The sequence below is a fragment of the Tyto alba genome, unplaced genomic scaffold (genome assembly GCF_018691265.1).
Source record: "Tyto alba isolate M040663 unplaced genomic scaffold, T.alba_DEE_v4.0 Super-Scaffold_42, whole genome shotgun sequence".
NCBI classification, from domain to species: Eukaryota; Metazoa; Chordata; class Aves; order Strigiformes; family Tytonidae; genus Tyto; species Tyto alba.
The window spans coordinates 33703872-33992229 of NW_024881318.1; the positions used below are offsets into that span (position 1 = coordinate 33703872).

The window sequence follows — 288358 nt, forward strand, 5'->3', positions numbered from 1 at the left end:
TCTAGTAATTACTAATTAGATTGAGATTAAATGTGGAACAGAAGTTACTTCCAAAAAGTGTGCAACTCTTGGTGTATTCAGCAAAACATAAAGTTTTATCTCCTGGACTGGAAGGAACAATTTAGCTGTGTAACTACTGATCTTCTTGATGTTTAGTGGAATCAGTGCTGGCTAGAGACTCTTTGCTGAAAGAAGCAGGTGCCTCTGCTCTGAGGCATCCATAAAAGAAGTCAAAACTTGGTATGATTAAAAGAGACAGCAAAGACAATCTAAAACCAGTGCTCAATGGATGTGATAAGGTACCTGAAACTCCAGCTCAGGAGCATCAATTTTCTGTTTACTGAGTCTAGCTATAGGAAAAAATAACAAAGCTGCATAGTTTTCATTGTCCCCACCTTCTGATCTTAAGAAGGCTGGGTTTTGGGGATGGGGGGGGTGTATTATCTGAAGGTCTTGCAGTCATGCACTGCATCACTGGACCTATGGGTTCCCACTGTCTGTTGCACTTTTCAGTTTTGTCTGGCAGTGACTGGTGCAGGCACCTTCTGTTTCCTGTTCTCTGTGGAGTGCTCTGCGTTAATGTTCATTGCAGCAAAACAAATGGAAGGTAGCCTACCACATTGCCCAAGCCCAAGCAGATGAATGGCTGAATGGCACTCTGAGGATAGATATATCAACCCTGCACCTCCACAGTCTATTGAACACTGCAGTGCCTTACTGCTCAGAGCTGCTTTCAAATACCACCTGTTGTCATATGGATGTGTATGCCAGGTCCTCATTAAAAGTGTCTTTCTTGGTTATTTTAAAAATGATGAAATGAAAGAGGTATCTGAAGATTTGAGCCCAAATGAACTGCACATGTAACCAGCATAGTGAAATTAAGTAGCATTCTGTGCATATTTTTGCTCAACATATCCACAAATTAAACACTTCTTTGCATTTTGCCCTTTCCATGGAACAATAAAAAGCCTTCAGAGATTTTGACTGGCCAACTTTGTACAGCATATCAGATGGACATGTGTGTGGTAATCAGACCCTCTTAGGTTTTTAGGCATATTTGGAGAAAAGATTAGGAATTGGGATGCTGGAGAAGGCCATATGGAGATGTATAAAATCAGAAGATGACGTGTGTTCTATGTGCCTTGTAAACATGCAGAGGAGCTGATTTTACTGTGAAATCCATGACTCCCAGGACAGGATCAGCTCCTTACTCATAGCCAAAATTCCTCATTTTAATATTCAAGTTTTGGTATGTGGCCTGCCATGTGAAAAATACTGAGCTGCAGTCACTCAGCCACAGTCAAACTTGAAGATGGCAGTCAGGGAAGCTTCCTTGGGATACTTATTCAAGGCCTCAGAAATAAAACAGACATAAGATTCTTCATATGAAATAACCTACTGTTCAGACAAGTGTTATAAATTCTTTCCATGATTATTCTTCATCTTATATGAGTGATTCTCAGAATTTTTCATACCACATGTATTCTTTCAGTTATTCAGATTCATGAATGTCCTTTTTAAAATAAAGACAATGGATTGATCACAGCCCTCTTATATATGCTGTACAACTTCAAGTTGAGAAAAGAAGCTGAAGTACTCTTTAGTAATAAATAGATGATCTGCATATTTATTTCACCAGAACAATAATGAAAGAAAAAACTGTCAGCCTGATTGTCATCTGCAAAAATGTACTTCATGTATCTCAGCACTGAGGATGATGAAAATAGACATATTTACATTAGCACCACCTTCAGTCCAAGCATGAATAATAGGATGCTTTACTGTTGAGTACAAGATGCTCTGGAGCTAATCGTATCACTTTAAAATTATAACATTCCTCACGACTGGGGGAAAGAAAGAAAAAAAAAAAAAAGTAGAAACAAACAGCTTGTGCTGACAAACACTATCAATTCTGTGTTCTGTGTTCTCCTGCCTTGTGCACTTCGGTAACATGATATAAAAGCCACATTCTTGCATGTTCATGTTTTGTTCGAGGACCACCTGCCAGGTAGCAGGAAGAGCTGAGTGAGTGCCTGCAGATGCAACTTCCTTATGCAGAAACTTCTCTATCGGCTGCAGGAAAGGCAGCTCCACCTACTGACATTTCTGTCTGTCTGCTCTTTAAAGGGTAGAAGAATTACTCAGAAGTGGTATCTAGTCTTACTTTCCAGTGGAAATGCTGTTCCCAGAAACACTGAGAAGGTACTCATAAGCTTCAAAGCTAGAGGCCCACATTAGGATATATTTTCTGTTTTAGGATTTCAGTAATTCTGGAGATTCACAATTTCTTAAAACTTTTGATAGTAGGAGATCTACCAGAATGAGTACCCTAGTACATTTAAAATGAGCTATTGATTTGATTTTAACCATGCTGTGTCTTGAAATATCATGTCTATCTGTTCACTTTTAATCAAGTCATACTTTTCTGAGCTGGAAATGCTCAAATACTTATCTTTGTAACCTAGAGCATATTGTGTCTTTCAAAGGATTTTTCCAGAATCTGCAAAATTTGTCACATTTGTTTCCAATGCAATGTTACTGCATTTGGTCCATCAAGGTGGTGGTTTTTTTTTTTTTTTATATTATCTAATGCATGCTCAACCCCACTGAGGTAACACTCTTCTTGAGTGGAATCATGATTTGGATGTGGATGACTCACAACTTCTGAGCAAAACTGGGTCCACGACCTCAAGAGGACTGCTTCTGGCTGCTGTAGTGTGAGTCAGAGGAACCGAAAGCACACCTTTCAAGTGGCCAAATGTGGAGAGGATGAGAAAATCTGTTGTGCTGTGAAAAGCCTAGACTGACTGATGTAATAAGATGTTTGGGTGGGAATGAGAGTTAACTGAGCTTGATCTGAATGCTAATGTAGCCGTAAGTAGGATTGACCTGATTTCTGCTGACTGAGTGGATAGGAAATGCACTTATGCAGCTTTTTCTGGGGGAGGGTAGGGAATAGAAATACTGCTATTGATATCAAATAGACACACATACCTGATCCTTAAAAAAATTTTTAAAAAAATTTAAAATTCTATATGACATGCTTATCATGCCCCCAGATTTCAGAGAATTTTTAATAGTTTGGCTTAAGTCACTCACTTTGAAAAAAATAAATTCTAAGTCAAAACAAGCTTGCCTTGTTAATTTTTGTTCCTTGTGCACTCGCTTTCATTAATTCAATCTTTTTCAGAGTCTGATTCACACTTACAAAGGTGAAAATTAGTTTCTCCAGTGTTAGTGATAAAGTCTACACTAGTCAGTCCCATAAAATATCCAGTAGATGGTTATTCAGCTACAAGAGGCAATTAGTAGTGAGGTATTGATAACAACTTGCAAGAGTTAGTACTTTGCTTGCTACAGTAAAGAACTGCAAAGGCAGAAACAAGAGAGTGTCATAGTGCCAAATATGGTATTGGAAGTATTAGCTGGAAAAACAAGAGTGCCTGACAGACCATAAAATTGATCTGGAGCTATGAGTATGTTTTCCACTAGGATAATGCCCAGTTCCATGCAGGAACAAAGTTCTCAAACTGAATCTATATATAAAGATCAAAACTGCAAACAGTTACATAGATTGAGGACAGGTGCCTGAGAGCTTCACTACTAGCAGGAGATTTTACTACAGGAGTGCCTTGATCAGTATCTGAGAAATGACAGAGCGGCATTCTCTAGATGGGGATATCTGTACTTTGAAGATACTGGAAGTTGCAGGATTTTTGGAGGGAGAAGAGAAATGGTGCTGCCAGTCAGATGTTGGGGACAGGTTGGGGACGAAGAAGAGATAAAGAGTAGTGGAGTAATGGAAGGCTAGATTAGTCCTCTAAATCTGGCTGCTCCCACTGCAGGAGAGGGAGAGAGGAGGAGAAGGACAACAGTGGAAGAGTGAGGCAGATGCTGGGTGAGTAGGGAGGATCTGAGAGGCTGTTTCTGGCTGTCGCACCCTCCTGCTAACGGGGTCATAGGTACCCAGCTCTGCCAGGGTAGCACTGCAGGATGACTAGATATGCATAGCTCTTGCATGAGCCAGGCCACTGCCAGTGCCTGATTTGGCTACATTTAGGAACATTGCAGTGGCAGTTGAAGAATTGCTAATTTTAACACTGAAAAGGTAAATGTACCAGCACTTTTATGAGAGGGGTATCACCACCGTTGTCAGATTAGTGAACAAATGGTCCAACTATCCTGCTGTTGAAAGCAAAGTTTGCAAGGGATCTCCTGTTTCTGTGCCTCAGAGTCACAGAACTCCAGTTCACCAAGGCTGATGTTTATTTGCTGAGTAGCTTTATTTACATTAGTTCACCATCGTTCTGGAATACAACTTACCACAGGCTTGCACAAGAAGAACTCATTATGGTCCAAGGTCAGAGGTGTTAGACAGTATAAAATTAATGCTTAGTACTTCTCTGTTATTATTTGTTATGCAGATGTGGTTCCATCACTTTTCTACAACATAGATTACATATACTGTAAGTGTAATGCTTTGGGAGATAGGTATAGCAGCTCCCAAAGGCAAAACAATTTTGTCCACTGTTTGTCAGGTGATTGAACACAACCGTGTTGAAACTCCTCTGTAACGAAGTTGTCATGGTGCAATAAATGCACTCAACTGATTAACTGAGTTAAAGCTTTCATTTTCAGAGGGATAAGACAGCATTGTCTATTTTCCATATTTTAAAGCAGTTTCACAGAAGCAAGGGTGATGTTCAGAATAATTTCAGAACTGATCCAAGTCAAGAAACAAGAGATTAAATGTAGGTGCTAGAAAGGAAGTCAGAGCTTGATAATAGACAGGCAGATTATGCAAAAATATATAAAAACATGGAGCTAGAAGCAAAAAAAAAAAAAAAATTAACTCCTCCACAGAGGAGTCATCTGTGTAGTCTGCTAACATCACTGCTCAACAAAATAGCATTTTTGTATGTTTTATTAATATTTTTCACCAAGGTTTACCAAACTGTGCCACTAGTTTTCGATCAGAATAGAAGACTCTCCTGCAGATCTCTAACAATTCCCTGTTATGTGAATAAAGGATATGAACATTAGCAAATGCTTTGAGACACACTAATTTTAGAAAAATTGGATGTAATGGATGCCCTCATATTTCTTTTTCATTCAGTTTCTGCCTCTTATATCACTTCCAGTTCATTATCCCCTTCTTCTCTTGTGCAGTGTTACTATTTCCTCTTCTGTCTTAGTAAGAGAGTTAAGAACTTGAGTTTTGCTGTTAGCTTATGTTCTGTTATTATTAAGTCACAGTGTGAGATAGCTTAAGTTACCGTAGGTCCACTGAGCCCCAGATGATACTGCTCTAGAAGAAAGCATGGAGCCAGTGCTAGGGATTGTAAATAAAATGAGGACAGTAGTCTATTGTCCATCACACTTTGATTTAACAACTTCAGAAAGGCTCGGGAAAGTACAGCATTACATCATTAGCTGTTGAACAATTCCTGAAGTTGATGGGAATTTGGCACAGAGAAATAATGAAGACTAAGACTCTTAAGTAAGTTTACTTTCTATGGGTTATTGCATGACATGTGAAGAAAATTAAGGTGTAAAAATTATTTCTGCATAGGTTTGTTAAAATATTTTTTTTTCTGTTCTCTCCTCTTCTCAGTCCCCCAAAAGACATAAGATTTTATGGTTTTATTTTATACTTCTACTTTGCCAGGCCTCAGTTTCTTAAGAATCTTTGAACTACCAAGAGTGTGAAAATAGTTTGTTTAATCTGAAATTGTACTTGAAATAGGTGACAGAGTATCACACTCTAAAGTGTGTACTCTATCATTGTTTAAATTTTCATTTAATTTTCTGTTTTGTTTCCCTGTTTTATTTTTTCCCATTTTTGCACATAAGATTGTTGGTTGTTGCCATGGTAATTCTAATTGATTTCTTTTTACTCTTTTTGAAGTCTCTCAGAAGAGAAACCCTTCTTTACACCCATTTTAATTAGTATAGAACAAATGAACATACTAACTGCTATTCAGGTCTATAACGTGGCACCATCTTCAACAAAGTCTTTTGTCTAGATCCCCAAATTCTTGTTACGACCAACTCTTGCATATACTTCCTAAATAATATCTGAGGTAAGGCCTTTCTTATCCACAAAGGTAAGAAGTGTCTTTCAGGACTCAGAACCATCCTCATTTTCAACTGTAATCATGCCAACAGCCTTTTCTCTCTGACAAAAACAAATGTTGTTTCCACTAGTATCTCTTCAGCATGTTAATGAAAACACACTTTTACTAACTTGTGGTTTTAATCACCTACCTGTGCCATTCCCCTCTGGAAATTTCTCTTTCTTTCACCAGCCATAAAATACTAACCTTCATTTTTATGTCTCCTTCCAGTCTTACCCCCCATGTTTTACTTCTTCACCCTCAGAAATTTAGCTCCTTCCTCTAATCTGCCCATAGTAGTAGCCTTTGTTGTCTGATATTTATACACATAAATAAACATCTTCACATACTTTCTTATACTTGGAAAGAACTTTCAGTAACATCAAAGGCTAATCTTCATTACAAATGTAATTATAAAACTAAGGACATCTTCAAAACCCTCTGTAGATCTGTCCTTTGTCATTCATGGTTTAAAAAATGCAATTAGATGTGAATGTTTTTATTTTGGTATTATTTCAGGCATCAGATAGCAGAAGGGAAACAGAACATCTCATGTGTAGTGCTGCTGTCCACACTTTGCAAACTGTTGTTACTCAAGCACAAGGATTCTAGCTATGTGTAATGTATACACACACACATGTATATAATTATATCTACTAATATATGTCTATATAAGTATATAACTAAAATATATCTCTATATGCCTACTTTTAATTCTTTTAAATTCTATTTTAAGTTTACACTTAAGTTTTTTTTATCTAAGGGAAGGAAAAATACAGGAGGAAAGTGATAATTTTCTTACACTTTTCTGTAAAAATACAAAGAATAAAGCAGGATTCCTAAACAGAAGATCCTAGAAGTTTCTTGAAAAGGGGTGATAATTGCAGTGGTGTAATAGCACCAGAAGATGTGCAGATGTCTTTGACAATAGGCAGCAGTTTTTAACGTATTCGTTGTTTCAGAAAGGTGGAAAAAACCCAGGGGTGCCTCAAGACAGCACCACAAACTCAAAACCAAACCAATACAGAAACTAGTTCTCTATTTCTTTGCTAAGCCACATACTTTGCTTGCCTCCAAACCCATAAACACATGTATATGTTTGATTTTCTCCTTATTCCTATCAGACTGGTGCACCTCCATTTCATGGAACTGTATACCTGGCTTTCATATCCTCAGATCTCACCCTGAGTTAGCCCTACCTCTCTTGTGCCAGAGCAGTGAAATGGTAGCTCATGAGCAGCTCACGAGGGGAAGTGTAGTTTACTTCCTTGTACACATTAGCTCACTGAGAAAATTCAGGACTGCTTTGTCACTTCCCACACTGAAAGCATAGAGCATGACAATTCTTTTTTTTTGTGGCATACTGAGGTTTTGCTATGCTATGACCTCTCTAGTCTTGTGTCCTGGGTTTGAATGAGTGGTGGGGTTTTTGGTAGCAGGGGAGGAGGCTACAGTGGTGGCCCCTGTGAGAAGCTTCTCGGAGCTCCCCCAGCTCCAAGTCAGCTCCACCTCTGCACCAAAACTGAGCCAATCAGCTGCACCTCTGCGATAAGATATTTAAGAAGGGACGTGGTGAGAAGTTGGACTTGTGAGGAGGAGTTGTGGCAGCTGTGTGAACACCAAGGTCAGTGAAGGAATGGAGGAAGAAAGGAGGGGGGAGGTGTGCCGGAGCAGAGACCCCCCTGTATCCTATGGTGAAACAGCAGGGTGCCCCTCCCCCCACTGCCCCCCCCCCCCCCCCCCCCCCCCCCCGAAGATCTACAGTGGAGCAGACACTGATTAATGGCCTGTGTTTTCAGAGGGATGATCAAGGTGATTGTGCTCAAAGGAGGCTGGAATCTTCTGGGAAGAAGCAGCCCCCGCTGTTGTAGTTCAGCACTGGGAGGATTGCAGCATATGGAGGTGTCCCACACCGGGGCAACTCATGAAGGGCTGGAGCCCATGGGAGGGAATCCAGCTGGAGAAAGTTGGCGTCCCACAGCAGAGCAGTGTAAGGAAACACTGTGGCCTGTGGGAGGGACTCATGTCAGAGAAAGTTTGTGGAGGACTGTCTTCTGTGAGAGGGGTACCATGATGGAGCAGGGGAAGAAGTTCCAGAAGCTCCCCCCACCGAAGATGGAAGAAGTCGAAGCACTGACTGCACCCCCCATTCCCTGCCCCCTGCGCCACTGAGGGGAGGAGGTAGAGATAACAGGAGCAGAGCTGAGCCCAGGAAGAAGGGAGGGGTGGGGGGGAAGGTGTTCTCAGGATGTGGCAATGCTTCTCACTGTCCTACTCCTTTAAGTGTTTTTGTTAGTGTCTGTAATAAATCTATGTTCTTTTTTTCTTCCCCTAACGAGTCTGCCTTTTGGCCATGTCCATAATGGGTGATTTGCCCCTCCCAGTCCTATCTCAAATCCCCAACCTGGCTCATTTGACCCTTCTCATCACTGGGGAGAAGGGAGGAGTGAGTGGCTGCATGGTGTTTGGCTGCCGACCAGACTCAAACCATGACATCTTGTTACCTTCTACTTGCGCTGCAGAAACACTCTGTGACCAGATACTGTACGGATTGGTTTAGAATAGGGAATGGTGAAGCTTTAACACCATTAGTTGCATTACTGTTCAATATGTGAAGATAATTCTTTTTAGATTCAAAAAGTTAGCAAAGGGCTTTTCTAAATAGAGCTTGAATGTCTTTAAAATAAATCTGAGGCTTTAATGATCTGTAATTATCTTGTCTATTATCTCACCTGCCGCTTAATATTTCATGCTTTCTCCTGATCTTTTAACTATATGGGGGGGGGGGGTGTGCCATTTCTAAAAAACATATCTCTTTAAACAAAATCTGGGCATTTTTAAAGTTTTTTCCTCTGAAGCTTCATGAAATTCACTTGAAGAAAATTAGTTTTCAATCTTCATACATAGAAGATCACTGAATATTTTAAACTTGAAAATAGTACCTAATTGTGTTATTGCATAAGAGTTCCTGAATTTAAAGCAAAAAATATTTTTTAACTTGCCTAAAGTGCAAAATGGCAATTTTACTACTTTCCTGCGTTAAGTTGTATACATAGTTTTTCCACCAAGACATAGCAGCATTAAACTTACTTTGGAAGGTAGTTTGTAGGGGTGAACTTATAAATCTATATGAGTGAAGACATGAACTAGTGCTAAGTCCCATTATTAAATTAGAAGTATGGATTCAGCAACATTGGCTTAGAGCCAACACACCATCAAAGAACTGTAATTTAGCTTTCTTCTATGTTTTAGTGCATTTTTCACTCATATTTTATAATAGACAATCTTAAATCAGTGATAACTTCATCAGAGCTGCTGCTAGAAGTGTAAGGGGGCCAATACTTGGTTCCTGTCTTATTTTCACAGGTTTGCTCTTCACAGCCATGTACCTAGTGAGATGGTAGAGGACAGATTACCTTCTGCTTGACATTTTCTTCATGATACTGAAGGCTAGAGATGATGTCTAAATGTATAGACAGCTTATTCAACAGTCTAAGACTACCCTCACAGTAAAAATGTTTCATCTTATGCCTAAATGGCATTTTGTGCATTTCACTATGTGGCCATTGCTTCCTGTTCTGTCACTGGGTACCATCAAGAGGAGTCCAGTTCCCTCTTCCTTACTTCCTGCATATGGTATTTATATACAGTGATGAAATCCTGCTGAGCCTTCTCTTGTTCAGTCTGAACAGCCCCAGCTCTCTCAGCCTTTCCTCATAGGAGAGATGCTCCAGTCCCTTCAATATCTTACTGGTCCTTCACCGGACTCTCTCCAGTAGCTCCTTGCCTCTCTTGTACTGGGGAAACCACTGGACTGCAGATGTGGCCTCACCAGTGCTGAGGAGAGGGCAAGGATCATCTCCCTTGACCTTCTGGCAGCACTCCTCCTAATGCAGCCCAGAAGACTGTTGGCTTTCTTTGCCACAGGGACACGCTGCTGGCACGTTTTGCATTTTGGTGTCCCCCAGGGCCCTCAGGCCCTTTTCTACAAAGCTGAGATGGATCACCTGCAAAAATACTGCACAGGGGCCTTGCACACAACAGGGTGTCTCTGGCAGCCAGGATGGGGGATGGAGTCTTTGAGAGATGTGGGACAAGAGTCTATAGGGCTGCCCAGATGTCACGAGAGGATGTTGTTGAGGGGCTTCTTAAAGTGTGCAAGGCTGGTGCTGGTGTGTCTGGGGAAAGGCTTAAAAGCAGGTGACTGGGATGGATCCAGCAAGACGTCAGGGGAAGCAGCATGTTTCAGCCCATGGACAAATACGCTTTGCTTGAATGACAGTCTGCTTCTGGATTGCTTCCAAAATCCCAGGATGCATGGGGTTTAGAGCTTTATTGTCCTGACAGAGACTGAGCCAAGTGGTGCAGATCAACAGATGGGCCTTAATCCCCTGTGATATCTCTTGTGAAGCAGTCAGCCTGTCCCCAGAAGGGAAGAGCAACACCCTTCTGCCTCCCAGATATGGCCACAGAGTTTGGGGCTGGAGAGTTCAGGCTGCTGTTGTAGAGAAGTGCCAGAAAAAGGCTCAGAGGGCTGTGACTGGAGGATGACAGGAGCCATTTTGGTGTGGAGGCACCAGTAAGAGTCACTGGCAGGGAGAGGGTTGTCAACACAGCTTCTATCCGTGGCACCCATCTTTGCTTCAGGACAGGCAGCTCAGCTGATGGCCAAGGGGCTTAGACAGCCTTGCTCTGGTGCTTGGAAGGGGGAGGCCGGGATGGTTTGTGAGTGAGAGGGACTCTGTTGAAACATTTACATTAAAGAAGTTTATGGCACATTCCAAGACATTCCCCCCTCTTGCTTTCCTACACCACTGCGACCCTTCTAGAAAGCATTGCCTGCGGTAGCTTGTGCTTTGATTTTGAGAGAAACACAGTCTGAAAAGATTCTGGATCTTTATTCAATGTCCACGAAGTCAATGATTTGACCTTGCAGCGTCAGCACATGCAAGCGGAGAACGGGTCCATCAGTGGCAGTGCTGTTCAGGCTCTCCCCTGAAGCCTGTTGGGCAGAGATGTCGGAGGTCTTCAGGGCTGGCTCCCCCAGTGCCGCTTGGTCAGTCCCCACAAGTCCACTTCTCCCAGTGGCGAGCTGGTTGTTGTTGGGCCTCGGGCGCAGGTGGTAGCGCTGCTGCGGGGATCTGCTGCGCACCCTCTGCCTGGCTGCGGTCATCTGCCGGCGGGTGGATGAGCTGGCCATGTCCTCCTGGTAGTCGTCGTCCGCCCTCACTGTGTGCAGGATGCGGCTGAAAGGCTGCCTGCAGAGCGGACGTGCAGCTGTCGTGGCTGCCCACCGCCGGATGCAGTTAAAGCAGAAGGTGTGGAAGCAGGTGTTGATGTAGGCTGCATTGTACATGCCCTTCAGGCAGACGGGGCACGGGCCATCTGCCTCTGCCTCCTGCTGCCCTGCCTGCTGCACCTGGCTTGTGACAGCTGCCGTGTCAGAGCCAACAGTCCTGCAGAGCTTCCTCGACACCTGACGCCGTGCCCTGCCAAGAGACATGCAAAGTTCCTGAGCTTTTCTGGCTCCAGGAACAGAACAGCAAAGGAAGCCCCAGAAAGTGGTGAGGGAGGGGAGGTAAGGACTTCCCAAAGGGTCTCCTTGCAGTCTGGGAAGTAGCCAGCCAACCCCATGGGCTGCCCTCCCACATGTGCTTGCCCACCTCATCTCCCCTAAGCACGCTGCCCCCCAGTCCAAGACCACCCACCCCCTTCACTCCCCCCTCAAACAGCCAACATGACTTGAGCTAGCACAAGGTACTTGCAGGAGGGATCAGGGAAGGCAGGGGAACTAGCTGGGAGTCCTCAGTGGTGCCAAGGGTGCCTGCACCCTCCTTGAGCCCACATCCCTGGGACAGCTGCAGTGCAGGACCCGCAGCACCCCTGCCAGCCAAGGCTTTGCACAAAGGCAGCATGCCCAGTGGAGGTCTGCAGTCCCACTGGAGGTTGCATGCTGTGCGTGTGCACTCACAGGAGGCCTGGATCAAGTACACTGGGACAGATCCTGCAGCTACTGAGGAGTGGTGATGTTGGGGCCATCACAAATGTGCCCCAGTGACATTGCAGGAATCTCTGGGGCTACGTCTCAACCACCACCTACCAAGGATGGTAAACACCTCAAGGGGGGAAAGCCCCTGATACACAGGATGTTGGCCATCTTTTGGTGGTCTTAAAAACCCCACAGTTTAACTTCAGGTTTGTCAGATCCTGTGGTGAGAGGCTGATGTCCCTGTGCCTTCTCTTCCCCTGGCTGAACAGTCCCAGCTCTCTCAGTCTTTCCTCATAGGAGAGATGCTTCTGTCCCTTCAACATCCTATTGACCCTGCACTGGGCTCTCCCCAGTAGGTCCATGTCTCCCTTGTACTGGGGAGCTCAGAAATGGACACAGCACTCCAGGTGTGGCCTCACCAGTGCTGAGGAGAAGGCAAAGATCACCTCCCCTGATGTGCTGGAAGCACTCCAACTGTCGCGGTGCAGGAGACTGTTGGCCTTCTTTGCTGCTGCTGGACATGTTCCACCTGGCATTCCTTAAAACCCCAGGGCCTTCTCTGCCAAACTGCTGTCTGTCCAGTTAGCCCACATATTTGTGCATGGGGGATTATTCCTCCCTTGGTGTGGGGTTTGGCATTTCCATTTGCTAACCTGCATGAGGTTCCTGTTGGCCCATTGCTCCATCAATTTAAATAAAAATGTTAAAAGAATACAGTTGTTTTGGAAAATGCAAGTGAAAAGGCAATTGTAAGAATGTCTGGGTTTAAAGGTACAATAAGGTGGGCAAATACTATCTTTTCCTCCAAGGGAGACTAGAGGAAAGAGGAAAAAAGAATGTAGAATTTATTTTTCATTCTTTTCATAGGAAAAGCTGTAGAAGGGTTTGGGATCCAGACATATTCTCTTCAGGGTAAAATAAAGCAATTGTACTAGTATTTCATTGCTCTATTTACTTCAGAAGACACAGACCTCACTAAATTAGACATTGGGACCTCCTGTGTAACTGTCTTCCTTAGACCTCTCCTTCTTTCTTCTGTTGACCTGAAACAGAACAACAGTTGATTGTAGTCTAGATGCCATTGGGTCTTTTGTTACAGGATGACAGAAACTCACTGAGCTCTACACTGTTTTAGAAAAAACAGGCAGGGATTTGATCCCAGTCAGTCGCAATACATGTATTAAGCTAGCTGCTGCTCCAAAATCTAACACCTGTATATTGGGTGACATTTTAAATCCAGTAGTACCAATCTTTTAATTAAACAAAACCCATTTTTCCTCTGGGTCCTATATCTAAGAACTAGCAGTCCAGACAAACAACAGTTAAGTTGTCCTGGAGTGAGGAGCAACCCCTCCTAGCTAGGGCTGATGCACACAGGGAAGGCTGTGTGTAGGAAAGTTGTTAAGAATGAAGACAGAAATATTTCAGCTTTCAGAGTACAGTCTCTCACCTCTCACAAGAGTAAATTATCAACTGATATATTTTATGTATATAAATATATATGTATAACATCTATACAAGTTTGGTAGTGCAATCTATGGTGAGTGAGACTTTATTCACTGAAAAAAAGGGTGCATTTTGTGTTGAAAAGAAGCACCATAAGTTGACCATATAAATACAAATCCTGCTTGAGACAAGGCATTTTTAACCTACTATCTACACTGTGATAAAGGTAGCCTATGTCATACCTCTTGTGGGTCTTTACGTTTGTCATAGCTCACTTAAAATTAAAACACATCATCTGCAATAAAGATTTAATGTTAAAGATGATAGAACTCCAGGTAGCACACAGAACAACAGTAGCTTGATGACAGTTAATAATCAGGATGATTTTAAAAGATTTTCATAAATGCATTGTGTTAGAAACTCAGGATGAGGGAATTCCAAAAAAAAACCTGATGTAAATAGGAGATTTGACCAAAGGGAAGGGAAGAGTCAGGGAAGGTCAAGGAAGGGTGGGAAGGGAAGGGAAGGGAAGGGAAGGGAAGGGAAGGGAAGGGAAGGGAAGGGAAGGGAAGGGAAGGGAAGGGAAGGGAAGGGAAGGGAAGGGAAGGGAAGGGAAGGGAAGGGAAGGGAAGGGAAGGGAAGGGAAGGGAAGGGAAGGGAAGGGAAGGGAAGGGAAGGGAAGGGAAGGGAAGGGAAGGGAAGGGAAGGGAAGGGAAGGGAAGGGAAGGGAAGGGAAGGGAAGGGAAGGGAAGGGAAAGGAATTAGTTGATTGCTGAAAAGCATTTAGATAACATATAGAAATCCTGCCTTAGAATTTATCATGCATCACATGAAAACACACATTTGATGTTCTCTCCCTGAGCGTATATAATAACAGTGTCCCAGAGAGCTACAAGACCTTTTATTATTGGTATTTGAAGAATACTGTGGGTGAGTATTGAGGTGTCTTCTACATGAGCAATGTCCTTATAATAGGAAACCATATTGGTTGGCAAATGCAAATGTACTGATCAGTTTGGAATGGCTTACAGATGACATTTCATTTCATCCTGGATCTGCAAGCGGAAAGTTGCAGCTGACAATCAAATAAAAAAATTATCATCACCTTATTACTGTATCTCAAAATTTCTTAAGTTGCATTGGTTGTCTGTCTTGTCAAAAACTTGTTTTCTCTTAGGTAGTATAGTATGTAAACAAATTCCAGATACATGAAGAAGGGCATGAGAGTGAACTAGATTTAAAAAGAGTTGGGAAAAAGTGGAAAAAAACATGAAGCATTTTCAGGTACTACAGGCAACTACTGAAACACACCACTGATTCTTGCAGTTCTGCAATAATAATTTCTTATCCTTTTTAAGTATCCTGTACAAATTCCATTCAGTCAATAGGGGAAATTGAAATCAATAATGAGGGAAACAAGGTAATAAAGTAGGATAAAATATATTACAATATTGCAAAAGAGTCTTTCTCAATTTGCTGGTTTAAAGGATATTGAATGACACTTGCAACAAACATGCATTAACATCTGAGGATTAATTATAATTTCTATTTAAAGTTTTTAAATGTTTGAAAATCAGTTTGTAACAGTAAAGTGTATTGAAAGTAAACATATTCCTGCAGGGGATTTCAGCTCAAATGCCACAATATTGTATTACCACATATGAGACAGCATGTTAAAATTAATACACACAAAAATGATGCTGCCTGGTCTGCTTTTATTGTTCAAATTGAATGAAAAAGAAGAATAAAGATCCAGGAAAGTAGTGCAAATAAAAAGTATTTTTATTATGGAAGTTTTTACAAAGGATTTTTTAAAATAGGGGGTTTAGTCTGACAGTGTCCCTTTCAGTTTGTGAGATCAGGCAAAAAAACTTCTTACACCTACACATCCTTGTAACTATCTGTACAAATTAAACTGCTCTGAAGGATGGCAACTGGCAAGATAGGTAGATTTCCATTTACAAAAATAATGTTTTTTTCTACTTTTGATTCTCCTGAAGTTCCAGAGAGAGGAATTGTCTATATGATTGAAATACTACATTTTACTTTTTTTCACCAAGTAGAGCACACTATAAAATAAATTGAGACAACACTATTATTCTTTTCACAGTGGGCTATAAAGACAAAAAATGAAACTGATCTACACAAGTCATATGGAAGTAATACAAATAGCTTGTATCTTAGCCATGCTTAATTCAATAAACCTACTGTCAAATTACAACAGAAAAAATCTTTCTAGCTCTAAGATAGGCCTAACATCTATTTAGGGTAATGGCTGCCTTATCAAGCAATCAGATAATATTAATCCCTGTTGCTAGAAGCATCAAATTGTTTCTAACAGTAACTGAAAACTGTTTGGTGTTTATAAATATCAAACAGTATGTATAAATTTCAAATCACAGTGTGTTTGGTGCATGAAAGAAAATTTATTTGTGGACAGATACAAATCTAAAAAATATGTAAGTTTTTATTGTTGAAGATTACTCAGTCTTTAGGGCCTTATTTCACAACACTGGACTGCAATGCTTTTCTGATTTAAATGTGATGAGATATTTTGGTGAGGCCAGCAGTGAGATCTGGTTGGGACCCCTCAGCCTTTTCTTATATATGCATCTGGAAATTATTTACATTTTTCCTACTGATATAAAGTGCAAAGACCTGTATCTTCACTGATTTTGCTGTCATCCTCAGGTGACCCAATACCTATCCGTGTAGATTAATTATATGGACAACATATGCTCAGTGGTGCTTCTATTCTCTAAACCACTGTCCAGATGATAATGCAGCTCTAGGGTTTTGACTGAAGAGGTACTTTCCAGAGGCCCTTATTTTCACCCTTTAGTTATGTCAGTACCACCTCTAGTAGGTCAGTGCTTTAAGTCACATGATGTAACAGATTCAAGTTAAAAAAAAATCCTTAAATATAATGAGAAAAGTTTTCTTCATCACCTATATTATATTATCGATCTGTTCTTCAGAACATTGGCGGGGATTTCTTGTAACACTTTTACACATAGCGTTGGATCATGTGTAACTGTAACCTAGAAAGTCAAGTAACAGTCTTTCACATCTGAAGGAAACCTGATGGTTAATCAAAATTGGACATAGCCTGGTGGAGGAAAGGTTTCTTTTATGCTTGAAGCTGGCTTCAGTGTTGATTTGTGGAGTCATGGTTTTCTGACTCTGAAACCCTTTATGTCTAGGATAGAGACCAAAATGTTGTATTTTAATGAAGTTTTTACAGAAATATGAGATTCTTCTGTTTTCTAGAGCTGCCCTCCTTGAACTGGTGCTAACCTACAAGAAAGGTGCAAGACAAGCCTTGCTTCATCAGGAAATGTGGGAAACATGACCTGACACTCCTTTCCAAACTTCAGCAGAACAAGAAGGGAATATGCTTCTGCCCTCCCATTTCAGGGATGCTATCTTTCCCAGCTCCTGAAAGGAGCTGCTGGGTGGGAGGTAACAGCATCTTCCATGCTTTATGCAGCATCTGTTGGAGCTGCAAGCGGTCTTTCCCCTTTCCCAGTTCCTGCCTTCCTAATTAGATTGATTAATCCCATGGCTTGTTCCTTAGAATTCTTTAAGATTTCTGAAAGTCCTAGGCAAAAGTAAATTTGACTTTGTTAGACTGGAGTCTAAGACAATGGAAAAGAGAGAGGGGGAATTTAAAACCACGTGTAAAACTCAGAGTTGCCTGCAAAGATCTTACTGACACATTAAAGAATTCTTCAGCCCCTTTACTAGTTTGAATGTTACTAATATATTATACAACTGGTAAATAGAAGTGTTATGTCTAAACTCTGGTGCTTTAGTGCTTCCTCTCTTATTCTTGTGCAAAAATAGTCCTTCACTTCAGCTTTAAGTTAGAAGTTAATCTTATGTCTTCTACACATGTGCTAGATTTTGTTGACAAAATACCATGAAGGGTTGAGAAATGTCTGTCTGGTCTGTATTGTAGATCAACTACTTGAGTTTGTGACTTGTCAGAAATGAAAAATATTGCTTACAAATAATAAATTATATATCTTAGTTGTAAAACAGACATAATTTTTATTTTTATGGGTATGTGTAGGTTAAACACTTCCTACTTTATATGCATTTCCATTATAAAATTACTGCTGCATGCAATTATTTCTCAAATTTCAGCTTCTTTCTTAAAAAATTTAGATTAACTTTTCATTTATAGTGTAAAAAATTCCAAGTAGGTATGCCTTTGTTTACTACAGCCTATCCAGAGCAGTTTGTGAGACAACAACCTACCTCATGCTGTCCTTTTATAGAGGAGTTTATATTCTGTATTATTTTAGCCATTGTAGGAATTGGTATATTTAAGGAAAAGGTCAGAGATAAATAATTCTATAACTCTACAATTCACTTAATGATTCTGCAGACTAATGCACAGCCTTGCTTACAGTCACTGAGTCTGTCTGATGAAGGGCTTCCCATCATTAAAACACTACTCCAAAAGGGAGAATTTAACACAGGCTTATCACAGAGCATATGCAGAAAGAGCTGGGATGGACAGGGACAGTAGGAGCATTCTCAGTGCCCCAAGCAATATTCGACAAGTGCAGGAAGTGTCTGGATTCACAAAGCTTCTTGTGACTGCTGTAGCATTTAAAGCTTCCCCTTCTGTGGATCATAAAAGAAACAGAGTATTTGTACAGTAAAAAAATTTTCATCTGATAAATTGATCCATTTTTTTAATAGAGATGCAGGAATGTAGTTCATTAGCTTTAGATTTGCTTAAGATAGACTAATATCTTGTGCATCTCTCAGGTCTGGTGCTAGTCCAGCTGCAGAAAAGCTGTTTTCTTTGGCACACCGTAAAAGAGCTTTGTCCTTTTCTTTCTGCTTTTTACGGGAATAACTTTTCTTTGGTTTTTGATTATAGTGAGAATTGACTGCTCTAGTCTTCGAAGTACGGCTTCAGTTATCATTTCAATGCAGTGCTTAGTTTATTCACCAGGGGTCATCAAAGGTCTGGATTTTCTTTGTCTACTGAGATGAATTGAATGATGACATTTCACAGCTTTCTTCAGGATTTGGCATTTGGAAATGTCCGTGTACCCTCTTATACGCACTCTGATGACTTATTTCAAATATTTAAGACTACAGTGGATATTTTGGCAGACAACTTAGTCTGAGAGTCACTTTTTTACACAGTATTTTTTTTTTTCTGTTAGTGAGTTTAAATTTCCCTTGTGTTATATTTATATGAAAATATGAGCAAAGGCAAGAGCAAAACCAGCTATTTGTTCCTTGCAGATATTTGTAAAAGAAAATATGAAATAAAGTGGCAAAACTTCCATTAGTTACAAATCTGGTTTTCCTCTGAATTCTGGACTATTTAGACAGCAGAGAAACCAGACATTTCAGACCTGCCTACATTATAACCTCTCAGAAAGGCAGCAACAATGAAGAAGACAGGTATGAATTTTCCTAATGAAGCACTTCTAGTAACTATTTTTTTCAGTGCTGGGTAAAATGCATACTGCTGGGGATAAAAGATGCAGTATAACATGAATATAACTCACTAAAACACTGTAAGTTCATATTGACCTGGACAATACTTGTTAATGCTGAAATAACAGGTCAGGAATGCTCTCCATCAACTTCAAAGACATTTGGACATAAATTGGAAACACTTTACCTTTCTTTGCTAGGGACTTCAGGATATACGTCCTAATCTGAGTCAGGCAAGGGAGTCAGTGAGAGGCAAGTGCTGGGCAGCAACAGCAAAGCCAGCAGCTTCAACCACTGAATTTGCAGTGCTTTTCTCTCCTTATTTCTGCCAGTGAATAACAGCAACTCCCTAGCCCAAGAGTCTATGGTAGAGAAATTATTTCTAAGAGGCTGAGATAGTCAGGTAGTGTAATTAAAAGATGCATATTAGGATGCCAGGTAGATGAACCATGTTGAATATTCAATGATCCTGACTGTCCATTGTTTAGAGTGTAATAAATGTCCTGACATTACTCTGTCATGGCTAAAAATCTGAGGTAACCTACTGGCTGCTCTAAACTTTCTCACTGCTTCCCATTAGTATATTTAGTGATCATCTCACTTCCATTAGACTAAATACCAAATCTGTGCCACATGGATTAGTTTCTTCTCACAGGACCTCTCAATTCTCTATAAATCATATCTTCCTCCTGAGACATCACCCACTTTCAAAATTTCCCCACTTATAAAACATCCAATTCCATGAGAAGTAAATAATTGTTTCCTAGAGTTTATAGTTATATGCTTGCATTATCATGTATCTTGAAAGACATGCACTCATTCTGAAACCTGTCCTATAAGGAGAGTTTTTCTCTCCTTCATAGATTTTTGGTTTCTATAGACGAACCGGGTTCATCCTGGAACTGGATCACTGATATTCGTTCTCTCCTTTGCCCTATATTAAGTGCATCTGAAAGATCTTGGCACCTATGTCACATTTGTTTGAAGTTGACAAATGGAGTTCAAAACTGTTCAGGGGAGACTTGACTAACAGAAATGTTTATGGATAGCTAAGTTAGAAAAGGAAAACAGTGTTGTCATTAGTCCCAGAAAAATGCCTTAAGAAAGAGACATCTAAGGCAGCTACACCACTGACTGAGAGGGAATTTTTACACTCATTTCTTTTGCACTTTTGTGCTCTCATTTGTAACACATTCATGACAAATACCATATAATTGCTTGCCACCACTTTAGGTATCTGTCCTTATCTGGCTATTTTATTTATATTTGTCTACATATATCACTAAAATTTTCAAATCATTTTATGATGAGAAGCTTGCTAGGAGAAAAAAAGTAATTTAAATAGTAAGACAAGACAGCCATGTGTAAAGGAATGCTTAGAATATGGAAAAAGCAACTAAAATCTTCCTTTTGCACACAGTTTCCATATATTCTGTATGTTCCATAAGTTGCCCTATGGCCTTTTTTAAAGTCTCAAGAAGATGACATACTCTCATATCTGATTTACCAAGATGATCATGGCAGGCTCAAGGTAACCAGGCAGAAAACTTACAAATTCTGGCTGAGATCATTGCAACAGTATTGATTTAGTCTAGCTGATTAATGATTCCTAAATCAATAAAGGATTCTTAGGTCTGCTTAATGAATATTAACTGCTTGTTTCTGGACAGTGTGTTATATAGTTTTCAAGAGAAAAGCATCTATTTAATAGGCTAGACTAAGAGTAAGAGAACCAAGGCTGGATACGAGAGTGAGTGAAATACCAGCACTGATACTGTTACACTTCTCATTTAAGATTAATTTCAGTACCTGTTTCACTTTGTTGGAAAGGTAATGAATGGTAATTTAAATAAAAGTTTACAGATTGCCTCATTCTAATTTAATTTGCCTTAGTATGAAATAAGTATGTCAACAGAGATGTAAGCAAGAAACTGTTCAGCAAATTACAGCCTCTGTGCCTGAGTAGCTGTCATGAAACACACTGGATGTGTATAAGAACACCCTAGGACTTTCCAATCAGTTTCTCCCATCTACTCTGACCTTCACCTGCTCAGAATTCCCTTCTTATGCTTCATATCAATATCTATACCTATACCTATATCTATATCTATACCTATATCTATATCTATATCTATATCTATATCTATATCTATATCTATATCTATATCTATATCTATATCTATATCTATATCTATATCTATATCTATATCTATATCTATATCTATATCTATATCTATCTATATATCTATATATCTATCTCTATCTATATATCTATATATCTATCTCTATCTGTATCTATTTTTATATCTATATCTATCTATATCTATCCATATCTACAAGAGGTAGCAATACAGTCTTTTGATTCCAAACAGGAAAATACTAATTAATGTACTTTTAATGCATTTAATGGTCCAGTGTTGGTGGTCATATTCTTTGAGGCTGTTGATAGACAATGACATCTTTGTAAGCTTAAGTGTTTTTCACAGTAACTCTGAGACAAGACCACTGGAATACTCCAAAACTGTACCCTGGAAAAAGTGTTTTGCCGGCAGTTTCTTACCTGGTTTTATCTCTCGGATCTGAGAATAGTTACTTGGCAACACTAAGGAAAAAGTTGGAGTGGTGTCAATACTCCGTATATACTTGTGAAGCAATTTTGCCTCTCGAAGAATAATGGCAGCAGTTGGATATCTGAAGATTCTGCTAGTCTAATCTTTTGTAAGCAGGTCTTGCTCAACTCAGCTATGAAAAGTCACTGTTTATAAATTTAATTTTTTGCAACTGTGAGTTGCAAAATTTGTGGATAGGGAGAAGGCCACAAGCTGTTGGTGAATCTGCACTCAGCTCAGATCTTAGCCTGCCTCATTTCATACCTGATGAACTTCTACAGATGAGGAGCAGATATACATGCATGCCAGGCTGTCAAATCAGGTTCACCAAGTTTACCGTAGCATCAGTCTCCAGCAAAATGAAAACTGTGCTATGTCATTTAACAGATACATCTGTCAAACTTGGATTAGGCTGTCTGGCTTCTTCTGTTGGACTTAACAAATCTTAAACTGAATTCTTTCACATACATATTGTGCGAAAATATTTTTCAGAATCAGAAACATAATGGATGACCAAAACCCCCTCTTTCTTTGAGTCTAGCTGCACAATATTCTTGGCAGTCATTTTCAATTAAACATTTCCTTCTCACCTCCTTTGGTATTCAAATTCAGTAAAGAATGGCAACTAGTCACAAGAAATTTCTTTTATCAAAGGGAGATCTTCATATTACTTTTTGGAACTATCTCTGAGACAGCTAATTTGGAAGAACAAATCTGATCTCTGACCTAGGAGGTACTCAAGGCAGTATTCCATTAACATGTGTATAGAAATTAACAAATCATTGCTAATTTACAAAGACACAGATAATCTGGGTATTGGTTTGGGGGCAGGGGGGACTTTGCTTCATTTTTTGCTGTTTTTTGTTTCGTTTTGTTTTGTTTCTTCCCTGACAGGCGGTTTGTCTTTACTTGTCTTTCATTTATGAAAATGCAAAAAAGTCAAAAGTAGCACACTTATTCTATTATCACTTTACTTACATATTTCAATGTAAGAATGAGATACGTTGCAGACAATGTATCCTAAATTTTGAATTATCCATTAAATCTGGAGTGCAACAATAATGAAGTTGACAATTTGAAGAATGAGAATGCTTCAGTTTGGGGCTTTACTATCCCTTGTCATCTTTGGGATAGATATAGTGATTCAGCATTCAAATCTTTCTTCAATCTATTTAGTATACTGTTGTAAGAGTTGAGTAATATTTACATCCTTACACAAATGTGTATACTAGTATGTAATTCTTTGTGCACTCTCTAGAGTAAAAAATGTTTCTCTGTTGGAGCAGGAAAAAAAGTGGAAATAAAATTATGATAGTAACACAGAATAATACCTGCTATGATAAAATGACCCTTCCTGAGCAAACAAGTGTTTCACAATACCTTGCCATGCCTTGCAGAAGTGTAATACTGCAACTGAAACTGCTCTGCAGAAAAAACAATGTTGTGAGACCAGCATGTGTTTACATGATTTATTTGTTCTGTTTAATAAAGATGTTACAGCTTTCTTAGTTGAAACTCCATTTAAAAAGCAAATAGTATATTGATTTTAAGAATGTCATTTTCCTTGATTGCCCTTAGAAAATTGCTGGCTTAAAATTGTTCAACTTTACATTTCATTCACATATTTTTTTTTTAACTGGGGGGAACAATGTAACTGTAAGTGCAAGGAATCAGGCTAAAAGCAGTCTCTGAATTCATAGCTGCAATTCTATGCAAACAAGTAGAGTAGAAAAAGATTTGGAGAATTTTCTTTGGACAAATGTGGAAGCCAGAATCAGCAAAAGATTAAGTTTATTTTTTAAAAGTAATTAGCTCAGTAGACTATTATCCCTGTAAATAGATGGATTATATGAGGAACTGGTAAATATACCAATGCTAAACATTTTGAGGTTTATAGGAGGACAAACCAGATGAAATTACTTGTCAGAGGCAGACAATAGCACTAGTACGTATGATAGCACAACAGAGTGAGTAGTCATAGAACCACATCCCATTCACAATCTTTGCTCTTACAGAAAAAAAAACTAAGTTGTTTTATTTTTTTCCCTACGTTATTTGTAGAAAAAGTTTACAAGGTTTATAAAGTTCTCTGAAATACTTGTGAAATCTATTCATTTCATGCATTAAGAATCCATAACTTTGGTTTGAAAGTTTCTTCTTAAGTTTTAAAGAAAGAAGAACAGCAAGAATATTTTTAGCACTGTAAATCTGGATTCTGCCATCTACCTTTTGCATGACCTTTACTTGAAGTGCCATATAATTCCCCTCATTAACTGCTATATGGTACTGGAATTCCTTCAGCTAACTGCTAATACCTGGCAAACATGCAACAGCACATTTTTACATGCATCAAATATCCTTACCTTCCTTTCCAGAAAACTTTGAATATAAGGTGTTGTTGAACTCTGACAAATCTTGGGCTTTCATAATGTACTTAAAAGTAATTTTCTAAGGCATTTGCTTTCAGATGCGTTTAGGCACCTATCTGCTTCTTGAGTTGACTTCCAAGGCAGAAATGCATTTAGAATTGAAGATTAGTAGTTTGTTCATTAAGTTGTAATTTAAGATAGTCGGTGCAGCTGGTACCTTTCCAACTTGTGACGTTGTTCCCTCCCAAATGTCCTGTTTGACTGATAGTTTACTGTTAAGGTATGGCAAATGTATTGCTTTGCTGTTAAATAGGGCTTCAGTTAGAATCTGCTGGCATTTCCATTAGATTTGCACTTTTTTTTTTTTTTTTTTCATAAACAATTATTATTTCTGCTGTTTGCAGCACTGCAGGGTCCTTTGTTATTTTCTTGCTAGCTGACAGAGTCTGTATTTTAAAAAACTGTTAATCAGGAAACTCAAAATGTCTTTCCTAATTTGCTGTTATTATGTCAAGCACTGTTTATGTTAACTCTGTCTGAGCAAGTTTTTATAATCCAATGAAAAAAGTGAGAAGTGAGAGACTGGAAGTTTGATATCAAACACTACACTGAAGCTCATTGTGTTTACTTTAAAAGTACTTGTTGTACCTGTAAGTACAGCCTTGACATTGTTAATTGGTTTTGCTAGCACGTAAGTTGTTCCAAGGATATGATGTTCAGAAATTTGATAAATGCTCTCAAATGCTTTCTTCAAACCAAAATTTCTATGGTGAGAGATTTCTGTTATTCAGTGCTCTCTGCTATTATTATTGCTAGGCTGAAGATGTTCTGGGTCAAAAATCTAGCCTGATCTTCACCTCAGCTATTTCCTTTATTCTTCTTTAAAGAGTTTTCCTGGTACTATACTTATAAGAAATGAGTGATTTTCCTGTTCTTACTGTCAAAAGCTCTCAACGCTTCCCAAATCTTGATCTTAGTCTTCACATTCAGCTTTCCCTGAGTTTAACTTTCTATTTCTATTTTTACTTCCTTGTGACTTGAAACAATTCACTGGTTTGTTCTGGATTTTTAAATTCTTTTCCAGAAGGATCACAGGGTGTTAGGCTGGTTTGGTTTTTCACATTGCGCTTTTACTAGTACTTGAAAAATCCATTTTTTGCTTTCTTGTTTAAGTTCTTTCCAGACTTCCATATTATGTAGATAGTGCAAGATTACCCATTAAAATCTTGCTCAGCAAGAGTTTACAGCTTCACGGCCAAAACTCTCAGTAATCTCTTCAACACCCTGGGAATATGATTTATTGGTCTCTGATACACGAATGTGCCTCCAGGAGATATTCCATTCAGCAAACAAAGAGAAGAGAAAACTAAAGAACAAATTAAAAGATGTTTCCCCCATTGATAAAATGGAGGGAAAATGTGATAAACTTGAGCTCCTGGAAAATGAGATTAAAGATGAACATTTTTTAGCTGGAGTTTCCAGCTCACAACCAGGTGTCAAACTTGTGAAGTTGTTCAGTGGGAGGAAGCTGCCTGCTTGCCTGAAAACTGTCATCCAGTTTTATTTCATGGAAGGGAAAGAAGCATCGCAGCATGCTGAATTATAATTCACATAAAAAACAGGTCTTGGTACCTTTGTCAGAGTGTTCTAGCCACATCATTTGATTCTCCATCTAGAAGAAGTTGTATCTGTGTTTTCTGTCACAGCTGCCTGCTTCCAGTTTACCAAACCAGAAAAGTCGTCACTTTGCTATCAGTATCTGATTGCACTAGATCTACCCTGCCTTCTTTTGAGGGTGTCCTGAGGCCCAGGGCAGTTCTTAAACCCAGTAAAGCTTTTATCCCATATTTTAATAACAGTGTATTTTTAGGATACAGAATTATAATTAATAATTCTGAATACTGTTGCAGTTTCAATATGGTCTGACTTGGACATCCTGACAAAACCTACCTGCCATGGGTTATTCATTTCAGGGATTGTCCAGGGAAGACTTTGAGACGTGGTATCTGCCTGCCACTGGTCACTTGATGTCCTGGTGGTGGTGACAAGTGGGCCCAGAACAGAGTTTCAGTGGCAGCAAGTAGGTCCACTCTGGACTCTTGCTCGGAAAGAGTTGTCCAGGGCTACTCTCCAAGGTACTCTACAGCAGCTGGAAGAACATATTAGCAGGAGGCAGAATGTTTGGAGGGCTGTTTGGGCCTATTTTAGTTCTAACAATATTAGAGCAGAGCTATACCAAGTGATCTGATGGTTTGTTTTATTTTTTAAAGGAAAAACTACACATTTTCCACTTACAACATAATGGTAAAACCACCTCCAGCCTACACATCTTTAAGGCAGTTTGCTTTCCTTCTGAAGCTCTTCACACACTAAACTGTGATCTGTACCTGTCTGTTTTGGCATCTTAACCATAGATCAAACCATAGGGTGTTTCCACTCTGCAAAGCATAAAAACATACCAGAATATCGGTTCAAAAAAAAATATCAATAAATAAGTCTTACATGAAAAGATGAAGTTTTATTGCTTTCTCTTATTTCTCTTCTTTGTGTAAAGTCAGCCACCACCAAAAAGTGACAGTATGTGGATTAGTAAATAGCTTCTTGAGTAAAATTGATGTGATGTAATCATCTGGCATGAGGTAAAAGATTATAAAAATCAAAGACTGGAGAGAATTTTTAGTTAATATTTAGATGTATTCCAGTAGTAATTTGTCTGGGGATTTTAAACCTCAGCATTAATAATTTTTGTTTTGTTTTTTTTTGATTTCCCTTTGTGATATTTCCTCAAAAGTGGGGGAGTTTGTTTCTTTTTAAATCTCCTAATTTATTTCCCAAATAAAAATGGTGTCCTCTTCTCACAAGGAGATTGATCAGCCTAGTATAATAAGGACAGATCACAAAAAGCAGTTGTTAAAAGGTTTTAGAGAAGACTGAAAGAGCAGAGTATAAAAGATTGGTCCAAAGATCCCTTATTCCACAAACTCTCCATGATTTCAAGTCTTGTTCTTCTGTTGGAAATGCAAATATGGGAAGGAATTAATATTTGGGGTTTGCACCAAGAAAAATCAGTTAAGAAAAATGGTGAACTGATGCCATTACATTCCAGTGGTTTAAATGACTAAACATTAAAAAACTGTAAATAGTGTAGGATACAGAATAGAAAGAAACTATCACTAGGGAAGGGCCATTACAATTAAACTAGACAAAGTTTAGGGTAGGATTTAGTCTTGGGGCTTAGTCAGCATGAGTTGTGCTTACAGACCAATTGTAGTAAAGTACCTCAGAATTTTCTGTGAGGCTTTTGCCAGCGAAAAATAAAAATTTTTCATTAGAACTTAAATGATATAATTTATGATTAAGAAAAATACATTCATCTTGCTTGGTCAACATTTGCAAAAATATGCTCATAAATAGTCACAACTGTTCAAAAACTATAAGAGAGGAGAAAAATAATAGGCTTTATTGTTTTGAGATAATAAGATAAAATAAAAATCTAGCATTTCTTGCAAGTTTTGGAGGGGGTCAGAATGCATAATGAAAGAACTGTGAAATCTGGACCCAGTTCTACTACAGCTGATCGTGACTCAAAACAGCCATAAATTTCAGGAAAAAATTATGATTTTCCCATCATATTGAAGATTTTTATTTTTGCATTCTCTTCCAATTGCAGCCACCCCACAAACACATTCAACCAGCTTGCACTGCTGTACAGTACGAACTGTGCAAGAATATGCCTGGAACTAAATCTAAACAACTTTTAGAAAAAATAACTGTGTTAAATTCTGCTTCAAGATACATACTCGAATATTCATCAGCATCTATGGCTCTTTCTAAATTTCTCATACAGAGACTTTGGCACAATGAGACCTCAATAGATATGAAATCTGCATTTTCAAATCCTTTTAGTTTGCAGTTAATGGATAGATCACAAGGACGAAAGATGCCCAGTGCAAATAGGTTCTCTCAGCATTTCCAAGAGAATTACTTAGACATAGCATTATTATCACTCAGTGATCACAAAAATAGGATTAATGATTAGCCATGAGGTATATGAGTCACAAGACTTCTGGTGCTTACTTCAGAGGCTGTTTTCCATTGGTGCAACATATGAGAAGAAATATAAAGTAAGGGATCTCTATCTAAGGATCTAATTTTTCTTTTTTAACCAAAAAAAAAAAAAAAAAAAAAAAAAGAAAAAGATACCAGTAAGAGAGATCTTTGTGTCTGAGAAGAAATTACTAACAGTTTTGCTATATGCTCTCTTTCTCAGCTGAATTTAGGAATACATAATCATGTCAAACCAGACTTCACTGTAGTTTCAGTGTGGAAATGATCCCATTTTATACCCACTTCATCTCACTTTTTGAGACTACTAAGCCATAAATGTCTCACTTCATTCACTTTTAGGTCACTTTACAGTGCCACATGTTCCTGTGGCAGGTTTGCTTTTGGAAACTAAAGAACATGACATCAGTGACAGATTTCTATGTATCTGATTGTAAATAGTTTGAAGTTTCTATATTCCCTCTCTATCTTGTTCTCCATAAAAATCATAGAGAAGATTCTCAGAGCAAAGTATAACTACTACTAGCCATCTTAAAGACCAAAATTAACCTAAATATTTTTACAGTAGAAGAGTGTTCTTTAAGTCCTTAGAATCAGTGCTCCAAGGGAGTGGATCTGCACACACTTTCCAGCAGTGACCTTCTGAGTCTGAATACCTGATTCTGACTCTGCTGATACTGTTTTATGTCAACCTAGGTACAAGGACTTCAGAAAAATTGCTGTGGGATGATAACTGCCCTCATTAAGCAAGTACATACATGATCAGTGCCAGCTTAACATGGAAAGGAAAAAAAATCCTCTGGGCTCATTTTAAGATATCTCCTGAAGTTTGACTGTACTTTCCTTTGTACTGCTCCAAACCATGATCATTTCTGGAGAAAGAGAAAACTGATCTTTCTGTCTATCAGAACACATAGGTACCATATTAATTACCCAAATCTTTTTATGAGTGCAACCTTTCAAACATCAATGAAACACAGAGCACACAGCATGTTTCTGCTAAACACAGTCTGTATCTTCCCAGTGTAAGCATAGAATTAATTCCATGGAAACAGACAGAGTAATACCACTTGAAAATTAGGGTAACTTAGCTCAAAACCTGGACCATCAAACATAAAGAAGGGAAGTCAGAAAGCAAAATTAGCATTGTCAATCCGTATTCAGGACTGAGAGGCTCAGCAAATTTAGAAAGACCACATACCAATTAGATGATGCACATTAACAGTATCAAGAGTGATGGTACGGTTTCTTGGGATCTTATGACTCGGCAAGCTTATTTGGGTTGGCATGAGATTGGACGTTTTTAAGGAATTTGTGTATTTTTACATGTCTTGAGAAACCGCCACATGTATTACCAGGGCTGTTGCTCTGAAACAGTTAGGGGCCTTATCCCCTGTTTTATTGATGTGTACACCTTTTTTCTTGTTTTTATGTAGAGTAATAGTATCCATTGAATAGTAAAACAAACAAATACTTGCCAGTTGATCTGCTGCTGGCCACATGCCAGTTGCTAATTTCACTTTTTGTTTTCAACAGGTATTAAAGTGACTCAGTGTCCATATCAGCTCAGAGGGGACTTTTGTTCTCTTTGTTGTGGATGCTTTTTAAGTTGTTTTACGGAACAAAGAGAGTCATTGTAGTTCAAAAAGACATGAAGAGACTTTTCCTGACATTCCTAAGAATATTCTAGTAACCCATGACCCCAAAGGAATGGGCAGTTATGGGGCCTGTATCCCTCCTCAGCAAATGCAAAACCTAGTCAGAACCTGCTATTACTTTTTCCAGTGCTCTCCTCTTGCTGCAGCCAGATAGAGAAGATAAAGCCACAAGGTTGTTTCACTCAACTCCTGCATGTTAGACACCATTTCAAGATGTTATTCTGTAACAGAACATATTTACCTTCCTGGAAGAGCAGTTAATATGCTCATCAGTATCCTTGAGTTTTCATCACCTTCTAACCTTGTAGTAATGTAAGTAGCTCATAAAAGTTGGCTTTGTTATTTTTAGAGCTGCTTGGTGATGATGGCCTTGTATAAAGACACACTTGTCCAGAAAATAATCTGGACAATGTGTCTTTCCAATGTATCCTCACTTAGTAAATGCAGACTCACAAATAGGAGTTATCTTTGCTCCAAATCAGGTCTGGAGCATAACTTGATTTTGCTTTTTGCTTTTTTTTTTTTTTTTTTTCCCAAGCTAAGGCATGCATATATTTTGAGAAGCCATCACATTTATGCTATGCAAAGAATTAATTCATAATGTGGCGTCTTGGAGAAGGGTGATCTGGAATCCTTTTTTATCCTGTTGTTTCTGGAGTACCCTTGCACCCTATTACATTTTGTCACTGTGCAAAGATGCATGTTTGGAATTCCCAGGTACAATTTCCAGGATTAATGGAGGTTGCAAGGAGACTCAGTGAAGCGAAGAACCTTCTGGTTCTTGCTTATAAAATACAACCTTATAGCAAGAGGGCTTTACGTGCTTACACAGGTTAAATGATGTACAAACAAGTGACAGACTTCTAGCACACTTATTAGCTGTCATTTTTAATCAAGTGCTTCACCTCCTTTGCTGAGAAAAGTCTATTTCAGGAGCTCATGAAATGTTGTTGCACAGAAAGCTTACATTATCCTATATGTCTGAGTGAATTATTAACATGGCATCATGTCAGGTGCTCTTTGTCCCTTTTTTCTCTCATTCATTTGTGATAATTAGTTGAAACTCAGCATTCAAGAATACTGCATTTGTTAAATGCTTGCAGGATGAGGTAAAGGTATAGTATTAATTCCAGCATTTTACAGACCCCCACATCGTGTAGCAGGCAGCAGCCTTGAGAGGCAGAAAAATGAGATTACTCACTTTTTCTCTCCTTTCCACCCCAACCCAAGCACATGAAATTTAGATGAGCTTTTACTGTGGCACTTAGTAGGCCTGATTTGGTATTCATGCTTGTGACATGCTCTCTCTCTGTAGATTTAGCAGAATCATTCCTCGTTTGCTTCAGTGCAAATGGGGCCTGAAATAAAGTTAACATGTCTATGTCACTCTTTTATAGACTTTTCTATTATCCCTGACTCAAAAAAAAAAAAAAAAAAAAACAACAAAACAACAAACCTGCAAGAGAGGATGACAAATGTTCTTCCTCATTTTGTGGTGAGACGAGACTTTCCCTACTTTCTGAGTAGAGTGAACTTGACAGTGAATCTCAGGGTATTCATTAACTGCCAAGGCAATACCAAGGAAGACTGCATACCTGGTATCAGTTATCTCTCAAAAAAACATGAGACAAAGAGTAGAGAGGAATAAAAGTGAACCATGGTATGCAAAATAATCCTTTGCAGTAGTTTGTGCAGTCAGTTATGTCAGGGAAGAGCTGATGTAGAACTCTGACATGTCAAAATGGTAGTACTTCATAACCATGTCAACCTGCTATTAATAGGTACATATTGTACTGTGCCATTGAGATTCTGCTCAAGGGTCTACATGGAATTGGAATAAGGCTCTCAAGTGATCTGAGCATAAAGCCAACGTGAGGCAAATTTAGAAAGCAACAAACCACCACTGGAAGGTCTTCCAGATTATAAGCAACCTACATCTTCCAATAAGTAGTGGTTTCCGGTTTTGATGATGTTTGCAATGGCTTGACCTGCACTGAAACTATACAATTGATAGTTTTGTAAATGTTACTGGCAACCACAATTCCAAATTAAAGTTAATGATGTGTTCTCCTCTTGTTTTAGGAAACAGTCTTGAGAGCTTTGAAAGGAAAAAGCTTTTATCAATTCCTTCATGTCCTTCCTGTGTCTCTGTAGATATATAGTTTATAGGTGTATACAATTTATATATATACAAATATACACAATATATACAAATTATGACTGGTTTTGATCTTCACCATTTTTTCCTGAAAAATATGAGCTTCCTGATTCAACGTTTCAATGGAGTTTCAGTTGCTTGTAATCAGTTCCCTGATACAGCTAGCTTGCTATTATGATGCTTGTTTGTAATTGAAACCAAGTTATTAGGATGCTTTTATTGAAGACTAAATGTTTGTTACTGTTTTCATGTGGAAAACTATGTATCTATCAACCCCTTTGCCTTTTGATCCTTTAAAGACCTATTTTTTTACAACCCACTTCATCCTCTCTGGAGCAATGAGGCCTCCTATGGCACAGCAGGCCACACTTCACATACTAAGCAAGCAAAGGGATGTAGTTTTTCCATTCACAGGACCACTGTTTTCCAGGAGATATTAGGAACAGCAGCACAACACTGCTCATTGTGTTTTGGGTTTTCTAACAGCACTCTCAGCTTGCTTCCACAATTAGCTTAAACTGTATGAAGTAATTGGATAGAAATTCCGTGTCTGCGTTCAGGGGATTTAGTTGTGGTATGTTCTGAGGAAATTTGCAAGAAGCACCTGAACATGTCAGTGACTTTAGGTTAAACCCAAACTTCAATTTAAATTTAAGCATGATTCTCAAGAAGGACATACAACTTAGGGTAACATCAATTATCCTACCTCTCTTTTTCTGCAAGCAGAGAGGGGTAAATTTACCCTCATTCACATTTGTATAGCCCCAAAACAAGTAAAATGTTTAGTGTACTTTGTCAGGAAGATTTTCTGAAAAACAGAAAAGATAATACATGAAAAGGATTTTTCCTTTCCTTTTTTTTTAGTATGGATTTTAGTACAAAAGACTAGCCTAAAGCCATTAAACACAAAGGAACAGCAGTGTTAGCAATAGACTGTTCAGTGGGAATTGTTTTGATGCAATCTGCTGCAACAATTGGTCAAAAAACAGGTACTAGGTTTCTCCTTCAGTGTTTCACTAGTACAAGTGGTCAGAATTATATCCAGCAGCTTTGGCTTTGCTCAATAACCGTGATCCTCCCAAGTACAGTGTAAAACCCAGCGGGCCAGCTTCCTGAGGATCCTCTCTGTGGTGGGATTCTCAGGTGGCACAAAGTCACCAAAGCCACTGATCTGTCAGAGAGCATGTTTGGGAGAGGTGCAGGCTGCGGTCAGTCCTGGGCCACACTGGTCACCAGTTACCTTAGAAAACCTTTTGCCATTAGCCTGCTCCGGTTCGCACGACCAGCAGGCCCAACACCATTGATCCAAAGGAGCATGAAGATCACTTTTAGTCATAATTTCCCTTAAGGTCCTTGTTTCTCTGCTAACATCCTTCAACATGTGTGATGACTTGAACAATATCCTTGCATAAGTCCATAATTCATATAGTGAAAGTACCACCACCATCAGTAAGGCAGAAAAACTGATCAGACCAAGCAATTTGGCTTCAGCTTGTTCCTATATGCTAAATGTCCTCTTGGAGATCACACAATGATGTGAAAATAAAATGAGGATTGGCAATCTCAATTCTTTTTGTCCTTTGAGGCATTAAGCATAGCCTCATGGACTGTCATATTGGGGATCAAAGAAGAAAGTATAAAGTAAATGCAACAAATCAATGATTACATAAGTCCCTTTTAGCTAAAAACAAAAAACCACCCCCACCGTTAAAGTAGGCTTGCTCAGCAATGTATATAGCATGTGGTTTTCATGAAGAAGGCCCAACAAGCTGAAAAGCCCAAATGACAGGACAAATCCTGCATCTACCAGTCTCTGGAGTGAAACAGGGCTCTTGAGTAATTGAGACACACAACTGCGAGTAGTAGAAAAAGTATAGCAACAAGTGAGAGTACCACAGTGGATTTGCATGCCATTCTTCTTTCTGGTTCAACCTTTAAACAGCATTTCCATTAGTCAAGTAATCTCATCTTATTCCAAATGTTGGTTCATCTTTGGTTTGAGCAATTATGATAGAAATTACTGGTATTGTGCAGATTCTGTTTCAGCAGGTTCTCTAAAATTAGTTTAATAACTTTAATACAGTTTCTATTAAATATATATCTACGTCACAAAATTGCTACCATATTTAATGCTTTTGTGGACTGTCCTAACAAAGTCACAAGAAAGAAAATTGACATTGAAACTAGACAACTTTTACTCACTATTCTTTGGCTCCTAAAGGATTGGAAAAAAAAAAAAAAAAAAAAAAAAAGTGTATGGAATACAGCTTCCACAGATTTTAAGCTTCCAGGGTAAAAAACTCTTCATTTTACAGAAATGTTTTGACTGCTCATTGTGTAAAAGTCAAATTGATCATTAATAAAGGTTTAGTGCAATAATGATGCCATCTAACACTATTCCAAATTCCTTGATGGATAAGTTGGTCCAGTATTACTGCATTAACTTTTGCCTAGGATCATCACTCAGGCACTACTAATTTAACTGCCATTAAAGCGAAGTATCCTTCCTCTTCTTCCAACCAAAACCAGATACAGCATAATTACAACTGTGTGCTATGCAAAACAATGGGTTAACAAGTGAAATCATGATGCTGTCAGTCTTGTTATTGTGACTGCAAATATGTCAGCCGCAGCTCCAGCAGCAATTTTGTGTTTTTCCAACAGATTTATGCTGGAATTTTCAGATAATTTTCAGAAAATGAGGAGGCCAGGTCAACGTGGGTTTCATGAGCTTAATCAACCTCATTGTGTCCATTCCTGGAATAGCTGAAGTCAGATGACTTACACGCATAGCCAAGCCTGCAGTGTGCCCACTGATTGTCAGGTTCAAGTACATTTTTGACCAAAAGGGAAAAATGCATATTGAGGAAACGGTTGTATTTTCTTCTGTCTATCTAGATGTACTTTTAATGCTTTATCCTGTGTAACCTAGTTGCAACCATGCATGAGGTTTGCATTTTCTAGTTATAACAAAGGTATGTTGGAATTTTAACTAGACACATAGAAAGGTGTTCTTTGTCACAGTTCACTGAACTAGCCCATCTCACTTGTGAATCATTAATGATACTGACTGCTGGGTAAATTTACTTTGGTTGTGAATCTATAAATGGCATGGGAAGATGTAGTAGAATGATTTTTCATACTTAGCTTTTAAATGAGAACATTATCATTTCAAGGAAGGTAGAGGAAAAATATAAATGAACATTTTGGAAGGAGACAGCAATCTTAAAAAGCTAAGATTTTTAATTCTGTAATACTAATTTTACTATTCTGTTTCATGTAGCTATATTTTGCAGGGAGTGAGTATACACAGTCACACAGAAGTTGTCCACTTTAAGACTGTCCATTATGGGGAGAAGCTTTTTAAAGCAACTTCTTAAGGAGGTTTATTTACAGTGGCTTACAGACAGAGTTTAAAAATCAGGTAATTCAAAAATGCATTTGATGTTATTTGGGGTGATAAAGCAATTGAAGGTAGGAAACAGCAAAGCTGAATGTGAAGAAGCATTTTCCTGAGGACCATGGCCTAGGAAAATGGACAACTGTGTTTTCATGCAGACAGTCATTCTAACTTCAAATACAAGGTAACTCGTAGTGAGGTACAGTAAATATGAATAGGTACAGTAAATATGAATAGATTCATATTCAGAATGGAAGAATGCTGTTTGCTTTTCCTCTCTTATTGAACGAAGTAGCTGTATAGCAAACAGAGGTTTATTGAACTATTTTCCTTTAGGGCAGAGTTGGTATAAATTCAGGACTACACTGTGTCTTTGGCACAGGTGCATGGGAGAACTCCTATAACGACATACAAGAAAAAAATAATAACCATCCCCTCTGCCCCTAAATTTCCATCTTACAAGAAATTCTGATGTTTCAAAATGGGCTTTTGTTCTGAAATAGGAAAAAACCAAACACCAACACATTATAGAATAAAAAGTTCAGCCAACTTTCATTCATAAATTATGTTCTCTGAAGGAATATAGCTGTCACATAATTTCTTTACTCCACCATTTTTCTATGGGAGGGTTTGCAGGACATCATGAAAAACCTACCTAGCCCAGACACCCAGACAAAAACACAGGACTTTGAGGTATTCAAAAGTATACAAGTTCCCTCACTGCAAAGGGAACTTGTATACTTCTCATTTTAAGGGGTCTCTCTCCTTCAAAAAGAAAAAATGAATTCTGAAACACTTGAATTCAGCCACTCTCAGTTACTCATGGTAGCTTGCAGAATTCACTAACAATAGTTGCTAAACCATGGGGCAAATTTCCTATGTTAAATTAAGTTGCAGTGTAAATAAGAATGGACTGGGCAAAGTTCATTTTTAGTAAAGCTCTACTAAGTTCACATGTATACCAGTCAGTGATTTTGGCCTTACTAGTTTTTGTTCTGCTCATGGTTGACTCAGAGTCAACCTTGCTAATAATTTCATAGTAAAATCAGCTTGGACCATTATTTTCAAAGGTCTCTTTGCAAACGTATAACAGGATTTTTTTACACTTAATTAATTTATTAGTTTGCATTTTATCCTTAGATTTCTAGTCTAATTTATGTGTGTGGTAAAAGATAACCTCTTATTTCCTAAGCATAATGCATTCTTAGGATGTGTTTTGGGCAATATGGACATCAGCATGAATCAACTTCTGTCTCTATCTTTTGGTATCATTATGCTTAATGCACAGTAAAAACAGATGCTCTTTTCCTTACATTAAAGGCTACAACATAACTTAATTGCTTGAGTATGTTAGAAACAATAACCAGACAGAAAAGCAAAAATCCTTTACATGTTATATTGTAGAACCACAAGAACAAAGAAACCAATAAAAATTATCACAGCACAAAAATGTAATTAAATGTTCTTTTATTTGTGTCTCCACCCAGGGTGTAAACACACACTGAGGCATCCATTTATCTCTACAAATCTCTAGCCTCACTATAACAATATTTAAATCCAGATTTAAAACTCTGACCCAAGTGTTTTTTAGAGAAATATCTGAGATTTTTTTTTCTATTTCTGTTTCTAATTATACTAACCCATACAAATACTAGTAGTTCTATGGTGAAGGACAATGGCTGGAGCAGTCTTCTTTAAAGGCATCTCACAATAAGACATTCTACTGGTCATGTCATTGAGTTATAATTTTCCACATTTATTTTGTACCATGCACATACACCTTTCAATTTTACCTTTTATGTAAGAAAGAATTTTATGAAACAGGACAAAAATAACTTACGATTATATGAAAAATAACTGTAACAAATCACAAAATTATACATACTAGTAGAGAAAAAAGTGTAACTAATTCTTTTGAAAAATTATTTTTCATGGTATGCAACAGACATGTATTTAGAGCAAGTATCAGCCAGATAAACAGTATGGCAAATTGAGTTCATATGTGTATATGTAAGCATGTATAAATATGCTGAATACTCTGTAATGTTCAGGAAAAACATACTCCCGCTTTCTCTCCTCACCAAAGTGCTTTGTGTAAAAAATATTACACAAGATGCTGCTTTCTGTACAGAGTAAGGGGATTTATTTCTTAAATAAAACCCCACTCAGCTAATTTTAAATTGTGGGTTTTTTTTTTCTTTTGCATTATCTATTCCTAGGAAATATATATTAAAAAAAACAACAAAATTTCATACAAATAACAAAAAAGTGCTGTTTAAATAAATCTATTATAAAATTACAGAGGGGAAACAGGGAATAAACAATTAAAATGTAGTTTTTATCCTCATTCACACTTTCTCAAAGAAAGCTGAAAACAAAATACAATGTGACAGATGGCCTTAGCACTGCAATACTTCAGCATCCAGTATTAGTAAACCATAATGCCTTATGTATGTGTGTCTATGTGTGTATATATTCATGTATATATATATACATAGAAAGGAAGATCCAAATACACACATGCACTCTCATACACTCACATATGTACACAGGTGCTTTGAAACTGCATTTTAAACTCCAGTGTAGATGCATTTCTAAGGCAGATAAAAATAGACCACTTGGGTCTGAAAATAGGACAACTGAATAAAAGAATGATTGTAAATAAATTCATTAGAATATTGTTTAATGTCCACAGTCTAAAATAACTTCATCTCTTAGATACGAATCCCTTTAGAAAGTTAACAATCCAGCAAGTAGAATAACAACAGAAAAATCACTGAGGCACAAATATTTGCATATAAGTCAGTAACTGACTTTACACTATGTATTTTCACAAGCACCATTTTTCATTCTAACATGTGACAAACACAAATCTCTATTTAAATATCCAAAATACATGAGATAAAACAGTTATTTTTAATACAATTGACCTCAGTGATATAAGTTGATCCCCCAAAGTCAGTCTGAGTCCAAAGAGAATAATGAAATAATCATGAAGAATTCTCTTTGTCTTTGATACAGAAGTAAACAAAGGCATACCTTTTTACAGACTGGTAGCCTACTCTCATGTGCTTAATTTGACTATCTCCTTCTTTTTAAGACTAAGGCTCACAGGAAGCTGTAAATATATATATATGAAACAATGAGTGATTCACAAAAGTTTCCTTTTTTAAATGTAACTGATGCACACCCAAATTACAAATCCCCTTTTTGAATTCTGTATTCCTACTTTCCCTTTGGTCAGGGTCATTCATGATGTATAAGCTCTCTCTCTACTTGACAGCTCGTACACTCAAATACTAGAACAAATATTTCAAAAGATTTAAAAGTCAGGGTGTTACAGATCTGAAGTCAGCATTAGTATTTCAGTTTTGTACAGAGCAACTGTCAAATTTTGGACAACCGTGTGGTTAAAAGAAACTTAAAGGATTTATCTATACAAAAGTATGGATGTATGTATACATTCATATGTACACACTGCTCTTACTGATTTTGGTGGAACAAAACAGTCCTCCACATTTGAAATTGAAGTGCTCGGTGTGCTTAATTACTCCTGCTGAACCAAGTTATGCATGTGCAGTGACCATAGAATAGTCTTTAATATAGCACAGAATTAAAGCTTTATTTAAAATTGAAACTTGCGGTCAGTGCACTGGGCCAGATCGTACATTAATGCAAAAGGAGTATCTTTTTGCCTGTGCATGTGTAGCTGTGTAGGGAAGCCTGATGTCATTTAACCCAGTGCAAACCACACATAGTAACAGCTAGATCTCCTATTGCAGGCTGAAGCAGAGGGACACATTCATCTGTGATGTGAGAAACAGAATAAAAGGAGGAAGAATTTAGTACAGAATTATCCGTATTTAAGCCATATTCTTATTGTACATAATTTATATGCATAGTTTCTCCATATATTCTTTCTATTTAATGGATGAAAATCTCTCCATTAAATATATAAGCACATAGGCCTGTATATAAGAATACACTTCATGTGAATATAAACCTCAAAAGATTTCCAGTGCTTATAAACATCTGGACATAAATTATTCTATGCAACATAATGGCAAATTAAATTATGAATTTGACCCAAACTGCATTCAACAACTTTCAAAAGCTTCTCAGGATAAAAACAATGTTTGTATAAACATTTTAAAAAATTCATCATTCTAGATGAGTGATTTCAGAAGCATACTTATGGTCTAGCCTGCAAGAATGAACTTTGGATTTTTGTCCTTATTAAATCAGGTCATGAGAATATTAAGATGCACACTAAGAAGTCCATAAAATGGGTGAACAGGCATTAACAACCTAAACACTCAGTATTACATAATGTAAGAGTTGCTCCCAAGGTATACAGGACCCCAGTGATGACATGTCTCCACTGCAAAATACTGTTTTTAACTCATACCCGTGTACTTTTCATGAAGAGTAATGTCATTTGCTTGCATCCTGGACTAAATTCAAGGACCAGACCCTGTCAGTGATTAGAAAAATCAAACCCATCAAACCGGTTCAATTTTACATCTCTAAACAACCAGAGGGAATGTAGCAAATTTAAGAATAGCTCTTCTTCCTGAAAATGTGTTACAGAAATGAAGAACAATAGGGTAACAAAAATTTAATTGCATCAGTACAGATTGCTCTTAAAAAAATCTGTAGAATTTAAGGAAGAATCTTTTCTACAGGGTATTTTAAACCTTCCCACAGAGTACGATAGCACATACAGCAATATAAAGCTCTACAATATAATTAAAAATCAACCGAAAGTTAAACATGTTTCTTATTTAGTAGCTGTGCTAAATATTAACAAAGTCCATGTACCTTCTCATGTAGTGCATTTAACCCTTCTTATTCATTGCATAAAGCACTGGGTCAGAAAGAATATTGGAAAAATAGCAATGGCCATGTTGTATAGCTTAAAAAATACAGAGGAAAGGAAAAAACACCTAAACTGAGGCCTGTAAGAAATCCAGCATCGATGATCTCTGGCTTCAAAAAGAAGCCACCCCAATGCCTCCAATAGGTAATGCCAGGATGTATGCCTAATTTCTCTCCCTTTTTGATGCTGGTGTGTGTTTAACTTTGGAAGCATCACCTGTGAACATGCTGTGCAAAAAGCTGTATGACTTTGAAATGTTTATAGAATGCTCTAGTTTTACTTATATTCTTTTTTTTTTTTTTTTAATTTTCTAAAGCTGTGTTCTTCAATAAGTCCACCCATTCAGCTTGAAAGGATTACAGCCAACAAACAGTTTTCTTATCCAATCTCTGAATTCCCTTTGAGAAATTAAAAAGAAGAAAGAATGAAAAAAGTAGATTTGCTGTGCTGTGATGAAAAGAAAAGAAACAATTGCTGAGGTTTTGGCAAAGCTTGCTTTCTCCAAACATTCTCCTCAGTTGACTGCTTGATTACATGATGAATACTCAGTGATTGCTTTTTCCTCTCCATTATGTATGTATATCAACCCATATCCCCATACATACATGGGAGTTTCATGGAGCGAAAAATTTTGTAGAGAAATATCAGAAAGGCAAGACAAAGTGGAATCAAGTTCTTGTAACTAGATTTATATTACTCTAGCCTTCAGTGTACACAGAAGAAAGCTGGCTAGAGGAACGATCCACTGCATTTACTTGTGGGGAACGGCTATCCTCTGGCATGCTGCGAGCTGAATCACCAAAGATACCTGTGGACCCTGCTGGTAAGTCATAAACTGGAAAAAATACAAAAATGATTAATGAACTAGGATAAATATATCAAGGAAAATATCCTAATATTTATGCAGAGAACTGGGAATGGCTTTAAACCAAACAGACAAACAAAGCAAGTAAGCCAACATATATATGAAATTAATAATTACATAACTTACTGCTTATCAAAGGAGGAATTACAGTTCTGTCAGAATCAAGTCTGAAGTACAGCAGATTTTATCATAACTAACACTTGCCCATTTAATGGGTGCTAAAATAGTGATAATTTAAAAAATATACTTCATGCTTGCTTATTGAATTGCATCATATGTAACTTATGATATGAGGCAATAAAGTATTGTAGAACTCATTTGCTGTAAAGCAGACCCTGGCACAGAAATTACTAACTTCTACAAGCCACAGTAATGAGCACAAGAGTAACTGTTTGCAGCAAAACTCCCATCTTTTGGATTATACCTTTACAGACAGTGAGATGCCTCTTTGAAGTTACAGGTGCATTGGCTTTTTAATGCACTAGTGAAGGACCAAGACATAAGAGATTTCAAAGTACAATAAATGTTAAGTGAATTTATCGTGTGTGGAAGGACATCAACTGTGCTTAGGCCCTAAGATTAGGCCCACTGTCTTGTGCTGATCTTTGCACAGAGGCTACTTTCATCCTTCCAGAGCAGCATGCAAGCCCCTTATATACTCTTCAGCTAGGCAGAGACTAAGTCAAGTGTGCACAGAAAATTGTGCACCCAGGCAGTTCTTGTCATGAAAATGTGAATAAACGAAATTCAAGAGTGAGAAAAATCAAACACGTATAAAGCAAAATCATTTCAGGTGCCTGCTACAATACTTAGATCATAGTGGAGTGGCTGCACAAATATCACACAGGGCTCAGTGGACTGCATTTCAAAGCAAATACACAAGCTAGTAACTGTCTGACCCCCGGAGGCTAGAACCTTGAAAAGTCCTCAACAGTGTGCAGTCCGCACACAGGTCAGATGTCACTGTGACCCATGGTGACTAGGTCCCAATGAGAACCATTCCACAAACGTCTGAAAATCATCTCTTCTTTGTGAAGAGTCAAGTCTGTCATGACAGGTCCCAGCCACATACAGACCTTAAGCGGGTCTATCAAAGTCTACAACCTGTACACAACTGTTCACAAAGTCCCCAGTTGTCACTTACCTGTAATACCAGAATGAGCTGAAAAAGTCTGATGGAAAATGCCAAGCCCCGACTGGCCTGCTGATGTGGGAAGTAAGCTGTCTTCAAAAGGAGGAACCATATTGCAAGAAACACCATGTTGTACATTCTTCTGAGTGTCAGCATAACGTGGAGGGCAGAAAGTCTGAAGCTGCCCATAAAAACCTACAACAAGGAGAAAAAAGTGGTCAGTAAAAGACCTGCACAGAGATACAACGGATAGACGTGAGGACTATGAAAACCTCAACTGCAGTAGCACCACAACTTCAATTATTTTCCATCAGTAAAGCAGCTCCCTATGAAGCTCCCTAAGACCTCCTCCAGTTGCTACTAATTCTGAACACAAACCACTTCATGGATATCCTGATTCCAGCATGACTTGTGAGAGGCACTGAATGGATAGAAGGTGGAATTTGTCAGGAAATTTCTCCTTTTATTCTGCAGTCCTGCTGTCTGAAATGGTACTGTCCAGATTTCACATTGTGTTGCTGCTCGAAAAATCTAAGAAAATGCTTAATTCAAAATGAAGGAAGATTACTCAAGTAAGGTCTGAATAAAATCTGAGGGTCTTTCACTGATGCCGAGACAGCTGGCTGGTAATGGGGACCTGCATATGAGACTCAGAAGGGCTGACAGCTGATGATGTACAGGGTGAGAGTCTAACCCACTCATCAGTAGCAGTGAGTCCACATGGAAGAGAACCAAGACAATTGTGTCACATGACATAAAAGGTTCCTCCCAGGGTATTTGTTCTTCAAGTCATTTTTTGTTCCTTAGGTAATATTTCAGAGAAACATATTAGCATTGAGTAAATTCACATTGAAGTACATGTCAAAATATATATTTACAGAACCAAACCCATGTTTCTTGGTAAAACAGGGACATGTATGGAATCTAAGAGATGCAGTGAGGTGTTCTGCAGTAGGTGGGCCTGAAGATTTTTCTCATGGAAGCAAGGTCTTTTCTCCTCCTTAAAAAAGGAGTCTAAGCTTTGGAAATTTTGCTCAATGTCTGAGGGATGGCTTTTATAGGTGAAAGACTGTGGTATGCATTTATTTCTGTTTTCTATAACATGTTCTTAGAATTAATGTAAGATTAAATATTATAAATTCATACAATGTATATATGCCTATTTCTTTTAAGAAAAATTGTGAATCAAGATCCTCTGCCAGTGCTGTGGCTCCTTATTCTCACCACTCTCTTTCTGTGCATAAAGGAAAAAGACAGTACATTACTTCCAAAGTGTTACATAGAAATTGTAGGTCTTGACTGTCCAAAAATAGGCCCAGGAATGATATAGTCTCTGAAGATTTTATTAGCAAACAGCTTATTGTCTAAGGGCTGGTGTGCTATTCTCTTGATGAAGAATATGTTGTGGTAAGTCATACCAAAAAGTCATACCACCATCGGAAAAATGACCCCCTACCTCAGAAAGCATCTTAGGGAATATCCTGCATCTCAACTTTATTCCAGAGATATTACTGTCAATACAAAAAGCTGCCATGCAGGGCTGTCTCCTATGGCCAGTTTAGTTAACCAACATCCATATGACAAAGTACTTCCACCTGAATTTCCTTTTAGTGTAGAAAAATCAATAAAAAGAAAGCACAACAAAACCTTCCCCAAACCCTTAAAATATCAACATCCGAAAAAAAAAAAAAAAAAAAAAGAAAAAAAAAAGGAGAAAAGAGGGATTGAAAAACATGGTTTAATGAAACTTCTATATATAAACTGTACTGTAGATACTGACTTACAATTCAAGAAATTAAATTACTCCCCTCTCCTTAGACATCTGTTTACTGTCTTTTGGGTATTATGAAAAAGGAGGAAACCTTGTTGCTTTCAGTGATTATAAATTTTCACAGATTTGACTTCAAAGAGCAGTTAGTACTTGGAGTGAATAAAGAATCCTAATCTGGATAGTTACAGGTCAAGTTCATCCTTCCATGTGTTCAAGAATTAGCCTCAGTATACTCATACTGTGTAGTCAGTAAAGCATATTTATACCAGATATTCAGCTTTCATGCCTGAAACCAACTGATGTCCACAAGCAGTAAAAAACCATGAGTAGTAAGCAATTAGCTCACATGATTAAAAGCTCATCTCCCTCCCTAAAGGTATTGGTAAATTTGAGTGAGCAGTACATGACAAAAGACCCTCAGGTACCATTTAACAGTTAAGAAAGGATCAAGGACATATCCCAAAGGATAGATGACGATAAGCAGAGAATGTCCTTTTATGGGAAGCATGAAACATGGAGTCACAACCTATCAACATTTGAGAGGGTCATGTCTAAATATCTTGGCTATTATGTGACACTTGAGCATTACTATTGGCCTACTCATTCATTACTAGTAATTAGAAATTCCTTGTATGTGGCACCTGGTTTTGACTTTTCAGTAAAAAGTATTTTAATAGTAAAAATTTTATATTGGTGCAGTTACATACCCCAACCCAAACAAACCTTTCAACCTCATAACCCTTTATAGGGACAGTGTATGCTTCAAAACATGTTATGAACATAAGGCACTTGGCAAACATTTTCTGGATTTTGGCTAGGATCTAGGTGTATTTCCATTAACTTTCCTAAGGAAGTGTGCACATAGGACTATTGTTTGCTAAAGCTGCATTGAGTGTTTATGATAATGCATTTCATAAATAATAGGTATAGAGAAAGGAAAAGGACACAGTGAAAAACATGCTGTATCACTTCATGTGATATAACTGATTTTCTGCCAAGAAGGAGGAAGGATGCATGATTTAGGAGTTTTACGATTCTAATTATTTTTCTTTTGAGACTAATTTTTGTGGTTGCTGTGAGGAAACATACATGTTGGCATGGATAAGATGTGCTAGAATTGAAACAGAAAACTAAATATTTAAAAGCATCAGAATTGGCCAGGACTATGGACAGGAAAAGACAGCCTGAATCTGTACCCAGGAACTCAGAAGAGACCTTATGGGGAGGTCTGGCTAACAATGGTGAGTGAAACATAGTCTTTGCATTTTATTTAGTAGTCTTGCAAGACCCTTCTGTGTACACAAAATGAGATAAACGCCTAATTTAAATATACATATAAGAGGTTAGATCAGGCAAATAGTTACATGAAAAAACACTGAAACAATTGTCAGTGTTGTGTCTGAAAACCTGCATGAAAAAAGAGTATTTTGACCTCATATAAAAGAGGAAAAAAGAAAATGGAAAAAAAAAAAAAGATGGAAAAATGAAAAGCAGAAGCATGGTTCCTTTTCCAAGGCGGGCACAGTTTGCAGACTGTGCTCACTCTGTAGAGGGTGAACACTCACTGACTTCATTGTCTTTTGCAGGGGCTGCAGGCACTTTGCAGTCCTAGCTGGAAGATGACAGTTTCAATCTTTTTTTTCTTTTAAAGTTTAACTGCAACAACACTGAGTCAGACTGCAAAGCATGTTAGGAATTTATAACCCATCAATCCTTAAATGTCCAGTCCTGACATTTAAGAATCAACTGCAGTAAATAAAATGAAAGAAAAAACAATAGCCATCCAAAACTTGATTTAAAAGCTACATAGCTACTGACAGTTTTAGCCTCCTTGGAAAATGTTTTTAAAACCAACTTTTCTCTCAACCAGCAATAGGACACACTGTGCAAGTTTACTGTTGAGTCAGACTAGTTATCAGAAACAACTGTTTCAATCTCCAGTGGTCTGAGCCAGCTGGCAAGACCCTTCAAGACACATGATAAAATGTCCTTTTACATTGCTTTGTGATCATTCTCTATTTGTGCCTTTCTCCCAGCATCCTGTTCCCAATGCAGAACAATCTGGCTCTAACTTTGACTATTGCTAGCTGAAGTCTGGCAGAAAGTCTGCTTAGCTTGGAGTTGAGCTATTGTGAGTCACGTCCTCTTTTTTTTTGTTTTTTTTTTTTTTTTTTTTGTGTGTGTTTGCTCATTGTCTACTTGAGCAAAAGAATATTGTCTAGCAGTCTTACAAGCTTTGACCCATTGGTACACTAACTGTTATATTGCTGAAAGAACCAGAGAAGTGCACAAAGCACTTTCATTAACTAATAATACCCCAAATAATTTTTTAAGATGGAACGAGAACATATAAAAATAGTTCAACTTTCCTAAATGTTATTTTCATTATTCAGTGCCATAAATATCCATCTTATAGAATGGAGAGCCATAAATTGGAAAGAGCAGAACAGAGGATACATCATTCTCTTCTCCTCCATTATTTAGTACTATTCCAAATGTCTTTGTCCATGTCTGCAGTGCATCAGGTCACAATGTAAAGGTCTTTGAACTGGAGCCCAAACATGATACAGCAAAATCTCCTAACTTGGTATCGGGAGCTCTTCTCTTTATTCACATGGTGCCATGCCCAAGATAATCTACAATACTGATGAATGTACGATAACATGAAACCATATGCAATTCAGGCCTTCGACCCTGACTACAGCTGACCCCTTGTTCGAGATTATCTGTTGGAGGACTACCTGTAGCACCAGTTTTCTGTGTTTTCATGCAGCACCGGAAAAAAAATAAAACCAGATTGGCTAATGAAGTTCCAGAACTGAACATTTCTTCTCAGGACTGCAACTCTGGATCATATCAGTTTCCCTCTATTTAAACACACATACATGCACAAGCTTATGTAAACAGTGTTTGAATCAGTACACTATAGCCAAGATCCATGATGTCAAGATACCAAATAAACTGTTATTTTTCTGGCATGATAGCATTATTTCCTGAAGAAAAGGAAATATTTTTAAATACGATAAAATAGCTGGATATTGCAAGAATCTCTTCTAAAAGCAGGAAGCATTTGTTCTTTATCGCATACAGAGCCTCATCCTGACAGACGCTGAGCATCTGAAAATTCCAGGTACACAGTCCATCTCAAATTCACAGCTGAAACTGTGGTCCATGTAAGATTGTGATAGAGTCCTGATCCCACTGAACTGATGTGGACAAAGATTTCATTACAGATATGCAATGAATGACCGCCACAGTTACAACTTCCATAATGTAGAAAGTTTCTGATGGACATTTATTCCTCCTCAGTCGAGAGAATATTTTCTCAAGAAAATCATTATAACTTCCATTAAGAAATATACATCATGACTCTCTAGTCTTTACTGCTATGGTATTTAAAAGTTCCAGCTGTATTTGGCCTAAACAACTTCAAAATAGTGTTCCTCTGCAGTGTAATTCTACAGTGTCCACTAGGTGAATTACACAAATATCAAGTAATTATTTGGTACCATCTGAGTGTGAAGAACACAAGGAAAAGAAAGAGTAAGACAGAGATGAGTCACACATTGTAACGCCAGACTGACTTGCAAATGTGAAAAACTAGAAATATTTCTATTTATTTAAATCAGATTATCTGTAATTAAAAGATAAATGTTAGTAGTAGAGTTGCCTGTATAGATATATTAGTATAAGTAACTCATATCAGCTAACAATTTTTTTAAAGAAATGACAACTTTTTTTTTTTACTAAATATTTTTCATGACGTTTTATTTCTTCCATTACTCATCCAGAATTGGTCATCAGCTTAACTCAGAAGCACGTATGACATGATTTACAGGCACCATTTTAAAGGACAGTCAGATTTCTAGTGCAAAAGTGTTCACACTATCAGAAGCACAGTATCAGCAAAGCCCATGCCAAAAGGAGGTTTACCTCACTCTATACTATATGCACAACAGGTTCACTCACCGTGAAGGAGGAGTTTCTATTGATGTTTTTTTTTTTCCTAACTCATACATCTCAGAGTAATACCTTATTCTTGCAGCTACCTGTGTGCTGCAGATGCTTGTGTCTTCAGATACCTCTGCTGAGATCCCTATAGTTGTTCTTCGCTGAACTCACCAGTACAATATAGACCCTGGGCCAATTGCTGCAGATTTCCAGGACCTTTACTGTCTTCTATTCTGTCTACAAACACATAGTACAATGGTGTACAATGGCATCAAGCTGGGAAGTCATTACTCCAGTCTCCAGTCCAGGATAGTTTCAGACTTACCGCCCAGGATAATCCAATAAAAGACACTACAGTCTAATAAAAGGAAAAGAAGAGCTTCACTTCTGCAGCACAGTGAGTCATCTAACATCATCACTTCCAAGCATCCCACGCAGAAAAGGAAATTGTGAATTTCACAAGAGGAAGGAAAGGGAATATTGAGTCTATTACATAATATTAACCAAGGCAATAAAAAGCCCTCTCTGATATTACTATGTATCCGATGCTGAAAATCACTCAGAACAAATAATGAAATCTGAACTGTAGACAATGCTCTTACAAGAAAAAGCAGTTTCACAATACAACTAGCTATTAGATATAAAAGGCTTGTCATTCTCAGATCTTCTACATAATTTCTTTCTAAAGGATAGTGCTCTGAGATGTCCATGAGCTTTTAATATGCTCAGGCTTTCAGTAAGAGAGTCTGTTTAGAACTTGTTTTCTTCAAAACGCTTCCAGGCAATGAAATTCTTTCTTCCTCACTACAGCCAATTTAAATGGAGTTGACAAGTTTAAGACTATGCACTGAGACAAAAATGTCACCGTTGTTTGGCAGCTGACTGAGTTGAAGCAGCTATAGCTACAGCACTTTAAATCATCAAAAGGCAGGTTATGAACTGCAAGAGACAGAAACTAACGGAGCTTCGCACAGACACTTATATATCAGATAGTCCAGGCTAGTGAGAAAACTCCATGGCGTTTTTCTACATTATAATAATGTGACTAAGGAAGATGGCAATCTTTGTATTGCTGCTGGGAAAACATGACCATGAACTATTGAAACATTTGCTTTTGAGAGGGAGAGTTTAGGCAAGCCTTTCAGACAGATAGAACAAACAAAGCCTTCAGTGTGGCACATATGAGCAAGACAGCTGTGCTCACTCTGTATGGAGCACATTCTGACAAAATACCTCTTCTAGTGACAAGAGGTTACGTAATCTTTGAAAGAACATATAATACCCAAATGTGGCTGTTGTATTGCAATGTATTATATCTTTCAATACTAAAAAAAAAAAAAAAAAAACCCAAAAAAAAAAAAAAACAGTTAAGAGTTCAGCCCACATTGTCTTCCTACCAGCTTTAAGTGTAGAGATCTTTACCACTGCAACTTTGAGTTGCTATCTATGTGTATAAAATTCCTGTCAGCAATGTCTATTATCAGCAAAGGGTTTCCTAGGACAGGGGGGCAAACACAGTAATGCTAATGTGGGACTAAGTAAAGTATGGGTTTAAGTCCTGAGTCCTTGGGGTTATCCATTTTTTGATCCACTCAGAAGATACTATTAACCTCTATCTTAAATTTTGATGTGGAATGGGGCTTCAGTCCATATGTAATATTCACGCAGATGAGGGTTTCTATTGGGCCGCCTTCTTATAATAGTTCTAATGACCCATGTTTTCTGTCCTTTTAAATCCTGTTTGGACTGTAGGAGGGGGAGATGGGAACACAGTAGCATCACTCTGGTCTGCCCTAAAGAGAAGATGCCTAAGCAGATATGGAGCTAGCTGCACCAAGCAGTGCAAGTCTCGTGTGGAGCAGCAACTAAGCCAAGGTGATTTGTGAGCCTCTGAGAGGCAGGATTCTTTGGAAACTGTTCAACTTTGGAACAACTGGTTGTGATTCTAGCTTCTACAACTACTGAAGTTCCCATGACCCTAAGAAGAAGATGGTGGTAAAGCCATCTAAGCACTCAAAGACAATTTTGGTCCAGGCAGGAAGACAGACCTTAATGTCTGAATGCCTTTCTGGAAGATTAGCTCTTGTCAAATATTCAGCAAAAAATTGAATTGATTAAAATGTATTGCACTGTGGGAATAGGAAGGCTAACCTGATCCCTTCATGCCCCATGTGCTCAGAATTTATTGGACCTGCTCTGGCATGTCTTTGCATAAATCATATGACAATGAACAGTATATTAATAAATTAGCCCTAGATTATTATGAAACTTTAATCAGAGAATAGAGAAATTCAACAATAACTGCTTATATCCATTGGTAAATTTCATGTTCTTCTACTACTAATTGGTGCTGTACAGGATTACCAGTTCCCGGAGGAAAAGCACCTGGCTCAGATCCTGCTCCCGTGTGGTCCAGTACAATAAGAAGAACAAAACAGGACTGGCACCTTCCTTTATCCCCTTCAAACTCATGAATCCTGGGAGATGCCACAATGTCCTGTCTCACCCCTTTGCCTAGAGAGACTGCTTCCATCAGTTGAAGAAAATAAAAGGAGCCTTAGTTTCCTCAAGAAGTTTCCTATGATATCTACTGTGATAATTCTCAGGAAGCCTAATCAAAAAGCAGAATCCCAAGGCCTATAAAAGTCAATGTGCAATGTACCTTGTGTATGTAAATGTGGCAAACCATATATTTAAACAGTTGATGACAAATAGCATTACTGCTGTTAACACCTTTCTGAAATGCTAAGTTAATTACCATTCAGACCATACCAGCTAGCAAGAATACCCAAAACAGCCCAACATTGTTTTCTACTGCTGTTAGTTTTCTTCTTGGCTAAAAAATTTATACTTGATTGAACAAAGAGAAAAAATCTTGTAGAAGTTGTTTACACAACTCAAGTGGGAACACAGCTGTAAGAGACATATATGCTAATAAAAGAAGAGGTCTTGATCATTCCCCAAGTGCAAGGGAGAAGAATATTCCATCTCTTGAAAACCTGATAATACTTTATGTGCAAAGTCAGGAGGAATTAGAAGAATAATATTAGAAAATTAAAAGCAAATGCCATCACAGAATTATTTGCAGTTCTTTTTCAACAACAGCTCTAAAAATCAGTCTGAACCATAACTCCACAATAAGATGAATAACAAACAGCTAAACTAAGAATTTTAAGGAAGACTGAAGGCATGGTCCTGAAGGCTACTTCCCAGAGTCTTTCAAAAGGAAAGGTGATTAAAAATGCCAGTGCCAGTCCTTGAAGTACTAAATTTTAAGCAAAAAACTAACATCTGTGATGAACATTCTTCCTTCTTACCTTGGATGTGGAGGCTATTTGGTTGAAAAGAAGGGTTTGCTGTTGGCTGGTATGTCTTTAGAGGCACTCCTGCAGGCTGTTGAAGGTGGAGAGGTTGTGGAGTCCGTCTCTGCATCATGTGATGTGGAACTGAAATTCTCTGGGGACTGATGTGGTGAGAAGAAGCTGGACCAACAAACCTAAGAGGTCAGAAACACAAAACTGTAAAACCCCCAAAAGATAAGAGCTAAAGGTTGTTTTTACTTTACTTAAATTACTGTAATGTTTAGCAGCTTGCACAGGCAGACTTCCAAAAGAACAGTGTGCAGCCCAGATACAGAGAAGAAATATTTTCAAACAGTGACATCATTAGATTTGACAACTGGGAAATTAACAGGCTGAACTGCACCCTTATAATAGAAAATTTCTTTTAACTTCTGTGGGTGGGTTTAAGTCTTAGTGGGAGAAGGTATCTCATAGGGGACCTGACTTCAGAGGCATTGCCAGCTGTCTCACTGTAAGGCTTTGTATCAACTGTATCTGTCAATAAATAGCTGTCCTTCCTCATTGGAAGTGAGCGGTCACTTCTGGTCACTGGACACTGAGGAGTTATATACTAGGTTCAGGTCCAGGTTCAGGTTTCAAGTTCTAGAAATCTTTGTAAGTTACATAGAGCTATTTGAAAATAAACCTGAAGTCAATATAATGTATATAAGGGCGAGTGTTAAATCACTTCCAGTTGGGCAGAGTCTGACCACATCAAAATGTTGATCTGGACTCAAAGTATAAACTTACAAGTCTGGCAGAGGAGGAGACCCATTCAGATCAAACCTCACGGTGCAGCTGCCACAGAAGTTCATTATTTCAATTATAAGTTTTACACAGATCTGTCACTCCTGGCACTACGAGGATACACACTACTTTATGGATTTTACACAACGGTTTTACAGACTTTGTAAGTTTAACTTTTTTCTACATTTCCTTAAAATTGCATACCTCAAAGTACATTACAAATAGGTGCTACAGTAATTTTTGCATATGGAAAGCTGAGGTTATAATAGCTCTGGTTGGTGCCTCCAATGACCAAACAACCCACCAGACCAGTGGGATCAGATTAGTAAACAGAAACTCAGCCTGAGTTTAGGAATGGCTCAGGACCGCTTTCTCATCCATGAGAGGAGAGCCGGGAAGACCAACGAAAAAAGAGACAAGGTATTTCTGCAAGAGGGTGAATGAAAACTGATGTGGTATTCCTGTCGCGGATCGGCATCTCTCTCCACTCCTACAAGCAAGCTGCAAGTCTGTGCTGAGCAAGAGCGCTCACCTACCCTTCTCTGTCGTGTGTGTGCTTAGTAGTTGCTGCTAGGACAAATTAGTGCTTGCAGTTAACACAGTCTGCCAGGAACCTAAAGCATAGATCTGGTCCCTGTTCTCCTGAGACTGGACCTCAATACACTAGAAGACTCCTTTTTAACCTAGCAGTAAAGAATGTTTTTTCCTGCAGAAGCATAAAGAAGCTGTAATCTCACACTGAATACAACAGAAGGTGCAACTGCAGTAGCAGTAGTACACCCCTGGACAGGGTTATTTTACAGGTTATAACCACATATAAATCCAAGAGACCTGAGATCCTTTATGCTGCAGCTCAGAATTAGTACCTGCCACAAATTAGCTGTGTGATTTTGACTTAATTTGAAACCTATTTACTACATTTCTGGTAGATCCACAATTTACATTTGGAGTACAGAAGGTGTCAAGATGAACTTTGGATGATTTAATGCCTATTCAGTTTTCTTTGAGACTCGCACTTTTAGGCATGCTAGAAACTGAGAAACCAGTAGCTATGTTGTGATAAAAATATCAGAAGTTTTCAAAAGGTGCTACAACTACCTAGTTACATGTTTCCTGCATAAGGACTGGAGTTAGTCTTTTGTGTAGCACTTACACAGAAGGACTGTTACTTCCTGCCAGAGATTAAGACAATCTTTTATTACGACTGTTACTTTAAAAATCATGGGATATCATCCTCTGTGTTTTCAAAATTAATTTGTGAAAATTAATCTCTGAAATAGGTTTTTAACCAGCAGCCAACAACAGGGAAAAAAATCCTTTTCAAAACTAAAAGTGAAAAGCACAGTTTTAGAGATTTCACATTTAACATCCCGAAACCTCTCCCAATAATAATGCACTACTTTGTACAGCCAGACAGGACTCCTTTTTAGCAGACTTTAGTGGTCTTTATAATGATTTATGAATCACTTCACAAATTCCTGACTTACTCATATGGGTGACTATAGTTATCTACTTTTAATTCCCTTTGGCCTAACAAAAGAGAAGCTTGGACTTGTCTCCATCCAGATCTGTCTCTGAACAAATCATAATGTGTTACTGGGGGAACTGAAAATTTAATTTTGCTCCTGAAACAATCAGGACCAGTTTGTAACCACACAGAAACAGCCATCAAGATTGTGGTCAAGCCCTGGAGCCAATGCAATTAGGAATAAGTCAGATTTGAAGAAAGGTGACCTTCCCTATTTCTGCTGGATTCAAAATCAGAGCAGGAACGTTTCTGGAGCCATCAAGTAGCCTCTCCCTTTCCAACAGTAGCTAGGAAAAAAAGTGTCATGCTGGGGAATTACTAGATTTGGTAGCAAGCAAGATAGATGACAAAGTTACCAAAGCTTACCTGTTTTGATGAGATTAGATAAAATAGCGCATATATAGGGGGTTTGTTAATGACTAGTACTGGTCACAGCTACCTGGAAAAAAGATTTTACTCTAGCATTTGTTGACTGGAGCTGGCCCAAATGTAAACTACATGCACAGTATAAGTAATGTGTGGAAAGGGAATGGAAGAGGAAGGGTAATAGTAATAATATATAGTATAAATAGTGTATTTATATAGTATTTATAACTATTTATGTAGTTTATCTTAGCATGGTTGGCCACCTGTAAATGGTCTTTGGTGTGTTGGGGAAACAACCTTTCATGCCTCTGTAGCAAGGATATATACAAGGTATTTCTTCACCTAGAATCTCAAGTGCTTTGAGACTCCTCAATTAAAGAACTGGCTGTGCTCAATTGTCTGGGCATCAATGGGCTGAAGGGGTTATTTTTGTATGTGGAGAAAATATCAAGAACTGCATGGCAGAGAAACCCTTTTTGTTAAACTTCCCATCAAGCAGAACTGCCATTCTAATCCAAGACAGTGGAGACAGGTATTATAACTGTGATACCAAGTTGTCACTGTTCAAGATGATTGGAAACAAGGAAAGCAAGAAAATAATTATCATTCAAAGCTCTATCTGACCTACAGCTTTTAGTTGGCACTCCCCTTTTTCCAAGTGAATTTGAAAGACTCATCACCTCAGAATTATCTTGGCTGCTGTTCTTTTAGGCTGGCAGTCTTTCATTTGTTTTCACACTCCCCACCTCAGGAAGCTCATGGAAGTATATGCCCGACCGAACAATATTGGACATTGTGCTTATACAGGAATCACTCAGTGGGCTTCTCCCACTTTCACTGCTTGATGGCTCCAAGAGTTGTCACCTGCATCCACTTCACAGAGCTCTGTAGCTAAGTAGACAGCTCCTCTTCATATGGGGAGAAGGGAGAGCAGGAAATTTGGTCCAAGACTGGAGCCAGTGTGCTGATGACAAGAAAAATTCCAGGTCTGTCATGGATATCAGTCCCATCTTAAAAGGGAACCCCTTTGAACTTGCTGCCTGCTTCACTTACCCATCTTCTGAAAGGGAAGAGCAACTCTGAGCTGCAACAAGAGGCTGAGTTTTCCTTGCCTTGTTTTTCAGAGGATTAGAAAAAGAGCAACAGAAGGAACACAGGGCAGCATCCCAAATCTTTCCACTCTTCTGTCCTCCTCCCTCAGTGCTTAAAACCTCACCCTACAGAAGCAAGGAACGCATGAAGATGGGAAGGATGGGAGACTGAAATTTTGGGGGAAGAACTGGGGAATATTGATTGCAAGATAGACTTGTAAGTGAGAACCACTACAGCGAAATAAAGCTGGAGTTACATATCTTTGTGAGGAAATCTGGAAGAAGTGGCTAATCTAATTGCTATATATATACACATATGTACATATACATACATATGGTAGAAAGAAAAAGTAACAACTAGAGTTCAAATTTAAAAATGCAGACAAAAATTGTGTATGGTCATTAAAAAATTCTGTAAGTTTGCAGCCAATCACATTGATTTGGTGTCTGAGATACATTTTCTGAAATACTGTTTTTAGCACTAATGGTACCATGAATTGCCCCTCATGCTTCTGGTTTACTCTCTCTCTCAAGTTCTCCCTCCTGTGGGGCCATACTCATAGAATATCAGAAAGCACAATTCAAATGTGGGTATAAAGATTGCCTTGAATCACTAGAAAAAGGTGTAAGGGCAAACTTACTTTAAAAAAAAAAGAAAGTGTGAAGGTAAACTTACTCTGACCTACTTTTTTGTAGTCAAAAAGAATCAACTTTGTCAAATCTTTGGGGGCTGTTAATCTATTCTAGGAAACAGGATTTAAGACTTTTTGCTGCCTTTTGTTGAATAAACCAGATTACACTAAAAATTTCTCACACAACCAATTTTTCTTTTTAACAGAAAAAACATGTTAAAAGCCCAAATACCAAATAACCATATGGGCTGCTGGACAACAGCTCTGTCAATTTCATATCTCTAGGGGGTTAGTATATTTCTGCTTTTCCTGCTTGTTCTGTTTCACTCGTACAAAAAAAGTTGATTTTTGCTAAATCTAGCAAAAGGTCATTATTTCATATTACATCAAATTCTGTGTTTCACCTTTTCCAACTAGTAGTTTCTTGGGAAAAAAGGTTAATTTCAATTATTCTCCAGTTTCAAATAAATTCTGCAGGGGACTAGGAGCATGACAAAAATAATGATAATAGCATATTGTACTACAGTAGCAATAATAGCAAGCAAAGAGAGTATCTTCTTTTCTTGGGAACAGCAAATAAAACACTTTCATTGTAACTAACTATCTGTTAAAAATATATTGAATAGAAAGGAAACTGTATCTGCATATAAATGAGAAAAGAAGAGAAGGCGTAGTTTACCTATCACTAATCCCTGTTACACTATGGCACAAAATGCTACTAGCAGGAATTATTTGAGATAGGAACTATGTAACAATGTTGGATGTATCTATGTCTTCTTTCTCTGCTTTTTCATGACTTTGCACTGAAAAGTAAAGCATGTGCCATCATTTAGACAACGTCAATCTGCGTGGTTGCTTTCAATATGCTTCCAAAATCGAAATGGAACATTAAAGCTGAAAAATTTGATCTTTATTTTTTCTTCAGAGGCCACTGTTTCCTTTGATTAATTTGCAAACACAACTTACTGGGTTGCTGCTCTGTTAAAGGTCTGAATTAAAATCCTTTTCATTGGGTTGCAGCAGTTTGGGAACATATCAGGATGTTATGCAGTTGACACAGCCAGGAGATCAGGCTTTCATCTTATTACAGCTGAAGTTTTGCCTGTACAGAGGACAAAGCCACAAGCTCCCTGTAGCAGGTTGCTGTCTCCAACAGTGTCCTACAGTGCTGCACTTTCTGACAATGTTAAGTGAGGAACAATCTATCCTTGCTTCTGCTTGATTGCCTTTTTATTTCTAGGCATATCCAGAAAATCTGGGGTGATATCTCCATTCTCTGCTTTAAATATCCCTGTCATTCTGCTGTGATTTCACATTTTGATTTGGCTTCACACTTTATGCTGCGTGCTAGTGACTTTGTAGCTCCTTAGTCCACTGTCAGTGGGGGAAATATTCTGCTGTAATACAGTATTCTGTAACACAACATATTGCACTGTAAATTAGTTCAGCTAGCTATCAATGACAATCAAATAAACATAGTTTAAAAACACTTGTAAGGAAAGCATATCTTTTGCCAAACACAATTTTGAAAAATGAAATGCTTTCCCCAAAAGTCATGAATGCATTCACTTGACCAAAATAACAAAATCCTAAATTTTTTTCCTATGATACAACATGCTTCCCTGTTTTTCTGTTGCAAATGATTTTATTTTTTTTTTAAGGAAGGCAATCTTCTCCCATAACAGAAATACTTTGGCCAATACAAAATTTTTGTTATTATTTTTTTTCAGCCACCGAATTTGCACTCATCAAGCTCTGCCTCACACTTTGCACAGCAGTTATCCCACAGCAGGTTTCTATCCCCACTGTGTCTCAGAGGAGAAGATAAGATGTGCCAGTACACTTTAATTTTATATCCTTCTTTTTAGTCATTAATAAGTGTCTAAAAATCCTTTTCACGCTCAAGCTTTAGGAACACAGCTACTGCTATTTCAGATCAAACCAATGGTCCACCTAGCCCAAAGAAGGGACATCAGGAAGAAGGAACAGCCACTGTCATGGTTTGAGCCTGGTTGGCAGCCAACCATAATGCAGCAGCTCTCTCTCCCTCCTCCTCCGGCAACGAGAAGGGACAGAGAGCCAGGCTTGGGGTTCAAGACAGGACTGGGATGGGGAAAAATTCCCCTCTATGATCACGAGCAAAAGTCAGACTCATTAGGGGAAGAAAAAAAGGAACATACATTTATTACAGACACTAACAACACATAACAGAGTAGGACAGTGAGAAGCATTGTCACATCTTGAGAACACCTTCCCCCACCCCTCCCTTCTCCCCGGGCTCAGCTCTGCTCCCGATATCTCTACCCCCTCCCCCCAGTGGCACAGGGGCAGGGAATGGGGGGTGCAGTCAGTGCTGCCGCTTTCTTTATCTTCGGTGAGGGGAGTTTCCGGAACTTGTTCCTCCTGCTCCATCGTGGTCACCCTCTCACAGGAGACAGTCCTCCACAAACTTTCTCTGACTTGAATTCCTCCCATGGGCCGCAGCATTCCCCACACTGCTCCATCATGGGTCACTAACTTTCTCTAACTGGATTCCCTCCCACGGCTGCAGACCTTCCCGAGCTGCTCCGGCGTGGGACACCCCCGCATGCTGCAATCCTCCCAGTGCTGAATTACAGCAGCGGGGCTACCTTTTCCCACAAGACCGCGGCCTTCTTCGGGCACAGCACCTTGATCAACTAGGCGGAAGCCACAGGCCATAAAGCAATGTCTGCTCCACCGTAGATCTTCATGTGTGGCAGGGGGGGCCGCCCTGCCGTCTCCCCACAGGATACAGGGGGGTCTCTGCTCCGGCACACCTCCCCCCTCCTTTCTTCCTCCGTTCCTCCACTGACCTTGGTGTTCACGCAGCTGCAGCAACTCCTCCTCACAAGTCCCACTGCCCGTCACCACGTCCCTTCTTAAATACGTTATCGCAGAGGCGCAGCTGATTGGCTCAATTTCCCAAACAGAAGTGGAGCTGACTTGGAGCTGGGGGAGTTTCGAGAAGCTTCTCACAGGGGGCCGCCCCTATAGCCCCCTCCCCTGCCACCAAAAAACTCCACCACTCACTCAACCCAGGACAGCCACTCTGACCAGCACCACACGCTCTTTGGTAAGAAGAAGAAAGGAGAACTTAAGTGGAATTTAAATTGGAATTTAAGGAAGGAAGCTGTGAATGGCCACATCAATTTTAAGCTTTGCTAGGTTGACTCTGAAAGGAGGTTGTAGCAAGGTGGGTGTCGGTCTCTCCTCCCAAGTAACAGCAATAGAACAAGAGGGAATGGCCTCAAGTTGCGCAAGATGAGGTTTAGATTGGATATTAGGAAAAATTTCTTCTCTGAAAGGGTTGTGAAGCTCTGGAACAGGCTGCCCAGGGAAGGGGTTGAGTCACCATCCCTGGAGGTATTTAAAAAACGTGTAGACATGGGTCTTAGGGCCATGGTTTAGTCGTGGACTTGGCAGTGCTAGATTAACAGTTGGACTCAATGATCTTAAAGGTCCTTTCCAACCTAAATGATTCCATGATTCTGTGTTTCTATGGCATGAGTTCAGGGTTAGACTTGCTGCCACCTCCACTCCTTAGTGTCTGTCATTTATATGTGTCATTTGCTCATTAACAAAAAAAGTGGTAATGTCTTAGCAGACAATCCTCTGAAGTGTCTCACGCCTGGAAAGAAATTACTGTACTGATTTCAAAACCACACTGTTAAGGTCTTTGACTAAAGACTATTTCGAGGCAGGCCCTTGTATGCCACATACAAAGGGCTTTGTAATATGTGAAGACTGGATGTCTCTAGTCTTTGGTTAGAACTACTCAGAGGTTTTTTCTTGTGAAAGTCTAGCTTGGAGCTACTTATTATTTTACAGCAAAAGCATAAAAGGAATATAACCACACACTCAAATAAGCAAAAAGAAGCACTGTTGCAGAACTTATTATAGCATTACAGTAATGCTCAGCTGAACAGTTCAGCCCTAAATCCTTCTTTCCAGCTTTATATAGTTTCTAGAAATTTCTGTTGAACCAGGATGCATCATGCTTCAGGGACATACCACTAGCTCTGGTTCACAGGAAGGTGAAGAATCATCTGGAACATTAAGTCCAAATGAAAAATTCTGCTCTGGTCTCACAATAGTTAACAGCCTACTTCTTGCACCAAACCAAGCTTTAGAAAGCAAAATGTATATGTTTGGTAATTCAATAAATAATTAAAAAATTTTAAAAATCAGAAATTTCAAGCATTTGGCACAACCAGTTTTGGGGCACTGAGCTGCAGATGTTAATTATGTCATATAAAACCAAAATTTTCTATCTGGTTTTTAATTAGATTTTTTTTTTCAGCTTCCTTGAATGGCTATATCTTCCAGTACTACACAAATGACTGAAAAGGAAGGCAAGTACATATTCCCTTTTATACAGATGCTTTTGTGTACCATTACTATTTGGTACCTTAATTGAACAGTTGCAGTATTTCATATTAGGGGAGCACTGAAAGTTAGTATCAAAGAGCTGGAACAAACAATATGTAAATCTCAATTTTTATTATGCATATTCTTTCCTTTGATAAATGAAGTTTCTTCTTGTGTCCAAACTCTCTATGTGACTTGCACTCTCTGTACATTGAGTTTTGTACACAGAAGAAAGCAGTGTAGGATGTGTCTCATGTTTGCTTCAGTTTCTCACATTGATAAGGCTTAATCAAGTCCACACTCTTCCTCCCATCACTTAGGTGAAGAAAGACACAAAAGAAGCCCTGCAATTATTTCCCTACCCCATGGTACCTGGAGATCTAAAGTGTTTATTTCCTTCTGCTTCTGTTACTCACAAGCCTGAGCCTGCTGTCAAAAAAGGAAGGGGCACATGACTGTCCCCTAGAGTTGCCAAAGCAGCCAGGCCAGCTTGGATCAGCTTCAGACCAAGACAGGCAGGCTATCGCAGGGGCAAGGGCTGGTCAGCCAGTCCTAGCTCTGGAATGACCCCAGAGGGCACCAGGAAACACAAAGCATGGGGGGAACAAATCCCCTGCTTGCACCCCTAAATCCTGCAGTGCTTTCCATGATGAGATTGGGATAAACAAGGTGATTCACACCTTTCAAAAACACTGTCTCTGGCACTTTGTATACTGAAGTGTTGGTTCACATTTTCACAGCTAACATCACACCCATGAAGTGGTATAAATGACAGCCTGCATGCAAGGCCCCTAGGTCAGTGGACTGTATTAGATTCAGGATGCAGATTCTGCATTAGTTTTTCTTTTAAATATTTACCTTAATCTGTATTATATGTTCTGTAATCGAACCAACACTGCTGCAACACTTTTTTTCCTTTTCTGAATATAAATTGCCATTTGTCGATGGTATTTGTCAGTGAAGATACTGGCACCTTTTTTTTTCAATCCAAAGTAGCTCCACATATGGTAACTGACAATTAAATCCTTTTTAGAGTCAGGTTAACATATGAGCAAGGAGTGTATCACACTAGTTTTTTATTATTGTTATTTTGTAAAGTACTGTAGCATCCTGAGGTCTGCAATGCATTCAAGGACTTAATGAGCTAAGACATACTCTAAACGCATCTGCTACAGTTCTATACCAGTAACTGATGCAGAAATGGGCAAATGAGAAGATCACTGTCTTTCATAATGAAATTTTTACCTGTAATAACTATTGATCTGTCCCTGTCTGTCACCTCCTGCTCTGGCAAGTGTCAGATATGGATGTTGAACAGTTCACGCACTAGAGAGAAAACCATACTGGGAAGGAACAGCCTCTGGGTCAGGCAAGAGAGCCATGGGCAGTCCCAGAGTTTTCACAGAGACCTGGGGCAAGAGAAGAAAGGTCAGGACTGTGTAGCCAGAAGCAGAGAAGAAGAACTGAACTACTAGATGAGCTCCAATGATCATGAAATGGCAAGTTTCATCTCAGACTGGTGTACAAAAAGCTCAACAACTTCCAGAGGCTCCAGAACTGGCTGAATTCACACATGCAGTTTGAAATCAAAAAGTATTTTAATCTGTTGTCAGTTCCCTGAGCCATCACACTCTTCCATCTTCCTGATACATGGCAGAGTGAGTACTGCTTTCCTCCACATAAATTATGCTCATTTATCTGTAATTGAAATCTAGTGAATGTTCTTTTCAGGTTTATAATTGGACACTTTGTGCTCTCCAAATTACTGGCATTTCTGTCACTCAAGGAAATTAAACATTTTGAAATACATTAATGAAATACAGCAATTCATCATTTAGAGCACTGAAAAATGGGGAGATTAACAAAGTAATGTTTAAGTATCCATACACATATAATAAGAATTCAGTATTTTGTGTGATGGGGTACCTTCCTGATTTTCTACTGAAAATCTATTTGCTTAGACCTCTTCAGTCTTGCAATCTGGTAGACTTCTGGTACAATGAACTAAGTGGAAATCTACAACATTATACACGATAAAAATAATTGGAAAGATTGCTGAAAATAATTTAGCGAATGTCTAAGCATGAAAATTAAACCACTTCCAAACAATCTGCTTTCACATCACTGAAATATCTAAAATCATGGCAACAGCAAAGGTCAAGGGGTTTGTATCTAGCCAGCATAAAATAAATCCTGACTATAAATCAAGCTCTCAAACCAGTGAATTAAAAATTCTTTCATTGTCTATTGGTCCTAACAAAATGCCAAGGAAAAAAAAAAAAGGCAAGCTCCTGCAGAAATACTTAGTATTGAGATAATATTGACAGAATATGACTCTCCTACCACAAGTACACAAGGAAACAGAAACATGAATCTCAGAGACCTCATTTTGTAAGTAATGGCTGGGCTTCTCTGAAGTTTACTGTCCCAGCCAGTATGACTTTCCTTGCTCAGGCCATTGGTGGAGATCAAGAGGGGACTGGAGGAAGTCCCTGGGATGGAAAGCCCCACTGCTCACAGTGGGATAACAGCGTCCCTTTCACTTCTTTCTGTGGTAAACCCATACCCAGACCAATTGTTACCCAGGGGCTGCCACCAGTGACTGTCTGCACACTGATGATTCATTTTCCACCCCAGCTCTGAAGGCAGTCCTGCCCTAGGCTCATCATGGGAAAAGCAGGGGCTGATCTTACCTCTCTGAGTCCACAGCTGAGAGAAGAGGTAACTGTGGGGGAGGATGGAGAGGACTACCCTGTACGTTATGTCCCGGGGAGGGGTGGCTGCTGGTGTGGGACAAGGACACTGCCCCAGTTGCTGTTCCACTTTGACTTGTCTGTGTGCTGGGGAACACGGCCGCTGAAAGCAGAAGGAGAGAAATAACCCTCATCAAGCAGGCAATAGCATTGATAACTGACCAAATAAAAATGGTTAATGACTTCCCTAAAGCTGTAGTCCCAATTCTTGACAACAGTTTTTTCTCAAGTGTTGTTTTCTGTCCAAAGGGAAGAAAAAAAAAAAAAAAGCACATAAAAAATAACTAGATAATCCTTGCTGCTCCCAAATGACACTTTCAGAAACCCAGGTATGACATAGTTGTGTTCCTTGTCTTGGGAATTTTGTCTGAGAAAGGCTGCAAATCTTTTATAGCTTCCTGTTGTAGAAGAGGTAGCAAATACTTCTTAAGATATACATTTTTAGAACTAGTGAACAGAAAGCAGTTTCGTAAATAGTGAAATACTTTCTACATTTTCCACACAGCTGTAAAAATCCCAAATTTCTTGAAGAGGTCAACCCAAACTCAAATATTGTTATTATTTCCCCCAGACTCCCCAGTAATGCATACAAAAATTTTAAACTAGCATTAACAGTTTCGTAATTTTCTATGAGGTTGCTCTTGTACACATTCCAAATAAGGAAAGGCTCTGGGTGATTAAACAAAAAGCATTACAGGACTCACTCTCAATATCTTAATTAGTTGACCCTAAATCTTGTAACCAAGTTCTTTGAATCAGGCAGTCAGCAGGTAAGACATTGATTACTAACACTCCCTAATAATCCAGCTACTTAATTGTTTTTACTGACATCTGTGTCCGGTAGCTTGCGTCGATAATGAATGGCAGCCAAATATATGCTCTTAAGTATTTTATGAACCCTGAGAACAAATTCGATAGGCTGTCTACAACATGAAAATGATCTCTCACTGCTTGGTTGTCACATCTTCCAGTCTCTTTATAAAAAAGTATTTTTTAGGCCTAGTTTACAGAATAAAATTCTACCTATGAGTCTTACATTATGTTAGTAAATACGTTGGAGCTAATGATTAAAATTTATTGATAAAATCCTAGAATTTAAATCAGTTTCACAAAGGCCATTGTCACCGGTAAAATATCTTTCTAGACTAAAATGCCTGCATGGATGCTGCAGTCCTAGCAGAATAAACATTGCTTTAGTTGTAACCCCAATATAGATCCGTCTTCAAGAACATGATTTCACAGGTCACAGTTTTGAATGTTGCTACCCAAGATGAAAAGGGTGAAAAGTTCACCTCATCTTCCAACTCCTCAGCCTGTTTCTGGAAAGCTTCTATTCATCCTCGCAAGTCAGACTTTGTGACAGACTGGATATTCACCAGGCTAAAGCACAGTTAAGGAAAGGCTCAGGAGTTTAATTATACTGTAGCCTCAATAAAGAGCAGTCCTGGACATCTTTCAGCTGGTGGAGATGACAGACAGTGCAAGATGACAGATAGGAAACCACTTTGTGAATAAAAACATCTCATATAGATACTGCAGAGGTAATGTCAAGGTTTAGGGAGAGTTGGCATGAGCCACACTCATGGGCGAAGCTGAAGGAGTGGAGGCTGCCCTACCACATGTCCAGAAGGACCACCAACAACACCGCGGCTGCCTTCAATACTATCCTCTACTGTTTGCTAAATCTTATATGGACCAGAACATCCTAATCACAACCCAAGTGACAATATCCGATAGTAGACGGCATCCCAAACTAAGAGATGAGGTACCTTAGCAGAGTACACAGAGTAGAGATCCTACAGGGCGATGAGACATCACTTAAGCCAGTGGAGTAGCTTACCAAGAAAGGGCTGAGGAACAACTACTAAGACAGAGGAAAGTAGCCTTTTTTGTTGTTTTCACTTTGCTCATGTACCCCAAAAATCACTCTCTCCACACCTGTCTCTCAGAGCAGCATCAAGGCAAGTGCAGAGGTGAAAACAAAGGAATTCCCTTTTGAATTTATTATTTTATGTTTACATGCAGTGAGGAAGAAAATACTGGAAAACAACTGAATGCACATTCTGGCAGAATAAGCAGAGAGAATATTTAATGAATCAGTACATGGTAAAGGAAAACCCCAATTGTATAAATGAAAACTGAGACTATTTAACCTTGCAAAAACAAGGTAACTTGTATTTTTCCCTGAGAAAAGCACTGAAATGTGTAAGGAAATACAATGACTTAGTTTCCCAGTACTGTGATCTTAGAGTTTAAAACAAATTTCTTCAAGGCTGTGGTTGATCAGGAGTAAAAAGGCTGGACTATGACTGGGTTTCCAGCATAAGGTAGCATGAGTTGTTCTTCCCAGTCATAGCTGTTCTCTGCCACAGCCATGATAAAGATTTCAGGCAAGTATTTTCTAAGTTGTGCCCAGGCTGCAGTGATAGCACAGGTTTCTCCAGACCTGGTGACTCTGTCCCCAGGAAAAGGTTATCTGCAGCCAGGCATGGGCAACCATCTGTCCTTCCTCCAAACTAGAGCAACCTAAAGCCCACTGCAATATTCACCATCGTAGCAGTATTTGCTACTGAAGTACCTTTTGGCTAAATTTACCAGCAATTTCTCTGTACTTTTTTTTCTGTTTCTGATGAAGAGACACTACACGGTGTAAAGTAAGAGCTAACTATGGCAGGGACTAGGGGGGCAGGTAGGGTATTTAAGATAGAAAAAGCATACCTATTAGCTGCAAAAACATATTCCCGTACACAGGGTATGTTAAATGATCACAGCATGACAGGGGAGCACACCTGGGCTGCTACTGTGCCTTGCAATGAAGCATCCAAGAGCAGCACCACAGATGATGGTGTGGGAGACCACGTAACAACCGCAGGCAGCACAACACATCTTATGCCAGTTCAGCTTCTTGCTGCATAGGGGTACTGTGCTGACAAAAGCACCTCCGTGGGCACCCAATGAAGTGAAATCACAATGCTGGAAGCTGCTTCCCAGTGGAAATGCTACTTTAAAAACTTCCCAGTATAGACATGGAATTGGTCCAAGCTACTACCTGAATCTTGTGAATACCAGTTGAAGCAAAACATTGTGAACCATTGGCAGCCTACGGAATTATGGCAGTCAACAAATACTGCCAGTGACAGGTAATTTCCCTAATAGAGCTAGTCTTAAGAGACTGACAGAAAGCTTTGGACACTAGATAACCTGACCATTTTTTTTTGGGAGCTGTGTGTGCGTGGCAAGCTTTCCTAGTGATTTAGCTGTTAAATGTGAGTTGCTTGCTCAAAGTGCTGGCAGGAAAGAGCTACATAAAGGAATGTTTTTTCAGAGCCTGATTCCATTAAACACCTGATCTGAATGGCATGAAACTGAACAAATGTTCATGGCAATCAGCACACTCACTGGCTCCAACATATCACTACCAGTTAGGTCCACACAGAAAGATGCAGGATTAAGTGTAAGTATTAGTTAACAGAAAGGCTTGCTACAACGAGGCTTTTCTCTCCATCAGTAAAAGATAAACTGAAACACTTCAAGTAATTTCAAAAAGATCCACAAATTATGAAAAAAAGAATTGTTGATGTTGTTCCTCCATGTCTCTTAAAAAGCCCACACTACACCGTTGTTTACAAGATCAATATAACCTGTTGGTCCTGTATGTGACTCTGGTTGGGTTACAACCACAAAATTTCAGCCACAGAGAGGGAGGAGCCATGTTTTCATTTCTGGAGTCTCATCACAAATCAATTTAACAACACATAAGAATTTTTCATGAGAATAGCTCCACAATGGCTTCTCTATAAGAAGCTAAATTCACATTCTCATAAATTATAGGAACAAATTGGGTGGTTGGAAGAGAAAAAGCTGATTCTGAATAAGGCCCCTTAAAAAAAAAAAGACAGAAAATATAATTTAAAAAGTTATAGAATCCAAAGCCTAAAAGAAACCTACTTTTTTTTTTTTTAATGGAGCCAGAAACCTGTAATTTCATGGAACATTTTTTTAAATGTGGAAGAATCACCCTCTGCTTTGCAGATTATCAACAATAGTTAATTTACTATCTTGGATTTATTACTGCCAAAATAGCACTCTGTCAATCTATCTCTGCCCCCAAAATTCCTCTCCTCCTAACACTGCCAGCAAGAATTTTGAGTAAGGCAGACAATTCTTTCCATATAGAATAAGACAGTATGAAGGTTTTATTACGTAGCTCAGTCAATTAAAATTATATACACATGCTTGCAAGACTGGCTTTTTTCAATTAATATATTTAACCTTCCAGTTCTATAAGGAATATTTATGCATTCCTTGCGAACAAGTGATTTACAAGTGCACAGAGGGAAAAATATGAAATGCTTTTTGCACTTGGTAGAATCAGCTTCATATACCCTCCCCTCTCACCTCCCCTAGGGAGCCCATACTTCCCTACAGGATTCTGTGGCCAGGAATATGGGGGCATGTGTTGTATTGGGCTCTAAGTGGTAAGCCCAGCAAATGTAAAACATGCTGCCTGTGTTGTCTTGATCCTGTCCAGTTAATTTGTAAATCTGAAGACTCCAGTGTGCACGGAACTTAAGAAGCCATCATGCATTAAGAAGCAGAGCAAAAGTCAAAATCACATTATGAATGTAATATGCCTGTTTCCAATGTGGATCTGTTGCATGCACCATCTGCATTGATGGTCTCTGTATCTTTCTTCAGATATTCTGCAGACAGACCAGGGATATTGGAGGCATCCAAGTACTGGAGGCATCTAGAAAGCTGAGGACTTTATAGAGTCCACCCACTCAAGATATTAGAATAGAAGAAGAAAATAAATCTAGGAAAGCACTTTGTACAGTAATCCAGTCTTGTTATTTGGAGACCTCTTCAATCCATCTCTGTTTTTTGAGATCCTTTACCTCAAATACTTAGAAATCTAAATGCTTAGAAAATAAAATGGTGTTGTGGTAAAGATCTTCCACATGTAAAAATTGTCCCAAAACACGACACCATCTACTACGAAACTTTACCCATACTCCACAGCTCAGAATAATTACCAGCTGAGTCAGAAAAAACATATCAGAGTTAGTTTATGGGCAATTTTAGGCCTCTGATAAAAATGGTAGAATGGTGCTTGCTAAAAGCCTCCCAATTGCTGCCCAAGATATTCTCAAAGCAGCCTCTAATATAAATAAGAAAAAGAGTGTGGTTCTCAGTTTTGAATATTCTTTGATCTCGTCTCTGAGCTGGACATAATGAACATTTTTTAATCTTGTTGCTGGATACTTGCAATGATGGCCAGCTGGACTGATTATTAGTTGAGAAAGCTGAACATCCTGGAAAGTCCTGTGTTTTCTGAGATTAAGAAGTAATTAAATTCCTGAAGCAATAAAGTAGGGTCTGGACTGGGATTTAAAGTTATTCCTGTCATGGCATCTTTTCATCACATCCTGGCATCTCAAGACAGATTCTTCTCTTTCAGCGGAATGCAGTTTCTGAAGTTCTGTTTCATCATGAAGAAGAGAACTATAAATGGTGCAGTTGCCTTGTTGCTTACAATGTTTGTACCAATTTATTGGTAAATGTTCTCTTCTTCACAATGTGAACCCAACCATTACACAAATTTTTGAAGAACAATTAAGCTGTCTCAAAATGGAAATTATAAACTCAGAAGTAAAACTGGTGAATAAAAGGACAAGTCTGAAGGCAATAAACTATCCTCTTTAAAATAGGTAAGATATTAACACTTTTCAGATCCCTATAATGTGTGTATGGTCCTACATGGTAATACATCACATTCAGTAGGAATTCTGGATATGTATGCCCTATTTAAATTCATCCAAAAAGGTGACAACAGAGATCCTCTTAATTGTTGGTTACCCTACATCACCTCCTCTTTTACATCCGTTCCCTATGCATCAAATACAATTCAATTTTTCAATGCAATGGCCATTCATATTGCAGTTCTTGCATCTCATTCCTTTTTAATCCTGGTAATGACCCATAACTACTTCCTAAGGCTGTCAGCTTTAACAGACTGCTTTTTCCTCAGACATCTCCCACACAGCCCATGGAGCCTAATGGTTAGGGAGATCACTCACTGGGACAATTGTTTTAATAAAATTATTTAATTTTTCCTGTATGAGTCCTCTATCCTCTGACTACCTGTTACATCTCCCTACTGCTCTAACATTATGTTAGATATAAACTCCTTTATGAATTAATTCTTTCTTATTATGTGTGTAGAGCACCTAGCTCAGTACTATTTAATTGAAAAAAGAAAAAAAAAAACCACACAAGTAAGTGTTAAGTAGAGCACATCTTAAGTAATAGGCATAAAAGCAGTTATGTCAAAGTTTCACAGTACTGCAGCATAAGACATTATTTAAAATGCACTTAGAACTGCAAAACCTTCTGTAACTTTCCTGATGTAATTTTTATTTTCCAACTTGCAGAGAAAATCATGCACTTGACAAGCTATAGTAATATCGTTGACTTGCTCTGGAGCAGATCAGAGTGTGATATTCAGTAGCCATTTATAAATGAATGACGCATTCTGGTTTATTCTGAAATATTAAATGGTCAAGCTTTAACCAAACAGCATAGTAAAAAAAAATTTTTGTGCATTACATTATTTGTGACTCTTTCAGGCTCAGGAATTCTCGATTGCACTACACAAAGTAAGTTGATGTGACTTCATAGTAGAAAAAACACCATATGTTCTTATTATGAATTAATTGCTCACATCTTCATTCTATGAACTGAATAAACCCCAAAATCTATGTATTTTTAAAAACTAAAACCTAGATGCTACAAGAAATTTTGCACTTCAGTAGAAACAGACTTTGAATTTCTGTTTTACAAAATATCACTATGATTAGCCCTAGAAGAGTATGTATGCTTGCTTAACTTTAGGCTTGTAAATGTAATTTTGTGTTAGTTTTAAGCAAAGGATCTTTCATGTTACCCCACTGTACTATTAAGATTATTCTCAGTTCAGATTTCTTTTATAAAGTCACAAAGACCACAAGATAAGAACAAATATTTATGCAGTTGTAGCTTTAAGTAATAGATAGGTAATCCAGAAGATTGTTGTATTTCATTTCAATATATCTGTGCAGATTCTGTACTTTAACAGTACAGAGAAATGGTGATCATTGCAGGCATTGCTGTAATTTGCTATGTGGAAATGGACTATTATCTAAACGTCTACTTTTGTCATCTCTTACACATTTCTAGTAGTTTGCATTCAAACATTTATTCTGTAGAACTCTTAGGAAAGGATAAAACATACCTTTGCTTTAAAGGTGCATAAAAGATAAGAAAAGTAAACTTCAACTGAGAAAAGTCTGATTTAATGGCATTGGAAGAACAGAAATCTGTTCCTGTTTCTACTCGAAAAGTAGCACAGACACATTTCAGCTAATATGCTGCCTCTAACAGCTCCCAGTAAAAGTTACATACTTTATTTTTCAGGAAAGTCTCAAAATTTTTCTTTGTATCTAGAAAAAATGTTGTTTTCAGAGAACCATGAAGGGTAGCTTCTCTAGGACACATCACTTCAGTTTTCGGATGTTTCACTTTTCTCTCCTTGGGGCATGAATAATTTTCATGTTGCTGTTTCAATAAAATAATTCCCTCCCTGTTGGAATTACCTCACTTATTCACATAGTATATTACTGTGTAGCAGCCCTGATGAGCAACTAATAAAATAATTAATTTCAACTGGATTGGGTGGTTGTCAAAATGAAATGGCATGGATTTATCTATACCTGATATAATAACCTCAGTTAATTGATGTGAAACAACACAAGCAAATAAACTACAACAAATTTTTGAAGTTATGAATAGCTGTGACCACATGCAAGGGAAAGCAGTTTATTACTTATAGAGAAATTAATGCTGATAAAAGCATGTTGATTAACACTATAAAAATTGCTGCACAATAGGAAGCAGTGCCAAATAAGAAAAAAAAAATATATCAAAGAATGTCCATAGTTACCAACACTGTAAACATCAAGTATTGAAAGAGAAGGTATGAATGAGACTACAGAAAGTAATGCCACAGTCTCAGAAGCTGTCTGGGACATCATGACTGCAGACAATTGCCAGCTAAGGGCTGGCTGGAGGCAACAGCTTTACTTGGCTTTGGATCCTGACAAGTCATGGGGCAGCAGTTTGTTCAGGCTGTTGTCAGCCTAGGTTTGGATTGACCCAGCAGTGGGAGTTTGATACTTAATTGTAGTCTGGAAGCTAAACTGGTAAAAGAGCTGAGTGCTCAACAGAAGCCAGTGGCAATCTCCTGTCCTCAATTTCTGAAAACCTGGTCTAAGCTCATCTGACGCGCTGCCCCCAACTAGCTTCCTTCCTATCTAGGGACTTGAAAGGAAAAGGAAAAGCTTAGTCTTTTTTTTCTCTCTCAGTTTTGTGCATTACAGTGGGTAATGCCAGTAGATCTCAACATTCTTCACTATCCACCTCCCTCTCAAAGTACAACGTAAAATAAACAACTAAAACCAACATTGTGTCACTAGAGGTTCCCTGGCCAAAATCAGATCTTTAGAATCTGAAATTTCCTTTAGCTTTCAAATAACAGATGTCACACTCAGCTTATACTCATACTAAGGCACTTAAAAGTTAACAGCATACAGGCAATACCAACTGTTGTATAAATTAGGCTACAGTCAATCACAGCTTTAAATTTCCTGGGTTTTGTCACATAAACCTACATCATCAACAACTAGCACGTAGCTCACAACAGCCTTGACAAAAACATATCATAGAATTGATAGGTTTACAAGCTTCTCAGTAAAATAAAACCACTTATTGAAGTGGCCACTTCATGTAATGTCATTTTCAGCACTGCACATAACATTCAGCCAATTCTTTCACTTCCTACCTCTGGTTCTCAATTAAAAGTTGAACTGCTAGAACATGTAATGCATTCTGCCTGAAAATTAAAGACAGATGTCTTTACAACTACTAAAATACTGCATTAAAAAATGTGAACATCCTGGCCATCATTGTCTTGAGGTTTGAGATGTATATCACTCATAACTTATCAGATGTTTCAAATTTAGCTGAAATGTGAACAACTGTACATTTATCCAGGTATGATGGAGTTAGGTACTTTAATATGAAAATCTCAGACACTTAACCGAAACGATAATATAGGTTTATCACATTTATAGCATAAATGTGTTTATTGGTGTATTTATAGTCATAATATGAGAGATCATAATGCAGCATTTAAATTCATTAATGTAGATATATTGGAAAACTGCTATGTGATCCATGCATCAGGAAGAGGAAAAGTACTCGTTTGATTTTAAATGAAGCTTAATGAATTCAAGATGTCTAAAGTGAATTGCTAGCAGAAGTCAAATGCCTATAGATTAAAAAATTGCTCTTTGTCGCAGTAGGTCTTTTCACGGATAAAATACGATTTGTCCTGTCTCCCTTCAAAAAACATGTAAAAGTCTATTGAAAACCTATCTTTTCATATTACTTTGAAGATTCTATCCTTCTCATCAGAGAAGATATGGATTTCAGAGTAGATCCTACTCTGCAAAATCATCCCTAGTCTTAAATGAGCAATAATATAGTAGACTGTTTATCTGTCTTTTTCTATACCTGGGTAAGTATCGTGATCTGGCCCTGGGGAGTGTCCCATGGTGTTATCTGCAGCATCATGTGACGACAGAGCTGGCTGGAGGGGCTGGATTGCGAGGCAGTCATTCAGAATGTCCTGGCCAATCTCTGAGCTCGATCGCAACTGAAACACAAGAGATAAAAATGGAGAAATGATTATAACATGGACAGAAAAAAAAAAATAAATTCACAAAAATCCTTAAGACACTGAAAAATTATAATGATGAAATGTTGAGGAATTAGAGAAAGAAATGGAGCACAAGCAGAATTCTTCTTTTTTAAATCTTAGTCAATATTCTTCCATTACAGCAGGCATTTTTTGAATGCAAGGAAGGAAACTCTCTCAGACGTTTAACAAGACTGGACTCAGGACAAGGGCTATTTGTACAGATAGGACCTTGGACAGATGGACTTATATGTGTTCTCTTGTCATACACTGAAAAAGAGAAGAGTGTCCTGATTCATGTATCATGGAGATTTATCAAAAGTCTGACAACTCTTATGTCAGCAGAGGTGTACTATAATGAATTGCAAATATTTTCCTGCTGATTTAGTGCCCTGAACTCTCTCACTGAAGGACCAGAAAACCAAAGGTGCTTGTGGCAGTGGAAACGAGGGACTGGGAGCAAGCAGCCAGAAGTGGTATCATTCAAGATTGTCAGGATGGAAATGGTACCACTTTACACAGACCAAAGTTGTCTCAAGACCAAATTGCTAAAGTCACAATATAATTAAAAAAAAAAAAAAATCCCAAAACCAAAATAAGGGAGAAAACCTACTGCAGCACCCTGACACAAGGCTGTCCTAAATCTAATGCAAAATTGCACCCTGAGGTTTCTGGCAAATGGATGCTGCTGCTGCGGGCTGCTGGGTCGGCTTCCTGTCCCAAACCCCTGCCTGATGTTACTGTTATATATAACAAAAATGTGCCTTACAGCCATCTTGATTCATGGTCTGATGTATTCACCTAAAAGCATGAAAAAGGAAGGTCTGTGGTTATATGCATATGGGCCACTGCAGCGGCTGAGATGCAGAAAATATCCTGTCCTGTCACCCATGCTGATGAAGAGATAGTTCATGCAGCATGGTGGACAGAAACCTGAGCTCGTGAAGTAGGATTTGCTGCACTCATGCATCAGAGTCCAAAGAAGCAAATATCACAGATGCAGCTGAGGCTTTTCTCTGATGCCATGGAAGGTGAGCACATAACAGTAACTAGAACATAACCTAGCACCTCTAACAAACTGCTAAGGGGAGGAAGAGCAACTACACGGGTAATTTCTGCCCATCCTGTACTCTGAAATGAATAAAAAAGAGTAAGCGGGAATGATTCTGAATGCAACTGTAGAAAGAGGTTGCCTGTGTAAAATTGTTCCTTTGCACAATTTTTTCTGCGAGTAAAAAAACTGATTAATTTTCTATGATCAGACACCACTCATATAGATGAAACAGTGAGCAGAAAGAGGAAATGAGGGCTAAGTATTTACACATTTGTTACAAGGATTAAATAACAGCAACAGCCTATTTTACACACGTCTCTATTTTGCACTCTGCAGGGAGTTTGTTTTGCATTTGCAAATCCTTTGATGCTGCGAACAAATCTATCATGACAACCTGTGCTGACATCAATTTTCTGGCTTGCTCAGTGGTCCATGCGTATAAAAATAAACAAAACTCAGGATCAACAACAGAAAACCAAAAACAGTCAAACAGTGAAACTGGGAGACAGCTGTGATCTTATTTCTGAAGATAGTTCTTAATCCATGCATTGGTTATTATTGATTCATATTTACAGTCACAAGGGCTAGAAATGTAGATTTTATAAACTTACATTCACACATGCATGCATGTATTGTGTACTGAAATATTTAATTTGGAATGGCAATGTATGTATCTAACATACACATAATGAAATACCCTGAACAAGAGGTGGGTATTACACAGATCTGTGCAACTGCAGACACCCACTGATCCAAATTGTCACTAAAAATACTACCACAGGCTTTCTATAAACCTTCACTGGATAATAAATGCTGGGAATAACTTTACTCTGCTTTACTGCAGGGTGTGTGTGCAAATTGCTCTTTAAGAGTAATTACTATTGCACCATTGGAAAGCGTAGGGAGCTAAGGGGTATTCTCTATGCAATGTTTTTCCAGATCTTTCCTCTGTACAATCATCAGGGCTGCCATTAGCTTTTGCCTTTTTGGAAAAAAAAAAAAAAAAACAGACTGGATCTAATATAGCTGATCAAGGCATTGTTTTTTCCTGATAAGACATTGTCCTGGGTTTGAGTGAGTGGTGGGGTTTTTGGCATCAGGGGAGGGGGCTACAGCTCTATCTCAGTGAAATATTTTTGCATATTTTATAGAAAACTTTGAATAAAATGTTTTAACCGAAACCAATCTTTTACTTTTTGTCAAGAACAGAGTTGTGATTTTTCCTTAGTATGTGAAGAAACACAGACCATGAAAAGACAGATGGTCTTAAAAACAAGCAAATAAATCAACAGTTCACTGCATCCATGAAATTTTATCTTCATTTAAAAAAGCTATAAAGGAGAAATAATAATTGACCAGATCTAACTGCTGCAGTTTGTTTCTTGCTTTGCTCTAAAGACAATGCATTTCTTTTCCAGCCTAGACTATAGACTTATCAACCAGCCATAAAAGACAGTTGACTCTCCTTGACTTCTGTATAAATCATATCCCAGCATAAGTCTTCCAGCATGCTGGCTGCAATACCATGCTTCCCACATGATCACCTTGCTCCCACCATGATCACTCAGCTGAGCACCAGTATAATCACACTGCAACTGAAAACTTGCCAATCTATTTTTGAGAACTATAAAGTTAGAAAGTTACCTCGCTGAATGATGAAATCAGTAACTGACAATTTTGCCATGCTGAGCACAGATATTTTCTGTGTGCTGCAATGCAGCCCAAATTTATGTCTGACCAAGGTACAAGTTAACAATCAACTGCTCAGCTCATTTACAGTTTCCCTGTATGAAATACGTGTTCTAAATAATAAATTTTCAATTTTAATAGCTCAGTTGTACGATAGACTTGTGAAGTTTTGTACTTGGAAATCTGAGACATTCGCGTTATCACAATGTGGCAGTTTTTCTAATCCACAAAACAAATTACTGTCAGTCATGATTTACAATTGTTTTACTTCAGTGACAACTAATATTTATCAGCTTTCAGAAAAACAGATGGAAATTCTACTCCTGTACATTTTAGATATGATTAAATAATTACCCAAGATTAAATGATACAAGCAGAAGTACTTAGAAGATGCTACATTCTTCAGTTTTCTATTTAATTATATTTGAGTCCAAGAGCAGAGATGTACTGTTGATTTGATGCATGACATAATTCCAGACAAAATGTCTCCTTAAAAGAAAAGATCGTTTGGTCTACATTTTTCTAACCAATGTGTGTTTTATATGATATCTGCATGTTTTTCTACAACCTGGTTAGTTTCTTCAGCATTATTTCCATTCAACAGAAATCAGACACTATCAAGGAAAACATAAGAAATGTGTGTTTATGAGTGCACCTAGTCAGGGAAGTAGTTTAGAATTTCTCAAGAATTAGTATTTTGTTTCCAAACCACATAAAATAGGATCTCAGTAACTTCAAAACCTGACTACACCTACTCAGATTAATAGTAATTCTTCAGCAAAGTCCAGACTCCTCCAGTCATTCAAACATGCCAGTTACGTCATTAAATCACAGCATTTTAAATCTTGCTTTCATGAAAGCAGGCTTAATGGACTCTATGTATGCTGTGCACCTAGTAAGGTATTTCCATATGTAAGGGAGACATTGGTTATTGTCTGTTCATTTTGATGCAAGTGAGGTCTGTGTCTGCCGTGTATAAAACCTGCAAAAAACCCCCTAAATACTGCTATGTTTTATTGAGAGGAATTGTTTTACACCAACAGTAGTAACCTTAAAAATGTGGCTTTGTTTTCACTATAAAGTTAAGGAGGAATTTCTGTTATTCACATAGTCTGTGTATTAAATTTACTAAGTGCCATTTGTCAATGAGAGAATAAACCAGTTGTCTTCCACTCATTTTTACTGTCTGTAAGTTAAATTGGCACAGGGAGAGGGAAGCATGACCTGTCTACATAGAGCTACATATTGTACTAGTTTTTCTGAAGGAGTAGCCAGAATTTAATATTTGCTTGTACAGTTAGAGCAAAATTATGTCCTGTTAGCATTATGACATTGACAGTACACATGTGTGACCACCAGAAAACAACAAGTTCAGTATGAAGCCATGCTACATGACAGTGTTTGCTCATACTGTAGGTTTGCTTGCTTGCACATGCCTTTATTCACACAGATCAGCATCAAGGTCCAGTGCTTTCCTGCACAGTACTAAACCTTTTTGACAACAGATAAGAGCTTACACTTGCTCAAAGTTTACACTTGCTAAGTGTCCTTAATTCTTGCCTGTGGAGGGTACAGACATCTTGGGGCAAAGAAGTAATGCAGACAGAAGGGATTCCTCAATAGCCTTTGTTTCCACTGAGTCACTGGGGCAGGATTTCTAGAGAGCCACAGCAGTCATTATTCTGCTAATTGTCTACCACAGCTTTCAGATACATGTGCATGCTATTTTCATCTGCTCTTACATTCTATTTCAGTTAAATGTTCAGCCAGGAAGACACAATAAAAATCAAGTTAAACTAGCCAATCCGCACAGTAGGGATGTTAGGTTATACACAAGAAATAGTTACTTTTGCTCCTCTCACAGTTTTACTACAAACATATGAGTTCAAATGCAAAAATGGCTTTCATCTTTATTACCTAGTGTAAAACAGGAAAACAGACAAAAAATGGTTTTCAGCCACTTGCATTAAAAATCAAAGGACCTAGAACCTACACAGTCAGCTAACTTTGGCAAATTTCAAGTCAAGAAGAAATTCTGATTTTGAAGCAAGACTGCAAGAGGAAAACACTGTTACAAGATTGATGAGACTGAAATGAATTCTACCTTCACTGCATATAGAATAGAGAGTTTTCTTTTGATCAGTATTATCTAATATGAGGAATAGTTTGGGTTATCGCCTCATTAAAATGATATAGAACACCAAGAACCCGATTTTAAGTGGAAAAAAAATGCAGCTGGGACAGATCTGAAATGAAACTTTGAATAAAAACATCAAACTGAGAATCTTATTTTAAAAAGGGGAGGTACAGTTTGAGTAAGATGTATTGCAAGTGGCCATTTTCTAAAATAAACAAAAAACCTTGCTCAGTCATAGTTCTGTTGAAAAATCATTATTATTTTGCTCTAAGTATTTGGAAGTAACGTGTTTTAATACAGAGGGCTCCTAAGAGTACTCCTTGTTGTGACATCCACTGTCTTTCAGAAGTCCACATTTTCACAAATTTTGCTTTTATTTCTTTCTCACTCTAGTCATACAACTGGACAGCACCGATACAGATGCATGCACATGCATGCACACACACATTCATACATTACCTCTCTTCCTGCCCCATATCAGATTCTGTCAAATTCGAAAACGTGCAACTATCTTGTAAAAAATGCTATCTACATTATAACTATGACCCTTCCTATTTCATCCTCTTTTTCTTCCAGTTCTAAGAGTCTTGTAGCTGATTTTTGTGTGAACAGCAATCTGAGCGGAGTAGTGCCATTCAAAAAGCAGCAAAAAAAATCATTCTTTTGTGCCAGACTGATTTGGAGATATAGCTAGTACATGATACTGCTAAACATCAGCTTTTCCAACTAAATTCAGCCTGACAAAGAAACCACTTGTACTGCAGAATTATTTACCTTCCCGTTACGAAAATACATCTGTTTGGCAAATTTTCACTTCATGAGTGGAAAGATGTGGAAAATAAACAAGTATTCATCCACCTGGTGCTTCATTTACTACACATTTATTTTCCTCCCTGTTGCAGGTTACCAAAAATTGCCACAACAATCTGTAGACATCATCAGCAACTGTTAGTATACAGAAACAATGATTTTTAGATTTCACATCATTTTTTTCAAACTCTGCAGTGTCCTTTATATAACACTGGCCTTCACTTCAAGTATTTGATTTTGTGTTAATCTCCACTGGAAGTTAGGTTCATGCATGTACCAGTTCCCACATGGAAATTCTCATCTGTTCAGAATAATACCTTGATGAGAGCCTAAGACTAGGACCGAAAAAACTTTGGCAGCTTTATTAGTAAGGGATCGAAATTGTTAGCAGTCATATGATTTTTTCTCTCGAAAAGATTCCTTAGGACGTCCCTGTACAGTTTAATCCACCATCTATGAGTCTTCCATTTAGTGTGTTTCCTGGCTAGATAATGACATGTTGTGATGTGCCAGCTGGGCTGGCACTGCTAACCTTCAGAGTTCCTCCAGACTCCCCTTTATTGTGGGGCATTTCTGTTTCAGGTTGGGGTTTTTTTGTTGTGAAAGCCCTAATTCAGTTTCCACTGCAGTCTTACAAACACCTGTGTCAGCGGATGGGTCAGAGCTCTGCAGCACAGAGAGGAAACAAACGGGCAGATGAAGGCCCTCCTTATACAGGGACTGCCAGTGAAGCCAGTATATAATTGCTTCAAGAGTAGTACTGAGTACTCCAAAATCAGTACCCACCGTGCAGGTCAGCTGCCAATACCCATTTCCAGCAGTGAAATTTGCATGCCAACGATGTAGAGAAGGTCCCAGCCTGAAACAGGGACACTCAATGGCAATCTTAAAGACTTGAAGGGTATTTGGACTGTCAGGGCCATTAACTGCAATCTCTTAGGCATCCTTTACACAGATCAGTCTTGCTTGCTCAGATCCTGATGATGCTTAAGTAGCATCATGGACAGGATTGCTCACTTAAAGCCCAGACTGAAGTGCAACTGGGTAGCAAGAATCATAGAATCATTTATGTTGGAAAAGACTTTCAAGATCATTGAACCAAATCATAAAACTAGCAATGCCAAGTCCACTACTAAACCATGTCCCCAAGCGCCACATCTACATGTCTTTTAAATACATCCAGGGATGGTGACTCAACAGCTTCCCTGGGCAGCCTGTTCCAATGTTTGGCAAACCTTCTGGAGCATAAGTTTCATCTAATATCCAATCTAAACCTCCCCTGGTGCAACTTGAGGCCATTTTCTCCTGTCCTTTCACTTGTTACTTGGGAAAAGAGAGCTCCCTGAGCCTCCTTTACTCCAGGCTAAACAACCCCAGTTTCCTCAGCCACTCTTGACAGAATTTGTGCTCTAGACCCTTCACCACCTTTGTTGCTCTTCTTTGGAGACGCTCCAGCACCTCAATGTCTTTGTGGTACTGAGGGGCCCAAAACTGAGGATTTGAGGTGGGGCCTCACCAGTGCTGAGTACAGGGAGACAATGACTTCCCTCGTCCTGCTGGCCACACTAGTTATGATACAAGCCAGGATGCCATTGGCCTTCTTGGCCACCTGGGCACATCGCTGGCTCATAATCAGCCAGCTGTTAACCAACACCCTCAGGTCTTTTTCCGCCAGGCAGCTTTCCAACCGCTCTTCCCCAAGACTGTAGCGTTGCATGGGGTTGTTGTGACCCAAGTGCAGGACCCAGCACTCATCCTTGTTGAACCTCATACAACTGGCCTCGACCCATCAATCCAACCTGTCCAGATCTCTCTGTAGAACCTTCCTACCCTCAAGCACATCAACACTCCTGCCCAATGTGGCATCATCTGCAAATTTACTGAGGGTGCACTAGATCCCCTCGTCCAGATCACTGATAAAAATACTAAACAGAACTTGCCCTGAGGAACTGAGTACTGAGCCCTGGGGAACACCACTTGTGACCAAACACCAACTGGATTTAACTCTGTTCACCACAACTCTTTGGGCCCAGCATCCAGTCAGCTTTTTACCCAGCAAAGTGTACACCTGCCCAACGACGAGCAGCCAGTTTGTCCAGGAGAATGCTGTGGGAAATGGTGTCAAAGGCTTTACTGAAGTCCAGGTAAACAACCTCCACAGCCTTTCCCTCCTCCACTAAGTGGGTCACTTTGCCATAGAAACAGATCAGGCTTGTTAAGCAGGACCTGCCTTCCATAAACCCATGCTGACTGGGTCTGATCGCCTGGTTGTCCTGTACTTGCTGTGTGATGGCACTCAACCCACAGCCTTCCCTGACACCGAAGTCAGACTGACAGGCCTGTAGTTCCCAGGACCCTCCTTCCAGCCCGTCCTATAGATGGATGTCACATTTGCTAACCTCCAGTCAATTGGGATCTCCCCAGTTCGACAGCACTGCTGACAAATGATGGAAAGTGGCTTGGTAAGTGATTCCACCAGCTCCCTCAGTGCCTTTGGGTGGATCCCACCCAGGCTCATAGACTTCTCTGTGTCTAAGTGATACAGCAGGTTGTTAATCATTTCCCCTTGGATTATGGGGGCTTCATTCTGCTCCTTATCTTGCAGATCAGGGGCTGGGTGCCTGAAGAACAACTGGTCTTACTGTTGAAGACTGAGGCAAAGAAGTCATTAAGTACTCCAGCCTTCTCCTCATCCTTTGTCACTATGTTCCCCCCCACATCCAATAAAGGATGGAGATTTTCCTTAACCCTTCTTTTGTTGCTAATGTATTTATAGAAACATTTTGTATTGTCTTTTACTGCAGTAGCCAAATTAAGTCCTAGTTAGATTTTAGCCCTTCTAATTTCCTCCCTTCATAACCTCATGACATCCTTGTAGTCCTCCTGAGTTGCCTGTCCCTTGTTGCAAATAAACTGTCTTTATTTTCCTGAGCTTCAACCAAAGCTCTCTGTTTAGCCAGGCCAGTCTTCTTCCTCACCCCCTTGTCTTTCAGCACATGGGGACAACCTGCTCCTGCATCTCTAAGTTTATGTTCTTGAGGAATGTCCAGCCTTCCTGGACTTCTTCGCCCTTCAGGACTGTATCCTAAGGGACTCTGTCAGCCAGGCCCCTAAAGAAAGAAGGGTTCCTGCTCTCTCAAGGCCACCTTCATGCAGATCCAGTGGCAGGGAAGTGAAGACATACAAATGGAGAGAAGGATAGTGTTTGCTACTGAAAATGAACCTGAAGAATACAAAATGCTACAGGTATACACTGACAGCTATTTACAGAGTTTTGAGACAATCTGGATACTTTTTGGCATGTGTGTAAATGTAACAAGGGTGACAGCACATATTCCTTCTGGTGCACTGTTCAACACATCACGCTGAGAAGTGCACAGGAGAGCAATCTCAGGGCAGAAACCAAGTGCAGGGAGGAATCATGATGCGAAATAGCAAATGTTAACATCAGAGTGAACCAACAATCTGCTGGTTATAACAACCGCCCCAGCTGCCAGAGCCCCATGAAAACCACACGGGGGGATTTCGAGGTTTCCTTCCCCCTGGAGAGCAGAGCTCCACATGCATCGCTGGCAAAGCCTATCCCCCACGGTGGAGCCTCCTTGCGAGGCATGCCTCACGCACCTCACCACGGCACACATCGCTGCCGCTGCAGCAGGTGGGGGGGCAGTCAGCCACAGCCGGTCCTCCAGCGCTTCCAGGGTCTGTTTTCCTGTTTCTCACTGACCACACTCAAAAGAACTGGCCATTCATAGTCTCAAAAGTTTTCCAACAAATTGTATGATTAAATTCCTTGAACACTGCTGCCTATTCCTAATCCCTTTTTGCAAACATCCCTTTCAGGAAAATTGCTGCACGCCATGGTGCCTGATTTATATTTCATTTTGAAAACAGGAAGTAAAGGGATTAAAGTTGGGGATTAAAACACTTACTCTTTACTGCATTTTTTCTGTAGAATAGTTTCTTAGTTGCCATGGGCACTGCTCACTGACCCTTAGACCCTGAATGCACTTCTTTTTGCATTAGTGACATCTTTTAAATGGACTGCATAGAGAACAAATGAGGGAAAATATCCTTATGTTCAACTGCTCTCAAAGCAATAAAATAGATTTGCTTCCCTTTCAATCCATTCGCTCCCTTTTGCAGTTTTAACAGTGAAATCTGAACTAAGAGTTTGAGTAAAGGGCAAGTGAAACCTGAAAGACACAGAAGCAAACTGGGCTCAAAAAGTAGGATCTGGCTGTTTCCTGCCCACGAGGCAGGTGTTCCCGAACAGAGCAATTTCTCCAGATTAATATTGTCATATAATGGACAATGTCACTGGTAACTAGCTTAGTGCCCGAATAACCTGCTGAAATACCAATGATGTAATGCTCCAACCCTCCTTGGCTCCCTCTTTCCTCATTAATTAAACATTTTGAGTTAGACAAAATAAAAAAGAAGTGAATTTATTTGCTGTAAGAAACACATTAAGCATTGTGCTTCCTGATTCACGAAAAAAGCCTAGTTCAAATACTGAGAAATGAAAGGAAATTAAAGGGAAAACTGGAGATAAGTGTTGTAAAATTAAATAAATCAAAGATACTAGCTAAAGAAAATCACCAGACATTGTTTTCTATTCATGTTCTCCACTAAATCTAAATGCTAGTGTGAAATTGTATTTATTCTAAAATCTTTAAACAAACTGGTAGCTTCATCAGTTGTGTGGTAAAAGCAAGGTGTAGTCATGATAAAAAAAGACTGCTTCTGCTGTAGAACAATGTAGTGAACAAACAAGAATTGTGCAGCCCCATAAGAAGCATGAGCTTTGTTTTACTTTGTTGAGGGAATAACGCACTTGCTGACATGACCCACAAATTCAAGGGTGAACAATCTCTCAGAACTTCATAGAAAACTCCATGTTAACCTGTAATGAAAACACTTCTATGTCTTATTTCCAGACAAATACTGTTCAAGAGGGGCATATCATGCCTTTAAGTACCTGTTCTTTTTCCCATTTCTCTTAACATTTTCACTGTAAAATGGACAGATTTATATGCATTATACATAACAGGGCTCTAAGAGAGAAGAAGTGAACTGTTAGAAAAGGGATATAAAATGATGAGGCTTCAGAAGAATTCAGTAATTGAGACCTGTCTCTAAAGGTGGAGATTTAATATCCCCTTTTTGCTAATATGGGGTTTGAACAGTGGCAGAAGAGAAATATCTGCAGGATCACTACTAGTTGTGAAAGGTGGCTTCTGTAAAGCCCCCTCAGTTCAGATGGGAACCCTGGTCAAGGTCAGTACAGGCCACTCTGCAAGGCAATTCCATCAATTGCTTTGGCCAGAAAGTCCATATCCTTATTTCATTATTTCCAACGTGCTCCACACCTAGTGTGGACTGCTCTGCTCTACTAGCCTTTACGACAGTTCGAAGTAGGAGTGGATATGGCTGAGGTGTCATACAGCCTGCTTCATCTCAGCAGTGCAGTGTAGCACCTTTTTTCTTTACTGCAATCAGGAAAAGGACAACTTCCAGCCATTGTTAGCTGCTTCGTTTTTGAAAGATCAGTGAGTGCAACTTGGAGGAAATAATGCATAAATATCAGCAGGATTAGAGAGGCTCTGATTGCTTTTATTCCTTTATTCCTCCTCAGCACAATAACACTTGAAAAGATCTCCTTCCAACCAGGTATCACAGGAACAAATCTCGGAAGTGCTCATCTTCACTGGGAGAATGTTTTGACAACTCCCCAAAAGATACTGTCCAGCCATCATTTTATGACTGACCAATCTGTGTCAAAAAGGAAGATTCTTAGGCAGAAATGAACCAAGCTGGAAGTCTGTGCACACATCCCTTATCTCCCGAGGTCTCACGACCCCCTTCATTCCTTAGGATATGGTAGATGTACCATATATATTGCAGTTCAAAAAAACCTCCACCAAATGTAGATAACTTTCAGAAATGTCCTTTGGACTGCCTTTCCCAAAGACATGACTCCATGATACTTTCTTTTTGGCAGAGAAAGTACAAAAATTCTGTCCTGGAAATAACCCAGGAAAATAGACATAAACACAATTGCTATGTTAGAATAAGACTATGTACGAACCAAATAAATAAAAAAAATAAGGAGCAAAATATAATTAAGACTAAACACTGCATGCTTTAGCTGATCTATGTTCCTCTGCCTAGTATTGAAAAAATCCAGTAGCGACCTAGGAGTACTGTTACGCATCTGCTGAGGTGTTAAGCTATGTGGTCAGTTGAATCCATGTATGGTTTCCTCAAGACCCATTTGAATGATCTAAGACGATCCAGGTTTCCAGGAGACAAACAGCTTTCAGAGGCAAATGTCAGGTAAGCATTCAATATCTCAAAGCTTATCTGTATAATGTAGCTGATCCATAAGTAATTTACACAACAAGATGAAAGACATGGTCTGGGCACTGCCAAAGAATCAAAGAATGATCTGCTGAAAAATGACATGATTTGGTATAAAATGTCTTTCAGTTCAAGGCCCAGACTAAGACTTTTACAATCCCTTTAGCTGGTCTTGTTTATCTGAACTGCTCATATTATCTTTTCCTTTTCTCCATAAAGATGGAGCTAACCTGTTGTAGCCTTATCTATTACACTTTAATTAAATGGAAACAATCTTGTAGATTGTTTTTTTTTTTTTTTTTTTGGCAGGACACACTGGCTTAAAGAACTGTTATACATGACAACAATTGTTCACTGATACAGTTATGGATAAAATTAAAACCCTATCTAAAAGCATAGCCACTGCATTGTTCAGATGATAAGGTACATGTTACCAAACTGATCTTGTCCTTGCCAAACAGCCATATAAAATCAAAGCAGTCTTTTTTCCTTTTTTACAGATTATCTCTTATCTGTTAAAAAATGCACTTTTTAAAATGAGAAAACCTTTAAAAAAGGCCTTAGACATTGCAGATGTTCATGACAAGATCTACACAAAGCCAGTGGAGGATCCATTCCATTCACAGTGGAACATGCACTGTGATACTTAAAAGTGAATTAAACATTTTCTTTAGATTTACAGACAGACTTCCTCAGCAAGACCCTTCCAGCAACAGAAAATAATTTTTTATGATATGCTTTTATGAAAAAGATAATGTTCTTATAAAAGGCTGAGTGCTAGATCTCACAACAAATAGATCTTAATGAAGAACATAATGGAAATATTGACCTTCTATATTGGTTTCAACTCACTGGATATGTAATAGTGCAGGCTCTGGATTTTGTTAATGATATTTCGCATGATTTCAATTACCCTAACTTCAATAAAAAGACTTACAAACTAAAAGAGCTATGGATTCATATTTTCAAATACAGTATCATCAGTTCACAGATTAAAAAAATTTGCAATTTACTGAAAATATAAAGTGTAATCAGCTGAAAATAAGCTTATTTGTGTCAAGTAGCACCCTATTTTTTGACTAGTCAGAGACTCCACAAGATAACTCAAAAATTGCCCAGCCCTGTTGAAGATACCAAAGCTTTCAACTGCAGTCTTCCTTATTAAAGGCATTTTGTAGATAAGAACTATAGGACCTAACAGGCATGCTGATTCACCCTGACTTCACGTAGACAATATTTCTACCATTAACAACTGCACCTAATATTATAGGCTGACAATTTCTAGAGCCAGTACATACTCAGAACAAAATGTATCAATGCATAAATGGTTTTCAGATTTTATGAAGTCAGAAATTAGTGTGTTTTGTAAGAAGAATAAATAATATGAAGATTAGAAGTAAATACCTGCCTCTCTCATCCTTCTGTTTTTCTAATCTTTTCTTCTGATTCTCTGCACTTTCACAAGGCAAGTCAAGTAACTATATTGTTTTTCCTGTTTATTTGAAAGAAGAAATTAAATAGTAATTTCAACACATGAATTTTTCCTCCTTGTCCTTTCCTTTCAAAAATCCTGCGTGTTTACCATTGACTCTGGGAAGCAAACAGTTTAGGCTGTTATAGCCCCTCTTCATATAAAAGCTGCTAGTTCAGGATGTGACTCAGCTAAAAACTTTATTTCTCTCCTTTTAAGAGTTTCCCAAAAGGAAAAAACAAACAAACAAACAAACAAACAAAAAAAAAAAAACCAAAAACAAAAAACCACTAATTTATCTTTCTGGTCCTGGCCTGCCTTGAAAATGCATGGAAGATTGAAAAAGCTGAACAGTTGTTAGGTAATTATTGATGTGAGGCGAAAAGGTAAATGGTTCACGAGATCCTAAATTAATATGAGGTGCAAGTTAGATAAAGATGAACAAACACACAGCATGTCAAATGTTTAACAGGCATTTGCCTGTTTGTACCAATATGCTTTCTAAATTGACAATTTAGTTGAACTCTGAATATGGAAAAAATGAAGGAAAGAAACAGGATGAAAGATAAGAGAATATAGGAGTATCTGGGGTGGAAGAAATCTTCCCAGACCTGAGACTGGTCTTACCATGGTATATGCACCTCAGACGCCTACAGATGTTCGGTTTGGGTAGCAGATCCTAAAGACCCAAAGCTACAAAGGTGGGAGACAGAATAAGAAAAGAAACTGAAAGAGAAAAGGATTATAAAAATTGAATGAGAGAAGGAAAAAAGCAGGAGAACACATAAATTAAGGCTAGGCATCCTGAAGGTTATTTTAAAGTATCAATTTCTTCCAGATCAGGCTCAAGTTCCATCCATACTGTCTGAAGTTATGTACACTGTGTCCACTAGCAGCTGGCATTTCAGAAGAAAGAGCGAGAAATTGCAAGTAAGCAGTAGTGAATAGCCACAGTTTTCCCTAATCTATTTGGTTTGATGCTGACTTATATCCTGAAGCATGATCTTGAAGCACTGATATCCCTTGCAAATCTTATGTTTATTTTTCAGCCCTGTCTCATTTCCCACAGAAATATCCACTTCCCTTTGAATCCCACGTGGCTCCTAGCTTCCACTGTATGTTGTGGTAATAAGCACCACATGGTAACTGTTCAGCTTACAAAAAAATCTTTTAAGTTTTTTGTCCTTTCAAAGTTGCAAGTAGGAGACACCTAAGAAGAGGACAATTTTTAAAAGTAACTGTAGTTCAGGGGCATGTTGTACATTAGCATTCCTCTCAGCATCACTTTATGCTCTTGTTTTGGGTGCTGTCTGGTTTTCTATCACAGAATTTCCTGTTTAGAAGGAGCTCCATCCATCTTCCCCAAGGGAAGATGAAATCCAGGCACAGTCAGCAACTTTTCTTTTTTAAAATAAGATAGCAAGCAATGCTTTTTATCCCACCAAACTATTTTAGAAGTACAGACTGAATAATATGATCCATAGAGATTATAACTAAAATGTTTTGCTAGACATTTGCAGTACCTGTTCCCAGGTGTTTGCATGGTATTTGTGTACATGTTTGCCCTCATATTTATGAAAATTTTATAAATTACACAAAGATGATTAAAGCAAGAATGGCATTCTTTGCTCTTCTGATTTAATTTGAAAAGTAAATGGAAGTTTATTGTATTGGCTATTAAATTGCTTGCATTAAATGTATTTGTACTGCCATCTTCTTGGTCTATAGGATTTCATCCCATTATCTGGAGAGATTCCCAGTTAAATGTCTTTGGTGGATGGTCAGAGGCTGGGCTTTGGGAGGAGAAGGGAAACAGTGTATTCTTTACAAGATTTGTAGAAAAGGCATTTTTGGTTTACATGGTAAGTCATAAACATAAATCAACAAAAGTTGCTTAAAATAACTCAGAGATGGAAATTCATCTATATCACACTGCATAATCTGGCCCCATTTTAGAGGGCAAAGGAAAGGGTCAAAGCTTTGAAGACAGATCTAGAAGATCTGGGCTGAAGACTCAATGTAATTTTTAGCACAGCAAGTAGCTGATTCGGCTGTTCTGAATATACTTCATCCTACTATTTTAAGTCTATGCAACATCAAAGACACATTTGCAGGTACAGTCTTGGAGAGCCAGCCACTTAAGACACCACAATAATGTCACTTGGTGTGTAGGGGGAGGTTAAAAGGAGGATTAAAAGCAGTCAGGCACAATATATTAAATGAATCCATGACTAACAGGGTGTGACAGCAAAGGGTTTCATTCTTTTCAACAGAATAGATCCCTAGGGCTGGAAGAATTACTCCACTGTGCCTTTATCACCTTGGAATTTTTATGGTTATTTTTGATGAATTCACGTTTTTGTAAAGATTTTTAAGACATTAAGCCAATTTTCACTTTTAATTAAAGTCATAAATAACCTTAATTCTGCATTAAAAGGTTTATTGTTTCTTACTTTTTATTATTATTACTGACAGGAAATATTTCAAATACCAAAGCATGATGTTAGTTAGCAATTATAAGTTCTCAAAGGTCCAGTAACTATGCTGTGCCTTGTAAACATTATACATTGCAAATTCTATCGTTTTTGAGGAGGTTTGGCTTATTTACCCTTTCAAGTATCAATGTATCTCAGGTGACCAATGAGCCTAAATAAATCCTTATCAAACAGAGATGTAAAAAATAAGCAATTTTAAGTCTAGAATGTGCCCATAGAGAGTCAAGCAAGGAGTAAAAGGGGCCAGGTTTAAACTGTTTGTCACAAGGAAGGAACGGAAAATAAGCGAAATCAAATAGTGAATGAAATGCAGGAAGGAAAATCCAGCATAGTATTGCAATCTGACAAAATGAGAGAAAGGAGGTAACACATTATTTCACTTTCAATTACAGTAATGTTACAGTGCAGTTTAATATCTGTTTTCAGGTTCGTTATGCCAGTTCTAGTTGAGGCATCACACACAAATTTGTCAGAATGGAATGTCTGGATTGGCATTTACTTTACATGCTTGTAAAAGACAGTGTCTGGGTAGCTCAGTTGCTCTCCTGGGACAGGCAGGACAGGGCTCACAGACCTCCTTTGGCAGTCCTGCATGTGGGCAGCATGCACAGAAGCAAGGGAGCCAAAGCACTACTTATTAAGGTTAAATTGGATGCTCAGTTACTTCATCTTTGATATAGGAGTGGGACTCATAAGTTTATGAGAATACTACAGAGCACTTCCTCAGACGCTGCTATGAAGGTCTCTGCTGCCATGTCCTGCTTCAACAAACCACTCAATAAAAACTTACTCTTCAAATTTGAATACTGTAGCTTTAAAGATTGCCACTTAATGCTTCAAATCCTGTACAAGGCATTTTTTTTTGCTACTTTCTAGGAATGCATGTGCATTTAATTTTAAAACTTCTAAACTATTACTTGATTTACATAGGGCTGATATCTCAAAGGTTTATCTACCCTTTACCAGTTCATGCATGTTCCCCCTTTATCAGAACCAGCTTCCTTTAAAATGAAAGCTTAGATTTTTATCCTCGGTGCTCTAAACAATCTGATGATATAGTGCCAGTGATTAATAGTAGGTATGATGAAAAATGCTCAGAAAAAAAATAATCATTCCCTTAGGTCACAAACCAGATCTTCAAAGATGTGCTTATACATATAAACAACCATTGACTCATGGATTTGACATCCACAGGGAACCAGCATTGTGAAATGTCTTGATATTTGGAAGCATCTGCCATATGGAAATACAATTTAGAGCTTAGTCTCACATACTGTCCATCTGCCCTCAAAATCCATCCTTCCATTTGAGACTGGCCATGTAAACTGGATTTTGCATTACTATCTATTTACCAGTGGCAGAACTTTAAAAACAAAAATTTCAATTTTCAAAAATTATTATTTAACTTGTTATGTATGTTTAGTGATTAATCTTCACATCAGAAAATAAAAAGCATGAATGCCAGGCAGCCTCATTAAGACAAAGATTAAATTATCATTTATATAAGAACCATATCTATTATTTTCCATTAACAGGTTTTCTAATCAACAGTCTGAAATCCACAGAGGCACTTGAAGACGCATTGAAACGTCCAATATTAGAACACTGACTTTTCCACATAAGCTTTACACCAGTCAACACAGGAGAAAATCTACCTTTTTCCTGACTTGTTGGTCTTTGCAGGAATGGGCTTTCACGTGCTTCCTCAGGGAACTTGGATCTGTGTATCGTTTAGTACATCCTGGAATCTGACATGCATAAGGTTTCTAAGTCAAAAAGAAAAAGAATAAAGCAGATGTTATATCACAGATTATTTTAACTCAGGAGAATCTCTTTTGAGCCCTGGGATGCTGCAAACTGCATTACTACAGCACACAAGTGTTGTACATTATTACATGCAGAATGCTCGGTAGAAGGGGAAAGGATGACAGTAAGGCTTATAAGGAAGACAAATCAAAGGAAAGCTTTCATTATGGCACCTTTCATTGTTACCTTTTTTTTTTTTTAATCAGTACAATGAATATTGCTAGTTATACTCACAATTCTTCCACCCTCAGAGCAATCTTTGACTTAATCAGAAATTACATTCTTTAGTGAATCAGGTAAAGAAACTGCAGTAAAGGCCCAGATAGACTGTTTAGGATTATAGAAGAATCTGCTTCAGAAAAAGAGAACAAGAAAAACTGTTAGTTTGCTATATTACAAAGAGCAAGCAAAAACCAAAGCAAGCACTGAATACTGAAGTTTCAGAAATATTGTGCACAAAATACTCATTTTAATGTGAGGCTCAAGACAAACTCCTTCAGCTCACATTTTTTAATAACACATCAATTAGAAAGATACTGTTCCTGTAATACCTTTATAATTGTCTTAAAAGAAAGTTCAATAAATCTAACTCACCAAATAAATATAAATATCTACAAATATCTCTTTCTGCCTGCTCTTTTCTCTCTTCCCTGAAGACCTGTAGATCCTCAATACAGAATATTAAATGAACATTAGGTCTGCCTGTTTGCTAGAATTATCTATTCTGCAGTTTCACCATTTATGTTTCACAAAGCATTTCCAAAAACACCTTGTACAAATGATTAACTTACCAACTATATTACGGACTATTTGAAATGGATGATTTAAGTTTTGTGACAGTCATTTAATTCAAATGGCATGGTTCTTATTTTCTTTCTGAACTTCTGCCCTTTGAAAAACGCTTGTCTTTGATGAAACTATCTTTTGTTATGAAACAGAAGTTTTTTAAATGAATCTCAGCTGTGACTCAAATTCACAAGCAACAATTTGTTGTCATGAAAATTTTTTAGATTTACAAAATTATTCTTCCTCTCTTGACTTCTTGGTACATGCCCCAACCTTATTTTTAACTGAGTTTTTGTCAGAGAATAGCAGTTACTATTGTAGATGGCTTCTGTGTCTTTGCATAGTGACAAGTTCCCTAAACGTCACATAAGTGGAGGAAAGTTACTGCCTCTGCCTGCAGCAAAGCCCATGGAGCTGTGGCCTTTTTATCAACTGGTTTGGCCCATCGTTACCCATGGTTGCACTACCGGGCCACTTTGGAAACAGCGTAAACAGCCTCATCAGACACTCCTCCCTCCTATCTCTAAGGTTATGGACTACCTGCTGCCACCAAGCTGGAGGAAAGGAGCACACAGTCTAATGTATAGGGGACTGCAGTGGGACTTCTGCTTCCTTACAGTGTCCAGGTGTGTCCTCTGGTGCTTGGCACGGTCGCTGGAGTTGCTGAATGCTTTCTGGCAGCCAGGGTACTGACAGAGGTACGGCTTTTCACCCGTATGGCTCCTTAAGTGAATCTTGAGATTTTCTAGTCTGGAAAAGGCCTTCTTGCAACCCTCAAACTAGAAAAGAGAAGAAACAAATAGATTTGAAAGGAAAGCACACACAGAAAACTGCAACAGCAAACTCCAAGCTGGAGCCGGAGGGTGAAAAGAGGTCGTAGAGATGTCCTGCCTGTTATGGCTGGGTGCTGAGGAAAGCCTGACCATAAGAAACCATAAGAATGTATCCATCCTCCTTGAACACAGCTGAATTAGGAAATTATGCCCCATTCCCATCGTAGAGGTGGGACACTGAGACCCAAAGAGACCGGTCAGGTCAGAGCGCAGCACCCTTCAGTCCACCTGGGACACACAGCCCCAGCTGATTCTCCCAGCAGCACTCAGAAAGCAAATGGCCACTGTGGGATTCCCCAAGTCCTGTGCTATCCACTCTTATCTCAGCTCTGGACTTCTTTGGGTATTAGCAACTGAGACAAACACAGGCACCTCTCAGTAGCAACCCAATCTACAGAGCGACAAAGAAATCATGCAGGGAAATGTCAGTCTGCTTTGCCTTGCTGATGCTGATGTAAAAAGTAGAATAATTTCTGAAATATTTCTTTACCTTTCTGCCATGAGTAAATGTGTGAGGTACTAAAAATAATGGGAGCACATCAAAATAGGATTTAATCCCTATGGGTAACCAATAATCATGTGGCAGAGTATTTCTACACTTAATGAAGTACTGCCTCGGCAGAGAAAGATGTGTTTTTATGAGCAGAAAACCAACTCTTCATCTATCATGTTCCCATAGTATACTATATCCTAAAGGAAACTAAACCCCATCAGTTCTATCTGACACCAGCATTTTTATGTACACTCAATTTCAGTTAGACTTGAATATTTATGAATATTAGCTAGAGTATAGGCTTTTTTTAATTCTATCAGTCAAGATCAATTAATCTCATTAGTTTCAGCTGCTGCATATTCCACTGTGCAACATCTAAAGCATCTGCTGAATAACATGCTAGTTCACAGTTCTTGCATACTTGCAAAAATAATGATGCATTAACAGAGGTGTCAAACATTTCTAATGCTAACACAAAATTTTCCACCATTTCTCTTCTGATTCATTTTACTCACTTGAGAAGAAATGGGCGGTTTTTCACTGATGCTAGAGTAACACAAACAAATTTTATAGTATGTTATTCAGTGCATGTATGTTTACAAAAACTCAGCTAGGAAAACACTAACACAATTCTGATTGCAATTAGCATGGCCTTCTTACAAATCTGTAAGACCATCTAAAAGATAAAACAGGATATAAAATTTTCATCACTTAATTTTAAGCACTTCAGATTTTTAGATTAATGCAAGAGAGAGTTATAACTTCAAAGAATAAATTGCAGGAAGCAAATACTGGAAAAAAAAGCAGTTTCAGCCTCCACAAACTGAGGAGGCTGAATTTCTGTGCAGAACTCCCTAACAGCTTTTGTTTAGTTTTAGCAACAGAAGGTAATGTACACTGAATGTTGCCTACGAAAACACAGTTTACAGGAGAAAATAAACATTATCTATAAAATAGAAATATTATAATTAACCTTAAGAAATTAAAGTTTGAGAAAGAGGATGAACCACCCCCCACTATATCAGAACTGTAATTTTATCTTTCATACACATCAATTTCAGAAAATTCCACAACTCGTGAAGCTTTTTATTTATATCCCATCCCTTTATCCAAAGCAAAGCCACAGTACTTTTCAGATTATCCAAATCTAATCACTAAAAATTAATTTATGTTTGTATTTACAGTGTTGACTTTATGAAGGTTTAGTGTGCAAACAAAACATTGTTGCAAGTGTAAAAGTATTTTCAGTTTTAGGGAACTATTATTAGAAAATATTCCAGGATAAATTAAAAAAAAAAAAAAAAAAAATTAGACAGATATCTCTTACAATTGCCTGGATAAAATTATAACTTTTTTTTTTTAGGAAAAAGTAAAGAGTAGAGAAAGCATAAAAAACGTGAAAGATAAAAGCCTGATATAACAAGTAGCCTTTGAAAAGCAAAATAATTCAATAGCAGTTATGTTAAAATAACAAAGAAACCTACTGATTAACCCATCTTACGTAGACAAGTTATTATTTCTTGTTAAATCCATGAAAGAACAACCATCCATTCTAATGACAGTAACTACGCTGTTCATAAGTATGAAATAAATTGTAGTATCTCAAGCAAAATGCAATTTCATAGAGTAAAACTTGGCCCAGTGAAAAAGTTCTAAAAGCAGGCCCTCTTTTGTTTATCCCACAAGTTACAAAACTTCAAATCTTCAAGCATGCAAACAAAATCAAACATGTGTAAACAATTGTCTATATGATTGTAAAATTAGCATTGAATTTAACTGGGCAAAAATGTTCAACTGAGAAGAACTGGGGAATATTATCTTACAAATTTTAAAATTGTGATTTCTGAAGACTCTTGCATTGTTGATCATAACTTGGAAGCAGAGAGGATAGTCTGAAGTTTTCTCTCCCCTCTACAGTCCTAAATTAATGTGTGTCATATAGTTGTGTACTGCAGAAAAGGTCATTTTAGCAAAACATAGAAACTACAAGGCTGTATTATGAGAAAGAGCATCTTCACACAACAGTTAATGAATGGTTACTCTAAAAAACAGACTTTCTGAAGCCTTGGGGATCTCTGATGCTGAAGATAAAATAAAATATATTATTTCCAACTACAAAGAACATATATTCTTTCCTGATAACCAGACTTCAGTAAAAGCATTTCAGAAAAGGCATGATTACCTATGGGGAAAAGAAGTCAGGTAGACAGCAGTTGTATTTTGAAATTGAACTCTTTGTAGTTTCTAAGTTACTAACCATGGTAGAAAGTGAGGGTGTAACACCTTTATTACAATTAGTCATTTAAGTACATGTCATGCATTTGGCATTCTGAAGCTGTTTAACACTCCTGAACATACTCTTGATTAAACTAAGGGGTTTTTTTTTAATTATGTGGAATTAATTGTGCAATGTTTTCCTAAACTGCAATACAGAAATCATACTTACTGAGCTTTTATTTGTATTGTTGCATGCAAATTGAAACTGTTCAGTAGCTCAATTTCTTGTCTGTACTTCCTCAATGGGAGTTCTTCTTAAAACATATTAATCAAAGTGTTCATATCCATGTTTACTTTATCTTTTTATATGGATATTTGTCAAGAGCAAGAAACTATATTTGCAGTGAAAGGTGAAGTATGTCAATAAAAAGCAAAAGCAGTGCTACAACTTTAAAACACGTGTTCTCGTGAGTGTACTGTTCATGTTTGTATACACAGAGATGGTGCTCAGTGTATCAGGCAACCATCCTGTAAAATTACAATATAATTACATAGATTTATATAACATAATCTGTGCAGCATGTAAAGACCTGATGGATGCATCATGCACTTCTGATCCCTTTCTGGAATTAGACAGCAACCTTCATTATGAAACACATTTAGACTCCTACACAGGTGGGAACATCATGGTAGTCACCCATGTGACTACCTTAAAGTCAGTGGCAGATATTCAGTGACCAAGTGTTTAAGAAATTAGTCAGTTTTCACTGTAAAAGCTCTGATTATCTTAGTCGATCACTGGTGTACCAAAGACTGAAGACCTTGCTCCGGCAAACAACATCTGGATGAGATCTGATCCATTCACAGAAAAGCATCTAGTCTCGATTTTAAAAGTCAGTGGCAGCCCAGCTTCCTCTTAATCCAACTATTCCCTAATATTATCTGTATTAAAAATCTTCACTTTTTCCTATCTGAATTTGTTTTCCCTCACTATCCAAATAGTGTACTTTCTTTTGTCTTTTTCTGCTATATTAATGTGGTAAGTAATGTAAAAGATAACTTCCAATTCTAGGTATTTTCTGTTATCAAGTCACAACTTTCTCACTAATAATTTATATATATATAAAAGAATTATTTGCTTTCTCATTATGAACAATGTTTCCTCAGACCCACTTTGAAATTGATTCTAAAACAAAACAAATAAAATTAAATCCTTTTAGGAATATTGACATGAGCAGTATTCAGTTTTACAGTAATGCTTCATCCAATATACAACATAATGTTATTGTCCTCTTCTGATACTTTCACATTTTGGCTTTTAATATCTTTTTTTTTTTTTATTCAAATCAGTTATACCCAGTTATCCTCAAATATTTTTCAGCATCATGGCATTTGGGGGAGGATCATCTTTTATTTTTAAGTGTGAAGAATAAGCGTTTCCCTAGTCTGTTGCCATATGTGGGGAAATATTTATGGGGTATTATAATGAATATATTTCACTACATGTTCTCAATATGGTCTCTCTCTAAGGTTACGGGGAGAGGGGTGTTTTTCCTTTCTAAATCTGACTTTGCTAAACATCAACTTTCCTATAACCATTAAATTGCAACAGCTGGCTTTCTGTGTATCAAGAGCTAGCCAGTGTCCACACAAAGTCTCAAAAACAAACCTAGACACTTCAGTGACAGAATACATTTTGTTCTTCAATAAAATGGAATACATGCCTCAGGTAATAAGCAGAAGAGACCAAGAGGCTCCCAAAAGGCTGTGATCTAGGGAAATGATTGGATAAGATACATCCAAATGATCTCAGAAAGTCAGCTGTGACCTATGCTTGATGCAAAGGTGAAGAACTGTCCAAATCTCTGCCAAACTGACTTGGAGGAAAACAACCCAAACCTACATATGCACCCAGGATGTACTAAGCAGATGCTTGAAATATGCTCCTATACAGTTGCAGAATACCAGTTCATTTGGTTTAGTAGCCTGTTCAGCCATGGTGAACCTTTGATGATGCAAAAGGAAAGAAAAAAGTGCACCCAGAAACCAGCATACACACCAGAGGGTAGAAATTCCTCCCTGACTTTACAAGATCAACAAGAAGCTTTACCCTAGCAAACACGCTTTCCATGAAAAAATGTTGAAATAATCAACATCTCTACCTTTCATGTCTTTTCTTTATTAAACACAATGGATACTACTTCTGGTCCAAGGACACATGGCATCATAACAGTGTGGGATTGGGCCTTCCCCACAACACCCCCACAGGTAGGAAAACCAACAGTTTCATAGATGTACCATGCAGATCAGACCTGGCTCTTGCCTATTAACCCATGTCTAACCCACATTATTACATGACTGATTGCACATGATCACATAGATACATACTCTGAAAACACTTCACACAATATGGTTTGGTTTTCCATTGATAATTTCTGTGGTCCCCTTCTGACTACTTCTGCATTCACCTGGGATACGAAATATAGGATCAATATTTCACTAGTAGTCTTACCAGTACTAGGCATTCAGGTAACATGACTTTTCTGAATCAAACCTTCTTTTTCAGTAATTCAAGGATCATGTTAGTATTGTTTGACTCATAGCATTTTAGAGAGGGCTTCCATTACAGTTGGTAATGTCCAATTCCCACTCAGACTCACTTTTTGCTAGGCAGAATTTCTCATCTTGTAGATATAACCTATACGTCTTCATTCCTGCTTGTATTGCTTTGCATATGGCTGTTTTACAGTAGACCGATTTATAATGCAATAATTCACCAAAATCAATCAGATAATCTGTAACGTCATATCCTCAGTATTTGTGTCTCTACCAGTCCCTGTTAAATGTACAAAGTTTACCTACTTAGCACCATTATTTTGAGAACAAGTGAAGCACTGTTTATCTAATGTGTGCTGTACTGATGGAATTTGATAGAAAAAACTTACTTTTTTTTTTTTTTTTTTCAGTAAAATATCAATACAGAAACACAGTACTGGTTTTCTACTTTTTCCTTCTTCCATCCCAGACTACAGAAGTAACAGCTTAGTAACACATATTCCCTCGGAGAGCTGATGGATGAAACAAGTGGAACTCTACAAAGGTGAAAAAAGATTCCAAGATGTTTCATTTAGTTTTCCGAGTCTTCAGAAACAGAGTGAGATAACTTCATATAACATGTGCTGAAAGATCCAAACTGGTATGAGCCTGCCTTCTTGAAGACAGAATAAAATGTTGCCTCTGCCAATGGATGTTGACCCGAGGCCATTCACAACAGTAAACAACCGTCTGAGATTGATTTGACAAGCTGCTTGACTTGCCTGCTTTACTAATAATCATAAGCTGGCTGTAAACATGACAAATAAAAGTTTTAAATACTAGACTTTGAAGAAAGTTATCTGAATGAAAATATAAGTAATTTCTGAATTTTAGGGAATACTGTCATATGTGAATGCATACACACAAAAGGAAGAAATGGTATCCTTAAAAGCTTTAGGGAAAAACCCAGATTAGCATATACATAAGGCCCCAAACCAAATCTTTGAATTGTTCAGTAGTCATGTAGCATTTTAAAAATATTATTATCAGATAAAGGACCAATTAATTAATTAGCAATGTTGTATGTCTACCTGTCAATTACTTTTGAATGCTCTGATAAGCTGACCAGGTAGGTTCTTTTGGGTTGTCACCAAGGCAGGGGATATGACAAGGACAAAGTATCTTTTCCCAGCTTTGCATTTCTCACACGAACAGATGTAAAAGGTGTTCTTTATATGGCTTTCAAACAAGAATGATGCATTTCAAGCATTAATTGTCTTTTAAAAAGCATTTCCCTTCTTGAACAGCATCAGCAGGATGCTGCTCTGAAAGAGATATAAGGGCTTTCAAAAAATTGAGAGTAAGACTTCATATGAAAACCTTTTAGATAGCTTTTTATTCCCACAGACTCTTCTGCTTGGCAATCTTATGAACAGCACATAATTAGTGTCAGACATCATTCAAACTGCTGACATCAGGTGCTCACCAGCAAGGAGGCTGCATGCCACAGCTGAGATTTAAAAGCCCAGGTTCATTTCATTTAAAATAAGTGCTGTGCATTTAACCCTTAAAGAGTTTAAATGGTGAAAAATGTAGCATTCAGAGTAGCACTTCATTATAGTGCAACCATTTCTATCTAAACAGAATACATTTTGTGACATGGTGACTGAATGCTCTTGTGGATGCACAGTGCTTATACAAGGCTGTATTTTCATCAAAGCTCTGAAAAGTCTGGGATTTATTTTCTGCCTTTATAGCTTAGCTTATGAAATTATACAATGTCTCAGAATTCTTTGCTCCAGTAAATAATGACAGACTATGTTTATATGTGTTGCATACAATTATAATAGATGCTTATTTGCCCAGCCATTCAATGACAATTTGGTCTAAAGCTTACAGAAGTCAACAGGTAATTACTCTCTTTTTTTTTTCTTAAAAAAAGAAGATTCCTTCCACTGAAATATCCTCAATTCAGGTATTTCTGACAGATTTCATTAAAATTTTACCATCCAGGATTGCAGAAGTATAAATACAAACAAAAGATAATTACAGACCATGACAAAGCCTAAAGTAAATTGTTAGTTACCTTCTTTGTACTTCCTACTTTAAGCAAAAAGGCTTATTATACTCAATAGATATACAAAGAAGTCCATATTATAAGTCAGATGTAAGACTTAAGGAACTAGTCAGTGCTTATGGCTGTAAGACTCGTATTTTAAGAGCATTTGAACAAAGAGCACATAATGCTTTGTGTGTGTGTGTGTAGAACAAGATTAATCCTAATCTAATTTCAGTTTTCCTATGCCTCCATCTCTTTGGGTATATTTAAAATAAGAAGAGCTACATACTGCTGCTATAACTGAAAAATGAAATCAATGGGAAAAAAGGAGTTAATGCAGAGCAAAAAGTTACACATTGGTTAATACATGGGAAATTGAACTGGGCTACTTTTTCAGACAGAAACACAAGAGAGACTAGTCTCTTGCAGTCTCCTTGAACAAAATCTCACTTTATCAGTCACACTGTATACACTTGGCTGAGTATTTCCATATGGGGACAGATTACTTGAGTTTATCAATAAAATTTAATTTTAATCTCCTTTCCAAGGAGATCTTTATTCACAACGAACACTCTGGTGTTGGTTCTGACAGGACAAACAGGTACAGTGGATTGAGAATGCCACCAAATTTCAGTAAAGTTGGAAGAGGAAAACAGGTGAGGAACTGTGCCTGCCCACAATACTCTTTCATTGTGAGAGCTCTCTTTACAGGTGAGCATTTTTTAATTTATGTGTTCTTGATAAATGTAGCACGTTCATTTCTCCTTTTCATTTCAATACTCTGGAGATCTTCATACTTCTCACATTCTAGAGATCTGCGGCACACCATATCTCTTACTTTCTAGGTAACACTATGCCTAAAGACACAAATACCTCTGCTGAAATGAAGCACATTACACTGAATGTTATCTATCCCCCGAAATAATGGTGTCAAGAGATTAATTCACTATGGAAATGCCTCTGGATATCATTAGTTTAGTAGCTTGGACATTTCAGCCTTGGAAGCTATTTCTGTTGCTGTAGAGAAGGTAAATATTATGACAAGTCCCTTCAAAGGAAACTATTACCGAACACATCAGCTGCTACTGATTCAAAAACCATATGGTACAGAAACCCTTAGCAGAAGAATGATCAATTTGGGAATTCTTTCACTGTTTTCTTTGGAAGACAGTGCTCCTGATTTTTCTGTTTTTTTTTTTTTTTTTTTTCTCCCCTTTTTTTCTGTACCTCCTTGGGTTTTCTAAAAGGTTGTCTTTGACCCTCTTGTAACTGATGCCACCATCTGTATTCATGTAGCTTTTGCTACTGAAAGTCAACACGGTTCTAAAATTCTTCACTGTTAAATCAGCTAAACCCCAGAGAAGTAACCTAGGTTTGAATGCTTCTTCATTTAGTAAACTTTCAAGAACTAAATAACCTTTTGTCAAGTAAAAAAACCAGTTATTTCCTTGTATGTATTTTAAAAAATACATGCAGGAACAGTATTTTCCCCTCAATGAGATGTGTAGCCATATCTCATTTCTGTAGTTCAGACCTCTATAGGAGTTCTGCTATAAATTGAGACTATAGACTTTCAAACATGGAGCTGAGGCAGTGTAAATCACATTCTCACTGAGAAGATTCTGTTGGCTTAGAGTATTTTGCTCTTTGTGAATTTCACAGAGGACTACATTTTGATCTCTATTACACTAGGGGGAAAAAAGGAATAAAAGATCAGGGAACCTTTGAAACCATAGCCCAAATGTGAAAGAAACATGAGTCCAAAAGGTTCTTCCTCACCAAACTCTGTCCAAATTAAAATTATTCATGATTAATTCTACTTTCTATAAATGGATATATAATAGAAATATCTATACATAGAAATATGAATATTCCATTCTGTCCTATCCTATCCTATCCTATCCAATCCTATCTTATCCTATCTCACCTATAAACATGCAAACTGGTACTGACAAATTCAAACAAATATGTAAACTATTCTACAAATACTATCAAAGTATTTATTCTTACAGTTATTTGAAAATATACCACTTGATTCCCGTTTTTCCCATATACAATGCTATTAGTGACAGGAAAGCACTAAGATGATCCTCTAGACTATTGTATTGGTAAACACTAACACTTACAGTACATAGCTCACCGATGACACTGCAAAACTTCTGGCACAGCTTTTTACAGAGCTGGGCATGAGGTTCTTTAGACTCCCAGCACAGGTACACAAGGCCAGCTGCTATCTGGCATAGTCTCTCTTAATAAACTCCATTTATTATTTACAGAGCCGAAATTCATTTTTCTTACAGATTTTTTTTTAATTGAAAAAAGCCATATAGATCACTGCCAAGACCAAAACAGGAAGTGAGAGATCCATTCGATCTTTCACGAGCACAGCATTTGCCTAAAGAAAATATGCTAGAATACAGTAGAACATGTCCATAAACACTAACTTTGTGTCCAAAGAAATGATGTACTTAAGTTATCCTAGAAAAAAAAGTTTGAACAGCTCCAATTTTGAGAAACTGACACTAATGTTAATTAAAGGGTCTGGTTAAAGAGGTTTTATTAATACAAAAGCATAAGGTATAATTCAATTGGTTGATTGTTTACATAAAGTGCTGTTCGACTTAAAAATGCCTGAGACAGAAAAGCACAATGCATACAGGAAGAGGTATCATTAGGAAAAATAAATATGCTTGGCCAAACCTTGATTTGCATTTAGAAGTTCAAGGTTCACTGGAAAAAAGCACCAAACAATATGCTAAGAAAAGGCAACTCTCTTCATTTTAATACAATATTGCCCTGTTGCCCCATATCTGTTGCACTTTTTTTTCCTACCAAATTGGCTCAATCGTACGCAATTTCTTGAATAAACACTTTAATTTACACATATAAAGAGAAGATTTTGTTGTTAAAATAACAGAGGATTAAACTGTGTTGCTGTTCCAATCTGTAATGGTGTGAGGAATACCTTTTTCTGAGTAAGCTGTCTCATAGGGACACACAATCTGTTTATTACTTTTGCTAGCTGTTAGCTGAGTTTCCCAATAAGTAAACTATTTATCAAGAATACTAGCTCAGAAACAGCAACAATTCTTACAGAAACCAAAGTGGACATCCCTTTCCAAACAGTTTTCCTCTAAAGCAAAAATGAGAAATAAATGTATTAGTTTGAAATCAGATTAATTGATGCTTTACTTAAAAATGTTCTGATTAGTATCTGTATGGTTACTGAAAAAATGTGGAACAGAAAACTCCCCACAAGTTACTGTTCAGCAAAAATGTAAGCAAATGAAAACAGAGCAAATGTGAATACTTAAACAACCTTAACATGGTTGTATTACTTCCAGCCCATACTGTAACAGTTCTGTCATAGTAACAAGATCCCTATTCTGCATTCCTTGAATATGCATCCCTTCCACTGCAGTTAGTGGGAATTTTGGATATGCAGGGAATGTAGAATTAGTTTCTTAATCCTTAGGCCACAATCCATGATACATACAGTGCCTCAAATCACAATATTGCTGGCTGAACTGCTCTGCACCACCTTTTAAGGCATTAACAGTAAGATTTTGCTGATTTAGTCTAAAAATCAAACCAGGACCTTGCCTCTGCACTCTAATCTATAATAAGCAAAGTAAACTAAGTAACTAAAAGTTTAGAGTGAAATGCACTTTGAGCTGTTTAGTAATGTAGCCTTACCTCTTCTCCATTTGTCCCCTGTTGAAGGGGAAAACAATAATACAACTCAGCATTTAAAATCCTAGCTTTCCCCTGTTCTGAGCTGAGCTACTTACATGGCTCTCTTTTCATGGCAAAGCATGGGAGAATATTCACCTCAATGTTTTAGAGAGATGGGTTGCAGAAAAACTGTTTTCAAAAACAAGGCAAAAGTGCTTGCATTGTAACCAACGGGAGTCCATCACAATAGCAAACGGCCAGAGGATGCTTCTTTCTTACCCCACAAGTAAATCATATGCAAATTTCCAGTAACATTCAAAACACACTTCCCAGCTCAGTAAATGTTTTCACTTCTTGGCTGCTTAGTATCCTCAGCTTTTTTCTATTAGGTCCTGTTTGTTTAGTTAAAAGAAAAGAAAACAAACAAACAAAAAAACTCTAAAGAAATTATTAGGCCCTGTATCTTATGGAAAAAAACATAAATTAGAAATTCTTTTAGAATCTAGACTATGCATTCTTTAATCTTCCTCCCTGCTGGTAAGTGTAATAAGAATAAAGGCAGAAAGAAGCTTTTTTGCTTCATTTGTTTCATTCAGCTGGAAACATGCTTTTGACTATCTGCAACTAAATCTCAAAATTTGTGACAACTCAGACAATACTCACACATGTTATAAGCCTGTGAGCTAAAAAGAGAGTTGGGAAAGCTTACAGAAACCCACCTGGTGAGCAAGATCTCCAGATTCAAAAGGGCAAAGCAGAAGGCCATATGGGTATGAAACAAGCAAGCCATGACTGTGAGAAGATGGTGACAAGAGTTTAGGTACTAGCAATGCAGTTCTTCAGTGTGGTGTGGCCTCAGAAGGCAAATAATTTTAAAAATGACCAACAGATCTGACTGACAGGTATGAATTAGCTAGGGATGACAAAACCAATGCAAGGGGCCAGAAGTTGGAAAAGGTAAAGTGTTGGTTACCATTTACTGTTTCTTTGCAGTAGAATTAACTGAAATCTACTGACTGTGCTTTGAATTTAAAATGAAAATTTAGAAAAAACTGATGAAAAAATAACATAAGTTAAAAGAGAATGTTAAAAGCAGAAGTAGGCACCTCCTTCTGCTTAGGATAGAAAATCACCTTGCTTGTATGTGTCACGTCAAATTGTGGAAGACTTTTTCTGTGATCCCACACCAGTAAAAACAGCATCAAGAGAAAACTCCAGAAGTTATTTTCCTGCTTTTGGTGCAATGTACCCAAAGGCAAAGAACCCATATGTACAAGCACAAAATGAAAGAAAACACGGCTGCTGTTCCTCCCCTTCCTCTACCCTCTTAACATCAGAAAAGACACAGTAAGGAAGCAGCGTGATCTTCAGATAATGGCGAGGGTTTACAGCTTCCTGACATCTCACTTAGTGTCACCAACGCTCATCTCACAATTCCAGCAAACTGAGTTCATACTGTATCACTTGCAATCCAATTTATCTGCACAAGAAAGCCTAACCTTTTGCAGACATTCCTCACAGCAGATAGAAGAAAACATCTGGTATTAGCAGAAGTCACATTGTGAGGGCAGTTGGGGCTGTATTTTAGGCAAACCCTGGTGAGAGTAAGACTGTGAGCCTGGGTTAGGCCATGGCTGTAATCAGGACAAAGAGAAGTCACTGCACTCAGGCTGTCACCAGTGAGTAAAGACTAATGCCTGAGATAACAACGCAGCACAGAATCTTGGAGTACAAATATTAGGGCTGGACCTTGGTTTGGAAGCAGGCAGGATTACAGCTAAATGAACAAATGTGTCAGGGTACCAGGAAAAGAAGTAGGGGTTCAGAGCAAAGGCTGAGCACACAGGACGCGATTGGAAGGACCAGGCAAGGCATGGAGCTGGACCACACTCAGCAGAGCTGCTAGCACATACTCACTGGTTGTAAAACTGTGGTTGGGGCATAGAATTTTTTTTTCTAAAGAGCTCATCAGTCCATAGCTTCTGCCTAAGGGCAATGGCCACCTCTGATCTTTTCTGACTCACTAAAGAGCTGTTATACCTCCTGCCACACAGACTGCAAAAATGTTGAAGTTCCCCAAACCAGAAGACAAGGTAATACAAAACCTATGTGGATCCCCTTGAAAAGCTGCACTCATTTAAGTCACACACACAGGGGCTTTTGGTCCCATCTTCTGATACACTACCTTATGAAACAAAATCCTTGTGATGAAAGGCCTGCAGTGAAGGGACCCTGAGGAATTAATGAAAAAGAGTTCCAGGTGAGTCAAGAAAGTTGCTCATCTCTGAAAAATTTAATACAGGAAAAGTTGAGGAACATGCTAATAAAGGTACTGTGGTGTTGATTCATTTATTTTCTCCATCTTTCCAATAAAGTTAAACCATTCATACAACACTGACATCCCACAACCAACCTTTGAAATACCAAAGACATCTACATAGCTTAATAAAGCAAGCACGTACTTACTTCATGTCATGCATAGCTTAGAGGTGTGCTGAACCCTTTTATTTCCCTGGGGGTCCTGAGAAAAGTGGCATGACAGTGACACAGAAAGAATTACTAAGTAATTCAGTAATAAACCAGTTTCTCTGCTCCGTAGCAAAGATTCAATGCATCTAGCAATGCATTTCTTCGCCCTGAGTGTGTAACGAGATGAGTCTCTTATACACCTTCCACACAAGTGGTTCCCACCATGCAACTGAGGCTTATGCTATGGTAAACCTTAAGTGATCATTATAGAGACAGGGCAAGAAAGAGTAAATAAGAAATTTGGTAGTAAATGTAGGGTGTTAATGGAATAATCACAGGCCTTGATAAAACTAATAATTTTGATCCTATGCTGCAACAGATGTAATTTTTGATGGAAGCCTTGAAAAGTTTACAGACTTTACAGAAGCAGAACATTTGGGGAATAAATTCAAGGCTAGAAGTATGCAAGGCCAGGCAGAAGAATGAGATGCATAAAACGGGGGAAAAAAGAAAAAGAAGATTAGTAATCGTGGCATATTACTAAAGATAAGTATATATGCCCATTCCTCAAGTGAAGTGTTTGTTCAGTGCGTGAGTGACAAGACTTTTATTTATATATGTGGTGTGTCTGGCACCACAACTGGTTGTGAATTACTCAGAGGACATTTTATATAATAAGAGCTTAATGGCTGTACCTAAATTTTACTGCTCATGGGTACAGCCAAAAAGAACAAAACCCAAAATACCTGCCGGTTCAGAGGCACAAGTAGGGGATAAGCTGTTCAATTTTCTGAGGGCAAGGATAAGGAGCTTTGAATTTCACCAATGAATAATAAAAGGATGACTCAGTAAATAACTATCCTTAAGACATATCACCACTGCATGAAGTTAAGGGTTTGTTTCTCTTCTTCTTGCTGGACATTGCATTCTTCTTAGTACGTATTTCGCCTTGGAAACTTAACATTTACCTCATTCACTGTGAATCATTACAGCATTCAATAGTCCTTGAAATTAAACTCTTCCCACTGTGAAAGTATGTCCTGGAGAAGCTACAACAGATAGTAGAGCTATTTTTGCACTGTTGGCCAAACTCATCATGCTTTGTTTTTTTAACTGACAATAAGAACTTTATTTTCTATTTTAATGGTCTGTACCATTAAGACAAAACCAGATGATAAAATACAGATAACTGCACAACACAAAGACTAACTGAAAATGAGCATCAAATGAAGTTTGCATGAGCTAGTGGAAACAGAATACTGACTCTGATCCTGGATTTTTGCCCACCTCCTAATCAAGTGCCACAAAACCATCTGAAAACACAGGAGAACGGCATTTGGTTGCACTTTACCTACCTGGAGTTTCTGTTTCAAAATCAATTTCTGTTTACACTGCTTGAAAGGTCAACATCTGGCTGGACGGATTTCCAAATGCAGGGTGAGCAAATCTGGTATCTGTATCCTATTTTAATGCAGACTGGTAAATCTGATAGGTGTTTGTTATTGATAGCTTCATACAGAGCCCTGATTATCTTCAAATAACAACTTCTCTGTTAGTGTGTGGGAAGGACAGAATGATGAGTGAGGGGAAAACTGGCATGGTTTCAGAGACCTGGAAGAATCAAGAAACTGAAATGAATGGGTAATCTCAGAATGGATCCTGCTGGACTAAGCACTTCCTGACACCAGTCACACCAGCAGCACTGTGAAAAACATCTGTGTCATCTGTATTCTGTTCTTCCCTTTGCCTCCTATGTACCAATAAAGCAAACTGGAGTGGTTTATCTTTGAAGATCACCTGAGTTTCAGACCTCAGAGATGTCTCAAGGAAGGCTCAGTGGAAATTCTGCATGCACTGCACAGACAACCCTTATTTCCTCTAGAAAACTGACCACTTGCAAAAAAAGGTGACAGTTACATTTATTTATTTTTATTTTCATAGTTAGTCAAAGGGGGTATCAGAGCCCAGCAGTGAAGGATGATGGTAATGATGATATTGCTGGTAAGAAGACAGTGCTGCAGATTTTTTTTTTTCCTCCTATAGTGTTTGCTCATAAGAAGGTCCTGCATCTAATTACCTTTGCTAGCCCTGCTAGCAGTGACCTTTTAATGTTTATTAACAGCATTCTCTGTATTACCAAAACCAACACACATTATGCTATCCTGATGCTAAGGCTACACCCCTATAGTGATTACATTCTCTTTAGGAAAACTGTGTATAGATCAAACATTAAACACTCTCCATTAAATGCATCTCAGCTGCACCTCTGTTACTCACATTACTTTTATTATTTGACTTTGGTTGCTTTGTCCTCCAGTCTGAAAACCCAGGGAAAACCTGAGTAAGTCTTTTGCATTTAGATAATTCAACATACATATATATATGTACACTTACTTGAACCACTGCAAGACACTATTGTCAATAAAGGTCTAAAGGGCTCTTAGGAAGATTTCCCTTTGATTTCTGCTTCAATTTATAATATGAAAACTGCCTGAAAGGCTCAACTGTTTCCTTCAGTGTCCTGTTGTCCCACCAAACAAAACTGAATTGATTGAAATACAGCCCATTGACGCTTTTGTCTCACTATAGAAGCTGATGGCAACCTTCCACCTCTTTTGCTGAATGGAATAATTGGCCTGCCAGAGAAGATTTGGGACTTTAACTGTTCCTTGTTTGGCTGAGCTAACCAATTATTCTGCAGTTGCTATCAAGGCTGCAGACTTTTCTTCATTGGGGTCATTAAGCTTGTCAAAACTAATTTGTCACCACAACCACTGACCCTCATTGCCTCTGACAGCAGCACAAGTGTCAAACTACACGGGTCTTTGCATTACAAGAAAGTAAATGACTGATCAGAGCCCACCAAGTGTCCTGACCGTATGCCACAGTCTGGCCTTATGACCCCATGAGAGGTGGAAACAGTACCAGCTAAATGACATGGGGTCACCAAACGACACTACTAATCATTTTGTAGAATAAGTGAAAAAAGTCTCAAACAGCTAAAGTGAAAGAACACTTCAAGGCAGTATGTGACCTGCAATGATGGTAATAAAGTTTTGGGTTGTTTTCTTTTTAATTAAAACGATACAATGAAAGTCACTACTCTGAAACAAAATTCTATGAAAGAAGTTACCATCTGACTCAGACTCTGTTTTAGGAAAGTTGCTCAGACACAGAAGCTGGCTGTGGAGCACTTTCAGCCCAGTACAGCAGATCATTACTGTGTAATCCTCTTTGTATTCTTGACCACCTGAGTGACAACAGAATCAGGTCAGCAGCAGGGTCTTCATCTGACATAATATGAGCCACAAGGTAGTATCAGTCCACACTTACTACAGTGGGGTAAAATCTGACCCAGAAACATGTGCATACACCTAGAATTTACTTCACTGAAAGTAAAGGATGTAAGAGTCTTATAATGGAGTTAATCCCTTCTAATTGCCCGTATCACTAAATTATTCTGGTGACAAATAATTTGTAACCTGATTTTAATCTTTCCTTCACTGTTGCAATCATATTCAGTTTAATGGTGTGACTTCAAATTAGCACCATGACCTCAGTTGCCATAGGGTATTTGACAGAATAAACTTGCAGAAAGGAGGGAAAGGTTTCACAGAAACACTTTCAGCACATTCCTAATCATTCAAAGCACCAATTCTGGAAAGTCCTTTATCCCCAATACTCTGAGAGGTCCTACTTGATTCAATTAAGGTGATTTGTACTGCCATCATCCTATGAATAAATTGCAGCATTGGTACCTTTTCTTGTATGCTACCCTGTAGTACAAGAAAAGTTCTGTAAATACAGTGACAGCAAGAGGTTTTCGGTTTCCCTCCTAGAAGCCTTCAAATGCCATCACCTTTTCTTCATACTTTCTGTAAAGCAGTATTTTTCTAAGCCTTTGGAAAGATACCTCTTTAATGAAAACAGGTAGATGCAATATACCTCAGCAAACACGATCCAGTCTTAAGAGACAATGACTGATGGTGTTTTTTTGTCTATGTGAATTACACTTATTTAAACAAGGCTGAGTGACTTACGGTTCATCAGTAATGTAATGACTTTGAACACTGTTGTTCCTATTTAAGAAAAGAAGGCTAAAGAAGGAAGAGGAAAAGAGGCAAAGAGGAAAGAAATGAAGAGTAGTGCTGTGCACAAGATCCTAGGAGTTTGTTGAGTCCTAATGATGTCATTCAGTATTTAATCTCTGGTGACAAGAAGGGTTTTTTTCACTCCTTTCAGCAAGAAAGCAAATTCAACATTAACAAAACCCTGTATTTGAAGCCAAGATTGGATGTGAATCTTAAGTTTTTCCTAGCCTTCCCTATCTCTTCCTCCTAGACATAAAGAGTAGACACAACTAAAAAAAAATATGCTTAAAAAGCCACATAATTATTTTGAGCTTGTTTTTAATTTATATTTGGGATAGGGTCTTGCAAAAAGGCTGTTACATTCATTGGCAGAAAAATAAACAATGGCAACGGTCATTATGGTATGAATAACTGGGGAACTGCCAAATATTGCAACTTGCCAAGCATCACAAACAAAAGCTTTTAAAAATATGCACATTCTTTGACTAGCATCTTTTGTTGTTAAAAATCAGGCATGGGTGAATCAATCAGAATAGGGGAGAGGGAAAGTAACATTAGAAAAGGAATGGGTATGACAGTCTTCATATTCCTTAACTACTAATCACTTCTAGAGGGAGACACTCCTCATTTAAAACAAATTGCCTTATTTCTCAGTGCTTTTATTTCATAGAACAGCATTGACATTAAAAGCTTGTATATGCAGAGAAAGATGATTTTTTTCCTTTTGTTTTACGCCAAATAACCTGTTGCTTTCATGTAATGTACATCAAAATTTTATGGAGTCAATGTGTTAGGATGGGTCCAGTAAATATTCAGAAACAGTATTCCTAGTTTACATCAGTGAAGCTGAATTCTGACTTTTTTAGCAGACTAAAGGAGACAAAGTTCAATGAAAAATTAATGTCTAAGTGTGTATGAACTATTGCATAAACTTTCCAAGTCAGTAAAGCACCTCCTTCAGCTGCAAAACAGATATTTTTTAAGGACTTCTATAGAAATGAATAGAAAAAAAAAATAAACAGTTAGTTTAGTTTTTATTCTCTGTAAAATAAAGAACTATACCCACTAAGTGCAGATTCTTACCATACTAAGCATAATTTACCTTATGTCATCAATAGGTGTCAGGGACTGACAATAAGTGTTAGAGAGAAAGAAGAGGAAAAGATGCACCATGCAAAAGATGCACAACAAGCCACCTACGTGCCAACAGTCCTCAGTCATCTTCTCATAACTCCCCTAATGTGCCTACAATGCATAACTGCTCCAGGATTCAACAGGAAGGAATCAGAGTTGTTCAGATTACTATTTCAATTTTAACCAAACATCTGGGACCCATGACTCCTGAACACACAGAGAGAGAAGGACAGCAGCAATGAAAATACTGCATCTTGATGGTAGCTTTTCAGACCAGCCATTCGCCCCAGAACTAGACTTACCAAGTTAAATCTCAAGGTCAAGTTGCCATTACCTAATTAACATTCCGAAATGTAGAAACACTCTTGTATTATGTTAATATGGTGATAAAGAATATTTTTCAGTTTTAAACTTACAGATTCCCACAAATCCATCCCCTTAGTTGGTATGTGGATCTGGCTACTATAGGAAACCCATGCTTTATAAATGTCAGACTAGACAGAAGCTGACTAAAACTGCAGAGTTGTGAAAGACACGGCAGTACTTCTACACATAAAGACTGGGTGTTAGGTTTTAAAGCATTACTTCTCGTCAAATTTAAATCACATCCTTTGTGCCACATACTTTGGCACAAAGATTTATAAAAACCTGATTTCAAAGTGACGTGCTTGAGTACTGAGGGAAAACAAACTTTTATCTGGATATTCCTAAATATTCATGCTATCTGTACAAGAACATGAATAATTTTAAGTAATAAACCACAGATTGTGTACCCAGTCAGAATCATATAAAAAATATTTAGAGGAAAGGGCTCAACAAAGAAGCTTAGGATCAGAGCACAGACATGATTTAAGAGTTGTGAGTCACTGCTGTTCACCAGTAAGAAATTAATGTGAATAAGATAAAAAACTAGATATAAAAGAAGTGGCATTTTGCATTTATTTTAATGAAATATAAATATCTACACAAGTGCAGGAACAGCAAGAATCAAACCTGAAAAATACATAAGAAATAGCACCTAATATTCTGTATTACAAAATACTTTTGAGACTATAATGTGCTATAAGAATGTGCTGTTCTATGAATATAAAAAAATAGATGTGTTTTTAAGCTATTCCATACTTAGTTCTAGCTATATAAGAAAACCTTTATCCAAATCTACATCTTTTTTTTTGAATTATCAAATCATTTATTAGCGATCTGCACTAAAAAATGGTTAAAGATGTTGGTGAAAAATCTGTTATTAAAGACACACCGTTTGCACTTTCAAACATACAAGCACAGACCAGCAGATTATAACTTTGAATCAAAAGTATATTTTGCCAGTTAATTTAACCTAGTAATTTTATTATCCAGATGTTCTCACTTGATTGACATACATGGATGGATTCAGGGAGATAAGGTTACTGATGTGTACTCCTGCCACCCAAAGAGGACTCCAACTTTAACTGCTTAGGGCTGCTTAATGGTTTGCTAATTGCTCCACCAACACTACTGATGGATATGATGATGTTACAGTGTTCCCTCATCCACAGGCAAAGGCAGGCAGGTTAGTTTATATCATCAGTATTTAAGCAAGACAGCTTAACACATATGCACATGACTGGGGAAAACCTGTGCTGTTAGAGGACTTCCAAAGTCAGAAAAACAGGAGAGTTAGTGCCAGCAAAAAGCAACTACTGGGGGAAGCTTTGTTTTCCGCTGTTCCACTATCCACAGAACATACCATTTCTGACTGTGTCTGAGCAGCCTGGATTTTTTTCAGTGGTATTTATTTTTTCAACTTGTTTGTGCACGTATTGTATTCACAAGGAATACAAATTCCTTCCTCAGTATTTTGTAGTCACATGTTTTTCAATCATTTGTCAACTGGTAACAACCTCAGTGGAGCTCTCTCAAGCAAATTACATGGTCAGAAGAGCTTCATCAACTTTTTGGTGGGTGTGAATTTACAGCTTCATGCACAAGCATCTGAAATTGACAGGTATCTTTCCACAGATGATAAAAAAGAAAAGGAGCAAGAATGAGGGAAGATGAGAAATCTGCAAATGCCAGTTCCAGGGAAACTGTAAAATTAATCCTCAGATTCCAGTGCAAGTTATTAAGCTTTCACTCTTCCAAATACAAAGTAGAATTTCTGAAAAAAAAAACCAAATGTCAGCAGAGAAACTTCACCACACTCAAGGCTGGAACCCAGCACCAGCAACGCAATGAAACATCTGCAAGGGTCCTCTCCTCTAATCTTCCTAGATATGCACAGGCAGTGATAGATCGAGGTCTGAGTGTTGTTTCTGATGTGTAAACAGTGATAGTTCACCTGCATGTAAGATTACATGATTTAACAACGCTTTGTGTCAAAGCTAAATTGAACTTTTGACTCATTATTGGCTTGGTTGTGTCCTGTGCTTTGATATCACAGAAAAAAAATCCATATTGAGTTATATAAATAATGTATGCAAGCAACTTAGTTGGTGCCTGCCAGCCTGTAAATTTTGAGCACTTGACAGCAAGAGCTTTGTCACCAAATTTGCAAGTAGCAAAATGAGCTATGGCATAGCATAGTTATCAGATGTCACTTACCATTCTGTCTGCACAACTTAAAAAATCTCCCAGTTTCTCAGAGATACTTATGATCCATTTCCCATCAGACACAAGCATCCTTGAGTTTTAAAAAGCAGGTCTTCAGCATTTAATGTTGAGCACAAACAAGACTGATGTACACTAATTGAGGAGTTCTTTGGATATTTCTGCCTACAGGACATACTAGTTCCACACTGTAATTTCTCCACACAGCAGTGGAAGAAGTGGCAGGTTTGATATCCAGGTCACTATGAAGGAGCACTGCTTGTGACTTCTGTAGGGTGAGGATTCAACCCCAGTCTCCCCATTCAGCCCAGTAACCACAGTGCTCACTGATCTCTGTTGTTCCAGTACTCCTCCCTTCCTAAAGATAACAGCACATGTGGTAGACTAATACACTTTTAACCTGTATAAGAAGAAATTAATTTACTAATATTATTTTTATTGCTTTTACAATTGTGTCTTACAGTATCCACATCTCATTATTATTTTCCACTTCAATTATATTAATATCCTCTTTAATTTTAAAATTGTTTTGATAGTGATTAACATGATTATCAGACTGCCACTACCTATTGAAATTCTATGTTTTTACCACAGGTTTTGTGTTTGATAACTAGCCCTTCCCTCTCTTTCTTTTTTTTTGCAGTGAGTAAGGCAACTTTAATTTTGGGCTTTGGGTTTTTTTTTTTTTTGTTTTTTTTTTTTTTTTTTTTTTTTTTTTTCTTTTCTACTTTAAATGCAAGGAGAACGAGATTAAGGTAACTTGAAAACGTTTATAACTTTGGCTTCCAGTATGAGGTTAAACACAACCATTGCTCTGGTACTAAATCTTAGAGCAGAAATAAACAAGGACACAAGATCCCAAACTAGGTTCCTTGGAAGAAGAAAAGAAAGAGAAAGGAATGTGTTACGGCAATTTGAAATCATAGTTAGGGCTTCCTGGCATCTATTTCATCCACCTGTGATGACAGACAAAACCATGGTTTCTCATCAAAAATATGCAAGACGTATCAGAACAATGTAATTTTGTTTTCTTACTCAGTTTTGTAAAATTAAAAGTATTTTCTCATGTTTTTAAAGGGGGGGGCCATTAATGATTCACTGATTATCACAGCTGAGTTAAATATCATGCCTGTGTACCAAATAGATAATGCAATGTAAACATACTGATATTGAAGAAAATGACAACTGAAGCATCATTTTGATTTTTTTATCATCCATAGCCTGAGACTTGGATGACAGACTAAATAACGTGATTTGACAAAATGTATGTAAGGTACATGCCTATCTAAATCCTCCACTTTTATCACTTTATTTCATTATTAATTAGGATACACTGCAAGTTTATCAGGAAAATTTATAATTTCATAGTTCTGCTATCACAAAGTTATTCTTCTCCATCAAGCAAATTTGACTTGATCATTATTCTGATCAGCTTGGTATATGTGTTCTCTATAAAGGTACTAGTAGGTTGATATAACCTAATGTCACCATCTGTTGTATATTGAATACTGTATCAATGTGTCAATTATAATTCCATGAACGTGTGATTACACCATAGTTAACCATGCTTCCTTAATAAACAATCTTTTGTGATTGTTTAACACTAATTGCAGGAAAAAAAAAAAAAAAAAGGCTCAGTTCTGTAATTAAGACCTGTCAACAACTGAAATCATTAATGCCTATTGAATTTATAAACACCAGATTGCAATCCTGAAGTCAAACATAATAGGCAAAATTCTGAAGTCAACACCACCAAATGAGAAGTTTTAAGCTCCCTTACTATATCTTTTAAAGATTTGGCAGGTTAGTGTATCTAGGTACACAGAAGCAAGTAATAAAACTTTCCTCAAGGCAGTTTACTCTTTGGAAATGAAGACAATGCAAAACTACAAGTGTTCTGATAAGAAAATGTCAGGGAAAAAAGAAAAGATGCAATTATTGCTGACCTCTCAGGAAGACTGTAATTTCAGAAGTAGTTATTATTTCTGTTCCAAAACTAGAATGAAAACCATTACCATTTTCCACATTGTCTTCAAATATTTGTTAGTAATAAGAGACTATGCTTGCTGTAAAGATTACATAATTTAATGAAACTGAAAGCCTCATAATTGTGATTGTCTCTAATTAGAATTGTATTTTGTTTGAAAATGTATGTCCTAATCTACTCTGCAGTTTGTTTGAAAGCCTAAAATTTTATGAGTTTGACTACAAGTCAAGAACAGATTTGGAAAAACTGATTAATAGTGCTTATGTAGTCTGTAAAATAATACTAGGGTTTATTTGTTATTTTTTCTTAAGAATTCAGTCTTTTTCCTTATGTAAATAAAAAAAGTTGCTGTTATACTCAACAGAAATTGCTAGGTTGTCTTTGATTCACCTTTTACCATTAATGAGGGCTGCCTTTGACACACAGTGAATTTCAAAGGAATGCTATTCAAGTGAAACCTCCTATTTAATAGCTACTGTTGATGCAGCTGATGCATGTAGTGAAAAATTAGATGTCCTTTACTACTAGCAGACAGACTTGGCTTATGGTACTCTTAAAAAGTCAGTCAGTGTTATTCACATTGTTGTGAAAAACTTTTTTTTCAGCAGTGGAGAGGTCAGAAAGTTCACAGAGAATTTAGAGCAAGATTGTAACAAGGCTTAATAGAACAAGTCAGAATTTTTTTCATATGTGGAAGTGCAAACTGCAGGTGAATGAGTTCTTGGAATCTCAGTTTACAGGATTTTATGTCTGACATAAAAAAAAAACCAAGAACATAATAGCAAAAGAATATAATTTACTGAAACAATTTCACCTTCCCTAGGGTAAATTAATTGCAGTCTCTTTACTTGCAAAATAAAGTGTGTATTTTTCCAACCTTTTCAATGTCGAAAGACAGCTGGAAAATCAAGACCAAACCAAGTAACATTAACTTTTCAAAAACAGGGTTATAATAACTTACAAATATTTTGTTTTCCTCCATTTACATTGTGTAAGAAATGAGAGAATAAAGACTCAGAAGAATGTTCTAATTATGGCTATTTAGACCATAGAGTTGGATTGCAAATCACTGTTTTCTCTCTCTAATGAGAAGGCAGTGGAGTATTTACTTGAAGCAGGGCTCCCACTAACAGGAAAGGGTTATGCAATGTTGATCAGGTATAGTTCAGCTAATAAAATCACTACCTTAAGGATGAATCTATATGGAAAAAAATACATCATTCTGAAGATAGAACTGGGATATATCTCAACAAGCTTGTGCTGATGATGGAACACATGTAGTCTTGTCTCTCTAAATAATATTGTCATTTTTTCTTGCTCTTACTGATCCCCCACAGATATGCTTGAAGAGTTTGTTTCTGAAAAAAGCTTCTTCCAAGGCTGTTGATACTCAGGTCATTAACAGATGGCTGAGTTTTGTAAAATCTGCCTCCATTTTCAGCTTGATTTGGCTGAATAGTCTCTCTAGAAAAGCACACTTTTCTTTAAACATGAACTGAGAAATTACTAATTACATTTATGTTGCACTGCTGGAAGGAACAACAAACATCATTCCTGTTAGTTGCTGCAATATATCTTGTGTGAAGAAAATTATTTAGAAATAAAAAATGGGAACAATAATTTATAGTCAATACGTAGTGTGACAGGTATAGCCAGTCAGAGAGTAGGACAGATGTTACAATGTCCTGTTACACTTTCAGACTTCATGCATCAGTACTAACTGCAACACACAGCACAGAAAAAGGTCTCCTCTCCAGTTTCCTCTTGGAAGTCCAGTGAAACATGGACAGTAACATGTATCAATACAGTGCATATCAACACAGAATTTATTCATGTTCCTAAGCTACTTTGGAGGCAATGATTTCTCTCTTAATTTTTTTTCCATGATGGCATAGCCTATGGTAGAATTTCACTTGGTTTGTGAAACATGGTTGCCATTTTTTTCCAAGTGCAGATAGATTTCTACTACAACTCCTAATAGCGAAGAGTGTTGGTGTATTTTTGGGAAAGGTAAAGCAAACACTAAAGAAACTTCTCCTGCAATTAAAGCTAAAACAAAGACTGTCAAAAAACATTATATGCTTAAGTTCCAGGGCCATATCAGCCACCGGTTCAGACTGGACTAAAACCCATAATTTTAGTCTTGATTTTAAAAATTCTCTTGGATGATTGGAAGAAAAGTATGAACATGTGTTTCATATTTTACTAAAACATAACAAATGTTATTCTTAAGCTTGAATATGATGAAAGCAACAATCCAAAAGTGTATTTCTGCCACTAAAACCTTTTTTAAACTGTTTTCACTTACTTCTTATAAAAAGTTTAAGTACTTTATTTTAGACTTATTTCTTGTTTTTTTTCATTACCGCAACATCTCCTTTCTAATGACAGAAAAAATGGAAGTGAACGCTCTGAGCCTTTAAAGGACAAAGAGCTGCCCGAGAATGAGGGGGAACAACAACTGATCAGCCGATAAAGAGGAACACCATGCATAAGCCACAACAGGAGGAGGCTAATAACATCATCATTTACCTACCTGCTGCAGAAAAAGCCCACCATGAAGCAGGAAAACTCCTCCCACACTAGACAAAGTGCTTGCAGCCACATTAACAATATTTTTTAGGAATAAAAAGCTTCACGATCTGGATGCTCACATTTTCCACATGAGTGAGTACAAGCTTGGCATTGTTGAAAATTTCATAGACTGAGCATACATCTCAAGAAAGTTTACAGCATCTGTGGAAGCTTAGCAGCCCAAGGAAACAAACAAGCCCACAGCTTTCTGTAGTTCTTAAGCCCCCTTTTTTGCAGCTATGGGAATCAGGAACTGAAACAGCTCACCATCACCACCGCACCTTTGGAGGGAAAAATGTTGCACAATGTCAGGATGCCCCTCACTAACATGTACCTGTTGGTTCCTCATTGTGATGCTGCTGCCTATACACTGGCAGAAAAGGATGCTTTTGTAAACAGCTCAGCTTTTGGAGAGACACAAACACAACAGAGGTGCTAATACTCCTGATCTTTGTTGTGAGTACTATATTCAGTTATTTCATTGTTTCACTGCTCAGAGAAATTTCCCATCCTTTCTCAGAAATGATGGCCTACTTGTTTGTTTCATTCAAACTCATTAAAAACCATGGACATAGAATCTTGGTAAATTCATACTAACAGTTGCTGGTTTTGAAATTAACAAAATTACTCTCACGATGAAGAATTTGATTCTTCAGCACAGTATCTGAGCAATAATTACACACACTAAACCACAGAATTGAAGATGCAAATTAACAGACAATTATCATTAGTCAAATGTAAATGATATATGTGAATAACTGAAGGCTCAAAATGCTAAACAGTGTTATTCACAAAACATAGACTAAAAACCTAGAAAATTCAGAGTTAAGGTCACAACCAGCAAAATAACTTGAATCAGATACAAGTAAGAACAAAATCTAGTGAACACGAGCTCACATAACTGAACATCCCAGAAATTTATAAAACACTCTCCCATTCAAATGAAAAATAAATATTTAGGAAACATATAAGATGTCACAGACATCTCCAGGGAATAACAGTGAATGGTAAGAGACACTCCTTCGTTTTCAAGGATCTTCTAGGATCTTCATAGGTATATGAGTCTGTGAGATAAATGTGTGATCCTTGAATGCATGGAGTTAAACTGAGGTCAGTCTAGCCTATTTCTCAAGAACACCACTATGCAAAATAACTTCACGGTATTAGTTATAATCAGAAATCAGAACATAATCATGGCCCTCATGTGCTACTGTAAACTACATGCTTCAAGTTTATAACCAGATGCTTCCAACACAATATGTTTTTGACTTCTAGCATATATTATGGATGTAAGCCTAGGGAAATGAATAGGGACATCTTACTCAAAAGCAGTTTAACTCTCACCTCAGACATAAGTGAAAAATGAGAGTCAACTGTTTTAACAGAATAGAATATCTGTGCTATTTAGACCCATGATTATAACATGATTTGTACTTGATATCAGAAAATAGAATAGTTCTGTAAAAGACTGATGTGTGTGTGTGTGCATCAGTTCAAGAATGTTTCTTAATTCATGTTCTGTAACCAAGTCTATTGAAAATGGGCTCACAGAAAAAGTACTACTGACCCTATCTTCTCTCTGAATCGGTACAGACTGTCTGGTTCTATTGTTCTATTTCTTGCTTGCTTTCTTTCAGAATTTCATTCTTAATTCCCTGTAGCCAGCTTCCAGCAAATCAGCTAATTAAATACCACAGTGGTGACAATGAATTTCAATGCGTACTATGTGATTACTCCATGGACTCTTGCCAGCCTCCTAGCTCAACCAACAGAGAAGTTCTGCACTGTTCAGCTGATGCAAGTTCATTGTTTCCTTATATACTGCCTATTGACCCAGTAAAAGATGGGTTGGCATTATAATACATGGTGTATGAACACGGTAGCTAATTGTCCCTGCAAGTACTTGCAATAAAGAAAATAAACAATAAAGGAAAGAGTATGGCATATGGAACGAATAATACCACTGTTGCAAAGATGCCAATGTCATGTTTTTCAGTTATTGAAAAAGCTTTGCTGAGGGGATAAGATGGAGAAAAAGAAAAGTGAAAGGATCAGGTGAAGAATGCAAAGAAGCAACAATGAAGGTAAAGTAGAAAAGACTGGAGGAAACTTTGGGTTTATGCAGGGCAGAGAAAACCCAGGGAAAGTTCTCTGTGAAAAGATGCTCTCTTTCAGCTGCTCCAGCAGATGCTTCTATCCGGCTGAGTATCTGAATGCAACTTTTTCCTGAACTAGATTTGTTTAAATTGTTTTCTAAATTGGATTCGGAGAAAAGCTGTTACCCATCTTTCTGTCCTTGAAGTGGTGATATATGTCCACTGCAGGAGTTGGGTTTAGATGACAAAACTGAGGCAAAGGCAACTCTGTCTGAGCCATGGTTTACTCCCAATGGTCAACACTGAGGTGGAAGACCTAGAGAAGATTTACCTGGAGGCCCTGCAGCTCTCTGATACCAGATTTCTAAGTTCCAAAACCTGGGAGGTGTTCCCATTCCAAGGCCTTTTATAAAGTATCATCAGAGATACACCCAACCAGACATGCTGCCTACAGTTTTTAGGTGGGATTTGATGTCCAACAGTTTTGGTTGAGAGCACCTTTGTAAATCTTTAAACCAGCAGGAAAACAGGAATTTAAGGAGATAAGATAATCAAGAAAAGAAAAACATCCCACTCCCAATTTCTCAGTCAGATTCCTGGGTATATTTATGAAGCTTAAAAAACTAACCAACCAAAACCTACTACACTTAAGGATAAATTATCCTCGAGTTTCTAGTAAACTGATATATAGTCTTCCAAAGAATCAAGGCTAAAGTCCCATGTATGTTACTATACTATGAAAGCATAATACATAGATACTCTGTATGGCATTAGCAGGTGCAGAGGGAATAACCACAACTTTAACATTCATAAACAAGAATTCTTTCAGTCAGAAGTACACATTGCCCTTTCCAGGGTTCCAATTTTAACACTTCTGACTAAGGTCTAGATTCATGTAATTTTGGAGCTGAACAAATGAGATCTTAATCCTTAAAATTCTTTTATTTGCAATACAACTAAACAATATCACTCTGATTTGTTCCTTGTAATGGAAATATAACTTTGAACAGCTTCTCCAAATAAATATCTGAGGAGTTACAGGACATATTTTTTTATATGCTCAGCTTGTGAGCATTTTGTTATGCAGATTCTATATCAGCTTTTCCAAATAAATATCTGAGGAGTTACAGGGCAAATTTTTTTATATGCTCAGCTTGTGAGCATTTTGTTATGCAGATTCTATATCAGCTTCTCCAAATAAATATCTGAGGAGTTACAGGACAAATTTCTCAATATGCTCAGCTTGTGAGCATTTTGTTACACAGATTCTGTATCACCCTTGCAATTACTGTTTAAAAAGAGTTCCCATGCTCCTGAAGAGACAAGATTAGTGCTCTTAATAGTATTTCTGTCATGAAACACCCATACATGTGCCTTATTGTGATTCTCGTAATTTTAAAACCAACTTGCTAAATCATAGTTTTTCTTTCTTCTAACATATTGCACATGAAAGCAACAGGTTTATTAACACTGTGCTGTCCAAAGTATACAACTGCTAGCCAAGGAAATTTATCATGCACACCTTATCAATTCACAGTAATGTTTTCAGTGTAAATTCTCCAAAATTGTTTTTTATGATATTTTGTATAAACTCAATATAAAGATAAGTGTTACTGCTGTATGTATCATATGTCACTACTGAATTCTTTGAGGAAAAGAGTTGAGTATTGTTACTCTTTGGTCAGGATATACAGACTCCTTCAGAGGCTAAATACATGTAGCTTCGCAGCCACACTCAGTAAAAAAAAGCTTCACAGACTTGCTGTGTATTTCCTGTGTTATTAGTATGATAGGATAAGGAGTTCATACATCATGGATGCTTCTTCATTTTAACAGAATTCAGAGTATAACTGAGACAGAGTGAAAGAGAAACACTGTGGTTTTGCTTTTGGCATATTTATGAAACACTCATGGAAAAAGAGGGTCAATAGAAACCCAACTTAGGGTGCAAACAGTCTACATGAATGGATTTACTGTCTTCATGGATGGAAAAAGTCAGTGATACAGGTCTAACCAGTACAAACATCCTATGTTTGGACATTGTGAATTAGCAGAATCAGCCCTGGAATGATTACAAGAACAGACTCCACATTTAGTCATTCTCAAAATACCATGTGTGAGAACAGCTTTCCATTTGGTATCCACTGAGGATCAGCTTTTAAACATTTCAGGAATTTTGTTCCAGTACCCTGCTGTTCTAAATCAATGATACTGGGCTCATGTGAAAACCTGAATCTTTATTTCAACTGCAATACAACTGTTTGCTTTTTTTTTTTTAAAAAAAAAAAAGTTATGCTGAATTGTCTTCTGCAAGTTCATTACTACTTTACAGAATGGCACACTTTAATTCCTTTGTTTTGTTGTAGAACTACTGTATTTACTTGTTAATGCAGAGACAGAAAAGAACATGTCATTCCAAAATGCACTTTTTCCCATGATTTGTTCTGCCTCTAATAGCATGTGATAAGACTACTCTGAATTTTAATACAACTGCATAAATAACAAAATAAAAAGTTTATTATAATATCTGGATGGATAAAAAAAGAAGAAAAGGCTAGCATATGAATTACAGCCCACTTCCAGGAGCATCTCAATTTCCCAGTTGTTCTTGCAGTGAAATGTTTAAGCCTTTGCAAGCTGACATGGTCTTTAACACTAATAGGTTTACTGCATTCTTTTTCAGTGTCCCATTACAGAATAAAGACAATCCTTTATTTTCTCTGTGGGCCTCTCTTTCTACTCATGGTACAAAACTGATTCAGGAAATAATAAAAACATAAATCACACGAAAGCTTCAAACAGCTGAGGAATATCTTTTCTGGAGATACTTTGCTGATGGTACATTATATGCATAACTTTGAAGTACTGGAGGCATCAGCTTTGGATTCATAATATCATTAACATCCCAAGAATCTCTCCAGTCACTACCCAAAGCATAGCTAAGAATCCTTTAGTCCAAACACTAATCTGCTTCGCTGCCACCAGCTGAAACACATGGCTTTTCCTTCTAACTCTTATGCTGAGGGTGCCCTTGTGTTTCATATTTTCAATGTCTATATAATTAAAAAACGCCAACTGCACTCTTCAGCTTAATTTTGTTCATGCTACAAATATGCAAATCAACATTTTATTCATCATAAAAAAGAAAATAGAAAAATTTAATATAATCTTTCTAAAACGACATTGTGAGGTCTAGTCTCTTTGGTTAAAAAATTAAACTGGTTTGCAAGTGCAAGACTTATAAATATGTAACTGTGCTTAAAAGTAAAAAGTATTTCCCTTAAGAGCATAATTTGCAATATAAAGTGAATAATGCAACAAATTTCTATAGTATAGCTTAGTCCTAAATATCCCCTGTCATATCTTAGCCTAGAATTATAATTTGATACAATTTTATCATAATTCTATTTAAAATTCTATAGCTTGTATTTAGCTTATAAATCTGAGGAAAATTATCTCACGGGAAAAGGGAGTAATTCTTCATGGCCTTGTAACAATTTAAGCAGAAGACATTAGAATAGCTGTAGTGCTAAAGACAAGTGTCCAGTTTTAGCACAGGAGTGTGGGATGTGGGATGAACAGCATAGCACAAAAACTTATTGCCCATACAGGCAGGCCAGAGAGTGATTTTGTAAATAAGTGTCCTCATTTGCCAAGATGTTCCACCCAGATTTTTTTTTTCCCCCTCATCTCCTCTCAGCACTTTCGTTATTACTTCATATGCCCATCAACGCCCATCACCATGCCTTCCCCTCCTATCTATCCTGACTCACTTCAGCCCTTCCCACAACTACAGCTCCCTCGCGCAACCTGCCCCTTGCCACTGGTGGGACAAATGGCAACCTGTGGCACTGCAAGGTTGAAATAAAGTGCACCGACTGGACAGGGTGTCTCCACCAGTCTGAAGGAATGCCTTATAACTGCCTTTCCCTTGACAGAAGTAATTTGGGCTCCTAATGTATCCAGTCACCAATTTTCACACAAGCTACAGGACAGACCCTGCCCTCCCTGGTCCTTCTCTGGATGGACAGAAACTGCAATAGAGAAGTTTTTCTTCTACTGAAGAGTAGAAAGAAAAAAAAATAAGTTGAGAGAGAGTGAAGATCAGAAGTTCAGTCTACTCTCAGATTCAGGAAACCTCACTTGGTATATGTATTAGAAATTACACTTTGTATCAGATCTATCCTTTCTCCTATATTTAGGCTGCATACATCTTAAAACCATTTTCATTACCTGCAGTCTATAGATCTTTATCTTGTGTTTCAAGCCCAGACAAATATGAACTGAAACAGGAATTTATTTTATGGAGCTATCCAATTATGGTTTAAAATCTCTGTAGTTCTTGGAAGCTACAATGCTTATTGGTAAAAGACTTCATCACATCTTTATCCTTACAGTCACATTAATGGCTCATTTAAGGTTGGCTTCCATAGGTTCAGCTTACCTAAATGAGACTCTTACTTCATCAGCTAAATTTTGCTTGCTGAGTAATGGCAAATATTATTTTCATACAGGTAACTGCAGGATGTGATCTTGAAATATTTTCATATTTTTTCTCGATATGTTCTTTCAGTCTCCCTTCTCACTGTGAAGAAGTTGCATTCGCTGCATCATTCTCTCTACTTCAAGGCATGTTTTCAGGAATGTGTACAGCATTTCACAAGCATTTTCTTTCATGACATGTTCAAGCTCTCTATCATTACAACAAATGGCACATTAGATTTTCTCAGCCAGGGTTGACCTGGAAAAGCTACTTCAAGAAGTGTACCCTTTTTAGGGAATGACAGAATGGGTGGCAGAAGAATTACTGAAAGTGCCTACAGAGAGCATTCATGTCCCTACCAGAGAACACTAATTGGCAGGTTCTGATGAAACTATTGTTGACTGGCATTTAGCTATTTTTCTCAGAGGCCTCCAAATCTACTATTGCATAGCTTCTACTGGCAATCTAGTCTAGAAATTCACTGCAATACTTTTCTTACTGATACTAGGTTTACCTAACAATCTCCTTTCCTGAAAAGTGTCTATACCCATGAATTCCAGAACAAGAAAAACAGATTGATCCTTTTCAATAACATTTTATGCACTCAAAGAATTTATACCTGATTTCCACTCTTCTTTAGCTAAAGCTAACACAGCCTTTGCATGCTGTCTATGTCCTTTTCAAGATCTCTGATCATTCACACTGGTCTTCCTGGACTGCAGCAGTAACACTTTTCAATTGCTCCATATCTACTCTATCAAGAATAAGCTAAGGATAGCATCCCACATCTTGCAGACAGTATTTCTACCTATAATTCCCCATGTCCTAAAAGTCTCATTTGCAGCAGAACAACATTATTTAATGATACTCAGCTTGAGGACCATTACTGTATTCTTTTTTTTTCACTTCAAATCTGTTACATGGCCAAGTATCACCAGGCCCCTACAAGATTTATTATTGCTGCCTAATTACAGTCCCCTATATTTATTCTTACTGAATAACAATTGAAAAAAAAAAAAGAATATCAAGATAGCTTTGAGTTATGATCCTAATTCGTCAAGTTACACACAGTCTTCCAGCTTCATCTGCAAATTGAATAAACATGTCAGACTGCTAAGCAAACTACTGACTACACATGACAGATCACTGTGAAACCCCACTCAAGATGTATCCCTCTCTCTGACACGAATCACTGGGGTCTTCTGACAGTGTATCTCTGGCAGGATTACTCAGCCTGTTTGGCATTCACCCTTTGACAGTTCTGTGATTAGTTTTCTCCAATGCTTATAATACGTATCACATGCAAGCATCAAAAGCTTTCATAAGAACAGTCACAGTATCTATGAACTCATTAAGTGTCTTCTCATATGTGGTACTGGTCTTAGGAAAAAAACCAACACAACAAGCAATTGCTCTTTAGAATGAAACTGTGCCTTTAATAATGCAGCAGATATTTGAGAATCAGGATGATGTCATGGACATGTCTTTGCTCAGCTAAGAGAATCCAAATTATTTCTTCAGTTGTCTGACTGCAGCCCTTATTTGCACACACTGACTCACAAATAAAGGAATTTGTGGAGGGAGGAATCACTTGAATCATGCAGCCTGACTCAGCATCATCCATAGAGCTACTCACTGTATTTTCCAGAATTCTCAGCTCAACTATATTTACATGTCTGTAGTGATAACCTCTACTGCCCCCTTGTCTGTCTAGTCTGCTACCACATTATTCATGCCATCAGGATTTTTTCCTACCTCAACATCAAATGCCTGAGTAAATACAGAGTGAACAAGTACATGAGTCAAGTTCTCTAAACCTATTTTCACTTGGTGTCAAAGCATACCTATCCAGTGTCAAATTACTAGCCTATTTTTGGACCCCATACATTTACAGGAATTTCTCTTTTATTTTAAGAAGGAATTTTTAAAATTAGAAACGCAGATGCTTAACACCCACTGGAAATACCAAACAGTATGTACTGAGGACACACAGTCAAAGAAGACTTTCTGTGGACAGCAAAATGTCATCTGATTAGCCAACTAAGATTTCTATCATAAGTATGTGCATGTCTATTGTCTCTGACAGGACCTTACAATGGTATGTGAGACTGTAATGGATGTCCCTAGTCATGTTTCAGCCTAAGTGAAAGTAATGATGTATAAATTCAAACCTCCATTCATTTATGTATAAGGTTTTTTGGTTTGGTTTGTGTTTTGTTTTGTTAAGTTTAGCTAAACCTTCAAAGGCACACGTACTGGCAGTATAAAAACAAAATTGCCTTTTATCTTCCTTAGTTTTAGTGCTCCCTGACCAAACACAGATGCCACCAGCAAGCCTTGCCTCATATGAAGACTGACTGCAGATGAAGTCGAGCACTAATTGTCAACTCAGAATTGACTGCAGAGTTTAAAGCCCCATTTTGTACACTGCAATCCTTGTAATGAAGTAATCTCTTGCTCCTGACTACTGAATGAGCGTGGCTAAAACTGTGGTATTAGTGGTGTGATCCAGGCACTTTCCAGATGTTACAATGTATTGTGAGTCACATCAGGAGAAGTAAAGAAAGATTGAACAAGCAGCTGACTACTGCTGACCAGTATTTATCATTTATGACAAACAGCTTACAGCTGAAATCAGTAGTACATCATGACTCAGTAAAGTCAGGATCCATATATTCAACAGACCCAAACACGATCTTCTGCAAACCATGGGCACACATAACCCAGGACACAGCTTATCTCCTGTATAAGAGCTGGAAATCCGTATCTGCCTGTGAGGTTCTAATAAACTATTATTTTTATGTATTCAAAGATCAAGCAGTGCATATATTTAACAGTAGAACCTCAAATATATTAAAAGGATAATTCAATGACCAAGAAGTTAGGATGTAGATTTCTAGAGAATTAAATAATTATTTGCTCAAATGTTAATTTAAGAAAAGAGCGCAAACTCAGATGTAAGATTTCTCAAAGGTTAAAGAAAAATGACAGCTGAAATCAGAATCATAGCAGACCATGGATTAAGGAATAGCAATTGCAGAGAACTGCAGATCTTCAAGATCATCTTATCAGACTAGTCCAGGTCTAGAGGCATACAAGAGAAAGAGCTTATAGCAAATGCTAATAAAGTTAGTTCAGAAAACTGACAGGGCTAGGAGGACGTTCATTTAAAAAAAAAAATGTTTAAGAATGACCGAAGCAGTCATCGAGCTGTACTTCTGTAATTCTTTACTAGGGAAAGAGACACTGAACACAATTAAAATGAACACCCAAAGGGAATAAAAAAACATCAGAAGTCTTGAACAGGCAATAATGACTAGCAAAGGTATCGGATATAGCATAACGTTTACAATAACAGACTGCTTACGATAATAATAATTGTCTATAAACTCTGAGCATGGAAAGAGCAGTTCAAAAAAAGGACTGAAATTCCAAAACCAGTAGTACACGTCTGCAGGTTGTTTAACTGTGTTTTTGTAACCTTCATTGTTTTCCTGACTGCATTATCTAAACTCCATTAGTTCTTCATATGGCTTAATAAAAAGTTTGTTACTTTCTAGTTACATGCCTGAAATCTGTGCTGTAATTTAGTTTCACCTATGGATTTGTCCCGATAATTCTGATAAAATTTGAGATATATATATATGTACATATACATGTTTCTTACATTACCAGATTGGCTGTAAGGTTAGGCCAGCAAAAGTAATGCACCTGTTACCTCATACCCAACCCTGCAAAATTTTTCCCTAAGCACACACAGGTTTTAACACAATACACAAATACAACAGAGGCACACAACAAGGTGGTTTTTTTTCAGCAGGTGCTGTATGCCATATGCTAGAGCGACCGACCTTCTGCAGTGTCTGGGAAGCTTCGTTGTGCCTGAAAGACACACCAGCCGACCCCAGCGCTACCACCCAGGTGTGGGGACGTGGTGCCGGCGCTGTGGGAGGGGCCCCGGGCTCTGTGGTCCCTGGGGCCCTGCCTTAGCTGGTGATTACAAGCTGGCTGTCCCTCTTCAGCAACCCTGCCAGCAACGCAGAGGAGCCCTGAAGTGAATCAGACGTTCAAAATATCCTACTTCTATTTCTGTTGTCTGGGTGTTTTTGTCTTTTTTTTTTTTTTTTTTTTTTTTCTGTTAAAGAGATCTCAAACGAGCCTGTGAAGGACAAAGGCATACCTGGGTCCTCTGAAATGATGCAAAGCCCCAGGCAGACTTTGGGAAGCAGTGCAGCTTGCCCCAGCCGCAGTGAGGAGGCAGCAGGATGACTGCCCCTCTGAGTCTCCTCTCTGAACCATGCTTCCTGGTAGGAACCTGAATATAGACTTCAAGTCTAGGTTGAGCAAAATTTCTACTACGTGGGTGGGTGGATGAGTGACCTCTTCAGGTAGCAGACTCTAAAATATGGACTCACTATACTCAGTTACATTTTGGCTTAAAACAACCACTGGTGGGAGAGTAGAAAAGACTATTTCAGCAAAGATGTTCTCTCTTTTGTGTTTCAGCCTTGCATTCTGGCCCTCAGCCTGGGCTACAAGTTTTGAACATTGCTGCTGTTTCTCATGCTTCAACCAGGCTGGTCAGGAGCATTACAGAAAAAAACAGTCAGACAATGCCAACTAGCCAAAACAGAAACTTTTCCCAAGTATAAGCAGTTCTGACTAAATGCTTATGTGGAAATCCTTTTTTTTTCCAGTTGTGTATACACTGTTTCCATATCCTTGTACAGCATTTTTCCATTTTCAGTTTTAAACTATTTACTATTAAATTATTATACATGCAAATGATAATACCAGAAGAAATGTTTAAAACTTTAAAAACACTTCTATCTGCTGTATTTTAAATGTTCCACCTAAGCTCTAGATGCAGCTGTTCAGCAAAACCATATAATCTGCTGTGGTCTGACACAGACCTTAATGGGATTTGTACTGAATTGTTTGTGTAAAGAATATGCCCTTTTGGCTTCTAAGTTACATTTCCCAGTCATACATAATATTGGCTAAACTGTTTAAGCTCTGTCATCTCAGCCACAAATTGTGAGTAGGCTAATCATAGCTACTGTGCTGCTGTAGGTTATGTCTGGCAGAGAACATGACTAAGAAGACGGTTCTGGCCTGGAAAGTCAACACCAGGGATCAAACTGCAGCCAGCCAGCCCCTATCCCTGACTTAAGTACAGGCCCTTACCCCAACACAGGTGTGGACCAAAATACTAGCTTAACCACTGACTATATTTGGCAAAGATGTGGACGCGAGAACCACACCCCAAGCCAGACCTCTATGCTCAAATCAAGTTTCCAGGAGGAGTGCTCTGAAGAGGTTGTGCAGCTCTGTTGTGCCCAGACTCACAACATTTTTTCCACCTGTGCAGACTTTGCTAGGAAAAGCAAATGCCAGGCTCCCCTAGCTTGGCAGCATTGTGATGACTTACCGGATTGCAAAATAGATTAAATAACAGCTGCTATACAAACCATAAGCATGGACTGAAAAAGTAAGTGTGCACTAATTTTGCATGGTGCTGCTACATCCTATATGAAAAGAACACCATCAAAAAACTCTTAGAAAAATCTTAAGAAAGTGCTATCCCGATGAGCAAACAAATTCCACATAAGAAAAGGAATAGATTGCTGCATGTCACTGTTACACCAGAGCTCTCTTAAATTCTGGCAAGTAAGTCTGCACCTGCAAATTTCATTACTCTATTTACTTTGTGGGCCAGAGATGTACTTAAGAGGCTCAGGAGACAAGAAGACTTGTTAGGCTCATGATACATATAAGGAAACACTCAACCTCTAGAACCTATAGTTCAAACACAAAGTTAAGTGTGATTTTCCAGAAACTTAGGGTGCAAGAGATAAAATTAATACACTGTACTCAGCACTTACACATATGCAGGAGAAGCCACGTTTTGTTTTAGATTTAAATTTCAACAGCATCTCTAAGTCAGACTTTTTAGCCAGACTTTATCAACTTATCTTTATTTTAACGAACATCTCTGTTATTAAATATCTAATGTTCAACCCCATGCAGGTATGTAGTGAATTACTGATACGTACTTCTGGCTAAGACTTACAGTTCAGCATATATAAGATAATAATTAAGTCAAACAATATGTGCTTGTAAAGCTAACTAAAATACAAAAGTAAAACCCCACCCCATAAACAGATGAATACAGCCTCAGCTCTAGAGTTATGTGCTGCCTAGGTCTTGCTTTCAGCCACCCCTTCCCTCCTCACAGGAAAACCCCAGGTGCAGTTGGGAGAAATGTTTTGGGATCATACTCAATGCTTCAGGGAACAAGGATAATTTCCCATTTAACCTAAAGGGCACAGGTGTACAGTTTTGGTTAGCCAGGGCTGCACCAGCATCTGTGCTCGCTACTGTGATTACATGCACTGGGCTCAGCCTGTTCTGTGGCATCCCTGTGCACAGCAGGAGGCTGCAGGAGCTGATCTCTCTAGCATCTTCTTCCTTCTGTCTTGCGAGGAAGGACTCCCTTCTTCCCCCTTCTCTGTTGCTGTCACCATTGTTACCCATTCCTCCGGTTTGGCCTCTCCTCTCACACAGGCTGTCAGACTACGACAGAAGCACAGACCTTCTGCTGCAGTTTATAGTTTAAATCCTCACATAGCAGGTATTCTGTTAGCTGATCTGTGGGTAGCTGTTCACCCTGAGACTCAGGGAAACAATCTTCTAATTAGCTTGTCATTGTACCTTTTGATACAAAATACATGAAATAAAGATCTCTTGTTACCGCCTTTTTTTTTTTTTTTCTCCCGTGCACATGGCATTAAACACATGAGAGCTGGATGACCAAGTTCACCCCCCCTAAAGAAATCAGTGCTTACGTATTCTGCAAAGAGACAGCAAAATCCAGGCAGAAGGTTACAACGTGGGCTTACGGCATTATACTGCAGCGCCCAATTTAAGCACAGACAGTCCTTCCTGAGAGTTATGTGGTTCTGTGCGTACTTGAAAACTCCCACACAAGGCTGTGCTAAATCACTCTCTCCTTATTAAGTGAAACATTGAACAATACTGCCACTCATTATTTGTCATGTTTCTTGAGTTTTTTGATGACTACGCCATTGTTCAAAGCCATTACAATCCCATGATCAGATGGCAGATGGTCTCATAATACCACCACCACACAGAAACACTTAAACACTGGAAAGATTGATTGAGGTCTCCATGGTGGACAATGTAGCTGAGGACATTTTCTGATATATCATCTGCAGCTATAATTCTCAACAAGCAATACTTCTATTAAAGAAATAGCATACATGAGATTGCTCTTACAGGATACAGACCAGAGCTTTTCCTCTCTCTTCAGGAAATACTGTGACATTCAAACAGTGTTTCTTTGAGTGTTTCAAAGTCACTTACTCTCTTACTAAGACTATGTGTGCCTGAGAGAAGTACATTACTCTAGGCAATAAAGACTCATGCTATCTTTGAATGATTACAATTTTTCATATATTTAACTTGCAATAATACAACCATTTGCCATGTAGACTGTAAATAAGATACACTAGTGCATTTAATCCATTAAAAATAACCAGACCTCAGATCCTCTGTAGCATATTTTTCCTTAGCAGAAATAGTCATTAGCTGAATCTGAACAGTTAGTCAGAGAGTCAGAGACAACATGATCAGATATTAAAGCACAGGTCAAAAGTCAAAACCTTGTCAATCCCAGCCTCGCAAATAAAATATTGTTGTACACTGAGCAAGTCACTTAGTACTAAATCCAGCTGGAGACATACAGACCTTAATTTCAGTGCTAAGTTTCAGACTTCTTCTGTTGCATGCAATGCACACGGACAAGAAGGGAGACAAAGCAGCAGCTACCAACACATTTTCTGTCAGATTCATACACAGATATGATTGGTATTCCCCAAAAATGCCAGTTTGGTTGAGCCCTCAAGAACTCAAGAAGACAGAAGAACATCTATTTTGTGGGCATGACTGGAAGTCAAGACTGAAAATAGGGCTGAATTACTCAGCTCTATCAACACCGAATATCTGCACACATCTGAAACCAGAAAAGCAGGTGCCCATGGGAATTCAAGGTCAAGAATCTGTATGCGTATGGACCTGACCAAGCCAGACAGGAATTTACCAAGGATGTTCAGGACTCTGATGCCAACAGGGAGACAGGGTTTCTTCTTCTAGGTCTGAGTCACTTGTGTCTGACCTGTAACAGATGAAGACCTGCCCTCTAAGTAATGCTCTGTGCCACTGAGTAAACGCTTCATAGGTGCACTGAAGGGTGACACAGCATTTTCAGTCCACAAAGAGAAGGAGCTTCCCTCCCGTCTCTTCCTCCAGCGCAGTGCTTAAAGCTGACATTTAAGGAGTCAGGCTTAGGACTTAAGTCAGAAGATAAACCTAGTTCTGTAAAAGAGGTATTAATTATCACTGCATTCAAATTAAAGAAGTGATGTATAAATAAAACAGCAAACATTTTCCATGCAGAGAAAGAAAGGGCAAGAGGCACATAAAAGCACCAAAACTTTCATATGTTGGCTAGTTTATGTGGACAAACGGTAAAAGACTAAATTATGTTTACACAAAGTGATACCAAGAATAGCATAACTGCATGTTTCCCCACTTACAAGCAACTGAACTCTCAGCTACTTGAAGTAAAAATTCTGACTTCTATGACAATTTCTCTTCTAAATCTGTCCTTCCATTCCAGCCTGTCTTTTCACATGAGGTATCAAAACTGCAGGTGGACACCAAAAACTGCAGGAAGAGGGAAGACTACAGAAGCTGCTCAAAATAATAATCATCTCCCTCAACCTAGAAGGGAAGCAGCAATTTCACAGAAGAGCTTACACATAGTTCTTTACAAAGGTTTTGATGTTTACATGTAGAGAAAATCTTTTACTTATGAACTGAGTACAGTGATTAAAATCTCTGTTACTGTTAACTTATCAGAAATGCCCCTGTAAAAACCCAAACTAAATCTCTGGGAACACATAACCCATCCCAAACACACGTAGACACTGGCAAAAGGCATGTGTATTAAACAAGATAACATGAAAAATGGCAATTTACAACCAACCTATCAGAAATTTTAATTACTGCAGGTTAATATCCCTTTTCAAATGAGTATTTCATCTAATCTCACTTCCTATTTCACATTTTAACTTGATGAGTATTTACAGATATATTTTAATTTTTCCACACTTCTGAGACAGGAAACACAATTTCAGCCAGAAACATTCTTGTAAAACAAGGCCAAATAAGTATTTTGTGACTCATTGCAGTTATTGATCCCTTTTCTACACTAGAAAGGACATGGGACCATCAAGCCCTTACTTCGAGGAGCTGGATGTTTACCCAGTTCTGTAGGAGCTCATGCCTTTTAATGAGGCAAGCCCCCATTCAGTTATCACTAAGAAGTACAAAACCAACTGGTCAGTATGGGTTGCATGTTCCCTTTGTGACCGCCTCTACAGAGTGATTTGGAACTAAAGAACTGAGCTTTGTGACGAGCTGTGAAGACTCACATTATGCTGCAGCATTCCCCAGATCAGCCCTTGTTGCATAGGATGGCAGTCCTCAGAAAAGCATAAATGCAGGCCTGAGCCTTCCAGCACTTTAAATCTTTTTTTTTCTAATCAGTATGAAACAAGTTTTACAAGTTGGCAGCGGCAGCAAATTAATAATGACTGCATCACACCAGCAGTAAACAAGGAACAAGAAAAGATGCAGAGAAAATCTGTGCCTGAGTATTTTTATCCAAGCTTGGATGGGAACTTTGTTAGAAGAAGAAGGGTCTAGAATAAAAGAGCACGTTAGGGACTCTTTTCCCCTTAGTTGCTCAGTTTCTCTGCTAAAACACTGAAGCATGAGTAGCAAGATTAAGTAGTCACAAGAGTCTGAACAGTCCTGTGGGCAGTGTAGGAGCAGTGTCCTTGGATAGTTATTTTTGTATAATGCTCACACAAAACTATAGCAACAGGTGACCTCAAAAAGCTACTGGCTTATGGCAGCCAGCAGCTCCTCTACCCACCTATTTGCTGGAAAAAGTTAGCAGAGGCATTGCAGAAAGCTGAAGATGTCCCAACGAATGACTGTTTTAGGATCAGATGAATCGCCCTGTCAGAAATGTCGGTGTCTGCCAGTGCTTCTCCCCCCACTGAATTTGGAGACAAATTGCTGAGGAAAGATGAATTCTATGACTGGCATGCAGAAGTTACAAAAAGAAAAGAACAAATGCACAGAGCTGCATAACACAGTCCACATCCTCACTGCTGCTTTCTTCAGCATCTGTGTAATACAAGAGCTCTGGTTGCCAACAACTACGGATTTCATGTTACACAGGCAAATAAATATGATAAACAGTTTTTAATGCATACTAACCTTCTGGGACTTTTTCTAGGAAAGATTAATCTACTAACAGTGATCCAAAAGGGCTTTCAAAAATCACTCACCATAGTTTTCACTTGCTTTGGAGAAAGGCCAAAGTGCACATATTTCTGTAGCTTAGGAAGAATATCAGTACTGTTTCTATTTGCACATGATGCTGCTATTCAGAACATATTTTGAGAGGTATTATTTTAAGTTGAAGTTTGACTGATACATTACAAATATATTCAAATTTGAAACCGTGTTTAAAACTTAAACTAATAGGAAAAGTCTAATATCATAGAAGAACCTGTGTATTCATTTCAAATCACACTGAGAAACAAATGCTACAACACTAATGCTTAGTAACTTCTGAAACCTATTTCACTCTTTAAAATATAGTATAATTTTGGTAATCTAGACTTCGGTGAAAATTAAAAAAAGAGCCTCTGTTTTCTTTATTATTCATTGCTTCAAATACACTTTAGGCAAGAACAAAGGTATATAGACAAGCTTTCCTTTTATAACATATGAGTGTACCTGCTGAGAAACCACATTTAGTGCAGATATCCCTCCCTTACTCCTGAGAAAATAAAAGAGAAATCAGGATTTTGGGCTTTTACATCCCTACCCATACAGGTAGCTGATTTTACAAACTTTGTTGTTTCAGTTACTGCTGACAGGCTGGTACATTTCCGCATGCACTTGAGAACAGAACAAGTTCTACTCCACTTTAAATGGAAAGACACAACTTTAACTTAACAGGAGCCTGGGCAGGCACAGCACTCACTCAGACTGGTTACCACACAAATAAGCCCAACAGCTAACTGTTTTCCTGCTAAATCCAGTCTGCCTCCCAGTGACTCTAACCATGTTTTATGGAGCCTGGGGAAGTGGAAGCTTGTAATTGCTGATGCTCAGATCCCTGGCTGAAATCAAGGGTTGCTGGAGCATCACAGTAGCTATAGGACTGTGGGATGCAAGAAGGGCCTTGAGAAGTGCTCCAGGCTTTCTAAATCTGAAAGTGAGACTTAATAAATCATGTAAATAAAGAGATCTCTTGCAATTATGAGAGTATTTTCTTTTGAGGTGATTAACACGCAGTAATTTTCCAGTTTTGACATTCCATAAATATTATTCCTTCGGTGATTGTTTCTTTTGAAGATCAAAAGAGAGTTACACAGCTTGTTACCAAGCAATAAAGATTATTTCTGTTGACACTCATGGAAACCTCTAATTACATGAGTCAGTGGAGGTTTACAACTCAATAAACATTTAAGAAAACTTGAAAAAAATGCTATGGAAAGATAACGTCTGATGAAAGGTGTGATGCCCAGCCATTTACTCATGTCTTACACGAAGCATCAGTATACAAAGGAAATAATGATGGAATGTTAAAGTGATGAGATCCTATTAGAATGAATTGTTTAGGTACATCCATCAATGTAATAGCTTTATATTGAACAGTCTTTTAAAAAAAAGTTTTAAAAAAGGCATCCTTTGAGTTTTATACAAAATTAATGGCAAATTTCTCATCAGAAAGCATGCCCCCTTTTGCACACAGAAATCTGTATTTTGCTGCCCTATGAACTGTTGCTTTTACTGTTATGTTGAGCCACTATTTTTTTATATCTTTAGTCTTGGCCTTGAGGACTAGATAAGGCATTTAGCTTAAAAAACAAAGGTTTACTTTAATGTCAGAAATAACTCAAGTAATATTTCCTGACAACTTCTGAGTGCTACATTGTGAAGTACCAGGATCTTCTTCCTCACTCAGGGAACAAAATAATCATTTATTTTATGCTAAAAAAATCTTTACAGAAAACAGAAATCCCATCATGGAAAATCAGAAACCAAGACTCTAAAAGACCATATTTTTCACAAGGTAGGGTATATTCTGATACCTGATGACTATTATCATGCTAATTTTACTGTGTCCTGATGCTTGAACTATCTTTCTTTAGGAGCAAAGGCCAAGAACGTCACCTCTTCTCTGGCATACTCATTTCCATCAGCCCTGATTGTAAAACTTCCATCTGATCAACCAAAAGACTACACTGGTTTCCTAGAGGGCTTTATGTCAGGAAAGTTCAATTACCTTCAGAAAAACTTGTCTTGTTATTGATTATATCATGTTCATCCCTCCTTTTCAAAAACTCCTCCTGCTTTTATTTTCATACAAGCAAGAGGAGCAAGTTTCTTCTAGATACAGTAAAGAGTTAGAAAATTCTCAATCAAAAAAAAAAACCCCAAACAAAACATATTGAAGATCTGAATGTTGCTGGTATGTACAATCTACAGCCATGCAAGAAAGACTAGTCTGACATGCAGCTGGCTGTTTTTGTTGCTGGGGAGCAGGAGCAATGTGATACATAGGAGGTCATACCTAGCTTCAGCTACCAAATAACGATGTGGAAGTAGGAAAACTGAACTACCATCAGTTAAGACATGCTTCACTGTAAGATAGGGGCATACAAAAAAGAAGTTTAGACAGGCTACACAGTATGCTAGATGCCACATTAACACAAGAGACTGCTCTTACTACTAGAACAAAGGCATTACTGTACAGAAAATCATTCAATATGCCAAAGATACTGTTGATTTCTGTTGTCCAGCTTGAGTGATCTCAAATTATCTCCATTTCCAGGTGGCAAGAGAACAATTCTATGATAAAAAAGCTTTTTAAAAGAGGCTCTAGTTAGGTACGGAAAAGCCAAGGTAGCCCGAGCCATTAAGCATTGCTTGTCCTTCCTACACTGCTGACAGAAGAGTAAAACACCAGAACAGGCTGTGCCCAAGTCCGCGACAGCACACTGTGGCATGGTGGTCTCTCAACCAGGAGAGAAACTTAGGCTCCTATTTTAGGAACTAGAATCTGCCCCAGATCCTTCCTAGACTGAAAACCCAGGAAATCAAAATGCTGGAGAGTTGGGGTAGGACACGCTGATGCAGATGGGACACTCCATCAAACTCAATGTCTACCTTGTGTTTCTTGCTATGAGAGTGGCTTTAGCATGTCAAACTCATAAATCCTCATGCTATTGTATGGTAATTAATTTATCCTCAGGAGCTTTTCAGACAGAAATATTGCTACCCAAGAGTTTATTGTATTCACGCCACTGAAACAGTTCTCAGAATCATTAATATTTTATATTTTTTGAGAATGCCTTTTGTGAGTATCTCTAAAGTTTATAATAAAAATAGTTATTCAATTGTCAAAGCCAGTTATTTTCTACTATGCAAGTCCTCTTTATTTGCTGGATTAATTTGTTGCATCCCATACAATGGTATAACAAATTTAATAAGGATTTTTAACATATTTGTTTGGCTTTAACTAAAGAAAGCTTTTTTCTGAAAGAGCTCTACTCAAGCTGTTATTATTTATTTATCAAAAGAAAACCCCACAGTTTGGGCTGATAGTTTTTGCTAGTCAGAAACTTCTTAAAAAACATTCCTATCAGTATTGACTTCATCACCCAGGGAGGTGCTGAAGAGCACATGACTGTCTTTTTGGAAAACAAGGAGTACCTGCTGCCCAATCCAACCTAGCCTTACTTGTGGTCATTGCCTAGGAGGTATGACCGAATTCATCATTTGTGACTTTGGTGATTCCCCTTTCTGATCCCACCATGTATACTTCTAATTTTTTCAGACAAAGGATTATGACAACTGTTTCTAATGACAACAGCATTTCCATCTAAGCTTTTGCTGGAAGTTTCCATTCCTCACTGAAGTACCTTCCTTCCCTCCCACTTTGGACTGGCAGCCGCAACACCGTGATATCTGACTTTGTAAGAGGGCAGCCTGGAAGCCTCTTTGATACTGTAATGGTTTTCTGCATGTTTTTCATAATCCAGGCCTACTCCCTTGAATGGAGGACTCCAGAAACAGCATCCCTCCTAAAGCACTCTTATGTCCTGAAGACTGAAAAAAAAATTTTCTGAAGTGAGCACTAGGTAGAAACAATTTTAAAACAGCATAATAATGATAACTCTGCCAGAATTATTATTTTTTTCCATAGCTTCTAGCACAACAGGCACTGGAATGACTGAATAAATCAATGTAACAGACAGACACGACAATGTGTTTGTACTTCTACACACAGGCTTAGCTGAAAACAGGGAGATGTGAGCCAGCAGCTCCTACAGTAGTTTTCAAACCAGTCTGAGTATTTATGGCTAGTACCAAGCAAGAGCAGTAATACAGTACCTGAAAGGTGAGAGAAGGTGTGTTTGAATGGCTAAATATTTACCAGGGATACTGATGTCTGCACCAACACTTATTTGCAGTGAATCTGTATGTTAGAAGATGAACAGAATTGTACTGTGTGTTATGGACACACAGGGCTGCAAGGATACAGCTGTACTTCTGATTTTCAGCAGAATAGGGTTAATCTCATCCTACCCCCAAAGCAGAAGGGAAAACTAAATAGAGGAAACAACTCAAGCCATTAAATAGAGATGGTGACACTAGGCTAGGATGACCTGCTCTTCTTGAACCTGATCAATTTCTTTGATTCTGTAGAGCTAGTAGTGTAAAAATAGCTTGAAAATAAGTACTTTTCTTCCACAGCTTATTGAGACTGACACAAGAAACACTTAAGCATGTGCTTTACTCACATGCCTCAACATCCTTCCTGAATAGGGCTGCTTCCCTGAATCCGAACCACTGAAAATTAGTTATCTATTTGCACATAAGTGAGTACATAATTATTTCTATCTTTCTGGCTCACTGCAGAAGGCCCAAAAAAGCCAACAGTGCCATTGAATTTCCTTCAGTCCTCTACTGCCTCTCCCCATATGCAATAGTTATACTTTGTCTCCCTGGTACTTATAAAAATAGAAGACACCCTCTAAGATATATAACCGAAATACAGAAGAGAAATATAATACCTGAATAGAAGAGAGTATCTAGGGTGCATCTGTCTATGTTGAAAAGTCTATATAGAAAGTTAGAAGGGAGTAATAAGGACACAGTCTAACAGACTGCTAAAAAGAACAATCAGGTTTTTTGATAAAAACTTTGCAGTGCTTCAGCTAATAAGTCACATCAATGGAAATTATCATCTTCCACTAGATTAGGTTGTTCAAAAGCCCCATCCAACCTGACCTTGAATGCTTTTCAGGTATGGGAAAGAAGATCTTGATCCTTCCAGGTAAAGAAGATCTGGGAAATACAATTGACTGGTCACAGTGTTTCTTTCAAGGTCTGACTTCACGCTGTCCATTCTCCATACCCACATTACATTTTCCCTTGTATATTAGTCACTTCTTTCTTTCTTTCTTTCCCCCCTGCCCACCCTGGGGTGGGGGGGAGGGGCAGCTGTACCTACCAGAAAGTAGCTACTCTGCTTTCAGCATTGAATATTAAAGAGATTACTTACACAAGCTGACTTGCCCATTCTTATTTTAAATTCCTGTTTCATGGCTAAATATGGAGTAAGTTTTTGTGTCTGTCTTCTCATACCTTTTAGTGTTTCTCCAACATTCTCAATTGTCGTGGTTTAGGCCTGGTTGGTAGCCAACCACAATGCAGCAGCTCTCTCTCCCTTTCCCTCCGGCAATGAGAAGGGACAGAGAGTCAGGCTTGGGGTTCAAGATAGGACTGGGATGGGGAAAAATTCCCCTTTATGATCACGAGCAAGAGGCAGACTCGTTAGGGGAAGAAAAAATAGAACATACATTTATTACAGACACTAACAACACATAACAGAGTAGGACAGTGAGAAGCATTGCCACATCTTGAGAACACCTTCCCCCCACCCCTCCCTTCTTCCTGGGCTCAGCTCTGCTCCTGATAACCTCCCCCCCAGTGGCGCAGGGGCAGGGAATGGGGGGTGCAGTCAGTGCTGCCACTTCCCTTATCTTCGGTGAGGGGAGTGTCCGGAACTTGTTCCTCCTGCTCCATCGTGGTCACCCTTCACAGCAGACAGTCCTCCACAAACTTTCTCTGACATGAGTTCCTCCCATGGGCCGCAGCGTTCCCCACACTGCTCCGTCATGGGTCACTAACTTCCTCCGACTGGATTCTCTCCCACGGCTGCAGCCCTTCCCGAGCTGCTCCGGCGTGGGACTCCCCCACATGCTGCAATCCTCCCAGCGCTGAATTACAGCAGCGGGGCTGCCTTTTCCCATGAGACCCCGGCCTTCTTTGGGCACAGAACCTCGATCATGCAAGCAGAAGCCACAGGCCATAAATCAATGTCTGCTCCACCGTAGATCTTCATGGGTGGCAGGGGGGGGCCGCCCTGCCGTCTCACCACAGGATACAGGGGGGTCTCTGCTCCGGCACACCTCCCCCCTCCTTTCTTCCTCCGTTCCTCCACTGACCTTGGTGTTCATGCAGCTGCAGCAACTCCTCCTCACAAGTCCCACTGCCTGTCACCACATCCCTTCTTAAATATGTTATCGCAGAGGCGTAGCTGATTGGCTCAATTTCCCAAACAGAAGTGGAGCTGACGTGGAGCTGGGGGAGCTTCGAGAAGCTTCTCATAGGGGGCCGCCCCGATGGCCCCCTCCCCTGCCACCAAAAAACTCCACCACTCACTCAACCCAGGACATCAATCAATGAACAGACTTTTGTTCTACCTTCTCAAACATATACTAAGACTTAAGAGTTTACTGAAAGCATTCAATTATCTTCAATAATTGGTTTCTAACAGACTGAACAGAGGAAGTAAGTCTTAAATGTCAAATTATTTGCTCATTAGCATGAGCTTAGGATGCATACTTAGCAAAGAATTACCTCACATAGCATAAAGAGTTGATCTAATTTCTGTTGTGCAAAATGAGAAAGGTCAAGCTCCTACTTTATGCAACACAACCTTTAACAAAAGTAAGTTTGGATGGATGCAATAGGCAAAGTCCTAGCAGCTATCCTAGAGGAACTGAGTCCAGAATGGGCCTGCTTGTTCTAATAACTCATATAAACAGCTGCATTTCTGTACTACCAATAGCCTAAGTGCACATCTGCAGGTGTGTACATAAATAAGCTGAGAGTTTTCTGTGTGTTTTTTTAATGAAAATATTCCATGTGGAAAATAACATTCTAGGTTACAATTGAAGTCTACAGCATAAACAGAATATCAGTGATTTATGCAGCACCATCAGCTTGGCCGAACAGAGTCCCACAACAGAAATAAAAGTATGTTTATAATTACTGCCTAATGTGCTATCAGGAAAATCTGGGAATTAACCAACCCAGAAGTTGTTTTTATTTGTGATAAAAACATAGAATCATAATGCCCATTTTTAAAAAGGTAAAAAAGGAAGACCCAGGGAACTACAGGCCAGACAGTCTCACCCCTGTGCCCAGTAAGATTATTTCCTCGTGGAAAGTATGCTAGCCCACATGGAAAATGAGGAGGTGATTGGTGACAGCCAACATGGCTTCACTAAGGGCAAATTGTGCCTGACAAATTGGGTGGCCTTCTATGATGTTGTTACAGCACTGGTGGATATGCTGGATACAAGGAAAGAGCAACTGACATCATCTACCTAAACTTTTGCAAAGCATTTGACAATGTTCTGCATGACATCCTTGTTTCTAAACTGAAGAGACACGGATTTGATGGATGGACCACTTGGTGGATAAGAAATTGACTGGGTGGTCACACTCAGAGAGCTGCAGTCAATGGCTCAATGTCCAACTGGAGAGCAGTGATGAGTGGCGTTCCTCAGGGGTTGGTGTTGGGACTGACACTGTTTAACATCTTTGTTGGTGACATGGACAGTGGGATTGAGGGCACTCTCAGCAAGTTTGCCGACGACACCAAGCTGTGTGGTGCGGTTGACACGCCGGAGGGAAGGGATGCCATCCAGATGGGTTTATTCAAGCTTGAGAGGTGGGCCCATGCAAACCTCATGAAGTTCAACAAGGCCAAGGGCAGGTTCTGCACATGGGCCAGGGCAATGCCAAGCACAGATACAAACTGCACAGAGAATGGACTGAGAGCAGCCCTGCAGAGAAGGACTTATGGGTGTGGGTTGATGAGAAGCTCAACATGTTGCAGCAATGTGCACTTGCAGCCCAGTAAGCCAACCATATCCTGGGCTGCATCAGAGAAGTGTGACCAGCAAGTTGATGGAGGTGATTCTCCTCCTCTACTCTGCTCTGGTGAGACCCCACCCAGAGTGCTGTGTCCAGCTCTGGGGTCCAGGGCAGGGAAGGGCCATAAAGAACATCAGGAGGCTGGAGCATGTCTTTTATGAGGACAAACTGACAGAGTTGGGGTTGTTCAGCCTGGAGAAGAGAAGGCTCTAGGGAGATGTTATTGCAGTCTTCCAGTACCTAAAGGAGAACTACAAGAAATCTGGAGAGAGACTTTTTAGAAGGGCATGGAGTGATAGAGAAAGGGTAATGGCTTTAAATTGAAAGAGAGGAGATTAAGATTAGATGTAAGGAAGAAATTCTTAACTGTGAAGGTGGTGACACTGGAACAGGTTGCCCAGAGAATTTGTGGCTGCGCCCTCCCTGGAAGGGTTCAAGGCCAGGTTGGATGGGGCTTGGAGCAACCTGGTCTAATGGAAGGTGTCCCTGCCCATGGCAGGGGGGTTGGAATTAGATGATCTTTAAGATCCCTTCCAACCCAAATTATTCTATGATTCTATGATCATGCATAATTAAGATGTGATTTGTATGGCATGTAGCAAATCATTCCTATGTGTAATATTGGTAAACTACTCTAAGACTTTTCTACATGAAAAGTAATTTTTGAGCATGAGCCATCATCACTTCCTTGCTCTAGCAGAGACAGATATTCTGAGAGAATAATGACAGGATATGCTTTCAAATATCTATTTATAGTTCAGAAACTGCACAAATGAAGTCAGAATGTCCTCAAACCTAAATAAAACCCACCTAATTTCCATCTGAATCCTGTTCTCCTACAGTATCTGGATTAGCTAACGTGTATCAGCCAGAAGGAACTGGGAAGTGTTATGCATGCAGGAATCAACTCAGGATAGGAAGAACAGATGGATGTGACCTGGAAAACTTTGAAGGGTGAGCTGTCTCTCAGAGTATCCTGTTCTCTCATCACATTCTTACACAGAAAAAGAACACGACTGTTGATCCATCCTTTTAAATGTTTCTTCTGCGTTCACTAGTCCTGTGTTATTCTGGGATTACAACTGTGCTGGCCCTTTAAACAGGGAACACAGACAAAGAGATGGGTATTCATGCTCTTCCCATACAAAAGCACACACCACAGAGGGGTCAGGGATAAACTGGCTTGGAAACTTGTTAGCCCTTTTTTTGGAATGACAGTATAAATAATGTTTAAGTGTTGGGGTTTTTTTTTAATATTTGTTCAACTGTGTGCAATATCAGCAGGTCTCTGACATATATTGATTAGTTCTATTAACATTACTTTCCCATTCAATGAGGTAACACTGCTAGAGGCAAGGTACTTTTACACAAACAAGATAGTAATTTCAGTTAAGGAGAGTCTAGAAAGTTTTATAATGGGAAAAAGCTACAACATCTCCCAGTTCACCTGTAACAACAGCAGTAACAACATCAAATTTGATGGACAAATCTATCAAAGGCAAAAATTTTATAACTCTTGTGGAAGAAATGAACAATGGTAGCATTTCCAATACACAGACCTGGCTAAACATCCTGCAGAAGAAGCATGCCTGAATAACAGTAATGTGTATTCAGCAGGAAACAGTTTGAAAATTAAGAACTAGGGGACCAGTACACAATTGTGCACACACACACACACACACACACACACACACACACCTCCCAATACACTGGAGCGGAGAACAAGATGTAGGGGGAAAGAAACCTGGCTGCTTCCTTATCCTTTTCTAAACAGTCATTGACAGCTAATTATACTTGCAAAAGACAATAAACTTTTCCAGAAGTTAAAAAATCACATCACTTTGTCCATCAAGTAGAAATAGATACTTATCAGTATTGCACAATTTAACTCAGGTGAACAGAAGTGATAAAAAAATGTTGACCATTGATGGGATATAGTAAGCATGGTCTTTGCTGGCTGGGAAAAGAACACAAGACTGGAGTATGCTTAAACAGGGCAGCTCTTTCCAAGGCTGTTTCACAGTTTCTGTATTTTGGGAGTGTGCCTGGGAGTTCAAGTAGCTGTGGGTGTTACATGGTGCTACACACGACCAGAGTAACTTCTCGGCTTTCTCTAGGAATCTGCTTCTATCTTCTGAAGGACCAGAAGTAACCTGTAGCAATAACAATTCTGCAGCCATGAGGAGCACGCCTTTCTGCAGCAGCCCAGGGTGGGTGGCACCGCTGGTGTGGAGACCAGCACAGACCCCAAAGGCAGCAAAACAAATTCAACAGCAACAATGGGACAGTGCTGCAAGTGCAAAGCAGCACAGCCCCTCGAATTTGAGAACCAGGGTTTATTAATGTGATTTTATTTCTGAACTGATGTGGCAAAAATGGCTGGGTGTGTGACTCCTCATTGCACAGGGAAGAAATGCCAAGCAGTGGTCCAAGCTGAAATCTCAGCTCTGTGGAGGCAATGGCTAAATAATTGATTTGGCAGCTTGAGCTGCTCTGCAAAATTGACTGTCCATTCATTTGTAATTTTGCTTCCCAGTTTGTTGATATGTTGCCAGGCAGTGGTCATCTTATTTATTCATACTGGATAGTTTAATATGCACTAATGTTAAAAATCTCCTTTCCTTGTGCTGCCAGTACTTTCCATCACACAGGAAACAAACTGAAAATATACAATTACAAAACACTTTGGTGTTCAGTGTAAAGATTTTAGAGTATTCAAAATATGGCTGAGGTCTATATATTTTATATGGATGTTTTCATAACACACATGGGGATAAACTTTCAAATATTAGTATTCTGAATGTTAATTTTCTGACTCAGCCAACTTCTTTCATGCATGTGTGCATTGTCGTAAGTAAAGACTAATGTTTAAAAAGTTTACATCACCGCTTGAATACCAGTTGAGCAATTCCTAGTTTATAAAGCATGATGGGACCATCACCTGCAACTAGGCTGGCATCCTGAATAACCCAATACACAATCAGTAATTTATTGAGTATAGAAAATTATTCATGCTCACTCTCTAAGTAAACTTTACATAGTCCATTAACTTATGATTTAAATAGAAAATATGTTTTAAAAGACATCCGATGTCAGTGCTGATGTTGAAAATCAAAGGGGAAATGAATCTAAATAACCATATAAATAAATAATTTTCCCCTTTAATTTCTAAGTTCATTCAGATGAAAAATGAAAGCATAAATTCTACTTTAAAAATGTAGAATTCCTCATGGCATATTTTTTTGTTATTTATTTTCTTCCTAATATTGACTTACAGCATTGGATATGTGCCACAGCAAAGATGTGAAAGTGTCAGAGCTCACTTTCTCACAGCAGGGTTTGTTGATGCTACTTTTGCCATCATTGCAGGTAGGCACTGAAGAATGTCACTGGCCTTGCAGATGGTAGACAAAAAAGGTAGCTTTGAGCTCTGCTCTCACAATCCAAGAGAACATAAAAAGGAACAGAACTATGCACCTACACTCTGCTTCGATACCAGTTGTACTGAAGGAGTTTTAATTGCATAAATATCCGTCACATTACTGGGCCAAATACATTTGTGGTGTTTACAGATGCAAATATCATGGAAGCTGTGTATAAATTAGTTGACAAGTGAAATGGCAGTGGAGGAGAATACATCTAGATCACTATACCACAATTCAAGGAAGTTGCTCAACAGATACAACATACATCCCTAGAAACAGAAGAGGACTGACACAGGGAATATTATCAAAAAAACATAAGTAAAGTATGGATAAGTGGGACCTGTGCTGATCCAGCAGCCTGCCCTGGCAAGACCTCTACAGAGACTGAACTAACAACACTTACAGTATGTTAAAGGAAAGCAGAATAGGACTCTTTGTCCTCCTCCAGATAAATTCCATCTGCTCTCATGGTACAGCACTAATCTTCTACAAGAACAAGGAACAACAGATTAGAGTTTTGACCATTAGAATCAATGCATTTAGCCTCTCAAGTCAGGATTTTGTAATCATTCATTTCTAAATTAGTGACAAGTCTTACTAAGCTACATACCCCATATAACCCTCTTAGGAGAAAACTCTTTTTCCAGCAAATACAGAAACAATGCAAGATTTTCCATTTACTGCCAACAAGCAGAAAAAATAAGCAACACATCCTTCAGTTAACTGTATTTACTCAGTATGTTTGGATTTCGCAACAACAAAAGCAGTTAAATTGCACAGAATAATAATACACAGTGATGTATTATGGTTTCAGTTAGAGATATACCTGGTGATCATAGCTATGAAAAAGGTCTTGATATGCAAACCTTCTGTCCAGTATGCCAGTAAATAAGGAAGGCCACTGTGTCTGTATAAAGTTCTATCAAGTGACAACAGATCAGCTGAAGATTTGTACACCTCTCTTCATTGTCATCATGCACCCTAAACAGAAACCATGTGATTAAAACAACTGGAATGCAATCTATTACAAGGGAAACAAGAAAACGATTCCCAAAATACCTCATGTAACAGCACACAATTTTATTTTGTTTGCATGGTAAACATATGGCCAAATTCTTGTCTTGGATATGCTGCTTCACCACCATTTACGTCAACTGATTTAAGTAGTATGTTAGTTTTAATGTAAATTTAACCACTCAAACTAAGAATGTTACATCAGAGCCATACATCACCCAAACCTATGTAACTATAATAGGAGTCAATGGGTTTATTGGGAGCATTTATAGTTTGGTTCCATGATGTCAAAAAGGTAAACAATCAGTTATAGGACTGAAGGAAAAAAGCCCCCAACAACCCTTAGTAACACAGCCTGTGGTATCTTTGACAGTTTACAAGTGTAATTTGGGATCATTTAGTCTTTTTTTCTGGAATATTTAAAATACATTTTAAACATTATTTCAGAGGTCAAAGGATTTTAAAATTATCAGATTGCAAATTCACCTTTTAGGTAATGATACAACATTGTTAAACCATGCTTAGAAACAAGATATTTAGACAGATGTGACAATATTTTCAGAAGATAAAGAGAATCAGACATGAATATCTGTAGTGACAGATTACAGAAAATTGTTATTCCTCCTGAATAATTTAAACACTTTTTAATAACAGACTCTAGCCCACATATTTTATTTCACTGAAGCTTTTTAACTGCTTGAAATTTTAATTTCTTCAGGAAAAGTTATTTTATATTTCTATTTGAACAAGACTGAAAAATATTTTTGTTCAGATACATCATACAGGACTAGTAAAACAACACAATGCTTACAGTTTGGTCTTAAGTTCTTGGAAGTATTTACTTGCTATTTAAAGTACACTTAATATAGTACTTCATTTGATTGATTTAGTAGAAAATCATTAATCTAATGTCCAAAAGCTGAAACTATACAAATAAAAATTAGAAAAGGGGCACATTTTTAAACAGTAATTTTAAATAACCATGCAAACAAGTTACCAGCACAATGGCTGATTAACCCTTCCAGAGGTTTTCAAGATTAAATGTCTTTCTGTAAGGCACTTTTCAATTATCCATAAGTTATTGGTTCAAAGTTTAACTATATAAAATATAAAAGTTCCCAGTGGATGGTTGGGCTAGATAATGTAACAGACTGTTTTTACTTTACCTCTGTCCCACTGACACTGTCTTTTAAAATCAAGCCCCTCTCACTAAAAAGAGATACGTCCCTTTTGTCCTGCAGTCTTGAAATATTTACTCATTCATCTGAGAGTCTGCTGTATTGCTTCACATCTGTGAATCATGACTGTATCACAGAGACAGCACTTACTCCGAACTTACTCAACACATCAATTGCACATCAGTTGAACTCTTTATCTCACTAAACGTCACCGTTTGTGGACCCTTTCCAGGTTTAACTGAATGTTAACAGGAATGGGTCAGTTCATGACATAGTAAAGATTTATGCTTTTCCTTATGTACTTAAGGAGAGTAAGAATTTTAAATACGGGGGACATATAAACACAGAGCGTAATTTCCACCCACCTCCACACTTTCAGATTGTTATGCTCTTATGCTTTCAGATGTGGAAGTTGGGGTTTTATTAGACCACTGAAGTATACTGCACACTAAGCATTCTGGAAATGCAACTCGGTCAGTTCCCCCTTAAAAAAACAAAACAAAACAAACAAAAAAAAAAAGCCAACAGTTAGGCATTAAGGAATGCACTTCAACAGTCATCCCCTGTTTTGCCGAACTCAGGCATTTCTGGTTCCTCTCTACTTTCAGGTACAATTGCAAACATTAATTTTAATGCTGCTGCCACTTTACGTGAGACCGTTAGAAGCAGGTAGGTAAGTACACTAGCTACACCAGCAAAAATGTGCTAAAAGTACCCAAGGTCTCAGTTTTTATGTTTCTACTTTGATGCTGCAGTTTCATTTGCATTGCAAATTTTCCAGTGCTGTGTATGGTCTTCATGGGAGCATGTGATTACATATGCATCTCTACTGTTATATCCCACTAGAGTAAAGCATACCTTGGTTTCCTCCTGACACAACTGATACAGCACTTAATCAGTAGAAGTGAAGAATACTATAGCCAAGAGTTTCTCTTTTTTTTTTTTTTTTTTTTTTTTTTTTTAATAACAGCTCTCTGTTTAATACTGTCTAAGATCCTTCCTAAAGTGGAGAATCCCCAGCCAAGGCAACATTGCAGACCTTCCATCCAGTCATCATGTCTAAAGAACTGCCTTCAAGTTGAGAAAACAGCCTCAAAAGCACTTCATGACACTAAAGAGCAAAAGATGCTTGAGGATCCAATCCATTAGTTATGTTATTGACATGGCAGAAAATACTTTCATATACGCAGATTAAAAAAGTGTTAAAATATAACATTGCCTCAGAAATCATGTAAGGTTACATGAAATGTCACCAGATGGCACTATTAACATAGTCTTCAAGTTCTTTCAAGCATGTGAGCAAGATTTTAGCCTTAAAGAAAGTATACCTATTTTGTTGTCATTGTTGTTTTGGTTCTGAGGTACAGGGAAGAAGTTGTTGCAGATGACAGACCCTTACTACAGCCTGGGGGACAAAGTCCCTCCTGGAGAATTAAGCAGTAGTGAAGACATAGACCATGACTCCCAGGTACAAATCTTATGCTGTTTACAGTACTTGCAAGACATCCCTGAGCATACTGAGGATGACAGACCCCTTTCCTGAGTCTTTCCACTGGGAAGACTGCTGTCTTCAGAGGCATATTCTGTTGTCAAGGCGTAGCTGTGGCAGCAGGGTTGAACTACCATGTATGTCAATGCAGCTATAATGTCATTGCTTTTGCCCATATGAATAAAACCTCAAATTAAGTACCTGTATACTTTCCTTCCCGTCTCCTAGGTGAGACCATATTCTTTACACATTGAATGTAAAATTTGAACAGTGACAGAGAAAAAGGTTTATGCTAGAAACTCATTTAATTTTACCCAACTTCTGCAGTGATGTGAGGTGTACGGCAAACCTTCCCTTAAAGTGACATAACCTGGTGCTGCCGTTCAGTGTACAGGCAATTCATGTACTTTAAAAATTTGGAAGAGATTATGAAGATTATATGTCATGTTCTTTGCATCATTTGCGTAATGAGTCCTAAGTTATTCTATTTATGTAGATGGAAAATTACAGAGCTAAACATGTTCAACTGGATGGTGAAATGACACTACTTCGGAGGACCCAGATTTCTGTCTTAAGCAATGTTTGCTCCTGTTTTAATATTTCATAACCCTGAGTCAGAAACATCAAAGAGGAAAACATCAATGGATATCCTGCAAGTACAGTTGGCTACTTCTCCTTGCCTCTTAAACGCCCTTGCATAGTGGACTGTTCAGAAAGATACGCCTGAGGTACCAAGTAAAATAATTTTTTTTAATTATTTTCTGAAAATAAGTTTTTTAAACCCAGACTGATATACACAGTAATGAAGATGTTCCATACCTCTGTGGAACACTAGCCACTAGTCTCATGAAAACCATCATGCAGAAATATCAGGTTACCACCTATGACTGGAGGTTATTCTATGTGCTTCAGATTTATCATAGAAATCCCGAATCTTCTGACAATCCTCTCAAAGAATGTGCTGAGGAGTATAATGAATAACTCTTTGCATTAGGAAGATTCACAGGACTTTGATCAGTGTCCCAGGAAGCATCAGGTCACAATGAACTGTACAAGCTGATTAGGGTCAACCATCATTAGCCTACGTGTAAGCACTGCTGTTTTCGATTGCCAAGTCAACCATAGCAAAATAGACTCAGTAATAACCATTCATAACTGATGTGTTAACTAGGAGTTTAGCTACTTAATTTGTATTGAAGTAATTGTGAGGCTTTTCATCTATCAATCTAATTCCACAGAAAATGAAACCAAGCCATAGTATCTTGATAAAAAAGACTGTAATGACTTGCATGTAAGTGGTTCATTTTGCTGTTTGTTTCACAAGAGAAGCTCAGAAACTTGATGGAAAATTTTTGTAGTTTAAAACACTGAGTCAACAGCTACATGCATTTTAAATTAAAGGACACAATACTCCTATTTTGTGATCTTCCTTTTCCATTCCATAGTCTGCCTATGAGTTTAATTACGGAGAATGAATTAAACATGAAATATTAAAAAAAACCTGAACCTACCCATCTTCTGCTTCTCCCTCCATTAAAAGAGTCCAGTATTTTTGTTATATTTGGTCTTATACCTACAACATGTTACTGTATACATCACGTTGAGAATAGAGAAACTTATGCAAACAGTCCTAAGAAATGGGTAAGGTACACATCCTGTAAAATTCCTCTCTCTCCCCAGACTAGGCACTTAAGAGACTGCAAACCACTGCAGCAAAGCATGATTCTCAGACATCCTGAGAAACTGAGGCCAAGGAGAAAGCTACACTTTGTCAGAAAACTTAAGAGCCTCTCAAGAAGTTCTTTTCTCTGTCAGTGCTTTATCTGTCCCAGACAGGCAATCAATTATACAATGACACATGGCAATGTGTCTTTTTTAATTAGGAACAGTCCAACCTAAATAAAATAACCACAATACAGCTGGCCACAGCTGTGCTCCCATAAGTCAGTATCCCAGGAGATGAAGAGTAAGCCTGTGAAGCTGACAGCACAGCCTGGAACAACAAGGACAGAGCTCATAGGCAACAACCCCTAGGATAAAGCAGAAATCCTCATTCACTGCTCAGTCCTAACCCCTGCATGCCCTGCACCAGTCTTCATCCTGTATTGGATAGGAATCACTGGTCCTTACTGCTCTGTTCTAGTTATTGCTTTTAAATAATTCACCTGTGCTTTGCTTAGCTTTCTGTTCTAGACAAAATCCAAGTTTGCAGCACAGGCTCTTCAGATTGACAGTTTCAGCCACTGGATGACAGATGCTCCTGACAAGGTTTTTGAAACGGTGCATTTCTTGGCTTCTCTGATACGGACACAATTTAACTGGATCATGATACCCAATTCTACCCTTGACCATTGCCTAGGTCTGATGACTAGAGATTACTATGTCTATTACCAATGGAAATTTTGCAGACACTTCAGTTATTTCAACTTTAGGGACAATATGAAAGTTACATTTTCTTTTATTTTCTTTTTTTACTTGAAAAATGTGCTTTCCTCTTGTCTCCCCTGTACTCAAAACCACCTGCATTAATTCAGTTCAAATCTGAATAAACACTAAGACTATAAGCATAAATTATAAATGTTGTTGATGTGTCTACTCAAGAATGCATGAAAAAAGATTCTGTTTCTTGCTGTATTCTGCTTTCCTCTGTATTCTGACAATTTTTATTAGATTCACCTGATGTTTGTGTAGATAAGCACCACTGCAAAATATCTTTAAAGTGCAAAATAAAGCCAGTGATATTATAGAAGTACATGGCAGTCTGATCTATAAGATATGTGGATGTCAGTTTAGTAAAACACAGAGTTTAAAAAGAAACAGAACTGCTAAAAGTGGGAGCTGCCTCTCACCGCAAACAGAATTCTTATGTGGGTCACATCATCCAGCTGCAGAAAGATCTAAGATTCTGGAGCAACAACACATGCAATGACACATGCCCTGACATAATAAGGTTGTTTTCAATACAGGAAAACTTCTGGGGCAAAAGAGTGCAGGCTGCTTATGCCTTTCCTTAAGAACTGGACTTTTAACGTGATGGATGGATTTTTTTTTTTTTCCTGTAAAGTGCTTAGAACTATTTAATACTTCACTGTTTGCAATGGACAAGTCACTCTTGCTAACAGATGCCTTTCCTTTAGGGTACCAGGCATCTCACACTTCCCACCACTGTTGTACAACTTTTCAACTGGGATAACAGAGGCATGTTCATTTCTAAACTGCTTAAAATTAGACAGCTTAAAACTGCAGTTTATGGCCAGCCCCTCAGGTGGCTCAGTCCCATTTCAAGTTAAGGGCTTTTGAACTTTAGCTGCAGTTCACTGGAGCCAAGAAACCCTGTCTTCACTCAGCATCTTACTGCAAAGAGCTAAGCATTGCATGGTATGCAGCTCTGAGACTTCAGATTGTTCATTTACCTAACTACGAATTCCTATTTGTGAGTCAGAACTGTTCAGCTTGAAAGCCACTGTAATTAAGCTGACATGCCATTCAGTGACCTTGGCATAATCCTAATGAGATCTAAGTCACAGACAACAATTACTGGAAAAATAGAGGTACGGTTCAAACAAAGCAGAAAGTACTAACATTTTCCGTGAGCAAGATCAATATATTTTACAGCAGAGAAATATAATAAGCTGTTTTATCAGCTAAGTCTCTTTATCCACCACAAAAAGTGGCTTGTACCTGGACAGTACATCTGGCAACAAAATCAGTCAAACAAATTACTCTAGGAGATTAATTGACTGCAAGGCCTTTACAGCATTTCTTTCAACAGACAAAACACAATGCAGGCATGCCTCTTAAAAATGTCATCAATCAACACTACTCCAGTCAGCTGAGTTTTGTAGTTACCGTTGCACACTGGCAGATGAAGAAAAACCACTTATGTGTGTTGCTGTCATTCCTATTGACAGCCTCCTACCCAAAGTGAGAAGTCAGTTTTGTCCTCTATTTGAGAGGTTATCACCCTTGAAACACAGAGGTATTTTCTTCTACTTACAAGTATCTGAAAAACATATTTTAAAAGAAGGTTAACATTTGATGGGTTTCTAGAGCAACACTGAAAAAGCTTCCATGTTTAAGAAAACTTTTGTATCACTGATGGCAGGTTTTATATCAAAAAAAGAAAACACGTGTTTAATATCTTAATGAAACAAAGAGTTGTTAAGCAGATACCCTGAGATTAGTACAAAAAAATAATGACATTGTTAAGCAATAACAGCCATTTTTATTAGAAAAAGTCAAATGACAGGACGGCATATGCTGTTCTGTTATTTTGGCCTTATTTAAAATGTACAAATCCATTTGCCAATTGGAACTGCAGTGAAAGTTTAGCAAGATGAGAGTCTTGTTTGCAGCTATAGCACAGTTAGCTTTAGTTATTCTTAGAGGGTAAGGTGATACTTGGGACTTGATTTCTGTTCAAATATTTCTGAATCATCTAAGTTTCTCAAAAGAAATCTGTTATTTCTGTGAAAGGATTAGTCTTACAGTTTACCTATTTGCAGAGGACTAAACCTGTGGCCACTAGCACACAGTGACCTCTAGCAATCTAATTAATACATCTCCAGCAATCTAATTAATGTTCTGCCATCCATATGCCAGATAGTTTAATTGCTCAAACAGATGACAGAAAAACTTGTGATCCTCCCAAACATGTGGGTATTCTGAAACATCACCACTTAAACCAAAGGGCACTCACACTAAAGCTAACATATTTTTATTACCACAAACCATGAAGGCCATACATGTGACAAGTAGCCAAGACTGAGATATTTTGTTTGTTGTTCTAAGAGGCAGTAAATGGAGCCAGCATGTTTTACACAAGAGATATTTAATGCAGAGATATTTATAAGAAACAAAAACTGAGCTTTCTGAAATTGCAGTTCTCAAAAATAAAAATGTCTGTTTACATACACCTTATGAACCAAAACTAAGCAAAACAGGTTTTAAACAGCTTCTTTACATAAGCATGTCATTCATAAATAGCTCCTGATTCTAACACATGCACTTGTCTGGAAAGCCAACAAGGCCAAACCTCACATTTCCTGGGATGGATCCCCCATGAGATAGGTGTACGGAGCATGCACTATACACCTGCATGCTTGTCAAGACGTATCTCATTAACTTTCCTCAAATAATGAAACAATGACATGATAAAATCCACCTGACCTGAATACCACCATTAAGTTGTTCTAAGCACTAATGGTATTTTCCCCAGGATGCCACATTCAAGGATGATCAGGCATTTCACTGTGAAATGCTCAACACCCTACAGAAAATACAGCAGAAACACCCTGGGTATCTTTGTTGTAAGGACAGTAATCAAGCTCTTTGGTGCTTCTCTACCCTTCCATCTAATTTCTGACCTCAGCCACAAAGCTGTTACCCATGATCAGCAGTTGATTTGTAACAAGGTTCAGTTTTTGCACCATGTGACCCAATATATAAATTTACTAGATTCAAGCACAATTTACAAGGTCATGATTAACTAGGAAAAAATACAGGTTTTGTTTTTTTTTTTTTTTCCTATCAATTACAATATGCTCTAGAATTTTCCTGCCAAAAAATGGGGTTAATCTACAAAAATTGCCAAACATTTTAAAAATCAGGCTTATTGAAAACTAACCCAATTGTTTTATGATTCTGACAGTTCCTTCTCATATGCAGTCAACAGATACACTTGCAAGCCATCAAGATACTAACAGTTCACAAGTTACTACCTATTGCTTCAGTTGTAGTATACCATACATATGTAACTAGTCTATTCCAAATGCAAAATAAAATGCTTGTCTGACCTCAGGAGGTGTAGTAGAGTAAGTGTTTAGAAACTATGATTTACCATGGCTTTGCAGGTGGCCAGCAATGTACAAAGCTCTAGTAATACAATAATTTGAAACTGAATGCCCATATCTGTAGGTTAGCTCACCAACTGACACTACAAATACTCACATATAATTATATCAGCAGATGAAGAAAACTACAGTATTTTTTCCTAAGTTGAGAAGTTGTTCATCAGCTCTTCATATAAACAACTCAAAGAAACTTACATGACCAAATGTTGCTAGCAGCTCTGGTATGACCAGAACCAGAAGACAGAACCTTAGAACAGAGCATTTTATCTTGTCCCACAGGCTAATATAGAGGTAAATACTCAAAGAAAAAAAAATACATAAATAAAACAAGTAAATAACTACAACACACTGTGCCTGCTCCTTAGGAGGGACATATATCTTTCATTTACTGTTTTAGCTTTCCCAAAACATGTGTGACTTTTCTATACAGGTTGAATACTTCACAACTTCTTGTGAAACTTTAAGTAACGTGTTAAAATTATTTTCTTCATCTGCATTTGTGTTTGAAGTGGTGACTGTTTGGGGAGGAGGGTGTTATGGCAGTAACAAAATGTTTTATCAGATCATGACCTTGAAAAAATTAAATTACAGCAAATTTATAGAATGAACAATTATTGTTCCAGGAATCAAGTCAAAGCATATTTCTTTGTAGAGACTTTAATCAACTTAAAAAGAAAAGCCTATCTATTAATAAATTAGGTCCACAGTTCTTTATGCGGAATTTCATTTTGTCTGAACTTTTAACTTCAGAAGGAAAAATACGCAGTTTCTGGGAAGTCTACTGATCAAGCAAGCCAAAATACTGAATGAGTTAACGCAAAGAAACCCAAGTACCATTCAAAAATAGGAAGAGTTCAAGCTATTTAATTCAGCTTACTGTTACCATGCAAAGGGATTTAAAGAAGTAGTTATTTAAAAAAAAATAAAAATATGCCTTTCTATAAAAATGAGAACTCATGGAATACATAGCACCACAAGGTATACATATAAAACCCACAATAATGAGTCAGATTCTAAAACACTGACAAAATATTTTTTATATCTTCAACTGTGTCTCTCTGGAGGTAAAACAGAGTAACTGAGTCTGTGATTGTCTTCAGAACTTAATGAAGATAATGCTGTTTGTATGGCTCATGTGACTAGTCCACTGAGGGAGTCTCTTGGGATCACTAGGATTGTACCTATATGGTCTTTACATTAACAGAAGTGAGCTGAGTCTGCATAAACTCTGAGCTTGCTGTCTACATGCCAGAATAGATCCAAATGACACATATCCATGATTAGTGTTGTGCACTGTTCCTACTACACAGAATTTCACAAGGACTGTGGAAAGAAATCTTCATAACTAATGTAAAATTGACTTAATCCTATCTGTAAAGGTTGAAAATTGAAAAAAAAAAAAAAAAAAAAAAGGCAAACTGTAGATAGGCATAAAACAAGGAGAGCCAAAACTGGTGTATTGTCCTCATCACATATGATGTAAAGCCTGCTAGCCTAATTTTCTTCTCTTCCTTGTGACAGCATGTCAAAGTCATATTACACACCCATATCCTTCCTCCCCATCCTCAAGAGAAACAAGCAGCAGCAGCAAGAAACACCCCATGCAGGCAGCAGGCTGTCTAAGAAGACACACCACAGCATCTGTTTCCAGTCTCCACCAGCAGCATAGTCAGCTACCGAAACATTCTACATATGTACACCCACAGACATGCTCTCTGTATCCACACCTGAGACATGATTCCCCCATTACATCTAAAAGGAAACTTGCAGCTGCCTCACCCTGCTGCAGCCTTGGCTTGTTTGCTCTGAGCCATTAAAGGCCTCATGCTTTTCAGTCATGTTATATACTACTGAAGGTAAAAAAACTATCTCAAGGGAAGTTCCAAGAGACAGATAACCTACTAGCTTTTCTAATTTTCTGGAAGTATTAGAGCACAGTTTTGTCTCACTCTCCTTCCTTTATAAAGACTGCATTTTTACTGCAACAACTTTCCATAGTTATTCATCCTTACCAAAGCAGTTCATTCCCACCTTTTGTTTCTCTTCAAAAACTCCTAACATCTTTGAGCTAAAATTGTATCAGAACTTCAAGTCATGGAAATCTCCAGGGGCTGGATTAACACGGTCTTCCTTCCTGTAAGCGATCAAGAATTCTCATTATTCAACTCACCTTAGTCTTCTCAGTCTCCCTTGGGTTCAGAGAGTGGCCAGGTATACTATTTCCTTGCTGACCAGATACAATTTTTTTTTATGATAGTGGAGGGTCTGTCACACCAGCAAAACAGCATAAACTAGAAGGATACCGACATTTTAGCCTTAATCCATCTGCAAAAGCCTATGGTGATGGATTCAGTGACCTATCTCTTCTTACATAAAAAGTAAAGTACTCAGATATTAGTATGATGAAAGAGGTATAAGAACTAAAGTTAAACAGAACCTGTTATGATGAGTTCATTTTTTCTATCTTCTAAGCCTTGCAAAGACTATCTGCAACATCTGACCACTATGCATTTTGCACTGATACGTATAAAAGAAATTAATAAATCAACTCCAAAGCTATTCACTGTGGGTGGCTAAAGGATGAGGGGAGAAGATGAGTTTCCAAAGAGGCCACCACCATTTTTCAAGATGAGTGTTGATTCAGTCAGGATTCGAGATTAGTGTTGCACTTAGTGGACCTTCAGCAACTCTTGACAACCAGAAGCAAAAGTAGCAGACCTCTGCCTTCAGAGGAAATATCAGCTCTCACAAATATGCATGACAGACTTTTAAGAACCTCATCAGAATTGAGGCAGATCAACAATCTTGCAGATATCTTGCTTTTAATTTGGAACAAAACTCTTCACTGCTTCACTGAAATTCCATGTTCCCAACCCAGGATTCACAGAGATTCATTTAACTGTGCTTAAGTCTGGGTTTAACTGGTGATATGTTGTATATTTTCAATTACTCTGCCTGCAGAACTATCAATTATAATTATTTCTAAGGTATTTACTCATCTGTATGTCTCTTTCCTTGACAAGTTATGCGATAATAGACTGGCTTCACTGGTGCAGACATAAAATCAGTGTCACAACTTAGCAGCTCACATTGTTAATTTACACAATAGATGCAGACCACATTTGTCCAGGCATTCAAAAGCCAAGAGTCCTTGTGAGTCAGTCAGAACTGAGCAGCCTTATTTCTCAACAGTGGCTTGTTTTTTAAAAAGAACTCTCAATAATCTCAGCAGTCTCAACATAAATATTCCTTAATTCAGTTTATGCATAGCCCGCTCCTTTAAACAAACAAAGCAGACCTCATGTTCATACCATCTACCAACTTCTGTAACAGATTACCATCAGATACCTTAAACAAGGTTCGACAAGTGTGTCTGAATCACTTGGAAACTGTATGATCACAGGACTGAAACTTTGTCATACCAATTATGTAAAGCCACTGGAAAGAAATCCGTGCATTTTTGCGAGCAGGCAAAGCAGGCTTTTCGTGGAACAAAAGAAGCCTTGTCTTTTTCTGTTATGTGACGACTCCTAATTAGAAGCAATGATTTTTTATTGTCGGCCCAGATAAGCTTGTTTGCACAGTTGTAATTTCTTAAAACAGAAATCTGAATGTTACTAGGAAAACATATCCATCAGCAGTATGACAGACCTTGAGGAAGAATAGTGGCATTGCTTGATGTTTACATCTGATCAACCTTGGAGGCAATTCTGCAAATGTTAAACAGTAAAGAATATAGTAAAGAGCCAAAGCAATTTAATTTTGTTTGAATATATTTATAGAAATGTACCAAGAGTAACCATAAAGCCACGTTGTCATCTTTTCCTTGAGCTTGTGCCAGTTGATGACCAACAGAAAGCATTCAAAGTGGGAGAAAAGAGAGGGAGGGAACTTATTTATAACAACTCTTTGTATCAAGCACACTGCTTCATGGACAGATGAGGAACATTATATTTCAGTATTTCATGCAGAAACAGCTCTTAAAAAAGAATTTCTTACCACAGTGACATCTCTCTAAAATGATTCACATGTGATCGTGAACTTTGTAACAATGTGTGTTAATTCTCAAGAGCTTAGTACTCATGGAATAAAGTTGTTATATATCCTTGAAAACGATGGTAAAAAAGTATCAAACCTAAATCAAACCAGTCTTTAACAGACCAGAAAATTCAGCACTCTGAGTACATAAAGGTGGTATCAGAAAGCAACTGCTCTGTGGCTATACCAACATTTAGCAAACCCAGACACATTGAACAATGCTGAGTCCCACAGCGGTTCTAGACAAAACAGTCACAGCACCCTCACTAGCTCCCCTTTTTGAATTTCCTTTTCTCAGTTAGTTCAGCACTCTACACAGACACAGACTGCACCTTCGCAGCAACTACCTCTAAAAAGACCTCCCTGTTTCCATGCAGCCTTGCTCAGAAAGGTTTGTTCAGCAGTTATTCAAGCCCTGTTAACACAGGATCAACAGGAATTGCATTTCTGTAAACAGAGGACTCCACTGTGTTGGTAATATCCTCGTCCAAGAAGCCCATTTCAACCATTTGTAGGGAGAGTCCACTATAGTCATGCATCCAGAAATACATAATGTGTCCAAGTCCTTTGGAAACCCACCAAGCAAGTATGTATCTGTAAAAGTACACAAGCTTTTAGCATCTGCTAAATGCCACCTCATCTAATTGGGACTAAAATGGCAATAAAACAGAATTGCTCTAGGAATCAGAATGAATCAAGCTGATTCTTGTCTTCCTCAGTGTTTGGACTACTGTGCCTGAGGCAGAGGGGAGCTCTTATTGCTCTCTGCAACTCCCTGAAAGGAGGTTGTAGCAAGGGGGGTGTTAGTCTCTTCTCCCCAGCAACTAGTGATCGGGTGAGAGGAAATGGCCTCAAGTTGCACCAGGGGAGGTTCACATTAGATATTAGGAAAAATTTCTTCACTGGAAGGGTTATCAGGCATTGCAACAGGCTGCCCAGGAAAGGGGTTGAGTCACCACCCCTGCAGGTATTTAAAAGACTAAAAGACATGTAGATGTGGCGCTTAGGGATGTGGTTTAGTGGTGGACTTGGCAGTGCTAGGTTTACAACTGGACTTAATGCTCTTACAGATCTTTTCCAATCAAAATGATTCTATGTAAATATGTGTATAAACTTGCATTTAAGACTTGCCATTGAAATCAGTGGAATCAGAGTGGTGTGTCACTGACTTCAGGATTCTGCCTGGAAGAATTCCACTAGTCTGTGAGACTACTGCTGTGTAACTTACCCTTTAAAAACTCACGTGACCAGTCCCTTCTCTTGATTCCTTTAAACATTAAGTCAGTAAAAATATCTTAAACTAAATCTGAATGCTGAAGAAAATGTCAAAGAATACTTCAGCATATTCAAATGCTTCAGAATATATTTACAATCGGTTTGCAACATATTTAACTAGTGCAATCATATGTGTACAAAAAGGTATGTGGCATTTCTCTGTTTCTTAATTACTCTGTACAAATAATTCAATGTCTGTTCTGTGATCTTTAATTCTCAGCATTTGTCTTTAAAGCCTATGTTCACAGATAAACCATCAGACTTAGATGTCTGGGAAGTTCTCCACAGAGCACCAGAAGCATTAATTAAACCTCTAATCCCTACGAAATCAGTGTCAATCACCTCAATAAAAGCCGACAGTGTGTTTACCTTTGCTTAAAACTGTATTTCCTTTCTGAAGAAGTAACACTGCAATGCACAGCATAATCAATTAACTAGTTCCTTCTACTTGTCTTCCTTTCTTTAAAACAAAATAATGTTTTCTGGGAATGGTCTCTGTCTCTTTCTGTTGTGACTGTATCATAACTTGCATTTTCTGTTTTCCCATCACATATTGATAGGATTTTCTATCACTAAATAGAAAGCTTCATAATTTGCTCACTCTGCTTCTGACGTAGGTCCAGCCATCAACCAAACAGGTATGCTGAAAATGCAATGTAAAACTGGCAGAAAAGAGCAGAAATTATCTAAAAAAATTTTATGTCCTGGAGAGCAATCCAATTTCTAAATACCTCACACAGGTGTGCTCCAAACCCACAACTTTAGCATTAGCCCCCAGCTTTGAATTCAGATGTTTTTCTGGTTTAAAACCCTAGCATTCAAAAAAAAAAACCCACAAACAAACCAAACCAAAACAAAACCAAAACCAACCTTGACATTTTCTGCAATTGAAATTTTGACAGATACAAGGTTCAATCTGGAATTCCACATTTCATGTAAATGAAATTTTTAAGACTGATTAATTTTTTCAGTTTATTATTTTATTATAGTTGGGTACAGTAATGAAAAAAAATCTCAAAAATATTGCATTAAAATCATGCTACAAAGAAAATAAATATAATATAATCTTTGTGCCTATCCACAAGCACAAAGAGGTAACAAATTAGAAACCTTTCCACACAAACATAAGTGTGCAATTAGGAATGTTCATTGTTATTTCTGGATATCTCACAGTCATGTTCTGGATTACAGTGAAACTAGAAATATTCTTGTTTGAAAAAGTTCTTTAAAAATCTGTCTTAAATTTTCCAAATAGCTAAGTCAAATGGCAAGAAAAGCTGCTTCAAATACGTAACAGGAAAATCAAATTATTTGTTAGAACAAGAAGAATAAAATTAGAGGTTTCATAAATTTTATTCTGTAACATAAAGTATGGCTCTCTGGCTATCATTTTTCACTCTCATCAGTTCTACATCTGCATGTAGAAGGGAGTTTGCTTTACATTTTTGCATGCATAAAGAGATGCTCTGATATTAAAGTTTAGTACTTTGGATACCATAAGCCTTCAGGTGATCACTGAACTCAAGTGGAAGTTTTGCATCTTAAGCAGCTACAAGAAAAGCACATATCATTACATTTTGAACTATGGACACATTATGTATTTCATACTGAAAGAATAATATTAAGAGAGCATTGGTACCATTGCTGAGAGGTAAGATTTATTAGCTTGGGCTAGATGCCATCTGATGTGATCACATGAGTTTGAGCTGTTTGTGGAGTCACACCCACAATTCATCATTTGTTTTTCCTTTAAACAGCTAAAGCATCATAACCAAAACTGGTAAATTACTGAGATTGCACACATTTGTGAGAGTTAGGAAGTCTTAGTTTTATGGTTGCATATGGTTGCATCTCATGAGTCTCATTACTCATACATCTCTGCCTTTTCCATGGTACTTCTGTTTCAGTTTGTTTACTGAATTAGTGAAAAAATAGGCAACAGGCAACTATAAACTTGGTGTCTTCTAACTTTCAGCAACTTGACTCTGCAATCATATTACTGTTCTTTTAATATTAAGACTAGGTGCTCAGTTGCTGCTTTAGCACAGTGAAAAATTCTTCTGCAAGCAAGTAAGCAAAACCAAATTCAAAAATGTTTATATTTTCTATTTTGTCAAGACCTCAGTGCAATATTAGATTTGATATGGTCTTACCTTATCATGAAGAAACAGTGGCATATGCTGTACATAAAATACGTACTACATGCCATATATAACATACCATATTGTTGTGCTTTAGGCCTGATTGGCAGCCAACCACAATGCAGCAGCTCTCTCTTCCTTCCCCTCCGGCAATGAGAAGGGACAGAGAGCCAGGCTTGGGGTTCAAGATAGGACTGGGGTGGGGAAAAAAAAATCACCCTTTTATGATCACGAGCAAAAGGCAGACTCGTTAGGGGAAGAAAAAAAGAACATACATTTATTACAGACACCAATAACACATAACAGAGTAGGACAGTGAGAAGCATTGCCACATCTTGAGGACACCTTCCCCCCACCCCTCCCTTCTTCCCGGGCTCAGTTCTGCTCCCAATATCTCTACCTCCTTCCCCAGTGGCGCAGGGACAGGGAATGGGGGGTGCAGTCAGTGCTGCCACTTCCTTTACCTTCTGTGAGGGGAGTGTCCGGAACTTGTTCCCCCTGCTCCATCGTGGATACCCTCTCACAGGAGACAGTCCTCCACAAACTTTCTCCAACTTGAATTCCTCCCATGGGCCGCAGCGTTCCCCACACTGCTCCGTCATGGGTCACTAACCTCCTCCGACTGGATTCTCTCCCACGGCTGCAGCCCTTCCCGAGCTGCTCCGGCGTGGGACACCCCCGCATGCTGCAATCCTCCCAGTGCTGAATTACAGCAGCGGGGCTGCCTTTTCCCACGAGACCCCGGCCTTCTTTGGGCACAGCACCTTGATCAGCTGAGCAGGAGCAACAGGCCATAAATCAATGTCTGCTCCACCGTAGATCTTCATGTGTGGCAGGGGGGGCCGCCCTGCCGTCTCACCACAGGATACAGGGGGGTCTCTGCTCCGGCACACCTCCCCCCTCCTTTCTTCCTCCGTTCCTCCACTGACCTTGGTGTTCATGCAGCTGCAGCAACTCCTCCTCACAAGTCCCACTGCCTGTCACCACGTCCCTTCTTAAATATGTTATCGCAGAGGCGCAGCTGATTGGCTCAATTTTCCAAACAGAAGTGGAGCTGACTTGGAGCTGGGGGAGCTTTGAGAAGCTTCTCACAGGGGGCCGCCCCGATAGCCCCCTCCCCTGCCACCAAAAAACTCCACCACTCACTCAACCCAGGACATTCCACCCCTCGCCTCTGCGAATCACGTATTTAAGAATTAAGAGATCCAACATTCAGTACAGAATACAGTATACACATCAACATCAGAAGAAAGAGAAAGCAAAACCAGACTGAAAGGAACTTCCCCACACCCAAATAAAACATAACTGACAAAATACTGAGACATAATACAGAACATCCACCCATAGTGCCTTCACCACACCTGAAAAAAACTTCCCCACAATTACAACTACAGACATTACAAAGATCATTCCACCAACGGAGTTCAGTCTGTATTTTGCTCATTACCACTCCCAATTAATATCCTTATCACATCGCAACCCTCTGCCCCACGTTGGGCGCCAAAAACTGTTGTGGTTTAGGCCTGATTGGCAGCCAACCACAATGCAGCAGCTCTCTCTCCCTTCCCCTCCAGCAATGAGAAGGGACAGAGAGTCAGGCTTGGGGTTCAAGATAGGACTGGGATGGGGAAAAATCCCCCTTTTATGATCACGAGCAAAAGGCAGACTCGTTAGGGGAAGAAAAAAAGAACATTTATTACAGACACTAACAACACATAACAGAGTAGGACAGTGAGAAGCATTGCCACATCTTGAGAACACCTTCCCCCCACCCCTCCCTTCTTCCCGGGCTCAGTTCTGCTCCCGATATCTCTACCTCCTCCCCCAGTGGCGCAGGGACAGGGAATGGGGGGTGCAGTCAGTGCTGCCACTTCCCTTATCTTCGGTGAGGGGAGTGTCCGGAACTTGTTCCCCCTGCTCCATCGTGGTCACCCTCTCACAGGAGACAGTCCTCCACAAACTTTCTCCAACTTGAATTCCTCCCATGGGCCGCAGCGTTCCCCACACTGCTCCGTCATGGGTCACTAACTTCCTCCGACTGGATTCTCTCCCACGGCTGCAGCCCTTCCCGAGCTGCTCCGGCGTGGGACACCCCCGCATGCTGCAATCCTCCCAGTGCTGAATTACAGCAGCGGGGCTACCTTTTCCCATGAGACCCCGGCCTTCTTCAGGCACAGAACCTTGATCAGCTGAGCAGGAACAACAGGCCATAAATCAATGTCTGCTCCACCGTAGATCTTCATGGGTGGCAGGAGGGGCGCCCTGCCGTCTCACCACAGGATACAGGGGGGTCTCTGCTCCGGCACACCTCCCCCCTCCTTTCTTCCTCCATTCCTCCACTGACCTTGGTGTTCATGCATCTGTAGAAACTCCTCCTCAGAAGTCCCACTGCCCGTCACCACGTCCCTTCTTAAATATGTTATCGCAGAGGCGCAGCTGATTGGCTCAATTTCCCAAACAGAAGTGGAGCTGACTTGGAGCTGGGGGAGCTTCGAGAAGCTTCTCACAGGGGGACGCCCCAATAGCCCCCTCCCCTGCCACCAAAAAACTCCACCACTCACTCAACCCAGGACACATATGAAGGCACACTGCTAAAGCCTGAAGATGGAAGAAGTTTCACAATCATTTTTACCAGAATGCATTTCTGGTTTTAATCAATATTTCATCTTGAACACCATCTTCCAAGCACATGTTCTTCAAATAGCACATCTATATAAATACTCATGCTCACCCAAAGATGTTTACCTATGTCTCAAAAAAGCATTATGTCAGTGTTTTGTTTTTTTTTTTTTTAACCGTATCTTCTGGTTTACATGCTTAGTCGACTGATGTATTGTGGGGTAATTTCAGATATTTAGCAGATGTTACATGGATGTTGCTTCAAATCTGTCAGGAATACTAGCATTGTTGGTTTAAATCACATCTAACAGCTGTGATAAAAAGAGCAGTATATGTATTACTATCCCATACTTTAAAAAACTAATAACATTGTGCTGAAACATAATTCAGAACTTACAGAAAGCAAAAAAATTTAATTCCATTTCAAAAGGGGAAGCATTCCTAGTGTACTTGAATGAAAGGGCAAAGACAGAGCCTAAAATTTATCTCTAACAACATGCTGTTGCTATTTACACCAGAATAAATATACTAAGCTTATTGTTTGCACAGCATGACAATAACACTTAAGTACCTCTTATTGCAGCTGAACTTGAAAAGTACAAAAATACACACTATAAAAGAAGGAACACTGAGTAGAAAATAAGCTTACAGGTACAGCAAAAGGTCAGCATTTGCCAATTGCTACTGTGGGGTTTCCACAGCTACTGGGAATTATCTTTTTTTCTAATTCAGAGGAAATTTGAGGGAACCTCAGATACCACTGTGTGATAACTGCTGAAAAATGTTACAGATTTTATCTCTGCCACTGGCATATTAACTGCTTGCATGTTAATATCATTTTTTCATTCAACAACTTCTTCTTTAACTTATTCCTACAAAGTACAAGTTAATGTATAGATTAATAAATAAATACAACTCATTTGAACATGCTATACCTACTTTATATAAAGAAGTTTTGGAATAGACATTAAATATGTATTACCAAGTCATGAATAATTTTTTTAGTCTTTAAACCAGGTCACTAAAAAGAAGAATACGTTCCAGATGCAGTAAGTTGGAATAGAATCTGACAGATGTTCTAATGAACAGTAAGGGAGCCCAATACATTTTAACAGCTATTTAATGAATTCCTATTCCAAACAAGACAACTTCAGGTGAGGCCTCTTGCATGCAGGTACTCTTCAACTTCACAAATTTCCATGTAATAAAGCAAGACCAAGCATCACCTACTTTGGCCTCCCATATAAAATAAAATGCAGGACTCCATGAAATTCATGCTTTTTAAAATTAAGGTGCATTTTGTTAGAACAAGAATGAATCTTTTAGAATGAGCAGGAATGAAAAATGTACCATGATTTTTCAGTACACAGAGAAAGTATATTGGATCAAGTTACCAAGATCTAATCCGAACATGCAGCTTCAGTAACAAATTCAGCTAAAGTGGGAAAAAAAGAGCCTGAATCACAGAAAAACAACAATATGAAACAAAGCTATCAGGACCAGTATGCAGTTATTTTCCACTCCACCCTAGTTACCTTTGTATAGAGGGACCAGTATGGTCTGAGTTTCTGACCTTCAGAATGCTCAACTTTAAGTCTGGATATGATTATCATGATCGTCGCATGTTTTTATGTGCTGTTATTTGATTAATACTCACCCTACAACACTTTTATCCTCCAGAATCAAAGAAGACTCCTCATCCAGAACAAGAAGGAACTACAGACTAGAGTGTTGCCTGTTGCTATAATTTATCACTTCAAATTTTTGTTAAATAGATAAATAGAAACTAGTTCAGATGTGGCAAAATAAATGCTGAGGTCAAAGGAATATTCTACTTGGCTCTGATTTTAACTATAAGCACATCAAGTACTGCAGTCCTAGCTGTTCTTCAAGTCTCTTCTCAAATATATGATTTCATCACCACAGAGGGATAACTGAGAATGATAAAACAGTTTTATGAAGTTCATCTTATAACTAGTTGTGCAACTGATTCTGCATTATCCCTATTTACGTTACAATAAAACAACTTAGAAGTAACCCTGACCTTGTATTACTAAAACCCTGCAAATCTTGCTAAACTATCACAACAATACATTGGAATATACAACACAGCATAAAGTATTAATACACTTTCAGCAGTCAGCTGCACAGAAACAAGTACTATGTGACAAATATACTGACCAGGTCCATTGCGATAAATGCTGAACAAGAAGATTGTTTCTTGCAAAACGTTAGGAACCGTCAACGCGTACAATGCTCACACAATGTCTAGTGTGTGATGTCACTAAGGTAACTAGTGTAACTGGCTGCCTTTGACTATAGGATGTCTTGATACGTTACATTAAGATAGTTCCTCCCAAAGACTTATTAATTCTGCTATATTCTCTGTAGTAACTCTGGTTGGCTCATATAACAGATGTGTATTTGCCATTTTTCCTTCCCTGCTTGGTCTACTAGACTGCCTCTTATTAGTGTACAAACTGCAGTGGACATAGACTTTTACTTCATAATGATTTTAGAGAAAGAGGTATCCTACAAGCAGAACCAGAAAATAAATTATAGAAAGATCCCAAATGGACAAATACAGATTATGAATGGATTGTTTTGATTTAAGTGACAAAAGGGAAAGATAAAATCTTCCTGGTGTCATGACACAATCTTTACCAGGTCCTTTAAATTCACTAGAGAGATCTGGGAAGATACTTGCTCTCCCTGAAGGAGATTGGCCCTGTGAATTAACAAAAGTGAAAGAAAAAAATTTCCTCTATCTACTGCACAAGCAAACTTCTACATCATGGTAATAAAATTATTCAACTGGGCACCCACATTATATTTCACAACATATAAACAAATATGTTGTTTTTCAAGTGAATAATAACCAGCAGCTATTCCTAGAAATCATATATTCATTGTTTTGTTATGTTATGCTGGGAACTGGAAATAGCACTGGTGAGGCTGCTTTCTGATTACATAAAATAAGCACTTAGTAAGGGTAAACTAATGGTCATACAAAATACAGACTATATGTAAGGCCAATCAAGAATCTGAATTACAGAGATTATAGATGGTTCATGGAATCTAAATATAAACTGATTCTAAGGTTTACCAGCTGGATTGTTACCCTATGTGATTATGTATGTGTGAAACTGACTTGCAGTGACTCTAAGAAAAACAGCAAAAAAAATATGACTTTGAGGGGTGAATGCTGCTTGAGTCTGTGAACAGAGAAATGGTTATGTGTTTTATTCCTACTATATTAATGGAACCAGGGACGTGGATCTGTTTTTTTGTTAGTAATGAAACAAACAACTGCTTTAGAAAATACCCAACTGTTCTCAGTTTCTCGTGGTAACATTATGCAAGTTCCTGAAAGTTCCTCGAATCAAAAAGGAGTAACATGATGCAAGAATATTTCAGGACAAATTGTGCCATTTATTCTGCAGCACTTTTCCTGCATGTGTGCTTCATTCAGGTACTTAAGTACTGATGGTACTTAAGTTTTGCTTTATGAAAACCTACCATGTCACTTTTGCAGTTTACAGTAAAATTTTATAAGTTTAGAAAATAAAATTTTGTCTAATCCTATCTGTTGGTACATATCAAATTAAAGAATACCTTTCCTTTTCTATCTAGGTGGAAAGATGGAGCAATCATTCATCCACACAGAACAGTTAAAAAAGCACACCATTAACTAGGACAAGCAAAGGCAGAACTACAACTTCTCTATATTTTCATGACTATTATAAAGTCTTTTATTGGCAAGAGAGACAGAATTTGGACTTACTGTGCATTTGTTTGGCTTCTCTCCCGAGTGAACTCTCATGTGAATCAGCAGTTTATAACGGGCATTAAATGGCTTGTACCTTCGTGGGCACCCTGCCCAGAAGCAAGAGAAGTCCTCTCCCTTCCTCTGTTCTATATGGATCTTCTCTATGTGCCGCACAAGTTCCTCTTGATGGCTATACAGCGCATTGCAGTCAACCCAGCGACAGCCATGCTTGCCAGGGAAATGGTCTAGCTCACCACCTTCATCAAGCAGGGAGCCTGGGGCAGAAGGAGCTGCAGGCAGCGGGTGGATGTGACTGGGGAGGCTGTGTGGATGCCAGTGCTGGTGAGCATGGTATGGCGGGGGTGGCCCCTGTGGAGGAGGCAGCGGCAGCAGGGATGGGGGAGGCATGTTGACCATACGGCCTGAGAAGTCATCCAGCCGTTCATTTTTCAGGATGCCCACCACCTGGTTGTCCACGGGCGGCACGCCCTGCTGTATCACCGTGTTACTTGTGGTGGCCATCTGCAAGCTGGCTTGCTCCAGCTGCTGCATCCGCTGGTACTCACCAGCCCCATTCTCAATGTACCCTGGGAAGGTGACATTGCCATTAGCCACGAGAAGGCCTTTCTGGGCAGTTGGGATAGAGAAATTTTGGGGTATAAAGCTTCCTCTCACTCCTAAAAAATGTCCATAGACCTCAGGCTGTGGGGAGACGTTTCCCGGTGATGTCCTGGAGCTGTTGATGTAGGCCACCAGAGAGTTTGGGGATGTATGGATGATTGTGTTGAATTCGATCCCAATGCCATCAGAGAGAGGAGATAGAGAGAGTGCTCTCTTTTTGGGGTGGGTTGGTTGAGACCGAGCTGAGGAATGGTGAGGACTAGAGTAAGGGGAACTCTTATTTTCCATGCCATGTAAGTAGGATGGTAATGAGTTAGAGATGCAGTGACTGGACACAGATGTTCCAGGTGAAAAATTTAGGAAGTCCCCCAGCTCACTGCCGTTTTGTAAACCTTGGTCAGGAGTAGCAGAAGGAAGTGTCCTGTACCCATGCAACCACTCCTGCTTCACACTCAAAGTAGACTGACTTTCTGACAAGCTTAATGTTGTGGAGGCCAGAGACTCACATGACAGGAACGACCTGGAATAAAGGCACAATAAAGTAAGTTAGACAATTTAGCAGTGGATCTTCTATCTTCACACACACATAGAACTAAAGAAAGGCTACATGCAAGAAAAGTTCTCCCTAGTTTTAGGTACTCAACTTTAGCGCTCTCAGTTAATGTACCAGCAGGCATATAGAGGCAATACGTAGTTAGGAAACCAACTTTAAAACGTCAAGATTTTGAATAAGAGTTGATGTAAAGGTTCTTGATATATCACTGCAGAAATCAATGCAAATTCTTTCATCAACTGTGGTGTAAATAAGTTCGGGTTTATGAATCCAAAGCATTATGCTCCTGCCTTGTATGAAACTCATATTGATTTGAGTTGACTACTACTTTTACTGGCAAAGGACAGGAAGAAAACTGACTAATAAAGAATAAATATTTAACCTGAATGACTTTTCCAATTGTAATGTGTACAAATAGTATTTGCTACAGAAATAGCTCAATTTTATAAATACAGATAATATCTAACTTTACAAAACAAACAAAATAAATGAATAATGTAGAAGAACTGGTTGAAGGGGTTTAGTTAGTTTTGATTTGATGATGTAGCTGCCTCCAAGTCAGGAATCAAAATTTTTCATGAAACTGTAATCTTGCTGTTATCATTGTCACAGAATTATTATGAAATTTGTTTATGCTGCAAATGTCCTAACAGTAGCTTAAAAGAAAGAACTCATAAGCTCTTAACAATATTGTTTTCTACAGACGGTATAAAATGGAAATACAAGGACACCAGGGTCCCTGATTCATGACTGCAAATGCTGGGTAGAGACCAAGTGGATTTATGTCTTTATGTTTTCAGTTCACATCTGGCAGACTTGGATTTCCTGCCAGCTAGTTGTGCTATCAGTATATTAATTTCTATTTTTAAGGGTCTCTAACAGTAGGAAGAACCAGGTACGCATCTAGATGAACTTGGAGATATCACAGAAGCCTCTCCATCTTATGTTTTGGGGGTTAATTCCTGGGTTTATTATTTTCACAATACACTTTTGAAGAAGCATAGAGTTTCAATGGTGGATCAGGTACATAGGAAATCTGGTTTCTCTTCTAAATCTAAAATGCATTTTTAAGGTGGACAAGTCAATCACCGCTTCTCAGCTTCTCACATAAAAAAACTAGATACACAATCATTCCTTCTACCATACAAAGACTTCAGGAGGACAAGTTAGCTTAAAAAAAGATGGCTACTAAGTGCTAATAGGAACCTTAAGTACCAGGTGTTGAAGAATATTTCTTAAAGCTCTCAGTAAATAGTATATGAAATATTTGCATGCAGTAGTACTAAGGAACTGTCATGTAGGCAAGAAATAGCGTATTCTTATTTACAAAGGTAAGTTCCTATAGTCAGTTATTTATAACTATTTTACTGAATGGTTTTATATTGCTACAAACTTCAAATTTCTAAAAGAGGAAGTATGCACCATAAAATTAATAAAAACAAATATAATCTCTTTCTTGATACAGACACAGTTACAGGAGGCACTTCTGCCTGTTTTACTTGCTTCTTTTTTTTTTTAATAGGGAAGCAAGTTTTGATGGATGCTTGGGGTAAGCAATATTGCAGTTGCTTCTGAGTTCTGCAAGATTTTCTTACAGTCACTGCTTCAAGAAACATAGATCTGTTAAGGTTTATAGTTGCATCATGTGTATGCATCATAGCCCTACTACAGTGACTGCAGCTTCAGTGGAGATACATGAAACTGCTTAATTTAAGAACTGGGGGTAAGCTAAACCTGGGCATCTGAATCCCATTTAAAACAACACTGATCAGCCCAAGAGAGCAAGAACAATGGCTCTGGAGATATTTTTTGCCAGTGAATATGGCAATATTTACCAAATTCCGTGACTTTGCTTGGTAAATCAACTTTTCACCTGAGATCTCTGGATTATCTTTCAATTACATCAGCAAGGTTGAAAGAATATATGACAACACCAGGTAAAATCATTCAGGCAAGAGAAATATATATAGCTGTCCACATTCAGTTCTAGCCACAGAGGTTAAAGCTGAAAAGTAAGTGTCCTTGTTATCTTATTCTGCCCATTACATAAGCACTCCCTGAGTGATGTTTTTTTCCCTACTATGCAATATTGCAGCATTTTCCAGAATTTTGGAGTCAATCAACATGAAGAAAGAAAAGTTAGTTTGCAGTGACTTTAGTTTAAGGGCTGGATCATGCTGCAAGTACACAGCCCAGTCATTGCCAAAGAGCTGGAAGAGAAGAATTGGTGCTCAGTGCACTGTGGCTGCTCCCTCAGCCCCTTTTTTTCTAGAGAGGAAGCTTGGCACAGTCTTAGAGAGAAAAGAAGCAGTTTGCAGGTGCTATGCCTGCACACTGAAGTAGCTCACAAAGAGCAAAAATGTAGCTTTAAATATCACCCAGCCTTGCTGTGGTGACCTATACCATAGATGGGTAAATTCTCCCTTGCTTGAGATACTTGCTTTGCAACATATGGTTGATATGCTGTATCAGAATTAGACACATCCTGTTCAGACTGAATGTCAGTATAGGGTACTGTTATGGGGGTAATGTTATTCCATCAGGGTTTAAATAGCACTTTCGAAACAGAGCACTGAAGCACAATTAACATGCTGACTACATGCCATTTGCATTGAGAAAAATTAGAAAAATGGGATTGCTGTATCAGGTCAATCTTGTGTAAGACTTAGATCTAAAGGGATCATTATTTGTGCAGGAAAAAAAAAAAAAAGAATAAAAAAATAGATTCAGGCTGTTGGGTCTGTTATCAATGGGCTTTGTTAAGGCACAGTTCATTACAGGGCAGTTAAACCATTAGTATGCTGTGACCCCAAATACAAATCCACAGTTTTCAACAGAGCAAGAAAAGTAAGTAAGGTTTGATTTTTCCATCCTAGGACATCTATAATTACATAAAAAAATATAATTAGGGTGGGATTTTGTCAGTTTGATTATTTAAATGTTTATTTTCTCTTTTATACATAGGGAAAAAAATCATGCACAAATATAACAAGTCTATTCTTGGAATGTCAAGCGTTTTAATAAGATGCATAGTAGGACTACTATCATTCTAAAAGCTCATAGTGCCTAACACAAAGGGACATACCCATCAAAGGCGCTGGAGGAAAACTGCATTTTAAAAGTATAACAGGACAAAAATAAAAAGTTGGCCTGGAATTTCAAGTATACAATAAGTAAGAGCCAGATAATCTGAAGAAGTTCTGTTCTCACTTAAGACTAAATACAAAAGTAGCAAAGATACCATGTCCCAAAATAAAGAAAATGTCTTTAAGGCCCAGCCCAGACTAAGTAGTTTTCTGAGGGAAAATAAATATACCTAATACGAAAATGAAGGGCCAGCTATACCACTATGGCAGATTCTCAGATGGTATTAATTGGCATGTCTGCTTATTTTAATCTAAACCAGCATGAGTTTGGACCAGATCTTTTATGAACATTTACAAGAGATTCCTGTAATTATGTTCTATTTTCCCTCTCTGTACAGAGACCACTGTGTCAAGTATAACCCAGAATCTTAAATATAAACACGGAATAGTGAAAATTATGTTTTCTTATCTTTTTGCATGATCTTCTGTTTTACTAGCCAAGAACCCTTTGCTCCTTCCTAGGTCATTTCATGACTTGCATCAAAGTAAATGGCAGTACTACATCTGTTTTCAAGCAGCATAACTGAATACTCTGAAAAAGTTTTTGGGAAACTCTCAAAAAGATGGGAAAGGTTTTATTCTTCATGGGCTATAAACCAAAATCTGATGTTATCTGTATCAAAACTCAAATTTTGCCAAGTTTTTTTCTTCTTCCATCAGTAAAAATGAAGACAAATCATTTTGGTTGGGGTCAATTCAGCAAATAATCTGGTTTGGATTGACCTGCCAGAGCACAGTTCATGACACCCAAGAGATATAATCCAGAGAAGACAATCAGCCTATGAAGGACTATGGAGCTAATTCTAATTTAGGCAATCAGTTCAGGCAAATGTGGTTTATTGCTGAAGCAATTAAAAAAAAAAAAGTGTTTCAACAACCCGTGAATTAAATTCTGACTTTACATTTGTTTTGCCCTATAAAATAGTCAATTTGAGGGCAAAATTGCTGAAATGGACATTCTTTGTGTAACAAACTGATTTTATAACATCTTCATTGATAAATCATTAAAAGAGACTCTAGGGACACAAGAGCCTCAATTCTGCCAGAGTTTCAACTTCAGTTTACCCTTAGTAAATGTTTCTTTAAAATACAAACAAAAATGTATAACTCAGTACTGACATAGTACACCCAACCACACACTCAGACAAAAATAATAGCATGGATCTGTATTTGGGGTGTGCCATACAGGCACACCTAAAACTTTTTAAGTAAGTAATAATTGCTTAATGATATTTTTATATCATCAGTTTTGTTCTGTCTCAAAGGCATGCCTCTGGATTTGTCATTTTTCATCATCTTAGCACTGAATGGTTCTCCCTGACACATTTACATAGGAAGCATAATTACTTTTGCAAGTTTTCCCCGGGGGACTCAGTCTTCACAACTAAAGTGACAGAAATGGCAAAAACTGTCTTATGGTAGAGTAAAGCAAAGTTTTCTTTCAGTTACACCAATTTTAATTATTTCAAGAATGTTCCTTGCCTTGTAATAAAGTGATACAGTAAAATGTAAACTGTTTTGAGAATAAATACTCTTGTGGCCTTTTGGAAATAAGAACAGTTACATTTCAACCCAGTAGGCAACTGTTGCACAAGTCTCATCTACAAACCTAAGAACCCAGCTTCTGAAGTAAAGCACCAGAATGTTTCCTCATTGTATGTTTAACTAATATCCAGGGGCACACTTAATGTACTTGTATAGAAGTTGTCAAATAACTATTTTCCCTTCATTTGTGTTTGTTGAAAATACAGCCATAATCTCAAAAGTTTTTAAGCATTTAAAAAATAATAACAAACATTTATCTGTGCTTTAGTAAAATAAAAAGGCAACATTTACAGGGAGAGGCCATTTTTTTTATTAAACTAACCACCAGAGCTAGGAAAATGGACGAGTTTTCAGGAACACAGGTCTAATACAGATAAAGTTAGCTGCTGGCTCTGTGCAGACTGGGAACAATTGATCAGATTAACTTAGTTACGCAAACAATTAAACAGTTTGAAAACAAAGCTATTTGATGACAAGAGAGGAACATAAGCAGGGCACTTAAGTTTGGCTGACATTAGTGTTACTTGACAGGCACCAACATAACACTTTTAGCACTATGGTAAGCTTAAAACAGGTCAGTGCCCCTGAAGATGTTACACGTGGACCATTTATGCCTTCATCCTCCACAACATTTCCTGTTCTTACTATAAAAAATATAGGTAAGTGACTATAAAAATCTTTATCTAATAAAGAAAATCCCTATCAAACATAGAAAATGTATGGCCAAATTTCACCCATGATTTGAATGATCCAAACAGTATGATTATACCTGATGTGAATTAAAATGCAGTGAATTACATTTCCTGTGACATAACAGAGCATAATTTAGGCCATTTTAATCAACAGAAAGGTTGCATTTAAATTAAAGCAGAATTAAAATACCCTCTTTTTAAAGTACTGAATATCAAAAAATAACTCAGGACCTTGTATCTGAAGAAGAAGCACTCAGACTGGAAGCATCCATAGACCTCTGTAAGCTAGGGCTGATCTGGTTGCACGCTGTTGAAACCTGATTATCAGGAGGTGAAACAGGTCCCAGCTGCTGAACTGTGATGGGACTGTTGGTGACAATTACATTGCTGCAGCTGCCTTTTCCAATGGACTTGCTCTGGGGTCCATAACCAAGATTTCCTAAAAATAAACATGGCAGGTTAGTATTCATCTCTCATGAACCCATGATGAGGCCACAGAACTCGCAGCACTCTGCAAAGCAGGAAACGTGAGTGGAACTGAGGCTCTTCGTATGAGGACAAAACAGGACACCAAGGATTTTGAAAACTTCTCCAAACAAAAAGAGCGATATTCTAAAGGAGAATTAGTAAATTATGCACATTTAAAAGATGTACTGAAGTGCACAATCTAAAGACCAGGCATCATGGATAATCAGAAAACATTACTGGAAGAGTCCAGGTAAAAGAGCAGCCCTCAGCCGACAGACAGCCAAGCCGCAAATGCACCTTTCTCTGACGGAGGAGAGAAGAGTGAACTGAGGAGGCTGCAGGAACACCATCATGACTTGAATCCTACCAAATCCCGCAGCTCCAGGCCATTGCAAGCTCTTCCATCTTTCCTACAAGCAGTCACCCAAAAAGCAAGGGGACTGCAGGCATGCATGCAAATTGCAAACCCTGCAATAGGTCTGGTGTGGTGAAGCGTGGTCACGTGGAAGGCTGCTGAGTTTCCCTGGTAGAAGAGAGTTACAGATGGAACCCAGAATTCCACAGAGGTCTGGTGAGAGGAATTTGAGCTGGATCAAGCAGAGAAGCATTCTGGACTTTCTTTAAAAAGCCACAATCTGCTCTTAATCACTGCTGCCATGACTCAAACTGATGGGTATTATTACACAGTAGCATGAGATGATTACAGAGGTAGCTGACAAGCAGGATATATCTGCAAAATGCTATGTGTACTTTGTGTTCGGATTTAGGTCACAAACGGTGGTTTACAAGATACTCTGCATTAAAACACATCAAGATGAAAGTTAAAAGGTAGGTGGTAATATGGAAGTTTTGGGATATTTATCAAATTCTCATCAACAGTTGGAAATTAATAATTAGAAGATTCGCATTTCTAGCTGCTTCCCTGTGCTCAGACTATTCCCCAAAGCAGGATAGCAACATCAGGACAAATCATGAAAAGTACTTCAATTTAAACCATTTTCTAAATTAAATCTACTTTTGACTTGATTGTACAACTCACATACTAGCTTTTCTCAAGGATGTTCAAATGGGTTGTGAACTTCACAAAGAATTACATTAAGGCATTTATGGCCCTCACAGTCATAGGAAGAAAATCCAAATCCTTCAGTCTCCTCCAGATCAAATAGGATTATTTTACAAACTTGCACTTCGCCCTAGAAATTTCAAATTGTAGGTTTTGGTTTTTTTTTTTTTTTTTTTTTAAGAAAAAAAAAAAGAGAACAGATAGACAGGTTTATTCCTGTTTCAGAACTTTCTTTTCAAATTATTCTTATTCTCTTTGACTAATCAGTAATCTCACGTATATGTGAGGAGCACATACGTGGTTCTCAGTCCACTGCGATCCTAAGTGCTTTGTAAACTCATGTGCAAATGTTACAAATTGATTGAATGATCCACCACAGAAATGTATTCCTTGGGATGAGTAACCCTTTAACTAAAACAACTCACTCCTTGCTACGACTTCGAAACATAAGCAAAGAATATAGCATCTGGCTGAAAACTCAAGGGTAAGGAAAGACGAAAACATTAAGCACCCATCCTGAAATTTATCTAGAAGGACTGGAAACTTCCAAGGACAAACATGTAAGGAGAGTTCCTTGTACTGCACTTCACTTCATTGTGGGTACCAGGAAAAAAAGCTTTTAAGTTTCGTGGGATTACTGTCTGCTCTCACTAAAGATGTCCAATTAAATCAGAATAAGAGAAGGCATTTTATTTTCTTTCCTGTGGAACGGTTTGTATTTTGAACTCACTAAAGCTGAATCAGTGTGCTACTCAGCAGTTGCTTTTATAATGTTACAGAGTGCTAAAACGGAAACAGCAAGCAAAAATCAGACAAAAAGCGAAAGTTGCCTCTAGTAATAATATGAATGCCACTTCTCTCAGGAAAAGGGTGGGTGAGGTGAAGTTAAAAATTTGCATGACACATTCACATCATATAAAACACATAACTTCACAACATGCCTATATGTGTGTGCATATTACACATGTTCAGTCAGCTATATTTTAGAACAGTATCTTTAGTGTGTAGAACTTTCTGCACCAGAAAAAAACTGTAAAGGCTTTCTGCACCAAAGGATATAAAAGACAGGGAAGCATGCTATAATAACACGAGAAATACAACTGGTTTTGACACTGAAACACAGTTGTAATGCTTGTTGAGTCTCTATATATTGGCTACTTATTAAGATGTAAACCTGTTATTTAGCATTGAGAAAAGCAGGTCTACCACAAAAGTACACCAAATGTATACTGATTCTTCCCTGGGTGACACCATAATGCCCTTCACTCATAAACCACTTTCAACAAATTTTAATGGTAACAATAACATCTACCTTATAGCCAGGAAATCAAGGGCTATGCACATGTAAGATTTTCACGTAGGTACAGGAAGTATGTTGGTTCAAATAACAACCTACAACTATACAGTGAAATTGCTATTTATACATGATCAAACCTGAGCTGCTTGGATATTATCTGCCAGGAAAAAAAAATTTACAAAAGCAAAACCAGAAAAAGGACTACTGTCAAACCAGTACTTTTAAATACATAATGTTCCATCCTCAATACATTCTGGGTTCACTTTCAATTATAGGATCTGCTCTTATTATCTGTGCATAAATGTCACCTCAATGATGCTGAGAACAGCTAAGAGAGTTTGTGTGTAAGGATAAGGATGAAGGCCAAAGACGGTCTGGTCACTGGTCACTGAAAGGAAAACATGAGAAAAGGAGTACTTTGGAATGACTGTATTACTGGGATGGCATATAAAAGTAATGCAAGAATCCAGCCCTGGTAAACATTTTCCTGGGCATTTATCTGATGCAGAAGTGGAAGGAAATGTTTTTGTTCTTTTTATCACTGTCAAGTATTTGCTGCTATGGGAAAAATGACAATTATTCCATTTAAAAGTCCAGGGCAGGAAGACAGATTATTAAGAAAGACCCTACTATCAGCTCCCACTGTTGAAAGAGACTGCAAAGTAAAAGACTACTGCTATGAAAAGCAAAGTCGTAACATTTTATCCACTGTTTCATACAGGTGTAAATGTGACAAAAGACCATCATTAATACCTTGTCTGTTCACTGCAGGTCATGGAGCAGTATTAATTTGATCTGAATCAGGCGTGAGCATACAGTCACATGTCTGTTGAGCTAAATCAGAGCACAAGATGGGAAGCTTATGCTGACTTTGAGCCAGCTGCAGGAGTACAGACCACATCTGACCTAGCATAAAGTTAAATGGGTGCAATACAGACATCTGACCTGGCATGAGCCTGCTGCTAAAAGGCAAGCTGTCAGAAAATGTGTTCAAAAGTGGTGAATAAATGTGAACTGGCAGAATTACTATGTTCCACATCAGCATTTGGCATCATATACCCACACTGCAAGAGGAGCCCTCAGTCCCGGTTTGCGGTATCATTGACACAAAACCTGAAAATTTCAGGACAATGAAAGGACAACCAGAACTCCTTAATGTCTTGAATCCACATCAGCTGAGATAATTGGGAACCTCTTTGGAGGACATCAGTGGGTTTTGAATGAAGCTGTAGCTTCTAGAAAAAATATGTGGACCTAATATTTTAAATGAGCAAGAGAAGCAACTTATTTTCTTATATACTAAGATATAAATTGGGATAGTCCAGTAAAGGCAATGATAGTTGAGGAGGTGGAACAGACTTGGGCTGACCTCCTGAACAGGAAGAGCTACAGTCAATTTGCATGTCATTTATTCCAAATAAACGTATTACACATAAATCAAAACTGCTCTTTATCAATAACTAACAGTAATAGTTAATAAGTATAAACAGTAAAAATATCTTATGGAAATATTTTAATTCATTCACTTCCTCATTCATTAACTTGCCTATTTTCCCTGTTTATTCTCTATAGTTGGTTAATAGCTAAGCTTCACTCATTCTTGACACGCAAAAATATTTCACTGCAATCTTCTGAAGAACATTCAAAGCATACAGAAAAAATACAATTACTTTGATTTAGGTACACTGAATTTCAGATGAGATTATCTTAATTTATATGACTCTCATACTTTTTGGAGGCAGAGTCCAATATGAAATTATTTCCATTTAAATACATTTTCTTTTCTCAGACATTGACTGAAAGTCAACCAGTTTCTCTGGCTACTTCTCCAAGTAAAGAATAGTAACTTTTTAATTCTGCCAAGTAACTCTGGTTATAAAAGGAAATTGTTTCATCAAACCTTTGAAACTGTAAACTATGCTTCCCACGTACAAATGATAATACAACAAAAACATGTAACAGCAAAATCAGTTTTAATTATTTGGACAGCATCAGTTTTAATTATATGGACAGCATACCTAATTGGTAATACCGGATCAAATTCAATCAATTATCTTTTAGATCAATAAATGCTGCAGTAACTGAATTAATCAGTATGAAATAAAGCTATCCAAACTATCTGAAAATCTGTCCTGTTGTTACGGTTAGAATAACAGCTAAAAATAAAAGAATTGCAACAAAGGAGCAAATAGTAACTTCCCTAGGAGATTTTCTGGCTGTTGACATACAGTAATTAAGAGCTTTGGAAATGTTTGGTTTTAATGCTTCCCTTGTAATTGGCTTCCAGTCTTGTTTGTGTGGATTCTGTATTCACTAAAACAGAAGAAAACGGCACACCCAAAAGCATATTGTAAGACAATGAATACTAAAGAGGACAGAGGCCAAAGCAATAAGTAAGACTGTGTCAATGTATTCTTCACATGGCTTAGACTTAAGTTATCAAGGCTTTATCAAACCAAATTTGGTCTTTTTCCACAACACGGTGAATCTTCTGGATGTTGTAGTCCCCAGCTACCCTGTATTTCTTTGCTGTGTGTCACCATATCTACAGGGTTGTTGGCACCTGAGTTGAAGGGGCTTCATAGTAGCTGCTGACTGAACAAACTCAAAGGTTTGCTTGGAAGACTTCTTTCCAGATGGGAAACAGCCCAATTCCTCTTGCCTTGGGGCTGCCAAACCTTTCAGGCTTCCCCTCCACCAATTTTAGTAGTATTATTAATGACTGCTAGAGAGCTAGCACTTGTCCTTTTGTCCTTAAACACAATGGCTGCATTTCTATTGTTTCTGCAGCCAGCTAAGGGGCACTACTGAACACCAACTATGTAGACAGAGGCACCAGCTGCAGGGCAGTGGATATCAGACTCCTCGAAACCCTCTTTAAGCTATTAAACTGGAGCTTCAAAGGAGAAAAAAGAAAAGGCAGAATAGCTGGAGATTGCCACTTGCCTTTATCAGCACAGGTTAAGCCAAAATCTTTGTCTGTTTGGGAATTTGGGCTTCTTCACAATGGTATCACCCTCTGAGCCCAAGTCTTTTCTGGGAATCCTTGAAGCTTTTAGGTGAACTACATAAAAATTCAGTCAAAATTACATTATGTATAAGCAATTTTTGATGGCATGCGATCTGGAATTTTTCAGGGTACAAGTAGATTACTAAACTGTGGCTCAGAAAGTTGCCAAATTATGATTTTTATTTCAAGTCTTATGAAATATAGTAGTTTCTCAACTACATTATACCCCACAGACACTACATGTAAGTTGAACAGTGATTCCTGGCTTTTATTTTCTTAAAAAATAAAACTAAAAAAAAAACAAAAACAAAAAAGCAAGGTTTTGTAGACAGAAAGTTCTGAAACTGAGATCCTAAAACCTCACTGGTTTTAGCCTCATGGTTATGATCTTAGCTCATGATTTTCTAAACACAATTAGCAATGCCTTGATAGTAAGAAATATCCTCCAAAGCCTCTGGCAGTGTCCACTCTGAACAGCAAGTTAGACAGACCATTAATCTGACTAGTATTGGCAATTCCCATGTTCTTAACTGTTTGCAGAGACTTAATCTTTACAATCAGGAAAAATAATCTGAAGAAAAACACTAAACAGAATTCTATGACCACCCTGTATTATGAGAGAAGATTATGTATGCACTTCAAAAGCTGTCCATGCTTTGAATCTTGGAAAGGCAGTTTATTCACTATCAGAGAGCACTTGGTAAATTGGCTTGCACTAATTTCCAATTCAATTTGCCATTCATTGTATGAAGTAATCAAGCATGTACTTCCAGCAACTCTACTGTGAGACAGAAGAGACTGACAAAGCACAATGAAAAACAATGTCTCCCTTCAAGTGGAACCAAGGTAAAAAATTATCCAGAACTGACCGGTGAAAACAATACCTCACAGGTGATTAACTTAGCTGGTTTAAAGCAGACAGCAATGAGATCACCTACTTCTGTGGCACACTCCAACCACTAAATTTAAACAAATGAAAACAGTGGTCTTGTAATGACTAAACTAAGAATATATTATGAAACAGTCAGGTTCAGGAAACTTCCAGGAGAAAATGCACATGGTAAAACAAAGATTTTCACTTAGATCTGCAGATGCTTATAATATATTAATTTTGAATCAGTTTTGTTTCTATCAGGAAGGCCTCCCACTTACTAAAAAGCTATTTTGAAAGCTTTTTTATTTTCTTATTTTGCATAGAAAGAAAGAAGTTATCAGTTAACTACTGTACAGACCAGTGAATCTTTAACTGAACTAAAATATAAATGTTTTAGCTGCAATGGCTAACTCCTTATTTTTTATTAGTGACATAAGATGACTTTTGCTTTTGTCCTTGTTATTGTAACACATAGTATGTGCTCTTCTATTGCAGTAACATACAGCTTTACATCTTTGGTTTATGCTACTTCTCTATAGCATTAGTTACTCATACCAGCTTCTGGTAAGTTTCTATCTATAAAACTTAGCCTGACAATTTAATTTGTATTTCTGAAAAATTAATACATTGTGCAAGCCTCGTAGTATTCTCAAATAACTGGTATGAATCAAGAGAAACTCCACTAGTAAGGCAATATATTACTCTACTGGTATATTAATCTAATGGTAAATAACATCAGGTAAAAAAAAGAAAACAAAAACAAAAACAAAAACAAACAAACCAAGTTTATTGTTTTAAATTTCAGTATTGGTCAGCTCCTTGAAATACCATTACAACACAGAAAGAAAATTATTATAATCAAAATGGAAATATACAGGTATTTGAAAGAACAAAAGAGAACTGTATTAGAATTAGAGACAATACCTTCCAGTTCCAGTGCCATTGGGAAATTAATATTTGAATCAGATCTAAATGAACACAGAGCATACGTCTGTGTATGTGTGAGAGCACAGACTGTTATTTCAACTGACTTGCAAGTGGCATTACTTGAGGGGCAAACCAAAAAAAATTATTGTTCAAACTTCCTCATACATTATGAATGGTACGACTCAAATGAAATCCATAGGGGAACACTTTGCCCATTAAAGTGTTGCACGCAACTGCAATATAAGCAGATCGATTCCAGCAGTGTTGTTGGAATACTTCTTTGCTGATACCGCCTTATTGCAATGCTGAACAGCCAACTACATAGGAGCAATAAGAAAACACTTCAGAAAAATAATTCTCTGGACTCTCAAACTCCTCATATCCCACAACAGCTTCTAGCACTGTTCAACCTGCACTGCACATTTGTGCTTTTCTTCATGTTAATACATACTTAGCATTTTTTCCAATAATTCCTGAAGTTTTTTTCCTCAATTTTAATTAAAAGATGCTCAGGTCAGATAATTTGTGTTATCTCAATATCCTTAGTGTTTTAGAAAATACCACATAGGAGCCTTGCTATCTGTAACCATGGGCACATGCAGATCCATCACTGAAAATACTTTATCGTTCCATCTACTGAAGCAAGGTAGCACCGCAATGTGCCCCCTGTTCACATGGTAATTTCTGATTTCTTGCTGTGTTCATCAGCCTGCTATCTAACATGGAAGCAGCCTTCCTTGTGCACACCCTGTATTTGCTTCTCCTGTTAGCCTGTTTGCACGGGCAGTGAGCAATGCTGGGAAGAAAGAAGCAGACCCCTTCCTTCCTCCATGCCCCAGGCAAAGGGAAGATCTTTTGTCTCCTTTACCCACTTAGACACAGGGACACTAGCTCCTTCCAGCGGAGCAACAAGAGTAAGCGGGAAGACTCTCTGCAGGTTTAGACTGCCTTAACTCCAATGATCCACAAGAACTTCCCCCAAGTAAAACCTGCCACCAGCCATGCAGGAGTCCTGAGCAGAGGACAGAAGAGCCAGGAGGTTGCTTTCTACCTCCAGCATGGGCCAGGTCTCAGTCTTCGCACCGTAACACATCAGTGCCAGACTGAACTGCATGTCACGATCCAGCAGCAGACATTTGTTCAGCAAAAAAGCATGCAATAAAGGCTTTGTTCAATGTTAAACTGTAGTCCCATGTGAAGCTTTCTTTCTAAATCTTAACAGATAACCCGAGGTATTTGACCACTGCTTCTCAGAAGAGCATCTTCCCTCCTTTAAGAAACTGAAATGCACAAGAAAGAGAAAAGAAGAATAAATGCCAACCTGTTGAACAGAAATACTAATTAAGAGCAGGTGGCAAATGTTAACATGGAAAGAACTGCAGAAACTGGCTCTTGCAATATGCAGGCAGGTAAGCGATTTGCAATTACATTCATTATGATTTTGTTTCCCAGATAAAGTTCATTGGTCAAGGATATTATTGGGTAATTTTTAAAACTTCGTTGTCTCTGAGTTTCTGATCAGTACAAACAAACAATTTTCTATCTTTGCTTGCATTAAAAACAAGATACAATTTAATGTTTTTTCTCCTAGAAGATAATATGAGAACATTATCCTAGTTGTCAGTTCAACCAGGCAGAAATAACAAGCATGCAGCCCACATAACGTATGTATTCTAAGAGGCTTTATACTCAGTTAATTAGTTTAACTATTGCTTTCATGGTTCATTTAAAAGTTTCATGCTTCATTAAATATCAGTATATGTTATCACCTCAAAAAACTATTCAGAAAAAAAACAATTGTCTTTTTAAGTGATAATCTTGTTAACCGATATATACATTTCAAGTATGTCTATCAGATACTACCAAAGTCTGAATTGCCACAGTAGCAGTACCTCAAAGCATTATGCAAATCTCATTCCACATGCAATGGAAAGACCTTTTTTTGCCTGAAACAAAAGTACTTTGTCAAGAAAAATAAAATGTTTTTGACATAAGTTATTTTCATCATTAAAAAAGTTCCCACACTGATCTCTCATTGTTCCACCTTCACAACAATCAGCTCAAACATATGTTGAATTCAGTAGTTGTGACTGTTTTGTCAAAAGTCCTAAAGTTCAGAAAGTCAGAAAGTCATGTCCTTAAGGAAGTGTAAAGATCAATGAAACTAACAGTTGCAAAGATATAGAGGCCCAAAGCCAAGTGCAACTCATAGAGAAACTTCTGTGGTTAAGAGAACATTTTTTCTACTGTAAAGGTTTATTTACTTATGCAGAGTATGCATTTTCTCAATTCAGGATATAAGATTACCTCAGAGCAGTTCAGAAAAACATTTTCCAGACTGAAAAATTACTCCTTAAAAGTCCACCTGCATGATTACCACAACTTCTCAGGAAATTTCTACTAATATCTTCATATGCAATCTTGATCTATGAAATATATGGTCAGTAAGGTGGATTGTAATAATAAAATGACAGCAGTTCTTATTATTTAAACTGACTTTTAGAGGAGGCCACTATCAGGATCCTTCATGTTATAGTCTATTTAGATTCCTTAAAAGCTGAAATGTTCCTGCATCATGGTCCAAATAAAACCCTCCACTTGTCTTTCCACTCTGATCTCTTCAAGTCAATGAGAGGCAAACCCTGGGAAAATTATACAAACAGCCACAAGTATTTAAAATCTGTATTGTCACTACATGCTTCCACTCCTCTCAAAGCTTTAGACATTTTTCTTTCAATTTTATTCTTTCATTAGCCCAAGGCGTGTTAATTAATCAGAATTTCCCAGGCCTTTTGTTGTTGTGCCAAGGAGAAAAGACAAAAAAAAAGCTCATTCCATCTTGTTAAAGTGAGTCCATCTACCTTCCACAAAGCCAGGGTAATAAGAGGGAGGATTAAGGCCACTTGAATGGCTTAGGGCCCGTAAACACAACTCCAGCTCCTGCCCTTAGCCGTTGTCCATGCCAAAATTGATTTACAGAGAATGACATCTTAACCACAGCTATTACTTTGTGAAGAGGAGGCTGCTGTGTTGGCAGGGTTTGGCATCCAAAGTTGGCTACTGAGTAAGGTCTGATGCAAAGACACAGGAAACCACACTGGCATACCAACGCAATGGTGTGTGTGCGTGTCTGCAAGGACCGTCTGAAGGGCGGAAAGAAGTGTTCACAGACAAAGGAATAAAAAAGGCAAATGCATGCGTGTTCTGCTGAGCTGAAGCACCTTTGTTAAAGGGTGGAAACCCACACAAATGTCCTGATGGAGACTGACATCTTTTTAGGAAGCTGGTCATTCCAACTGTCTGTGTCTCTTTCATACCGCTAAAAAAAGTCAAGCGATACCCATCTCCACATTAGTTTGACAGAGAAAATATGCTACATATAGGTAACAGTAAAATGTTCAAAACTGATTATGTGATTTTTGAGAACTTCATCATATCGACTTTCAGTGAAGTCAAATTCCCAAGTACATAAATAATTTTTACAAACAGAAGCCAGCCTTAGAAGCTGCTTCGGTAATTTTTCAAACTTCTGTCATATGCAGGTGTCCATTTATTATTCTTCATACAATTTACTGTGTGCTTCTTTAGTATTCTGGTGTGATATTCATTAAATTGCAGGAATTCGATTCCCTGCAATTCAGGGATTGCAATTCCCTGAAGTCAATGTGAATAGGACATCAAATCAGCACCTCTTACAGTTAGCTGTTGTTGTATTTGACTATTACTGAAATCCACACTCTATTCTACAGTTTGTAAAACTTCATGTTAAAAAACATGTTTGCTTTTGAAGTACTTCTGATGTGCACTGCATGCTAAAGATGCAAAACAAAGCCCATTCCACTTTCAAAAGACTCCAGAAGACTAAACCAGGCCAACAGAGAAGAGTTAAAGTGCTTATAATTGAAAATAGACAATAACCAGAATAATGTTTATAGCATTTTTCTTTTTCTATGACTAGCTTCTCCATGCAACATTCAAGAATCAAGTCTGCACAGGCAGGCTGAATGAAGAAAGTGTGGATTTGCAGTCTGGGTTTGGAAGAGTTTTCAATGTCTAGATGTGGTAGGTTGACTTTGGCTGGCTGACAGATGCCCACCCAACCAGTCTTTCCCACCCCCCACCCCCACCTCAACAGCACACGGGAAGAAAATAAGATGGAAAAGCTCCTGGGTCAAGGTAAGGACAGTTTAATAAGAAAAGCAAAAGCTGCATGCACAGGCAAAGCAAAGTAAGGAACACATTCAACTACTTCCCATCAACAGGCAGGTGTCCAGCCACTTCCCAGGTAGCAAGGCCTCAGTGGGTGCAGCAGTTGCTCAGAAAGAGCGGATGTCCCTGAATCCTCCTCCTTTCCCTCAGCTTTTATTGTTGAGCATGATGAGATCGTAAGGCATGGAATATCCCTTTGGCCAGTTTGGGTCAGCTGCCTGGGCTTTGTCTCCTCCCAACATCTTGCTTACCCCAAACGACTGGCCTGTTTATTGTGTGGTGGTGGGGTGGTGGAGTATTGGCCTTTGTACTATGCAAGCTCTGCTCACCAAAACACTGGAGTGTTATTATTTCTGTGTTATTGTTGGCATGTTATCACTGGTGTGTTATCAACACTGTCTAGTCACAAATGCAAAGCAAAGCACCATATGGGGTGCTTTGAAGGCAGTTAACTCCACCCCACCTGACCCAGTATACTAGATATGGACGAAACCCAAAGAAATGTCAGGAGACTGTTCTGGGAGAGGCAAATGTGTGGGGAACCAGCTCAGTGGGGTAGGGAGGGGAAGCACTTCCCAGTGAATGCCTGGACTTCAGGCATCATTCCAGAGTTTGAATTTACTTCTAAAAACATTATCAGAGTCCATTTGGAAAAGAGGAATTCTTTCCCCTTGAGATTTTATTTTAAAATATGTGAGAAAAATGAAAATTAAACATTGGATAGGTATTAAACATTCAGTCTTCCGTTCAAATAACGTACTTGTAGGATTTCAGAAGGTTTGCATTTTCAGGAAAGAAAGTAATTAGTTTCATAACCAGGGATGTCTTATTGGTTTCAGAAAACAGCAAGAACTTTGAATATGAATACTTTCACTCTATTCACTCTGAATAATTCTTTGAAAGCCAATTTCTGCTTTTAAATCATCATTACACAAAGGCTGTTGCTTTTTTAATCAGCAGGCCTTTTTTCAAAAGGATGTTTCTGCCTGAGAAACCGAAGCAAAGAGGAATCTTGAAGGCTCTGCCAAAATGCAAACTGAGCTAAGTGTTGCAGGAGCCACAGAGGTGGTCCCATTTCCTCATGCACACCCTTTACAGAAATTGTATGAACTAAAGGACCACAGTTCCTTCCCCTGCTCTTCTCACGCGGGTATGATTTGGATGTATAGGAGGAGTTGCTTACCCAAGATACCCTGAAACAGACAGAGGGTCAATAGCTCCTCTCTGCTGAATCAGGGTAGTGGGCCAAATTCAGTGGTGGGATGAAAAGATGTGATGTAAATTGCTCCTCCCTGAGGACTGAGAAAAGGACCCCAACCACAGCCTGCCCTCTCGATTGCTCCAGGAGGACTTCAGTTCTGCACCACAGATACAGGCACAGGCTGTAAGGTGACAGCCTATCTCATACAATTTACTAAGAGGGGAAAAAGCTAGGACGTGAGGCAAGCAGCCCAGAATAGTAACTATCTCATAGGATGTTCACAGGGAAATGTAATCCAAAAAGTAAATTTCACACAAAACTTACATCAACTCCTCAAAGATTCTCTCTTTAGGTATGGCTTTACTTCCATATAAATGCAAGAAAGAATTAGGCGCACACACCAACTAGGTATCGTTCCTTTTGGTAGCTTTTCCTGACCGTCCTCAGAATCAGAAAAGAAACTTAATAAGTGAGACTGCCCTGTTTCTTCTGCCTAACATGCAAGACAACTCCTACTTAGTTTCCTAGGTGAAAAGGCCAAAAGCATATATTCTGAGACCATTTCAATGGGCCTAACAACTGTTGGAGACACTCCAAATTCATCAGCTAAAACAAGGTTGTAGGCCCTTTTACAGTTCTTCTTGTTAAGTCAGTTGCTGAAATCTGGAAATCAGCAGAATTTTCTGCAGTGCCAAATAAATATATCTGAAACCTTACCCACATATATTTGATGGTGAATTTTTGCTCCTAAGCCTAACCAGTTACCTGCACAATGGTCCTTTTGATTTCTGGTCCAAAATTGGTACTAGTCAGTTTCAGCTCTAATTTTGCTTTACGTTAATGAGAGTAAAGTTTTCATCAAATTATCTTTGAAAGGAAGTTCTTGGGCTGTTGTTTTAATCTCATTCCACAAGAGGAAGTGCAACACAATCATAGCCTCACATAACAACTATCTGCTACACTAATAATGTCTGTTTCTCTTTAGGTATTATACCTGGGTACTACTAAGAATGCATGTGAAACTAAACCATATTGCATTTTATCACAGATAAGCATGTTTCACCACCTAAGGTATACATACACAGGGGCAAAAGTACAGCTACCCACATGCCTTTAACTTTGTCAGTTCTTAAACAATTCATAAACAGGCACCTATAAAGTCTTAAGTCTTCATGACTACATTTTGATTTTCTTCATGTTTTCTACTCTTCTAATCTTTACTACGGTCATCACAAATTTTTTAAGCAAATTGTCACCACATTTTTCAAAAGGCTGCAGCTAAGGGGCAGGAAAAAAACATCAATATTTATGAAGTTATCAGTGTGCTAAAGTAGGGTGCTACATTGAACCCACTATGTAATCTTTGTGATATTAGTTTCAAAAGGCACAATGTGATCAGCCAAATAGATGAACAACCCAAAAGCTTGACCATGTGGAGTGAAGTAAATCCTCTGGAACAGGGTATCTCACATCAGTAAAGGTGTGTAAAATCTTACGTATTTATGGGACTGGATCATAGCTGTGATCAGAGTAAACATACATTTTATTAACCAAAGCAATGAAATCATATATATTTCAATAGCCAGACCCAAGTTTTCTATTTAAAAAAACAATGACAGATGCTTTCTTGGGAGCATGTTTGTTAGGATTGTAACTTAGTCCCTGGTTTCTTGTTTCCAACTCTTACAGAATTTTTTCTTTCTCAATTTTTTAAAAGAAAGAAATCTTAGCCTAGCTATAACATGCCAGGTAGTCTCAAAGGGAAAAAGGAGATTATTATCATTATGTTCAAGTCTGGTTTTAACAAATCCCTTGCAAAAGATTCCAGCACCTAATTTAAAAGACTCATTTTAGTGATCTATGGGTAAAGAACTATTCAAATAATTCAGTTTGACCATTAATGAACTTATAGGTTAGTATACAGTGAAGGAATTCATGACAAGAGTAGTCATGTGGAAAGAATCTAGTCATGACTATTTGTTCTTGTTTTGCATAACTTTCTTCTTTTTTTATCCAATCAATGTGGATTCGTTCTTTCTGGTTTAACAAACTACAAAGTTTCTTAAGTCTCCCCAGGGACTGAGGAATTCAGAATCTTTCTTGAAACTGAATCCCCAAAGCTGAATATAAGAAGAAATGCAGAACAAAAGATTAACAGTGATGGTTTTTTTGCTTGCACTGAATCCATGTCCTAATGTTTGATATATGACTGTACAAAATCAGACTAATTGCTGGAGCACTTAAGAGAGCATTTTGATTAGTCAGGAATGGTAATATACTCTTGTATTCTCAAATCCTTCCAACTCTATTTATAAATCAATATCTCTCATAAAAGTCATTTTTTATAAACTTGAACTGGGACAATAAAGTTAAAGAGTACACTCAATATATTGTTCACCACTGTAAAATATTAGGTCAGAAATGCATCTTTTCCCTAAAGATACATACATAGTTTCACATACATCTTTTCCTTAATGATTCAGCTGAGTTACTCATTACACACAGAAGGAGTGATAGAAGTCACTGCATGCCTCAAATGGTATTAATGACTTGACATTTGTCAACATATATCAACCACAGAACTGTCTGTAAATGTAATCATGTACATTTTCTTTTCACACTTAAGCTAGGAGGGACTGGTGAGGGTACTGAGAAGACCCTGCCTGCCCTTCACCCTCAACACCAGGGAAACTGTCTCATACATTTTGAGTTACCACTTGGTATTTGCCAGTTTATTTGTATTCTTCCACTACCTGCCATCAGGAGGCAAAACATAAGGGGATCCTGAAAGGGGTCTTGGCATGGTGAGCCACTTGTGTGAACAGAGAGGGTCCAGGTCACCAGGGACATGCAGCCCTGGAGCACATGCACATATGCAGGTACCCACCATGGACAAGCCACTGGTGGACAAAATAGGCTCCTTAATTCAAGTTCAACAAAGAAGAGCTTTTTCCTTCATTCTAGGTCTTGCAGGCAAATGTCAGTACAGTTCTTCAGGATACTGTCTAGGCTGAGAAAGCATATATGTCAAACCATCTGCAGACACTAATCTGAAACCTGACAAAAAACTACTACAGCTGCATACCTTTGTTTTGATGAGTTTATTCCTAATTTGTTTACCTAAAACCTCAAAAGTTGGTATTCACAAAACCTTCTTTCCATGGTAGCTCATAATCAACTGATCATTACATATTTAAAACCAGAAAAAACTGTGCAGTACCTTTACAAAGTTTTGCACGGTGCCAACAATAGCAAAACAGACCATTTTGTATATACAGTTATACAAACTAGTTATATAATTAGTTCATGTTTGCACAGTACTTTAATGTATAATTTTTTTTTTTTTCCCACGACTCACTCACTGTTTATCAGTTGACAATGTAAGAAAACCACTATCAGGGTGTCTCAGCTGCACTCTGCAACGTAAGAACCCAACTCAAATGTGACCACTGGGGACACCAGTCGTCTACAACAGCAGGACACTTGCTCAGTCCAGCTACCTACTTACAGCTGCTCTCAGCAGCACTTGAGTATGAACTTGTTTCACTTGTGCACGGCACTCAGGCCCCACCTCTACTTCTGTAAATGTAAAATGAGATTTTCACAAAGTGCCAATAAGTTTTTAAATTCACTTCCACTACACTCAGACCTCAGGATCAGACAAAGTGAGGCCATCACAGAGGGTTTTAAAAAGTCCCATAAATGAAATGTAAGTGGCTATAGCGAATTCAAGCTCATCATTATGTAGTCAAGTCTCTTGAGACTTCATTTTCCTGACAGGCTTTTGTGAAAACACAAGAAACAAGAAAAATCTAAATACTTCTAGGTGCTTTTACACCCCATACACTGTGAAAGCAAGAATTGTACAATATGTGGTAACACTTTGATGGTTTTCTGCAGGGTATGTTGTGCTTTAAGCTGTTTAAAAGGAATAAACTAAGTGCAGGTTTTGGGTGTTTTGCTTTGTTTTGTTTTGTTTTGTTTTTTTTTTCTTGTAGTGCAGAGATTCTAGCCTTTTTTATTGTCTTTCCTTTACTTTTGGCTTCCATATAGAAATTGTCATCCTTTATTTTCTGAAGGCTACAGAGGATCCGAGTGCAGTAAGCAGGGTCTGGAATTTTTTTTTCAGTGGTCTGTCTTCCCCTTTCATGTATGAGGTCATAAGACAATCATGTTTTGTATTTCAGAGGAGCAAAGGTAAGATGAAAAAAGCAGTACCAGTGCAGCTATGCTCTTCTCAGTGTCCAACAGGACAACAAACAGTCCAACAAGACTGACCCTACAGTGTTTTATCTAGACAAAGGCAGGCAATATTGAACTAAAAGAAAGAAAATAAAGTATAGGAAAGAAAGAAATGCAAAACTGCATCTTCCTGGTGAAAGCTGTGAACTTTGAGACACAATGCTTACCAGATCTCTCCCTCAGGAAGTACAGCTTTGCAAAACTTCTCAAGTAACCTGAATGTCATTTACACAGATTTGGTCCTTGGTGTTCCCCTTGGCTTGCAGCAGGGCAATTAGCAGCATATTCCCTTTGTCCAGATAGCAGAATTATATCACGGTTAAGTAAACATGGGGCACGTACACTTTGTTCTCTCTCTTCCTCCCACAGGGATCCCTTCACACACTTTTCAGCTCCAACACCCAAACAAATTTCAATCAGTATTGGTCTTACCAGAAGAAAAAGGCAAAGTAATAACAGAAATCTGAGAAAAAAAAAAAAAAAACACATTACCTTTTTGTGCAAGAAGACGACTTCAATTATTCACACAGCAAATGTTTCACACTGTGCTATACCTGCTCTGCATCTATATCCTTCTGTAGCACTATGTACAGTATGTATTTTTAACACTAGAACATTTTTGCTTACTGTGAGTGCTGTCACAGTAGCTCTTCATCACTCTAAAAAGAAACTGGAGACTGAGGGAGGGATTTGAACAGTGCTTTGAAAAGTCTAAAATTAAAAGGTAGCACTGATGGAGAAATAACCAGAGGACCATGAGGTCCACTGGAAGCAAGAACACAACCACTAAGAATTGAAAAGCAAGAGTTACACTTAATCACTGCCCTACACCTCATTTGATATCATCACATCTGTTGCAGGACCACTTCCCCAGAGGAGCTTCTGACATATACTACCAGTCTGAGGAAACAACAAGTACTAACTTGTGTCTTTACTGAGTTATCATGTCTGCCACAGGCACTAACTTAGAGGAGTTATGTCCTGGGTTGAGTGAGTGGTGGAGTTTTTTGGTGGCGGGGGAGGGGGCTATAGGGGCGGCCCCCTGTGAGAAGCTTCTCGAAGCTCCCCCAGCTCCAAGTCAGCTCCACTTCTGTTTGGGAAATTGAGCCAATCAGCTGCGCCTCTGCGATAACGTATTTAAGAAGGGACGTGGTGACGAGCAGTCGGACTTGTGAGGAGGAGTTGCTGCAGCTGCGTGAACACCAAGGTCAGTGGAGGAACGGAGGAAGAAAGGAGGGGGGAGGTGTGCCAGAGCAGAGACCCCCCTGTATCCTGTGGTGAGACGGCAGGGCGGCCCCCCCCTGCCACCCATGAAGATCTACGGTGGAGCAGACATTGATTTATGGCCTGTTGCTCCTGCTCAGCTGATCAAGGTTCTGTGCCCAAAGAAGGCCGGGGTCTCGTGGGAAAAGGCAGCCCCGCTGCTGTAATTCAGCACTGGGAGGATTGCAGCATGCGGGGGTGTCCCACGCCGGAGCAGCTCGGGAAGGGCTGCAGCCGTGGGAGGGAATCCAGTCGGAGGGAGTTAGTGACCCATGACGGAGCAGTGTGGGGAACGCTGCGGCCCATGGGAGGAACTCATGTCAGAGAAAGTTTGTGGAGGACTGTCTGCTGTGAGAAGGGGACCATGATGGAGCAGGGGGAACAAGTTCCGGACACTCCCCTCACAGAAGGTAAAGGAAGTGGCAGCACTGACTGCACCCCCCATTCCCTGTCCCTGCGCCACTGGGGGAGGAGGTAGAGATATCGGGAGCAGAACTGAGCCCGGGAAGAAGGGAGGGGTGGGGGGAAGGTGTTCTCAAGATGTGGCAATGCTTCTCACTGTCCTACACTGTTATGTGTTGTTAGCGTCTGTAATAAATGTATGTTCTTTTTTTCTTCCCCTAAGGAGTCTGCCTTTTGCTCGTGACCATAAAGGGGAATTTTCTCCCCATCGCAGTCCTATCTCGGACCCCAAGCCTGGCTCTCTGTCCCTTCTCATTGCCGGAAGAGAAGGGAGAGAGAGCTGCTGCATTGTGGTTGGCTGCCAACCAGGACCAAACCACGACAAGTTATTACTCATCCTTGACAGAAATTATTCACCCTCCACATACAACTATAGGCCTAATGCAAAGAATATTGTTCTAAAACTTTTAATATGATTCAGCAGCATCTGGAAGATGTTTATTAATATTCATAGACCAGGTACTTTTCAGACAAAAAGACATACTGAAGGCATATGACAGGTAATTGAGAGGTATGGTCACAGACACTATGCAGACATTAAGGCACTTCTGTAATTTGCAACTGCACATTTTTTGTACAGTGGCAGAAGCAGATTTTGACAGATACAGTATTAGCAACAACTCTGAGTACCTAGATGAGGAATTACTAATGAGAAAGCAGCAAAACTGAAGAACAGGGAAAGAAATGGCAGTTTTCCACAAAAGCTAACAGATATGAATACAACACAGGTATGTCATTTTATGTGGGCTTTTTTGCTGATCTGTGTTCGTTTTTTGTTTGTTTTTTTTTTTTGTTTTATTTTTAATATAAGGGGGAAAATCTGGCATAATGTCCTACTGCAATAGAAAAAGCAGCTGATGTGTTTTTTCTCTTTGGTGATATGAACATTATCACAAATGCACAGCAGTAATCAGTGGCCGCTATTTTTCTGGTGACAAGTTAGACAGCTACACTATTTGATTCATTTGTACATAGGAATAAAGTAGGTCTGCATCTTGTATTTTGCATTTGTGTTGTATTAGCCATGAGCATATAAATTTAGCATGTGTGCATGTATTACCACGTAACTAGACAATAAGCATAAATACTCTAAACGATTCGAATATTCACCAGAAAAAATGATTAAAATAGTTGCTAAGTATCAAACCCTAAATCTTATCATACTGCATTAGAAGCAGCAACTCACTTATTTTAATGTAGTCATATGAACTTCAGATTGCATCCTTTGCAATCAAGAATTAGGTATGAACAACTAAAAACACTGATGCTCAGTTTTTCCTTTCAGAAATTCAAAAGAATATTTTTAAAATATTTGCAGTTGGAAAAATCAGGTGCTTTGCCAGTCTTCTACACCTTGTTTCTTTAACAGTTTGTTTTTCCTGTTCTAAAATAATCCAGGGCTTTCAAACAGTTTAGAGAAGAGACAGACACACAAAAAAAATCTTATTTGCTCTTCTTCTCTTATCTTTCAAAGCTACTATTATTCCTTAGTAAGTGATGTATCTTTGGCATTTTGTAATCCAAACTCAATTAACTTTCAACACCATTTTTACTGTATCGATTTCAACAAAATCTCTCCTATGAAGAATACCATATTATGGAATTTAATTGGAATGAAATAATTAAGTCTAAACTGCTAGAGCCTAACATAAAGCTTTTTCCTACACTATCAACACTTATGCACAAATATCCAGTCTGGCTTTCTATTAGATTCTATAAAAGTCCACCATTTTCTAATAAAACTTCTATGACTTGTCCACAAAGGCTAAAAAATAAACTTCTCCAGCAACCTTTCATTCTGATTTTCAATTTCACCCTTTGACAGGGAGAAGTTGTTACCATCTAAGAGAAATGTCTTTCCAGCTGCACAGACCCTACCACCACTCTCAACAGAAGAGGTTTATTTTAAAAAATCTGCAGATTAAAGAAGAAATTCATGCTGGTGTCACGGAACGCTCATGCAATATTTTCTGTTAATAAGAATGTGCAAACTGCTTTTGTGACCAACAGGGGACACAGACATGTTGAAAGAGCTTCCCAGCTCATTTTTTCAGAACTCCCTCAGACAGCACTGGGGCTGATCTTCCCACTCACAAACCCTTATGCAGAGTCATTCAGCCTAAGAAGGTCCATGTTTTCTTCTCAGTGCCCTTTCCTAGTACCACAGTTACCAGTGATTGTGACTGTCTTCTACAGAATGCATGCAAGGGCATGTCTTTTTCATTCTGGGAGGAAGACTTGTGCATTGTGTTTTAGGTTTGAAGGCTGAGACTACTTCAGCCTTATAAATTTTTTCCCTTATAAATGTCAGTACACAATAAGAAAATCCACGAGTCTAAATAGGTCCTTCAATCTACAGAACACAAAGACCCCAATCTATTAAAACAGATTTACAAACCCTCACAAGAGCTGAAGCCAATCTGAAAGTGTACTTATAATCAACACAAGTGCACAGGCACTTGCTAAACTTGAATCAAGAGCCATGCTCGTTACAGAATTATAACCGTATCTGAATTACACTTTCAAATTTCAATCCTGGTTGCCCTACATATACTGACATTTTTATCTTCTGTGGTCCAGACTACGATCCTTTACTTCCATTAGCCCTTAACTTTACAGAGTGTAGTATTTAGTAGGTGAAAGGGGTTCAGAATCTGTCACTACAGCGTTTTCCATTATGCCTGTCAAAGGCAAAATTTAAAATCAAGGTCTATTTAGGTTTATTTTTTATATCAGACTCATCACTGAAGTTGGGGATTTGCTTTTTTTTTTTTTTTCCCACAAGTGAAAAAGAGAGAATTCTTGCAAGCTCCAAGTTTCAGTTTCTCCACCTCACAAAATTACAACTTACTGTACTTGCTTTTTACACAAGACAGTTTGCCTTTTCTGTCACTGCTGTTTGCCATAACTGGTAAGGGCTGAGCTGCAGAAGGGTAAGAGGAGTGCAGGAGAGATACAAAAGAGAAGAAGACAGCATTATCTGAGGTAGAGGATGAAGCTCCAAGGCACGCCCTGCACAAGCATACTGGTTTCTAGAAAGGCTTGCTGACAGAGTAGATATAGGGGGAAATGAGACAGAATTGTGATGCTGGGCACACCAGGACTTACCCACCATCACATCTGGTGGGGAGCAGTAAGTGGCCTTTGGTAACCACCAGTCAGAGGGCTATGTGGAACAGGCATGGGTGAAAAGTTTTCCAGTAGCTAACTAGACACATGGTCTGTCTTACTTGTTTTTCAAGTATTTCCTGGGGCTGACAAAGCTGCTCCACCTTTCAAACGCCCAGTAAATTAAACATCCCAGTGAGATATCAACCCTACTTAATTTTTTGCACAGGACTTGTCATGAGGTCAATAAAAGTTTCAAAGCTTTCAACAGCTTCATATTTAGCAAGAAAATTATTTTTCTTTTGTAAGAATACAATTCAAAACAGCCATAAGAAAAAATGAAAAAATAAATGGTGTTGGTCTTACACAAGATTCTAGGCAGAGTTAGCAATTTGACTCTTAACTACACAAAGCCATTCTATGAAACAAATGTTTCCCATCCCCATCCAAGTTAACAGTAATACACAGACTGATCAAAATTTGACAGTTTCACTGGGTTTTGAATACTGCCCAGATTCTGTGTGATCACAAATGAATGGATGTTGAATATATATATCTATGTAAAATTAATTTTCTCATCCCTTTTCCCTCTCCATGCATTTCTAAAACGCATTCAATGATCCTAAAATCTTTCATTATGACTTCTCTGTTCCTTCTCCTACCTTCACACTAAAACAAGTGCAGTTAAATAACAATCACTTTCACTGCAACAATCAATATGCCAAAAACAATATGCCCATCACGTAAACCCCAGTAATTTCAGAGATAAATACTCATGGCTCAGGGCAGAAATTTCCCTATTCTCTTATGAACACATATGATGCATTGAAAAATAAATGGATTTTCACATAGAAATAAGACATGTAACTATTTCACACCAAAGAAGAAAAGAGTTGATAAAGTATATGCAAGATGGGAAAGATGCTCATGCAGCAAGAAGTCAAAATAGAAAGCCACTTTAGCTGGGGCAACAAAGCTAGCAAGAATCTGAGTATATACTAAGTGGGAAAAAAACCCACCAGCACTGCACCTATATGGGCAAAGAAGAGGTAGGCAGCAGCATTAATCATCCCACTGCTCAAGAGCTGGCAAGGAAGGATACACAGGGTAACAAAGCGATCGTCCAGCAGGCCTCGAGGTCCCATAATGAACAGCTTTTTTCCTACATTACAAAAGATTTTTTTAACATTTCTTCTTATTTGAAAGCCAACTCATTTTCTAGCTACGTGCTTAAGCAAATAAATATCCAACCAGTCCTCTCTCACTGCCAAAAGCACCAAAACATTCACAAGAAACAGTGTGGATTGTGTTAGAAGATACATTTCACTAATTAATTGACACCAATGCTGGGTCAGTAGTCTTATAGAGAGAACATTTATTTGGGAATGCTGATTGACAGACCAATTACAGTTTGGTTAGCTGGAACGTGAAAGCCAACTGCAGATTTATTAACAGATGTTCAAATAGCAGTATGTAATACATGTAAGTTCAATCTAGATCAAATATGCCACTGCTGAACTCCTGACATTCTCTGAAATAAGCCATTGAAAACATCTCAGTAGGACAGAACAAGGATGTTAAAGTGTATGTTACGCAATTAAGAACTATGTTTAGCTGCCAAAGTAAACTTGCTGTTGATAATGTTAGCAGTGATGACGACTGCCTGTCATACCATACTAGTATTTGAATAAAGCATGAGTTATAAATTCAGGCAAATATTAAAATATTTATTCTGGATTTTCTCAAGTGTCTTTTTAGTATCTATTTTCTTTTTTCCTTTATAAGTAAAAATTATTAAACTGTATATAGAGATTATTTTTCTTTTTTTAAACTTCTGTGCTCAAAACACTTATTTAGGATGTTTTCAAACTATTCATGGTAAAATTCTTGGTAACCCCAAAGCCTTTTCAGTGGCCTAATCTTATTCAAGTCTCAAAAACAGACAGACTGGGACAAACTGTATTCCTAAACTGTAAAGCTGATTTTTTTGTGTAAAAGGCAGGACATAACACTAGTTAAAAGCACTCTGTTTAGCCTTAGACTCCTGATTCAAGTAACAGTATAGAAAAGAGGCAAAATAAAGAAAAGAGCTATTCAGGTGAAATAAAGAGAAACAGTTTTCACCAAAATCTCAAGATGTGAGGATACTGAAAAGCAGACAGAGAACCTTTTTATCTCTGTGTCTCCATCTTCAGTACAGTCAATACCAAATACTACCTAACCAGAGGAACCTGTACAATTTTACTGCTGCTCATCCGAGATCATCACTTGGTGTTCATAACCAACAAAACCAGAATACATTATAATGCTAATAAAACATAATCCAGCATAAAAATTCACTCTGTGTTTGAATGGAACCCCATTCTGGAAATTGCATGATAACATTTCTTCTGCCTTGAAGCTCCTGGAGTAGTTTGCAGATCTTCAATCCCACAGCTCCTGAAAATGCAATGAAGCTGTGGCAGCCTGACCTGAGCCATGTGCTCCCGGTCCCACTCTCCTGCAGATGGAAGGGGCAGGGCCATGGTCCCCCCTGGGGAAGAGAGACGCCTCCTCCTTACGGGAGCTGCTGGACTAGTGGAGGGACAATGGGCTGGAGAGGCTGCAAGGAACAGCACGGTGCCAGGATGGAGCAGATGAGATAGCCATGAGTGGACAGTCAGTCACATCCCAGGGGAGAAAGACACAAAGACTTTGCAGAGGACTGGAGAGGACCAGGCAGGGTTTGCCACCTCACCCAAACTCCTGCACTGGTTGCCATCAAGGACTCCATCTAAGATTCGGTGGGATTTCTGTTTAAATATTTTGATTTCTCCTTTTACTACTTTCACTTTTTAAATGAAGTGAGCCCTAGTTGTTACCCTATTTTCTTATAATGGCTAATTTAAAAAAAAATACCTTAAACCCTGGCCTATCTATTGTATAATGGCCAGCCAGCAATCTGTATCACAGGCATTAACACTCATTATCTCCATTAACAACTGCGGAACAGAATCAGACATTGCATGGAGATGACATTCCTGAAACCTTCTTGGGACTATTTAGCAGAACAATACCACTTATGGACCACAGACTCAGAAATCACAACCGTCAAAATTAATCATGTACAATTTTAGTACTATACTTGACCAATAAGAAAAGCAAGGAACATTTTGGGAGAAAAAATGACTTTAAAGCTTGCTATTTCCACTTGGTATTTGCCATTTCCAATCCGCAAGCTCTTAATACTTGTCACTGTTTTTTTCAGCCACACTGCAAATTTTAATCTACTGGGGTTTTTTTATTCTACTAGTTTTAATCAACTATTAAGTATTTTAATAATTAATTCTTCAACTCTTGATTCTGTAAAGGATTTTTACCAAATTCAAGGTAGGAATCACACAAAAATTATTTGTAAAAGCAGAAGAGCCTGGATTCTCCTGCAGATGAAACAATACCAGTTCCATGAGATTGCAGGGAAAGAGCATTATCCCACTGCTCTGTTGAAGATCCAAATACAGCTTCTTCAGTGGAAGATTTTAGACTGATGGAATTTACTTCCCAGCAGATGAGACAGATCAGATACCAACGGCACCTCCAGTGCCTTCTCAATTTTTTTTTGTTTTGTTGTTTTGTTTTTTTTTAAAGAAAAAAGGAAGAGGTAGACACTGCAAGGAAGTAAAAATGGAAGAGTATGTACTTACAAGTAATGCATCCACTCATCATTGTTTAAATATCTGTTCTTCTTCATATTAATCACCAGTAAAATTCTTTATCTATTAAGGCTTCATTACATTAAAAAATAAATACTACTAAGGCAAAGTAAGTCAAAGCAGCCTTTCCTGAACACAGAGGAATGCCTCCTGAATTAAAATAACATTTTATACTTTATTGATCTGCCCTCAAAGAAGCAGGAAATTCTGCAAAATAATACTGACCATGCAGACAAGAGTTACATCAATGTGCAAAGTAATCCCTTATTAAATCCCAAATACAAAGTTCTGAGCACACCACTGATTTCAGTAGGAATTTGGCTGGAGCAAGATTTGGTGTCATTTCAGGAAATTAAAGTCATTAAACTTTTGAACGCATTTGCAAGGGAAAAGTGTGGTGAGAAAAACAGAAGTTTCCTCACCATTGAACACAGCTATCAGGGGTCCGCCAGGACATCCGCTCTTCTCACTGGATGAAGTTCACCCACTCCAAGCACCAACAGGAGACTCGTGGCCTGAAGATGTCCCCTTGGACACTATCCGCCTGCCATGTGAACACCTGCAGGGCAACCTGCCCTGCCAAAATTCTTTCCAGAGCTTTTACAAGGGAAATGTTACACAGCAACTGCTTTGTTACAATAACTAAAGCTGGGGAAGGCATCTCTCTTCTTCTGACCTCTCCGATCAGTGCTGTCCTCAGACAAAACATCAGACTCACGGTTAAACTGGCAAACCTGAAGAAGTGGTAGTCTCTGCTTATTAAAGCACAGTAAGCCACTATAGACAGACTTTCTTCTCATTATCATTTGAAACCTCTCCTACAGGAAGATAAGAGTTGGCATGTATATACCAGACAGATGTAGTCACTTAAACCAGCATCAGTATTAGTATTATACATGCTTGTATGTTTTTGCATGCCAAACATTTGCTATTGTGAAGAAAGGCAGAGCTACTGAGTGACTGATGGTACATTTCTCACACACACCAGCCCTCTTCTACTTTCATTTGCCCATACAGAGGCTTGAAGAAGATGTCCGATTTTAAGGTGAATTTTTATAGAACTCTAGACATGTGCTTCCAAAAAAAGAACAAATAAATGTGCAAGTATACAAGCTGTGTGTTTGTATTGTGAAACAATACCTGTATGTAAAAATACACACGTGCCATGCTGAAGTTACACCCATATATGAAATTGTAATCAATCACATGCTGGTACACACATCATCTGAGTGTACTTGTTAGTAAGCATCTGCAGCTTGGCACAAGAATTGCTTTCATTTGAAACCTGGCTCCCGACCTCAAAAAATTTCACCACAACACTTTAGGAATATTTCTGGGTAGACATGTAGGAAGACAGAAGTTCAAAAACACAGGACTAGATCAGTGAACCCAAAAATGACTAACCAAAGAGACAAACAATGTTCATTATTTCAGAAGCACCTTGGTAACTCTTTAGTTAACTAACTTAATTTCTCCTGAAGTTCAGTTTCTAGAAATGTCATGTGTACAAATGTACAGCCTTGATATAGAGCAAGTAGGATAACCAGCTGCAATGATTGCCAATTTATGCAGTTTAAAATATCCTGCCAGAAGAAATGTACTGCACTGCTCTCATTCGTTCCTTTATGCATTCACTGAAATCTGAATGATATGCATCCACAACAGAAAAGAAAAAAAGTCTAAGATACTCAATTAGCAAAGCATTTTTTAATATTCTGCCTGTCCAAATACTGGTTCTGCCTGAGCAGACAATAAAATTCATGATAGGAGTTGAATGGAACACCTTCCATCACTGAATAGGGTAGTCGCTCCAGAATGAAATTCTTCCTTCTGGTCATCTTGTCAAAAAGGCTTTTTAAATGCTTTTTTTTTTTTTCTTGCAAAAAGACAGCAGTAGCAAAAGTGAACCGCATTCTATTTCAGCCTATTAATGCATCAAATGGTTAGACTAAACAGGGATATATTTCTCTATAGAAGCCAAGGAAAACCACCCAAACCACCGATTTTATCAACTGCATAATATCTGTTGAACTGACCACATGAAACCCCGATGAACAGGGATTTTTGTCACAAGGAAAAGTTCCTTTTCATCCGTTTAGAGCTGTGACTGGAGAATACTGCCTGGATATGTGGGGTTTTTTTTACAAGGGCCTATGTATCAGCTGTATCCTGTACCACAAGACTGAGGGAAGGGGGTCAGAAAAGGTAAAAGCTCATTCCCTGATCCTGCCCCAGGCTGTCCTTCCTTTCATTATGTGAGATGCATTCGATATACACCTTCTCATTCTGGAGGGACCATGGAGCAGACTTCCAACTTCCATAAACAATTCAACAGTTAATCAGCTTCAGCAGCAAGAGTGCCCCTGTGACACCCAAACTCTACTAGTCCTACTTCCTAAAACTCTCTAGAATCACCAGCCACAAAACAGCTTAAGGACATGCTTGTCATCTAAAGAATTTCACAAACATAGGCATAAAATGGCAATATTTGACTTAGCCCCATAAATATGGTGGCTAAATGCGAACAACAAACTTCTGTAGCTGTTCACCAGTCTCAAAAATTTTCCCACTTATGAATAATCTATATTTTTATTTTAAGTCAATTAACAGAAAGTGTTTATTGATTTTTCAAGATGTTGTGGTTTGAGCTCAGATGGCAACTGAGCACCACACACCCGCTCACTTTCCCATTCCCCTCATGTGCTGAGGAGAAAATCGAGCAGAAGGCTTGGTGGTCTGAGCTCCAAGAGCAACTGAGCACCACACCACTGCTCACTTCCCCTTCTTTCTCAGTGGTGAGAAGACGAAAATAAGGCAGGTCTGGGATTTGAGATAGACCAGGGAGGGATAAGTCACCCTTTACGGTCACAGGCAAAAGGCAGACTCATTAGGGGAATTAAAAAAAAGAGCAGAGATTTATTACAGACACTAACAACAACACTTAATAGAGCGAGTAGGACAGTGAGAAGCATTACCACATCTTGAAAACACCTTTTCCCTACTCTCCCTTCTTCCTGAGCTCAGCTCTGCTCCTGATATCTCTACCTCTTCTCCCCAGCAGCACAGAGGGCAGGGGGTGGGGGATGCAGTCAGTGCTACCGCCTGGTAGGGGGTCAGCTTCTGGAACTTCTTCCCCCTGCTCCAGAGTGGTCCCCCTCTCACAGAAGACAGTCCTCCACAAACTTGCTCTGATGTGAGTCCCTCCCACGGGCCACAGTGTTCCCCACGCTGCTCCAGTGTGGGACACGCCTGCATGCTGCAATCCTCCCAGTGCTGAACTACAACAGCAGGGGCTGCTTCTTCCCACAAGATCCTGGCCTCCTTTGGGCACAGCCACCTTAGATATCCGTATGTGGCCCCTCACAGGCAATAAATCAGTGTCTGCTCCACCGCAGACCTCCATAGGTGGCAGTGGGGGGCTGCCCTGCCATCTCCCCACAGGATACAGGGGGGTCTCTGCTCCGGCACACCTCCCCCCTCCTTTCTTCCTCCGTTCCTCCACTGACCTTGGTGTTCACGCAACTGCAGTAACTCTTCCTCACAAGTCCAACTCCTCCTCCCAGATCCTTTCTTAAATACATTATCACAGAGGTGCAGCTGATTGGCTCAGCCCTTGCCAGAGTCCAACTTGGAGCCTGGGGAGCTTCGAGAATTTTCTCACAGGAGGTCATCACTGTAGCACCCTCCCTTGCTATCAAAAAAACCCACTCCTCACTCAAATACAGGACACAAGATCAACTATCAAAGATAAATTAGGAGATCAAAATCCCAGAACTGAAGATGCTTCTTTGCTGAAATATGGAAGTAGTACCACTTTACCATCGAACCAGTTTCACTGGTAAAGTCACCGCAGTCATTAGTGAATATTTTGCCATAATTCTGTTTATCCAACAAGTTTGCCATGGGAGAGAAAAGACAAAAACGACACTTGGCTGTTGCAGTTCATATTAATACAATTTAAAAGACTACAGTAAGCATTTAATGGCAGTATATTTGTTCTGGTACCTTACAGTTAATACCATATTTAAATTTTTTTTGTTTCTTCAAAAGAGAGTAATCTCCCCATTTACTTATTCACTATAGACACTTACATCACACCCACCACTATGTATTATATTTTCATCACTGTCGTTGTGACTTTCATTGCAGTAATGCCCAGAGGCTGCAGTAGCAGTTTTGTCTGTCTCTGGGCAAACATAAAATAAATAAACTCTTCACCATGAATCCAAACAGAGAAAATAAACAACGCGGGAGAGTGAGAACAGGGGGACTTAGAGCTAAAATGGGACACAATAATTCAAGAAGCTCCAGCAGCAAGTACCACAGCAGAGACCAAAATAAAATTCTGCCATGCTGATGCAAATACCAAGTTTTGACAACAGCATCGACTGAGCCATGTTTTTTACATCTGCATCTCTGCACTCCCTGCCCAGTGCCCCAACAGCTGCATCCAACACATACTCAGCTTGTATCTCAAACCACCTGAAAAGATAACCTATGCTCTTACAATCAGCAATGAAGGACATGCTTCACTAATTCAAGTATGAGGTAACAAGCGCTGCCGGCAAACACCTCACTGGCCTGAGATTAAATTTACCCTGGAAGGGATAAGTGGTACAGAAACACAGACAAAGGAGTACATGTAGGCTATTTGTCGCCCAATTAGAAACAGGTCAGATACATTTTAAGACAGTTTGTTGTCCAAGCTAAGCCAAAGTTCAAACATGTAAGCATGGTCCTTTAATAAAAAAGCCATACTAATTCCTCTTGCTTCCTTGAACTCTGAGACAGAATTAATTATCAAATTCAGCTTCAGAAAGACTAGCTGTAACTAAATTAGAGAGGAAAAAAAATCTAATTGGTGCAGACAATCCTGGCTTTTATTCGCAGAGGAATTACAGAATCAAAGAATCACAGCATATATCAAGCTGGAAGGGACCCTAAGGATCACTGAGTCCAACTCCGTGCTCCTCACAGGACTATTCCAGGTATTTACAACCGTGTGAGAACCCTGAAAGTAAATAAAAGACCACTTTTGCACTTTATGTACAGAATAGATGTCATAAGAGCAGCGTCTCTTCTCATTGTTTTCCATGGGTGAGGGGTAGGAGAGAGAAGCTGAAACAAAGCAAATGCTTCCTGTCCATCACCATCAAACAGGTCTGCAGCAGTGGGGTCCAAGTGAAGGAACACATTACCGTGGTGAAGATCATGTTATAGCACTGCTAGGAATGGCAATGTAGTTCAAGAACACAATGGTAATAGGCAGAAAAGATAAATCCATCTACAGAATTCAGTATCTGCACACATCTATGCTAAACTGTGTACCAGGCTGCTTTTTGGCCCCTGTTCCTCCACATAAAGGTGCAAATAACATGTTCTCTCTTTGTAGGTGCACATGCAACTCTGAAATTCATTTGTGTTTGACATCAATAAACTGCACTTCAGGTGGAGATCTCAAAGCACTGGATAAATGTAAAAGTAACTTATACAAAATTTGCCAATGAAAATAATAGAGGCATAGCAAATTGAAGTGACTCAACCATATTCAGACCAAAATACTCAAATCTTACTTCACTCAGTGGGAGAGGTAGCCTCAATGTAGTATTCAGGAATTTTCAGGTACAAAACTTCCAGATTTTTATATTTCAACTGGATTTTTATTCCAAATTTCCCCTATAAAAAGGTGGCTGAAACATGCATCTCTCTGTATGAAAACAGATTTTGTTAGTGCCACCTTCTGGTGATAAAACAAAACTGAAAAATCATGCACTAAGGTGAAGATTCTCAAAGTAAAGTGAAAACGTAACAATTTGGCCTGTTTTGGTTTGCTTCTTTATGATGGCTTGACCTGAGGCATCAATTTTTTCTCTCTGCAAACTTGTAGGAGGAGACAAAATTCATTAGCCATTTTTAGATTACATAAGTGCAGATGCATAACCATCCTTTAATCAGTGACAATGGAGAAAAAAAAAAAAATTAAATGCTACATCCCTGGAAGAGTCATCCTCTCAGAAAGGTACATATTCCTTGATTTTATCCTACAGGAATTTTGATGGGGAGGACATTCAAAGGCATACTGAGATCTCCACCAGAGGTTGCCCAGGGGGTCATGAGCTTGGTATAGCCTCTCCCATACAGCTTGCCCATGTTTTCTTTGTAGCCTTCCAGCTGGTGATACTCTTTGGATGCTATTGACAACAGCAAGCTGGCATCACGGTGAAAATAGGTGTCATAAAACTGTTGACAGATACACCCCATCACCTTCAACTGGTCTGCCCTAGTCTGAAAGAATATTTGGCCTAAGAAAATGATAAAATATGATCTTTACTTAAATCCAATTCTTCACTATACTGTATTCTGGATAGCTGCAACTCATTTTAGAGCTCACTGTCCAGGCCCACAAAGTAAGGGATAAAGGTATAAGGCTGGATATGAGAGAAATTAAATTACACTCTTAACATAGAATGGGTAAGTGTTGGCAATATGCCTAATACTCTTGAGGGATTTTACAGTTCCTGTGTAAAGTAGATCCTTTTTGGCATTAAGCCTAACACTCTTCAGGGAATTTTTGTAAGTTGCCTGCGGCCTCTACAACACAGTGCAACATGTGTTTTGGTATCACCAGCTATTTTAATTTTCTTAAACATTTTGTTCTTAAACAAAATTCTGAATGCTTAAAATAAAAACTGTAAAAATACATAGAGTCAATGTAAACCACTGCCTTCCATTATCTGTGTTCAAAACATTTATGTTCAGGAGACGAACCATGCCTGAAATGACAGAAAAATTAACCTGAAATAAGCACTCTGGAGGAATGTCTTGCAACAGTAATCTATGCACCAACTTTTACGTAAAAATTAAGTAAACTTCTTGTACATTCTAGAAAAGGCATACCAAGAACCACAGTAAACCTTCTCAAACCCGACCAGGATTGCTGGTCATCCAGCCCCTAAAACTAATTGCAAAATTAAAGTCAGGGAGTCTCACATTCTCAGCTGTGCCCGTTTGGAAAGTCCTAGACCAGACAAAAGAATCCACCAATCCCTACTGTCTTCAGAATGGATTTCCCTAACAACTGCCAGAGCTGCAAGTAATGATCTCCTTGCCTTGGTGGATCCTGTGTTATTTTTCAAGCATATCAAGGTCTCTGAAGCATATGCAAATCTGGAAAATCTGTCATGCTGCATAAAACTAAGATCCTTATCACTTAATCACTTTGCTGTACCTAAACATCATCAATAGCCAGGCTTTAAGACTGCTGACAATTGATTATAGAAAACAACTGAAAAAGAAAATAAGTCTTGAGTCAAGCTTTCTGCATAAGGAACTGCACAGAATACTGATGAACATCTTTTTTCAGACTGCGCCGACTGACACATAAAAACAACAGTAACAGAGAGCAAAATAAGTACGTTAAAGAGATTTCAAGTATGGCTCAAGCTGCTTACTGATTAACACTTCTGCATGTAACACTCCTCACAGACCTGTGCTGTTATTGTTCAAAAGTGAAACAAGGCTCTCTTGGCAAGTGGAGACAAATGATCCTCCCTGACCAAACTCACAGTTCTCACACAGCTTAGCAGCATTGGAGTTTCTTCTTCCAGAGCCTCTGACGTGGTGAAAAAAAAAAAAAAATCTGAATCCCAAAATTTAACGCCTGTAAACTATTTCTAGGATAAAAAGGAGCCTTTACAATCTCCAAAAGCAAACATGCTCCTCTTACACATGAACATTAGTTGACTTATTTTACTAGAAAAAATTTACAGTCACATTTGCAAGAAAATAGGTAATAAAATATGTAATGATTTTTCATGTCAAGGAGCAAACTTAACACTGCAGGAACCACAGAACTAGAAGATGACAGTGGTCTTTTCCATTGCCCTGGAAAGGAGAACAAAATGTGTCCATGCCAATCTGCACAATTCTTACCAACAAACATCCAGATTTGCTTCAAGACCCATCTCAAGTATTTTCATGTCAACTCTTCACAACTACAACACAGCCTTAGTCACATACCCACATGTTGACTACACTGGTTTTAGTAGAGCAGAGCAGTCGGGGTAGGACAAAAGGCCAGACTGGTTTCCAAGGCTTGAACTCCCCGCATGTGCAGTGTCATCTGCTACCAGGGACGGTGGGGGATGCAAGGAGATTGCTACGGCTCTCATGACTGAGAGCTGCTCACAGTTTCTAGAAAGCCTTGACAGACATACCAGCTTAAACCACTACCACATAAGGAAGACTAAAAGCCAGGCTGACAGGATGACTTGCCCCTCCCTGCGTTCACACCAGACACCTCCACCAGGTTAGAAGCACGGTGGCTGGAGGTGCAGAAGCTGCACCACCTGCACCAACAGCACCTCAGCATGGAATTTTGGTCACAGTGGAAGTTCACTACCAGCCAAATCCAAGCAGCTTTAAGATTAGAATATATTCTGACAAGATGGGAAAATCCAATCCTAACCTTAGAATGAACTGCCATAAGCATGTTAACTATGAACACAGAGACTAAGGATTCAACTCCCTTAGCACGACCACCAGGTGTGTGGTGCTTACGAATAATGCTGAGGAAAAATATGAGGTGTCCTCCCAATCTACTCCCACATCCACCTTCCACAACTACCTACACCAGCAGGGATACGTTTATCTTTAATACCTTTTGATGTACTTCAAAAACATGTTTTCATTTACTGAGTAAGAGAAACCACTACAGGTGTTGAATATACTGGTCCTTTCAGAAAACATGTTGTTTTCAGAAAGATTTGGGATTTTTATTATTACATGAGACATGAAAACACTCAGGATATGCCTGAAAATAGTCCAGCTCACACTCACAAGTCTGCACTGAGGAGTGAATAAGACAAGTAATAAGAACAGCTACTAGCTTTTCTATAAAACAACATATTATTCAGATATGTGTACAGAGCAGATATGCTGGTAATAAATCCTTAAATACATAACTTCTGGACATCACTACATTTAGATTACTCTTCTAATTTGAAGTATTTGAAATTTATGCACTTCAAAAAAAAAAAAAAAGACCCCAAAAAACTTCTTAATAGAACACTAAGTAGGAAGCTGGATTTTAAAAATCATATTATTTTTCAATATGTATAAGAGTTCTGTCAAAAGATCTGCACTGATGAGAGAAGTTGAAGACTAGTGCTGGCCAGGTTATGGTCTTGGGCCTTCCTTTACTGTTCTCACCCTTTTACCCTTTCTGCTCATTCCTGCCTGATGTCTCTCTAGCTCTCTTTCACCTCAGCAGATGTTGTCAGTAAAGATCTTTTCCTAGGCCAGAGTAAATCTAAAAGGTATGAACCAATTAGTCACAAAAAGTGGTCAAATACACATATCAAACAAAATGTCTATAGATTTCCAGTGCCAAATACATGTACTGTTATACCCGCATTTTGTATCTAATTTCTATGTGAAAATAGCTAATATGGATAGACAAAAGCGTACACTCCTAACAAAACAAACAAAAAAAATGTTCTGTACTAGCACATTTTTCTGTACTGAAAAAAATCCACTATTATAATGTTTTCTTCTTCATATGCACAGCATAGTACTAGACAGTATATTATACCATTAGTACCTCACAGGAGGTAAACTAACCGAAGTCAGAGATGTACACCAGTGCATGTTCAGACTCGCTTTTTTTCTCCATACAGTTACACAGCACAATGTGCTTCAGGTTCCCATTATGCACAAAAGCGTAACAGTTTCTCTTAATGTGATTTAGGTGGCATTCTTTCTAAAAATCATCTCCTTTCAAAGCTCTGTAACATTATACAAGATACAGAGGGTCTTCATGCAAAGTAAAGACTCTCTGCATGTTGTGGTTGCTGTAGATTATTACTGTTCTCTTTTTGTGTATTCAGCACCACCTCCTGTTAAAAAAAAAAAAAAAAAAAAAAAACAACAGAAAAACAAAAAACCTGTAAAAAACAAGGCACAAATGGGATTGACCCAAAATATTCTGTTCTTGCCTCCATCCCAAACTGAATCTGCCAAAGTTCTTTTTAAACTGTTTTATCCATTACTGAAAGAATGCAGGGATGCTATTCCAAAACCACCAAGTCATTTGTTGTGTATCTTGCTGCTTTTACTATCCCATGTGTTTCAAAGTAAAAAACAAACAAACAAACAAACAAACAAACAAAACAAAACAAAACAAAAACCACCAAACCAAACAAAAAAAAAACAGAAAACAATTTTGTATAGGGCAAACCTCTATAACTGATCCAGAGACAGCTGTAAAACTGTTGTTTTTGTGAAATGAATGTTTAACTAACATAAGTACCTACCAAAAGACATTTCCCTGCCACTAGAAAAGGACAAAATACAAAAGAGCTCCACAAGCATCAACTACATGAATGGTTTTATAAGGTTTACAGTCTTATTTACATACATGCTATGCTTTGTACAGAATAGCAAGATTCCAAGTCTTAGAAATTTATCTGGACATGACCAAGTGAGTGAGGCTTAGCTCTTCCATAGTGGGTACGTTCCCAGCATACATAATCTTCAACTCTGTCAGTGGTCCTGCTAATATCAAGAACTTTAAAGCATGAGGATTTACCCAATCCATTGAAACATAGAATCTTAAGTCCACAGTATCTTGTCTAATACTGTTTACACATAAACCTCCCCAATGCCTGAATTCAGATGAATTCCCTACTTGTTATTACATAAAATAGCAGACTCCTTTACATATGTGAGAGAGCATTGAGCCAAGAAGGAAGAGGGAAATGACAGCAGGTAGGAACAGAGAGGTCAGGCACAGCAGATCAAAATCCCCAAACTAAGGACATCAAACTAGGCGACGCTCTCTTCACCCTGTGATGGTGCTCAGCAACACATACTGAAGGTGGATTAGCAGTTACGTAGGCCAATTTCAGAGATCTCAGCATGGATACCCTGGTTTTAGGCACACAATTTTGAAGACAGCGGGAATCAGGCTCTACCTGTAGTGAAAGAGAGGTAGAAAAGTTCCTCCAGAGCTCATCATGCGAGGAGTCCACCTCTCTTCATGGTAGCAGGAGCTTAAAGTTATATGCTGTGAATTACACCCAGCACCGCCACCAAAGCAAGCACCAGACGGGTGATCTCAGAGGTCACCCAATGAATATGTATATGCATTACCACTGGTCTGACTCAGCAGAGCACTCAAACATGCAGTTAACTTTCAACTTGTTCTGAAATGATACTGGCTTCAAGCCTGTAAGCCTTGCTGAAGAGGGATGGACTTCCGAAGTTTTCAAAGGGAAGTAGTGAAGAAAAACAGAAAATGGAAAAAAGCAACGCACTTGGAATAAAATGGGAAGTCTCTGTCTCCTTTTCTGGACTTTCACTCATGTATAGACCCAAGCTTTTCTTGGTATTTTAAACCATTTAATTATATTCTATACATTAAATTATCATGTCTACGTACATTCAGTTTTGAAAGCGTGACACAAAATTCCTCCAACAAAGTACCCACATCTCCAACATGACCAGAGTGAAGAAGTACCAAAAACTTAAAGTTTTTACTTCAAAGACCCATGAGAAGACAGGCAAGTACTTTCTTATAGATAGGTAAATGTCTGATGCACTAGCACTCACGGAGGCCCAGCCTTCAAATTTTGTAAGGACTATGCATCATTATTTTTTACAGCATAAACAGTAGTTCTAAAAAATGGACTTCAAATCTATGGTCAAGACATGCTCCAAAGTGCTTTACAGCTTGTTCAGCCTAAGCACTCTAAAAAGCATGACTACACTGCTGCTTTCATCAGTAATCAGATGTTAGTCACCACTGGAAAGCTGTGTTCATGCATCCAAGACGGAGTATTTCTGATACCACTTACAAAGTTCTGGTGCCACAGAACATAAAATGACTATCTGGATTTGTTGAGTCAATAGGTTAGGTTAGCAAAGCAAAGTCAAACAACACCGTTTATAAAGAATCTTGGGACATCTGAGCAACTGCTGTGCAATACAAAGCCCCTGGGAAAAATCAAATAATGAGTTACTTTTTGTGGAAAGCAGCAAAACATTCTGTTTCAGTATCATTTCTTTTGTAGTAAAAGAGTGGCAAAAACCAGACTGGATTCCGTCTACTAAAACCAATACCATCTGGGTATGTGATACTGCAGAAGAAATGCTATTACTAATATCAATAGAAAAAAAAAGGCTCTTACCTTCATCTGTGCATGGGGAGAAAGCATTTCCAAATTCTTGCTGTTTTGGTTTTAAAGACCATGGGGCTGGCAGCTGTGGGGGCAGTGGGACTTGTAATAAAGGCTTCCCATTTGTAACCACCTGTTTCCTGGGACTTAGAGCAGGAAGGTGAATAGTACCGTCAATGATGCTGCTCTGAGGAGCAACCCCTCCTCCAAGGGGCATCTTTAAGTGTAGGCTGGCAGACAAGTTTCCAATTCCTGGGCTTGGGGTGCTGCTAGTTGAAGATGGGCAGGTTGTTCCTGCATAAACTCTGATAGGTGGGATCTGCTGTCCACTGGTCATCTTAGGTCCATGAGGAACACCTGTTGTCCGATGGCTCATACTGCATGACCTCCCATTCATTTTTAAGAAGTTAATATAAGTGTGTTTTTACAGACCCACAGCTATGACTGATACCAGTCCAAAGTCAGTAAGTAATCCATTGTGTATTATGCCTGTTTAAAAAATACATAAAAAAAAAAAATATATTGTAGTAAATAATACATGAAAGAGGACTGAACATGGCTGTTAATTTTGTGACATTACCGGTTACAATAAACAAAGTACAATCACTATATGATCTGTCAGGGAGAAAGAACAAAGCCAAGCAATGACATAGAGCTCTAACACAGAGAAAACCTGCCTCTTCCAAAGCTCAAGTTTGCAATATGGTCAGTCGCCTTCACATTAGCTAAACCAGCCATGAAATTAAGTGAATACTGACCAAGTGCAAGAAGGCAGCCAGGAGCAAAAAGACTCTCTGATAGGGAGTTGTCATTAGGATGAACACGGCTATTGCCCCTTTTCTGCCACCTACTCAGTCTATTATTTAAAATGGTGCTGAAAAGCACACACAGTAGGCCAGCACTATGCAGATACAGACAAAACAAAAAGAGATACCAGTTCACGTTCTAAAGTATGTACTTACAAGGAAATTAAGCAAAACCACTGAAATGCCAATATGGTCCTTCAAACACTGTGGCACTTCGCAATAGAAAAGTATTGCAAGAAAGCACAGCACAGAAGTATTCATAAACATAACTACAATCACTTCAAAGGTGGATACATATTGTAACCATATAGATATGCCATAATTTAAATGTAATCATACAGCAGCAAGTTTTCAATTATATAATAGAAATTATACCAATAATTTTTGAACTCTGACTTTTTGTCACTTTTGTTTTCCTGTTATTTAAATCTTAGAAGACAAGACTGGTAAGGAGTTTGAGAGATCATCTCAAACACAACCTACCCCAATGCAAAATCAACTAGACCTAAACATTTCCTGACATAAAAAAGATTTGTAGAAAAAAGCTGCACATGTCAGTGTAAATCACTAGGCTTAAGATATCACACAGATGGTGTAATTTCAGCCGTAACTCAGCTGAACAGCACATGCCCAACTTTCATCATTAGGTTCATATGTTTAACATTAAGCACATGTTCAAGTAGTTTGTTCAGTCATAGACTCAGTGCCTACTTAACTTGTTCAGACAAACAAATTAAGTTGACAGAAATAAAACTGAAGTATGGCTTCAATTTTTGTTTTCATTCACATATACATTAAGGTTTTAATTAAGTATTATGATCTTGCTGCAGCAAAACACTGAACGGTAACTTTTACCTTCAGCACATGAGATTTTCAACACTGAAGCCAATAAGATGATAACCAGTATGTTCATAAATTAATTTCATGTAAAACCTTCATACTTAACTCTTCACTTACTATGATTCTGCAATGTTTCAATTGTCTCCATCTGTGAACTGTCAAAAACACCTCAAAGAAAACATCTCTGTTTATTTTACAAAACTGCATTCATAGCACACTTCCAGATTAGAGTAAAAGCCATCTAAGTACCTATATAGATACATAGACATAGATATTCACACACACTCTCCAGTTAAAACTCACTAATTATGAAGGGCCTAAGCATATCATCTTCAAAGGCAAGAGCAAAATCCTTACTGACATTAGTAAGAGAGATACACCCTAACCACACTTAAATGGTCAGAAAAGATTTATTCTACATACTATTTTTCATTGTGACATTGTTATATTATAGGAATAAAAATTGTAAAGCACACCAATTAAAAACAGTATTATTTATTTTCATGCCTGGCTGAAGCATAAATCACTCTCTGCAATTCAGCCAAGGACAGGGAGAGCTGAATGTTCTTAAATTCTCAGTTTGTTTTAAAGGCAGAATGTACCTTGTCCTAACACAGGTGACTAGATCCTTATAAAAGAACATACAAAAAAAGGCAGTTGTTTTGCTGGCAAGGCTGTACACCATGTCACTATAAACTGACTACAAATAAAAATCATTCTTGCCTGTAATTCTTGTCTGCAATTTTAACTACATTAGAAAAGTACTAATATAATCAAGAAAAGTTTATACAAGACAAATGCATTAGCTTTACTCAACAAAAGCCCCTTTAATCAACAGAAGAGTATTTCTACATAGCCTACAGAGACCTACCAGCCCTATAAAATCCAGGTCAATATATAATTTGTGCTGTTAGTAGGTTGGTCTCCTTTGCTATTCTTCTCCAGTAATATTATATCTTCCAATGAGTAACAGTGTTCTATGTTATCACTGTCTTAATATATCACTGACTACTGCTGGTTTTTTTACACTTGAAGAAAGGCCTCTGGGCTTGTAGTTTCTTTCCTCATGCTAGTAAGCTGTATTTTGAATAAAATGACCTGAAAGTACAAACAAAACAACCTTTTTTATGAAAGCAGAAACAAGTTAAGTATTTTTTCTACATTTTTTTCTCTAGTTTCCTCCTGATTCGATCATGAAAATGTGTAACATTATGTTAACATGCAGATTAGTTAATATGCATATCAGTTAAATTAACCTTTCTTTAAAATACGAAAGCACCTTGGAGAGAATAACTTTTCCCACCTTTTTAAATTATTTTGTGGTATTTTCAATATTACTTACTTGTTCATGAGTGGATTTTCATTAATTAGATTCATTTAGTGTCAACTTCCATCATGATGTCAGGACCTTCTGATATCAAGGTCAGAGTGGCCAAACTGATTCAAACCAAAACAATGAATTACCTAGAACTGCATTAAAGCATATATAACTAACGAAATGCCAACTGGACATGAATTATATTTATAAATGTATAACTGACTTTTGCATCAGATACATAAATAGCTCTGGATTATAGCTACCTGTAACCGTAAAAAGACATGATGAATTTCTAACCAAAGTGATTTTGGAAATTGTAGGAATACAGCACTGAATACAACCTCTTATTTAAAAATAAGCTTAGAAATCTTGAATGGGGTTGAAGGTTAATGTAATAAATTGAAACACCAAAAACCCGCCAAAAATAATACTATCCTGAGACTGAATGACTGTGCTGGTGTGTTTTGTTTTGGTTTGGTTTTTTTTGTTGCACCAAAAGAACACAAGCACTTTCTATGTTTTAATGAAGTATTTCTCTCCATCAGTGAGATACTGTAATGACCTTTTTATACTCCCATGGATGTTAAAGGAAATACAATTATGTCCACTGCTTCTAAAGTCTCTCTTTTTTTAAACTGACACTAGCCAAAGCTCTATGACTCTGCATCTATCAATAACAGCATGACAACATAATTACTCAAAATCCATAACAATGATTCATAAATTCACTTTCAGAAAGCCATGTAGTAAAATTTAAATTCAAACTGAAGCCCTGGAAAATCCGAACACTAATCCTTCAGAAAGCAAAACAAAAGAAGAATTCACAAATCTGTGCCTGCAGCACAGTATGCCATATAGTCTGCTTTTACAGTGCAGTTTTGAGAAGTAATCAGAGTTGGCTTACTGCTTCATCCACTGAAATAAGAGGTAAGATACATTTCAACTTCAATAAAATCTGAATTACTCCAATGCAGAGATCAGTTTAAGGCACTGTAATAAATCCAGCTCAGGAGACACTTTCACAAAAGTAACTATCAGACAGTGGCACTTCGTGCACTGGGTAGCAAGCACTATCCCAAACCAAAGAAGACTGAAAGACAAAGCACTGAACAGTCCCTCATTTCTGTTCTTCCACTGGAGACAGCTCACCTCCACAGCAGCTACCATACACTGCGGAAAGCAGACATGAACTGTAACTCCCTCCCTTGGGACTGTGCGCTCCAAGACTGTGAGTGCCTTCCCTAGTCCCCACCACGACCAGGGACAGCCAAGCCTCTCTCCATGTTCCCCTCCACAAGCTCCTTGGCACAAGTCCAGGGCTGAGCTACCACAAGGCTACCCAAAGGGGCTACCTCCACCTTGAGCTCTGCTCTCCCCTGCCTCGTGGGGCCATGGCATCTGCAGCATCACCTGTCAGTGGCACCACGGTGAACTACTCAGAAGTCACTGCCTCCCCTGACATCACATCCCTGATGGGTCAGTATGGGTGGACTCGAGGACTGGGATGGATAGCGGAAAAGGAGAGCCACCAAAAGCTATAGGGATGCCTCACCTCAGCCTCACTGACCACTCACTGTCTCCAGAAACAGGGCCCTGGAGGCTCCTGAGGTTTTTGTGTCTCACAGCTGCTTGTGACAAGGACACAACCTAACGTAGATGTAAGCCACCAATTTAACAACTCGTTTTCTAAAATGCACAGACACACACATAGGATGTGCTGGTATTACAGCTTTTGCACAGCTATCTGGATGTAGCTTACAGACCAAGGCATGGTAATAAATTCTTGGAAAGAAAAACCACACAGATTTAACAAGGGAAAAAAAAAATAGCTGAGAGCTTACACTTAGGCTTGGAACAATACATACATTAAGAATCACGGCTGCAATGAAGGAAGACAATGTGGCTTCAAAACTGAAACTACAAAATAAGTTTTCCACTCAATTTATAGAGAATCTCTTCCCCACCTTCCATGTCAGCCAGCATCTCAGAAGTCATGCACGACTGAGAATAATAAATACCTCACACTAGCATCCACTGTTTTGGTCATTTGTATCCATTTCTTGACAACTATACTCTTGCGCTACCACAGGGGGCTTCATTCCAAAGTGCAGTACTCGGATAATATCACATTTTTCTTAAGCCCAGGTGCTCAGAGAAGGAAAACTATAAAAGGGTCACACAATCTGAGAGCTTCTAATTCTCAAACGTCAACAGAATGCCTTCTTGCTACATCAATGAGCAAGACAAATGAAAGCTGAAGAAGGTCCTCTTCAGCACTGTAAGACAACCAGCCCCCAAACATGACTGACTTTCTCAGACTTAACGTAATGAAATATACTAATTACTTATTACTTGCATCACTATAATTCCTAGGAAGATTAGTCACAGAAAGGAATGCCTTTGTGCAAGGGACTGTACAAACACAGAGCAGAGCACAATCACCAATACTGCTGCAACTGCCGTCAAAAGGGCAGCCGTTATCAGTGGACAGGTTAACATATATCCAAGTGTAGTTGGGACCAAGCATTTTTACCATTCTGCCAGAAAAATCTTCTCAGGTTTCTACTATGATAATTAAGATCTCCCCAGTTTTTTCTCTATTAGGTCCTTAAGTGTCAGAGCTGTGCTACTGCAAGGGGTTGCTGTAACAGAATAGCATGAGCTTTCCATGAGTAACGTTATTATCGCCAGGGCTAGCTACAAACTTCAGACAAGCTGCTTGAAAAACCCAATACAAATCTGGCAGTACGGAGAACCAGTCAGAGGCATGCTTTCTGACATGCTGTCAATAGCTGCAGCATCCTTACCCAGTAACCAAGGGCTCCTGCAAACCCTGACTTGTGCATGTTTTGCCCACACTGTTGCCCTGCTAGCTTTGCCTATAATGCCTGTGGACTTTCCAGGAGTGCAGCCACAACCGCTAACGCTGCAGTGTCAGCAATGGTGAGAGCTTCAGCGCAAGCCGGGCATGGGAAACCACCACCAGTGTCCTCATGCAAGCCAGTGGCAATGCAGAGGCAGAGGAACGGGGCCACAGGCACCAGCCCTGCCCTGGAGCCCTCACTGTGACCACCACTTGTGGGGCGGTGAGGGCAACCACCACAGACTGCGGGGCAGATGGCCCAGGAGATACCTACCACCACCCTTATCGCACCCACGGCTCATCCCGCGGACCTGGCAGCTAAAGCACTAGCGGCTTAGCCAGGGCCAAAAGCTAACTAGGGTCTCAGGAGAGGAGGGCACAGCTGAAAGCCATGACTTTCAAGTCTGTTAAATTTAAGAGGCTGGAGTTACCGGCAACACACAGGCCCGCAGATGAGGCAGAGATGTCATTTCAGTGGGCACGACACGTCTGTTTTTTTGAGCGCTGGGACGCTGCCTGGATGACGGCAAGCACCGGGCAATACACCACTCCGCCTCCGGGCCATGGGCCTCCGCGGGGTGCGCATCGCTCTGGCCGCACCCCCGGCCCCCCCCGGGCCCTCCGCCCGCGCTGCCCAAACTGCCCGCCGCCCTGTCCTCCCCTCCGTCCCCCGCGCCGCCCTCCGCGCTGCTCACCCCGCCTGCGCTGCCCTCCGCGCTGCTCCGCGCTGACCCGCCGTGCTCCCGCCGCCGGAGGAGCAGCCGGCGGGGTAGGCTCTCCTCCCCTGCGGGTACCTATCTCCGCTTATTCATCAGCGGGATGACAAATCTCCCGGACGGGTGTCTGCCCCGTCCTCCCAGACAGCGCTGCGTCCTCATCTCCGCGGCAGGCTTGTCGGCGAGGTGAGTAACTGCGAAGTAACTTCACCACAAGAGGGTTTGTTTTGCTTTTTCCTCCCGCCTCCCCCAATCCCCCCACCCTTCCGCCGGCTCTGGCACGGAGGCCGGGAGCCGCCGACTCGCCCTATCCCCGCCCGAGCCGCCGGCGGGGTGCACCGGGCAGCTCACGGGAGCGGAGGGGCCGGGACTCGCCTCACCCCCCCGCCTCTCCGCAGGGCAGCCGGGCCGGGGCGCGGAGCTTCCACAGACGCCCCACGACACTCACCCCCCCCGCGTCCCCCCGCCGCCGGCAGCCCGCAGCTCCGCGCAGAGCCCTGCCGGGTCCCCCCCGGGCCGCTCCGCGCCGCGCAGCGCCGGGCCGTGCCCCGCCGCCGTCATGTGCCCGCTGGCCCCGCCGTTAACCCCTGCCACTGCCGGGTTACCCCGGCCCCGCCGCCGGCGGGCCCCGCCGGGCTGCCTTGCTCTGTGGGGCTGGGGCGGGCCTGCGTGAGGGGGAAGGCTCTGGGGAAGCTGGGGGGACTGGGGATTGCGCAGGCGGTGGAGGGGGGCTTGGTGCTGAGGTTCTGTAGGGGCTGGGAGGTGCCTGGGAGGAAGCTGGGGGCAGGGGGGCGCACAGATGCTGGAGATTGGGGTTGGGGGGACTGGGGGATTCCCCCGGAGCCGGGAGGTGGTTGCACTGGGGACCCCGTAGGAGCGGGGCGGGAGCGGGGTGGGGGGTGCGGGAGCGGGTCTCGGAGATACACGGGGGCTGGAAGGGGAACGTTCAGGAGCTCTCCAAGGGCTGCCGGCTAGCTGGAGGGGAGCCTGGGGGCTGCATGGGGGATTGTACGGAGGGTGAAGGGGGCTGTAAGGGGGCCTGCATGGGACCTGTCTGCGGGGTGTCCGGGAAGCTCAGTGGTAGGGCAGAGGAGCCGGTAGGGCTGCGGCAAGAGGGACCGGTACCGTAGGGGTGGGAAAGAGCATGAAGGGGCTTGATGCCTGGTGGCACTTTCCTGTGCCCATCTTAGAAATGTGGTATGAAGGCAAGAGCTCTTTTCTTTCACAAGGTGGGGATCCTGCTTGCAAATACCAGAGGACTAGAAATGGGATAAAGAAGAGTTGGAAGAAAAATATTCAGGCAGATCGGCTGTCTCCGTCCCCTCACCCAGAAAGGCTGGGGATATTTAGCCCCCAGGCTGATATTCTGCCTCTTGCAGAAACAGTTGGAGCCTAGAGGTGTGTGTGTGCCACGAACAGTACCCATTGCTCAGGTGGAGTCTCCCGCACATGGAGGGCATGGTCAAGTAATGGAAACATGTTAGTTGTTTCAGTTTGGGTCAGTTTTATTCTGCTCTGCTGTAACTGGGAAATTGAGAGCGCAGATGAGGTAATGATAAACAACTGGAAAGCCAGGCTCAGAGTGCATTAAACTAAACTGTCCTATTACTGTAATGGTCATGAGCATGCAGACCTTGTGGTGGGGCACCCTGTCTGCAGAGAAGACTCCAAGCAGGGAAGCCCACCTGCATGTGTGGGCTCTGGAGGAGTGCAGCAGGCTCAGCCCAGCAATTAGAAAAGGTGTTAATCCCAGTTCTTCAAGAATGAGAGTGGCACCCTGGCTGTCCTCATTACTTCTCCCAAGGTTAAGGGGAGCCTGTATCCCTGCCGCACTGCTGGAGCTGTTAGGTGGAGGGTTGAGGAGGGGGGATACATCATAGTCTACCTAGGTCACTGGTCTCAAGGCCAGCCATGATCTCCTCAGCCATATAAGCTCTTCTGAGCTAAAACCATTCACTCATCAAATTAACGTGATTGAGAAGTTGATAAGAAGACAACATTGTGTGATCTTTACACACCTGGAAAACACAATGGAGATGTTGAGGCTTCAGGCTTTTTTGTAACGTTACATTGCTTTCCAGTCTTTTTGTTTCTAAGTGTATGGATGCTTAGGCAGTGAGTGACTTCTTAGTAAAATTACTAGATATAACGTATTTAAACCAGAAGTATTTTTAAGCTGTGCCTCACTTTAAAAAGTGTATTAAAAGAACAGACAATGGAAGAAGGGGCCTTTACTATGTGAAAGCACAGAATTTACTTGTGAGCCCCAATGAATTGAAGTACACTTTTTTTTTTTTTTTTTACTGTCTCTTTCTAGCCTGATTCTGGTTGCATGATGCCATTGGATTCATTGTCCAAAAGAGTGTTAATACTAAGCATGCTGGAAAAGACACCTGCTTATATAAATCCTTGTCTCATTTGTCCTAGAAAAAGACCATTTTTCTGAGTGAGCCCTGAAAGGAGATGATGAGTGGCTAAAGATGTCTGAAAACAGTTCATTGAATGAGGAAAGAGAAACTGAATGAAGAGATTATTTATTTTGTCTACTGGTATTTTTGGAGTAAGGGAATGATTCTCTGGGCAGTGAAGCATAATTTATGGAGAGTCAAATTATTTCCGTCAGAGGCCAGAGGAGAGCCATTGTAACAGAGGGAGTAGAGAACAAGGAACATGACAACCTGAGGATACACCTGGTTTTAGTTTTCCTCATCTCGCTCCTGTATACCACCAGCATCAGTATTGAGTTCTTAGGAGAGAAAACTAGGTAGAAATATTATAAGACAATTAATTTTGTTGCATTTATGTAGCAAGACTTAAAAAATGTTTTGGATTCTAATACCTTGGAAATGGTGGTAGTCAGTTTAACTGGAGTTCAAGATCACCTTTGAAAATAAAGAGAATCCAAGAGAGTAGCTAGAATACAATGATATTTGTTTAGAGAAAATTAACAGAACTAGAAGGGTTTGCCTCTTGATGACTCAGACATACTGGCTAGAATGAACCTAATGAACGTTCACTTCTCAGATACAAACAGATACACAGAAGCTTTTTCAAGACGTTTTTGTGGCAGCTGATAAAAAAAAATCTTGCTAACCATTTCAGTCTAATTTTTTAATTTTTCCTCAGATCTTCCTTTTCATATCTATTCTGTTTTCATAGTTACTGTGTCACTGAGAAAAATGTTTTCAGTACTTAAAGTGACGTAACAGAACAAAAAAAGTAATCACTGAATTGCATCTTGAATAATATAATGTATAACAGGCATCTTGTACTGACATTAATATAATCAAATATCATACAGTTGGGTTTTCCTGGTATCGTGGTTTGAGCCTGGTCGGCAACCAACCACCACAGCTGGTCACCCTCCCTTCCCCCTCCCTGCCTGGGAATGGGAGAGGGAATTAAAGGGGTGAAGGGAGACTCGCAGGCTGAGATAGGAACAGTTTAATAATGTCAATAAAATGAGAACAATGACGAAGATAGAGAAAAAAAGAAATATATAAACAGGCAACGTACAGCGTAATTGCTCACCACCCGCTGACCAATCCCCATCCTGTTCCCGGCCAGCGACCCCGAGATACCAAGATCCCACAATCGCAATCCTGGAAGCAAGAGAGAGAGAGAGCGCCCCTTCCCGACCACCCCTCCTCTATATAGTGAGCATGACGTTCCATGATATGGAATATTTCACTGGCCAGTTTGGGTCTGGTGCTCTGGCCGTGCTCCCTCCCTGCTCCCTGTGCCCTTGCGCACGGGCAGGACATGGGGACTCGGAGAGTCCTTGAAGTCTTGGTAGCAGCTGAAAACACCAGTGTGCTATCAGCATTCTTCTCATACCAAACCCAGAGCTAAATCCAAAACACAGCACTCATCTAGTCCCTGAAAAGGAATATTAACTCTATTTCAGCCCAAACCAAGACACCTGGTTTAGCTGCAAAATCAGGTCTTGCACCTCCTCATCTCAGCTTAGATGGCCTCCCTGGCAAGGAGCTCTTCAAGGGTGCTCTGTTGCCCATCATCCGTGGTCCCGCGTCTCAGAGCTGATATCTATTTCTGTTTAGTAGGAAGGTGCAGCAGAACAGGTGGTATCTGAAGATCAGAGGTCTGGAGGAGCAAAATAGATATTGTAGGCATGAGTTCTGAGGTCAAGTCATTTTTCTTCATCTTTCCAATCACAAGTCACAGGTTGCATTTACCTGCTTCTCACATGAGACCAAGGAGAGCTGTCTGACATCATGACACGATAGCACTACAGACCATTTCTATGTAATTCTGTTTCCTATTTCTGTATCCAGATTTCATAATTAATACTTTTGTAGTGGGTTTTACTTGCTACACAGGAGACAAGGCAACATATTTCTCCTCCCCTTTGCAATACACTAACACTATGAAGAGCATATTGCTAAAATTTCCAAAGCTCTTACCAGCATCTAGAGTTCCTTACAACAAATCATTTCCTTTCCTTGCAGCTTCAGCAACTCACCTCGCAGTGTGATATGAAGAGATGTATAAAGACCATTCCATTCACATTTTTAAATGTCGGCTGGCAGGTGGAGGGAAAGATGTCTGTGGAATAAATATTACCTCCTCAAAGAAACAGAATTTGATTCTCCAGTATTCTTACACAGACAGAACAGGTGCTGGTAAACCGGATTCATTTAACTAAAATGTAGACCAATTATATATGGTACAAATATATGTGCAGAACTGTTTCAGGGGAATGCATTCACTTTGTATAACAACATGTGGTGATATCATGTAACTGTTTAAGGTCAGAAACTAAAACCATTACGTGAAAATTAATTCCAGGGGAGTTCTGGTTTCCTAGGATGTCCCTGAAGAAGCTGCAACTGAGGCTGATGAGTGGGATTACAGCTGGAGTACTGTTTCCAGCTCTGGAGCCCCTGACATAAGATGGACATGGACCTGCTTGAGTGGGTTCAGAGGAGGCCGCGAAGATGATCAGGGGGCTGGAGCACCTCCCATAGGAGGATAGGCTGAGAGAGTTGGGTTGTTCAGCCTGGAGAAGAGAAGGCTCAGGGGAGACCTTATAGTGGCCTGCCAGTACTTCAAGGGGGCTACAGGAAAGGTGGGGAGGGTAGTGATATAAGGAGGGGTAACAGTTTTAAACTGAAAGAGGGCGCGTTTAGATTAGATATAAGGAAAAAATTATTTCCTGTGAGGGTGGTGAGGCACAGGTTGCCCCGAGAAGCTGTGGCTGCCCCCTCCCTGGAAGGGTTCAAGGCCAGGTTGGACGGGGCTTTGAGCAACCTGGTCTAGTGGAGGGTGTCTCTGCCCTTGGCAGGGGGGTTGGAACTAGATGACGTTTAAGGTCCCTTCCAACCCAAACCATTCTATGATTCTGTGACTATGAATTAGTTTTCCAAGTCTCATAAAAAATTAATCAGGGATAAGACTTAATAGCGTCAATGCAGTTTAACTATTATAGGCAGATATCAATAGTTAACTGGCACTTTTCACTAGGTATTTCATACACTGGGATTCAGGTCACAAGGTGCAAACATCACGTACATCAACAAATAGGTGAAGACAACAGAGGGACCACATTTGCCTGAGAACTTCAGTCTTTGTGCCTGAATATAATTTGAAGTCAAACTGAGTTTGGTGTGGATCAAATTATAGTAAACCAAACACGCCTAATTTCCATTCAGAGAGTATAAGATATTTAAGTATCAAGAGCTGGCATTCTTTCCATTCCCTAGTATCTACTGATGACTGACACTGCTAGAAATAGCATTATAGGTAGGACGCTAACTGATGGTGAAGTAAGAATCAAAGAAGGAAATTTCCCACAGTCCACCTAGAAACCTTAGAAGAATATGCTGTGATAAAGTGGAGCTACTGTTTATTTGTCCTACAGCAAGATCTTCTGATATTAATAATTATTTCTTTTGTAGGCCCCAGCAATTTAAGATTGAACAGCTGATAAGTGCAAGGTTGAAACTCACTTTTCTTGTTTGGGAGAGTAAGCATTTTATTAATCACTTCTGTGGTATGCACATACCACTGCAATTTTTATTCTATGCTTGTTTCTGTACCTACTCACTTCCACACAGATTTTTAATGTTGAATTAGACTTCATAACCTGTAATAGATACCTAATGTATGCATTTAGCTTTCATCACTATAGTATCTTAGGATTTCCACCCAAGGAACTGATGAAGTTCAGAAAATACTGGTGGAACACACACAAAAAAGTAGGTCCTTAATCAATCAGCTGTTGAACGATTAACCTCTAGCCTGCAACTCCCACATGCATGATTATTTATGGAGAGATCTGTTGCCTATTTCCAGGTAATGGGCTTCCCATGGCAATACTATACATGAAACAACAGTAGCTTCATGGACATGCCTCTGCCAAATCCTTTTCTGAATTCTATGTCATCTTTGGGAATAGGCACACTGACTGTTGGTGGCAGCCCCAGACCTTCAGAAGTCTGCCTGCTGACAGCAGCAGAATGTTCTGTGCTCCTTTCACACTGTCTAAGATATGTCTAGTCTGACTGTACCCATGTAGCATGGATTTTGTCTCAAGCCATAGAAAGGACAACAAGAATGGGCTGTCAATTCAGTAAACTGATTTGAGATGACTGGTCAGCTTTCCTGTAATTGGATACAGTAGGAGAGGAAGATGTGTGCCACATGTAGGTCAGGACAATTAGTGATACTGTATCATCCAATCTTGTAGATGAAACATTTAAAACTTGTAAAATTAAAATTTTTGGTGATTTAGGGGCAGGGAGAGGTTATCCTCACTATAAATAAATATTGTTTCTTAGGCTTGTCCAATTAATGTTAAAACTTAAGTAAAAAGTGTCTTGACTTTGTACTTTCTACCATGTCTTTAATAAAATCACCCTGACTCCTTATTTTCGTTGTTTACTGTGTGTCCATAATGGGAAGATGTGCAATTTAAATTAAAAACAAAAAAAAAAAAAACAAAAAAAAAAAAAAAAACAAAAAAAAAAAACAAAAACAAACCCAGTGTGAATAATTTGATGCTACTCTTCCTTTGTTCAATTTTACATGCAATTCATTCTGATAGATTGGCAGTCTAACTTTTCCCTAGGATCATGTATTTCATTGTGAGAATTTGTTTCTGTTATGTCTTCTGCTTCTGCACAGTTGAATATACTTTGTAACAGAGTATTTCCCTACTTGGGGTCAGCTAAAGACTCCTATAGTCTTTACTGAAGTTAAATCAAGGTCCAGATATAGGGCTGGTCACATAGTGTTCTGGGAAGTTTGTGTTTAGACGTATGTTACAAATAAGAAAGATATCTACGTACTAGCCAAGAGTCAAAATACTAACTTTCCTGTCTTAATTCTCACAACAGTACACTCATATTTCCAGCCCTGTTCATATAACTGTATACACATATCTTCACATTTAATTAGGTCTATGAGTGTAAGAATCTTACAGTACAGGGATATAGTGGATTAGAAACTCAGATCCTGAGTCTTGCCTTGATTTTGTGTAAAGAAACAGTAACAACTTCTCTCTTTTTATCCATTTGTAAAATTGATATAAAACCAGCCGTGGTGATCTAGTACTACAATATTTATTTAATTCCATTTGAGTTTTGTATTCTAAACTGTAATAGTGTACATTGCACACAAAAAACGTGTCTGTTGCTAATTGCCTTTCATACTACTTCATTCTTGTTAAAAGGACCCTAAACAGAACAGAATAAAACCAGGTCACATGCTCCACTCTTACTATGTGTCTCAGAAATGATCAATACCCCACAAATGCACCTAAATGTTTTTGCAAGCTATGACTTATTTGGTGTGACATCAGTAAATTTCGTGTATTTTTAATTTAACACCTTAGTAATCTCCACTGCAGAATTGCAGAAACAGTTTCTGTAAAAGCATTGAAATTAGACAAGTGTCTTCTTTCATAACAGTTTCAAAAGTACAAGGAACTTTTAGAAACCCATTATCTCAAAATTCTGTATATTTTTTAGTCCCAAAGGCTTATAGTTTGACTATGGTTCAGCACATTTGCATTACAGCAAATGTTGCAGATTAAATCACACTATTTTAGTTTCTATTTTCATATTTCTACACTTATGTTCAGGCTATAATCCTGTAAGGCCATGGTGGAAAGTACTTCCCAAGACTTCTAGGCAACAGCATGAAACCAAATGCTCATGCAATGAACTTGAAAATTTGTCTTAGACACTTCAGCTTTTGAATGCTTCCTGCTGCATTTTTACTTATTTCTAGCTCTAGCAGAAAAATCTTCCAAGCTCTCCAGAGAAGTGCTGTGACACTTAATCAAATCGCCTACCTTTCCTTTTCTAGGTTCCCGGTTACACCTGTAATGAAGACAGAGTCCTGACTTTCAGACACTCCTGTAAATTACTTCTTGTGCAACTGAATTTGGACTGCCTGTTGTTGCTGGATTATGTGCAAAGTGTAGTATGTGCTAAAATGTTTCTTTTTTTTCTGACAATTTTGACAACACCTAATGTTGCATAGCTTTGGAATACATAAATTGTGGAAAAACTTGACTACAGAGAAACAGGAAAATTAAATGCTGGTAATCTATAATAACTATTGTGTCACCTTTTTCTTTCCTATTAGCATCTAAAAACTTTGGCACAAGCTAATTTTTGCAAGAGGAGGTACCATATCTCTAGAGAAAATGTTTGTACACACATACACACATATATAAACTCAAAAATCCAATCAAAAGTAATCATATCAATGTCTACGGCAAGCCTATAGCCATTCAAATAAAACAGTATTGCATGTCACTAACAACTGTCAGTGCTTACAGATATTTTTCTTGCATTGCACTACTTATATGCTCTTTTTTTTTTCTGGATTTTTTGCAGCACTGACTGTTACTATTACAGGAAAATGTTTCTGAGACACGAAGTAATTGAATTGGTTTGGATTTCAATATAAAAAATTTAAAATAGTTAAAATTAGGCAAGTTTGAAATGTTTAGCTGGATCACAGCTGTAATTTTCTGTGACTCACAAAGTACAGATGCTAGAAAAGAAGGAAAATACAGGAAGAAGTGCAGTCTAACTAGAAAGCATGGGTGAACTGAAAGGCTTACCTCAAGCTAATGATTTTTTAGAGCATATGCATTTGTGTACTGTCACAAATCAAAACCTGACCTCTCAAGTAGATGCTCATTAACTTTCATTGCTGTGCCATGAATACATTCATAGGTGCTTCTCAACTTGGTGTTAAAATGGCTGGGAGAGCAAAAACTGCTGTATGCCTCTTCAGTCAGCCTCTATCCTTTGCCAGGTATATTTGTGCTGGTTTGGGTTCCTTACTCTATGGAATATATTTGCCTAGTCAGGACTGTCCTACAGGCCCTGATATTATTGGGAAGGAAAGAAAGTAAAAGAAGGGCAACCAAACATGAAAATGAGGTACTGAGTCTTACTTACTGAGAGCTTGGCATAACATTTTTTTACTGAGGTCTTACTGGAGCTCTTGAAAACCTGTACCTTCAAAGACCACACCACCTCACGGCTTAATAGAATTAAATTTTACTCTCTCTCTGCTTTCAATGAAGTATTTTGGAAGTTCTCCAACTATTAAAGTTCAGTGATGAATCTTTTTAAAATTACAAATTAAACTAATAAATTAGTAATCCTAACTGCATGGGAAAAAAACCCAGCCACCTCTGTCTTCAATTGTCATATTGTAATCACAGCTCCTAAGATAATTTCTGTTATATGGCATAATAAGACCATTAGGAGATTTATTGTGTTCCTATGATCAGATCAGGACAGAGCAGCTGTTACAACATAGCTTCACTCCAAAATTAATTAGCTTCTTACTATATATGCTTTACTGTATGGAAAACAGAAGATGCTGATAGCTCAAATAACAATAGCTCAAATAACAGGTGTAAAATCAGTGGCTTTCTTTTTGGTTGATATTCAATCAGGAAAGACTCTGGAGTCACCTTTTGTTATTATAAAGTGGTTGTATTGTATCTTTTCTTGAGATTCTTCATTTCACTATACATTTGGGGTTTTTCTATACTCTAAAGCAAATCAACAACCAGGGGATTTATTAGTTAGATTCATAGAATGATAGCATGGTTTTGGTTGGAAAGCACCCATGGGTAGGGACATATTTCACTAGATCATGTCGTGAAACCTGACCTTGAACAATTCCAATGATAGGGCATCCACAACTTCTCTGGGAAACCTGTAACAGTGTCTTATCACACTCATAGTAAAAAATTTCTTCCTTATGTCCAATCTAAATCTACCTTCTTTCAGTTTAAAACCATTGCCCCCTTTCCTAACACTACAATCCTTGGTAAAACATCTCTTTCCATTTTTGTTATAAGGTTTCTTTATATACTGAATGGCCACAATAAGGTCCACTGGAGCCCTTTCTTCTCCTGGATGAACAACCCCAATTCTCTCAACCTTTCCTCACAGGAGAGGTGTTCCATCCCTCTGATCATTTTTGTGGCACTCCTCTGGACCCACTCCAACAGATCCATGTCTTTTCTGTACTGCAGGCCCCAGAGCTGAACACAGGACTCCATGTGGGGTCTCATGAGAGCAGAGTAGAGGGGCAGAATTACCTCTCTCAACCTGCTGGTCACGCTGCTTTTGATGCAGCCCAGGATATGGTTGATTTTCTGGGCTGTGAGTGCACATTGCCAGCTCATGTCCAATTTTTTATCCACCTCTGTCCCCAGGTCCTTATCTGCGGGGCTGCTCTCAATTCATTCATCCCCCGGTCTGTACTGATATTGAGGATTGCCCCAATCCAGGTGCAGGTCCTTGCACTTGACCTTGTTGAACTTCATGATGTTCTCATGGGCGCGCTGCTCAAGCCTGTCAGGGTTCCTGTGGATGGCAACCCTTCCCTCAAGCAGATCAACTGGATGACTCAGCTCCTTGACACCATTTTACCTTACATCACAGAAGGCCAAAATTTCATCCCAGACTAAGGTCTGTGGCAGTTTTAGAGGGCCAGAATCCAAAAAAGCCACATCTAGGAGGAAGCACAAATGTCCAAGGAGTCAGCTATAATATTCCTGAGCAGGTGTCCAAGATTTATGTGCCTCCCATCCCCACAGGGAAATCACATTGCTATGGCTCAATTTGTCTGTCTGTACTGTAGGCTCTTTAAGGCAGGAATATATCTTACCACATGTCTAGAGTTTGACTAGGGTCACTCTGAGAGGTGGTGAAGCTCTAAACCCAGAGCTCATGCAAGAGAAAACAGAGTTCACACAGTCTTTTCAAGCACTGGGTGCAGAGCCCCACCAGCACCAAAATTGGGTTTTTTCTTCAGCTCATGAATCAAGAACATGCTAAACCAAACAGCATGGGGCCCTAGTTTGGCTTTGAGCCTGTATGTGCTCCTTTAGTATAAATTTTAAAAAGACTAATGTAAGATGTAGACAGAAGCATGAACTGGGCTTTTTTTCCTAAAGCTTATTTCAGTGGTTTAGAAACACTGTTCCTAAAACAGTGTCACGGGAGAAGAAGCACCATATTTCCCTTCACCCCCTGCACTCCAACACTGCAGATAAACACTTAAACAGTCATCTGAAAAATAAACCAAATATTAAATATAATTGCATTGCTGCCATGTGAGGGCTAATATTTGTCAGAACTTTTTTCTAGAATGCAATCTTAGGTTCAATCCAAATGTTGAAACCGGTTTTTCAAAGGTACTGTTAGCATTTTTTCTAATTTAAAACACTTTATTCCACCACTCTGAAGTGTTACCGAACAATAAAAATCTTTCACCAAAAATCACAGAAACAATGTCACAGACATCTTTGAAACTGCAGATTAGCTTAAGGTAGGAGCAGATCAGAAATTCAAGATTGTATGAATTTTATTCTAACTTAGAGTTCAGGGTCCACCTTTAAAAAGAAGAATGATCCGGAGTCCTGATTTATTTCTTTTCACTGGCTCAGAGATGTTAAGTCAAAGCATAATGTTTGCTCATGCAACTACATGGAATCTGTCTATGAAGAATATGTGACATTTTATTTGTTACTGTGCAAACAGGCACGAGGCAAAATGTCTTCATTCAGTGTTAGCATGATGGCATTGTGAAACAGCATTGCAGTTGTCTCAGAAGTGGGTTTGCAGTGACCTCTGTAGGACAGACCTGAGACAGGGTCCATTCATGCTCCACATTCACTTCTGGAAAGTCATTATCATGTTGGACACAGCTGCAGCTTCTCCAGCCTAATCATGGTGCAGATCTCCTGCCTACCCATACCAGGATGAAAACCTCCTGATCTTCAGCCCATGATACCCTGAGTGCTTGAAAACTCTGCTAAGGCAGTGTGGTAGAGACCTCCCCACTAGTTCCTGGAGTGTTTAGACGTGTAAGTACCAGTTGTGACTACACTAAGGTGTCTGAAGAATAATTTCAGTGAAACTACTCGTTGTTCTGTTTCAAGGTTTACAGCATGCAGAGATCCCCTGGTAACAAGTCTCTGTCTCAGCTATTGCAGGGAGATATAACCACCAACCACACAACATTCAATTCAGTCTGCCTATTGGGATTATTTCCTTATTAAATATGCTGCAAGACAGGGACAGTTTGTGCAGGATAAAGAATATTTTGATCTCTGGCCTCTTGAGCATTTTTGACAGAGCAACAGATTTTAGGAGAGCAAATTTCAGCTCGCTCAGAGCTCAGTTGGGAGGGATTCCATGGGAAGCTTCCATGGAGGATAAAGGAGTTAGTGAGTGTTGGAAGTTTTTCAGAAATACTCATGGAAGCACAAAAACAGTTCATCCCCTTTAAAGGTAAGGGAAGTAGGCAGAGCAAGAGACCCCTCTGGCTTAACTGTGATCTTCTGAGTCTGCTCAAAACCAAAAGAGAAGCATAACAGAGTTGGAAAAGCGGACAAATACCCATTGAGAGCTACAAGGGCATTGCCAGGGTGTGCAGAGGTATGGTTAGGAAAGGAAATGCTCAGTTTAAATTTAAATTGGCCAGAGATGTCAAAAAGGGTTCTTCAGGTATGTAAATGACAAGCAGAAACAGAAGGAAAATATTGGCCCATTGTTAAACAGGAGAGGTGAATTATTCACTAACAACGCTGAAAAGGCATTGGTTCTCAACACTTTCTTCAGCTCTGTCTTTACCAGCACTATTGAGCCCCAGGCCCTGGGAACAAAAATCCAGGTCGATGCAAACACAGGCCCACTGTCAATGAAGGCAGAGTTGTTATGTGAACTATTACAGGAGCCTGACCCCTATGAATCAATGGGCCCTGATGTTGTCTACCCAGGGGTGTTAAGAGAGCTGGCTGATGTCATTGTGATGCCACCCTCCATAACCTCTGAAAAGTTGTGGAGATCATGAGATGTCCCAGAAGACTGGAAAAAGGCTAATGTCACCCCCACCTACAAGAAGGACTTAAAGGAGGATCTAGAAAATTATAGGCCCATCAGTCTTACTTCAGTCCCTGGGAAAGTTATGGAACAAATCTTCCTGGGGCCTGTCACAAGTCAAACAAAACACATGATTGGGGAAATCCAGCACAGATTCTCCAACAGCAAGTCATGCTTGACAAACCTGACCACCTTATATGACAAAGGCACCTGCTTGGTTGATGTGGGGCAAGCAGTGGACATTGTCTACCTGGATTTATCCAAGGCTTTTGATAAGGTTCCGCACAGCCTCCTCCTAAAGAAATTGGTGCATTATGCTCTAGACAAGTGGTCTGTGCAGCAGGTGGGGAACTGGCTGACAAACCACACCCAGAGAATGGTGGCAAATAGCTTCTTTTCAAACTGGCAGCCTGTCACAAGTGGAGTCCCCCAGGGATTGATAGTGGGCCCAATGCTGTTTAATATCTTCGTAAGTGATCTGGATTATGGGATAAAGTGTACCCTGATGAAGTTTGCTGGTGATACCAAACTGAGTGGAGAGGCAGGCACTTCAGAAGGGAGAGCCACCATGCAGGAAGACCTAGATAGGTTGCAAGAGTGGGCTAACAAGAACCTTATGATGTTCAACAAGGACAAGTGTAAGGTCTTACACCTGGGAAAACATAATCCAGGAGCGCAGCACAGGCTGCGATCTACCTGGCTGGGGAGCAGCTCTGTGGAAAGGGACCTGGGAGTCTTTGTGGTCAGCTAGATCAATATGAGTGAAGTGTGATGTAACAGCAAAAAAAGCCAACAGGGTGCTGGGTTGCATCAAGGGCATCACCAGCAGGGATAAAGAAGTCATTCTACCACTCTACTCAGTGATTGTCAGGACACACCTGGAATATTGCCTTCAGTTTTGGTCCCCACTATAAAAAAAAAAAAGATGTAGGTGAGCTGGAGAGGGTTCAGAGAAGGAAGGGCCACCATGTTGATCAAGGGACTGGAAATCTTGCCATATGATGAAAGGCTGAGAGAACCGGGTTTGTTCAGTCCTGAGAAGAGACGGCTTAGGGGAGACCTTATCATCATGCTCCAGTATTTAAAAGGTGGCTATGAAGAAGATGGAGTCTTTGTTTTTACAAGGAGTCACATGGAAAATATGAGGAATAATGGGTACAAGTTACTCCTGGGGAGATTCCTATTGGATACAAGAGGAAAAATTTTCACAATGAGAACAATCAGCCATTGAAACAATCTCCCCAGGGAAGTGTTGGATTCCTCAACATTGGACACTTTCAAAACACAGCTGGACGGGGTGCTGGGCCATCCTGTCTAGACTGTGCTTTTTCCAAGTTGGACCACATGATCCTTGAGGTCCCTTCCAACCTAGCATTCTACATTTTTCATCCACCACTACCCCTAAATCCTTCTCTGCTGGGCTGCTCTCAATCCCTTCATCCCTCAATCTGTACTGATATTGGGGCTTGCCCCAGCCCTGGTGCAGGACCTTGCACTTGGCCTTCTTTAACCTCATGAGGTTCACATGGGCCCACTTCTCAAGCTTGTCCGGGTCACTTGGTTGTGTCAACTGCACTGCTCATCTTAGTATCATCTGCAAACTTGATGGGGGTATACTCGATCCCACTGTCTCTATCGTTGACAAAGATATTAAACAGTACTGGCCCAATAGAGACCTCTGAGGTGCAATACTTGTCACTGATCTCCATTTGGACATTGAGCCATTAACCACTACCCTCTGGATGCAACCATCCTACCAATTCCTCATCCACCAAACACTCTATCCCTCAAATCCATACCTCTCCAGTTTAGAGAGAAGGATGTTTCGGGGGACCATGTCAAAGGCCTTACAGAAGTCCAGATAGATGACATCAGTAGTTCTTCCCTTGTCCACTGATGTAGTCACTCCATTATAGAAGGCCACTAGGTTGTTCGGTCAAGACTTGCCCTTGGTGAAGCCACGCTGGCTGTCTCAAATCACCTCCCTGTCCCCCGTGTGCCTTAGCATAGCTTCTAGAAGGCTCTGTTCCATTATCTTCCCAGGCACATGAGTGAGTCTGACAGGTCAATAGTTCCCAGGGGCCTTCTTTCTATCCTTTTTAAAAATGGGTGCAATGTTTCCCTTTTTCTAGTCTCCAGAGACTTCACCTGACTGCCATGACTTTTCAAATACCATGGAAAGTGGCTTGGCAACTACATCAGCAACTTCCCTCAGGACCCTGGGATGCATCTTGTCAGGTCCCATAGACTTATGTAAGTTCACATTCCTCATGTGGTCTCAAACTTGTTCTTCTCTTACAGTGGGAGGGACATTGCTCCCCCGATCCCTGTCTTGCAGTCCATCTACTCAACAAGTGTGGGAAGAGAGGTTGCCAGTGAAGACTGAGGCAAAAAAAGTTCTTGAGTACCTCAGCCTTCTCCTTGTACATTGTCACATGTTTGACAATCATTTTCACTAGTGGAGTATGCTTTTTTTTACCTTCTCAGGGGAGGATACAGAGAAGTCAGAGCCAAAGTTTTCAGATGTGCACATCAATAGATGAAAAGCAAGAGACATGAGGTGGAGTATAGAAAGTTCAGACTAGAAATAAGTAAACTATTTTTCATCATGTATATGGTCAAGCACTCTGGAACAGAGAGATTATGGAGTCTGTCTGCCTGTACAAGGCTGTGAGTAACCTGCTGTAGTTGACCATGGAGGGTGGACAGAGCGATCTCCAGAGGTGCTGACATGCTTCAGCCACTTGTGGTTCTTTAAAATGGCTTCTATGCAAGGCCATGTCAAGAAACTCAACACTGAATTTTTAAATTTGCTGATGTTTAGCAAAACCTATTCTGCTCCTAACTCCAGATTCTCAGAAGAGAAACATTGCACTGGTGAGTATTGTGTGCCTCATGGTTGTGAAATGCAAAAACTTCAGGCAGTGCTCAGAATTCCAAGGCTATAAATGATTAAGAGAAATAATGTTGCATACTTTTTCCAGCTGTAATTATCATGAGCAGGCACTCAATTTCTATGAAGGTACCATAAAGATACTGAACTGAGAAAAGCATATTGAACTGAGACATCTATACCAATCTTGCCTTTACTTCAAACAATATTTATCTTGAAAGAAAGTTATGTCAGTGCTGAAAATCACTAATCACTGGCTCTATTGTGTAAGCCTGATACTTTATATAAACAATGCAGGCCTTGACAATGACTATACACTTCAGTTGGAACTGCAAGGCTGATAAGAGGGAAACATCCTGACCCAGGAGTCAGGATGATTGCCTGAGAGACATGAAGTTGGTGAAAATTGGTGGTAACTGGGGGAAAGCTAAAGGCAGCAGGGGGAGACCACAAACACCAACTCAGTTTAAGACCAGGAAGATGTACCCTCCCTCATCCTTTAAGTTTGCACAAAATAATTATAAGACACTGTAACTTTAAATCAAGATGAGGTATGATATTAACTAATGAGGGACAAAGTGGTAAGAAACTAACCAATGGTCATTACAGTAAATGTGTATTCGTGTAGTTTGAAGTGTATAAATACATTGACATTCTTCTGTGCTGTGGGCTAGCTTTGTGCAATTACCACCTAGCACCCCTCTGTCCCATATCACTCTGTGGGCTAGGATGGGATTGTTTTCAATTCTCTGTGCGGTATGAGGAGTGACAATAATCTCCCAAAAAGTTTCTCCAAATAGCAAGTTTTTACTTGAAATCAGACAGAGGCACAATGGATAGTATAGTGGCTAGGCAAAGACTCAAATAACAACCAAAATTTGCTAATACAATGAAAACAGTGGCTAATGCAAAACTAACAGCATATACCAACAAACCATTAATACACCAACAAACTCTACAACGTGTAACATATACCAACAAGCCATATATCCAGAAAATGGAGAATGGGAGAGAAAAGGAGAAAAAGTTAAAGAGAGAAACAGAGAGAAAAAGAAATGGGAGGGAGAGAGAGAGAAAGAGAAAGATTTCATTGTCCTGGTTCCAGCATTGGTCCAGACAGCCTGGAGGTCCAGTTCCAGAGGGGCATGACACGGGGCTTCAATTTGCATCCTTTTATAATCCTTTGCCCCTCCTCCGGGTAGGTACTTGGATTCATTAGGCTAATTAGGTGTCACACACAGTTCATGCTTCTAGAACCCTCTGGACCCTGGTGCATGGGTAGTTTGCCTCCTCAGAGCTCTGTGGAAATGGGTCAGTGGGCTTGGGGGTCATCAGGGAGCATGACTGCCATCTGACCCTTCCTCTTGGTGCACACGTCGTGAAAATGGCCTCTCCATTAGCTCTTCATGGAGTCACTCAAGACAGGGAAGTCCAGCCTCAGAAAGGTGTGGTCCCACCTCCACGGGACCCCCCCCCGCCTGTCACCACATCTCCCTGTCATTACCTGCATGACTCCAGTGTCTCAATAGAGACTGTCTCCTTTGCCAAAGTTCCCCATTGGATGTTTGAGGCATTAACAATGATTTTGGTCAGACCATCACACCCTCTTTGCACAAACACAGAATAAATGTCTCTGTGTATAATGTTGTCTTATTGCATACTGAGTACTGTAACCTGTTTGAAGGCCAACATCACCACCTCCACAAACAACCGCAGCAACACCAGCACTGTCCACACAACAATCTGGATTTCACAGCCTACCATGTTTTTCTTTCTGCCCAGAGTCCCTATTGGGCATTACCAACATAGTCCAAAGACTAACATCATCAGACAACTCCAATCTCCTCATCAACCAACAAGGCAGAAGCCCACAGTGACACCACTGGACACAGCCTGCTTATATGAGCTGTACTTTATGAACTGAGGTGCTTCATGCTTTTTGTTACTCTCCAGTATAGGATACTATCTGATACTTGCTAGACCACATCCCTATCCACTCTCCCATTGGAAGCAGAAGGTGCTGCACACAGCTGCACCACTGGTAAACAGCCAATAAGCTCTTCACACAGCTGTTGCTCACCTACATTGTGACCTTGTCCTAGTTTGAGCTCAGAAGGTGACTGAGCACCATGCAGCTGCTCACTCACCCCTTCCCCCCTTAGGAATGGGAAGGAGAAAATAAAGCAAAAGGCTTAATAAGAATTGAGATGAAGACAGAGAGGGGTGACTTACCCATTACTGTCACAGGCAAAAGACAGACTTGTTAGGGGAAGAAGAACATATTTTAATTCAAACACTAACAGCAACACTTAACAGGTAGAGTGAGACAGTGAGAAGCATTACCACATCTCAACATCTTCCACTCACCCCTCCCTTCTTCCCAGGCTCATCTTTGCTCCTGAATTCCCTACCTCCTCCCCCCGCAGTGGTGCAGTGGGAAGGGACTGGGGGTTGCAGTCAGTCCCACTGCTTCTTCCTTCTCAAGGTGGGGGCACTCCTCACATTCTTCCCTTACTCCAGTGTGGCTCCCCTCTCACAGGAGACAGACCTCCATGAACCTTCTCTGATGTGTGTTCTTCCCGTGGGCTGCAGCCATTCCCATGCTGATCCAGCATGGGTCACTCCCATGTGTTGCGGTCCTCCCACCACCAAACCACAACAGCAGGGGCTTCTTCCTCGCATAGAGTGCCACATAGATACCACAGAGTGATGCAAGTGGTGCTGGTGACAGGGTTTGAGGTTCTATGACCATGGGATGCTGTTTGCAAGCCAGTCTCTGCTTGGGATAGATGGGATCCACATAACTAAGTGGGGCAAATATATTTTTGCCAGTAGGATGGCTGATCTCATAAGGAGGGCTTTAAAATCAACAAAATGAAGCTTAAGTGGGGTTACTTCCAGGATCTGCATATAAGCAAGGAAGTGCCTACAAGGCACAACTATGGAGAAATCCTCAACACCCCTTCTAGGAAGTGAACGTGCTGGTGTGCCTCTCCAAAGTGCATACTAGTGTATGCAGTGTGGGGAATAAACACAATGAGTTAGAGATCTGTGTGCAGTTGCAGGGCTATGATCTTGTTGGGATCACAGAGACATGGTGAAATGGCTCACATGACTGGAGTGCTGCAATGAAGGGATATAGGCTCTTTAGGAAGAATGGGAAAGAGCAGTGAGGAGGGGGAGTTGCCCTTTACATGAGAGAGCAACTGGAGTGCATAGAGCTCTGCCTGGGGATGGATAAGGAGTCAAATGAGATTTTATGGATAAGGATTAAAGAGAATAAAGGTAAAGGTGATGCTATAGTGAGTATCTGTTACACACCACCTGACTAGGAAGAAAAAGTGGATAAGGCCCTCTACAGACAAATAGGAGCAGCTTCACATTTGTGGGCCCTGGTCCTCATGGGAGACTTCCATCATTCCCTGGAGTAGTACATAAGCTATCCTGGAGGTTCCTGAAGTGCACTGATGATAACTTCCTCCTCCAAGTGACAGAAGAGGCAACAAGTAGAGGTGTTCTGCTGAACCTCATACCCACCAACAGCTTCTTGGGAATGTGAAAATCAAAGGCACTTTGGCTGCAGTGACCATGAGGTGGTAGAGTTCAGGATCTTGAGGAGAAGGAGGAGTATAAAAAACAAGGTCACAACCCTGAACTTCAGGAGACCAGACTTTGGCCTCTTCCAGGATCTTCTTGGAAGAGTCCAATGGAATAAGGTCCTAGAGGGAGGAGGTGTCCAAGAAAGTTGGTTAGTATTTGAGTATCACCTTCTCCAAGCTCAAGATTGGTCTACCCCAATGAATATGAAATCAGGCAAAAATACCAGGCCACCTCCATGGATGAACAAGAAATTCCTGACCAAACTCAAACAAAAAAACAAGCATACAGAGGGTAGAAGCAGGAACAGATAGTTGGGGAGGAAAACAGAGATATTCTCTGAGCATTCAGGGATGATGTTAGGAAAGCTAAAGTCTGATGAAATTGAAGTTGACTGGCGATGTGAAAGAGAATAAGAAAGGCTTCTGTAAGTATATATGTGACAAAAGGAAGACTAGGGAAAATGTAGGCTCATTGTTGAATGAGATAGGGGACCTGGTGTACTGGGTTTGTGTGTGTGTCAGGGGCTTTTGGTAGCAGGGGAGGGTGCTACAGCGGTGTCTCCCTGTAAGAATCTCCTTGAAGCTCCCCCAGCTCCAATCAAGGCCTGCCTCTGTGCCAAGGCCAAGCTAGTTAGTGACAGTGGCTGCATCTCTGTGATAATGTATTAAGAAGGGGAACGTGGGAGGAGGAGTTAGAGTTGTGAGGAGAAGTAGGGAGGAGGACACCTATGCAAACACTGAGGTCAGTGGAAGAAAGGAGGAGGAAGGTGGGGGAGTGTGTCAGTTCAGACACCCTCCTGCAGCCTGTGGTGAGACAGCAGGGCTGCCCCCTGCCACCCATGGAGGTCTACTGTGGTCCACTGTGGTCCCTTGGAGGACCTCATGCTGGAACACGTGTCTGCATGCAAAGAAGGCTGGGACTCTGTGGGAAGAAGCCCCCACTGTTGTAGTTTGGCACTGGGAAGATTGTAACTTGTGGAACAGATCCACGCATGAGAACAGACTGAGAACAGCTGCAGCCCATGGAAAGGATTCATGCTGGCGAAGTTCATGGAGGACTGTCTCCTGTGAGAGGCACATCATGCTGGAGCAGGGGAAGAACGTGAGGAGTCCTCCCCCTGAGAAGGAAGAAACAGCAGGAATGACTGCATCCCCACCATTCCCTTCCCCCTGTGCCACTGAGGGGTAGGAGGTAGAAAAATTGGGAGCAAAGCTGAGCCTGGGAAGAATGGAGGGGTGGGGAAAGGTGTTTTTAAGATGTGGTGATGCTTCTTACTGTCTTACTCTGTCTGTTAAGTGTTGCTGTTAGTGCCTGAAATAAGCTGATGTTCTTGTTCTTCCCCTAATGAGTCTGTTTTTTGCCAGTAACCATAATGGCTGAGTCATCCCTCCCTGTCCTTATCTTGATTCCTGATCCTTTTGCTTTATTTTCTCCTTCCCATTCCTGAGGGGAAAAGGGAGAGTGAGCAGCTGTGTGGTGTTTAGTTGCCCTCTGGGCTCAAACCACAACACCTGGTAACATAGGACATTGAGAAGGCTGAGGTACTGAATGCCTTCTTTGCATCAGTCTTTACTGGCAGACCATCCCTCAGGAATCCCAAACACCAGGAGAAAAATGTGGAGCATGCACCCTTGTTGGTAGAGGATTAGGTCAGGGAATACTTAAGAAACCTGGAAATATGTAAGTCCATGAGCCCTAATGAGATGCATCTATGAGTTCTGAGGTAGCCAGCAGATGTCATTGTGAAGCCGTTCCCAATAATTTTTGATAGACAGTAGGGACTGGAAGAAGTGCCCAAAGACTGAAGAAAAACAAATGTTACTCCTGCCTTCAAGAGGGCAAAAAGAAAGACTGGGGGAACTAGAAGCTAGTCAGCCTAACTGTGATCCTTGGAAAGGTGATGGAGCAGCTAATGCTGGAAACTATTTCCAGGCACATGAATTACAAGAAAATAAATTATCAGTAGTTGGCAGCATGGCTTCACCAATGGGAAGTCATGCTTGACCAACTTGATAAAATTCTACAGTGCAATGACTGGCCTGGAAGGTGAGAGGAGATGAGTGGATATTGTCTACTTGGACTTTAGAAAACACTGTCTACCATAAGATCTTCACAGAGAAGCTGTTGATTTATAGTGCAGGTGAGCAGATTGAAAAGTGGCTGAACAGCTGATGTCAGCAGGTGGTTATCAGTGGACCAAAATCTAGTTGGTGTACTAGTTACTCACTAGTGGAGTCAGCAGTGGGTCCAGTCCTGTTTAACATTTTCATTAATGATACAGATGATGAGTCAGAATGTGCCCTCATCAGGTTTCCTGATGACACAGAACTGATGCACCAGAGGTCATGATGCCCTCCAGAAGGACCTCAACAGGTGGAATATATGGGTTGACAGAAGCCTCAAGAAGTTCATCAGAGAGTGAAGGGCAAAGTCCTGCACCTGAGAGGGGAACCACACCATGCACCAGCACATGCTGGTGTTCATGTTCAACACCAAGCTGAACATGAGCCAGCAATGTGTCCTTGCAGCAAAGAGAGCGAATGGTATCCTGCACCGCGACGGTTGGAGTGCTGCCAGCAGGTCAGGGGAGGTGATGCTTGCCTTCTCCTCAGCACTGGTGAGGCCACACCTGGAGTGCTGTGTCCATTTCTGGGCTCCCCAGTACAAGGGAGACATGGACCTACTGGAGAGAGCCCAACAAAGGGCCAGGAGGAACTTGAAGGGACTGGAGCACGTCTCCTGTGAGGAAAGGCTGAGAGAGCTGAAAAGGTTCATCCTAGGGAAGAGAAGGCACAGAGGGGACCCCACCCAGATAGATAAATACCCAAAGGGAGGCTGCAACAAAGACAGAGCCAGGCTCTTCTCAGAGGTGCTCACTGACGGGACCGGAGGCAATGGAACACAGGAGGTGCCCTCTGGACATCAGGAAACACTTTTTTACCATGAGAGTGACTGAGGCCTAGCACAGGTTTCTCAGAGAAGGTTGTGGCGTTTCCCACCTTGGAGATATGCAAAATCCATCCAGACCTTGTCCTGGCAACCAACTGTAGGTCTCCCTGATGGAGCAGGTGGTTGAACAAGACAACCTCCAGAGGACCCATCCAACCTCAATCATTCTTTGATTGTGTGTGATTCATAGGGCCAATCAGTCATATATTTTGACAACAGAAATGACAAATAACTTCCATTTCTTTTTCAAATTAGACCTTACATGTTGATAAATTGTCTAACGCTCGTGCTGAAAATGTCTCTAGTGTGGTAAAGTACCAGTAGTAATGAGGGTAGAGGTTTTAACCAAAGTGCTGTATGATGGGGCAGAATTAGGCCAGTGGGCAATGCTTACCAGATGGTTTTGTCATTGCTTTCACCAGGGCCAGTATTTTAGATAAGCATTTCTGAGAGCTTATTTTGTAATTTGCTTCTTCTATCATACCTAGATCAGATTGTCCAAAACATGGGCAGTTGTAACATTTAGTGTTTGCACACAAACTCTGAGATGGAATCCCTAAGTTTTCTAACATTTTTCCCTTGTGGTCATGCAGCAGCATTTGTGTAAATGTGTATCTTAAACTTTTTAGTGTTCCCAGAGTAGGGTGAGGTGTTTCTCATCATATTGTTTCTGTATATTATATGTTCTCTTACTAATAAGGATAGAGTATTTCCGCCCTAGATGCACCGATGCTTTCTTTAATGTTCTAACATTAACATTTATTATATTTATTGTAGACACATATTCCTACCAGCACTGATCACTTGCATTGGTTCTGCCCTGGGTGCTTGGCCTGTAACTTGGTAGGGGAATCTCCAGAGCCCTCCTCATTAAAGTTTCAGAACCTCACTGAAATCCAAGACTATGCTGATGTTGCAGGCATTACTGTTCATGTATTGCTAAGCATAATGCATCTGTGAGGATCTTCAAAACACGTCCCAAAACCTCATAGTTTTCCCTTGTATTAAGTCAGGTATCCTTTACCAGCAATTCTGGGACCTGAAGCTTAGTATCCATTTCCTTTCCTAGCCCTACCACATACTTCTCTATTTAAACAAAACATACAGATGTCCAGGGAAACCTGGCTAGAACAACAAAAAACCTCAACCACATTTCCAGCAAGGGCCAGGTAAAGCTCTCTATGTCACTGTGACCATGCCAGGCAGCCACAAATTTATTTCACTTGACAATTTGGCCTACTCACTTGCTTACTTTGTAGTGACCCTTCCTTGTTAGTGATCAGGATAATAGTATTTTGGTTTAAAAGGGCAAACAAAACTGTTCAGATTTTTACAGCCTTCATCAGCTGATTTCTTTGTACTGTACCAATGCTGATAGTTCCGGTTTAACATGGGTCCCACACTATAACTTTGGGGAGGACAAAAATATCCAAGTCATTTTATTGTAGCCAGATCACACACAAGACAGGAGGCTTAGGACTGGGACATTTGTAATCCCCTTGATCTGGCAGTTACATAAATATTTCTCCATTCATTAACAAGTCCTCTTCAGCAAGAAGTGTTTAGATTTCCAGATGTGAATCATGAACTTTCTGGTACACACTACTTACAACTGTAACTAATTTTTTATTTTTCCTTCTTTCTGTGGCTAGAGTATGAGAATTCTTTTGTCACTTAATGTACACAGAACTATAACAAACCAAAGGAAATATAGCAGCATCATAGGCAGAAAAAAATATTTTTTTTCCCAGTAACTGCTGTCTTAATAATTAACTGGCAGCCAGAAGGATTAAATATTTTGCCTAGACTGAGGACGTAAAGGTGCAAAACTCACTTAGTCTTCCCCTGCATCAAATGATTTTAGTAGTATTTCCTAACAAGCTGAAAAACAGGAATTCTAGTAGAACACCAGTAGCAATTTCAGGTGTCTACAAGGATTTGAAATGCCACAAACTGCCAGACTTCTGACTGACTCAGCTGTCTTCCAAACCAAATGCAGTTCCTATTGACTTAGATGGGAGCTGAATGAAGGTGATGCTGAGGTGATGTCACCAGTCTTCAGCTGATAACCAAAGGAGATAATCTTTTGGTTATCTTCTAACCAAAATATGAAGATCTACACAAGCCTACCAGCAATCACATGGTCCATGTTAGTATGTTAATAAGTTTATAGCAGAATGCTGACAAATTTTCTGTCCAGGAACATAACAAGTATAAAATCTTAGAAGTTTTCCCATTACTAGTGCTTTTCTCTTACACAGCTTTTATATTATATCTAGACAATGCATTCTGGAGGCTGAAGAAATTCCAAACAATGAAAGAGACAAATCTGAGGTTCAATTGTGATTATTTTCCACTAAACACAAGCACTTCCCTGTTGTTTATTCTGGAATTAAAAAAAAAAAAAAAAAAAAAAAAAAGCATTCTGTAGGGACTGTAGGCTACTTACTAATACAGATATCAGAAATTGGTTATGATATTCACAGACTCAATAGAAAGAGCTGAAACTTGACACATGTAACAAAAAATGCATACTGAGATGCTTAGCTGGGGATTTTTCTTGCCAGTGACCTAAACCAATTTTACTCTAGTTTAATTTTGTTAAAATAAGTATTATCTCACCAGTTCGAAGTTACGCACTACATTTTTATCAATTGCAGAACTCCATCGCACAGCAATAAGCATGTCTCTGCAAAGCAGGGACAGCAAAAACAGGTGCTATTTACTGTGAGTTAAATTACCACAAGATGTCACCAGTGTCAAATATAAGAAAGTATTCTAAAACTTCATAGCCTTATTATTCAGGAACTGTATTTTCAAAGCTGATTTACAAAATATATGACCTGTCAAAAGCATTGCTGTTGTAAAAATTGGACCTGTTAAAGCAAGAATTTTTATAATACATACAAGTGATTGGTTGTACACCAGTGTATAATTTTTATAAAATCTCATCTACCAGTTACATGTTTACTAGACCAAAATGATTATAAACATGGTGAGTTTTATTTATGCCTCCTGCTGGGTATGTGCACATTGTGTCAATGATACTGTTGCTGTGAATAACACTAGAATAAACAGAAAAACATTAGAAATAGAAGTTCAAGAGATTCAGGCACAAGATGTCTTTGTAAGCTAAAAAGGGAAACATATTCCCATCTGCCTCCAACTTTCAGCAGAAATGTTCTCTTAACTGCTTTTTATGTCTTTGAAAACTTACCTTGACAATGCTGTGAAGTGAAAAAGTGAAGTAAGATTTTTTAAAAATTTTTAATTTTTTTTTTTAGAATTAATTTTGAAAGGGCAAAGTGTATTCCTAGAGAAATTTTGGGGGATAAGGTGTGAAACTTTTTTCAGTGGTGTATTTTGGCACATCCCATTAAGGTAACCATTGACCATTCACAGTACTCATCCAAAACAAATTAAATGCTGTTCTCCTGAGGTGTTTGCTAGTAAATACTATCACTCAAATTTATTTGGAAAGCACACTGTTGCAAAGTAGTGGAAAATCTGTCATAGTCCCGAGGTGCTCAGCATGATCATTACATCTAAAACCCTGCTTCTTTATAGAGAGGCACCAGCAACCAAATACTGACTGTCAAATTGGTAGTCTCAGTCTTTTTGCAAACCAGCAAGGCAGGGCATATAAGTGTCATGAATAGGGAGAGTTGCAGAGGTGCCTCTTTTCTTTGGCATTTGTTTTTTATTTTTCATGACCTGAATTGGACTGGTCTTTAAAAATCTCTTTTCCAGATGCCTCAGTTATAGCTAAATCACACAGAGTGCAGTCAGGCTGTTTGCTCCTTCACTGTAGTAGCTTGATGGAAGTCTAATTCTCTTGCCTTTCCCTTATGTCCTAATTACTGCAACATCATTCTTTCTATAGGATCTGGCATTAGATCTGTTTCTTCCCTCGTCATCTATTAAGAAGCTATTCAGGCTTCAGTTTTATTGACTGAAGTTGTCACAGAGGGCCATAATATATTATGAATATTAGTAATACTGGAACTAATTGCATTTGGGTGAATAGTGGAGTGAAAGTATGAGCAACATGAAATCTCACTTGTGGCTTCTAAGCATAAGTATTCAGCTCTGTACTGTTTAACTAGACAGTAATGACAAAATACCTGGGCAGTGTAAAGTGGATGTACAACAGAGCAGTATGTGTTCTGTTGCAGTCAAACTATCTTAGCCTTACTTTTCCATCTGCTTCATCTTATTGTTATACATATGATACTACAAAGCGCAATCCTCTCACCAGTGCTGCCAGTTTCATTATGTAGTAATAATAATCTCATTTGAGAGAATGTCAAGTGACAGCATAAATAGAGCTTTTTCTAACATCAGTGGCAGACAGAGAAGAATGTAAAACTTGAAAAACTCTCAGATCCCATCTCTACAATCTATTACCAACAGCAATTCTTGGCATTGGCTTAAGCAGTCACCAATCTCTCTCTATGTCTTTTCTTCTTACCTAAGAGGGAGTCTTTTTACAAACTCATCTTCTTAGAACAAACTGAATACTGCTTGGATGAATACACATAGGCAGAATTATTCTTCCTTTTCTGCAGATAAAACTGTTTAGATAAACATATAGTATTGACCCAAGAGAGATGTTTTCCTTTTTATTTGCATTATACTTGTTTCTGAATTTATTCTGTCAACAGGATTTACTAATGGATTAAATAGCACTATTCAAAGTTCTGTGTTGCTTGTTTATGATGGAGCTAAATATGTGAATTCATAAACTTGTTCCAACATTCTTGTTCACATGCTGGAGTTGCCAAATGGAAAACTGATAAGGTATACATCTTCTCAACAGCATATAGTCATCAGAAAGGAGGTACATCAGTCTCATTCTGTTCCCAGTCTTTCTCCTAGCTTCTGGCTTCGGAGGATAAAATGTTAATGCATTATTATCTGCAGTGAGACAGAGCACAGAGGAAAGAATACTGGAAGGAACTAACTGAAGTATGAGATCAAGGTACCAAGAAATTTAATAATTGGATGCAACATATACTTGTGAAAAAAGAAAAAAAAAGAAAACACTATCCAACTGTATAACAAATCTCAAAGAAGAAAGAAGGACTTGCACATACAGTGCTATTTCTTCACAGCTTTAACTAAAGGAAAGCTCCCAGCCATTACTTGTTGAAAGATTAGGTTCTGCAGTGATATCTCTGATCTTTCTGAAGGAAGAAGATGGCAAAGGACCATGAAATCCAACTATTTAAAAGCTGAGCTTGTATAAAGGACAGAATGAGAGATTTTGCTCCTTCTTGTAGAGAAGACATTCAAATATTTCAAGTCAGTGCCAAGAATCACTGGATATTGATTTCAATAGTTCTAAGAGCTCAGCAGTCACTGTTACTGATTTGCAGGATTTAAAAGTTGATGAATTTATCTAACTTGCCTCATCTGTGTCATGGAAGAGAAATAGGCATGGTCTCATCAGACCTGATGTTCTGCTTTTCTATATCTAAAATCCACAGCAGTTCAACTCTCAGCATTGCAGGCAGCTAGAACAAGGTCAAATCATGGGTGCTTGTAAGTTCATTGACTCAGCATTTTTAGGTGACTGGTCTGATGTCAACTAGCAAAGCTGTGAGGATACTTGCTCAGCACTAGTACTTTGATGGGAGAATGCCAGCAAAGAGGTCTTTGTGAGCTCATTTGCTGAACACCATTAATTTGCTAGTTGAAAGTCAAATGCCTTTGGGATGTGCATGGTTGTTGTTTCAACAACTCTACTGCCAGCCTGCTGATGTTATGTCAAGACAAAAGATGTAATGTTGTTATTGGACTGACATATCACATGGATAAATTGACACAGCATCACTGCTACGAAGTTCATAACTTCCTTCTCTGATGTAATAGAAGATGCAGTACCAGCTTCTTCCCTATTGGATTCTTCAAATGTGAGTTGAAGAAGTTGTTCAACCTTAAGTTGAAGTTGTTTCTTTCAACCTTGAGTTAGTCTGTTATGTCTATTATGTTCAGGTTTGGGGGTTTTGGGGGTTTTGTTTAAAGTCTTATCTAAGAGCAACACAGTTCAGGAATTATACAGAATCACTTACATCAAGCAAGCTGAAGAGTGGAGAAATATAATGCAATGTATTCTAAGCAACCCTCAAAACTTCTTCATTTTTCCATAAGATTCATATAAACCAGTGACATCATTTGTAACATTTGATATTTCCAGTTTCCACACATAGTTTCTTTGCTTGGTTTAAACAAGGATTTAGTTTGTGTTATTGCTTACATCTAAATCAGTTTCTTGGTCTTCTTCTTTTAACCTTTCACCTCTTTTTAAAATATGGCTTTAAGATGAAATATTGATGGAACAGTTCTTTGAGTAGCCAATATTCTTCCTAAACATTGTGCGCTTTGTTATTGAATTAATTTCTTAGCACTGGCTATGTGCATGGTTCTAAGATCAGTTAGGAGGATTTTCCAAAGTAATTTCATAGTAGGAAAAACTTCCTTTTTTTTTGTAGGTTTTTGTTGCTTTTTTTTTAAACAAAAAAATAAAAGTGATCTATGCTATGTTTGGACACACTACTTGACATCTTACGTTTTAAGTAGTTTATGTCAGGAGAGTTTAATACATTATCCATGTAATCTGCCAATGTTTTACATCTGTATTGTGTTAATAAAATTAAGAAGACATAATGAAGACATAAGGTTGTAGAGTAGTAGTCAAACTCTTTACAAGTCCCTTCATCTTACATTGCTCTTAAATGGGAGCAAATTCCATGAAATAAATGCATAAAGTTTAAATAATAGCCATTAGCTCAAAATTTTACCCATTTTTTTGAACTGAAGAGTTGTTAAACATGAAGAGCCATCATGGCAGTCATTATAGTGGCAGATATCTCCATTTATCTTTGCTCTCATATAAAAATAGGGAAAATAGGGTAAATTGATCCCAGATGGATAGAAACAGAACCCTGTCTCCAGCACTGATCCATCATATAATTTAAAGGGGGAGTTTCTTATTCCATCAGCACCTTGAGTAGGCAAAACCAACAAAGCTAGAATGCAATGAATGCAAATATTGCTGTTATATATCTACTCCAAAATCTTTCCTTCTTCCATACTTTAATCATATTCTATCACATTCATTTCAGTAAGTCTCAGTCTTTTCAAACTTCTTCCTCTGGAGGGTTTTGATTCTTACCATCTTCCTTGCAAAGCACTTCAGAAAGCAAGTTCTGATGGGGCTGTGCACCTCTTTCCATGAAGACTGTTCTCAAAAGGCACTTGAACATTGAAGCTCAAACAGAGGTTCAGCCATGAACATTTCTGCCACCAAGAGGGGATGTCCCTGTCTCCCCATTTGGGTGACATGCTGATTTATAATCAATTGCATCATATGACTATGTTGATCCTCAAATGTAATGTTTAAGACTTGAGATATTTCTCCTAATTTTAGAGTTATGTGAACCATTCATAGAATATCATCAAAAGGCCAGAAGTCAGAGAAGTTTCATAGAAGTAAGAAGTGGAAATGTAGTGTCTGAAAAAAGTCAGAAGCCTACAGCAATCTTCATACCTAACTGATAATCCTGCAGTACATGACTGGCAATAAGATGTAATACAGATGCCTGATTCCATAGTGAGACATGGGGCAAAGACTTGCATGAGCCAAGAGTCAGGGACCAGAGCTCTCAGCTATGGAGAATTTTGAGTCCTTTGAGTCTTTCATCCCATACACCTTTGTTAATCTTTCCTGTCCCAAGCCTGGAGTTCTCATTTGGAACTGAGTTCACTGGGGCCTGGGCTGAAGTGGATGCAAAGGATGGCAAATTCACCTACATTGTGATCACTGTCACAGACTGTCTCTTCACTAGCAAGAGATTTTTTTCTCAATCTTGTGTGCTAGGCAGAGCTCAGTGGCTGTGTCATTTCTTATGGGATTGCATAAGAAAGGATACAGTCCTATTGCTTTTCCTTATTGTAGCCATGATCATGTTCTTCTAAAGTTGGCATTTTGTTCTGCTTTTCTATTATTGCAGAAAACACTGCATCTTGCAGAACCATCCAAAGCCCTATGTCCCCCACAGTAACTCTGCATCATCAGCCAGCTGGGCCAGGACCAGATGCGGGGGCCTCTTTGTTCAGCTTACTTTGCATGGAATAGGATTGCACCAGAGGCTCCTTGGTGGCCTCTTGGAAGGGGTCTGTAGTCCTCAGGTATGTTCTAACATGTTCACGTCCCTCCATCTATTTGTGGTCCTCTGCTCTCTTTATGTTCCCCCACCCCAGATATGTGAGGCCTGCTATGATGCTTGGTAAAGTTCAGAGCCCTGATTCCATCTTTTACTTCTCCTTAATTACTTTCCATTCACCTTTGAATGATAATTATTCATTTCATTAGCTATTGTTAAAGAATGATTTACCCATTTTATTACTGTGCTTTACAGTTATACACATATAAATGTTCTTTAGCTTTATAAATTTAAATATACATTTATAGAGGTGTATATGTATAAAATAGTGTATCTAAGTATAAATAAAATATATACTTGTAGTCTCTATTATATACATACGTTTCTATATATATATGCCTCTATCTTGGGTACTTATGTGTCTCATTAAGGATGTGGGTACAGAGCAGATGTAGTACATAGTCATGGTTACCTTGGAAAGACCAGAGGCCCAGGCTTTACTGCAGAGCATGATATTATATGGCATGGTGTATCCCTTTGGTCAGTTTGGGTTGGCTGTTCCTACTGTGTCCCCTCCCAGCTTCTTGTCAATTCACCAGGGGATAAATAGAAAGAAACAGAGAAAGCCTTGACACTGCATTAATCATGGGACACCCAAGTATGGTGGAGGCCCAAAGGTCAAAGACTCGTGCCACTCTCCCTCCCCAGGCATGCTGTCTGTGCCCTGACTGTGAGGGGATCTTGCATGACCCTCTGTCCTCCGCTCCCATGGTGTGCCCTCCTGCTGCCCTCTCCAGAGCATAACCTTGGCCCTGCCCCTGTCCCTGCCATATGGAAGGAGTGTAGAACACCTGAAGGGACACCTAGAGAAGAGTCCTCAGGCTTTTCTCCCGTGCCATTGCCAAAGGTTAGTCTTCAGCACTGCTTGTGGTCTGTCCATGGCCCTGGTCTCCCTCCAGAGATGCCTCAGCCCAGGTGTTTCCACCATGTGAGTACAACAGGTGTCCGGTGTGGATGTGCTGTGTTCTGTGGTGGGTCCACTGGAGACAGCTGGGACAAACTGTGTCTGCCACAGGGTAGCCATGGCCTCTCCACACAGAGGCTCCCTTGGCAGCCCCCCTGCTCTCAGCACCTGGACACAGACACCCAATCCACCACAGGTGCCAATCATTACTACAAAGGTGCACCAGTGGCAATATCACACCAACTAAGACTCTCTGATTTCCACCTGTAAACTGATTCGTCAGCTGGAGAGCCAAGGAGTGATCAGCAAAACTTGCTCACCCTTCACGAGTCCCATATAGCCAGTGCAAAAATCTAAGGGAGAGTGAAGACTAACAGTAGACTCTTGTGGCCTGAATGCAGTCACATCGCCATCAAGTGCTGCCGTGCCGGACATGTAGAACTTCAATAGGAACTGGAGTCAAAAGCAGCCAAGTGGTATGCCACAACTGATACTGCCAACATGTTTTTCTCATGCTTTGTCAGCAGAGTGCTGGCCACAGTTTGCTATGACTTGGAGGGGCATCCAGGACACCTGGAATTGACAACCCTAAGGGTGGAAACACAACCCCACCAATTGCCATGGGCTGATCCGCACTGCACTGGAACATGGTAAAGCTCTGGAACATCTGCAAGACACTGATAACATCATCGTATGGGCAACACAGCAGAAGTTGTTTTTGAGAAAGGCAAGAAAATAGTTCAAATCATGCAGCTGATGCCATGTGGAGTAAGTGGGTTGCACTGATCACACAGCAGGCTCAAATAGGAAACCTCAGTTGCCCAGAAATCCTGGAAGTAATCACAGACTGGCCAGAAGGCAAAGATTTTGGAATATTGCCAGAGAAGGAGGTGACATGTGCTGAAGAGGCCCCACTGTATAATGTACTGCCAGAAAACAAGAAGCAAGATGCCCTGTTCACTGATAGGGCCTGTCACATTGTGGGAAGGCGTCGGAGGTGGAAGGGTGCTGTATGGGGTCCTATATGAAAAGTCACAGAAACCACTGAAGGAGAAGGTGAATCAAGCCAGTTTTTACAGAACTGAAAGCCATCCAGCTGGCTTTAAACGTTGCTGATTGAGAAAAGTGGTGAGTGCTCTGTCTCTATACTGACTCATGGATGGTGGCAGGTGCCCTGTGGGGGTGGTTGCAGCAATGGAAGCAGAGCAACTGGCAGTGCAGAGGCAAACCCATGGGGCTGCTGCTTTGTGGTGGGATGTTGCTGCCCGATTAGAGAAGCTGGTTGTAAAAGTATGTCATGTAGATGCCCACGTACCTAAGAGTAGGGCCACAGAAGAACTTAAAAGCAAGCAGCAGGTGAATCAGGCTGCTAAGATTGAAGTGGCTCTGGTGGATTTGACTTTGTAACATAAGAGTGGTTTATTTATAGCTCGGTGGGCCCATGACACCTCAGGCCATCAAGGAAGAGATGCAACTTATAGATGGGCTTGGGATTGAGGAGAGGACTTGCCCACGGACATTATCATACAGGTTATCCATGAATGCAAAACACGTGCTGCAATCAAGCAAGCCAAGCGGCTAAAGCCTCTTTGACAGGGACACCTTCCACTATATCAGATTGCTTGAAACCCTCTCCAGCTTTCCTGTAGGCCTCCTTTAGGTACTGGAAGGCAACTATAAGGTCTCCCTTAAGACTCTTCTTTTCCACACTGAACAGCCCCAACTCTCTCAGCCTGTCTTCATAGGAGATGTGCTTTATCTCCCTGATCATCTTCATGGCTGTCTCTGGACCCACTTGAGTAGATATATGTTCTTTTTATATTGGGGGCCCCAGAGCTGAACACAGTACTCCAGGTGGGGTCTCACAAGAGAGGAGTAGAGAGGGAGAATCACCTCCTTTGACCTGCTGGCCAGACTTCTCTTCATGCAGTCCAGGACATGGTTGGCTTTCTGGGCTGCAAGTGCACTTTGCCAGGTCACGCTGAGCTTCTTGTCAACCGACACCCACAAGTCCTTCTCCGTAGGGCTGCTCTCAATCCACTCATTGCCCAGCCTGTATCTGCTTGGGATTACCCCAAACCATGTGCAGGTCCTTGCACTTGGCCTTGTTGATCTTCATGAGGTTTGCACAGGCCCACTCCTCCAGCTTGTCAAAGTCCCTCTGGATGGCATCCCTTCCCTCCAGCGTGTCAACTGCACCACACAGATTGGTGTCATCAGCACGTCCAGGTCGCTGACAAAGATGTTAAACAGCACTGGTCCCAACACCAACACCTGAGGAATGCCACTCATTTGCCCTTGGACATTGAGCCATTGACACTCCTTGAGTGTGACCATCCAGTCAACTCCTTATCCACTGAGTGGCCCACCTGTCAAATCCATGTCTCTCCAATTTGGACAAGGATGTCACACAGAACAGTGTCAAATGCTTTGCACAAGTCCAGGTAGGTGATGGCAGTTGCTCTTCCCTTATCCACCAATGCTGTAACCCCGTCCTAAAAGGCCACACAATTTGTCAGGCACAACTTGCCCTCAGTGAAGCCATGTTGTCTGTCACTAATTACCTCCTCATTTTCCATGTGCCTTAGCGTTGTTTCCAGGAGTATTTCCTTCATGATCTTGCCAGGCACAGAGGTAAGACTGACTGACCTGTAGTTGCCCAGGTCTTCTTTTATTCCCTTATTAAAAATGGGTGTTATGTTTCCTCTTTTTCCAGTCAGTGGGAACTTCCCTGGACTGCCAGAACTTCTCAAATATGACGGAGAGTGGCTCAGCCACTTCGTCCGCCAGTTCCCTCAGCACTCACAGATGCACCTCATCAGGTCCCGTAGACTTGTGCACCATCAGGTTCCTTAGACAGTCGCAAACCTGATATTCACCTACAGTGGGCAGTTCTTCATTCTCCCAGTCCCTGCCTCCCTGCCTTTGCCTTCTGTGTCTTGGGCAGTATGGCTGGAGTACTTGATGGTGAAGACTGAGACAAAAAAGCCATTGAGTACCTCAGCCTTCTCCATATCCCAAGTAACCACATCTCCCATTTCCTTCCAGAGAGGGCCCACATTTTTCTTAGTCTTCCTTTTATCACTGATGTAGCTGTAGAAACTTTTCTTGTTACCCTTGATGTCCCTAATCAGATTTAATTCTACCAGGGCTGTGGCCTTCCTGGCTTGATCACTGACTGCTCGGATAATTTCTCTGTATTCCTCCCAGGATATCTGTTCTTACTTCCACCCTCTGTAGGCTTCCTTTTTGTGTTTAAGTTTGTCCAGAAGCTCCTTGTTCATCCATGCAGGCCTCTGGCATTTTTGCCTTACTTCCTCTTTGTTGGGATCCATCACTCTTGAGCTTGAAGGAGGTGATCCTTGAATATTAACCATCTTTCTCAGGTCTCTCTTCCCTCCAGGGCTTTATGCCATGCTATTTTGCCAAGCAGATCCCTGAAGAGGCCAGTCTGCTCTCTTCAAGTCCAGGGTAGTGAGCTTGTTGTGCATTCTCCTCGCTGCCCTAAGAATCTTGAACTCCACAGCGTCCTGGTCACTGCAGCCAAGGCTTCCCTTGAGCTTCACATTCCCCACCAGTCCCTCCTTGTCAGTGAGAGCAAGATCCAGCTTAGCACCTCTCCTTGTTGACTCCTCTGTCACTTGGAGAAGAAAGTTATCAATGCATTCCAGGAACCTCCAGCAGATATTGGAGTGGTTGAAATCCCCTAATCGGACCAGGGCCTGTGAACCTGAGGCTGCTCCTATCTGTCTACAGAGGGCCTCATCCTCTTGGTCTTCCTGGTCAGCTGGCCTGCAGCAGACCCCCACTGTAACATCACTTATCTCTGACCTCACTTTAATCCTGACCCATAAGCTCTCTGTTCACTCATCCTTCCCCTGGAAGAGCTCCGTGCATTCCAGCTGGTCACTGACACAGAAGGCAACACCACTTCCTTGCTTGTCCTTCCTAAAGAGCCTATATTCTTCCATTCCAACACTCCCGTCACAGGAGCCATCCCACCATGTCCCCATGATGTCAATAAGATCGTAGCCCTGCAGATATGCACACATCTCCAGCTCCTCTAGTTTATTCCCCATGATACGTGCATTTGCATAGAGACTTTTAAGTTGGGCTACCAGTAGAGATGACTTACTGGCTGGAATTCCTTTTTGCTGCTCTTCAGGTGCTCTTCTGCTGACCTGTGATCCCTCTCCAGGCTCTGGACATCTATTGCTGGCACTGACATCAAACTGGTAGGAGTGGGATGGGTTGAGGTTCACCTCCCCCAGCAACTTGAAAGCCCTTTTCATCAGCTTGGAAATCCTATGACTGAAGATGCTTTTCCCCATCTCTTACAGATGGACCGCATCAGTCCCCAGTAGACCGGGTCTGTCAAAGTGAGTCCTATGGTCTAAGTAGCCAAACCCCTGGCTATGGAACCAGTCCTGTAACCAATTGTTGATTTACCAAATTCAACTGGTCCTTTCAGGCCCCTCCCCTTTGACCGGGAGGATTGATGAAAAAAACACCTGTGCTCCAGAGTCCTTTATTGCTGCTCTGTAATCCAGAGCTCTGTAATTTCAAAGCTCTGTAATCCTTCTTCATACTTCTCAGACTGCTTCTGGCTGTATCACTGGTGCCCATGTGAAACAACAGCAGCAGATAATAGCTGATTGTATGAGGACTGGTAGTCTCTCAATAACATCTCTGATTTGAGCCACCAGTAAACAGCACACCCCTCCAGAGAGTGCATCAGGTTGGCAGATGGGTGCCTCCATACCCCTTCATACCAGAGACTCAGCTACTACTGTTGCCTTTTCTTAGTTGCTCTGGTTGTTTCACAGGGAGCAGACTGGGCTATCTTACTCTGCTCCAGCATCTCTCCTGATGTGACAAGTCTTTCCTCTTCAGTCTGCAGAGCAGTGAATTGGTTCTGCAAGGGCAGCTCAGGCTTTAGGGAAGTCTCTTCCTCCTTGTCATTGCAAACTTCCATTCTTCTGCATTATTGGACCCCCTCCCTTCCATGTGTGCTGGTGAGGGAGTTTCTCGCAGTGTATCAGTGGACTGTGGGTCCACTTCAGACTGCACTTAGAACCAGCTGTCTAACTCCTCCTCAGCCTCCCTGATGCTATGCAGCCTTCTCACTGCCTCCCACAGCCCAGCCAGCCGCTGCAGGCGGTCCTCCCTCTGGACACACCTTCTGCAGGCAGCTCTGCCACCCGTCCCTGCCCCAGGAGAAGGGTCTGGGCACTCCCTGCAGCCTGGGGCCTGTGCTGCACTCTCTGCCTTCAGCAGCTCTGGCTGGGAGGAGGCATCGGCCGCTGCTGGGGCGGATGGTGCAGACCCCCCAGCCAGAGCTGCAGCCTTTGCTCTCAGACGAGTGCCCGCCATCCTGCCCTGAGGGGCAGGTACAATGAGTGCCCTTGCCCTGTGCAGGGGGTCACAGAACGCTGCCCCGTTGCTGGGTTATGTGGACTTCAAGCCTCTCCACTTGGCCAATGGAATGTCCCTCCTCTGAAGAGGTGCCCTCCCACATGAACTGATGTGCCATGGCCTGGTCCCACCAAGGCTGCCTGTTGTGGGAGTGAGAGGTGACCACTATGACTCCTGGCCCTGCACACACCTCATCAGCCACTCACTCTCATGAGAGCTGCCAGCTCCCAGGGTTTCATCAGTTCAGGAATCCTCTCCATACACCGGGATGCCCCATTGTGCTGCAGAACGTGCCTGCACTGGAGCTGATCACCTAAGCAAGTAACTCTTGGTGGTAGTTGCATCACATTTAAAATTACATTCTAAGAAGAGGAATTCTTTTAATCATCTAATCATACTGCCTGCAGATGACTATGGCAACAGTATTTTAAAACTGATTATTTGTAGAGGTGAGTGCCTGCCTTAAAAGGCTAAACCAGATTGTACCACACCCAGAGATTTGCAGCAAACTGAAATGGTTCAGTCTGCAATAATTCCTGTCATCCCAAATGTAATGTTAGATTTCTGAGCAATAAAGGATGTGAAACAACATGATACAAAAAGGTCAAAAATCCTTTTTCTACATCTACATTACAAGTATTATTTGTTTCGGGTGCTCCTGTCATGATCTACTTTCAGAATATGTCAGGTTATTCAGTATAGGAAAAACAGGAAGAGAGACCCATATTGTCAAAATCAGATGGAAGGAAAATGAACAAACAAAAACATTGAATAATATTGTCACCCTCCCTGTTCAGCAATGCAGTACTGTGTACATTTGTGTGAACAGAAACACAGTCTGGACTGCATAGTAGTCCCTTCTAAGGCCATGACCTGAGACCACTGGCCTGATGATCCACTACGAAGACTGGATCAATCTTTTCACACCCTTATTCTGGGTCAAGTGTGCAAGCAAGGGCTTGGAAAATTTCCCAGTTACACCTGCAGCAAACATTTCCTAGTCAGAAACCAGTTTTTCCTAATGATGCTGCTTTCACATTCCATCTTTAGCTGTGGCAGGGAACGGCACTACAATCTGGGCAACACCCAGTCAGACACTGTGATTTATTATACACATAGTAATACTGGTTTCAAGACCTGTTGTCTGTGGAGAAGGCTTAAAATGTTTATTTGTTTACAAAGATCACTCTTCATTTGTTTTTATCCTCTTATTTATTGTGTGCACCATGGAAGGTGTTCATGTTCATAAAGATCACAATAAACTTCATTGCAGTGAGTAAAATGAGCTACGTTGCCTTCAGGGGCATCACAACAGAGGTTTGGTGCAGGTTGAGTTGCAGCTTTATCACAAATTTTGGGACTAGGCAAGTGGCTTTTCAGCCACAGTGAAAGGACAAAACAGTAGGAGTGAGCCCTAGGCAAAGGGCAAATAATCTCCACAGACTTTGAGGGTCCCAAGCGGTAGCAGTATGTTTCAGTGTCTTATACCAAAGCTTTTCCTTCTGTATTCCACCAGCTGGGCAAGAAAGGCAGGTCATGCTGCTGGGAGACAACAAGCTCTGCAATAGAGGCAGACCCACTGGAAATAGTTATTTAATATACACCCTACAGTCCCCAGGTAGGTTCCTAGGTCAGCTCTGATCTTTCATCCCACTCCTTTAACTTCAGAAATTGCACCCCACTTATTTCAGGTTGGGTGAATACTATAATACAGGGATTCACCATGGAAATTAAATGGAGATAGCATACTAGTCTTTGAGTTTTACACCATTAAATGACAGTACAGCATTTTATTATAAGCATGAGAGAAACGTATTTTTCTTACATGCATCAAGGTTTTATGAAATTCTGCTTAAATAAAGACCAGTCGTATAATGAACCTTTTCAAAGAAACAACTCTGTCTAATCAAGAACTGGCTTTTTGCAGCCTTCAGGCACCATGTTTTGTGCTAGAATGACATTACACACAGAGTTACAAAAGAAAAAAAAAAAAATATCATGTTAGGTCATTGAGTCAAGCCTTCAAAAGCCAGGAAATAGCTAAATTCAGGCTGGTAATATTGGCAGCCATTTCTGGAAAACAGTGATGAAAAGTTGGAGACCAGGTGCTTAGTTGATACCAGGCTGCTTTTATGCAGCCTCCCACAGTGACAAGTAACTTTGCATTGAGCCAAACAGAGTTCTCACCCACTCTGACTGTCTTTCCTATCATACACTGGTCACATGCAGAGTCAAATATTACGGGATTTTTTTATAATACATGAGAAAACATGTCAGTATTGTAATTTGGAAGGTTATATGTTGTAACATGAAGTATGAATATTGCAGATAAGCAGTTCTGGGGTACAGAATGCATGACTTAGGGCTTTGCTATTGTCCTGCTTTTGTGCTAATCAGCACAAAGATAAAGAATTAAGAGTAAACTCTCATGTTCCATACAGTTTTGCATTACAGTCAGTGATAAGGATGGAACTTCAAAGGTATTGATATGAATATCTAAAAGCAGTATTAGTACTGACACAGTGCAGTGTGTTGCTATTCTGTTCTGTTTCCTTTCAAAAGATGGTTCCAGCATGTATTTTTGTAGTACTGTTATGACTTTACAGACCAGTTCAGCCACTTAACAGAATGTCACAATACAGAAAACAAAACAAAACCCTACATCAAAAGGATCTTAAGAGGCAAATCTCAAGCACTCAGAAGTCAGGAAATGCCCTGATTATAGTTACCTGTATGGCCTGATTCCCTTCGCTGTGAGTGTCCTCAGTAACAAAAAGCACCACATCTACACTGTGATTGAAAACACAAAAACACCTAACCTTTCCCACTTGGCTGCAGTCTGCTTTTAAGCCCCACACACTCCTCCAAGAATGTGGGTGTGGACGTGGCCCAGCATGCCAAATATGTGGTGCATTTTTCTGTGCACTGTGTGCAGTGATCCACAATGAACAACTTCAACAAGTAAGCAAATCTTGACAGCATCAACTGTCTAATTTTTCCATTAGCTTTGCAGATATTCTGAGAGCTGTCACTATAACATATAAACAGTTAATGTTTAAAATTTCAGTATACCATTGGCTTTGTGGCTCCCCGTGAAGATACATTTTAGTTTTGGCTGAATTTTGTGGAATCACTGTTCAATTGCCTTCTTTCACGCTGGGCAGCACAGAAAACATCCTAGCGTTAAAAAGTTTCTAAGGCTTCAGACCCATGCACAGCTTTAATACAAATGTTTGGAAGAATAACCAGCTCCCATACTGTTTTTTATTCCTAGAATTGACAGTCATGCACAGGAAAGACCTTCCAGTTCACTTCAGCAATCATGCCTCTTCCCATTTTCATATCTGATTTGTATACCAGTGCAGGAGGGGTGGATTAGCCAATACTGATATTGTATTGCAAATGTCAGCTTTGTATGAGCCCTCTCCATTCACAGCCATCTCCAGAGACGTGCAATACCATCTAATTTGCTCTTTGCACTGCCAAACTATAATGAAAGTCTACTTTCCAATGCATCTTGTGACAGCAGGAAGTGATGACAAAGCTATATGCAACAAGTGGAGTTTGATTTCAAATAATAATAATACTGCTTCACTGTTGTCTTCTGAAGAAACCAGGAAGAACTAGGCAGGATTCCTCACATCCCTGTGTCTTCCAAGTGCAGTGCATCTAGTCTGGAGGTATGACTAAGCACAGGGCTGACAGAGAGCTCCAAAGGTCGTGCAGTTCCCCCTCCTGCCCAAAGCCAGGATCAGCAATTATAAACCACAGATACCTATCTTGAAAAAATTCAGAGAAGGTTCAAAGTGAGCTGTCTCAAAGGGGTGATGGGCTAGCTACCAGAGCCTCACAGTACTAGTTTGGAGGCTTGGGTGTTTCCTCAAAACACACAGCTAAAACTGAGAGGGTAGGGAGTAGATGCTGGCTGAGAATCTACCCTCTGTAAAGAATAAAGAGATCTGGATGCTTAACACTTTGAGGAGGGTGACACTGCCCTCCACTGTGAATTTGTTTCACAGTCCTACCATGTCTGACTTACTGAATTTTGCACATTATAACACAGCCTTTCTTGTCAGCAGCTCTGGCTTTTGGGGTTTTCATAGGAATTGTGACACAGAAGAGATTTTTATGCCTATTTGTCAAAAAAAAAAAAAAAAAAAAGACATTTCAGATGAATCATGTGGAGATAGTGGAGTTCTTGTTTACTCTGATCGAAGAAGTATTTTATTTCAACAGCAGCATCACACAAAGCTCACAGGCCGAGGGAAGAAGTGATAGTAATTGAGAACATCATTGGTTCAACAGGTGAAAGTGCAAAAACATCCATGGTCGACAATACATTAATTTGTCTCTGTATTCCTACCAATGCACAGCATTGAACTGTCATGATATCTGCTCACACAGGAATAGCACCTGACACGTTGTCTACATGATTGTGGTGTGGCAATCTGCTGAGCCCTGCATGATTGCCCAGGGGAAGATGCAATGGGACAGCTCTGCGGCCACAATACTGGTGAGACACTGATGAGAGGAAAAGGTAGCTGACCAAAAGGTATTAAGAGCAATCTTCCCTGTCAGCTTGTTACTGAGCTGTAATCCTCCTCACACCATTTCTTGTGAAATTAGATCCTTAGACGATTTCAATTTGTTGATATTATTTTCCTCTTGCCTCCAGCAGGACATGATGAATCAGTGGAATGGGCACTGTAACTTTGCAACAATATCACTGATGAGGGAAAGGGAGGAGGTAGACAGACAGACTGTAAAAATTATAGAATCATAGAATTATTTAGGTTGGAAAAAGCCTTTAAGATCATTGAGTCCAACTGTTAACCTAGTACTGCCAAGTCCACCACTAAACCATGTCCCTAAGTGCCACACCTGCATATCTTTTAAATACCTCCAGGGGTGGTGACTCAACCCCTTCCCTGGGCAGCCTGTTCCAATGCTTGACAACCCTTTCCATGAAGACATTGTTCCTAATATCCAATCTAAACATCCTCTGGCTCAACTTGAGGCCATTTCCTCTCGTCCTATCACTTGTTACTTGGGAAAAGACACCGACCTCACTACAACCTCTTTTCAGGTAGTTGTAAAGAGTGATAAGGTCTCCCTGAACCTACTTTTCTCCAGTTCCTCTGCTCCTTCAGCCACTCTTCACAGAAATGGTGCTCTAGACCCTTAAACAACTTTGTTGCCCTTACCTGGACACACTCCAGCACCTCAGTGTCCTTCTTGTAGTGAGGAGCCCAAAACTGAACACAGTATTTGAGGTGGGGCCTCACCAGTTCTGAATACAGGGGGACAATCACTTCCCTAGTCCTGCTGGCCACACAATTTCTGGCACAAGTCAGGATGCCATTGGCCTTCTTGGCCACCTGGGCACACTGCTGGCTCATATTCAGCCGGCTGTCGACCAACACCCCCATGTCTTTTTTCACCAGGCAGCTTTCCAGCCACTCTTCCCCAAGCTTGTAACGTTGTGGGGTTGCTGTGACCCAAGTGCAGGACCTGGCACTCAGCCTTGTTAAACCCCACACAGCTGGCCTTGGCCTATTGATCCAGCCTGTCCAGATCCCTCTGTAGAGCCTTCTTAAGCACATCAACACTCCTGTCCAAGTTGGTGTCATCCACAAATTTACTCGACCCCCTCATCCAGATCACTGATGAAGATGCTAAACTGGCCCAAATACTGAGACCTGGGGACACCAATTGGGAATGACTGCCAGCTGCATTTAACTCCATTCATCACCACTCTTTGGGCCTGGTCATCCAGCCAGCTTTTTTGGATTTTTTGTTTGGTTTGGTTTTGTTCTGGTTTTGTGTTTTTTTTTTTTTTTTTATCAGAAAGAGAAATATGTTGCCCTTTATTATTCTGCCTGTTTCCTGCATACAAAATAGCTGTGTTCTCTTGCTCTATTTTCCAAAGTCAAAAACTCTGCCCTTTTTAAATTTGTGTACACAGTCTCAAACTTTTTGTTGGCACAGCTGGCTGAAGGGCTACACTGAGGAAAAAAATGGGACATTGTCAAACAGCTACAGAGTAGAGATCAGAAAAACTTACCATCACCCGAGGTGCTTGAACTGTATTCATCTGAGCTCCCAGGCTGTTTTAACACCACTACATTTCAAGAGGTGGAGTAATTTGCTTTTCCTAGATTGATGCAGCACTAGAGCACACTTCATTGGTTTTGGGACCCCCTGATGCATTTAGGTGCAGACATTTTACATGACTGTGTATGGATGGTTTGTTTGTGGACAGAGAGCACTTATTTCTGTCACTGTCATGTAATTCATAGAATCATAGAGGTGTTTGCGTTGCAAGGGACCTTAAAGATCATCTAGCTCCAACCATGCCCTGCCATGGGCAGGGACGCTTTCCTCTAGACCAGGGTGCTCCCAGCCCCATTCAACCTGGCCTTAAACTCTTCCAGGGAGGGAGCAGCCACAGCTTCTCTGGGCAGCCTGTTCCAGGGTCTCACCACTCTCACGGTAAATGATTTCTTCATTATATCTAACCTAAATCTACTTTCTTTCAGTTTAAAAACATTGCCCCTCGTCCTTTCGCTACACCCCCTAATAAAGAGTCCCTCCCCACCTTTCCTCTAGGCCCCTTTAAGTACTGGAAGACCACAATAAAGTCTCCCTTAAGACTTCTCTTCTCCAGGCTGAACAACACCAACTCTCTCAGCCTGTCCTCATAGGTGAGGTGCTCCAGCCCCCTGATTGTCTTCACAGCCTCCTCTGGACCCACTCAAGCAGGTCCATGTCCTTCTTACGTTGAGGGCCACAGAGCTGAATGCAGTACTCCAAGTGAGGTCTAATAAAGGCTGAGTAGAGTGAGAGAATCACCTCCCTTGACCTGCTGACCACACTTCTCTTGATGCAGCCCAAGATATGGTTGGCTTTCTGGGCTGTGAGCACACATTGCTGGCTCATACTCAGTTTTCCATCCACTACTACTCCCAAGTCCTTCTCCGTAGGGCTACTCTCAATCCACTCTTCAGCCTTCAGTCACTGTGAACGTAATGGCCAGGCATACATACACAAATAAGACTAATATAGGAAGATGTCTCATATTAATTGAGGTGGTATATTTGCCTTCCTGGATGTTGAGATGTCTTAACTTCTGAAACTTCAAAATGCTTTTGCCCTGACAGGTTGCTCAGAGAGAATGACACAGGCTGTTTCTCAACACCTGTCCTTTGAGGAGTTCCTTAAGGAATTCCCCAGCAAGACTGTCAGCTGCATGCAGGACTTCCTGGTAGAGCAACAGGGATGAACACCTTAAGCCTGCAATGAAAAGATCTTTGCCAGACCTGTATTGTGAAAACAAACTGTCTTGTTAAAGGACAGTGTGTTGGAGGCATTCAAAGGCACATAACATACTCCACTCTCAGTGAAAATCAGATACAAAAAGAGCCTGTTTGAATATGAGGCTGAGAGTACAGATTAGCTGACCATCTACCAGGAGTGACATCAGAGCATCCTAGTCACTGTGGCAGTAGGCCCCTACTAAGCAGCATAATTGCTCTGATCAGTGAAAAATGCTTTCAGTTCCTACACCAATTATTCAGTAAAAATCCAACCACCACTTTAAAAATTATGGCTCATGACTTTCCTACATCTTAATATTGCTCTATTATGAACTGTCCATTATGAAAAAGAAACAAGCTCATCATATACAGCCAATGTTTACATGTTCTTAATAGTCTGGTTTTAATTCATAGCATGTATGTATGTAATCACTGTTAGAAAAAAAACAAATGAATTAAAATAAAATTTAGACTACTGACAACAAATCTGAAAGCTAGTACTTAATCACCTTGCTGGATTCTAATTCTAGAGAATGGCTGCTATCTTGATTCCCACTATCTGGTGTTACTTACTTTCCTGATATATTGACACTTACAGTATTCATCTCCTACATGGCACATTATTTTTATTTTGTTCCCTTACACAGTCTTTTCACCTTGCCTTGTAACTTCACCACCCAGAGCCATAAATCCCAGATGCACATATTCAGTGCAAACTCTTACCCAATAGCAAACTATACCTCTGCTGTCACTGCATTGGGAAGTTATGCTGTCATCATCTCTCCGATTAAGACTAAAACAAGTTTTCCTCCCTTCTCTTTACAATTCTTCTGATGTTGCATCAAAAGAATTATATTCTGTATATGTAAGGGCCTATTATCCAGTCTGTACTTAGGAAATCCCTCACCTAAACAGCTTGCCTGAAACTTGTGATACTGTCTCCTGCCTCTTTGCTCTGCATTTCACCCCTTTGACAGAAGGATTTTGTGCAGCCATCTTCCTGAAATGGGATTTTGAGGGTCAATGACACTGACCAGACTGGTGTGCCAGTGTTGCCTAGACAATAAGGACGGAAAACAGAAGGGTTTGTTGTAGCTCTGGGCCATAAGTGAGGGTCATGATACATATGAGGATCTGTACTCAAAGAAAGCCCACCAGAATACTCACTCCGAAGGTGTAGCCTAGCTCCAAGGCACAAATTCAGGCACCAATTTTGCTGTACTACTATGCATCTTTATTAGAAAGTGGCTGTCATTTTTCTCTTCACCATTGACAGCAGTGTGGGCCAGTGATGGGTGGTAACATCCCCTCTGAGCAGCAGTCAGTCACTCCAAGCACAAAAGGTAGGCTCAGTTTTTGCAGGGGGAAAAAAAAAAAAAAGAAAATATAACGGATGACATTTTATTGACAACACTCTAAAAAAAGCACTGACATTCCCACTCATACACACACAACAGGAAAAATGCTGTTCATAAGTTGATTAGAAAGAAAGACTTCTAAGTAACCTATCTCAGCAGGGCTCTGAAGATGTCTGTCTGCCACCGACACACGGCATCATGACTCCTGCAGGAATTTGATATCTTGAGACTCTCTTGGCATGTAGCTGGAACCCTCAAGGTGCAAAAGTCATTCCAAGAAGAGAGGGAAACAAACAGACATACAGACACACACAAATACATTCACAGACAAGAATGCAGGCTCAGATAAGCCTCATCCTCCAGGAAACAGAACAAAAAATGTTCTGGTGATAAGGTCTTTTAAATAAGCAAAAAATATGAGCTCTTCTACCCCTGTTTTGGTCAAAAAGTAGTTCAGATTTATCAGATACCTGTTTAGTAGCCCCCAGCCCATTCCTGCTGAATGGTGGTTGCTGAGGTTTAAAGGTCACAATAGGTATCCTGTTAACAGTTATGGAGCAGAAAACAGAAAACTGATGCAGTAAAAATTCAGCTCCCATTTGCCCCAACATGTTGCTTACATTGGTCAATGTGTATATGTTGGACTTTTTTGTTGTAAGTAGAGAGCTTCAGTTTCCAAAACCATCTGCCTGTTATTTTTCATGAGAGCTGACATGGAATAAAGAAAAGCTTGTATTTGTTTTTGAGCAAAACGATCTGCTCACCATCTAAATGGCATCTGCTGAGCAGTAGATAGAATGAACTACAACATATGAGGAGCAAAGGGAGAAAAGATGTTTCTACTTCCATTCTTTTCCCCTCTTTCACCCTTTGCATTAGTGCCACATGACAGGATAAAGCCTTGTCGTTGGACTGCTCTGATGTCTCTAGAAAGTCCCTGTGACCACAGACATTGCATATCTATGCTTTTTAAGTTGCACAGATGGTGACCCAGGTGGGAGCCTCTCTGCCTGGCTGCAGGACCCATTGAGATTGGGACTCTCTTGCGTACCCCAGGGATTTTTCTCCAGAGAGACTCCTCTCCTCAGTTTGATCGCTGCGGGGACGGACAAGGATCATCTAATACAAAGGTGTTCTTTTGGAACATTGTTTGGGTACAAGTCCATTTGGGAGCTACTCATAAGTCATTCTGTATAGCACAGGATGAGTATATACCGGGTTGCTAGCACCTCAACAGTATATTTGGAATTTTGTGTGCCTGCAATTGCCTGTGAGGCTTTTGCAAGTTTAGTAAATAATCTTTTTCTGTATTGTGGATTTTGGTGCCAGGGGACAGACTTTTGTATTGTGAATTTTGGTGCCTGCTATCACCTGGGGACAGGCTTTTGCAAGTTTAAAGATCTCCCTTTCATATTGTGAATATAAGTGAGTGACTGACAGTGACTGAGAGGTGTATTTTATACAAAGCGAGTGTGGAGCCCCAGTCCTTGGTTATGTTATCCCAGGAGGGAAACAGCCAGAGATGGGTGAAGCAAAAGAGCCAGAAACAGACAAAGCAAATGGTTTTGTGAATAATTGTTCATTACATCCTGATAATATTTTTGCACCTGTACTGGTATTGAGTTGCATAAGATATAATCAGGAAAATTGGGTATATTTTGGTAGTGATATTGAATGTGTAAAATGTACGTTGTGGGTGGACTGGGATCAGTGGTATATTGCTTTTGAGAGTGTAAGGGTATATTGTGGTTGGGAAGGAAGCCTGAAGCATGGGTAGCATGGGGAATCAGCAAAGTGAGGGTGTAATTAAGAAAAGTCCACTAGGATGCATAGTAGCCCATTGGAAAGAACTAGGTGGACCACCTGGAGAGTTGGCAAATAAGAAAACTCTCATAAAATACTGTAATCAGTGGTAACCACTATATAAATTGGAAGATGGGGGAAAATGGCCTTTTAATGGGACATTGGATTATAATACTCTGATACAACTGTTGTTATTTTTAAGGTGAAAAAAGAAATGTCATGAAGTAGGATATTCAGACATGTTCTTTTCTCTAAGAAATCACTCAGAGTGGCAGAGAGATTGTGGAATAAATATGCCTCCCCAAGATCCCTTGGTGCTTGCCTTAGAAATGGGTAGGAAGAAGGAACAAGGTCCTATACCTCAGTGTTGTTCTCTCTGTAGTATAGCTCAGCCATGTGAAAAACATCAGAGGAGTGGGGAAGAGAATGAGGATTAAAAGGAGTTAGAGGAGTATGTATGTCCCAGTGGGAGAAGGAGAGAAGCAGGAGCAGAAGGAGGGAGCAGACATGAAAAAGAAGAAATAAAGGAACTGGGGACAAGTGAAAATTTCTCTCCTATTACCCACTGAACTCATAGTAAAGTGGGACAAACCATTCAGGCCCCTTTAATACAAGCTGAAGGGCCTGAAGGGCCCACTAGAACTAAAGTTCCTTTCTCAACGGGGGATTTTAAATACCTGGAAAGAAATAGGTAAAGGATACAGGGATGATCCCTTGGGAGTAGCTAAAAGATTTGAATTAATTGTAAAGACTCAATATCCTGATTGGAAAGATAGCAACTTAATGCCTGATGCATTGACAAAGACAAAGAAACAGCTTGTCTTAAAGACGGCAAGAACCCAGGTAGAGGCACAAATTATGACAGGGGTCTTACAGGGTAGGATGGATGCCTGTATTCCCCTTACTGAGCCTTCATGGAACCTTAATGATGATGCAGAATATAGATTGTTGAAAAAATATCAAGGATGGATCAAATTTGGATTGGAAAATGCAATACCAAAAGCTGTAAATTGGTCAGCCCTGTATGCTATTAAGCAGGGTTTAACTGAAATCCCTACTGAGTTTCTAGATAAATTGAGATCTGCAATGCATAAATATACCATGTTAGATCCTTCCTCTGCTATTGGACAACAACAACCTGTACTGTTATTGTTGGATCAATCATTTGAAGATATTAGAAGGAAATTTCAAAAGTTGAAGGAACCAGACATAAGAGATTTGGAGAAGTTAATTGAAGAAGCATGGAGGGTATATAGGAATAGGGAAAATAGTGATAGAAGGAAACTTGGACAAACAATCATTACTGCTATTATCACGTCTTTGACTGAGCAGAAATCATGGGAACTAATTGACAGAAAAGAAATAGATCAGAGAGAGGGCACAGGGCAGAAAAAGCAGGGACTACAAAGTGACCAATGTGCTTATTGTAGAGGGTAAGGACATTGGAAGATGAAATGTCACAAATTAACCTTGGAAACATCTAAACCCCATTCTGTGGTCGAAATGGATTGACAAAGACCAGAGGAATCTTCCCTAGCAGACCCTCTGGTCAAGATTGAGCTAGGGAATAAAGGTGAAGAAACAGAATTTTTGATCAATACGGGTGCTGCATATTTGGAATTAATCAAGAATTAATGTCACTGGGAACAGATTTTGTAAATGTGGTTGGAGCTACAGGAAGACAAAAGAAGGCTTATTTCTTCCAACTAATTAAACTTAAAATAGGAAAACAGGTAGGGATTCATAATTTTTTGTACCTCCCAGAGTCTCCAAAGCCACTTTTGGGGAGGGATTGGTTAGAGCAATTAGATGCCCAAATAATTTTTGATCAAGGGAAAATAAAATTCAAAGTGAGAGTTGAAAAAAAGATTGAGGTGTTAAGTGTAGCCATGATTCCAGTTACAGAACAATGTCAAATTAACCCTGAAATTGAAGAAATCATGAATCAGGTACACCCAGGAGTATGGGCCTCTGGGATACCATAAAAAGCTAAAAATGCTACACCAATCAAACTAGAGTTAAAGCCTGGATCCAAAGCAGTTAAGAAAAACAGTATCAGTTAAAATTAGAAGATAAAAGGGCTTTAAAATAAATAGTAGACAATTTCCTAAAATATGGACTATTAATTAAATGTGAGTCTGAATATAATACCCCTGTTTTACCAGTGAAAAAACCCAATGGGAAATACTGAATAGTATAGGATCTGAGAGCAATAAATAAAATAGTAAAAGACCTGTACCTTGTGGTGGCCAATCCTTATACTTTACTAAGACAATTAAAGGAAAAGTACGAATGGTTCACTGTTTTAGATTTGAGGGATGCTTTCTCCCTGGCTCTGGAGAGTTATAATTTGTTTGCCTTTGAATGGGAAAATCCTGACTCAGTGTGTAAGACCCAGATCACTTGGACAGTGTTACCTCAAGGATCTAAAAGTAGCCTTACCATTTTTGGGAGCCAATTGGCTAAAGAATTAGAGCAGTGGGAAAGGTCTCCTGGAAGTAGAGTTATTTTATAGTATGTAGATGACATCTTAATAGAAACAGAGAAAAGAAGAATGTCAGGAATGGGCTGTGAATTTATTAAATTTTCTTGGAATAAGTGGCTATAGAGTGTCATTGCAGAAAGATCAAATTCAGAAGAAGAAGGTGATTTATTTAGTGATTCATGATTTCTAAAGGACAGAGACAACTCGGGAATGAAAGGAAAAAAGCCATATGTCAAACTCCAGAACCAACTAGGCTTAAGGAACTTCGGGCTTTCCTGGGAATGACAGGTCAGGGCCAGATCTGGATTTACAACTACCAGCTGTTGGTTAAACTGTTATACGAACTGATGAAAGATAACCAAAGGAATTTAGTATGGACTAAGGAAGCTGGGGAGGCTTTCAAAAGACTCAAGTTAGAACTAATGAGAGCCCCTACCTAGGATTAACAGATGTTACAAAGATTTTCTGATTATTTGTTTATGGAAGGCAAGTAGTGGCCCTGGGTACATTGGCCCAGCAACTAGGGCCCTACAAGCGAGCAATTGCTTATTTCTCTAAACAACTAGATGAAGTGAGCAAAGGATGGCCAGGATGCCTTCGGGCAGTGGCTGCTGTTGTAATCATCATCCAAGTGGCTCACAAATTTGCATTGAGGCAGAAAATTGTAGTCCATACTTCACATGCAGTTGCTGAAGTTTTAGAACAAGAAGGGGGACACTGGTTATCCCCATCAAGATTTCTGAAATACCAAGCAATATTGATGGAACAAAATTATATAGAACTTGTCACTTCTTCTATATCTAATCCTGCTTCATTCCTGAGCGATCAACAAGAGGTGGAACCTAGGATATGTGACTGTATGGGAACAATCAAAGCCATATATTTCAGCAGACCAAATTTGAAAGATAACCTCCTAGAAGATGCCAGTTATACTTGGTTTACGGACAGAAGCAGTTATGTAAAGAATGGAATCCAAATGGTGGGGTATGACATAACAACTATGGACATTGTTGTGGAAGCCAAATCACTCCCAAAAGACCCACCAGCACAGAGCAGAAATAATTGCCCTAACAAGAGCTTTAGAATTGGCACAGGGAAAACAAGTGAACATAAGGACAGATTCAAAGTATGCTCTTGGAGTAGTCCACGCCCTTTGAGTGATATGAAAAGAATGAGGATTTTTAACTTCCCAAGGAAGAGATATTAAATATGCAAATGTAATTTTACAACTCCTAGAGGTGATCCAGCTTCACATGGCTGTGGCTGTCATGCACTGCAAAGGACATAAAAAGGGTAACACTGACAAGGAGCAAGGTAGCAATTTGACTGATTATGAGGCAAAACAAGCTGTAGATTGAGGGGAAATGCTAAGCCTAATTCCAGAGAAGTCCTTGCTTTTACCAGAGATGGTAAAATATAATGAAAAATACACAATAATAAGGGATTTGAAAGCAGAAATTAATTCTTCAGGATGGGCCACTACAAGGGATGGGTGAATAGTAGTCCCTTTTAGGATATTGTGGACCCTTGTTAAAACAGAACATAATAACTCCCATTGGGGAACGGAGGCCTTGTGTAAGTCCCTGACATGACAAATAATAGCTAGGACTCTATTTCAAACTATAAAGAATGTCATATCAAGATGTGAGATTTCTTTGAAAAATAAACCAAAGTTAGAAAATTGGGTGAAATTGGGACAAAGAAGTAAAGAGCAGATTACAGGCCAAGGATGGCAAATTGATTTTTCAGAGTTACCCAGAAAAGGAAGATATAAATATCTGTTAGTATTGACAGATACTTTCTTGGGATGGCCAGGGGCATTGTCTTATTCAACAAATAAAGCCAGGGAAGTGGTGTAAGTTTTACTGAGGGAAATAATTCCCCAATTTGGAGTCCCTGAAATGATTTGTTCTGACAGGGGACCGCACTTTGTGTCTAAGGTGGCCTAGTTATTGGGAAAATTCTTAGAAATCGAATGGAAGATACATACACCTTACAGACCTCAGGCTAGCAGACAAGTGGAAAAAATGAACCATATGATAAAATTGCAATTTAGTAAAATATGTCAGGAAACTGCTTTAAGATGGGATCAGGCTTTACCCATAGCTCTTTTAAGACTACAAACTAAGCCCAGGCATAAAGAAAAATTAAGTCCATTTGAAATCTTGTATGGGAGATCATTTCAAACTAGAGATCAAGGACAAAATCTCGTTCAAGTAGGAGAATTAAACTTACAACAGTATTGGTAGCTTTGGGAAAACAATTAGAAGAAGTTAATAAGCAGATGGCATCTACAGGAGCATTGGGATTAGATTCACTGGTCCATGAGTTTAAATCTGAAGATTGGGTATATGTTAAAACCATTTCAGGTCATCTGCTGAAGGAAAAGTGGGAAGGACCATTTCAAGTACTAATGTCTACATATACGGCCATCAAAACTGAAGAACAGAGACCGTGGATACATTATTCCAGAGTGAAAAATGCCCCTCAACCATGGACTATGGAATAGACAGCTCCTCTAAAGTTAAAATTTGTTAAAGCTTAAACATGATCTCAGGAATTATGATTTTAGTGATTGCCATAATTCAAATCCAATGGTCGTCTCATAAAAATTGTCAAGCATAATTTGCATGTGACATTGATGCAGGGAGTCTCTCAAACACTACAGAAGAATGATTGCTGGATTTCTATGCATTTACTTGAACATAGTAACAAAGAGGTACCCTTGAGTGGGGTACCCATCCTTTTTAATACTTATTGGAACAATCTGTGGGTTGAACTGAAAGGAAGGAGGGGGTCAGAGTAGGTGCTAGAAGTAGAGGATTTATCAAATGCCAATGTTAAATATGTGACTACTAACAAAACGTTGAGGGCAGGAAATAGAATAGTAGGAAATTACCCTCATTGCAGTTGGAATATGCAAGGATTCAGTCCTAGCACAGGGGCCCCCCAAATGGGTGGTATTGGTTGTGTGGAGGAAAATCCCTTAAGGCCTTACCTCCTGATTGATCAGGAACATGTACTTTAGGTGCGGTGGTTCCCAATATGGCCATAATTGACAAATTGCCAAAGAAGGAGGTATGGGTAAAACCATACCACAAGAGGGTTAAAAGGACCAATAATGCTATTGCAGATCGCCCCACCAGTTACCATAGTTTTTTTCAATGGTTTATACCTTGGTTAGGAGTGAGTGAATTGGAGAAAACAATTGTAAACATATTTGCTGTAATTGAGAAAATAGAAAATAATACCATGTGTGCAATAGAATCCCTACAGATTGAGGTTTCTAGTTTATCCCAAATGGTACTGCAAAACCACATAGCTCTCAACCTCTTATTTGCTACCCAAGGAGGAGTATGTGCAGTAATAAATGTTAGTTGATACACACACGTGGATCAAAGTGGAGGAATTTCCACTGATTTGGCAGAAATTTGGGAACAAAACAAGATTTTGCATCAGGTAGCTAAGGACAATACTACTTGGGGGTTTGAAGTATTGTGACATCATCTTACTTCATGGTTACCAACTCTAACCTGGTTAAAATCTCTGGTTTTGGTGTTAATTTTAGTGGGGTTTGTATTTGTTTCATATGCCTTATGATGCAAGAGACTGGAAGGTAAAGTAACTGCATGCTTCAGGGCAGGAGAGAGTTAATAGGAATGGGAGGCAAATAACACTTGTTCATTTCCGTGACACTTCTGGTGCTGTCCATTACTAGAGACAGGATACAAGCCTAAAAGGACATCGGCTTTGACCCAGAATGGTAATTCCTGTGTCTTAAACAACCATTGACAGGTGGATACAGAGGATGATTCATTTCTACCTGAGGAATGAAAGGGCACAAAACACAACTAATCACTAAACCAAAACCAGTGAGGTGATCATTATAATGGTGAATTTACAAGAATAAGAAGAAAAACAACATCATCCCTAATGAATATGGATGGACCACCACACTAGCTGGGAACAGAACATCTGTGTTTCCAAATACATACAAAACCTTGATGAGAGGACAGCTTCCGAGTAAAGAAGAAACCAACACATGCAAGCATCAAGTTTAAAAAAAAAAAAAGATAATAATAATTTGTACCTTTTGAGACACATCCATAGTAAACCAGTATCTTAAAAGTCCAGTAGGAAAATCTAACCATAAAATCATTAGTTATATGCGTTAGATATGTGTTTTTACTTCAGGGAGATCAATGCGAATTTTATTCTATTATGAAAATTTTAAATTTTCTTGCATTTAATGGCTGAAAGAAAAATGTTCATTTAATTTACTCATTCTCCATATGAAAGAAATCAGAAGCACACCTGTCCAGATTCTCAGCTACATCAGAAAAAAAAAACACAGAGCACATTTCCTAAGAGTGCAAGTAATCTCTATGTTCAGCTAGTACCAGACTACTCTGAACCAAGCCAAAGGTGTACGCAAATTTTGACAGAAACAATCAAGCCCAAATTTCAACAGAAAGCAGTAACTGTCCCTCCAACGTCCCCCAAAAAGCAGCATGGAGATTAGCATGTGATCTCCTAAATCTCTCTCACGACAGATAATCTTCGTCCATTAGGAGGTCCTCTCCTGGCTGATTGCAAGGTCAGAATGTGCTTTGAAAGCAGAATGATTGGCCACACCAGATTTCTCTTCCGATGCTGTTACAGCTTTCATGAAATAAACTGGTAGCTAAATATAATATTTATGATATCTGCATATAACTGTGCCCTTGATATCGCTATAGATTTTTTACCAACAGCTTAGATAGACATGCCAATAATGATAACAGCCATAAATAGAAAAGGGAAATGGACTAAATGATTTCTTAAGGTCCCTTCTATCCCTAATTTATCTTATTCTTTGAACGTGAAACCACTTGACTCTATTCCCACTGGAATTTTCTTTTTCATGTTCTAATGCCCTGACAACAACAAATACATTCTAATACTAACCTCACTAGGATAATTTGTTCTAAGCTGCATTCTGTTTTCAGCATCCTGTAGTAAATGAATGCACATTTGGGCTTTGAGTGTGCAGGGAATTTGGAATGTGCCACATAAACAAACTGATCAACACAATATGTTACCTCAATATTTACTATTATTCAGTGAGTAAGAGCCAGAGATTCTTGTTTCAGATGTATGCTCACAACCCTCAGGACACTGGTATTACAGCAAAGGGCAGAATGTGACTGCTGGGAAATATGTGCCTTTTAATTTTTACTGTATTTCTGTATGCAGCATCAGGGATGATGCCATGAAACAAATGTTTGTTCTGAACAGAGCTGAGCATCAGGCTAAAATTCTGCCTCTTTAAAAGTATCAAAACTAGCTTCAAGAATCAAAATGAAAATTTAAAGTAGATAGTTCTTTGCATAACAAAACACTACAAGTGCGATTCAGAAACTACAGGTCACTTATGTTTTACAGCAGATCTGTACAGACATGTATTTGTGTCAGACCAGACCTGTGTCCCTGACGGGGGACTTGTGGTACTTAAGCTTCTCTCCACAGACAGTGATGTCTGCTGGGGCTCCAGCTTCTGTCCTGCAGCACAGAGCAGGGATGGAGCCAGGAAGGCACTGTTTCAGCCTGTGAGCAAGCGGCAGACCAAGCTGTGTTACAGGAGACACAGGCCAGCCAGGGAGCCTGGCACATGCAAGGGGTGAGAGGTGGCAGAAATCCCAACTCCAATTCCCTTCAGGCAGTGCATCAGAATAGGGACAGTCAGGTTAATGTCAGATTGACTTGAGACAGAAATATTTTCTTACTCTTTTAAAATTTGTAATTCCTTGAACAGTATTTTGTGGGGTAAAATTAACACTTGCAAACAATTTTTATCACTTTGAAGAAATTGTAATTATAATAAAAGAATTCTGAAGGAAAACACCTTAAAAGCCCTATTTCCAGACTTGATTTGTCTTTTCTCTTACAGAGGCTTGTTAGACACTGACTTCAAACAAAATCAGCAGAGCAATCTTTAAAGGAAATAAGCAGGGACTTGAAAATTACCATGCCCATTTTAAGTCTTGTGGCTGAAAAGGCAAAAAATTAAAAACAAACAAACCAACCAACCAACCCAAACAAACCAACCAAAAAAAAACCCAAGACAAAAAAAAAAAAAAAGCAACAACAAAAAAAAAAAACCCACGTTTTCAAGGATCTGCTAGTTTTTGTGGAATTGAACTATCAAAATAGCACCTTCCACTGTATTTTGTTTGCATGTCTGAATGTGCTAGAGATAAATGGTTCTAAGTTGTATGATACTGTTCAGAAAAGCAGAAGTAGAAGGTGGGATATTTCTGGTTTTCTTAAGAATGAGAAACACATTCCTATAAAAAATTCTTGTGACAACAATATCACAAACTGGAACAAAAATAGACTTCAATGGGACAGAGCTAAATCTGGATGTAAAAATCAATGCTGCGCTTTATAAACACCTGCAGTCTAAAGAATAATTCACAGTTCTATCTTGTCTGTTAACTCCCAGGTATATGACAACATTTTTCAAGATCGAAAAATTTTGGATCTGGGACCTCTATATCTTTGGAGAAATTTTCAGGCTGGTTATGGCACACTTTGCCAATCCTTCATACATTCAAAACAGACACTAGCAATGTGGTCCTGGCTTTCCTCCTTGCTTCCTCTTCCCTACATTCAAACAGTACTAAAAGACTTTGAGCACTGAATCATTTGGTCAGCTATGTTAAAAGCAAAGATTTTCTCTTCACAAACTGGGTATAATTTGAGAGGTCTAATTCTGGCCCCACAACAAGCAAGTGCATGCTGATGTTTACAACATGATCTAAGCACAGGATGTATTTGCTGCTGCTGCGCATACACATCTCAGGAGTTTAACCTTATTAGGCAAACACTTTTGCATGTTCTTCTGCATGGGAGAAGGGTAAGTTTACTATTATGTAAAATTTTTTTCATTGTTTTGATCTGGAATTTATGACTTCTGAAATAATTTACATTTAAATGAAGGGCTAAATATTTGCAAAATAGTTTCTTCCCATATAGATAACCGCCTTAAAATAATTAATTAGACTTTAAAGAGCTCTCGCTGGTCTTATATTCACCATGATGTTATTTTATTTAATGGAAACATCAGAAAAATCTACATAGGATTTCTGAATTGGTTTCCTTGGCAAGTCATCTAAAAATACATTCTGTATGTCACATTAAAGAAGCAGTGAAGATGAAGATAAATATATCCTTGGAAGAAAGGAGCTGTAAGTGGAAGACTTCCTTTACAAGGCCTGTGGTTTCCATGCTAAAAATACTGGCTCTCACTCTACGTATTTGACTTGTTCTCAGAACACCTGAGCCAGCAACAGGCAGGAGAATATATTTGTCACTACTGAATAGAACACTGATACCCTTTGCTTCTTTTTTCCTTCTGCTGAAGCACAGAGACATTTAGAATGTGGAGCCTCACCCAGTAGTCCTCATTCAGCTGATTTAGTGAGACACAAGGTGCAGTGCTGGAGGTGGCAGACGAAGAACATGTATTCAGGTCTGGTTTTCCACAGCGAAAGGTAAGCCGACTTGCTTGTGCATTATTCTCTCTTCCTGCTGCTTCCTTTTCAGTGTCTTCCTGGAGTGATCACAATTACAAAAAAAAAGATTGAAAATCTTTCCCACTCCATAAATTATAATTCAGATGGGTTAAGGTGCTCAGGAAATCCAGATAGGGCACTAATACCTCCCTCGTCATGTAAATAAAGATACAGCCTTCAGACAAAGCAGCATGTTACAGAGATACCTCCGTCTAAATGCTCTAGTGCTGGCAAAGTCTGCCCACCCATTCTAAGCCATCATAGATGGCAGGTAACAGCCAAATATCCTTGAGACAGTATCCACTATTCTACAAGTAAAAAAACCACAGTTCTGCCTTGACTTTATGGGATCCACACAAAGACAGCTGAAGGATACAGAAAGGATACTGTAGGCTCTCCTTCACTTCCACATTACACATCTACCTGTAATTTAGAGACAAATAGTCTGAAGTTTATCAAGTACTGACCTTCTCTCCTGCTTTCCCATCCATGGAATTTTGATCAATGTCTATAAATATGAGAAAAGTTTACCTCAAATAAATGCCTCTATAGTTGCAAAAGCAGTGTTAATTTATGTCAGCCTGATCCAAAGTCAGCCATGCACACCACTCGCTGGTACAGTGTTTTCTTACTAGATTAAGAGTAATCAGTGCAGAAAACTGAGCAGAGACCATTGCAGGGCCAGATGCAAAAATGGATGTTCATCCTCTAAACTTCAGATAACATCTTAGTAAAGTTCAACATACCTGTCTCCAGCTTTCTTTAAGCAGCTTTAGCACAATATTATTCTCTGACAAACCATCAGCTCTTTTAAACAGCACATCTTTCACCTGCTATTCCTTTCACTTAAAACACTATACAACTATGCTAATAAGTTCATTCTTGCCACAAGCTTGTTCCATAAAATAAATTTTTAAAATGCAGTAAAGACATTAAGAGAAATAATAGTGGCCCAAACTATATGACAGGGACTGATACCCTTTCTAGATTAGCATAACTTTTCCCATTCTGTTGACTTGACTTTAAGATTTCTAGTTCTATTTAAATTTAATCACCCAAGCTGAAACAGTATATACTAGCTGTCTGTCAAGGACTGATAATTTCTCTTAATTTTAATGACAAAATTTTGTCAGAAGTGTTCTTTCTAAGAACAGGACTAGAGAATACGTTGCTTTTCTGAAGTTAAAAAATGCTGGCAACATGTCCATAAGGAACTTTAAAGTCCCCCTTAAACTGGGCAGAAACTTGGTACGTTGTGAGTAGCAGGGCATCAGAAAAGAGGGAAGATCACAAAACAATTGTTAGCCTGTTTCCCAGTCCTGATGGCACACAATGGTGAGGCAAGAGCTTCTCACATTTGCTGTTGAAGAATTTAACAAAAATGTAGGCACAGCTATTAGACTGATACTATCGTAAGGAAAGTAACCTTCTCCAATTCAGCCAGTTTCAACAGGTTCCTCTTCCACCCTAAGTGACAGGTAATGCTCTCTTTCACACCAAGTAGAAGATGGCCAACAAAAGAAATAAATGCAGCTGATAAAACTAAAGCCTGTCTTAACACTTACTAATGCTTCCATGATACTTTTTCTGATTTTTATGAATCATAAATGCAAATTCAGAAAAAGCAAAAGGTTTGGAGCAGGCCAGTGCTTGTAATGCAGATCTGAATGTTTGACTGGAAATGCTGTGCAGAGATAGTATCACATTATTATCTATGCCTTTTAAGGTCTGTTTATTTCTGTGAAATCAGTGCTCCGATCCTGTGAAAGAAAATATGATGTGACATTGGAACTAAAAACTATGTAAAAATATATATGTAGGAAATAAAGGAATCAAGGTCCTGTGGAAACTAAACCTGGAAGCTACTTCCTTTTGAAGATTGATTATGCAACTCTAGTAAAAGTCTTGTTGGGTTTGATTACACAGCTATAATTGACAATTTCGGAAGTACAGTATTTACTACATTTTTAAGATATGTATATATAAACTGCTTTATTGTGGTAATTGAATCTGTAGAAACTATGACTTTTCTTGTTAGTGATAAGCATACCTACACACATACACATACTTCCTTCATTAGTCCACTTACACACTTCCATATCAATAAAAGCAGATCCTTTATCCCAGTTCCACTCTTTAAATCCATATGCTTTGCAACACAATGGTCTTTCAATTAGTTCTTTCAACTGCATCTGGTTTGTGAGGAATCCAAACCATGATAACCAGCCATTTAATGGTGTCCCACCAGAGCATTTGGATTCATGGATTTCTGCCTGCATCCCAATTACATGCTAAGCACTTCCTACAATTACAGCTTTGTTTCCACAGAACAAAAGTGGACACACCTCTGTGAAGTCAATTCCTTACTAGATCACAACATTCATAACAAGGTTAGATTGTAATTTACTCACAGTTAACCAAGAGTTTATATGCTTTGGTGCCTTATGTTGCATCTGCCTAGAAATGTTATTTAATAACAAATTTACCGTGTGCTTCATGTGTCTTTATCTTAAATGCCCTCATTCTTTTCTTTTATAAAGTTACACTTTGCTCTCACTCTTCGCTGGATAAATAAACTAGATGGATGACCAGGCCCAAAGAGTGGTGATGAATGGAGTTAAATGCAGCTGGCAGTCATTCCCAATTGGTGTCCCCAGGTCTCAGTATTTGGGCCAGTTTAGCATCTTCATCAGTGATCTGGATGAGGGGGTCGAGTAAATTTGTGGATGACACCAACTTGGACAGGAGTGTTGATGTGCTTAAGAAGGCTCTACAGAGGGATCTGGACAGGCTGGATCAATAGGCCAAGGCCAGCTGTGTGGGGTTTAACAAGGCTGAGTGCCAGGTCCTGCACTTGGGTCACAGCAACCCCACAACGTTACAAGCTTGGGGAAGAGTGGCTGGAAAGCTGCCTGGTGAAAAAAGACATGGGGGTGTTGGTCGACAGCCGGCTGAATATGAGCCAGCAGTGTGCCCAGGTGGCCAAGAAGGCCAATGGCATCCTGACTTGTGCCAGAAATTGTGTGGCCAGCAGGACTAGGGAAGTGATTGTCCCCCTGTATTCAGAACTGGTGAGGCCCCACCTCAAATACTGTGTTCAGTTTTGGGCTCCTCACTACAAGAAGGACACTGAGGTGCTGGAGTGTGTCCAGGTAAGGGCAACAAAGTTGTTTAAGGGTCTAGAGCACCATTTCTGTGAAGAGTGGCTGAAGGAGCAGAGGAACTGGAGAAAAGTAGGTTCAGGGAGACCTTATCACTCTTTACAACTACCTGAAAAGAGGTTGTAGTGAGGTCGGTGTCTTTTCCCAAGTAACAAGTGATAGGACGAGAGGAAATGGCCTCAAGTTGAGCCAGAGGATGTTTAGATTGGGTATTAGGAACAATGTCTTCATGGAAAGGGTTGTCAAGCATTGGAACAGGCTGCCCAGGGAAGGGGTTGAGTCACCATCCCTGGAGGTATTTAAAAGATATGCAGGTGTGGCACTTAGGGACATGGTTTAGTGGTGGACTTGGCAGTACTAGGTTAACAGTTGGACTCAATGATCTTCCAACCAAAAATATTCTATGATAGGTAAAAAAGAATAATTCTTACTTGTTTCCAGCATAAATAAAACAAGTTAGAGCAGTGCTAATATAACTGTCAAGTAAACAGTTCCTTTTCTCCACAACAAACACTTGATGTAGTCAGAAAAGTCATAGATTACAGTTCATTTATATAATTAGGAAGCAAGAATAAAACTGTCAAAAAGCTTCTTTAATGATTGTTCCCTTCTCTTTCCCTTCCCACCATCTCTACCAAATAACATAGTTCAGTTGCTTTAACATCTGTCACTGTGGTTCTGTATTCAATGCCTAAGAGAAAACAGAATACGCATTGAATAAAGACAACTGTTAATCATAACTTACCTTTCACTACAGCTCTTTCTCACTTGTTTTGAGTGTAACTGTTGATTTCTCTAAGCAGCGAATAGCAAGTCTTTGATACTTTTGCAAAGAAATATGCCAGTTAGTGAAAATATACTCAGGAATTTGTAATACCTTTTTTCTTGTCTACTTAGAAGTCCACAAAGAGGCATAACAACATAATAATGCAGATGTGGACTGTTTTGGATAAGCCAGAGAGGGACTTGGTGAGTAGGCTGACAATTACAGTGCCAAAAAATCCTTTTCACTGCTTTTGCAAGGCTGTGCTTACTTATGCAGCTTGCACACACACACACACAAAAACATCTTCTTTTCAGGGAAATTGCCTAGAATTCCATGGAAATTTGAAGAGCACTGACTGCCTACCTGCTTACGATCTCCACCTTACTCTAGGCACATGGGTCACACTCTCTGAGCACACCTTCAGGATCACTCTGTCTGAACAGAGCTTCAGAGAAAAATGTGGTTTAAGATACCATAGGACTACTTGCACGCACTTGTAAAATAACCAGCTTGGACTGAACCTGACATTTTGTCACTGTGTAGAGGAATGTAGGAAGGAAAACCTGGATGAGGCAAAAAGCCTAATTTTTTCTTAAGTATGAACTGTGTATTTCTACAGAGAGATATACTTCTGATATCTGGTAACATTTCCTTATACAGAAAATACAGATACATGTTTTTTTATGGATGGTATATAAAAGATTGTGCAATGAGCACAATTTAAACATATACAGATTACAGATACAGTAGCGACTTTGCAGTTAATGTCAGCCTGATTGACAAGGTCATGTAAGAAGGCTGACAGTTCCCATATCTAACAGTAGCACAACTGACTCAGTCACACCACTATTCCTTTTCATTCATCCTTCTCTTTGACGTCTAGAGCATGCACAGAGGATACCAGGTCTTCTACCAAAATCAGATGCCATTTTCAAGTACTTTGTAACTGAAGCCACAGTTAATTCACAAGCAGATTCTCTCTCTTTCCCAAACAACACAGATCAAAACTTAATACAAGAGGCAAGAAAGCATCATTCTGTGAAAATAAACTCTTACATAATTCAATTTCTCTGTAAGGTTCCTACCTTGCCAAATGCAAGCTGCCCAATACTACCTTAAAGAAATTTAGACACGATTTATAAGAGAGAGGAACAGCAGAAATCCTTCTTAACTCTCCCTGAATAAAGCATTTTATACTATAGGCACTGGAGACTTTCTATTTTAAAACATAAATCTCTCAATCAGGCACATAAAGAGAACAGAATAATAGCAACAATAGAGCACAACCCAGCTTGCTGAAGTCTGAGACTTCAAAGGATCCATGTCAACATTAAGCGTAGGACTCCCTTGCCTCAAAGACATTCAGAAGAAAATATCTTTTTTTTTTTTTTTTTTTTTAAGTAGAAGCCTCTGCAATTATTTCTTAGAATGGCATTAGTATTGTGATTGCTTGTGTAAGCTCTGTTGCAATGCAGTGAGCTGAAACAAGTGCTTGATGGTACAAGGACACTTTCACTAAGCACAAAGAGAGCGTGAGACAGATAAATCCATCATGCTTAGCCTGCAGATCCAAGTCTACAAGGCAAAGTGTGCTGAAAACCTACTACACATGCAAATAAAAGCAACAAATGAAAGCACAATAGAAATGCATGATGGGATAAAATGAGGAAAAAACAGCATTAAAGGTCATCCTTACTGCTCTCAGGAAGGAATGAAGACACAATGATCAAACTAGCATTTTCAAAGCAAGAAGTGATGTGGAACATCCAGTTGGAGATACTGAAGCCTATCTTTTGAAGTGCTGAGGATGAGAAAGTGAAAAAAAAAGAAAAAAAACCAAGCCAATATATCTACTCCTGAGAACAGAAAACCTAAGCAATTTTGAACTATCTCCAGTGGATTCCCTATTTTCCAACAACTTAAAATTCCATGGAACTGAATTTTAAAAGTCCCACCCAGCAATGAGGAATCTATTAAATTCTATAATGTAAGCCATCAGAAGCAGTTATCTTATTTAACATGACAGATTCTAACAAAAAAAAATAATACATTTCTTGCAGAAAAGCATTGGACTTCTTTTACTAGATATGATTATGTTTATTATACTACAATTTCAGAAAAATAAAATACACAAATGAAGTAATGCTATGTAAATAGTAAATAATTAGTGCAGGAAAAAACAACTATTTAAGAATTTTTCTTGTTATTGTTGTGCAGGCTTAAATTTGAACTATATATAAAAAAAAATTGGTCCTAATATACATACACAGAAGTTTCTCTAATACAATTCCAGTAATCCTACTGACCGCAATGAGATTAGTTCTGTGATAAAACAGGAAATCAGATTAATAGGATTGGTCCCTAAGGACACACAAATAAAATCTAAGAAAATAAACCAGAACAAAATAAACAAGAAGAAAATAGATATTAATATATATTAATATACATATTCTAATAATCAGTGATAACAATTACAAGAACTTTATTTTATTAAATGTGCATATGTTTAAGTGAGTCTCTCAGCAAGAAAACAACAAATGAAAAAGTAATGACATTTTGCTGCAGTGAGGGAGCCAAGGGAAAATATTTTTCTGTCCACTAATCTTCTTGTTTAAGCTTTGTATTTCTTTAGTTTTCTCTTCCTCAGCAAATTCCCTATCAGCTTTCCTGACACCTCATTAGAGACCACATTGCTTTGCTGCAACCTATTAGATGCCTGAAAGGGGCAAATGTGAAAAAAGCATTGAGATCTTGACATATGCAATGGCAAGATGCCAGTTGAACCCACAGACTAAAGAAACAGAAGGGCCGCCAACTTACAGGCACCATATTGATAGCTGTACATGGCCACAACTTTGAAACTGGCTTGTCAGTCTGCAGCAGACCTGCAAAACTCATACAAAATTTACTGATAAGGTAGTAGGCAGAAAATCCAGCTGAGGACTTTTTGTAATGTCAGCACTATTGCTATTGCCTGGAAAGCATCCTCAAACAAAAATTTTGTATTTAATTACACACAATGGGTTCACAAGAAAAATAGTGACCATGGCATATTTTTAGATTTCAGATTCACTACACTGGGCCATCCAAAGCATTTCCTCATTCCATTAGCAGAAAATATTAAACTTCAAAGAAGAGAAAAGTCATGCTTTACATGTAAATGCCATGTCATTTGTCAAAGCCTTTTTATACATAAATGATGACCTGGAAAATTTGAAGAAGGCTGTGGTTTTTCTAATTAGTTTATAGGGGAATTTCTGCAGGGTTATAATGAGCGAGTCTAGAAAAGATACCTTTAAAAGTCTTCTAGCATTGTTAAGCCTATATCACGATGATTTCCCTCATGATCCAAGTGTGATTTCCCCAAGAAAATTAGGACCAGGTATTTCAACATGACTTCACTTGTAATTATATCTTCCCTAGATTATCTTCCCTATTTGCAGCTATAAATTATGGCAAGCATTTGTAGGAACTTGCAATTTCCAGACAGATTTTCTCATGTCCCATCAGAGAAGATCCCATTGTCCATCTTTCTTTGTTGACTTACTTCCACACAAAATATTTATCTCACTTTCTACATGTAATGCAGTCTGTCTTGTAGCAGAGATGGGGAAAAAAAAGGATTCAATAAAAATGATCAAGCTGCCATGGATTAATCTTCCTGTGTTTTAGATGACACATGCAGACTGTGCACTCCCAAGTCCAGGCTGCCTCTCTGGTTGGCTGCTGCACAGGAATGCATTGTTTTGCCTCAACTACCTCTGCTTTATGTTCAGGTCCTTCTCTTCCAGAATTCAGAAAAACTGCAATAACAAACTTCCAGCATCATACTCACAGCTAAAATGATAGTAGTAATTGCAAAAACACCTTAGACGATGATTTGTAAACCTTCTTGCCAAAAAAATATGGCCTCTGCTAATTATCTAATGTTTTATTTTTCAAACTGAGAAAAACCTATGCAACCAAAAAAGAAAAAAATAAAATGATGACTGTTTACTCCATTCAGTAGCCATTCCATTAAGAGAAGAGTTCTTGCAAATTGCCCAGTTAGAATAATTTCACTAATAATATTGGCATATGGATCTTCAGAACTTAACTGATTCTTTTAGTCCAGTATATTCAATTTTCCTCTCAGCACATACACTCAGAAATCCCATGTTCTGAGATTTTCTACCTTGTTCTGTCCAGGTTGAATTGTTTGCTGTTTCTTGCAACTTGCGATCACTTGTAGTGCCACTGGGTCTGAAAACAAAGTGATCAACCCACCACTGAAAGACATTTTACTGAACAAACATCTCCCCATATGTATGAGAATTTTCTTCTTACCTTTTTGTAGAAGTGACATAACAAGCCAGTAGAAAGGATTATCAGCCACAAATTGTCCACTAATTCATTCACCACAAAGTAAGAAATTGTTAGACAGTTATTTTCAACACATAACCTCTTCCAAACAAACTTATGATTCATTGGCTTGTCCTTGGGATGGTGTCACAGTAGAGCTGATAATAACCTCTATTTCAAGATCTTACTGTTGACCTTCACACTCACAAAATTTGAGACTAGGCAATTCAGTGCTACAACAGGCTCTATCCCTGACATGAATTTTTTATTTGCAATACAGAATATGCATTTGTTTTCAAGAAAACAGGTGGTTTCAATCCAAAAATAACAGCATTTAAGGTTAATAGGGATTTCTTTAGACTGATGCAACTGGAATACCCTAGAGACACATTAAATGAAAAGCAGTTCCCCAACATCAGCTGCCCTTGTGAGGACTATACAACTACATGATTCCTGTGATGCGACTCCTGCTTTGTCAAAGAACATGTTTTACTCCTTCCTGCTGGTTGATTACATGAGAATAGGAGTTACTATTGCCATGTTCGTGTCTTTATGTGGTCACCAGATCCAGAGAATCTGGAGAGCTGGAGACACCTCTGCGAAAATTCTGAAGCAAACCTACAATTGAATCTATTATCTTGAAAGATAATATTCTGCTACACAGTTGTTCCCCAGTCCTCCTTTATTTTTAACAGGTGAAAAGAGGACAAAAGTGGGGGGACATGCTGGCACAGAGGTCTCCTCACAAATTGGGCCAGTGCAGGGAGAGGAGGCAGAATTCAATGTTCACTGCAGCATACACGCATACATACATGCATACATACATACATACGTACATATATATGTTAATTTATATACACCTAAAGGAAAATCTGCAAAGAGCTTTCTGAATACTTTCTGCTGCTGCCATTGGAAGGGGCTGCCTTCTGCGGGTTTCTGAACTAGCCGCGCTCACACTGAGCAGCATTATGGGGTCACTTTCACGCAGTCCTTTTGCTAGCACAGGACAAAATAAGCTGCTCACTTGTTAAAATACTTTTTTTATTTCAGTCAGTTGAAAACCTTACCATGCAAATTTGCTGTACTGCAGTTAAGTCCTGATGCATGGAGGGACTTTATGTTCTCTTGGATGACAAAGAGTTTCCACTGGTGCTTCTCAGAAGCATTTTGCCTCTCTAAAGGCTATTTTCAGAAAGATTTGTTTGTTCTCACAGGACATTTCTGTCAGAACTGTGAAAATATGCTTCAACTTCCATCAATAAACTTAATTATAAAGGTTGCTAAAGCATAGTTTGAAGTCCTACTTGTTGCTGGTGACTACAAGTTTCTGTCTGGCTGGAAAAGTCAGCTGCTTCAAGCCCAGCAGCATTCCCATGACAACATGGTGTTAAAAAACTCATATTTTAACACTTCAAATAATAAAAAGGTAAATTTTTAGGTTTTTCTTCCTATTTCCTACCTTGTAGTTTACTGATCCCTAGCTACAGGATTTCTTAGAAGCTAATTACCAGGTAGACAACAGCCCTAAA

At 39.3% G+C, this 288358-nt stretch overlaps 1 protein-coding gene and 1 long non-coding RNA gene across 2 annotated transcripts; one reads left to right on the plus strand and one right to left on the minus strand.

Annotated features, from left to right (window-relative positions):
- Positions 1 to 36842: 36842 nt before the first annotated feature.
- GLIS3 (GLIS family zinc finger 3) lies at positions 36843 to 220724 on the minus strand. The gene is made up of 11 exons (XM_032989626.2): positions 220643 to 220724; positions 214133 to 214609; positions 176360 to 176567; positions 169587 to 170712; positions 91749 to 91910; positions 90195 to 90305; positions 72337 to 72478; positions 62665 to 62827; positions 51195 to 51373; positions 42168 to 42350; positions 36843 to 40993 (listed from the first exon to the last, which is right to left on the minus strand). The coding sequence occupies exons 2-11, from the start codon at positions 214515 to 214517 to the stop codon at positions 40857 to 40859; spliced, it is 2796 nt and encodes a 931-aa protein (XP_032845517.1). The 5' UTR covers positions 214518 to 214609; positions 220643 to 220724; the 3' UTR covers positions 36843 to 40856.
- Positions 220725 to 220773: 49 nt separating this feature from the next.
- On the plus strand, positions 220774 to 229246 carry LOC122154657. Its single transcript, XR_006166707.1, has 2 exons — positions 220774 to 220849; positions 228995 to 229246. It is a non-coding gene; the product is annotated as an uncharacterized LOC122154657 (long non-coding RNA).
- The last annotated feature ends 59112 nt before the right edge of the window (positions 229247 to 288358 follow it).

What these genes read in the sequence shown, in the direction of transcription:
- GLIS3 (XM_032989626.2), bottom strand. Translation starts at nt 214,517, where the DNA reads ATGAATGGGAGGTCATGCAGTATGAGCCATCGGACAACAGGTGTTCCT. An exon ending in AGAAGCCAAACAAATGCACA is followed by an intron (nt 91,911 to 169,586) that starts GTAAGTCCAAAT and finishes TCTCTTTTCTAG; the next exon opens with TTTGAGGGTTGCAAGAAGGC. An exon ending in ACCAACAAGTCAGGAAAAAG is followed by an intron (nt 72,479 to 90,194) that starts GTAGATTTTCTC and finishes CTTGTGTTTCAG; the next exon opens with TTGCGATCGAGCTCAGAGAT.